This window comes from Neoarius graeffei, chromosome 18 (genome assembly GCF_027579695.1).
Source record: "Neoarius graeffei isolate fNeoGra1 chromosome 18, fNeoGra1.pri, whole genome shotgun sequence".
In the NCBI taxonomy this organism is placed as follows: domain Eukaryota; kingdom Metazoa; phylum Chordata; class Actinopteri; order Siluriformes; family Ariidae; genus Neoarius; species Neoarius graeffei.
In genome coordinates this window covers 46297071-46546525 of record NC_083586.1, presented here as the reverse complement: position 1 = coordinate 46546525, position 249455 = coordinate 46297071, and the positions used below count along the sequence as shown (strand labels likewise).

General features: G+C 42.5%; 2 protein-coding genes across 5 annotated transcripts; one reads left to right on the top strand and one right to left on the bottom strand.

Annotated features, from left to right (window-relative positions):
• The first annotated feature begins 11718 nt into the window (after positions 1-11718).
• On the top strand, positions 11719-23228 carry spp2 (secreted phosphoprotein 2). Its single transcript, XM_060899534.1, has 6 exons — positions 11719-11776; positions 13840-13961; positions 15859-15981; positions 20949-21056; positions 21787-21832; positions 23122-23228. Exons 1-6 carry the CDS (start codon positions 11719-11721, stop codon positions 23226-23228), a joined length of 564 nt encoding a protein of 187 aa, XP_060755517.1.
• Positions 23229-23869: 641 nt separating this feature from the next.
• On the bottom strand, positions 23870-238108 carry raph1b (Ras association (RalGDS/AF-6) and pleckstrin homology domains 1b). 4 transcript variants are annotated; one of them, XM_060898934.1, is made up of 17 exons: positions 237926-238108; positions 166062-166120; positions 95734-95853; positions 95552-95657; positions 91501-92075; positions 83754-83840; positions 75068-75142; positions 59269-59346; positions 49676-49835; positions 48433-48554; positions 44860-44925; positions 40155-40298; positions 39571-39681; positions 34709-34807; positions 34436-34556; positions 30466-30608; positions 23870-28266 (listed from the first exon to the last, which is right to left on the bottom strand). In XM_060898934.1, the coding sequence occupies exons 3-17, from the start codon at positions 95851-95853 to the stop codon at positions 25189-25191; spliced, it is 5085 nt and encodes a 1694-aa protein (XP_060754917.1). In that variant the 5' UTR covers positions 166062-166120; positions 237926-238108; the 3' UTR covers positions 23870-25188. The 4 variants fall into 4 exon arrangements, with proteins under 4 accessions (XP_060754917.1, XP_060754918.1, XP_060754919.1 ...); XM_060898935.1 differs by lacking the exon at positions 83754-83840; XM_060898936.1 differs by lacking the exons at positions 75068-75142; positions 83754-83840.
• Between the last annotated feature and the right edge of the window lie 11347 nt (positions 238109-249455).

The following is a 249455-nucleotide window of genomic DNA, read 5'->3' as shown; positions in this document are numbered from 1 at the left end:
CATTAACGCCCAAATGACTCCAAATGTCTGATTTACAAAATAAAATGTTTCATTATTAAGTTATTAAATTTTATTTTTAATAAGGTTGTAACGTGGTTAGCTGTTGAGCCCAACATCTCATCTCATTATCTGTAGCCGCTTTATCCTGTCCTACAGGGTCGCAGGCAAGCTGGAGCCTATCCAAGCTGACTACGGGCAAAAGGCGGGGTACACCCTGGACAAGTCGCCAGGTCATCGCAGGTGAGCCCAACATGTTCAACATTATCACTGAAGGATAGGACTAGGTTCTGGAAACAATGTACATTACAATACATTTCCTTGCGTTCAAGCTAGACGGCCTTTCAATTTCATAAAATCGGTGAAATTTAGTTCCCTCTGAAATTTGGTCATTGTTTATGATGTTTATTTCTATAATATCTATTTAAAAAAAAAATAAATAAATAAAAAAACAGGCCACTCTGTGGCTGGGAAGTTATTTAATTTGAAGGGATTAAAGCAAATGTGCATGAAATTGCTTACTTTGCGTAGCCAAGCAAACTGAGGAAGTCCGTGTGCGCATGCCGCCTTCTTTTGGGTTTTACGGCAGCTGGCATCCACAGTGTTGCATTACTGCCATCTACAGGTTTACCTTTGAGCGTGCACTGACAGTTCCATCGAACAGCTGATCACACCGAGGTGCTCGCTGACCGCCGATATTTATTAGTGTGGTCCTGCGTTTCCTTTCCTTTGTATATAACCATGTCTTTTCTTCTCGCTTTCCATTACTGTAGTCGGTCTTTCACGTTTCACTCGCATGCACACGTCCTCCATTTTTCTTTCTCCTATTTCAAATTTGTATCCTACAATGTTTTGTACGAACAGGGAAAGCCCACCACATGATGCATGATGTAGTATCTTGTATTGGGTCATGGTGAAGCAGGAAAAAATAGCAGAGAATTTAGGGCCACGTGGCCTTAATTCATTAACTGTACTATTTTTTAAAAAGCCTAATAAAATTGGAAGTCTGATTTGGAATTCAGTAGCTTTTGGTCCACTAAGCAAAAATAATTGGGTGTCGGGGAAAATTCTTTTTATGACCTACAGTTAAAATTTGAAAGGCAGTCTAGCTTTCATTTCTTTTGCAGATGATTTTATAGAAAGCTATTTGCAGTCAAATACATATACTGTTGTTACATGTTAGTAAAACCATAAGTAAAATTTATTTGCTTTCCCAAAGACTTTTCACACCTCATCTCATCTCATCCATCTGCAGTTCAACACAAACATATTGCACTATAGGTAACGTTTGGCAAACTTGGATCAACACGTTATCTGCAAACTATCTACACATTCATATATGTCCCATTTCTATAATTGTGGGTACCTTTCAAGTGTTGACTCGGTTAGTCATCAGCAACTCATTAAACTGGGCAATCCATTAACAGAATTGACGAGAAGAGTTATTTTTTTCCCACCATTTTGTATCTTAACTCCACATGCTAACCTCAAATGAGCTACCACATGACGCGTATAAAAACAGAATTTGATGGATTTTAATCATGTTGTTGGTTTAAAAAAAAAAAAAGTCCAGATTCACTCCAATATCCCAATAACAGATTTGATGAATAATTAATCTACTGTTGGTGTGTCCTCAAATTTTCATCTCATCTCATTATCTGTAGCCGCTTTATCCTGTCTTACAGGGTCGCAGGCAAGCTGGAGCCTATCCCAGCTGACTACGGGCGAAAGGCGGGGTACACCCTGGACAAGTCGCCAGGTCATCACAGGGCTGACACATAGACACAGACAACCATTCACACCTACGGTCAATTTAGAGTCACCAGTTAACCTAACCTGCATGTCTTTGGACTGTGGGGGAAACCAGAGCACCCGGAGGAAACCCACGCGGACACGGGGAGAACATGCAAATTCCACACAGAAAGGCCCTCGCCGGCCACGGGGCTCGAACCCAGACCTTCTTGCTGTGAGGCGACAGCGCTAACCACTACACCACCGTGCCGCCCTCCTTAAGATTTTGTTCAAATTAATGAGAGAAGAAACATGACATACCTCTCACTGCCTTTCTGAAGTTTCCCACCAGAGAAAGTGACATCTCTCGGTGCAGGTGTCATGTGTATTATTAAAAATCGTTGTGGATTTTATGTGGTTTTATAACAGGAGTTGACAAGAACATTTGAACGGATTAAATTTTTTTTTTTTATGACTGAAATTTCACATAATACAGAAAATAGACTTTCTATGCAGTTGATTTTATAATAGAATAGGCCCCCAAAATACAGATTGACTGAATCACTATGTTTATTCAAGTTGAATGTATGAATCAGGAGTCGAAGACGGCCAGTAATGTTGGGGGAGGGGTGGGAGTCATTTAGTTAATGTTTTATGGATAAATTGGGTCTAAAATGTACATCAAGCATCACTATGGGTGAAAATTTGTCATAATTTGCATTATTGTTCAAAACTGATTCAATCAAGATTTCTTTTGTGGAAAATAACAAAAGGTTTATCTCGGAGACGCGAAACGTACCCCGAATTCTAGAATGGCCCATAGGCAGCTAAATAGCATTTTAGGAGTGACAGGTATTGTCTGCGATTCTGACGAAAGGTTGTTGATACTGTATTTGAGTTCAACAGCCAATCAAATGACACCCTTATTGAAATAATGAAGCACATATGCACAAATGAATGAGATTACTTTGGACTCATTTGGACGTTGGGGTGCTGAGTGGTGTCATGCCAAGAAAATAACATTTGATAACTTAAGAAACAATGAAGCACGTTTAGATTATGTCCATAAAGGTGCTCAAATGATGTACAAACGAATCAGACATGTTTGGAGTTCACTCATTTGGCTGTGAATGAGGGGCTGGGTGACGTCATGATTAAAATATTTAATGGTTAATTTCTCAAAAACTGAGCACAAGTTTTTATTTTGTGTGTACGAATGATGCACAAATTAATCGAAATCCTTTTATTCACGTTATCATATGCAGTGCCAACATCACACAGGGTAGGAACAATAGAGTAGAGTGGGGGAAAAGCCCCCCTTAAGGAAAATTCAGTTTTTCTCCAAGTTGAAATGAACCATGTGTTTAGTTTTAATCATAGTTTTTGACAACAGTGACATGAACAATAATGCCACCTAAAGTTTGCCTAAAGTTAATACTTAATTTTTTTTTTAACAAAAACAAACATTGTGCCAAGGGGGCCTTTTACCCCCCCCAGTGAGCTAAAAGGCCCCCTGAGGTGGGGCAATAGGCCCCCTCACTCAAAAAAAGCTGTTTGGATAGCAAAAGTGTTTACTTAAGCCTATAATGTGAAAGAAACAAGAAAATATCCCTGAGTTAATGAATAGATGCATTATTTTATTATATTTCGCATTTTAATTTCAATATAATTTTGTGTGGATTGAACATGAATTAACAAAGAAAAAGTGCATCAATAAATAATGCTAATTGAATCAATGAATTCATTAGCTATCTGCTATTCAGAAATGTATGAAATACAGTAATTATGATAAAAGGAAACGATGCCCCCTGGGGGCCATTTACCCCGCCATTAAGGGGGCGTTTTACCCCACAGACTACACTTTTACAAAAAAAGGGTCTTACTTTCAAAATGTGATTCAACTTTTTATACCTAATGTATTTTTTTTTAACGTACTGACTTGTCTACTCATACCACATACCACAGCTGTGATATCTGACGAAATAGCAGCTATCTAAATACAGTTTTACTGATATCTGAAAATTATATCACTTACCATGAAATTTGATTTCTCTCTGCTCCGTTGCTGATATGCGATCCACAGTGGATATTTGTATATCCCCGTTGTCAAGCCAGTCCATAGCAACAATAGAAATGTAATTTTGCGCCATCTGGTGGTTATTTTGGGTAAAACAGGCCAGGGGCGTATTACCCCACTCTACTCTACTTCAGATACCTTCTTAAAGATATCAAATATTTGTCTCATCTCATCTCATTATCTCTAGCCGCTTTATCCTTCTACAGGGTCGCAGGCAAGCTGGAGCCTATCCCAGCTGACTATGGGCGAAAGGCGGGGTACACCCTGGACAAGTCGCCAGGTCATCACAGGGCTGACACATAGACACAGACAACCATTCACACTCACATTCACACCTACGGTCAATTTAGAGTCACCAGTTAACCTAACCTGCATGTCTTTGGACTGTGGGGGAAACCGGAGCACCCGGAGGAAACCCACGCAGACACGGGGAGAACATGCAAACTCCGCACAGAAAGGCCCTCGCCGGCCCCGGGGCTCGAACCCAGGACCTTCTTGCTGTGAGGCGACAGCGCTAACCACTACACCACCGTGCCGCCGCACATATTCTTATTAAATATTTATAATACTTATTGGGGGCAGCCGTGGCTTGAAGGTTAGAGAAGCAGCCTTATAGGCTCAAAGGGTCGCTGGTTTGATTCCTGGGACCGACGGGAAATATCATGGCTGAAGTGCCCTTGAACAAGACCCCTAACCCCCAGCTGCTCCCCAGGCACTGTAGCATAGCTTGCCCATTGCTCACTTGTATGTACGTTAGGGTGGTCCCAAAATTTTTTTTTTTTTAGGATTTTGTTACGACCACCTTACCTTTTTTTTTACATTGCCTAAAAGAAGTTATTTGTGTGAAATTTGGTTAAGATTGAACAATGTTTAGAGGTACCACAATGCCATTAAAGTTTTCACTCAAGACACAATATAAAATAATGTGGCTTATTAACTGTTTCATATTAATACAAACAATACAGTAATATAACTTCCTGTGTTCAAAGTAACAATAGCTATTACTTGTCTGTGATTTTCTAAACCCTTCGGTATTATGGTAGCTTGTGGAGATAAAAGAACACACTAAGGACTTCCCTAGCAGAAGGAAGCTTTCTCCCAGACAGTTCCTTGGAAGTGGGACCAAAAAAAGTGGTTCCCAAACTTTTTGGACTTCAGAATATTTTTGGGACCCCCTGACATCGACCCCCCCCCCCCCCCCCCCCCATTATGCAGTGTGTAGTGTAGTAATAATAACCATAATAATAATAATCAGACGGATATTAAAGTTGCTATTTTTTATTCACAGAAGAGCATTATCCACAAAAAAGAGCATTGCACATCATAATAAAACAGAACATTATACAGAACATCAGAATATTTTTTCAGAGACTTGTGTGTGCTTGCTTTTCAGTACAGAGTTTTTCAAATCTTGGTGATAACTGAGAGATTGCCACCCTTAGTTCGTTTTCAATGTTCAACTTTGCCCTGTATTTGGTCTTGATGGAGGCCACTGCAGAAAAGCCCACCTCACAGAGGTAGGATGTGGCAAAAGGGAGGAGTACGGCCACAGCCTTTCCACCCAACAGTGGGTATTCTTTTTCCACCCCAATCCAAAAGGCAGACAGTGACTTGGCCCTAAACTGCTGTTTGTATCCCATGTCTGAGGTCACATCAATGAACTGTTCCTGTTCAGTAACACTGAGATGAGCAGGTGGCCTTGTATTGAAGGGGTCTGTGATCCATTCGTAGTGTGCCAAATCCATAACAGGAAAGTACCTCTGAAAATGTTGTTGGAGGGCAAAAATGTGTGAACGAATGCATGGCATGATTGTGTTGTGACTGTTGGTGTTATGGAGAAATGAATGCAAGTTCTGAAAGCAATCTGTTGTTCCCTCCTCAATCATCTTTCCCCACAGTTCCAATTTCCTTGTAAATGACTGCATTTTAGCGACAAGCTAAGGGAGATGGGTGTTGGGTCCTTGCATTTGCAGATTCAGTTCGTTCAGTTTTTGGAAAATGTCACTGAGGTAGGCAACTGTCATCAGGAACCGTTCGTCGTTGTAACAGAGTGCCAGTGCATGATTCTCCTCCTCGAGAAAAATCCGTATCTCCTCTCGCAGCTCAAACACCCTGTTCAATACCTTCCCACGTGACAGCCATCGCGCTTCGCTGTGAAACAGAACTGCCGTGTGTTTGGAGCCCATTTCTTCACAGAGAGCAGCAAAGAGTCGAGCTTTAACAGGGCGCGTTTTGATATAATTGACAGTGGCGATTACGTCCGTGGGCGGCACGGTGGTGTAGTGGTTAGCGCTGTCGCCTCACAGCAAGAAGGTCCTGGGTTCGAGCCCCGGGGCCGGCGAGGGCCTTTCTGTGTGGAGTTTGCATGTTCTCCCTGTGTCCGCGTGGGTTTCCTCCGGGTGCTCCGGTTTCCCCCACAGTCCAAAGACATGCAGGTTAGGTTAACTGGTGACTCTAAATTGACCGTAGGTGTGAATGTGAGTGTGAATGGTTGTCTGTGTCTATGTGTCAGCCCTGTGATGACCTGGCGACTTGTCCAGGGTGTACCCCGCCTTTTGCCCATAGTCAGCTGGGATAGGCTCCAGCTTGCCTGCGACCCTGTAGAAGGATAAAGCGGCTAGAGATAATGAGATGAGATGAGATTATGTCCGTCATCACCTTGTTCAGTTCGGGACTCAGCTGCTTCGATGCCAACGCTTCTCGGTGAATCATACAGTGGGTCCACTGCACATTGGGGGACACACGCTTTATGAGCGCTTGTAGCCCACTGCGCTTTCCAGCCATAGCCTGAGCCCCGTCCGTACACACTCCAACACAGCACTCCCACTTCAATTTTGCCTCTTGTAAATAAGTGTCAATCACTCGGAACAGTTCATCAGCAGTGGCTCGTGTTTTCACCTCCTTGCAGAATAGCAGATCCTCTCTCATGTCCTCTGTATCAACGAAACGGATGTACGTGATTAATAAACAGTCTCGGTTGCTGTCAGTGGCTTCGTTGAGCTGCAGAGCAAACCGGGTGCTTGCACGTACTCGGTCGGTGAGCTGCTCCTCAATGTCGCCAGCGATGTCATGTATGCATCTTCCAATCGTATTATTTGAGAGAGGGATCGCCCGTAACTTGTTTGCTGTTGCCTCGTTGACCATGGTCCTCACCATTTCAATGGCACAGGGCAGGATCACCTCCTCCGCTTCTGTGTGTGGCTTCTTGCTCTGCGCAAGGAGGTAGGCCACTTTGTAGGAGGCGAGCTGGGCATTGACAGACGCAACTTTAGTGAAGTTCACCCGTTGTGCCTGAAAGTTCAAAAGTTTCCGCCGAAAGAATTCAACCGGCTTGTCCTTGTGCTCGGGGTGTGCCGTGTCCGAAGTGCATGGGAACTCGTCCTGTGCAGCAGCCTTGCGTTTTGTAGGAAGCACGCGTAGAAACTTGTCCATGTTGTCATAAAGTCGCCGTCCGATGTTTTGTTCTGAATCTCAAAATAGGGACCTGTTTTATACAGTTTGTATTCACAGGAGGACGGTTTGCTAATAACAACATCAGAGCAATCCAACAGATTGGCGGTTTAGCATAAATTGAATGGAATTAATATTCAAGGGCGGAGTGAAAGGGACCAATTGAATTCTAATGACCGTGGCAGCTATACACTGACGCATTACCAACATTCCGACGCCATTCAAAACATTCCAATGCCCGTTTTTTTTTTCTGTGTTATGCAAACAGTCCCGTCTCTCTGCGACCCCCCTGGAGTCCCGACCCACGGGCGCAGATAGAGGGTGGGACGGGTGGGATTCGTCCCACCCAGATTTAAATTCGCTTCGTTTGGTCCCCCCCACTTATAGGGAGGAAAAAACGTCTATGGTGTCTTTCTTTGCATAAGGCAAACCTCACGGAAAAATCAAAAGACTAATTACCATTCGGTTTATTGAGGTGCACAGCAGTGTATACATAGTTGCAACAAATCACATAAAACAAAACAAAGACTGATATTCGGTTGGTTGAGCTGCGCAGACTGCACAGGTTGCGAGCTCGAGCTTGGTTGCTATGGTTACCCACAACAAGTTTGACAGGCATATCAGGGTTGGGGTTGGTTTGCTGGCAGCTTTGTCCCCCCCAGTTTTTTGTCCCCCCCAGTTCAAAAAAACGTATCTGCGCCCCTGTCGCGACCCCCACTTTGAAAGGACAATTATGTCATAATTGTCCTTTCTGGTGTTGTGCTTTGCACCACCGGTGCTACTTGTATTACTGTTGCTCGCCATCTGAAAAACATCGAAAGAAAAACATTCACAACATCAGCATATTACGATCAGTGCTCATTGTTTAAGAACCCCTTAGTGCATGAAAGTTAACCTTCTATCAGTCTATAAACTCTTCCTGCCTCTTCTTTTTCATAGAAGTGGCATATTCCCTCTAGAACTGTGACTTTTTGGGGGTTTGAGATCTTCTCTGCAACAGTCTACACACCAACTAATGTTAATGGCTTAACCTGATTTGCAACCTCATGTGGCACCTCTAAATATTAACCAATTTTTCTGAAATTTTGCTTGTTCCCTTCTTTTAGCCTATGTAAAAAAAATGGTAGGGTGGTCGGAAAGTTTTGGTAAAAAAAATGTTTTCCATACATTTCGGGACCACCCTAATGTACGTGTGTGTGTTCACTGCTTCAGATGGGTTAAATGCAGAGGAGGAATTTTGTTGTGCTTAAATGTACATATGACAAAGACTTCTTTTTCTTAGAACATTGAATTGTTTTAAAAAAATTATTTAAATTTTTATATATTCAGTTTCGTATTAGCATTTATTTTTTGTTGGTTTAATCTTTGAGAGATTGTTTAAAATTCTCAACATTTTAATAGTTTTTGCTTATTTAATTTGTCTAGTTGTTAGCTTTATAATTTATTTGTAACCTGTTGTTGAATTTCAGTATTTTTATTGGTTTAATATGTTTTCATTAACTACTATGATCTGCATGCAGTGACATTAAAGTCCAAAAACTGAAGCTAACTCGCCATCTTTTATATGGTTATGTGGTCTTGTTAAAATTCAGTCACTTCATAAAGAAATACATGCAACACCAAACAAGGATAAATAAAATAGGAAACCCGTCAAAGCAAATATAATAATAAAAAAAAGAATAGGCAATAATTTATAATTTAATTTATAAACCCAAAGAAATAGATGTAAAAAGATTTTAAAAAGATAAAGGAGTAAAAAGCATGAAAGTGAATGATACAATTATTATTTCCATTTTTGCTGGGGGAAGGTTCAGTCTTAAATTTATCTTTGAATGCTGTGGTCACTTCAAACTTTTATGAAGATTCAGGGAGTAACTTTTTAAAATATGCTGTAAATACAAAATGCAAAAGTTGGCATTTATTTCAACAGTTTTGCTATACTTCACAAATGGAAGTTTGTGATTTTTTTTAAAAGAAAGATCAAAGTCAATTATTATACCGAGACATTTCAGACTACTGTTAAATGCACAGTGGTGCTTGAAAGTTTGTGAACCCTTTAGAATTTTCTGTATTTCTGCATAAATATGACCTAAAACAACATCAGATTTTCACACAAGTCCTAAAAGTAGATAAAGAGAACCCAGTTAAACAAATGAGATAAAAATATCATACGCAGTCATTTATTTATTGAGGAAAATGATCCAATATTACATATCTGTGAGTGGCAAAAGTATGTGAACCTCTAGGATTAGCAGTTAATTTGAAGGTGAAATTAGAGGTCAGGTGTTTTCAATCAATGGGATGACAATCAGGTGTGAGTGGGCACCGTGTTTTATTTAAAGAACAGGGATCTATCAAAGTCTGATCTTCACAACACATGTTTGTGGAAGTGTATCATGGCACGAGCAAAGGAGATTTCTGAGGATCTCAGAAAAAGCGTTGTTGATGCTCATCAGGCTGGAAAAGGTTACAAAACCATCTCTAAAGAGTTTGGACTCCACCAATCCACAGTCAGACAGATTGTGTACAAATGGAGGAAATTCAACACCATTGTTACCCTACCCAGGAGTGGTCGACCAACAAAGATCACTCCAAGAGCAAGGGGTGTAATAGTCGGCGAGGTCACAAAGGACCCCAGGGTAACTTCTAAGCAACTGAAGGCCTCTCTCACATTGGCTAACGTTAATGTTCATGAGTCCACCATCAGGAGAACACTGAACAACAACGGTGTGCATGGCAGGGTTGCAAGGAGAAAGCCACTGCTCTCCAAAAAGAACATTGCTGCCCTTCTGCAGTTTGCTAAAGATCACGTGGACAAGCCAGAAGGCTATTGGAAAAATGTTTTGTGGATGGATGAGACCAAAATGGAACTTTTTGGTTTCAATGAGAAGCATTATGTTTGGGGAAAGGAAAACACAGCATTCCAGCATAAGAACCTTATCCCATCTGTGAAATATGGTGGTGATCATATCATGGTTTGGGCCTGTTTTGCTGCATCTGGGCCAGGACGGCTTGCCATCATTGATGGAACAATGAATTCTGGATTATACCAGCGAATTCTAAAGGAAAATGTCAGGACATCTGTCCATGAACTGAATCTCAAGAGAAGGTGGGTCATGCAGCAAGACAACGACCCTAAGCACACAAGCCGTTCTACCAAAGAATGGTTAAAGAAGAATAAAGTTAATGTTTTGTAATGGCCAAGTCAAAGTCCTGACCTTAATCCCATCGAAATGTTGTGGAAGGACCTGAAGTGAGCAGTTCATGTGAGGAAACCCACCAACATCCCAGAGTTGAAGCTGTTCTGTACGGAGGAATGGGCTAAAATTCCTCCAAGCCGGTGTGCAGGACTGATCAACAGTTACCGGAAACGTTTAGTTGCAGTTATTGCTGCACAAGGGGGTCACACCAGATACTGAATGCAAAGGTTCACATACTTTTGCCACTCACAGATATGTAATATTGGATCATTTTCCTCAATAAATAAATGACCAAGTATAATATTTTTGTCTCATTTGTTTAACTGGGTTCTCTTTATTTACTTTTAGGACTTGTGTGAAAATCTGATGATGTTTTAGGTCATATTTATGCAGAAATATAGAAAATTCTAAAGGGTTCACAAACTTACAAGCACCACTGTAGATATCTCCTAAAGTTCTCCACCACTTTCTATAATATATTTTTTTCCTGTTACACAGTAATCATTCCTATCATTCATATTACCCAATAATTCCAAATATTCCAGTTACACAATGAATGTTACCTCATTTATTAAAAGTAACCAATCTACCCGGTACTGGCTGTATTTACCCAATCCATTACAGTTAGTTCAGTTTTCACACAGTTGGATAAACCTTTCCTTTTGTGCATACATGGCCACAGATAAGGTCTCCGAGCCTGTATGTAACCGTACAAGTGTCTGGGATCTGGTACCTACTGTCCACATACTGCTTTTTCTAATGGAGATAAAAGGGTCAAACTGATGATAGATCAGAGCTCAGTTCAGTGATAAGACTAACACAGTGAAGGTCTTTTCCAGGAAGTATCGATTCTGATCTATCTGACTAGACAGAACAGAGAAGCCAAGTAAAACAGAGTGGTATACTGGGAAAGGAGGATACAGGGAGAAAGACAGAGGTCTGATTCCAATAAAACAAGCTCCCTAGTCCCTTCTTCTAGGGAGACCGGGTGAGAGATATCAAGCAGGGTTGAAGAAACATCAGTTTATGAATGTTACACTGCATAATCTTATGGTTTCCTTCGAAAGGTAAAAGTGGAAAAACTTTTTTTTTTTTTTAAAGTGAAAAATGAAATGTTATGATACGGATCGATATGAGGGGAGTGGTTAGGGGAAGTGAGAAAGGGCTGAACTTCTGTGAAATAGAACACAGCCAGAGGAGGGCTGTGGGGATTTAAGGGTAGCAGTGAGTACTGCTGGCCACGAACTCCAGTTTGAATGACAGATGAAGATGAGGTGTTGTGTTCTGCTTGTGCTGGTTCTCCAATGCCTGGGAGGCTTAGGTGAGTCATACATATGTATTTTATCTTCATAATACTACATAACCAATTACGGATATGTAGGGAAGCCATGGCCTAAAGGTTAATGAAGCAGTTTTGGGACCTAAAGGTCACCGGTTTGATTCCCTGGACCAGCAGGAATGGCTGAAGTGCCCTTGAGCAAGGCACCTAACCCTAAACTGCTGCTCTGGATAAGAGTGTCCACTAAATGCTTGTAATGTAATGACCATTGAATTCACGCTTCATATTCATGGATGATTTGAATGAACATGGGGAGCGGATCCTGAATCAAGTCATTCACTCAAATACAAGTGATGTATAGTATATAAGAATAGAGCAAGATTTCTAATAGGAATGCTGGTAAATTCATCCAGGTCGAACACTAAACTGACCTTCAATCAACCAACCAACCTTGGCTCTGATGTACAATGGTGCTTGAAAATTTGTGAACTCTTTAGAATTTTCTATATTTCTGCATAAATATGACCTAAAACATCATCAGATTTTCACACAAGTCCTAAAAGTAGATAAAGAGAACCCAGTTAAACAAATGAGACAAAAAATATTATACTTGGTCATTTATTTATTAAGGAAAATGATCCAATATTACATATCTGTGAGTGGCAAAAGTATGTGAACCTTTGCATGCAGTATCTGGTGTGACCCCTTGTGCAGCAATAACTGCAGATAAGCAGCAATGTTCTTTTTGGAGAGCAGTGGCTTTCTCCTTGCAACCCTGTCATGCACACCATTGTTGTTCAGTGTTCTCCTGATGGTGGACTCATGAACATTAGCCAACGTGAGAGAGGCCTTCAGTTGCTTCGAAGTTACCCTGGGGTCCTTTGTGACCTCGCCAACTATTACACGCCTTGCTCTTGGAGTGATCTTTGTTGGTCGACCACTCCTGGGGAACGTAACAATGGTCTTGAATTTCCTCCATTTGTACACAATCTGTCTGACTGTGGATTGGTGGAGTCCAAACTCTTTAGAGATGGTTTTGTAACCTTTTCCAGCCTGATGAGCATCAACAATGCTTTTTCTGAGGTCCTCAGAAATCTCCTTTGTTCGTGCCATGATACACTTCCACAAACATGTGTTGTGAAGATCAGACTTTGATAGATCCCTGTTCTTTAAATAAAACAGGGTGCCCACTCACACCTGATTGTCATCCCATTGATTGAAAACACCTGACTCTAATTTCACCTTCAAATTAACTGCTAATCCTAGAGGTTCACATACTTTTGCCACTCACAGATATGTAATATTGGATCATTTTCCTCAATAAATAAATGAGCAAGTATAATATTTGTGTCTCATTTGTTTAACTGGGTTCTCTTTATATACTTTTAGGACTTGTGTGAAGATCTGATGCGTTTTAGGTCATTTTATGCAGAAATATAGAAAATTCTAAAGGGTTTACAAACTCTCAAGCACCACTGTAGACCATTTCATCAGCAGGCACAGTTTATATCTAATAAGCTGAATACAAATCAAATGAAACAAATGAGAAGAGTATAATTTTGCTCGTAGTTTTCAGCTGTTGGTACAAAAGTAGACATCCAGCGTTTTGTTTTCATTCCCGGAAACCTGAAACGAAGGCCTGGGGCCAGCTATTTAAAGGTGCTAAAGAAAACAAAAGAAGAAAAGATGAGAAATAATATAAGATCTTCAAAAAATACTCATGCCATCAAGTGTTCTTTATGACCATTTCTGTACTGGCATCAAATCTGAGTTTATCATCTCGGATTACACAATTCTATCATTTATAGATTATTGTGTAACATTTGAACATAGTGATAGTTCACAACATAATACAAATAAAGTACAGTATCAATATTTGAACTGCTTTTCAAATACAGTGTTTGAAATTAATGACACTTACGTTATATTATTTACAGTACAAGAAAGAAAAACTGTACCCGAGGACATCCATATTTATAAAATTCTCACACATACTGTATTATAATCTCAACCGAATTTCTTTGTAGCGTCTATTGTTACCGATTTACCCAGACTTTGCAAACTTGATGCCCGATTTAAAAACAGGCATTACCTTCATCCAACAGGCCTCCCTCTGTTTGAACTGAGTTCGAAAGCAGATGAGGCGCTGAGGATGGCCCTGGATGAGCTCAACACTCGTTACTCCCGACATTACCTCTACAGGGTGTCCAAGGCTACAGTCACAAGAGTAGGTGGAATTGTTCATATATTTTTACCAGGTTGCTTGCGGGGAGTCTTCAATCAAACCATTTTATCCAGAGACCTTCATCCTTTAACCCATCATCCTCTCAAATTACAACCATTTTTAAACACTGGTGCAATACAGAACTTCAACTGAATATGAACGAATTTGTAGTAATGAATAAACACAGATTATTCCACTTGAAAAACTATTGAAGTGCTCAATTTATGCAGATTGAGAGTGTATTTTACAAAAACCTTTGACTGGAGATCTCTCGAAGAATAAACGTCATGTATTTGTCAACTGGCTCAGTTGAACAACTGCCATTAAACTTCTATTATAAAGTTATTTCTCAGTGAAAATAACTTTTTTCCCCCCCATTCTCTTCTCCCTACAGGGAAATACTGTACATCACATGTACTGTAGGGGTTAGGTCGCAATTGGGACGAGAGTTCTGTTCCTTTCCCCCCATCCCACTCTTCTCTTTACTGCATCAATTTATGATGTGCAAGTGTTAAATGATTGTTATTTTAGTTTGTTAGTATTGTGTTGTACGATTTTGTGACTAAGGGCCCGTTTACACGAGGACGCTGTCGGGTAAAAACGACTAAATATTTTATCGGAAGTGCCTTTCGTCTACACGGGGACGGCGTTTCCGAGGCTGAAAAACGGAAAAAATTGAAAATGCCTTCCAGAGTGGATAAGTTAAAAACAGCCCCCGTTGCATATCCGTCTAAACTACCCAATACGCGAAACTCTGCTCGGATCTGCTCACGTCGGGTACGCGTTTACGCCATACATATGTCATATACTGTACATGCCAGCCCGGGAAGTAAGAAAGTAAGTAAAAAAGTAAGAGCATGTCTGATTACATCGATCCAACGGACCTTCAAGCTGCTCTGGCAGCTTTAATAAACGTCCAGGAGTCCTTCGAACATCTATACCGAATCTGCACATATACCGTTAATGAACAGAGGCGGGTATAGCATGCTCTTACTTTTTTACTTACTTTCTTACTTACCATAGCCAGAGTAGTCAAAGTTTTCGCGGCGCAGATGTGCAGATCAGACAAGACGGAAGACGTGCAGACATAGCGGAGGTCTTTCACAGCACCACCGAGCCGCCTGGCATGCACATCCAATTGAATTCCACACAGTTATGCGTCACCGTATAGACGCAGATTTCCTCCTTGAAAACGGTCGTGTAGACGCGGAAAAAAGTGAGAACAAAAACGGACTTTTGCGTTTTTGTTTCAGACCGTCCCCGTGTAAAGTGGGCCTAAGTCATTAAACTAAACTAAACTACTGTATGCCACAGAAGTACTGGATAGAAGGTTGAAAAAGCACTGGAATATTCCTTTAAGATGTTTTTGTTTTGTTTATCATTTCATATACAAATACACTGCCAGAAATAGGGGGACAGTAGGAGGCCATTTCTGTCTCCCAAAGTACAGTCGACACTAATGTACCCCCTCGGGCTCATTTTTGGACCTCGAGGTAACTATGTGTACCTTTTTAGGGCCAAAAAGGTACATATATGTTCCTAAGCAGTATATAAAGGGTACAAATAAGTACCTTAGAGAGTCCTGGCCCAGTGACAAGCTATTGTCGCCCTAAAAGTATAATAAATGTACTTTATTTTCTGAGTGTGTACCCGTGGTAACATTTAGTTATCGATCCTTCAAAACTTAACGTGTAGCCACAATGATGATATAATTCAAGTAAGATACATGAAATCCTGAAAGATCTGTTTCAATCGAATCATTCACTATATGAGAGGCCTTATAAAAACCACTCCTAAGCATGCACGCACACACATCGGTGTACTGATGCTTATATTATTAAGTGTACGTGTCAAGAATACTGCACATAATACAAGGTTTTTCTCCTTTGCATTGCTCCAGGTTGTTCCACTGGGGACAAACACATATGATATGATGCTGAAATTTGGGATAAGAGAGACAGAATGTCGGAAAGGTTCTGGGATCGACCCTCAGGGTTGCGCCTACCGTAGAGGCTTCTTCGTGGTAAGCATCTGTGTGTTGCTTTTATACAGATCTTTGTCCAGCTCTTTTGATTCAAATTCTTACCTGGACCTGGAGAAAAGCACTAAAACTGATCTCAGATCAGTCTTCAGAGGTGCATAACTTGGTGCCTTCTAGTTATATGTCGTAATTCAGTGGTGTTTGGCTGTAGATTGCAGTTCACATAGAAAACTTATGCTTTGGTCCATGTGCGAAGAGCTTAAAAGTGGAATGTACTGGCATTTATTACTTCACTTATTGGTACTTTTTTTCCACAGATCTTGTTAGCCAGTTAGCTAACATAAGATTTACTGGAAGGCAAGCTTGCTAATACAGTACAAGTTGTCGCTGGCTAGTATTAGCAGTGGACATTCTGAACTTTGTTAGTATGACTTATGATTTCTGTCAGGTTAGCTTAAAGTGCATATCACGGGTAAATTCAGGAGCAAGATCAATGTAATTCTCCTATTTCATATTAAACTTTGGTCAAATATCTGTCGCATTTTGTGCAATTTTTTTTACCTTGCGCAATACCAGAAAAATTCAGTTGAAATCAAGCCATTTGAGGCGAATTGGTCCGCCTCTGAAAAAAACTTGGCATTTGGATTTCCCGGGAAACATTGATTTTTGTGACGTCGCGTGCGGGACGCCTCCCTCTGAATCCTACGTCAGCGCTGGTTTGTTTATGAGAAAACGACCTGGTGGTTTTCTGCAAATTTCTTCAGCGTTATCACGTAATTATTAAAATGGTTAACAGATGTATCGTAGGAGGGTGTAGCAACACCAATCTTGATGGGATTAGTACTGATCGTTTTCCAAAAGACCGGACAATGAGAGAGAAATGGGAGCGCTTTGTGCGAGGCACCCGGAAAAAGCAGAGGACCAAAGCAGAGCCGAGAAAAAGACCAAGAAAATCGGCGATTCTCAAGTTGACTGTTGCCAAGTTAAAAAAATAGGAGAGACTATACTCTAAATTAGGTGTTCCTGTGTTTGTGTGGTACACGGATAATGTTATTTATTGACGCACACAAAAGTAAGGCTTGTTTTACAATCAGGGTACGCAAGCTAAAAATCACATTTAACACTTATTATCTTCAGTATCAAAAGGCTTGACTAAATAAACTTGGTTGTTTATTGTAGCCCTGTGATCGCTCTATTTACCATGCAAAAAAAAATTTGGTGAGAACGTTATTTTTGGTGAATGTATGGCAATATGTGTCATATTTAGCAAAATTACTCGTGTCATTTAGAAAAAGTGCTTTTTTGACCACAGGTAGCTCCAAAAGGGATGCACTTACATCATTCTTTATACCATAAAACAAATATTTGGTTCCATATCATTGGAAACATAGTTAAGTTTTAATGTTGAATGCCAGTAAGTTTTCAGACTATTTTGATCAAATTAGTATGTAATTGTGTCAATAAAATGTCCTCTCCGAGACAGCTAATTTTTCAATATAAAATAACATATCTAAAGTGATTATTTTCATCCTAAAATGTGGTCAAGATATTGGGACATAAATATGAGAGACAACTAACACAAAGCTTACAGCCTTATATTTAAAAGCACTATGGAAGTAGTGGATTCTGAATTGTCAAAAAAAAAAAAGTTCTCTCCGAGAATCACTTCATTTGTTTCTCCCAGCCCTGCTTAAAGCTAATCTTCTTTATCTTATAGCAGATTACACAAAACTACCATACACACATGTCAAAAAATTACCTGAAATCTGTTCTTTAACTTGTCCTTCACTTACGCTACGTTCACACTGCAAGGCTTAATGCTCAATTCCGATTTTTTTGTGAAATCCGATTTTTTTGTGAGGTCGTTCACATTAACAAACATATGCGACTTGTATGTGATCCTCAGTATGAACGAAAAGCGACCTAAAAGTGTTCCGCATGCGCATTGCAGGATACGACGACGTCACACGCAGTGAGCATGGCCAGTGTTTACGGAAGTAAAACCGCCCGGTTGCGGTATGACCCATCCAATCTAGCTTGAATAGCTGCATCCCCCCAAATGGAAATCAGCTCCCTAACCTCTGCGTCCTTCCATTGAGAAGATTCAGAACCTTCACAGCCCGAAGCGTCCCTCGCATTGATGTCATGCGCAGGGGCGCAGATACGTTTTTTGAACTGGGGGGGGACAAAAAACTGGGGGGGACAAAGCTGCCAGCAAACCAACCCCAAACCCCGATATGCCTGTCAAACTTGTTGTGGGTTACCACAGCAACCAAGCTCGAGCTCGCAACCTGTGCAGTCTGCGCAGCTCAACCAACCGAATATCAGTCTTTGTTTTATGTGAGTTGTTGCAACTATGTATACACTGCTGTTCACCTCAATAAACCGAATGGTAATTAGTCTTTTGATTTTTCCGTGAGGTTTGCCTTATGCAAAGAAAGACAGCATAGACGTTTTTTCCTCCCTATAAGTGGGGGGGACCGAACGAGGTGAATTTAAATCTGGGTGGGACGAGTCCCACCCTCTATCTGCGCCCGTGATTATGCGCCATGTTGTTGTAACTTTTTTTTGAGAGACCCGCCGCCTACTTCAGCGCAGAATAGTGACGTTTGTGGCTTGTTGATGACGTGTAAGTCGGATGAATGCGACCTGGCGGTTCAGACTGAAGTCGCATATGAAAAGAGCGGATAGGAATCGGAATTAGGACCACATATCCAAACGGCCTGGGTCGGATTTGAAAAAAATCGGATCTGTGTCGTTCATATTGTCAATAAAAGATCGGATACAGGTCACATATGGGCGAAAAGATCGGATTTGAGTCACTTCAGCCTGCAGTGTGAACATAGCCTTAAAAACTGGTACAAGAACCAGTTTGAATCAATTTGAATTTTGGACCCCTGTGACACAAACTTTGTACCCTGATTGTAAAACAACCCATAAACAACACAAAAGCGCTGGGCGATAATACACTTACTTCACATGTATCAAGGGATATGCGTGTCAGGGCTTGAGATCTTGGGACCTGTCAAACACATTAAATGTATATACAACCCTGCTGAGCTGATTCCATGTGTGTAGCTTATGAAATCTTTCTCCTACAGTAGCCAGTACTCTTCTAAATGAAGAAATATATAAATACATAATAGTAATTAGAAAAAATATGATTTATGTAACAATAGATAGATGAGCATTGATACATGAATCCATGGGTTTAGAAGCTCAGGCGACAATTCCATATTTCAGTGCAAAATCGCTAGCTGCTAAACTTGGTCTACACAGGCTGTGCACTGAAACCGTGCAAGCTCTCTCAGTCTGCTGGCGCGTCCGCAGGTGATGTCACGAATCTGGCTCCACACTCCCTTGGGATTTTTCCAGACGCGTTTTGTTATTTTATTTTTTTCTGCTGTAGACAGATGGCCTTGTGCAAAATTACCCTTCTGGATGAGTGTGTATAGGGACATACTTTCATAAAAAAACAAACAAACAAAAAAACCACGAAATTGGTCCAAGATATGCACTTTAAGTAATTTATAAATATTAAGGAGTTTCACTGTTAATGCTAGACATCATCATCATCATCATCATCAATCCTGACAGGATTTCTGAGAGGAATTCTACATCATTCATTACTCAGAATGTCCACGACTACCTAACCAGCTAGCTGACACGAGCAGATATGACTGAATTTCTGAGAGGATCTTTTTAGGTCAGTAAATAAACTGCTGGCTAGTTAGCAGTGGACATTTTGAGCATATTAAGAATGACTTAAAACACATGAAACCAGTTCGCTATTATAACAAGATTCCCGAGGCGAATTTTAAACAATATTTATAAACGCTTATAATTTTTGTTAACGCTAGGTGGTCAGTTCAACCAAGGTTAGCAGGTTTAAAAGGTCTCATCTCATCATCTCTAGCCGCTTTATCCTGTTCTACAGGGTTGCAGGCAAGCTGGAGCCTATCCCAGCTGACTACGGGCGAAAGGCGGGGTACACCCTGGACAAGTCGCCAGGTCATCACAGGGCTGACATATAGACACAGACAACCATTTTAGAGTCACCAGTTAACCTAACCTGCATGTCTTTGGACTGTGGGGGAAACCGGAGCACCCGGAGGAAACCCACGCGGACACGGGGAGAACATGCAAACTCCGCACAGAAAGGCCCTCGCCGGCCACGGGGCTCGAACCCGGACCTTCTTGCTGTGAGGCGACAGCGTTAACCACTACACCACCGTGCCGCCCGGTTTAAAAGGCCATTGTTTAAAATTAATATACTTCACTGCTGATACTTAGCTAACATAGGATGATTTGATAGGATCCCTGAGAAGACCTTGCCTCTAAGTGAAGGACAAAATTACTTTTGAGCTCTGGGTGTTTATTCAATAATGATGGGGAGGTCTTTGAATTCAGATACGAGAGTAAGGACATTATTCTGCAGTCTGCAAACAGGATCATCCTTAAAATGTGTGTGCAAGTTTCAAAAACTAATCCTAAATCTTTGATAAGTTCTTGTTTTACACATAAATATCATGCTCAGAGGAGAGAATGTAGCATTCAGTGATTGTGTGCGCATTCATTTGGTCCATATCGTAACCCACGGAGTTCTTTAAGCCAAATCACTTAAATGCATGTATTGTATATTAAACTATTCTTAAAAAAATAAAAAAATAAAAGGAATGTGAAGAGATGTTAACAAGTTGACATTTTGCAAAGGGTCAGACTTTGTACTTGTGAAATGATGAGTTTGGAAAACATCGTGGTCTCTTCACAGAGTTGACCTCTATTTGGTGCCACGTCAACAGAGACCGTCCAAGCGAATTAAAAGAAACGGAAAGTTTGGAACTACACATTCCATGAAGGAAAAAAAAAAAGCTCTGTTTACTTTGCTCTTGCGTAACAAATTTTCAAAATACAAACCCACCTTGCTCACCGCATTCAATCTTCTTTTACCCCTTGGATTTTAACCCAATCTTTGTCCTCTTTCTCTTCATCCTTTCTGCTGAGGCCAGTTGGAATCAGGCTGCCACATCCGAGCACGACTGAGCGACCGATTCACCAACATAGTCTCCCTCAAATGCAACCCAATACAAAGTTCTAGCTCTGAGTCGAGTGAAGAGGTGAGTGAGAAGTGACTGGGAAATGTAGAAAGACTGCATTCATATATTATGAGGGTACTTCAAAAAGTTCTCAGCCTCACCCAGAAAACGTCACAGGAGAAAGATTGTTCTTGCGTTAATGTTTCAACATAGTCTCCTTTAACGTCAATGCACGTGGTCCAGTGATATTCAAGCTCTTCTATCCCTTCACGGACGAAGGTCATATCTTGAGCCTCTAGATCCTCATCAACAGCATGGACGACCATCATCACTCTGAAAATGCAACCACATGAGTGGGATTTTAGTTTAGGAAACAGATAGAAGTCAGACGGTGCCAGGTCAGGTGAGTAAGGTGCACGGGGCAACAGTTCAAAGCCACATTAGGCTGCTTCTGCCCCGACACCTGTGCTGTGTGGACGAGCGCATTGTCCTGGAGCAACAGCACGCCAGCTTGAAGCTTTCCTCTCCTTTTTTCTTTGATTGCTTCTTTCATTTGAGTTTTTGTGGACAGTGATACAAGGATTTATAGTATACAGTTCTACCCCAAAATGTGAGTTACACCCCTTGTTTCCGGGTGAGGCCGAGAACTTTTTGTAGTACCCTCGTATATCCGAGATAGCTATAATCCGTGTGAAGATTTACACCAAACACATACCATATCATCCTCAGGTTCAGGGTACACGTCTGCTCGTAAAAGATTGGGTGAATTGATAATTCAACTTAAATAAACTGGATGAATTTGTGGTTTCAGGTGTGGACCGGATGGCACTATGATCCGAATCGCCTTGCTCATAGAGGCAAGTATTTTATTTTATTCTTTAAATACAGACATGTTTTGTGTCCACTGGATTATTCCTGATGTGTGTAATATACAGTACATACTAGTGCTGTCAAAAATGTCGCGTTATTAACGCGTTAACTTGACTCAATTTTAACGGCGATAATTTTTTTATCGCGAGATTAACGCTCTGTGACATGATGCCACGCCCCGCACAGCCAGAGTCCTCTGCCCCCCCCCAAAGAGCCACGGTGCTCGGCTTAGGTTTCGTTTTCCCATCGGCGGCTCCAGCCCCACTTTGCAGTTGCTGTGACAAGACGTGTTATGCTCTGCAATAAAAAAAAAACAAAAAAAAAAACATTGGTACAACCAGTGTTCGAACTATGCCGATATTTTCAGGGGGGTCCCTCATTTTCCCTTGGGGGGTGCTTGCGCTTGTCTCAGAGCGCGGCTCTCCATCGCGCGCTCACTTCAGATATGCAAATGCTTCCCGTTACACACGATTGCTATGTCAATAAACATCATTTTGCCAATATTTTAGAGACCATCCAACATTTCCCAAATCATGTTTTCAAGGGATCTCATGTCTGTTTCAGGGGATCTCGGATCCCCCGAGTACCCCCGTAGTTCGAACGGTGAGCAAGCCCATTCACTTTTTTATGCCGATAAGAGAATTACAATGGTTTTTCATGTGACAAAAATGTGCGATTAAATTGCGATTAATCGCAAGTTAACTATGACAGTCGCGACATTAATCGCGATTAAATATTTTAATCGCTTGACAGTACATACTAAAGACTTAATTTAAGGATTTACAAATAACTCCACTTTGACTTTGTTATACAGATGTTGAGAGAGATTTTGTGACATCATTCATGATTATCCGTATTTTAGTGCAAGATTTGCACACCAAGAGCACTGAGAACTTGCTGTCACACAACTGTATGCACCTGTGTAGGAAGTCATGTAGAAAGACACACTTTCCCTGAAGTGTTCGGTGCAGCATTCTCCCGTGTTTAACTTTCATAAATGATAAAGTGGGATACTAGACATGCGCAGCAAGCTGTATGGACATTTCTAAAATGGAGAAGAAAAAAAAAAACGAACAAAAAACAACCACGTCTATGATAACCAGAACAAGATATCTAGAATTTACAGACAGTACATCCAAGCTGATAATCCTGTGGGATTACAAACCAGTCATTAAAATCTAATAGTTTTGATCCATCCTGAAACCATCTCACTGACCTATATATTACTTCATAATACCCACTTAACCCCCCCCCCTTTTTATATATATTTGTACAGATCCTGTATCTTCAACTCCAAACTTTGATGTAGCTCCATCGATAAATCCTGGGCGCCGTACTGACCTCAACGCTCCTGAAGATTATTTGAGCAACCATCTGGAATAACCACAGCCTTCTTTTTTAACAGCAAAACATGAAGAATATATGAATACAGACTTTGGAGATTTAAGACTGACTGATTTTTGTGTAGATGCAGGTACTATGACATTCTGGAGGTGTTATATGACATAGAAGATTACTTAAATGTAAAAAAAAAAAAAAAAAAAAAAAAAAAAAAAAAGATGCTATAAAAATTTTCAGTAACATAACCTGTCCACAAAGTGGGCTTCCTCTTTGACAAACGTTAAAATAAAAACAGTGACATCTTGCTACTGCCATTGGTCCGAGCAGATTCTGTTGGAAAGGTTAAAGGCACACACACACGCTCTCCTCATCCTCAGCACAAATACACACATCAAAACACCTTGAAGTTAAATTTCCATAGGAAATACTATTAAAAGGGGATCAGCACCTGTATTTAGCTAGCTGTTAACTATAATAGTCATGCTAACTATTAACTATCATTACATTCTACGGTATCTGTTGAACTTTTGGGGTCTAAACCACTGTCCTCTCCAAAGATCTAATCCCAAATCTGTTTAATAGAGCCATACAGGCATTATAAGGTTTGAAAACATTTATACAGTGATTGACATTCCATTCAATAGCATAAGACACGGACATTAAAAGACAAGAATTTATAGTGCTCCCATGGTTTGAGACTGGATAATTAACTTTAATAATTTAATGTTTACATGATCAAAAACCTTAAAAAGAAACATGATATTGTTGAATATTCAGTCTTCAAAAACACAGATGTCCTTCCAGGTAGAATACATGGTTACACATATGGCATGGTCATTTTGCTGCTTGGTTACAGCTACTGTGTGGTCCGATTTTATATTTTTAACCAGCGCCAATCATCATAATTTCAGTAGGGAAGTTGTAATAAGGACTGTTGGAAAAATATCCCACCGGTAATTTAACCAAAACAATAAAACAATTTTGACATGCCTATACAAGAAGGACTGTTCATCGAGTGCTCCCTGCTAAAGAACGAGACCAGAAGTAGCCATCAGGTAGAACATTGTTCCCAAGTTGCAGGACATGAGCTAAACACGCCAAGCCATTTGAAGTCCATGATATATGAACAACCGTTACCAGGAAGCCTGAACTGTCGGCATAAGATAGTGTGATCGGAAACGGACAATTAAAGCAGATGATATTGTACATTAAAATACTGAATTGATGTGAATTGTGTAGATAAGTCAGACAGGTTCAACACATTCCAAAATCTCAGACAATTCTGTAAGCAATCATGACAAGTCTTCATTTCTCTTAATTTATGTTACAGGCTGATTTTGATGAAAATTATTATTAAATATTTCCCAAATCTTTTCCCATAGAATTTGTCTCAACTGTTACCTAGATTTAACACAGCATGAATCATTTTATGTACTGGTTTCTGAGAAAACTGCTACTTAATATCACTGAAAGAGGTTCCACAAACATTCTTGAAAATTCTCAAGCACCCTATCCTTCAATCCTGGTCTCTCGTGGGCAAACAGGAAGTGCCAGGCTAGCCAAAGACTCTCAGTACAAAAACACTTACCATTTACTACTCTCTCAGTCATTATCAACCATTAATAACTTCATCCTAAAATAAAAAAAGTCTTCATTTACTTAAATAAAAAGTCATATAAAAAACAAAGGCAAAATTAATCCTTCCTGTGATTTCCCTAAAATTCCTGACATTCAACCACCCAAAAACAAACCAGCTTTTGTATGCTTGATATAATTTTGCCCTCATGTCCATGCAGTACCAGTATGTTGCAGATTTCCTTCATGTTGTAGTTTGAAACTGAATTTGATACTGAGTGCACCAATGCATATTAAAGCTGAGAGTATTTTTGATCGCTTGTCCAAAAAGTTAAATATTGTTTAAAAGCCAGTTACACTGATTGCTATTTATTCACTTCCCTGTATAAGGGATCAATAAGGAGCATCCAAGGACAATCCAGTACTCTCAGTTTGTCAGTTTGGTGCTATTGTCCCGTTTAGGTGGAGCAGGAGGTGGGCCTCGCCTTATTGTTGCATAGCCAGAGATGTTGGACATATACTCACTCCCACTATGTCTCTGCTGGTCAAGAAGCTCTGGAGGAGGTGGAGGCAGTACCATGTCATCCATGGTGGCCACAGGGTCCAACTTGGCTGCAGAGTTTCGCAAAGACTTGCGCCTCAGAGTTCGGTTCAAGTCCTCTAGAAAGTTTGGTTGAGTGTTTCCCTTTGGAGAGGCTGATGGTGCAGACCCTCCCTGCACGGATGGGGATAGCGGTGGAGGCTCTGGAGTTGTATTGTTGTGGCGCAGTGATGTAGGAGGAGCTGTCTTCTTCAGGGAGTTTTTGCTCCATGTAGGCTGGGGGTTAACCACAGCTACTTTTGGGGTGCCTGGTAGGGGCGGTGGAGGTGGGAGAGCTGATACTTGTGGAGGAGGAGGAGGCGGCGGAGGAGGAGGAGGAGGCGGCGGCGGAGGAGGAAAGCTATTATTCTCAGTTGGGGCCTGGGAGAGAAAATGTGTGCTAGGCTGCTGGTTTTGACCCACTCTGCTCTGCAATGCCAATGGTAGGTTGGCCAAGTTCAGCTTGCCAGGTTTAGGTGGTGCAGGTGGTCCAGTAAAAGAATCCTTGGAAGGAGAACCAGAAGATCCTGGAGCAGAAGACGCTGAGCTGGGGCTGAACTTACTCACTAGATTTCGACGGGACTCCTGGTATTCGGCTGAAGAGTTGGACTTGACACTAGTGTTGCGTAGAGGGGTTGGAGGAGGTTTCTTGCTAACTCCATAGGATCCAGAGGGGGCCTTCATTGGAGAACTTAACTGTGTAGGAGGCAGTGGAGGTGGAGGTGGTGGTACTGGACCTGGGGGAGGTGGGGGAGGTGGAGGAGGTGGACATGGGGGTGGTGGCGGTGGGAAAGTGAGTGTAGTATCTGGAGGTGGCGGTGGAAACTCAGGTGACCGCTGTTGCTGCTGAATTTGTCCACCTGGTTGCCATTTTGGTTTAGTCTTAACTGCAGGTGCTGATAGTGGGGGTTTGTGACCCTCTACATGGTTGGCCACTAAGGGAACAGCACCCGGAAACTGGCTGGCAATCTGCTTGACCAAAGATGATGTAGAAGTCGGGTTCAAAGGAGGCATTGTCTTAGTGATGCTCTGCTGCTTAGGTAGTGTAGGTGGTGGATGAGTTTTCACTGGTGCAGGAGGGGGTGGAGGTGGTGGAGGAGGGGGTGGAGGACCTGGAAGAAGAGGAGCAACTGGAGACACTTGCATGGTGACACCTGATGGTTTTGGTGCAGTTTGAGGTGGAAATCCTCCAGTAAAGGTTTTGGGCAATGCCCGAGGTGGCCCTGTGGCAGATGGTGGGGGAGGAGGGGGAGGTGGAGGCGGTGCTAGAGCAGGAGACGGTGCTAGAGCAGGAGGCTGCTGAGGTGGGAGAGGAGGAGGAGGAGGAGGAGGAGTGGGGTGTGGTGGTGGTGGAGGAGGTGGAGGGGGTGGTGGTGACTGAGTTTGACTGCCTGGAGGGGACACATCCCTGGGTATGTTGGGGAACTTCTGGGCTAGAATGTGTTTGAGGCCATTGGAAGTTAATGGAGGTGGGGTTGGTTGTGGTGGGGGTGGAGGAAGCAGGTTGTTTGTTTGCAGTGGAGGTGGGGGAGGAGGAAAAGCCTCAGATTGGAAGGGGGCTGGTGGTGGAAGAGTTTGGGATTGGAGAGGTGGAGGTGGAGGAAAAGGCTGGGATTGGATGGGTAGTGGAGGTGGAGGAGGGGGGTGGGATTGGATAGGTGCTGGAGGTGGTGGTGGGGGTAAAGGCTGACATTGAATAGGTGCTGGAGGTGGGGGAAAAGGGTGGGGTTGGATAGTTTCTGGAGGAGGAGGTGGGGGAAAAGAATGAGATTGGATAGGTGGTGGAGGTGGGGGAAAAGAGTGAGATTGGATAGGTGCTGGAGGTGAAGGGTGGGACTGGGTTGGTGCTGGAGGTGGGGGGAAAGGGTGGGACTGAGTTGGTGCTGGAGGTGGGGGGAAAGGGTGGGACTGAGTTGGTGCTGGAGGTGGGGGAAGAGAGTGGGACTGGGTTGATGCTAGAGGTGGAAGAGTTTGGGATTTGATGGATACTGGAGGTGGAAGAGTTTGGGATTTGATGGATGCTGGAGATGGCAGTGGTGGAGATGGCGGGGGTGGAGGGGTGAAATGAGGTACAGTGGCTGGGCTTGGAGGGCCAAGTTTAAGGACTGCCATGGCTGAACCTGGAGCAGGCATGGGTGCTGGTGGAGGAGGAGGAGGAGGCGGTGGCGTTGGGATATTAGCTCCTGGTGGAATATTAGCTCCTGGTGGAATATTGTTGATGTGGGGCTTCAAAGACTGAGGGGATGGTACTGGAAACACCTGCTGTGCTTGGGGGTGCGGCTTAGCCACCTGGGAAGCATTCTTCAGGCGATTGATAGTGCTGTATTTGGCAAATATATGTGGGCCTGAGTAGTGATGGACGCAGACAGGAGGGGGTGGAGGAGGGGGTGGAGGAGGAGGTGGAGGAGCTGGAGAGGGCAGGGGCAGAACTGGAGAAAGCTTGGGAGGAGCTGGAGAGGGCAGGGGCGGAGCTGGAGAGGGCAGGGGCAGAGCTGGAGAGGGCAGGGGCAGAGCTGGAGAGGGCAGGGGCAGAGCTGGAGAGGGCTGGGGCAGAGCTGGAGAGGGCTGGGGCAGAGCTGGAGAGGGCTGGGGCATGGCTGGAGAGGGCTGGGGCAGAGCTGGAGAGGGCTGGGGCAGAGCTGGAGAGGGCTGGGGCAGAGCTGGAGAGGGCTGGGGCAGAGCTGGAGAGGGCTGGGGCAGAGCCTGAATGGAGGTTTGAGTAATGCTACCACGAGGTTGTGAGGCTGACTGTGCATGTGGGTGTGGCACTGAATTTGACTGAGGCTGCACACGCTGCTGCAAATGCACTGAGGCAGTTGTATGCTGCTGCTGTGCCAAATGGAGAGTGTTAAAGTGAGCATGGCTGGAGTGGCCACTATGGACACTGTGGATAGAATGGCTTGAACGCGTTGACTCTGGTCTCGACTGAGGGGGAAAAAAAATATGCAAACAATGTAATGAAAACACACCATGACAAATTATGTACCAGAGTCTTTCTCCACGTGATTGTTAAGAATGAAGTTGGAGTCAGTGGTTATATTGTCATTTCCAGTATTATTTGAATAAATTCACAAAAAATTTAAATGTTAGTTTTTTTCCCCCCTCATTCAGCATGAGATTAAACTTATTAACCACAAAGATATTATTTCATAGTTGCATTTTTTAACTCATCTTCATCAAATATGCCAATAATTCTGGAATTCAGTGTAAGTAATAAGTACTCAAAAACATGGTATTCGGATGCATGCTATGAGGTACCAAAACACATATGCTTTTGAGGAATTTGACAATGTTTATTGCCAAAAGGTAAAACTGGTCTTAGACTACGTTCAGACTGCACCCTGAAACAACCCATATCCGATTTTTTTGCCCATATGCGACCTGTATCCGATTTGTTATTGACAATCTGAACGACACAGATCCGATTTTTTCACATGCGACCCAGGCCGCTTGGATATGTGGTCCTAATTCCGATGCATATCCGATATTTTCACATGCGACTGCAGTCTGACCGGACAGGTCACATTCATGCGACCTACACGTCATCAACAAGAGACAAACGTCACTATTCTGCGTTGGCTAATCCCGCCTCTTTGGTGGAAAACAACAACATTTGTACAGTTTTCAGAATTTAAATAGACTTTTATAGAATTGATCAAGCTAATGGTGGATTTGGTAGGGACCTGGATGTTGATCTGTTAGCCTGATTAAATAAAACAGTTTCTATAACTGATTTATAACTTAAACCATCCTGTATTACAAGATTATAAGATTGTTCTGAAAATTTCCAGTAATTTGACACCTTCGGTCTCTTTCGATTACGTTCATTATGTCTTATATTGAATATTGTTAGTTTTTTCTTTTTTATCAGACATCTACAACCCTTCGGTCTCATTAGTCTGCTGTTAATCAGATTATTGTTTGAGTTCCGCTGCCGCCACAAAAACCACATCGCCAGGTCTCGCCTCATCTCCATAGCAAACTGTACTGGTGTTTCTGCACCTTGAGCCAGCGCTGAGAGAAGTTGCAGAATTCAGCTGGCTATAAACAATCTAAATAAATATTTATAAAAATGTAGAAAAAGTTTAATAATGGGCGGCACGGTGGTGTAGTGGTTAGCGCTGTCGCCTCACAGCAAGAAGGTCCTGGGTTCGAGCCCCATGGCCGGCGAGGGCCTTTCTGTGCGGAGTTTGCATGTTCTCCCCGTGTCCGCGTGGGTTTCCTACGGGTGCTCCGGTTTCCCCCACAGTCCAAAGACATGCAGGTTAGGTTAACTGGTGACTCTAAATTGACCGTAGGTGTGAATGTGAGTGTGAATGGTTGTCTGTGTCTATGTGTCAGCCCTGTGATGACCTGGCGACTTGTCCAGGGTGTACCCCGCCTTTCACCCATAGTCAGCTGGGATAGGCTCCAGCTTGCCTGCGACCCTGTAGAAGGATAAAGCGGCTAGAGATAATGAGATGAGATGAAGTTTAATAATATGACGAAATAAATATGTGCAAATTATTAAGCCTGAATTAAGAGTTTGGTAATACAGCGGCCGTATCCCAAATGACTGCCTACTGAAGCTCGAGTGCACTATATAGAGTTTAAAAATCCATTACTTCCTAGTAACGTAGTGCACTTATATAGAAATTAGAGAGACATTTAAGAGTTAACCCTCGTTACCAGGCTACACGTTTTCATTTCAGTTCAGAAACAAAAACACACACGAGACTTCACACTTTAACACTAACCAGATAATTAAACAAACAAACAAACAAACAAACAAACAAACAAACAAACAAAAAGAAATCATTAAACATGAAGAGTGCGCTTTTTTTGTTTACGTATTACGTAGATGTGCTTATTACGTGTCAATTTGCGCATGTGGGACACTTTTGGGTCGTTTTCCGTTCATATTGGAGATCGCATACAAGTCTCATATAATTGGTAATGTGAACGGCCTAACAAAAAAATCGGATTTCACAACAAATCGGATATGGGTCGTTTCAGGTTGCAGTCTGAACGTAGTGTTAGGGGATTTAGAAATTGCAAAAACTTGCCAAGACGTGTTAAATGGCGTTAGAATACAGTACACTCAAGACTGCAAAACTGCTTTTAGATCAGGTTTTCAAAACTCACCCTGGTACTCTCCTCCATCTGTGTACCTCTCTTCCAGGCTTCAGAGAAGATGGAGCTGACAACACTCTGTGAGCGTGCATGCGTGGACGAGGTGCCATCTGACACCCCGCTGTCCGTCTGACTGGAGTGGTTGGACTGTGACTCTACAAGGAAACACAAAAATCAAGAATCATTATGATCTGGCAACTTTGGTCAATGCACACTGATTGTACTTTATTTGCCATCAACCAAAAGCTAGAATCCACGAAGACATGCTATGAGAAAGACCTGTGTGTGTATGGTTTACAAATCTCCATCCAAGTAGAAGTTGTTGGAATGAGGGTAATTATGAAGCACTCATGGCATTCCACCAAGAGCTGTTCATCACCTTGGACTCTACTGCAATGTGCCCACAATGCTAATATGATCCAGTGATCACTATGATTGCTATTTGCGAGAAAAACTTATCACCTGATAATGTGTGGTAGTATGTACAGATCAGGTACAATTACTAATGCATCTCTAAAAATTAGACTATCGTGAAAAAGTAAATTTTTTCACAATTTAATTCAAAAAGTTAAACTTTCATATATTCCATATTCACTACATGTAAAGTAAAATATTTCAAGCCTTTTTCCATTTTAATTTTGATGATTATGGCTTATAGCTCATGAAAATTAGAAATCCAGTATCTCAAATTATTAGAATATTTCCTAAAATCAATTAAAAAGGATTTGCAATATAGAAATATCCAACTTCTGAAAAGTATGTTCATTTGTACACTCAATGAAGTATATTAATCAAGCACAGTAATATCATGGTCAGCAAACCGTTAGGTAGTAGTTTTGGCACTATGGGCAGGTGCTAAGTCCTGCTGGAAAAGGAAATTGGCATCTCCATAAAGCTTGTCAGCAGATGGAAGCATGAAGTGCTCTAAAATCTCCTGGTAGACAGTTGTGTTGACTTTGGACTCGATAAAACACAGTGGACCAACACCAGCAGATGACATGGCACCCCAAATCATCACAGACTGCGGAAACTTCACACTGGACTTCAAACACTTTGGATTCTGTGCCTTTCCCTTCTTCCTCCAGACTCGCGGACCTTGATTTCCAAATGAAATGCGAAATCTACTTTCATCTGAAAAGAGGACTTTGGACCCCTGAGCAACAGTCCAGTTCTTTCTCTCCTTAGCCCAGGTAAGACACTTCTGACATTGTCTCTGGTTCAGGAGTGGCTTGATATTAGGAATGCAACAGTTGTAGCCCCTTTCCTGAAGATGTCTGCGCGTGGTGGCTCTTGATGCGCTGACACCAGCCTCGGTCCACTCCTTGTGAAGCTCTCCCAAGTTCTTGAATTGACTGACAATCCTCTCAAGGCTGCGGTCATCCTTGTTGCTTGTGCACCTTTTCCAGCCAGCCTTTTCAGCAATGACCTTCTGTGGCTTACCGTCCTTGTGGAGGGTGTTGATGATCATCTTCTGGACAACTGTCAAATCAGCAGTCTTCCCCATGATTGTAGTTGCGTGCATTTAACTAGACTGAGAGATACATGGTATTTATACTGTTCTACTACTACTTCTTTTGGCTGCTCCCGTTAAGGTTTTGCATATTTGACTTGGCATAGATTTTACACCAGATGCCCTTCATGATGCAACCCTCCCCAGTCTATCCGGGCTTGGGACCAGCACTAAGTATGCACTGTCTTGTACAACCTCAGCGACTGGGTATTTTACTTAATCTGCATGTCTTTGGACTGTGGGGGAAACCGGAGCACTGGGATAACATGCACACAGAAAGGTCCCCGTCAGCCGTGGGGTTCAAACCCGGAACCTTCTAACCATTGCACCACCATGTCACCCATTTATACTGCTTTACTCAAACTTGAAATAAAATATTCTAATATTCTGAGATATTAGTTTTTATTTTTTGTGCTGTAGGCCATAATTATTAAAACTGAAAAATGCTTGAAACATTTTAGTTTATGTGTAATGAGTCTTGATCATAGTGAAAATTTAATTTCTTAAATAACTGATGGAAAACATTGAACTTTTCCACAATATTCTAATTTTTTTTTAGATGCACTAGTACAGTGGTTTTCAAAGTGGGGGCCACCAGGCGGCGCTAGGGGGGGCCTCAGAAAGTTGGCGGGACGATGACAAAAAATTGCGAAAAAAATGTATACTTTTTAAAAATAATTATTAAAAATATATTGTAATTAGTTTTTTAATCATTATTATAAAATATAATTATTAATAATAATACATCATATCGAAACGTTGTTTGCCATGCTCATCTCTCCGATTGCCTGTGACGTTGCGGTTTGCGCCATTTATCAAGCTGCTTTGCTCCTCAAGCTAGCGTATTGCTAGCGCAAAATGGACAGGTTTTTGAAGAAGAGACCGAAGGAACAAACCAACAGCCCTGCTGTGGAGGACAATGCTGCGAAAAAAACTAAGAAGTCCTGGCCAACTAAAATCCGAAAATATGAGGCAGCATACATTAAGTATGGCTTTACAGCCATACAGAAAAATGGCCATGATTGCCCGAAATGCGTCCTCTGTCTGGAGACCCTGTCAAACGAGTGCTTAAAACCTTCGAAACTTCAGCGTCACTTGGTACAAAAACATCCGACAGATGCCGAAAAAACAGTAGATTTCTTCAGACGCAAAGAAGAGCATTTGGTCAGGCAATCTGCTGCATTCACTCAGCAAGCTACTGTCCCCGAGCGGGCCCTGAAGGCATCATTTTTAGCCTCGTACCACATTGCTCGTGCTAAAAAACCTTACTCAACTGGAGAAGATTTGATTTTACCAGCCACCAAAGACATTGTCCAAGAATTGCTTGGTGAGGATGCTGCCCAAAAAAAAAAAAAAAAAAATCGATGCTGTCCCACTCTCTGATAACACCGTGAGCTGACGGATTGGTGACATGGCTCAAGACGCATCTGCTCAGCTGTTGGAGCAGGTGAGAGCCAGCGAATACTTCGCACTTCAGCTGGATGAGAGCACAGATTTATCCAATGAGGCGCAACTGCTTGTGTACATCAGATTTATTTCACAGGAAAGATTTGTGGAGGAAATACTATTTTGTAAAGCACTTGAAAGAAGAACTACTGGGAAAGACGTTTTTCAAGTTTTGGATGATTACATCGAGTCTAACGGATTGGACTGGACCCGTTGTGTGGGGGTGTGTTCGGACGGAGCCGCGGCAATGACCGGGAAGATCAGTGGAGTGACCGCTCTCATTAAGCAGAAGGTCCCACATGTAGTGGCCACACACTGCATGCTCCATCGCGAGGCACTGGTCGCAAAAAGGATGGATAACGAGTTGAATCAGGTACTACAGGAGGTTATACAGTTTATTGTTCAGTGCGAAAATATTTGTATTGAAAACATTAGTTAATAATATTCTTATGCTAAACAAATGTAACAATTATTGACTATTGAATAAAAGTAAGAGAAAACATTCTAAAAGTTGATGTTTCTTTACATATTTTGTAGCATTGTCTGTGGGTTTGCAAAGGGGGTCCCCGGCCAGAAGCTAATGCTGTTTGGGGGGCCTTGGCATGGAAAAGTTTGGGAACCCCTGCACTAGTATATCAGGTTTAACAGTGAAAAGTTGTCCATGATGTCACATATTACACCACCAAGTTGGAGCTTCCAGGAAAGTCTAAGGCTTTACAGGTCAAGTTCTAAGTTCTAGTGCTTCACACTGTTTAACGATATTATTATGGTCACTGCAACATTGGGAATCTTTCGAGCATCAATACGACTTGCTTAAGATTTGTTAGCACAGTTAGGATTTTCATATTTTAGTCTTTTCTGAAGCAATCTGACAATTAACAGAGCTTCGACCTCTACCGTAGTCAGGAAGCATGACATATGCTCAAAAAATACTATGGACTGACATCACCTTCTTACATGTATGAATACTGTAAATGAACACAGATTCTAATCAGTCACTGTGAGTGATGTTTGTGGTTGATGTACCAGCATTGCTGACTGAGCTGGTGCCAGACTTGATGCTGGAGCTGGATAAAGAGGACCAGTCGTAGGCGGCCTCGGTGCGTTTCATGGCCTCCTGATAGTTCAGGTACAACTGTTTCCCATACTGCAGAGATACATGCACAAACAGTTTATGAGGAATCAGCTACATTAGTTGACTAAACTTGGTTACAGTCCCCAGCAGCTATCAACACTGAGCTGGCTATATGTTGAAAGACATGACAGGTCCAAGCTGTATGAGCTTAGCAAGTTTGTTACCTTGGCAATGCGGATCCCGTTGACCCACTGGTGCAGGGTTCTGACATCATCGCAGCAAAGATACTTGATGTACTGAGACTTCTTCTGAATCTGAGGGTGCTGTGGGGACAGTGCAGGGTGTTACCATGACGGACAAGATTTCCAAAGTATCTCTGATGAGGTGGTATCTACAGCTACCACCAGAGGGCAGCAACATGTCTGAGTCACACCAATGCAAGCTCTAATACACACACGACCAAAAGGAATGGCACTGCATAATAAATTACTTGTTAATCAGACTTGAAATTCGACACACATTATTGAATCTTAAGTTGTAAAGTCTTGGGGAACCTAAACAGATGCATGCTGGTCTTGTGGAAAGTGAGATGCAATACAAAGAATGTTTCTCAACCACTGGGCCACGGCTCAAGTGCCATCTAATGGGCCGCAAATTTTTTTCCCAAGTTGAAGCTAATTTTTACTTGTAGTAGGGTACAATTGCTGGGTTGCATCCAATGTCACATCCACCTCATTAAGTTACGGTCACACTACAGATCGTGATGCTTTGCGATGGGTTATCGATGAAAATGAGGCATTTTGGTGGCACCGCATGGCGATATACACGTGAGCTAAAAGTTGTGGTCACACAGCAGGTGAACACTTGACTGTCACGCCTTTGTGCACTTGAGTCCGGCGCAGCTCGATTGGCCACGCTCACTCACGGAGTGCATTGTGCGTGCTCTTGGGACCCGGTCGTTATGGGGAAACGCCTGATACTGATTTGGGCGCAATCAGCACGCACAGATATGGACGCTGTTTTCACAGAATTTGCCAAGTATTATCATTATCACCGTCATGTTTGTTTCTAGCCATGTTTATAACGCTGTTTAAATACTCTGCTTTATGATTCTGCTTTGCTTTCCTTTGTGTTGTTTTTGTAAATATCACACTCTTCTTGCACTTAGATCCGTCTACCTTGTAGTGTCCTGATCCCCAGATCTTTAACCCAGCCATATATTAAAAAGTTGTACTCCTCTATTCTCTTCCAGGTTTCCATTTGTGTGTCCGTGTAGAACAATGTCTGAAGCACCAGTTAGTTTGAGATGTTGGGGAACTCAACGGATGGATAATTTTCCAACTCATAGGAAAAATCCTTCTTTGTTAGCATGTAAGGATCTAATCCCATTGAGTGGCTTCTATACCCACTTTGAGCGTACTTCTTACAGTAGTTTGAATAACTTGCTTGTTTGCTGAACACAAACATGGCAATAAGTTCTTGTGTTAATGGACCAGACTCCACTTTTGGATCATTAATCCCTTTTGACTGAGTACGCCCTGCATGCATGGTTTGGCTTCTGGCACATCCATACAGTTTTAAATACAATATCTACAATTAAAAAAGTTTGTTTTTATTGCATTTATTTCATTCCTGGGCTCCCATCTGTAACAGGAAGTGATGTTGCATCCCATTAATACACTTTACAATTGATTATTAGATTCTAATAGAACAGATGAGCCAAAATAATCGGGGATCTTTAACAGGCCCTGACTCGTTACAAGTATGAATAGTGGGAAAAAGTAGAAAAGGTTAAGAACCCGTGTACTAAAGTTTCTTCCTGGGGTAATGCTGTACATGCTTCACTTTCACAAATCACAAGACTGATGCTGCTCGTCCTTCCCATATAGTTTTTATGAAAATTATATATTCATTCAAATGAAGCATTGCATGCTGCATGTATCTGGAGTTGTAATTTATTATATATCTTGTGAGAAAATCAGCATGACACTTGAACGTTCTGAAATTACCATCCGTAGCTTGGTACGTTTCCCCTGCATGCACCTTTATGCTTAGTCCTGTTGAGTAGCAAAGTACATGGAGGGATGCCAATGCCAAGTGATGAAGTGCACTCATTAGAATAACAGGCCTTGCCAATTAAGTTCTCGGACTGGTCTGATCTACATTACCAGAAGAGGGGAACCGTCAGGGCCTTCTAGGCCTTCAGAGAAGGCCCAAACACATCAGCATTTCAAAATGTTATATTGAATTGTTTTCATTCTTTCATAATTTCATTATAATTATTCTCTTCTAATTCGGCCTCATTTTCGATCAAATTTGCTTCAGAAATGAAAGGGTTACTCTCCTGAAAACATTAGAGTTATGCAATGAGATTATTTTGTTTGTTGTCTCGAGGCAGAGAAGAGTTTAGAGCTGGCTCACTCATTGGTTAAGACTTCATTGCGGGGACAGAAGGCAATGAAGTACATGTGTGTATGTTTATATAAGAAGTGATGGATGAATTAACCAAATCAGATTTTGATTTATAGCTGGAGGGACCAAAAATTTATCGCCCTAGGCCTTCTTGAAAGACAACGCAAGCTTAACTGCGAGTCGATGCAGCAGTGAAGTCGCCTTCCAGCCGGTGTAGCGTTCATCAGTAGTGTTAGTGAATGCTAATAAAGCGGTCAAGTCAGTGCTATCGAGAGCAAGTAGCACAGGGTAACAACCGAGAAACTAAGATTTCCGTCTCCAGACTCTTCTTGCACACATGCTTGCTACAGTATTTTTCACTTTCACCTAAGTATTCATTTCCCAGTGTAATTTACTTAGTTACTTTTTTTTTTGGGGGGGGGGGGGGGGGGGGGGCTTTTTTCACCTTTATTGGATAGGACAGTGTAGAGACAGGAAATGAGCAGGAGAGAGACGGGGAGGGATCGGGAAATGACCTCAGGTCGGAATTGAACCCGGGTTCCCGGATTTATGGTATGGCGCCTTATCCACCTGAGCCACAACGCCCCCAACTTAGTTACTTTTAAAATTAACATCAACAACTACACACAACGGAGCTGGCTGACAGCCTGCTGCTAATCCCTTGTGATATCATTTGCCCTGTTGCTTTTTTGGTGTGTGTGGCTAAGTTTTGGCTGAACTGAAGTCCTACAGTAGCTCCAATAGTAACAATTTGCCACTGATTATCAGTGTTTTATCAGATTTCTATCTTGTCTTTATTAGTGTGCTTGCTCAAGTACACTATTGTTCTTAAGTTTACTTATTCTGCCTTATTACGACACGTTTTTTGGATCCACTACTCCTCCTAGGGCGTTCGAGATGGAGACACCGTTCCAACTCTGAGACATCTGGCCCGAAGTGGTGTAGTATGCTTGTATACAGCTTGTGGATCAACACACCCGTTCTCTTGTTCTTGTCGTTTTTCTTTTGTTTTTTTTTCCCCATAGAGAATGAATAGGGCTCATGAATCGAATCGTCCTACTCGGACACGCTCTATCGCAGATGCACCAAACCTCATGTGATACTTCAGGCCAACTCCCCGACACATACATGCAATCGGTTCTGACCCGCACTCATTTTTCCTTTCTTTTTGCTCATCCCTTTTTCCTCCATAGGCTTGCATTGATTTTTGGCCCCATTGAAAATGAATGGTGTTTCAGGAGAAAAACTTTCACTCTCCATCAATTTTTTTAACCAAGTGACCAAACTTCAAGAAACTTCACTTGATGCCTCAGGCCAAGTCCCCGCACAGATCCATCCCCTCATCTGAGACCTGCACTTGTCTTTTCCTTGGTTTTCACGCATCTCTTTTTACCTCCATAGGCTTCCATTGATTTTTGGCCCCATTCAAATGAATGGAGTTTTGCTCAGTAACACTTCACCACACATCCACCAAACTTCATACGGCACCTCAGGCCAAATCACCATCACACACATGATATCGGTTCTGACCCGCACTCGTCTTTGTCTTGCCTTTCATCCGTTCATTTTTTTCTCCATTTTGCCGTTAATCAATGGAAGCTTGACTAAGTCATTCCTCCCTTCCCCCATAGGTGATGATGCATTTGGCAAGGATCTGCTCATTTGAGACTGACAGCAAATCAACTTCAACTCAATGGCCACTTTATTAGGAATACTTACACGCACACACACTAGCAATTAGCATATAAGCATTCACGTGTTACCATGCTAGCTGTTAGCATGTTAGCCATTACGATATATCATGCCTGCTGTTAGCTCGCGAGTTGTTAGCATGTTCACCATTAGCATGCTATCATGAGAGCTGTTAACATGTTAGGATTAGCATGGTAGCATGCAGAGTTTGCATGTTTGCTGTTAGCGAGTTCGCCTGAGGATGTTAGCATGCTAACTGTTAGCATGTTAGCTGTTAGCATGTCACCCTCAGCGTGTTAGCATGCTAAAAGTTAACATACTAGCCATTAGCATGTTAGCTGTTAGCATGATAGCTGTCAGCATATTAACCTTAAAGTGTTAGAATTTTAACAAATAGCATGTTAATCATTAGCATGTTAGAATGCTAGCTGTTAGCATGTTATCTATTAGCAGGTTAGCATTAACGTTAGTATGCTAACTGTTAGCATGCTAGTTGTTAGCATGTTGGCATTAGCATGTTGGCATGCTAGCTTTTAGCATGCTAGCATGATAGCTGTTCTGCTACAGCTCAGCAAGCACACTTTGCATTTTCTCTGCGGAAATGCAGTCTAGTTTATACTTCAAACCTTACGTTCAATACAATACGTTCACACAAGTTCTTTGTAAACATTTTGAATTTTATAGGCTGTTACTGGAGACTTTTTGTAAATGTATAAAAAGCATGTATGGCATGACTAACAGCTAAATGGTGTGATATATGGCAAGCACGCAGATGGCTCTAATATGACAGTCCTTGGAGAGAACGGAAATGGAGGACTAATGGTATTGCAACACACAGGATGTTTTGGTGTCAAACCCAAGGGACAATTTACAGGCATACATGGATTGATCTGAATGCCAAAGTACAGGATACTGGCACTGAATGAGGTCTCTCACACACACACACACACACACACACACACACACACACACACACACACACCTTGAGGGCGAGGCAGTAGTCAGTGGGGGCCTTATACTTGCTCCGGTAGTTTTGTCCGTAATAAACATTAACATGATCCAGTTGTAAGAAGCACACCAAGTCTTTCGAGGCCTGGAGGAAAAGCAATAAAAGATGATGTCATTCTCTTTTATATTACTCCATTACAGTTATTAATTGGAATGAAGATAATGTGGCACTAGGGACATATAAATATATAAAAGTACGTGAAAAAACAACAACTACACCCTAAAGTGATCTCAGTGTAAATGTAAGGTAAACATGACTGTGCTTTGAGAAAAGATATACATGTATACATTCCCAAAGGGTTAAAGTAGACAGACACAGTAGAAGAAGCAGCAGCCTTTATTTGTCACATGCACACTCAAGCACAACCAGCATATGGTTTACACTATGCTAAGTGGCTCCATAAACAGGAAATACCACTGAGAAAATCATTTGGTTCACTGTCCCTTACACACATGGTGATGAAAATGAGCAATAAAATATGTAATCTCTCTCTCTCTCTCACACACACACACACACACACACACACACACACACACACACACACACACACACACTACCTTGGCCTTGCCCTTAGGCACAAAGTAAATGCCAGATGCACGTAGTAAGAAGTAGCGCTTCTTCCATGACTTTTTCCCATCGTCCTTCAGCCAGAGCACTCCCTCAATCTCAGGCACTGATACAGAGCCACCGCAGAAACACTCCTACACCAACACACACACTTCCAACATTAGCATTCATTCATAACCACGACAATCAGGGCATTAAATCATCAAAAAGAAGTGGATGGATTTCTTTCCATAAAAACGTCACACAAGTAAATTTATAAATTGAATAAAAGGATCACAGTGCATTACTGAAAGCTATGAATGGTTGCCAAATATGGATGTGTCTTAGGCAACCTAATTTATTATTATTTTTTAAAATTCAGTATAATTTTTTTTCTTTCGATGATTATCTATGTTTCCTGGATTAGGGCTCAGGACCAAACCAGGGACACTGGAGCTGTGTCGCTCACATATGAATCAATTCTTAAAGGAAATCAATAAGCCTATGTTATCTGGGTAATATTGTTGTATAAGTGTTAGTGTTTAAAAAAAAAAAAAAGTCATGTTACGCCAATTAACAATTATTCCACGAAATCGAGTCGTACATGAGCTGATAGCTGAGCGTAGCACTGCGTTGGCTATAAGCCATGTACGACGAGATTGAGTGGAATAACTGTTTTATTCTATCCACGTTCACTGGATTTTGAGAAACGGAGCATTTTTAGTTTTTGCAAATTTGATAAAAACTTTATACAAAATGACTGACAAAATAATTTCCGCTTAGAATGTAAACAAACTGGCGAAATGACGAGCAATTTGTGAAAAATACTATAATAATAATAATAATAATAATAATTCTTAAAAATATATATAATAAAAAAAAAAAGATATGTTCTTACCATCAAATAATTTATTCCATATTTTGTTGCTTTGTGGTTTTTTTTTTTTGGGATAGTTTTTATTTTGTCCTTGGTTGGTTCAGTAACACTCTGCTATTTTGTTTTTCTCTACTCACGGTATATGAGCCGATATCCTAGTAGAAGAATAGCCAATCAGAGCATGCAACTGCGCATATCCAGTGAACATGGATAGAATAATTAAATAATAATGGCTGGCTTTGAGTGGTATATCAGATATATTCCATTCAGCTAGCATGATATTGAACGAGTTGAAGATGAGTAGCTGAATGAAAAATATCTGACAGACCATGAAAAAAAGCCAGCCAATATTATTATTATTATTTTTATACATACACACTCTTCATATCAGCATTCTCGAACGCCGACGCTAGCTTACCCGCGACTTGGTGCTGTTAGTGTAGCAGTCCCATTACCTTCTAGCTGGTGTAGTGTTAGCGAAGGCCAATGCTAGCGCAGTCAAGCCGAATATTATTATTATTATTCCTGTGTAATTTACTTAGTTACTTTTAAAATCAACACTGCTAACTACAGTGGGGCAAAAAAGCATTTAGTCAGCCACCAATTGTGCAAGTTGTCCCACTTAAAAAGATGAGAGAGGCCTGTAATTTTCATCATAGGTATACCTCAACTATGAGAGACAGAATGGGGGGAAAGAATCCAGGAAATCACATTGTAGGATTTTTAATGAATTAATTGGTAAATTCCTCGGTAAAATAAGTATTTGGTCACCTACAAACAAGCAAGATTTCTGGCTCTCACAGACCTGTAACAACTTCTTTAAGAGGCTCCTCTGTCCTCCACTCGTTACCTGTATTAATGGCACCTGTTTGAACTCATTATCAGTATAAAAGACACCTGTCCACAACCTCAAACAGTCACACTCCAAACTCCACTATGGTCAAGACCAAAGAGCTGTCAAAGGACACCAGAAACAAAACTGTAGACCTGCACCAGGCTGGGAAGACTGAATCTGCAATAGGTAAGCAGCTTGGTGTGAAGAAATCAACTGTGGGAGCAATTATTAGAAAATGGAAGACATACAAGACCACTGATAATCTCCCTCGATCTGGGGCTCCACGCAAGATCTCACCCCGTGGGGTCAAAATGATCACAAGAACGGTGAGCAAAAATCCCAGAACCACACGGGGGGACCTAGTGAATGACCTGCAGAGAGCTGGGACCAAAGTAACAAAGGCGACCATCAGTAACACACTACGCCGCCAGGGACTCAAATCCTGCAGTGCCAGACGTGTCCCCCTGCTGAAGCCAGTACATGTCCAGGCCCGTCTGAAGTTTGCTAGAGAGCATTTGGATGATCCAGAAGAGGATTGAGAGAATGTCATATGGTCAGATGAAACCAAGATAGAACTTTTTGGTAAAAACTCAACTTGTGTTTGGAGGAGAAAGAATGCTGAGTTGCATCCAAAGAACACCATACCTACTGTGAAGCATGGGGGTGGAAACATCATGCTTTGGGACTGTTTTTCTGCAAAGGGACCAGGACGACTGATCCGTGTAAAGGAAAGAATGAATGGGGCCATGTATCGTGAGATTTTGAGTGAAAACCTCCTTCCATCAGCAAGGGCATTGAAGATGAAATGTGGCTGGGTCTTTCAGCATGACAATGATCCCAAACACACCGCCCGGGCAACGAAGGAGTGGCTTCGTAAGAAGCATTTCAAGGTCCTGGAGTGGCCTAGCCAGTCTCCAGATCTCAACCCCATAGAAAATCTTTGGAGGGAGTTGAAAGTCCGTGTTGCCCAGCGACAGCCCCAAAACATCACTGCTCTAGAGGAGATCTGCATGGAGGAATGGGCCAAAATACCAGCAACAGTGTGTGAAAACCTTGTGAAGACTTACAGAAAACGTTTGACCTCTGTCATTGCCAACAAAGGGTATATAACAAAGTATTGAGATGAACTTTTGTTATTGACCAAATACTTATTTTCCACCATAATTTGCAAATATATTCTTTAAAAATCAGACAATGTGATTTTCTGGATTTTTTTTCCTCATTTTGTCTCTCATAGTTGAGGTAAACCTATGATGAAAATTACAGGCCTCTCATCTTTTTAAGTGGGAGAACTTGCACAATTGGTGACTGACTAAATACTTTTTTGCCCCACTGTACATACAACGAAGTAACCTGACAGCCAAAATTCTCTCAAAATCTTACGCTTTTAAGGAAGCAAACCTGGCGGCAATGTTTGTTTACAAACTGTCACAGTCACTCGCTAGCGCGGAAGGTTTACATCTCCGACGTGTCTCTTTTCCAGTTTTTCGATGTCCGTTGGTATGTTTTTCTCTTGTAAATATGCATGAAGAATATCTAATGAAGTTTTACTTGCCTTTCAGGTGTTCAGCGTATCTTTAGTTTCAGTTTTCAGTTTATTTATTTAGTGCTTAAACCTAGCACTGGATTAGCCTCGTGTTCTCTCTTTCCTGGCTGACAAAGAAATGATTGTGCGCATATGCAGCAAAAAAGTTGTCATTGGATCTTCGCCTGAGCTCTGACGTGTGATGTCGTGTTGTCTTGACAACGTGTAATATTATAACAATATTGCATGCTCATTCTCCATTAGGGAGATATAAGCATGCAATATGATGATAATATTGCATGCCATCAATAAACCCACTAGAAGGGAATAGAATACATGCTTTTATTCCATGGGAAAAGTATCCTGTATGTATAATAAATGTATGATATGCCCTTTAGTTATAAGACCATTTTTCATGCTAATATTTGCACATCTGATACACTAGATCACGAGACTATCATGATAATGCAGCCTAGCTAGGACTGAATGAAGAGTGCAAATAGTGCTCCTGTCTCCGCTCGCTCTCTGTTCGATTTCTTAATCTGTATACTCTGGCTCAAATAAATAGGCACGGCCATCAAATTCAAATACCTCATCTGTATGGTCGTAATCAGCTAACTATTGCAGCATTACTTTGGAAACAGACTTCTTCACAAATTCTGCATAAACATCACAAAACAGCCCCCGTGCGATAACCGACTACATGCGCTGAACGTAGCGCTGCGTCAGAGACCGGAAGAAAAGAAAGGTACAACAATGAGTGGAGAAACAGGCAGTTATTTTCTTTTTTTTTTTTTTAAAGATATTTTTTGGGCTTTTTTTTCACCTTTATTGGATAGGACAGTGTAGAGACAGGACAGGAAATGAGTGGGAGAGAGAGACGGGGAGGGATCGGGAAATGACCTCGGGTCGGAATCGAACCCGGGTCCCCGGATTTATGGTATGGCGCCTTAGCCACCTGAGCCACGACGCCCCCAGGCAGTTATTTTCTACAGTTTCTTTACAGTTATTGAGGTAAACAGACACAGATGCATCTTTATAGGGATCCTTTCCATGTTGTCAGACATTTATAACAACATTATCAGCTTGTCAATGACGAAAAGAAGTGATTTACTTTGACACGGAGGATTGCCCCATAAAATTGCATTGTATAGCCATTTTGGGGTTACAGGTTATAGCGTTCTAATGCAACACTGGATCAATTTCAATCGTTTTTATGCCTAGTAAATATTTGGATCCAAAGATATAGAAAAATAGAGCCCAGGTTAAAAAAATCCCAGAATTTTCCTTTAAAAATTATGATACACCGCTTAATTATGATACTCTGAAGTCTAAATCAAAATATCTGCCAAGAGGATTCGGGTAAAAACATTAAGATGAGGGTGGACGTTATATTAGTAGTAGTGGTGGTCCACAGGATCACATAACACAGTTGAATCTCATTATTAATATATTAATGTATGTGTGTGCGAGAGAGACCTCCAGCAGTGCCTCCTTGTTTCGGTCGGCCATCTCAGATGTCTCCTTTCTTCCCAGTAGGTAGTTCTGGAAAACATCAGGACCAGAGAAATAAGTGTGACACACAAAAAAAATGATATCAGAGAGCACACCCTGCATACATCAGGTGTGCAAGGCGTGTAAAACGAGTAAAACACATGAAACGCACCTTAGTTTTCAGGCTCTTAAAGGTAGACGACCTTTCAGATTTTTCAACTGTAGGTCATAAAAAGAATTTTCCCCGACACCCAATTGTTTTTGTTTAGTGGACCGAAAGCTACTGGATTCGAATCACAGCCTTCCAATTTTATCAGTTTTTTTAAAAATACAACCCCAATTCCAAAAAAGTTGGGACAAAATACAAATTGTAAATAAAAACGGAATGCAATAATTTACAAATCTCAAACTGATATTGTATTCACAATAGAACATAGACAACATATCAAATGTCGAAAGTGAGACATTTTGAAATTTCATGCCAAATATTGGCTCATTTGAAATTTCATGACAGCAACACATCTCAAAAAAGTTGGGACAGGGGCAATAAGAGGCTGGAAAAGTTAAAGGTACAAAAAAAGGAACAGCTGGAGGACCAAATTGCAACTCATTAGGTCAATTGGCAATAGGTCATTAACATGACTGGGTATAAAAAGAGCATCTTGGAGTGGCAGCGGCTCTCAGAAGTAAAGATGGGAAGAGGATCACCAATCCCCCTAATTCTGCGCCGACAAATAGTGGAGCAATATCAGAAAGGAGTTCGACAGTGTAAAATTGCAAAGAGTTTGAACATATCATCATCTACAGTGCATAATATCATCAAAAGATTCAGAGAATCTGGAAGAATCTCTGTGCGTAAGGGTCAAGGCCGGAAAACCATACTGGGTGCCCGTGATCTTCGGGCCCTTAGACGGCACTGCATCACATACAGGCATGCTTCTGTATTGGAAATCACAAAATGGGCTCAGGAATATTTCCAGAGAACATTATCTGTGAACACAATTCACCGTGCCAGCCGCCGTTGCCAGCTAAAACTCTATAGTTTAAAGAAGAAGCCGTATCTAAACATGATCCAGAAGCACAGATGTCTTCTCTGGGCCAAGGCTCATTTAAAATGGACTGTGGCAAAGTGGAAAACTGTTCTGTGGTCAGACGAATCAAAATTTGAAGTTCTTTATGGAAATCAGGGACGCCGTGTCATTCGGACTAAAGAGGAGAAGGACGACCCAAGTTTTTATCAGCGCTCAGTTCAGAAGCCTGCATCTCTGATGGTATGGGGTTGCATTAGTGCGTGTGGCATGGGCAGCTTACACATCTGGAAAGACACCATCAATGCTGAAAGGTACATCCAGGTTCTAGAGCAACATATGCTCCCATCCAGACGACGTCTCTTTCAGGGAAGACCTTGCATTTTCCAACATGACAATGCCAAACCACATACTGCATCAATTACAGCATCATGGCTGCGTAGAAGAAGGGTCCGGGTACTGAACTGGCCAGCCTGCAGTCCAGATCTTTCACCCATAGAAAACATTTGGCGCATCATAAAACGGAAGATACAACAAAAAAGACCTAAGACAGTTGAGCAACTAGAATCCTACATTAGACAAGAATGGGTTAACATTCCTATCCCTAAACTTGAGCAACTTGTCTCCTCAGTCCCCAGACGTTTACAGACTGTTGTAAAGAGAAAAGGGGATGTCTCACAGTGGGAAACATGGCCTTGTCCCAACTTTGAGATGTGGTGTTGGCATGAAATTTAAAGTCACCTAATTTTTCTCTTTAAATGATACATTTTCTCAGTTTAAACATTTGATGTCATCTGTGTTCTATTCTGAATAAAATATGGAATTTTGAAACTTCCACATCATTGCATTCCGTTTTTATTTACAATTCGTACTTTGTCCCAGCTTTTTTGGAATCGGGGTTATAGAACAATTAAGGAATTTAAGGCCGCGTAGCCGTAAATTCTCCGCTATTTTTTTCTGCTTCACCATGACCCAATTCAAGATACTACGACATGCATTACATGGTGGGGTTTCCCTGTTCGCACAAGGCATTGTGGGATACAAATTTGAAACAGGAGAGAAAAATGGAGGACGCGAGTGTGCAAATGAAACGTGAAAGACCAACTACAGTAACAGAAAACGAGAAGAAAAGACGTTCTGTTATATACGAAGGAAAGGAAATGCAGGACCAAACTAATAAATATCGGCGCTCAGCGAGCACCTCGGTGTGATCAGCTGTTCGTTTAGTGATAGAATGACGGAACTGTCAGTGCACGGTCAAGGTAAACCTGTAGATGGCAGTACTGCAACACTGTGGATGCCAGCTGCTGTAAAACCCAAAAGAAGAAGAAGGTGGTAAACCTGCGCATGCGCACACGGACTTCCTCTGTCTGCTTGACTGCGCGAAGCGAGCGATTTCATGCACATTATTTGCTTTAATCCCCTCAAATTAAATAACTTCCCACCCACAGAATGGCCTGATATTTTGTGAGATATTACAGAAATAAACACATCACAATTACCAAATTTCAGAGGGAACTAAATTCCACTGATTTTATGAAATCGAAAGGTCGTCTAACTTTAATGGTCTCGATTTGGAATACTTTAGGAAAGGGTTTGTCAACTTTGCGCAGGTCTATGGAAGGAACACTCGACATGCGAACATGAAGATTATCCTGGCGCGTTTTTAATCGTTCAATCGGTGATAAAACGTTTGCGCTCAGTGCTGCAAAACTGTGGAAATCACTTCCTCTGGAAGTAAAACAATGCAAATCTCTCGCAGCGTTCACAAGCGCCACCAGGACTGTTTTTCCATGAAAACTATGGATCAATGTAAATAATTTTTGTTCAATTTTATGACAGACTTTTTCTTCCTATTACTATTGTCATTTATTTCTTTTTCGTTAACTGAGAGCCACGTGTATGTTATCTACAGGATATCAGGTGCTACACTACCGTTCAAAAGTTTGGGGTCACCCAGACAATTTTGTGTTTTCCATGAAAAGTCACACTTTTATTTACCACCATAAGTTGTAAAATGAATAGAAAATATAGTCAAGGCATTTTTCTGGCCATTTTGAGCATTTAATCGACCCCACAAATTAATGTGATGCTCCAGAAACTCAATCTGCTCAAAGGAAGGTCAGTTTTATAGCTTCTCTAAAGAGCTCAACTGTTTTCAGCTGTGCTAACATGATTGTACAAGGGTTTTCTAATCATCCATTAGCCTTCTGAGGCAATGAGCAAACACATTGTACCATTAGAACACTGGAGTGAGAGTTGCTGGAAATGGGCCTCTATACACCTATGGAGATATTGCACCAAAAACCACACATTTGCAGCTAGAATAGTCATTTAGCACATTAGCAATGTATAGAGTGGATTTCTGATTAGTTTAAAGTGATCTTCATTGAAAAGAACAGTGCTTTTCTTTCAAAAATAAGGACATTTCAAAGTGACCCCAAACCTTTGAACGGTAGTGTATCTCTCAATAAAAATGTCATCCATCCATCCATCCATCCATCCATCCATCCATCTCTCTACGTCTCACCTGTGGGTTCTTGAAGAGTGCATACTTCTCAATACGCTCGATGAACATGAGCTTGTTCTGGCTGTCTCTGGTCCAGTTCAGCAGGTTCTCCACTAGGTTCTCATGGTCCTCAAAAATACGCTCTGGAGGAGGAGGAGAAAAAAAAAAAAAGAATGAGTGTGAACTGAAATTTACTACTGCCAGAGGCACATTATTTTGTGCTGCTGCTTCTCTTTTACATTCAAATTAATTGGCTTTTTCCCCCCCACCAGGCAATTAAATACTAAGTGCTAAATAAGCAAAGCAGAACATCTCTACATACAGTAGGATATTTAACAATTATTCCACGAAATCGAGTCGTACATGAGCTGATAGCCGACGAGGCGCGCAACACTGAGTTGGCTATAAGCCATGTACGGCGAGATTGAGTGGAATAACTGTTTTACTCTATCCACATTCACTGGACTTTGAGAAACCAAGCATTTGTATTTTTGCAAATTCAATAAATAAAAACTTTATACAAAACGTCTGACAAAATCATTTCCGCTTAGAAATGTAAAAAAAAAAAAAAAAAAAAAAAAAAAAAAGGTGAAATGACAGTAGCAATTTGTGAAAATGCTATAATAATAATTCTTGGGGAAAAAAAAAAAAGATATGTTCTGACCATCAAATACTTTCATTCCATATTTTGTTGCTTTTTTTTGTATTTCTTGGGGCTTTGTTTTCAAGTAGAGTTTTTATTTCATCCTCAGTCAGTTCAGCCAAACACACTGCCATTTTGTTTTTCTCTACTCACGGTATATGAGCTGATAGCCTAGTAGTAGAGTAGCCAATCAGAGCACGCGACTGCTCATATCCAGTGAATGTGGATTGAATAAAGTAAGATATATAGTATGACAAAATAGGCAATATAAATATAATATATGATGCAATGCATGACAAACTAAATAATCTGCATTTATTAGTCACAGAAAACAGGATTCAGTCTATCAACCCTTTTATATTGTTCTTCCCCAAGTTCAGGCTCACAGCCAGCGAGTTAAACAGTCGTGTCATGAAGCACTTCTTATACACTGACTGCTCTTCAGCTCCACAAGTAGCAGGACAGGGCTTGTCCATGATAGCTAACCGGACACTATTCTCCTTTCCACCAACACTTCTACTGGCTCGAGATCTAACCGATATGTTCAGCCTGGTAAAGTGTATCTCCATTCTTTATACTAGACCACAGCTTGGAAGCTGACAAGAAGATGAGAGCAAGTACCCATCTGTAGCTCAGTGATGGTCTCCACCAGAGCCCAGTCAGGACTGTATCCACAGTGGGACTTATCCAGCAGGCTGTCCAGCACCTGCCTCACACTCTGCCGCTCGTCCACCATCATCGTCTTCGAGCTCTCGTCCGACATGTGCACGCGGATCACCAGCTGGGGAACAGGAAGAAGAAGAAGCAGAGCTTATCAAACTACTGCTAATTGGTTTGTTTATTTTACTTAGACTTTAGCCTTCACCCTCTTGCGTGAGGTGGGAACTGAATCTGATTAAACCAGAACGTCAAGGACATAGTAGCTCATCTGGCCTGGCATCAAAACAACCACAACTACCAAAACATCAAACAGAACTGAAGGGACAATGTGAGAGAGGACCAACCTCCACGACACTGTTTACAACAGCAAAATCAACAAAGGACTAAATTTTGTTCCTTAAGGGAAGATCTACTCAAAGCATCGATCAGGGGTGGGTTTCCCAAAAGCCTCTTAACACTAAGAGGATCTTAATTAGGGAGAGAGAGAGAGCATTCGTCGTGCTGCTCGCTCTACCATTTAACAATGATCTTTGTGCTACGATGCTTTTGGGAAGCTCAGGCCAGAACTGAATTCACATGATAAATGAGAGAGTAGATAGAATTCTAGCCAGAAGAAAATGTTTTAAAGGAACAGTCCACCGTACTTCCATAATGAAATATGCTCTTATCTGAATTGAGACGAGCTGCTCCGTACCTCTCCGAGCTTTGCGCGACCTCCCAGTCAGTCAGACGCCCCGTCACTCCTGTTAGCAATGTAGCTAGGCTCAGCATGGCCAATGGTATTTTTTGGGGCTGTAGTTAGATGCGACCAAACTCTTCCGCGTTTTTCCTGTTTACATAGGTTTATATGACCAGTGATATGAAACAAGTTCAGTTACACAAATTGAAACGTAGCGATTTTCTATGCTATGGAAAGTCCGCACTATAATGGTGTACTAACACCTTCTGCGCGCTTCGGCAGCGCATTGATATCTGAGCTCCGTATCAATGCGCTGTCGAAGCGCGCAGAAGGTGTTAGTACGCCTGTCATTATAGTGCGGACTTTCCATAGCATAGAAAATCGCTACGTTTCAATTTGTGTAACTGAACTTGTTTCATATCACTGGTCATATAAACCTATGTAAACAGGAAAAACGCGGAAGAGTTTGGTCGCATCTAACTACAGCCCCAAAAAATACCATTGGCCATGCTGAGCCTAGCTACATTGCTAACAGGAGTGACAGCGCGTCTGACTGCGTCTGACTGACTGGGAGGTCGCGCAAAGCTCGGAGAGGTACGGAGCAGCTCGTCTCAATTCAGACAAGAGCATATTTCATTATGGAAGTACGGTGGACTGTTCCTTTAAAGTTGACCTAATTACTAATTTGCAAGCAAAAAACTGACAAATACAATGACCTAGTTTTGTGCAGTAGATCTAGTTCTTTCAAACCAAACAATCAGAACTGAACTCCATCGAGAACTCCATCGAGGAGGAGACACGATTTAAGTGAAAATAAACAAAGTTGTAAACAAATTGTTTACAACAACAAAATCAACAAACAACCAAGTTTTGTTCCTCAAGGGAAGCTCTACCCAAAACATTGATCAGAACTGGAATCGGGTGAGAACTGCGAGACGAGATACAATTCTAGTGAAAAGTCCAAAAACTTAAGTTGACCTAATTAGCAGTTCTTTAGCAAAAATTTGACAATACAATGACCAAGTGTTGTACAGAAGGACTAGTTATTTCAAACAAACCAATCAGAACTGAAATCCATTGAGAACTGAGGGAGGAGACACGATTTAACTGAAAATCAACAAACAAATGACCAAGTTTTGTTCCTCAAGGGAAGATCTACCCAAAACATCGATCAGAACTGGAATCGGATGAGAAATGAGAGAAGAGATACAATTCTAGTCAGACGCCTGGAAAGTTCGTTAATTTGGCCTAATTCGTAACTCGTTTATGAGCAAAAAATTTGACCAAACAACGATCAACTTTTGTGAGGAGTGATGAGTTCTTTCAAACAAAAACAACTGGAACGGAAATCTGTGGAGAACTGACGGAAAGATACGATTTAACTCAATTGTGGATGACAGACGGACGACGGACGCCACGCCATAGCAACAGCTCACTCACTGGCCTTATGGACAGATGAGCTAAAAATGGATACATTTGGAAATTTAAAGAATCTAAAATAAGTGTTTCTCCAAGAAATGCACATACACAGAGAGAGAGAGAGAGAGAGAGAGAGATACACAGAAAAACAGAATGTTGTACATGAATGAGAGAGAGACAGACTAGGGAGAGAGAGACACATGAGGGGGAGAGAGAGAGACATGAGGGGGAGAGAGAGACATGAGGGGGGAGAGAGATGAGGGAGAGAGAGAGGGAGAGACATGAGGGAAAGAGAGGGAGAGACATGAGGGAAAGAGAGAGACACATGAGGGATAGAGAGACAGACAGAGAGGGGGACAGAGAGAGGGAGAGAGAGAGGGAGAGACATGAGGGACAGAGAGAGGGAGAGACATGAGATAGAGAGACATATGAGGGACAGAGAGAGAGAGACATACGAGGGACAGAGAGAGAGAGACATATGAGGGACAGAGAGAGACATATGAGGGACAGAGACAGAGAGACATATGAGGGACAGAGACAGAGAGACATGAGGGACAGAGACAGAGAGACATGAGGGACAGAGACAGAGAGACATGAGGGACAGAGACAGAGAGACATGAGGGACAGAGACAGAGAGACATATGAGGGACAGAGAGAGAGAGAGAGAGAGAGAGAGAGAGAGAGAGAGAGAGAGAGACATATGAGGGACAGAGAGAGAGAGAGAGAGAGAGAGACATATGAGGGACAGAGAGAGAGAGAGAGACATATGAGGGACAGAGAGAGAGAGAGAGAGAGACATATGAGGGACAGAGAGAGAGAGAGAGAGACATATGAGGGACAGAGAGAGAGAGAGAGAGAGAGACATATGAGGGACAGAGAGAGAGAGAGAGTAAAAAAAAGACAGCGATCGAGAGATACCCCTGGGAGATCAGCAGGCCAATGAGAATACACTCGATACAGCTAATCTCTCAGTCTCTCTCTCACACACTCACACAAACATGCCTCTCATTCTTTTGCTCAATGCTGCCTTGCAGGCATGTAGATTTGTAACTTAACTACGCAACTGAACAGCGCCATGTCTAGTTAAAGAAAACACACAAAAAATTCCCCCCACAGATATTTTTTTAACCATTACAGCAATTTAGCCTAGTAAACTGGCTGTCTGACGTTTACTTTGGCAAACCAAGTCCATCTGTCATGAATAAGTTTATAAAGTGCTGTGAATAAGGTGTGCCAGTGCAGAAATCTCTGCCACAAGGCATGAAATTAACCAGCCCCATTTGATCCATAAATGGAAAAATACTTCCCGTCAACAAACCTAAACTGTAACAATCGGTTAATAAACTGTCGTTAACATTACAACATTCTTTAAAGGATATGGAAAAAAGCTGAGAAACGCGACGTTATTAACCCTGAGCCGCATGGCACTTGTTCATCAGATTACACTGAGCTCCACAGGCTGCATTATTCTGGCCAACATCATTTCCTTATAAACTCCTGATCAAGAAACAGAAGCATAACAGAGGCTCATTCATTCCACTGAGCTTCTGCGTGTTCATTATTCATTAATGTGAATGAGTGTCTGCTGGAGATCAACGTACTGGTGCAATGAGATGACACACACTTCTATACTGGCCTTTAAAGGACTCGTCTGAGCTCAGCTCTGAACACAGACTCACTAACAGAATCTCTACCATGTTTATAAAACCTTTTCCACAATGTACAAGAACAAGGACTGGTCAGATGATTATATTCTACAGTCACAATAAATTGCATCATGATGTGCTTTTCTGAAAGTATTTCCAGTATTCGGTGCAGGAGTTTTTCAGAACCTCATGATTTAACCGGAATTTCATTCAGTGTCGAGATGCAATTATAAATTGATTTATAGTGGGTCTGGATTTTTTCCCCCCATCAGTTTCCTCCGCAATTTAGTTTTGCTAAGTCCCACCCACCGTACAACAACTACCAACTGAGGAGGGCAAAGGCTAACACATGCTTCCTCTGAGCCAAGTGCATCCATTTACCTATTGCTCATGCTGCGTCACAGGGCCGTGTAACACACTCAGAGGAAAGTGCTATCTGCTCTCTTCCACATACATACAAATCACAGATGGCCATGATTGGCAAGTCACTGTGACTGACGGGAGAGAGAGAGCTGGAGGGGCGAGAGAGAGCTGGAGGGGCGAGAGAGAGCTGGAGGGGCGAGAGAGAGCTGGAGGGGCGAGAGAGAGCTGGAGGGGCGAAAGAGAGCTGGAGGGGCGAGAGAGAGCTGGAGGGGCGAGAGAGAGAGAGAGCTGGAGGGGCGAGAGAGAGCTGGAGGGGCGAGAGAGAGAGAGAGCTGGAGGGGCGAGAGAGAGAGAGAGCTGGAGGGGCGAGAGAGAGAGCTGGAGGGGCGAGAGAGAGAGAGCTGGAGGGGCGAGAGAGAGAGAGAGAGAGAGAGCTGGAGGGGCGAGAGAGCTGGAGGGGCGAGAGAGCGAGCTGGAGGGGCGAGAGAGCGAGCTGGAGGGGCGAGAGAGCGAGCTGGAGGGGCGAGAGAGCGAGCTGGAGGGGCGAGAGAGCGAGCTGGAGGGGCGAGAGAGAGAGAGCTGGAGGGGAGAGAGAGAGAGAGAGAGAGAGAGAGAGCTGGGGGGCAAAAGAGATTAAGAGATGGAGGGGAAAGAGATTGAGATGGAGGGGCAAAAGAGAGAGAGAGATGGAGAGGCGAGAGAGAGAGATGGAGCAGCAAGAGAGAGAGATGGAGGGGCAAGAGAAAGAGAGATGGAGGGGCAAGAGAGATTAGAAGAGAGATGGAGGGGCAAGAGAGATTGAGATGGAGGGGCAAGAGAGATTGAGATGGAGGGGTGAGAGACAGAGAGAGAGAGATGGAGGGGCGAGAGAGAGAGATGGAGGGCGAGAGAGCGAGCTGGAGGGTCGAGAGAGCGAGCTGGAGGGGCGAGAGAGCGAACTGGAGGGGCGAGAGAGAGAGAGCTGGAGGGGCGAGAGAGAGAGAGAGCTGGGGGGCAAAAGAGATTAAGAGATGGAGGGGAAAGAGATTGCGATGGAGGGGCAAAAGAGAGAGAGAGATGGAGAGGCGAGAGAGAGAGATGGAGGGGCAAGAGAGAGAGATGGAGGGGCAAGAGAAAGAGAGATGGAGGGGCAAGAGAAAGAGAGATGGAGGGGCAAGAGAGATTAAAAGAGAGATGGAGGGGCAAGAGAGATTGAGATGGAGGGGTGAGAGACAGAGAGAGAGAGATGGAGGGGCGAGAGACAGAGAGAGAGAGATGGAGGGGCGAGAGAGAGAGAGATGGAGGGCGAGAGAGAGCTAGAGGGCAAGAAAGAAAAAGACAGCTATGGAGGGGCGAGTGAGAGAATCATTAAAATGAGCAGAGCCATTTTGGCAGGTAGGGGGTGTGTCCTCTAGGCTGGGTCCTTTGTGATTGGCCAGTAGGCATGGCTGTCCATCCATGCTCTTGTTTTATCTTGTTGCAGAGAGAGAGATAGAGAGAGAAAGAATTCCCTCCCACCCTTGCAATCCCTCTCACCCTGTTCTCTTGACTCCCAGCCATGGATGGCTGTGATTTGAACTTATGAGTTTTCAGAAAATTTACATATACGAAGGCCAAACCCCCCCAACTACTTCTATTTCGGTAATACAAGTCTTTCATGCATATAACTCTCTGTTAATGTTGTAATCGTAATGCTGACATTGTTTGGCTCCAACCACACAGGGACACGTCACTATAACTCCATACGAAGTTCTTCAGACTGATGACATTTATCCTATGGTGAAACATTTCTATCCTGATGGACATGGTCTCTTCCAGACTGACTCTGCCCCCATCCATGGGGCATGAGAGCTCAATGAATGGTTGGCTGAGGATGAGAACGATGTCAATCACATGCTGTTGTTCACAGTCACTAGACTTGAACACCAATGGGAGATTTTGTCCTAACAGCACACTTGAGATATGGAGATGTGTTGGCCCAACACTGTCATAAGACGGTTTTCCTTTAATTTGTCAGCTGTCTGTGTACACAGCCATCAGGAGAGCATGCGATCTCAGTGGCTAATAGCCAAACTTTATACATCCATGACTGAAAAACTAGTCCAGGTTTAAAAAAAACAAAACAAAACCCCACACGTACTGCTGTGTCAATCTTAGTGGTGTTCCTCTCTTAATATCCCCCCAACACACACACACACACACTGACCCATTTTCTAGCATGCTCTCTCTCCTCGTGTCTCCTGCATGCTGTGCGGCACTGAGGCAGCACATATTCAGCTCTATGATCTTCATGTGCAACAATCCTGATGGTCTACAGAGTTGTTCTTTGACCTCGGCTTGCTCGGTCATAGATTTTGCCGAACTGCCAAAATGTCCGTGATGCTCCTCTATCACAATCAAAATGAAACCTTTAAATGCAATATTTCAGGAAAGTCTAGAGTTTTCAGAGCTATACATGGTAGAAAATGTACAAATGTCACCATCTGAAGGCTTTTTCAAGGCTGACGAACATTTTACTCCCCTTTATAGCGAGCACAGCTCTTTCTCAGGTGCAAGCCTGAAATTAATGGCTCTGGTCATGTGACCAGTTACATGAGCCATACATGTATGTTCAAATGAACCCAACAATCTTGAATTTAATTTATAGCTTTCATCAACGACTCAATTTTTTTTTTTAGATCATTACTGAGACCAAGTGGAAAAATAAGGGAGAAAAAAACAAAACAAAACCCAAATATTCAAATAAAAAAAAAAGGGGGGGGGGAGGAGGAGGAGAGAGACCAGGTGGGGGAAAAAATTGGAAATAGTTGGATGATATCCTGATAAATTAATGTTCAATATATTTTCAAATTGTGTAATCCAAAGAGACATGAGGGAGAGAGAGAGAGAGACACACATGAGAGAGATGAGCGAGAGAGACACACACACACACACACACACACACACACACACACACACACACACACACACACACACACACACAAGAAAGACGAGCAAGAGAGACGAGCGAGACAGAGACACACAAGAGACGACAGAGAGAGACACACACACACACAAAGGGGAGAGAGAGAGCGAGAGAGAGAGAAAGAGAGACAGACAGACGTGAGGGAGAGAGAAAGACACACGAGAGAGAAAGCCACAAGGAGGGGAGAGAGAGAGAGAGAGAGACACACACACACACACACACACACACACACACACACACACACACAAGGGAGAGAGACACACACACAAGGGAAGGATAGATAGATAGATAGATAGATAGATAGATAGATAGATAGATAGATAGATAGATAGATAGATAGATAGATAGATAGAACCACAAGGGAGAGAAAGACAGACGCAAGTGAGAGACAGAGAGAGAGACACGAGGGGGGGAGAGAGAGAGACACGAGGGGAGAGAGAGATGAGGGAGAGAGAGAGAGAGAGAGACACACACAAGGGGGGAGAGAGACACAAGGGAGAGGCACACGAGGGAGAGAGAGAGAGACACGAGGGGGGGAGAGAGAGACACACACACACAAGGGGGGAGAGAGAGACACACGAGAGAGAGAGAGAGGCAGACACGATAGATAGATAGATAGATAGATAGATAGATAGATAGATAGATAGAGTGACGGACTGAGCGGTCTGGCATTTGGGCACATGCCAGAGGGGCCGCGGCCCCGACAATGCCCATCGCGGCCCCGCAACCGCATTGCCGCGGCCCACCCTCAGCTACTCAGTCACTACGTGCCTTCGTCGTCTTAAAAATTCCACCCTATTGACATATCAAGCAAGATATGTTCGCTATTTATACCACTTACAACTCCATATATTACAGTGACGGTGGCACCATGATGATGTGTTTCAGGTTTTACATGAGCCTATTTCGCTGGGAAATTTCTTCCTACGATGTAAAAAATGTGCACAGTTTAAAATAAAACAAATATATCTGTATTTTGTATTTGTTTGCGACAACTGAAGTAAAGCACTGCCTTGTGGGAATTTCATTTAGCCTACCGCCAAACTGACAGAAATAGAACGCTGAAGATTCAACATTCTGTAGCCTGCTTCAGCGGTGTGGTCGTGGTCAAGTTGACGTTGGTCAAAGTAGAAGAGGAGATAAACGGACGGTAGAGGTCGGATACTTACCATAGTTTAGTAAAATGAATCGAGGAGGCACTAAACGACACAAGGGGGGAGCGGAGAAAAAGAGGGAAAAACTGAAGAGAGCCCTGCTGTCGGGGGGTGAAAAATGTGCGAAACTGGATGTGTTTTTTTCATCTACTGCAACCTCAACTAGCCCACTGTTTTGTTTTTTTTATCCTGCGCGGTTCTGTGCTGGCATGTTGTGGTTGTGGACTAAAGTCATGATTGGGTTAATCTGAGCGTAATGTATGGTATTGCACGTGTCCATAAATGCTTAATGTATAAATGCTTCATGTGTGGTGGTGTTGTCAGACCTAATTTCAACCTAGGCCTGCCTGTGACCGTGACACACTCTTGCGATTATGACCCCCCCTTTTTTTGGTTCAAATGCGTTCCACGGTCTACGGGGCCGCTAGTAGGTGCAAAATGCCAGGGCCGTTTTTTTATCCCAGTCCGTCACTGGATGGATGGATGGATGGATGGATAAAAGAGAGAGAACCACAAGGGGGAGAGAGACAGACACAGGGGAGAGACACACGAGAGAGAGACACATGAGAGTACCTGCTACCCACAAGATCAATCATTAGTCACCTTTGTGTCCACTAATGAAGCTTTTCAGTTTTTAGGAATAGTTGTCATTCTAATCCACATGAACACCTCATCTCATCTCATTATCTCTAGCCGCTTTATCCTGTTCTACAGGGTCGAAGGCAAGCTGGAGCCTATCCCAGCTGACTACGGGCGAAAGGCGGGGTACACCCTGGACAAGTCGCCAGGTCATCACAGGGCTGACACATAGACACAGACAACCATTCACACTCACATTCACACCTACGGTCAATTTAGAGTCACCAGTTAACCTAACCTGCATGTCTTTGGACTGTGGGGGAAACCAGAGCACCCGGAGGAAACCCACGCGGACACGGGGAGAACATGCAAACTCCACACAGAAAGGCCCTCGCCGGCCACGGGGCTCGAACCCAGGACCTTCTTGCTGTGAGGCGACAGCGCTAACCACTACACCACCGTGCCGCCCCCACATGAACACTTATAAATAAATACATTTATTAAATACGTCATAAACACATTTATTAGATACATTTTGAAGATTAGTGTTTGTAGACACCAGCAAACCTAATCATTACATTTTAAATCAGTGAGGTTTTTTTTTTTTTCAGTTCAACACTTACATTTTCAAAAATGTCATATCTTTTTATGTGGCCACTCTGAAATACTGCCTCTTTGTTAGCGATTACAGAATATGATATTTTTGCAGTATTGCCAAACCACAGAACCCCTCTAACCCACACACACACACAGAGCTTTGGTTCACCCACCTTTTTGACCTGTGCTTCTTTAATTTTCTCCAGAGCCACACGGATTTTTTCCGCTTTTGCTTTGGCAGCCTGCTCCTCCTACAAACACACAACAACGTTACCACACAGACATGTGCGTGCGCACACACACACAAAATACCTTCACACCACCAGCAGCATTGTGTATTGAATAATAATCTTGTTTTTTTTTTTTTTAAAACGTCAATAGAAAAAAAAAAGTGGATTCCTGGCCCTCTCCATAAAGGCCCCTTTATCATCAGCCCTACCTGTCCCCTCCAACACGCCGTCATCATGTCCATGTTCACTCTCCAAACCCAAAATCCACAGCAGCTTGTGTCTCTGCGTGTGCTTCACCCGCTAAGCTCAGGACCTACTCACACATCCCGTCCTGTCTTGCCAACCCTTTGGAGAACGAGCGGCTGCTTTTTCACATATAAAAAGTCCACAGCAATGGAGACGCGAAGCCGAAAATGTCACAGAAGAAACTGAACGACGATTCGTTGAGGAGAAAAGATCTGGAGAGCAGTTGTGGGTTTAGGAGAAAAGCCAACAGAGATCGGCTTCAGCCAAAAAGCGGATTCCATGGTGGGGGGGAAAAGAAAAAAAAAAAGACAAGAAAACAAAGCGAATGTCAATCCTGGTTGGTCAGAAGATGTGTGAAGCTGTGAGGAAGTGTGTGTATGCAATGTCCAAACACATGAGACACAGCTGGAGACACGGAGACACACTGAGGTGTTAGGAGACACTCTGCTGATCTTCAGCTCGACACACTACACTCTGGAGGAGTGGGAGGGGCCAGAGAGAGAGAGAGAGAGAGAGATATCTCCTTTCACTGCAACTATCTGTCTCTCTCCCTCACTTGCCTTTGTCTCCCTCTTTCCATCTCTTTCTTTGTCTGTCAACTTCCTTCACTCTCACTTCTGTCTTTCTCTCATCATGCCCTTTTCTCCATCTGTCTACTTTTTTCCTCTTTCTCTCCGTCTTACTGGCCTACCTCTCTATCTGACTCACTCCTTGTGCCTGCATTTCTCTCTTCAGGCTTCTGTCCATCTCCCTACTTTCCTTTTACTCTCTCTCTCTCGGTCACTGATTGCCTCCATCTTGTTTCCTGCTTTCGTTTAACTTTTTCGTGGCTCTTTGCCCACACCTTTATCTCTTTCTCTCCCTTTTTCAGCTCCTGTCGATCTTCCATCCTTGTCTGTCTTCTTACTTTGCTCCTAATACATCTCTCCGCGTCCTCCATTGTCTTTCTCTCAGTCTTTTAATCTCGCCTTGTTTCACTCCTCCAAGTACATTCGGTCAGGTTCTCTTGGTTTCTTTCTGTCTATCTTTTCTTCTATCCCGGTATTTTCTATCTGTCTTTCCGTGTCTTAGACAGCCCTCTCTCTTTACCGGTCATGTTCTTCACTCCTGTTTTTCTCCTTCCTTCTCTGTCCCTCACCGTCTCTCTCTCTCACTGCATTTCCCCAGTTTTTTCAATCGCTGTATCCCTCCTTCATGTCCATCACACCACTACTACTCTTTCTTATCGTCTTTCTCTTTCCTCCTTCTGTCTTTCTCCTTGTATCTCATTGTCTCACTCTTTCACAGCTTCATGTATGCCTGCACTCCTTTCTCTTTCTCTCCGCAGAACAGCTGCATTTCTCCGAGACTGTGTCCAATCTTGGGGTCTAATCCCCTCACAAACACGAGAAGCCTCCACAGAAGTCCCTCTGCACCCATTGGTGTATACAGCCGAAGCCTGACGGCCAATCAGAGAGCGGCGTTTCCATGACCTTCTTTCTGGCGGCCAATCACGGAGAGTCCGAGCAGACGTCTCTTATCAGTCCTTTTATCTCAGTCTGGGAAAAGAAACGGCGTCGGTTTGGGAAACCTGCAGTCGAACCAGACAAGTCGACTCGCTTTGCTGATACAATTTGTATTGATGTATTTGGGAGAAATAATCCACCTAGTCAAATTCTGTCCTTAATTTCTGTCGCTTTGCTTCATTTTCTGCCTTTAGGCCAGGAGAGAGTGATGGAGAGGGAGGTAAAGACAGTGAGTGAGAGACACACTACAGATGTGATGTATATAAAAATGGAAATGGCGCAGATGGAAAAGGGAGAAGAATGTAGAAAAAAAAGAATAGGAGAAAAGAGAGAAACGCGCACGCAGAAGTCTTACAGGTCTTTGTCTAAGGTCGATTCGAGACAGACGGAGAGAGAGATAACAGGCTTTGCAAAGGCTGTTACAAAAATATTCAAATTCTCTTTGAAGTCTCTTGCCTTCCTCTGCCCCCCTTCCTCTTCCTCCCTCACTCTCTCTTTTCCATGTTCTGTAATTCACCGTGCTGTCTCTGTGCTAATACAGAATGAATAAAGTGAGTCCAGTTCAGTCTCTCTTCTCATTTCTAAAGAAATGTTCTAGTGCTTTTACCCCACCGAGTCTCTCTCACAGGTGACCCCAAACTGCCGCCATCTTGAAGGCTTTAACCGACTTGTGGAACCCTCCCAACAACAAGCTACGTTACATTAATTCAGCCATTTTTACCACTGCAGACAGGGTTAATAAGTTTACTGTAGCCATCGTTTCTATGAGCGCTACCATCTAACATTATTCTATCCACATTCACTAGATATGAGCAATTGCATGCTCTGATTGGCTATTCTACTACTAGGCTATCAGCTCATACACCGTGAGTAAAGAAAAACAAAATGGCGGCGCGCATCAAGTCAGATTTATCACTTTATCAAGTATTTAAAAGAAACAGAAATAGCTAAATAAATGAATCTAGTCCCCCCCCAATATCTCCTGTTCCACACTCCAGCCCAGTCAGTCAGTGGCAGTAATACACCTTTAAATTGGTTTGCCAACCACCAGAAAAACCATAAAGAAGAAGAAAATAGTGGTGCGTGTTGCTGAACCAACCAAGGACGAAATAAAAACTCTACTCAAAAACAAAACCCACAGAAATACAAAAAAAAAAGGGGGGGGGAGAAAATATGGAATAAAACTATTTGATGGCAAGAATGTATCTTTTATCTCATTCATCTCATCATCTCTAGCCGCTTTATCCTTCTACAGGGTCGCAGGCAAGCTGGAGCCTATCCCAGCTGACTACAGGCGAAAGGCGGGGTACACCCTGGACAAGTCGCCAGGTCATCACAGGGCTGACACATAGACACAGACAACCATTCACACTCACATTCACACCTACGCTCAATTTAGAGTCACCAGTTAACCTAACCTGCATGTCTTTGGACTGTGGGGGAAACCGGAGCACCCGGAGGAAACCCACGCGGACACGGGGAGAACATGCAAACTCCGCACAGAAAGGCCCTCGCCGGCCACGGGGCTCGAACCCGGACCTTCTTGCTGTGAAGCGACAGCGATAACCACTACACCACCGTGCCGCCCGTATCTTTTATTTTTCAAGAATTATTATTATCGCATTTTTCACAAATTGCTACTGTCATTTCACCGGTTTGTTTACATTCTAAGCGGAAATTATTTTGTCAGACGTTTTGTACAAATTTTTTATTTATCAAATTTGCAAAAAATAAAAATGCTCCGTTTCTCAAAATCCAATGAATGCGGATAGAATAAAACGGTTACTCCACTCAATCTCATCGTACATGGCTTATAGCCGACTCGGCGTTATGTGCCTCGTCGGCTGTCAGCAGGCTTGTAGTACTCAAGTCTGACTCGTGTCCTAATTTTAAGGACTTGTGATTTGACTTGGACTTGAGCACTGTGATGACTCGGACTTGGACTCATGCATTAACTGCATTCGGACTCGTAAACTGGAGACGAGGACTCAGCTTTTTTCTTTATTTTTTGTAACATGCCATAATAATTTGGCATATTTATATCTACATTAGTTTTTGTACTAATTTTGTGCAAGAGTGCCACACCTGCGCGCCTTGGCACGTGCATCTGATAGACTCTTGGGTGCACTCTGGACAGCGCGTGTGCCAAGCGCTTTCTCGCGCACGCGCCGTAAACAACTCGCACCTGGACAGGATTAAGGCGCAATCAGCGCACCTATATAAAAACTGTGAAAACGCACTTACTTTGTGAAGTATTGAGTTGTGTTGCTGACATTACCGAGCCTTAGTTCCTTGTTTGGTTTCCTGATCCCCGGTTTCTCGTCTTTGACTCGGACTTGAACAGTAGGGACTCGAGACTGGACTCGGACTCTAGGTTTAGTGATCCGACCACAACACGAGCTGTCAGCTCCTGTCTGACGCGATTTCGTGGAATAACTGTTGTGTGTTTGTAAACTAACCATTTTTCTGATCAGTAATCTTTGTGTAAAAACAGTGATGATGTTAGATTAAAGAAAAATCGACAGAAAATGCAGGGTATTTAACGAGTGATCGTCAAATGATTATTCCTTCTTTTGTTGCAAGGAAAAAGCAATTTGTCTGATCCGCCGACAAACTGTCAGTTTTCAAACGATACAATGCCCACCATCGTTATGAATCCAAACGAAGAAAGACATAATTGCATGCAAGCAGAAGTGCAAGCAAAGTACGGACTGGAGAAGTTCTGGAAACAGCAGAACTCATTTTTAAGACAGGTTCAACTGAATGAGTTGTGTATCCAGGCCAACTTTAAGGTCACTAAACTAATAATATGCAGCGGGAAACCTTCCTCAGATGGGGAGCGGTTGCTCCTAAAGCAGACCTGGGCATTTTCCGGCCCGCGGGCCGCATCCGGCCCTTTGGTTCATTCTGACCGGCCCGCGTAAGGTTAATTAGAAATTACAAAATAAACGTATTTTCTAATTTTACCTCATGCATGGACTGAATGTGCATTGCTTTTATTTTGAAGTTGTGTTCAACAAAAACGCAATGCGCGCGACATGAACATGACATGAAATCCCACGAAACCTAATCCCGTGATAACTACTTCCGTAATTTGTCCAGACCAACCACAAACTTGTACGTCATCCTTCAAACAATCCAGCCAATCACATAGCATGACGTCACTAGCAAGCGCCGGAGCCCGAGCCGATCTGTAGATCTGATACCTACACCGAATCGACACGGCATCATTATTATAATATGATGTATCTTGCTTGATATGTGGAGTAGAAAGACAATATTGTCATGTCTTTACTGTGTTTTGGGGTGAATGTGACTGAAAAAAAAAAATGGTACAAACGTTCACAATTTGTTAACCATTGTTTTGGGAAATTTGATTGAATAAATGACATTTTTTTGTAAGGCAACCTCGTTTTTTCCATACTCTTACCAGTCTTAGCAGCTTGTAAAAACAATGTTATTTACTGCTTTATATAAAGAAATACAATTAATATTATGCAGAATTTAGTTCAGCCTTTTGGTCCGGCCCGCCACTAAATTTTCTGTTTCTCATGTGGCCCCATGGAAAAAAATAATTGCCCACCCCTGTCCTAAAGTCTTTCCTGACAAAACAAGGTGCTATTAGATAAGAATCCTCATCACTGGAAGGCTTGAAGAGACAGGAAGAAATCTTCATGTCCAGCTACAACATAAAAACACTGATTTTTTTTTTTCTCTTCCTGCTACCACTTGACGAAAGTAATGACACTCTCAGATTAATGCGTGGAGTTGACGGTCAATTTTAAGATCTGTGAAGAGCTTCCTGCTCTACAAACCCTCAAAAGTATAACAACTGGACAGGATATTTTTGAGAAGGTTCACCAAATGATGGAATATTTGGGACTTGACTTGGCAAAGCTCACAAACACGATAACCAGTGGTGCATAGTCGCAACAACACGGGGCTGCTTGGCCTTGTCGATAAAGAAAGAGAAGAACGAGGCCACACACCCACTACATACCCACTGCTTCATTTACCACCAAGCTTTGTGTTACGAAGTGATCAACTGGAACGAAGGTTGTGGTGTCACGTGTACATTTTATCAGAGCAAACAGGCGTAAACACCGACAGTTCCAATAGTTGTTGTCTGAGCTAGACTCTGAACTAGACCGGGGAAGCCCTGGCCTAATGGTTAGAGAAGCAGCTTTGGGACCAAAAGATCCCTGGTTCAATTTCCTGGACCAGCAAGAATGGATGAAGTACCCTTGAGCAAGACACCTAACCTCAACTGCTCCCCAGGCTGCTCTGGGTATGTTGTACGTCGCTCTGGATAGAGCGTCTGCTAAATGCCTGTAATGTACCAGATAAAAGTCAGGTGGTTAAGTCAAGGCAGAGTCCTGAAACAATTTTACAAGCTGCTTCATGAGATTGACATATTTCTTCAGACAAAAAGCAAAACCGTCGCAGAGGTGACAGATCCAGAAAGGAAAACGGTACCTAGCTTTTTAACTGACGTGACAGAACTGCTGAAAGGCCCCAATTTGCAGCTTCAAGATAACGGTATGATAAGTATTCTCATGTGAAAGCATTCAAAGTCAAGTTAACACTGCTTCTAAGACAAATACAAGAGGAACAGGTTTGTAATCTTTGTGGCATTGGAGCCATTTACTGAGAAATCACTGATCCCATTCCCAACCGGAAAATATGTGGAAGCGTTGAAACTGTTAAAGAGGGAGTGTGAAGTGAGATTCTATGAACTCCATCTCCATGCAAGAGACATTCATCTTTTCAGAAACCCATTTGTTGCTGACAGAGGACGCCTTGCCTTGTTCTCAAATGGTTGAATTGCAGAACTGGGATGCTTTGAAAGACGCATTCAGGGCAAACAGTCTGATTGACTTCTGTGCCTCCCGACCAAACTCCACTTTCCCAAACATCAAAAAGCATGATCTCAAGATGTCTGCCATCTACTGCAGCACTTATATCTGTCAGCAAACCTTCTCAAGAATAAAAAGACTGAACACTGCAATAAGATCACGGAACAGTGATGAACATTTACATCACAGCCTGGCTGTGACAAGACTGGAGCTGGACACTGACCTTCTCATCAGGCAGATTCCCACAGATATACAGTACATGCTGGATATTCTATAGGATATCATCATTATATACCATATAAATTGGTGCAAAATGTCAACCTGATCTATAACAATAACTAAAAGATGAATCTCAGTGACAAGAATAACCAAATTCTGGCTCACCCTGAGAGCATAAAACAGTGACACAGCCCTGGGAATAAAACATTAGGGACCTGTGCTCTACAACAACAGTGTCTGACTCATTTTCTGCCCAGACCAAAAAGTGTAAGGATAATCAATGACTTACAATATTCTACAGAACTATAGTATAATTATATACTAGAGCTGAGTCCATAGGTTTAAAATATTCAATTTGATAATCTGAATAGTTAATTTAGTACTAGAGCACTTTTGAAAAATTAAATCAATAAAATGTGTCATCGGTGAGTTGTGTGACTGTCAAGTCATTGTGTTATCAAGAATTTGGAAGTTGGAAAGCTATTCAACAGACAATTCACTTTCAGGATGTGGTTTTGTAAAAACATTTTTCAGATATGCAGACTAAACAAGTCAGTGTTAGACAGTGCTGGAATCAGTATTGGAATCAGTGTTGGAGCACATGGGTACAGCTTTGGAATCAGTGTTGGACAGCGCTGGAGCGCACGGTTACAGCGTTGGAATCAGCATTGGACAGCACTGGAGCACACTGATATCAATGTTGGACAGCGCTGGAGCACACAGGGACAGCACTGGAATCAGTGTTGGACAGCACTGGAGCACACGGGGACAGCGCTGGAGTCAGTGTTGGAATTAGTATTGGGCAGCACTGGAGCACACTGGTACAGCGCTGGAATCAGTCTTGGACAGCGCTGGACCACACGGGTACAGCGCTGGAATCAGTCTTGGACAGCACTGGAGTACATGGGAACAGCACTGGAGTCAGTGTTGGAATTAGTATTGGGCAGCACTGGAGCACACGGGTACAGCGCTGGAATCAGTCTTGGACAGCGCTGGAGCACACGGGTACAGCACTGGAATCAGTCTTGGACAGCGCTGGAGCACACGGGAACAGCGCTGGAATTAGTGTTGGACAGCGCTGGAGCACACGGGAACAGTGCTGGAATCAGTCTTGGACAGCGCTGGAGCACACGGGAACAGTGCTGGAATTAGTGTTGGAATCAGTGTTGGAGCACATGGGTACAGCTTTGGAATCAGTGTTGGACAGCGCTGGAGCGCACGGTTACAGCGTTGGAATCAGCATTGGACAGCACTGGAGCACACTGATATCAATGTTGGACAGCGCTGGAGCACACAGGGACAGCACTGGAATCAGTGTTGGACAGCACTGGAGCACACGGGGACAGCGCTGGAGTCAGTGTTGGAATTAGTATTGGGCAGCACTGGAGCACACTGGTACAGCGCTGGAATCAGTCTTGGACAGCGCTGGACCACACGGGTACAGCGCTGGAATCAGTCTTGGACAGCACTGGAGTACATGGGAACAGCACTGGAGTCAGTGTTGGAATTAGTATTGGGCAGCACTGGAGCACACGGGTACAGCGCTGGAATCAGTCTTGGACAGCGCTGGAGCACACGGGTACAGCGCTGGAATCAGTCTTGGACAGCGCTGGAGCACACGGGAACAGCGCTGGAATTAGTGTTGGACAGCGCTGGAGCACACGGGAACAGTGCTGGAATTAGTGTTGGACAGCACTGGAGCACACGGGAACAGCGTTGGAGTTAGTGTTGGACAGCACTGGAGCACACGGGAACAGCGTTGGAGTCAGTCTTGGACAGCGCTGGAGCACACGGGAACAGCGCTGGAATCAGTCTTGGACAGCGCTGGAGCACACGGGAACAGCGCTGGAATCAGTCTTGGACAGCGCTGGAGCACACGGGAACAGCGCTGGAATCAGTCTTGGACAGTGCTGGAATCAGTCTTGGACAGCGCTGGAGCACACGGGAACAGCGCTGGAATCAGTCTTGGACAGCGCTGGAGCACACGGGAACAGCGCTGGAATCAGTCTTGGACAGCGCTGGAATCAGTCTTGGAATTAGTATTGGGCAGCACTGGAGCACACGGGTACAGCGCTGGAATCAGTCTTGGACAGCGCTGGAGCACACGGGTACAACGCTGGAATCAGTCTTGGACAGCGCTGGAGCACACGGGAACAGCGCTGGAATCAGTCTTGGACAGCGCTGGAGCACACGGGAACAGCGCTGGAATCAGTCTTGGACAGCGCTGGAGCACACGGGAACAGCGCTGGAATCAGTCTTGGACAGCGCTGGAGCACACGGGAACAGCGCTGGAATCAGTCTTGGACAGCGCTGGAGCACACGGGAACAGCGCTGGAATCAGTCTTGGACAGCGCTGGAGCACACGGGAACAGCGCTGGAATCAGTCTTGGACAGCGCTGGAGCACACGGGAACAGCGCTGGAATCAGTCTTGGACAGTGCTGGAGCACACGGGAACAGCGCTGGAGTCAGTGTTGGAATTAGTAGCACACGGGTACAGCAGTGGAATCAGCGTTGGACAGTGGTGCAGCACACGGGGACAGCGGTGGAATCAGCGTTGGACAGCGCTGGAGCACACGGGGACAGCACTGGAATCAGTCGGGGACAGCGCTGGAGCACATGGGAACAGCGCTGGAGTCAGTGTTGGAATTAGTAGCACACGGGTACAGCAGTGGAATCAGCGTTGGACAGCAGTGGAGCACACGGGGACAGCGGTGGAATCAGTGTTGGACAGCGCTGGAGCACACGGGGACAGCGGTGGAATCAGCGTTGGACAGCGCTGGAGCACACGGGGACAGTGCTAGAACCGGTGTTGGACAGCACTGGAGCAGTTGTGACTTAAAGCTAGATACAAGTTTAAATTAGGCCAAGATGCAACTGCCAGAGAAAACAAATATGGTAGCCATGTGGCTTCATGTTGCTGTGTAGAAAATACCACCAGCTGTCCTGGTCTCTAATATGTACATCGAATGGTTCTGGAGAAATGTTTGTGCGCGCATGTGTGTGTGTGTGTGTGACAGAGACACAGCAAGAAATATTATTTATATTTTGTCAGAGGATTAAAGTCCCTCTGAGACATCGCATGTTCTTGAAACCAATCAAAAGTTTACATGTGCATGTTTACTGGCATGTACACACACTTGTGCAGCCAAAACACATTTCCAACTCATGGAAATTCTGAGTCTCTCTGTAAATACATGACAATCCTCAAAACTCTAAATACGCAAACGTACACAATAACCTGTACAGCCAAATGGGTGTGTGAGTGGAGGTGGCGCTCTGTCCTGAGAGTTAACGTTCACTGACTAAATTCCTCATTGTGGTTAGCCCTGTTAGTCACATGGTATTACACAGCTCATCTCATCTCATTATCTCTAGCCGCTTTATCCTTCTACAGGGTCGCAGGCAAGCTGGAGCCTATCCCAGCTGACTATGGGCGAAAGGCGGGGTACACCCTGGACAAGTCGCCAGGTCATCACAGGGCTGACACATAGACACAGACAACCATTCACACTCACATTCACACCTACGCTCAATTTAGAGTCACCAGTTAACCTAACCTGCATGTCTTTGGACTGTGGGGGAAACCGGAGCACCCAGAGGAAACCCACGCGGACACGGGGAGAACATGCAAACTCCGCACAGAAAGGCCCTCGCCGGCCCCGGGGCTCGAACCCAGGACCTTCTTGCTGTGAGGCGACAGCGCTAACCACTACACCACCGTGCCGCCTTATTACACAGCTGTCTTACTTGAAAACATGTTAGCTATCCAAAAATACCTGGCTGGATAAGAGCAATAATAAATATAGTCGTGTTACCATCAGGTTTTTATCGAATAGAATCAAGGATTAAATAAAATCTCATCTCATCTCATTATCTGTAGCCGCTTTATCCTGTTCTACAGGGTCGCAGGCAAGCTGGAGCCTATCCCAGCTGACTACGGGCGAAAGGCGGGGTACACCCTGGACAAGTCGCCAGGTCATCACAGGGCTGACACATAGACACAGACAACCATTCACACTCACATTCACACCTACGGTCAATTTAGAGTCACCAGTTAACCTAACCTGCATGTCTTTGGACTGTGGGGGAAACCGGAGCACCCAGAGGAAACCCACGCGGACACGGGGAGAACATGTACGTAAACTCCGCACAGAAAGGCCCTCGCCGGCCACGGGGCTCGAACCCGGACCTTCTTGCTGCGAGGCGACAGCGCTAACCACTACACCACCGTGCCGCCCTGATTAAATAAAATAAAGTATTAAATAAGCCAGTGTTTTACTTAAAAGGCGGTTATTTCAGGAGTGAAACTTAACAGAACTTTGTTAAGTACTAGTTAGCTCATCACTGTAATTCAGAGTCCTCAGAAGAACTAGCAAAGTTCTACTGTCCTTTAAAAAACAAACAGCCAACAGTCAAAGGGAAAAGAAACCTGAACTTCCTGAAGTCTAATCAGCTTTCTGTAACTTAGTCATTGCTCGCTGACACTTATTAGCTAGGTTCAAGACAAAACCTTCCAGACAGAGTGTAAAGGCTAATACGGACTTCCTTGAAGATACAGCATATCGCTTCAAACTGCAGCTTGTGCACTGTGAAAGGAGGAGAACACTACTGTACTGTTATGTAATACTGGGAATAGATCAAGCGAGAACGATGCAAAACCACCGCAGACCGTTTCACTCTCCTGGGATTCAAACATGTGAACTCCTGACAACAGGACAAAACTTTTGGGATCCAGGAAATTCCACACACTGTCAGACTTTCACTTGATTATTAAATATGAAGCAAATAAAGATCAATAACGTTTGATAATACCAACCGGTTTGATGGATGCTCTTAACTACAACGCTGGTTTGTAAAAATATGCATATAAATGTTCTGCTGGTGTGAAGGTAAAACAAGTTAGTCCTCATGCACACTATGTACAGTATCAGTAAAACGGTTCTTCAGTTTGTTCTGGTGAAAACCTTACCATGTAGAACCTCATCACAGAGAATTTCCCTGTGAGAGACATTTCCAGGCACAACCATTCAGGAAGTTACAAACCATTGAGTGAGTATAAATATAAAAACCCCAAATATAAAATTAAAAAATAGTTTTTGAACCTATACATAATAGTGCTGATCTAGGATTAGTTTCATGCAGGTTTGTATAGTGGGACGGATTACAACAAGAAGGATAAAACCAATCCTAGATCAACATTAAAAAAAAAAAAAATCAACAGTAACATCATTCAGTACATCAACAATTTCCTGCAATGTCCGAGTTGTCTAACAAAAATAAAAAATAAAAACCACACACACTACCTGGGTTTAATTTCCCTGACAGCACTGTAGCTGTGATTTTATAAATATTAGAGCACACACTAACTAATCCTCATTAGTATAAATATGCAGGTGATTATAGGAAATCGCACGCACTGATTGGTTGAAAAATTTGGACCATTCCTCGATAATCACCTCGAGCGACTTGGCAAAATGGCTGCCGATCGCTTTGTCACCTTAAGTGAGGAAGAATGACAAGTTATGAAAGAAAATGCTGTTCCTAAAAGCACTAAAGATGCTATGAACTTTGGTCTAAAACTATTCAAAATGTAAGGTGGGATTTGGATTTATTTTATTGATTTCAAAACAAAATATTATATGTGAGTCGGCATAGATAAGTGATACGAGTCTACGCCGTGCCTTTATTACATTTGCATGCTGCTTTTGAAGTTTGAAATAAATTAGTTTTTTAAATATATGATTTTTAAATGATCACCTGTGTATTTGTACTAAAACAACTATTCAGCTCAGGCTCAGTGAATATCGGTAATTGTTATACAGTGGTGCTTGAAAGTTTGTGAACCCTTTAGAATTTTCTATATTTCTGTATAAATATGACCTAAAACATCATCAGATTTTCACACAAATCCTAAAAGTAGATAAAGAGAACCTAGTTAAACAAATGAGACAAAAATATTATACTTGGTCATTTATTTATTGAGGAAAATGATCCAGTATTACATATCTGTGAGTGGCAAAAGTATGTGAACCTTTGCTTTCAGTATCTGGTGTGACCCCCTTGTGCAGCAATAACTGCAACTCAACGTTTGCGGTAACTGTTGATCAGTCCTGCACACCGGCTTGGAGGAATTTTAGCCCGTTCCTCCGTACAGAACAGCTTCAACTCTGGGATGTTGGTGGGTTTCCTCACATGAACTGCTCGCTTCAGGTCCTTCCACAACATTTCGATTGGATTAAGGTCAGGACTTTGACTTGGCCATTCCAAAACATTAACTTTATTCTTCTTTAACCATTCTTTGGTAGAACGACTTGTGTGCTTAGGGTCGTTGTCTTGCTGCATGACCCACCTTCTCTTGAGATTCAGTTCATGGACAGATGTCCTGACATTTTCCTTTAGAATTCACCGGTATAATTCAGAGTTCATTGTTCCATCAATGAGGGCAAGCTGTCCTGGCCCAGATGCAGCAAAACAGGCCCAAACCATGATGCTAACACCTCCATGTTTCACAGATGGGATAAGGTTCTTATGCTGGAATGCAGTGTTTTCCTTTCTCCAAACATAACACTTCTCATTTAAACCAAAAAGTTCTATTTTGGTCTCATCTGTCCATAAAACATTTTTCCAATAGCCTTCTGGCTTGTCCATGTGATCTTTAGCAAACTGCAGATGAGCAGCAATGTTCTTTTTGGAGAGCAATGGCTTTCTCCTTGCAACCCTGCCATGCACACCATTGTTGTTCAGTGTTCTCCTGATGGTGGACTCATGAACATTAGCCAATGTGAGAGAGGCCTTCAGTTGCTTAGAAGTTACCCTGGGGTCCTTTGTGACCTCGCCGACTATTACACCCCTTGCTCTTGGAGTGATCTTTGTTGGTCGACCACTCCTGGGGAGGGTAACAATGGTCTTGAATTTCCTCCATTTGTACACAATCTGTCTGACTGTGGATTGGTGGAGTCCAAACTCTTTAGAGATGGTTTTGTAACCTTTGCCAGCCTGATGAGCAACAACAATGCTTTTTCTGAGGTCCTCAGAAATCTCCTTTGCTCGTGCCATGATACACTTCCACAAACATGTGTTGTGAAGATCAGACTTTGATAGATCCCTGTTTTTAAATAAAACAGAGTGCCCACTCACACCTGGCTGTCATCCCATTGATTGAAAACACCTGACTCTAATTTCACCTTCAAATTAACTGCTCATCCTAGAGGTTCACATACTTTTGCCACTCACAGATATGTAATATTGGATCATTTTCCTCAATAAATAAATGACCAAGTATAATATTTTTGTCTTATTTGTTTAACCAGGTTCTCTTTATCTACTTTTAGGACTTGTGTGAAAATCTGATGTTTTGGGTCATATTTATGCAGAAATGTAGACTATTCTAAAGGGTTCACAAACTTTCAAGCACCACTGTACATACAGGACACTTTTTCCATGGAATAAAAACATGTACTCTATTCTATTCTAGTGGGTTTATTGACGGCATGCAATATTGTTAGCATATTGCTTACCCTATGTGTATTATGTCAGTCTACCCAATGGAGAATGAGCATGCAATATTGTTACAATATCACACGTTGTCAAAACAACACGACGTCACACATCGGAGCTCATGTGAATATCCAATGACGCACAGAATCATTTCTTTATCCGCCGGGAAAAAGAGAAGACGAGGCTCATCCAGTGATACTGCTAGTATTAGCTATGCTATAATTAAGCACTAAATAAATAAACTGAAAACCGGAACCGAAGACACGCTGAAGGCTACCAAAACTTGATCAGATATTCTTCACACGTATTTACAAGAGAAAAACATGCCAACGGAAATCAAAAAACTGGAAAAGAGACACGCCGGAGATGTAAAACTTCTGCGCTAGCAAGTGACCGACAATTTGTAAACAAAAAGTGGAAGATTTTGAGAGAATTTTGAAAGAGAAAGATACGTTGAACACCCGAAAGTAATGTGTATGTATTATAATAATAATAATAATAATAAAGGCTTTTTTTCATGGTATATCAGATATTCCATTCAGCTACTCATCTTCGACTCGTTCAATATTATGCCTGCTGACTGGAATATATCTGATGTACCACTCAATGCCAGCCAATATTATTTAAATAATAACCGGTTATTATTCACTGATATTCACCTCGCCTTCGGCTAATAATCGTTAATTAAACCACTTTTTTTTTGGAAACTGGGCACAAATCCCTAGAGAGACTCTTCTTTTTATTTATAGCTGGTTGGCACAAGATAAACTGAGGTACCAAAGTTGTAACTGCACTTGGCACAATTGACACCTTTACGCTCTTAGTTTGCCATTTTGAGTTCAGTAAATGCAGTATGTATTTACTGTATGATAAGCAAACTAAGCAGATAACAACCCAGTCTAGTCCACAGTTTATTGACCTGTCACACCAGATTCAGCTTCGTTCCAAAATATTGGGGATCCTTTCATTTTCTTTACAATAAACCAACAATTATCCAAAACATGGGCACAATTTTCAGAGCTCTGTCGACTGGTAGGTTGGTCAGGCTGGTTACGGAGTTTACTTTGTCACTGATTTAAGATCAGCTCAGCATACGCCAAACCTTAATCTTAAACAATGTAAGAACATCATTAGAGCTGATCTTAGAATCAGGGTTTAATAGTTAAAATGTCCACCAGCACCGTCTGGATGATGATAAAACAATAACAGAAGAGAAAGCGAGTAGGAGGAGCTTCTAATCATGTGGGTGTTGCAGATGCAGGAAAGCAATAAGGGTGAGGCTATGCAAATCAGATGAATCTAGGGGTGAAGTTAGGAGGCACTGATGAACGTAGATCATTCACATGCAGAGAGATTAAAAATAAATAAATAAATAAATAAATAAAAGGAGAGGGGGAGGAGCCAGCAAAAGGCATCACCTTGGTCAGCAGGTGAGAGGGCTTTCCTGCAATGCTTTTGAGAATCAGAGAGGTCTCCCTGTCCAGGTAGGAGTGCTTTAACAATGGCAAGGAGAAAGACAAACAAGATCAGTCAGTGCACAATGAGCAATATTTGTGATCTGGTCAATCTAGAAAATTTGCAATCGATCATTATCAGAAGAGGTGTGAAAGCGATGCATGTGATTGTGGTGTAGTAACTGAATAGAGAGAGAGAAAAAAAGATAGCAATCAATCATATCAGGAACCAAAGAAGTGTGATCAAATAAAACATGGAAAAAAAAATCATAAGGATAAATATGATCAACAGTTCAGGAGTCACCAAATGCAGCAGTGGAAGCCTTGTGGATTGTGTTGTAAAGTCTCGTTCATTCAGAAATGCAAACTTGGAGCCTTAAGTTATAATTAAGGACTTCACTGGCCATTTTATCAGGTCGACCTACCATATAGGCTACTTTGGAGGGAATTATTGACTGTCGCAAAAAATGTCCAATGTCAGTAATCAGAACTACCAATCGTCACATTGCATCACTGTTGGTGTGAACAAGCAGCCAGTCAATTGCTGGGTTTCAGTCACGTGACTTTTCTTAACCAGAAGCGAAATAGCTGGCGGTCTAAACGGCTGCCGTAGTGCAAACAACTAGCGATAAGTTATCAGAGTATGCTCGTAATCTAGAAGCCACTGCTCGCTTTAGATATATTCAGAAGATCGCTATGTGCAATGGAATCGATCCCTACAATCTGGGAAAGAAGGATTTGTCATCCGATCTCGAAAACTACCCTTCAGTCGAGTTCCCCGACATCTCGAACTATCTGGTGTTGCAGACGTCCTTCTACACCGCAAAACAGATGAAAGCGTGGAAGAGTACGGAGGCTTACAGCTTTTTTTGTATGTGGCTGGGTAAAGGACCTCGCTATCAAGTCGCTGCCAAATGAATCCTTTATTGTTTTTGCCCGTGTAAGTATTTAAGCTTTTCGTTCACGTCTTTACAACAAAGCGCTGCAAGTTAAAGTGTAAACAAACAGTTGGCTTGATTCTGACTTGTGTTGGCTCTTATCTCTCAGCTAAATCATTCACAAAGATCATCAGAAACCCCTTTAAAGACCTGGATCTTAGTTAACCAAGACGGAGAAGTGATCACGGCGCATTGTAACCGTACGGCTGGGTAAGAATTTTGTCGCGACGTTCATGCATATGGACTTTGTGAGGAGGAAACAAAGAAACAGCTGGGGACTTTAGCGCTTCGTGACTAAAAAAAAAAAAAAGTACCGTAAAATAACGACACATAGCAAGAAAAGTACTTGGAAAACACTAAGGCCAGAGCTGAGAGGGAGATACAAACCTTTCACCAAGTGATCACTGCAAACTCGAGCATGCTTCGACTCGCCTCCCTTCGATTTCAGTGAGACGTTCAAAAGCCACCTTTCTCAACATCTTTTTGTGAAATCCTGTGTTCGTTCACCCTTTTTAATTAGTTCACGGGGAACCCTGAAAAAAACTTATCAGTTTCATGGTTTGATCAATTCGAACAATTTACACTACCGTTCAAAAGTTTGGGGTCACTTTGAAATGTCCTTATTTTTGAAAGAAAAGCACTGTTCTTTTCAATGAAGATCACTTTAAACTAATCAGAAATCCACTCTATACATTGCTAATGTGGTAAATGACTATTCTAGCTGCAAATGTCTGGTTTTTGGTGCAATATCTCCATAGGTGTATAGAGGCCCATTTCCAGCAACTCTCACTCCAGTGTTCTAATGGTACAATGTGTTTGCTCATTGCCTCAGAAGGCTAATGGATGATTAGAAAACCCCTGTACAATCATGTTAGCACAGCTGAAAACAGTTTAGCTCTTTAGAGAAGCTATAAAACTGACCTTCCTTTGAGCGGATTGAGTTTCTGGAGCATCACATTTGTGGGGTCGATTAAATGCTCAAAATGGCCAGAAAAATGTCTTGACTATATTTTCGATTCATTTTACAACTTATGGTGGTAAATAAAAGCGTGACTTTTCATGGAAAACACAAAATTGTCTGGGTGACCCCAAACTTTTGAACGGTAGTGTAAAACAACGCATTTTTCATGCGAGCAATACACCTTCTCCGTACAAACGCTTTGTCAATTGAGCTTTGGTAGACCAGCTAAAGTTTTGAATAACTAACGAGGCGGCTGTGACGTCACGTGAAACCCAGCAATGAAAGCCGACGATTTTAAAACAAGCGTTAGCGATGCAAAATGTGCAGGGTAATCAACAACTTCATGCAATAGGAACAAAGGACCATGGTATGTATGTTTCTTCACCCCCCAGCCATCCAATACCTGTGGATTGGATTTATACAAACTAGAACAGCACTTGTGTTTTCACCATTTGGTACATGAAACCATTTGAACCCTCTCAAATTCAGCAAAACGTTTTGTTTTACTTATTCTGACACCATTAGACGTTGAAGTGCTGCAATGATACAGTCCAAACACAAGCAGTTCCCTCCAGAATTTTTAATTTAAGTGGGAAGATGGATAATTTATGGTCAAAAGGGTGGTTTTGTGCATGTTCTGTAGTACAGACAGATATATAGATACAGTAGATGGGCTGCGTTTGAAACCAAAGGTTGCTGCCTTGTTGTTTCGTTGCCGTAAGAGACGGGTGTCTTATAAGGCAGGACTTTTGACTGAAGGCACCTTTTAAGGACATTTATTTCAAACGACCTTTTAGAATAGTACACTAATGATAATGTGTGATGTTAGCACGCTATGTATCTAAACTAATGAGCTAGCTAGCTGGCTAACAGATGCCTTACAAATCATATCAAACAAATTTAGTTGGTTATAAGATTGTAAAATGTAAGAACAATGTTTATTTCTTGGTGACTTGTTAAAAAAATGCCCAAGAACTTATATTTATACAAGAAATCACTTTTCCGTGAAGTTTCGTTTCGTCCGCCATCTTTTTTCATTTTTTTCACTGCTTGAAGGAGCTGCCACACAGATTTATGGGTAATAGGCAGCATTGAGGATACATCGATGTCGCCTTGAACTGGGGGCTTCGACTGAAGGCATTTTAGAAGACAGGAAACAAGAGTTTGAGGAGTTTTGAATGGTCCTTGAGGCCATGCTATCTTGTTAGACATCCTCCTGAGACAACATTTTCCCCATTTTGAACGAACCCATTGTCTTTTGTGGGGATATCGTACTAGCCTGGTGTTACCTGTAAAACCATGGCAACTAGCAGTAAACTTACCAAGGGAACCATAGCAGCTCCAACTTCAGGATATATATTGACTACTTTCATGTTACCCATAATGCTTTGCGCCTTGGGAGGTAACCAAAATATGGAGCACTTGCATGTGATGTCACATCCGCTCCAGATTGTAGGCAGACGCCATCTTGTTGGTAAAACGCCATATTTCCGCCGTCTAACCGACACTGACTTTCTTTTTTTTTTTCACCCAAATCTTCAAATATTACCGTGCCACAATGCCGGAGAGTTGTATGGCATATAAATGCCACAACAGGAGAGGTCAGAAATAGGGAAGAAAGTTTCATAGGCTGCCACGGGACCCTGACAGGCGTGCAAAGTGGATTGCTGCTATCAGCCGGGCCGATGCAAACAACAAGAACAAGGCATGGGAACTGACTGGAAAGAACGATCACTGGCGCCTGTGCAGTGACCATTTCATCTCAGGTTCGCCATGTATTTATTTCAGTATATCCATGTAGTTATTCGCAACATAAGTTTATGACTTGCTCTAATAAAAAATTCCGGGAAATGGGAACCTGAGAAAAGGGTTGGGGGGGGGTGTGGATTGGGTCTTTAGTGGTGTGACATTCAATGTAGTCTCTAGATGTAAAATAATTTTATACTTTTAGGATACTACTGATATATCTAGTATCAGCACTAGTACTCAATACTTAAGTGACTTACCCGTCCAATGAGGATTGTTATTTTCTTGTTTGCAAGATGCCACATCTGAGGGGGGCTGACAAATCCTGAATTTCTGTAAAGATAACTGTGCAGAGATTTATAAGCACGCAGTGCTTCACCACTGAACAGCGAGGGAAAGTTTATGAGGTAATTATACACGTCTGGGTATTCCACCTCTGGCAGTTCCATATCCACTGACACGGTCGTGAAAACTCCGTCCGGTAAGCGATAAGGGTCACTAATCTGTAGGTCGTTTATTTTAGACATATATCTAGTTATCTGTTCATTAGAAAAATGAGCCGTGTAGTCCGTCGGTTGAAATTGATCCATTTTGTACACGAGTGCAGCAATATTCAGCGGTGTTTTTTACCGACAAGATGGCGGCTGTGTACTTTCCGGTCACGTGACTGCAAGAGCTCTATAAACAAACTAAAACACAGTGTCATACACTGACAGTCATCTTTCGAAATTAAATCTCCTTAAAACCTTCAAAGAAGTGTCAAAACTAATTAAACCAAAGCTTATAGAAATCCGCAAAGCCTTTTCTGTGGACTTTGAGAAAATCAACTGGTAACAAGAGTGCTCTGAGAGCACAATATCCCCCGCTGGCAACTATGCCATAACTCTGGTAAAATGCGACTGAACTGAACGAAATTGCAATATGTATCGTGTATTACCGACATATAACAAAGAATTCTGCCAAGTTTTGTGAAATTCCTCCAAAAATTGTGAGAGGAGTTGATTTCAGAAGGTGAGTACCCTTCCTGGGACAGATGGACAGACGGACATTACCAGAACAATCCCCCTTCGGGTTTTCGGCCAGCAGGGGATTAAAAAAAAAAAAAAAAGCGCTTGTAAATATCGTATCAAACACTTTGAACATCTCCACTTTGGGTGACAGTGAGTCAGTAGCCTTCTTCGTCTGTCAACACAGCTGTTCCAACAATTACTGACCTGCAGAAGTTAAAAGATTGGCAGAAGAGCTGAGAAAGAATGGCCCTAATCATAGAAGAATCCACAGTGAAATCGTTTTTGCTGGGTGCTGGTTACGACGAGAAAGTTGTCCTTTTTAGTTCTTTGACTTATCCTTGTTCTTCGCACTTTTTATGACTAAACACAAAGGTTGTAGGCTTCGTAACTTGGATAATCAGACTTTACTCCACCACTGAAGTGGGCAGAATACAGTCGCGTGTTGTCTGTCGGTGTAAAATTTTGACGGCGAATTCTATCAAGCCATGCTTTTCAACGTTTAACCCAGGGGTGTCAAACTCAAATACACAGTGGGCCAAAATTTAAAACTTGAAGAAAGTCGCAGGCCAACATTGAACAAATGAACCTTTTAATATGGACCCAAACAAGTTTTGCTTTAACATTGAATATGGAACAAGCAACGCTTATTACTATACAATATATAAGGATAGTGCAGACATGCTAAACCGAATTTCAAATAAAAAAACCCCACATCAATGGCATTAATTTATTAAATGAAATTTAAATAAAAATCGTATGCCTCTTTTCTATTTGCAGCCTTCTGATTTAAATATCAAAATAAACTTTTTCCACAGGCTAATAATTTTAAAAATAAAACAACAATAATAAATCAATCAACCATTCAAGCCCATGCCTTGGAGTAGCAAGAAAAAGTGCATAAAGAAAAGGTTAATTATTGCTCAGTTTGCTACACACTGATCTAATCTGATGTGCCCAAGCCAGATACCTGGCATCTCTTCTTGGATGCTAGTTCATCAATGTCTGGGCTCAGGCTCTGAGCTGAGGAAATCCTCAGTATCGAGCGAAGGTGTTCATCAGTCAGACGTCTCCTGTGAGATGTTTTGGTCATCTTCGTTGAGGAGAAAAGTTGCTCACATTGATAAGTGCTGCCGAACATGGAGAGCATCTGAGCAGCTTGGGTGCGGAGCTGAGGCTCCGGTTTTCTGCCTTTCTTTTCGCCATTTTTGGGAAGGGGTAGCACGGTGAAAGTTGTAGCGTGAAGTCGCTATGGCAACTGTCTGTTTGTTGTTGAACGTTTGGACGTCCTACTGCGTTTCTGGGTCCTGTCCTGATTGACGTGCCAAAACAACAGCAGAGCATTATGGGATTTGTAGTATTAGCGGTGAATGCGCTGTATACACAAATCCGACGAGTAGTAATTTGGGATTGCCTCGCGGGCCAAATATAATTACACTGTGGGCCAAATTTGTTCCGCGGGCCAGAGTTTGACACCCATGGTTTAACCTCTTTAGGTATTATATAAAACTTGAAATCAGGAAAAGTCGTTTTTCCCTGTTTGAATTCAAAGAAATGACTGAGGTTATCGGACTTCATAAGCAAACAAACATAGCGTCTGGTTACCCCCCAAGGCGCAAAGCATTATGGGTACGTGAAAGTAGTCAATTGGGAAAAAAAAGCCTCCACTTCAACAACAATACCAACATCGATTACCGATTGTTAGAGGACAGGAAGTGAACTATATGGTAGATTTACCTAAACATGGCCAGTGAGTGTTGAAAATTGGAGGTACACCTCATAAAATGGCAATTTCGCGTACAAGAAAAGTACCGTGATTAAAAAGTGCTCCATATAGCCATGAGCTGAACAGAAATACTATTCAGGTGTCCATTATAGAAACCTATGTACGTACAGAACTGCATAAACACTACAACTGAAAATGGATGGCACATAAATAAGCATTTTTTTGTTCAGAAAATCTTTATTACTCATAAGATTACGTTTGCATAATGTAGTCGTTTAGTACTTCCACAGAAACAGACTTACAGTTGTGGTCAGAAGTTTACATACAGTGACATGAATGTCATCTTGGATATGAATGTCATGGTAATATTTGGGCTTTCAGGGATTTCTCTGAACTGTTCGTTTTCTGTGGCAGAATAATTGTACAGCATACAGCTTTAATAAAAAAAACACTAGTATTTGGTGCACAAGTTTTAATTTTCTTTGGGTTTTCTAAAATCAACACAAGGTCAAAAAAATACACACAGCACACCTAATATCTGGCTAAAATGTCTCTTCGTGGGGGCGTCGTGGCTCAGGTGGATAAGGTGCCATACCATAAATCCGGGGGCCCGGGTTCGATTCCGACCCGAGGTCATTTCCCGATCCCTCCCCGTCTCTCTCCCGCTCATTTCCTGTCTCTACACTGTCCTATCTAATAAAGGTGGAAAAAGCCCAAAAAAATAATCTTAAAAAAAAAAAGTGTCTCTTCGTAAGATTCACCTTGACCAAACGTTTTTGTTTACCATGAACAAGCTTCTGGCAGAATTCTGGTTGGATATTTCATGAGTCTTCATGGTAGAATTGGTAGAGTTCAATTAAATTTGTTTTTTTTTTTCTTGGCATGGACTCGACTTATAAGCACGGTCCATATATTTTCAATAGGGTTGAAGTCAGGACTTGTTTTTAAGTTTAATGTTGGCCTGCTTTATCCTCCACAACCAACTCTGATGCATGTTTGGGTTCATTGTCCTGTTGTAACTCCCAAGTCCTAAGTCGTGTTCAAGTTTCTGATGGCTTATGCTGAAGAATTCTGAGGTAGTCCTCCTTCTTCATTATTGCATCCACTTTGTGCAATGAACCAGTTCCACTGGCAGCAAAACAGCCCCAGAGCATGATGATCCTACCACCACCAGCTGGTACAGTGTCCCTCTGTACATGGTGGTCATTGTGGCCAAACAACTCAATCTTCATCTCCTCCGACCATACAGCTGTCCTCCAGAAGGCTTTTTTCTTTGTCCGTGTGGTCAGCTTCAAACTATAGTTAAGCTTAAAGGTGTCAATTTTGGAGTAGGGGGTTATTTCTTGGATAGCAGCCTCTTAGTCCATGGTAATCTGAACTGTAGACCATGATCCATCAGCTTCCAGTTTATGGCAGGGCTGTGCCATGGTGGTTCCCAGGTTGCTCCTGACCATCCAAACCAATTTCCTTTCAGGTGACGATGACAGTTTAGGTTTTCTTGAAGCAAAGTGGCTTGGCAAAGTGACTACACCTGACAATAACTTGGATACAATTCTTTGAACTGATCTTGGAATTTGCAGTTGTTTAGAAATGGCTCCAAGAGACATTCCGGAGTTGTGTATATCTGTGATCCTCTTTCTCAGATCTGCACTGAGCTCCTTGGACTTTCCCATTTGACTGTGTGTTGGTCAATCCAATGAGTGCTGTAAACAGACCCTTTTTATGAAGGCACAGAGAAGCTACCAGCTATAGTCAATCATGATCACTAACAGGAAGTTAAGAGACATCGGCCTTGGCAAGATAAGAGACATTTTGGAAGTTTCAGCACCTCTGAATTAATAATCTAAGTGAGCGTATGTAAATTTTTGACCCTGTATGTATAATTTTGTGTTGATTTCAGAAAACCCAAAGAAAATTAAAACTTGTGCACCAGATTCTAGTGGCTTTTTTAATTAAAGATGTATGCTGTACAATCGTTCTGCCACAGAAAAAGAACAGTTCAAAGAAATGACTGAAAGCCCAAATATTGCCATGACATTCATGTCACTGTATGTAAACTTCTGACCACAACTGTAAAACTATTATTATAGCTGTGTCTGGGTTTTTTTTTTTTTTTTTTGAAGCTGTGTTTAACTAGTCTTAATAACAAAGTCTCAGCTTATTATTCTGAATTATTTACCAACTACATTAAAACTAATAGGAAAAATCTGCATGAGTGGTTTGAGGTAGTTATACACACAAACACATATTAGCGTTCATCACACACACTTACAGTGTACTGATCCACTTCCCCCTCGCGGGAGGTGAAGTCTAGGTGCCGTCTGGCAGCGTTACCATTGACCCTTCTCAATGAGGCATGCTGGGAAAAGGGGGACGGGCCAAGTGATGACATCACAGACATACAGGTAAAGAAAGACATGACAATCATGCAGGCAGGCAGGTAAGGAGAGGTCGGGAACAGGGAAGCAAAGGTTAAAAAGTAGCGTGTTTGCATTTGGCACCTGCGATCTCACTTTTGTTCCTGGAGGTCATATTTACTTCTTTTTCTCGCTTTTCAATCAATCAAATCAATCATATTTATCACTTCCATGCTTCTAGGTGTTACTTTAAAACTTAATTCACATGATCTTAATATGTTAATATGAAGTGTTTTATTCTTTCATCACCACAGCACTTTGCCAACACTTACAGTTTGTAATTTATAATGAACGACATGTACGTTTTAACTAGGGCTGTAACGATATGCGTATCGAAATCGCGATACACAGAGCCACGATCCGTATCGCGATACAAGAAGGCAGAATCGCGGTACACCCTTTCAAACTTCTCCTCAGCCCAAAAACAGAGGCGCTTCCAAACTTCAATTTATGAATACTTTTTATTTAAATTACATTTTAAAATTACTTAAATTACTTTTATTTTTTTTTATATCTATTAGTAAGTCATTTTTTCGCCGACCTGCGACAATCTTCTGCGAGTCACGCAACGTCCACACTCGCCACTGGCAGAGCATTCATTTCTTTTAAGCGGTCGCCATTCTGGTTGCGACGCGGGGAGCGAATCTGTAAACAAGCAGCTCATTGGCTGGCTAGGTGTGCCACAAGCCAATCACAATCACTTGACCGGAAAGGCATGCAGTGTTGCCAGATTGGGCGGGTTTAGGTGCTTTTTGGCTGGTTTTGAACATATTTTGGGGTGGAAAACATTAGCAATATCTGGTAACACTGAAGGCATGTCTGCTTGGGCGGAAGCCTTCTGCGGCAGTTACACTTTGACACGCGAGCAATGTTTCACCATAAAAATTCCGTAATTTCCATCTGTTTTCCGCGATCACAGAAAATCATTGGCCCTATGAGAGTGAGACAGTGAGAGAGCCACCCCCCCCAAAAAAAATCTTAACGGATTTACACGATTTGGAAAAATGACTTTTTCAGAACCGAAAAAAACAGAGCTTCCGGCTCAACAGTATTATTTTGAGAAATAAAACAATCTTTGGATATACATTTGTTCATTTTTGCATACATATTACTCATTCTCTGCAGTGGTCTGAATTATTTGTTATTAAATAGTTAATGTAAGTAAGTAAATGTTAATAAGTTAAATTTACTACTTTAAAAAAACATTTAAAAAAAAAATCGTGGGCGTATCGAATCGTGGGTCAAAAATCGCGATACGAATCGAATTGTGAGTTGGGTGTATCGTTACAGCCCTAGTTTTAACCATTTATTGTTACATCTAACCTTCTGGAACATCCGTGAAACAATCTGATTCCTGTTATCACTTATGCGATAGCAGTTGTAAAGACCGGTTTCCTCACCAGCCCGTCTTTTTTCCCCCCCTCTCTGTCTTTATGTTAATAAAAAACTTCGTCACAGAGAACTGAAACTCCTCTGGTCTGTGATAGAGTTGAGTTCTGACCCTGGAGACTCCTTTCATAAAGGTTAAATAAGCCTCCCTTTAGAGCAAATTTCACCTTATCAAGGATTAGATGCCTGTTAGAGAAAAATTATCAAAACCCTCAAGCCAATCAGCTTTGATAATTTAACAGCGCTGTGGTATAAATCTGTTTATTCTATTCACAGGATATGAGCAATCGCATGCTCTGATTGGCTCCTCTACTACTAGGATATCAGCTCATATACTGTGAGTAGAGAAAAAGAAAATGGCGATGCGTGTTGCTGAACAAACCGAGAATGAAATAAAAACTCTACTCGAAAACAAAACCCCAAAATATACAAAAAAAAAGCAACAAAATATGGAATAAAAGTATTTGATTTAAAGAATTATTTGTAATTTTATTAATATTATAGCATTTTTCACAAATTGCTCCTGTCATTTCGCCGGTTTGTTTACATTCTAAGCGGAAATTATTTTGTTGGACGTTTTGTAGAAAGTTTATTTATCGAATTTGCAAAAAATAAAAATAAAAATGCTCCGTTTCGCAAAATCCAGTGAATGCGGATAGAATAAAACAGTTATTCCACTCAATCTCGTCGTACATGGCTTATCGCCGATTCAGTGCTACGCGCCTCGTCAGCTATCAGCTCATGTACGACTCCATTTCATGGAATAACTTAAAAAAAAAAACAGTGAACCTGTGCCGCAATCAATTTCATAAAAACGGTTTGTTTTTGTAGAAATGGTCCTCGGTTACCTAAAACGCTGCTCCAGACCAGCAAACTGTCCTCCCATTTCCCCTTTTCATGTCCTTCGACAGTTTTACACACTCTAAAGACTCAGGCTGACAATTCTGAGCTGAAAAGAGTGCAAATTAGTGTGTAAATACGAAAGCTGATCTGAAAAGCTGACGGTTAAGAAATTATCATAATAAAGCTCCTATTTAATAAAAAGATGAATATAAGCAGGCTGAATCGAGGCGCTGTGACGGGTCAGTCATGCTCATCGTGCAAAATGACATACTGGACAAAGGGGCAGGCGAAGGCGGTGCCACTCATGCTGTCAGCATGGGCTTTAGAACACATGCACTCACATAAATAACTGGCCCCACGATGGATGATAATTAATTAGGTGGAGCTGAAATGGTAATTGCAATTACACACAGTGGACATGTGGGTTAATTGAGGACGGACAGACTCGCTCACTCGCTCGCTCATGCACACACTGGGCTTTTTCCCCCTAATGTACACTAAAAAACTGTCGCAAATCTTTCCAATGATCAGTGGAACGGCACTAAAGTTTCGAGGTTTTTTTTTTTTTGAAAGACAGAACAGAATCTATCTGTAGTTGAGGAGGTGCTAGGCTAGCAGTGTGTTTAAAAAAAAAAAAAACAGGAAAAAAACAATTGTGCTTTACTGCCACAAACATAACCCAAGCAAAAAAAAAAAAAAAAAGAAAAAAAAAAGGCCCACCCTATTCTCATTTCCTGCTTTTCGATTTTACAACCCTTGTATTTAATTTTTGTTTTATTACTATAGGGGTGTTCACACGGCAACTTTTACTCCGGTGTAGCACCGGGGCTGCCCCGGTAGAGCGTTCACACGGTACAAAGTTATCCCGGTGTAGCCCCTCAAAGCTGCTTAAACCGGTGCAAATCTAACCCTGCTCGGGAGGTGGTTTAAGAAATTTACTCCGGAGTAAATGCTAGTTTGCGGGGCAGCACCGATATAAAATGGGACGTCTGAACGCTACAGGGGTCGACTTGCTACGCGTGAGGAGAGTTGATTACATACGGGCATTGCATAATTTGCATCCTGGTATTTTGCGCTTCCAAAATGGCGAATATCAACAACAACAGAACTGTGTGTCTTCCAGCGTTGCCAGATTGGGCAGTTTTAAGTGCATTTTGGCGGATTTGAACATATTTTGGGCTGGAAAACATCAGCAATATTTGGCAACACTGGTGTCTTCATCCACGTTGTTTTCCCGGCGCTTGGTGATGCCATGACAACCGGGAAAAGGAAGTACATTTTCACGCATGCGCATATTTAATTTCCGCATTATTACTATCGCAAATGATAGTAATAATGATAGGAAATGATAGTAATAAAAGGAAATGATATCAAAACTTTATTACTATCAAAGGAAATGATAGTAATAAAGTTTTTGCTACTATTGCACGGTCGCAAAAACTGCCGTGTGAACGCAAGTGGGGCTGCACCGGTGCTAACACGCTTCTCTCTACTAAGCAGGGTTGTGACGTGTGAACGCTGCGCAAAATTTACACCGGTGTAAGATATATCGCAACAAAATACATCGGTGCAGCATCGATGCAAATATGTGCCGTGTGAACACCCTATATCACCACCATTCCCAACCCAGTTGTCCCTGGAAAATGAACAAGAACCCTAAAATCTGCTGGTTCCTGTTTGGATTTAGTTTTTGAATGTACAAGACAAAAGAGCCCAAACACACACACACACACACACACGCACTGACATCATGATACAGAGCTTGTTAAACTACATCTGGCTTCTGTTAAGCGAGTCAAATTGGCAAAAAGTAATTTGATTCTACCGAAGTAGTCACTGTGGTCTGCCTTCAGATATTTTTTTTTATACGTGTGTGTGTGTGTGTGTGTGTGTGAGAGAGAGAGAGAGCTATGTAATAGCTCCAAGATGAAAACAGAATTTGAAACAGACATATGATGATATAAATGAACAGTTTAAATGATGATACCCCTCCGGTATAAAACTAGAGAAGACATCAACATCTTAGTCAATTAGACAGAATTTTAGGATTTTTAAAGGTAGACTGCCTTTCGGATTTTTCAAGTATAGGTCATAAAAAGAATTGTCCCCGACACCCAGTTAAGTGGACCGAAAGCTACTGGATTCAAATCACAGACTTTTTTTTTTTAATAGAACAATTAATGAATTTAAGGCCATGTGGCCCGAAATTCTCCGCTATTTTTCCTGCTTCACCATGACCCAATTCAAGATACTACGTCATGCGTCACGTGGTGGGCTTTCCCCATTCGCACAAGGCGTTGTGGGATACAAGTCTGAGACAGGAGAGAAAAATGGAGGACGCGAGTGTGCGAATGAAACGTGAAAGACCGACTACAGTAACAGAAAGCGAGAAGAAAAGACGTTATGTTATATACGAAGGAAAGGAAACGCAGGACCAAACTAATAAATATCGGCGGTCAGCGAGCACCTCGGTGTGATCAGCTGTTTGTTTAGTGACAGAATGATGGAACTGTCAGTGCACGCTCAAAGGTAAACCTGCGCATGCGCGCACACACACACGGACTTCCTCTGTCTGCTTGACTGCACGAAGCGAGCGATTTCATGTGTATTATTTGCTTGGGAATCCCTTCAAATTAAATAACTTCCCACCCACAGAATGGCCTAATATTTTGTGAGATATTATAGAAATAAACATACATCACAATGACCAAATTTCAGAGGGAACTAAATTTCACCGTTTTTATGAAATCGAAAGGTCGTCTAGCTTTAATGCAGCTCAACTATTTTAAGAATTCAGTAAGGAATAAAACACTTTGCTATTTTCCTACAGCAGCATGTTTTATTCCTCTTATACCACAGCAGTCTGCCAATGCAAGCAAGGTTTAATTTATTAAAATATAACGCATCATTTAAAAAATAATTACAATTACATTCATGAAACAATTCGGTTCCTGTTATCACATTCAACCAGCTTGTTCTTTTCCTCTCTTGAAGCTAATAAGGAAAATACACACACACGTTCAAAAGTTTGGGGTCACCCAGACAATTTTGTTTTCCATGAAAAGTCACACTTTTATTTCCCACCATAAGTTGTAAAATGAATAGAAAATATAGTCAAGACATTTTTCTGGCCATTTTGAGCATTTAATCGACCCCACAAATGCGATGCTCCAGAAACTCAGGCCCTGTCCACACGGCAACGGATTCAGGTGAATCCGATACAATTGTTTATCGTTTCGGCCTGTCGTCCACACGGCATCGGCGTTTTGGGTGCCCCAAAACGCAATCTTTTGAGAACGGGTTCCAGAGTGGAAAGATCTGGCAACGGTGCCGTTGCGAAGTCGTCTGGATGAGTAGAACGGATTTGTTTACGATGATGTCACAACCACATGTGCTTCACGCCGGGTAGAAGTGTAACGAACTCGATGCGAGTTGTCAACAAATCCTATAACTTGGTTCATGAAATGTGCTTACAAAATATTTTCACTGTGAATATTTATTGCGTAATGGTGCAAAGTGGGAGACAGAGAGAGAGAAAATGGTCCTTAGGGCAGAGTCAATCCCGCCAGCAAAAATAGGGAAAAAAAGGAGCGATCTCACCTCTTCAGATGTTGGTTTAAGTCCTACAATACATTCCTCAAAAAGGACGTAGAAGAACAAATTAATCCATCAACGTGTAGCATTCAATTTATTCCGGACCATTAAAGACGCCGCCTTCCACGTAGAATCATACGTCATCCTCGCCGCCATATTGGATGGGTCAAAGCGGAGAATAAAGATGCCTCATTCATGTGCTGCGTTTAACTGTACCAACAGGTTTACCGTCCAAACGAGATCACATGGGATTACCTTTCACAGGTGAGACTGGAAAAATACTTTTCATTGTATTTGGTCATTATAATGTAATTTTACGAACAGATTTTTCCGACTTTGTGGCTAATATGAAGTCTCGCGCATAATAGTTTATGCGCATGCGTCCTTACTTCTTCTATTGTTCTGGTGTCTCCGAAGGGACCGTCTTACAGCGCCCCTAGAGGTGTGGCATGTGTATTGCATTGTTTTCAGCAAGCGTTGCATTGCCATATGGACCTGATATTTTACTGATCGTTGCCCATTTGGACGCGATATTTTTTTAAATAACATCTCGTTGCCGTTGTCGTGTGGATGTAGCCTCAATCTGCTCAAAGGAAGGTCAGTTTTATAGCTTCTCTAAAGAGCTCAACTGTTTTCAGCTGTGCTAACATGATTGTACAAGGGTTTTCTAATCATCCATTAGCCTTCTGAGGCAATGAGCAAACACACTGTACCATTAGAACACTGGAGTGAGAGTTGCTGGAAATGGGCCTCTATACACCTATGGAGATATTGCACCAAAAACCAGACATTTGCAGCTAGAATAGTCATTTACCACATTAGCAATGTATAGAGTGGATTTCTGATTAGTTTAAAGTGATCTTCATTGAAAAGAACAGTGCTTTTCTTTCAAAAATAAGGACATTTCAAAGTGACCCCAAACTTTTGAACGGTAGTGTATATATAGTAGCTGATGTTTCCCTGAGAACCCAGGATGTATAGCGCCCCTTTCCTGTCTGACACGTTTCACATATCAGAAAACTTGCTGTTACAACTTTACATTTGATTGTGACAAAGCGCTCACACCGGAGACTCCTTTGAACATACGATAGAAAACGTCACCATATCAACAATTACGTTTTTATAAAATCTGATGTGTCAAGCGTCCAAAATATACGTCTCTGGGTAAATTGTTACAAAGTGCTAAACGTTATATAAGCGTTACAAGCTAGATCTCGTGTCGGAGCTGCTGTAATCAGGATCCAGGGTTCAGCAGTGCTGCCGTGGTATAAACTGATAAGTACGATGACCCCCAAAAAAAACCCAAAACAAACAAAAAAAAAAAACACCAAGGCAGTTTAAAAACTTTAGCTCACAGAATATCTTCTAGAAGCATTCGGACTTCCCTCTCTCCCTACCCTACCACACCGCGTATCGTGCAGGCAGAAATCCCTCACATCTGTTTTGCTCTGTTTAGAAGTCTAATTCAATTTTTGGTCACAGCTGAGCCAAAGTCTGGTGAAATGTGCCACTATTGTATTCTCACCCTGGAGCTAGGAGCATGATTGTCCTCTGTGACCTCAGAGTGCAAAGCACCCTGGGAAAGGAGTCACAGGCGTACATAATTTACTTCTGATCTCTGTTTGTGGTTTGTTTCTGTTCATTCTCTAAACTCTATGAACTTTCGTGCTTAAAGTTTGTGTTATTATTTATAACTGGAGCAAAAAAAGAAGCGATGAGGGAAAATAAAGACATAAATAAAATGGTGTGATGTGTTGCATGTGTGTGTGTGTGTACCTCTGTGCTCGTTTGATTCTGCACCTCTCCTTCCTGCCCTCTCATGTCCAGCGAGTCCATGCTGGAGGCAGAAACAGAGTTGACGCTGGAGCGTGATGAGCGGCTGACAGAGCGTGCCTCCTGGTCACTGGCCCTGCCCACTGAGCCTGCACGTCTGAGCTGAGAGTTGCTCATGGAAGACTCCGAGGTCTGACGGGCAGCTTCGTCCATGCTCCGCGAGGCCTGCTCCAGCTGGGCCGTGATGTCGTCCAGAGAGAAGTTGGAGGCCATTGGTCGGCTCTGGCCTCCACCCGCTCGCACTGTACCTGCTGGAGAGGCGTGGCTGCTGCTGCACGCGCTCCCCCCGCTGCTGCCACCGCCAGCATGCCGGGCGCTGGCCGAACGCCCCTGCGCAGCTCGCTGGCGAGACTTTAGGTCTGTGGGCCGACCAGAGGAGGAAGAGGAAGAAGAGAAGGAGGAAGAGGACGAGGAGGATGAGGAGGAAGCCTTGCCGATGGTGCTGAGCTCCTGCTCAATAGAGCACAGGTCGGCCATGAGGGCATCCAGGTCCACCGGCTCGCCTTGGTTTATGGCTTCTGTGGAGGAGAAACAGGGAGACGGGTCGCACACAAACAATTTACACAGTGATGTATGTATGTATATAACTGTGTGAGCATGCCTTTTAAACTGAAAACCTTATATGGGATACGGTGTCTTGCAAAAGTATTCATCCACCTTGGTGTTTGTCTTGTTTTGTTGCATTACAAGCTGGAAATCTGGAGTGTGCATAGGTATTCACCCCCTTTTGTATGAAACCCCTAAATAAGAGCTGGTCCAACCAATTCACTTCATAAGTCACATAATTAGTTGATTAAGATCCACATGTGTGCAATCAAGGTGTCACATGATGTCCGTATAAGTCAACCTGTTCTGGAAGGACTCTGACTCTGCAACACTACTAAGCAAGCAACATGAAAACCAAGGAGCCTCCAAACAGGTCAGAGACAAAGTTGTGGAGAAGTATAGATCAGGGTTGGGTTATAAAAAAAATACCCCAAACTCTGAATATCCCACAGAACACCATTAAATCCATTATAGCAAAATGGAAAGAATATGGCACCACTACAAACCTGGCAAGAGAAGGCCGCCCACCAAAACTCACAGACCGGGCAAGGAGGGCATTAATCAGAGATGCAACAAAGACACCAAAGATAACACTGAAGGAGCTGCAAAGATCCACAGTGGAGATGGGAGTATCTGTCCAGAGGACCACTTTAAGCCGTACACTCCACAGAGCAGGGCTTTATGGAAGAGTGGCCAGAAAAAAAAAGTAATTGCTTAAGAAAACATGTTTGGAGTTTGCCCAACAGCATGTGGCAGACTCCCCAAACACATGGAAGATTATTCTCTGGTCAAATGAAACTAAAATTTAACTTTTTGGCCATCATGGGATATGCCATGTGTGGTACAAACCCAACACCCTGAGAACACCATTCTTACAGTGAAGCATGGTGGTGGCAGCATCATGCTGTGGGGATATTTTTCACCTGCAGTGACAGGAAAGCTGGTCAGGACTGAAGGAAAAATGGATGGCACTAAATACAGGGCAATTCTAGAGGAAAACCTGTTTGAGTCAGCCAGAGGTTTGAGACTGGGACGAAGGTTCATGGTCTAGCAGGACAATGACCCTCAACATACTGCTCAAGCTACACTGGACTGGTTTAAAGGGAAACATTTAAATGTCTTGGAATGGCCTAGTCAAAGCCCAGACCTCAATCCAACTGAGAATCTGTGGCATAACTTGAAGATTGCTGTACACCAACACAACCCATCTAACTTGAAGGAGTTGGAGCAGTTTTGCCTTGAGGAATGGGCAAAAATCCCAGTGGCTAGATGTGCTAAGCTAATAGAGACATACCCTAAGAGACTTGCAGCTGTAATTGCAGCAAAAAGTGGCTGGTCGGTTACGATATTTCCAGATTTTAAAAGAAAAAACACATCAATTTTGCCCATACTCTTGCCTCTGATCTGGCTGATTGTTGGCAGGGTCACAAACTGTAAAATAACAGGTTCTTTTGGCCCATTAGCCTACTGTCCAATATACATGATGGTGGTGTTTGGGGGGGGGTATATTTTAACATTTTATATTTTAAAATTGTGGCATGTTGTTTAAAAATTGATCATTATTGAAAGCAGCTCTTTGTCAGGAACCTCAGCAGTAACAGCAGAGTGTTCTGGAATAGGCACAAGCACTGACCTTGGGGAGCCAAACATAGAGCTGGGTGCCACACATTTCATTCAATGACACTTTCCCTATATTTTACTTATTTTGACTGAGAAATGTTTTATTGACAATTTTGACAACCCTTCACTTTTAATCCAGGTCTGTAGTGTGAAATGTTCTCGGCTGTGTTTTTGTTTAAAAATGTTTTCCAAATTGTAGCTGTGTTTAATTCATATCCAGAAAAATATATATTCCAATATAATATACTCAGCATAAACATTTTAAATAGATTCTATATTTTTGGTCCATCCATCCATGACATATTACTAAAGTAGCCTATTTACTGTTGTTGATGTGGGTCACTTGCTGTTAGCCAATTCACTTTCTCATACCAGGAGAGCTGAAAGGAACGAGTATTATTCCCTAACTTTTTCACCAAGTCAATTTGAGGCGTTGGTCTACCCTGCTCTTTAATTTTTTCCTCGAAAGGAAGACTGGCAAATGGCTTCGCCAAAATTAAATCAGCAATGCTTGGCATCCGTGCGCAGCTTTCTTGCTAGCTGACTAGCCCCCTCAAGTTCAAGTTCAGTCACTCAAACGAAATTTCTGGAACTAAGATAGCAAACTTGACAACACTATATTTACACTTTATTTACAATGAAAATATATACAAACTAAAAAAGCTGGTAGAAACCGTATGTAATGAATGAAATCGAAATGTAAGCTGATCTCTTACAATACACCACAGCACTTGCGAATCCGCATGGGACTGAACTGAAATTCACCGCTGCCTGTCTATAGTTGAAATGAGCTGTCAATCAAAGAAAATATCCGGCTGCTTTCACCAATCACCAGTCTCCTCGCGGAAACTGCCATGTCCCTCCCATGTGAGGCTGGGAGTCCGGTGGGCGGGCGTTTTCGCAGTATTTGTCCAATAATCGTCTTGCATTTTGAGATTGAAAAGCGCAGAGCTCCCAAATGCCATTGAAGTCCACTGAGGCTGGGCTGCATCGCGTTGTCACAAGGGGGAAAAACTCACGCACACATTAGGCGAACTGGAGAAAGTTATAACAGAATGATTTCGCACTGTAGTTGGGTTGAGCACATATATTTCTATGCTTCTGGATCTGAAATAGCAATGTTATAAGGTCGGCTATAACATAAGCCTAGCGCAATTCATTCTACACGATGTTCGTCATTTTTAGAGGAGGCTGAGCTTCCCTCGTTGTCTTAGAGCAATCGCCTGTGGTGAATACCTATGCACACTCCAGATTTCTATTTTTTCATCTTAATTATTGTTTGTGTCACAATAAAACAATTTTCACCTTTAAAGTGGTAGGCATGCTGTGTAAATCAAATGGTGCTAACCCCCGAAAGATCCATTTTAATTCCAGCTTGTAATGCGACAAAACAGGACAAACACCAAGGGGGATGAATACTTTTGCTTGACACTGTATATAAACCCAGAACATGCTTCATTTTAATGCATTTGCTTATTAAAATCAAGTGAGGGGGAAAATACTGGTCAAAGGTAACGGCTAACTTGATAAATTGTCCGCTCAGCAGTAAGCAGGCTCTTTACCTGCTCCCCTGCCAATGAAAATTAACAAGTGATTGCAGGCTCCGGTGTGAAAAGGTCTTAAAAGGTACCAAGAAATAGATTTGTAAAGTGTCACATGTGTGCACACTTAAAGTGCATCTTTCAGCTGGAAAAGTGCCCAAGTGTTAAAAGGCGGACGTCTTATCCAGCAGAAATGCATAAAATTTGGCAGGTTTGTTTAGATCCCATATCTCTGATCATTGATGACGCACATGTAGAAACGGTTGTGTATCTGTGTGTGCGCTGACCATTGATATTGTACATGGAGAACCGGTAGGAGAAGTTGGCCAGGTTGGTCTCTTCTCTGAGAGGAGCTTTCTGAACTTTTCCTGGATGTTGCCCATCATCCAAACTCTAAAGAGAAGAGACAGATAGACGTGAACACAACATTTCGCCCATTCTCAAGACAGCATGATGGACAGCGTGTAACCTGCGTGAGTTTGTCCAGCTCTCCTAGCCAGGCTCCAAACATCTTGTCCAGGTCCTGATCCTCCTTATCGCTGTCTTCCTCAGCAGCATGGTCCAGCTCGTCATCCGATACCTGCTCCATCTGCAACACACAAGGACAAACTTTAGTGCTCTCGTTCTGCCCAGTCTTATCTCCTGTCACTATGGCAACTCCAAGCCTGCCCAGTCACAGCATGTAAACGTTCAGCGCTCGAGCTCAATTCCAACATGCGTTGTCGTCGTCATATCAACAGTGTCCACGATGACCGAGCATCACGCTTCTGCTGTGATATCAGAAGATAAAGCTCATTTATTTGGCTTTCTGGAGCACAACACCTACAGTCAAGGGCATATCAGTATTGTGCATCAGGAAAAAAATGATATATATATATTTTTTTTGGCCTGAAGTACTAACCAGAGAACCAAGGCTGCTACTTTAGACACCTGCTACTACAACCTGGTGTGAAGCTCTCATTCATCCATCACACACACATCAAATACACTCCATACGAGGGTTAACAGAAGTACACGGGCTCAGAGAGACAGAACCCCCTCGAAGACTTTTGGCATAAGGTCAGCCGCTAGACTGAAACTGCCAACTCAATGGGTGCAACCTGGTTGGCATGGCAACCCTCACCACGTCTCCCAAGACTGGCAGAGTTGCCATGGCAACAGCTATTGGGTCTTCCAGACAAGCAATTTTTTTTTTTTTGCTCTTAGTCCTCACTATGGCAACAGCTCCTATCCCTGCATCATCCTCGGCTTCACCTACAGTCGGATGGCTTCGCATGGTATTTCTCGTTACTGATTATTACAACAGCATGCAACGAGGAACAGCTGTAACCAAAAAAAAACCCGTTCAGGGGAACAGTCAAACCTCGCAGTGGTAAGATTTTACTTCTCGTGGCCTGAACTGGGATGCTGTGGGGTTGAAGATGATGACAGAGAGCCCTCTACTGGCCAACACGCGGAACTACTATTTAGACCGAGATGTGCTTCGAGGGATGATGCAGCATGTGTACGTACGTGTGTGTAAGAGCGTGTGAGGTTTGGCAGGCTGTTACACTGCACAGGGATGGAGTGTGAAAACAGCAGCAGCAGCGAGAAATCCCATGAAAGCTCCTCGGCTGTATGAGCAGCACACCTAGTGGAGCGGATAGCTGGTAAAATATTTCACTTGGTGAGCAAAGCACCACATTTTGCATGAAACTTTATCTGCATGTACCTGACCAAAAATCATCGTTGGCCACTCAAGTTTCCACCATTTTCAAGATGGCTGCCATGATTTTCAAAATGGTGTAATAAACGCAGTAATAAGGAAAATGACTCGTCACTATCAATAACTGAAGGCCGAGGGATTATCCTTTTACCACCTACAGCTATAACACTTTAATGTATGGGATACAACTAGGTTCAAAGATGGAATTCCTACACCTAGCCCGATCATTCATCCAGTGCAATTTAACTCCCGTGCGATCTGTACACCATTCGAGGGACTTTTAGCCCCGTCCCTCTTGGCTCGGCTCTCCCGCGTTGGCACACTCCGTCAATTCCGATACGACATCACGACCTGTATATACGGGGCGGATCGTAATGTATTTGGGAGACTTTGTATCAATAATGAACAAAGCTTACACTGAACCTCATGCCGAGTTTAACGGCAGTAAATTGCACCATTGTGCCCTGGTAGTGTTTGCAATTTACTCTTTTGAGAATATAAAACAACAGTTTCTTAGTTGCCCTTTTGAATCAAACTTTTATCATGCTCCTGGACAGTTTTGATCCAGGTTGAATTATTTTGAAAGAATAGTCATTATAACTTCACTCACATAATAACCAAAGCCTTCTACATTAAAATTGTGAAAATCCGGCCAAAAAAACGACCACGATAAAGATACATGTCCATATTTCGGAAATTTGGTTGTTGAAAATGACGCCATTTTGAAAACGGCGGCGGCCATCTTTAAAATGGCGGAAATCGCGATGGCCAACGATTGTTTTGGAAACAGTATGGTTTGATCGACATGTGTGCCAATTTTCATGCTTTGCTCACCAAGTGAAATATTCTGGCGAAAATTTCATGTTAGCCGCTACACTAACCTGCTCCGGTTGCTTTTCTAATTTTGCTTGATGTACGGTTGGTAAAAACGGGATGTAAACATGTCTCTGTGCATCAGCGTCCAATTCCTACCACTAGTGTGTGTGTTACTGCAGCGAGTTATGCAGCATTGACATCACACCTCCTCAATTACATAAGGTTAAAGCTAGATGGCCTTTAGATTTCATAAAAACGGTGAAATTTAGTTCCATCTGAAATGTGGTCATTGTGATATGTTTATTTCTGTAATATCTCACAAAATATCCAGCCATTCTGTGGCTGGGAGGTTATTTAATTTGAGGGGATTCCCGAGCAAATAATGTGCATGAAATCCCTCGGTTCGCGCAGTCAAGCAGACAGAGGAAGTCCGTGTGCGCAGGTTTACCTTCTTCTTCTTTTGGGTTTTTACGGCAGCTGGCATCCACAGTGTTGCATTACTGCCATCTACAGGTTTACCTTTGACCGTGCACTGACAGTTACATCATTCTGTCACTGATCACACCGAGGTGCTCGCTGACCGCTGATATTCATCAATTTGGTCCTGCGTTTCCTTTCCTTCGTAAATGACATGTCTTTTCTTCTTGCTTTCCATTACTCTAGTCGGTCTTTGATGTTTCATTTGCACACTCACGTCCTTCATTTTTCTCTTCTGTTTCAAAAATTGTATCCCACAATGCCTTGCATGAACGTGGAAAGCCCACCATATGATGCATGACGTAGTATCTTGAATTGGGTCATGGTGAAGCAAGAAAAAATAGCGGAGAATTTAGGGCCACGTGGCTTTAAATTCATTAATTCTCATCTCATTATCTGTAGCCGCTTTATCCTTCTACAGGGTCGCAGGCAAGCTGGAGCCTATCCCAGCTGACTACGGGCGAAAGGCGGGGTACACCCTGGACAAGTCGCCAGGTCATCACAGGGCTGACACACAGACACCCATTCACACTCACATTCACACCTACGGTCAATTTAGAGTCACCAGTTAACCTAACCTGCATGTCTTTGGACTGTGGGGGAAACCAGAGCACCCGGAGGAAACCCACGCGGACACGGGGAGAACATGCAAACTCCACACAGAAAGGCCCTTGCCGGCCACGGGGCTCGAACCCGGACCTTCTTGCTGTGAGGCGACAGCGCCAACCACTACACCACTGTGCCCGCCCGACATGAGATCAATGATAAAAATAAAAAACCTCAGACACTTTTCCTTCTATATCACACCACACACATTAAGTCTGATTTTGACAATTTTTTCATGGCCGACAAATTTCCAAGAACACGCCTTGTAGTGTGACAATCAAAGAATGTGGTGTCTGGGACACCCTGCGACACCCCAATAAAAAAATCGAATAAGTCAGATTTTTTTTTTGTATTTTCTCACCTAGTTTGACGACACCCATGACATGATCCTTGACAGTCATGATTGACAATTTCTTGATCCTCCTCCTCCTACCTGATGACACGCAAGGACATGAACCAGACTTGTAGTACTCGAGTCCGACTCGTGCCCTAATTTTTAGGACTCGTGACTTGACTTGGACTGTTCAAAGACCTGCAGATTCGGTGCAATGGGGCCACTGTAATTGGCGCAAGCTGTAGTGGTTTCCCAGCCATAATGTATGTACATGTATATAGAGCTTGCTATGGCAAAGCTAATAAATCAAATAAAAAAAAAAAAACAAAACGGAGTACTGATGACTCATACTCATGCATTAACTGCTTTCGGACTCGTAAACTAGAGACGAGGACTCAGATTTTTTTTCCTTTAAGTTTTGTAACATGCCATCATAATTTGGCATAAGATATTTATATCAACATTAATTTTGATACTAATTTTGTGCAAGAGAATGCACATTCACCTGTTCATACGTCATGTTCAGGAACAAGCTAACGTTAATGGTGCTAAAATGCCTGGAGAGAAGCCCCTAGGATTGTCCGCTTTGCTTATACAGACTTCTCGTGCAGTGGGAAAAAAACGTACTACTGTGTTCCATATGTAGAAAAACTATCGAAGAGACGACGGGGACGACCTCGAACTTCAATCGTCATTTGGCAAGACTCCACCCAGAGAAGTAAGTGACACGCTTCGTTCATTGCAGGGCTTGCTGAGTGATGAACTAGCTAGTGTTAACCCTCTCTCATGTTATTTACCCTGTTGATAGTGGGCGGGGCTTGCTGAGCGATGAACAATCATTTTATCTGTAGCCTGTGAACTAAAATGGGGCAGTCGAGCAGTAACGTTAGTCCGACACAGTAGCAGAAACGCTTTCACATAAAGGCAGCAACAGCCACCGTCAAACGGTGCGGATGGAGTCTTGCTCTCAGACTCGACTCGAAATTTTCTTTAATAACTTGGACTTGAACACTGGGGACTTGAGACTGGACTTGGACTCGAGGTTTAGTGACTCGACTACAACACTGACGTGAACAATGATTGGTCGGGGTCAAACTTGTAGTGTTGCCAGTCTCCTGGCCAAGACACAGCAAGAATTTATGGCACAGTGATGTCAGATTAGACAATCATGAAAGACAAAAATATCGTGTTTTCTGATCCCAGCATTACCCTCAAGGGTTAAACTACTGCATTAGTGATCAGAATGCTATGAGTTTAAAACTCACGTCGGTCTCGGAGCCATGGCTGGTTTCTAACTTTCATTGCTGCTTATTCTTAACTCGTTCATCAACTAGACATGTAATGATTCAGTCAATACACGATTCGATTTGATTCATGATATTGGGCTCACGATTCAAATTTTCAATGATATTTTTGAAAAAAAAAGGAGAAAAAAAAAGCAACATTTCTTTTCCTGTTCTTCATCAAGTTAAATATTCCTTTTGTTAAATTAAAAAAAATAATAATCTTGTTTCATTTTCTTAACAATCAACAGTAATTATTTACCCAGATCTGTAAAGGTTGGAGTAAAATGTGTGTGTTATTTACCAGCTGGGAGGTCCGTATCGTGAAATACCGTGACCGAGGTCTTGAAAGTACTGAGCGAGGCCTTCTGGGCTGAGGTCACGGTATTTCACCATACGGACCGACCTTAAGCTGGTAAATAATATATTTATTTTTTTCTTTACCAAATTCTAACAGAAAACGAGAGCGCTCGAAAGGGAAAACCGAGCCGAGCCGCCATTTTGAATCCTCATTCACGGCTGTAATGCAAATTGCTTCCTCCTCGGTATCCAAGTGCACTTCCATGGCAGGAAAAAAAAAAAAAAAACCTACATTTTGCCGCCTATGTAGTCCCCTATTTATACAAAATTGAGTCATTCAGGATTCAGCCATGTTTTTGCTCGGTGTTAGCAACAGTTAGAGCAGGGGTGGGCAATTATTTTTTCCATGGGGCCACATGAGAAACAGAAAATTTTGTGGAGGGCCGGACCAAAAGGCTGAACTAAATTCTGCGTAATATTAATTGTATTTCTTTATATAAAGCAGTAAATAACATTGTTTTTACAAGCTGCTAAGACTGGTAAGAGTATGGAAAAAACGAGGTTGCCTTACAAAAAAAAAAAAAAAAAAGGTCATTTATTCAATCAAATTTCCCAAAACAATGGTTAACAAAATGTGAACATTTGTACCATTTTTTTTCAGTCACATTCACCCCAAAACACAATAAAAGACATCACAATATTGTCTTTCTACTCCAAATATCAAGCAAGATACATCATATTATAATAATGATGCCGTGTCGATTCGGTGTAGGTATCAGATCTACAGATCGGCTCGGGCTCCGGCGCCTGCTGGTGACGTCACACTACGTGATTGGCTGGACCGTTTGAAGGATGACGTACAAGTTTGTGGTTGGTCTGGACAAATTACGGAAGTAGTTATCGCGGGATTAGGTTTCGTGGGATTTCATGTCGCGCGCATTGCGTTTTTGTTGAACACAACTTCAAAATAAAAGCAATGCACATTCAGTCACTGCATGAGATAAAATTAGAAAATACGTTTATTTTGTAATTTCTAATTAACCTTACGCGGGCCGGTCAGAATGAACCAAAGGGCCGGATGCGGCCCGCAAAATGCCCAGGTCTGAGTTAGAGGTTTTTAGCTTTCTCCTGAAATGTTTTCTTTTATTTCTTCTTCCTCAGGGTAGTAAAACTCGCTTTCGCTGTGAACACTGTCGTTATCGCTATCCATGCTGTAAAATTAATGCTATTCTCCTGAGAAATGCTGGCAAAAATGTATAAGATTTTTGATAATCTTATAAATAAATCTTATAAAAAAAAAAAAAAAAAGATAAATGTTGACAAAAAGTTCTACTATGTTTGTTGTTGTTGTGAACTAGCGAGTCGCCAGAGGTCCATAATCGGGGTCCGTAACTGGACGGACCCGCTCGCCAGCCAATCAGAGCGCAGGATTTGATGGAAACCGGACTGCGAAAAAAATAAAATACCTTATTAACTAACGTATTCCTTTTTTCTTAAAAATGAAAGAATTTAATAACAAATAGACCTTTTCTTAATCAACTTTTATAAACATATGTTCTTCCATTTCCTTCTCTTTTCAGCAGTCTGTAAAAAGAGAGCTCCGATTTCTCGTTGAATCTATTTGTACAGTCAGTCAATCACACAACAGCTCTTTCCCAATTTAGATGTTTGTGTTTTCAGGGCATTCGAGCTGTGTTACTTCCGTCTCGGGTTAAGTCATGTGCATTCTTGCTATACATTTTTCGCCCCCTGCTGTCTAAACAATGCAATTACAGGTAGGGAAAACTAAGATTACACAGCCTAATAAATTTGTACCGTGATTTTATTGTCGCACGATATATTGTTACATGCCTATCTTCAACTCGTTGTTCTATTTCCATCATGTGACGCTGTTCCTAGTATTGTATCTCAGCAGGGGAAACCCGAGGCATCATTTTAGCTTTCAGAATGACTGTTCGTTGATTCAGGTCAGAGGATATCTGTATGTGTGTGTGCACTTTATCTACCAGTTTGAGACATGAGACAGTAAATAATCCTCTAAGACTTAGACAAGAAAGATGACCTGACACGAATACGAGCCTCTGAGTCAGACATCAAATCCCACACTTGACACACATCTATCAGCTCAGTGCTGTAATACTCGTCTCAGTTTACAGCGTGGTTTTAAAGCATCGTACCAAATGGCTGAGATGATCATCTTCGGCTACGGTCTCTGTAACAATGCTCTGGCAACAGTTTGACTAAAATAAGATCATGTCACTAACATGACGGAGAAAGCAGAAACTATAGATGAGCAAGTCTGAGTAAGCAGTGATCAGGAAAAAATACAAAACAAAACAAAACCAAGGTTTCTTTATCTCTACTAGGAAAAGTGCTCAGTATTAGGAGGACAAACAGGATTTTCTTTTCTTTTAAAAATCACACAAACAGGAAGTGGTAGTTTGAGGCTGGTTTATAGTAAACTGGGGTCTCTAGTTGTAATATTTTGCAAGTCTGAGCTAACTGGTGAAAACGATCTTACTCGAGTGTCCCCTGACCATTTTCTCTCCAGTGTACACAGACTGTACCATGTCTAAACACTGTGTATTCATGTGGGTTATCAGAGTGCTGGATTAACACTATATGCCATATTATATTAAGTAACATTCAGGGACAGCACTAGGATTTTTCGTTCTGGGTCCAGGGACCCACATGACTGGCCAAACTGGGGTCCCTGGCATTTTTTGTGGGTCCCAAAAATTTTATATATGAAAATTCAGAGAGAAAGGAAGCTATATCCACATTCACTGGATATGAACAATCACACGCTCTGATTGGCTACGACTAGGATATCAGCTCATATACCGTGAGGAGAGAAAAACAAAATGGCAGAGCACATCGTGAAATATATCACTTTGTTATCAAATATTTAACAAATAGCTAAATTTAAAAAAAAATTATAATACATCTCATCTCATTATCTCGAGCCGCTTTATCCTGTTCTACAGGGTCGCAGGCAAGCTGGAGCCTATCCCAGCTGACTACGGGTGAAAGGTGGGGTACACCCTGGACAAGTCGCCAGGTCATCACAGGGCTGACACATAGACACAGACAACCATTCACACTCACACCTACGCTCAATTTATGGCCCTTTTCCACTACCCTTTTTCAGCTCGCTTCAGCCCGACACGGCTCGCGTTTCGACTACCAAAAACCAGCACGACTCAGCTCGCTTCAGCCCTGCTTAGCCCCTAAAACTCGCACGGTTTTGGAGTGGGGCTGAAGCGAGCCAAAGCGACCCGAGTGAGGCTGGGGGCGTGAGCAGACACTCCCCCGTGCACTGATTGGTGAGGAGGAGTGTCCTCACATGCCCACACACGCCCCGCGAGCGCGCTGGGATCTGTAAACACCGCAAACCCGGAAGAAGAAGAATTACAAATTACGAGAATTTCTGAAGCCTTATGCGCCTCGCCTCATCTATACGCTCTTGCCAGTATCTGTTGGTGTTGTCGGTGACAACAAGCCACAGCACCAAGACCAGCAACACTAACGACTCCATGTCCATGTTTATTGTTTACTATTCGGGTGGTGAGACTACCGCTTAAAAGCTCACTGATGTCACTGTTTGCGCTGCTTAACAACATCACGTGACGTCCACCCACTTTCGCTAACTCCACCCAATGTGTCCACCCACTTCCAGCCAGCACGGTTCAGCGCGGTTGTAGTCGAAATGCAACGCCAACAGCCCCACTCAGCTCGACTCAGCCCAACTCAGCACGGCACGGCTCAGCCCAACTCAGCCACGCTTCTAGTGGAAAAGCGGCATTAGAGTCACCAGTTAACCTAACCTGCATGTCTTTGGACTGTGGAGGAAACCAGAGCACCCGGAGGAAACCCACGCGGACACGGGGAGAACATGCAAACTCCGCACAGAAAAGGCCCTCGCTGGCCACGGGGCTCGAACCCGGACCTTCTTGCTGTGAGGCGACAGCGCTAACCACTACACCACCGTGCCGGCCATTATAATATACATGTCCCCCCCCCCCCAATATCTCCTGTTCCACACTCCAGCCCAGTCGGTGGCAGTAATGCACCTTTAAGTTGGTTTGCCAACCACCAAAAAAAAAAAGAAGAAAATGGTGGAGTGTGTTCCTGAACCAACTGAGAACGAAATAAAAACTCTACTCGAAAACAAAACCCCAAAAAAAAAAAAAAAAGGGAATGAAATTAGTTGATGGTAAGAGTGTATCTTTTTTTCCCCCCCCAAGAATTATTCTTCTAGCATCTTTCCCCAAATTGCTGGTGTCATTTCGCCGGTTTGTTTACATTCTAAGTGGAAATGACTTTTTTTGTTGGACGTTTTGTATAAAGTTTTTATTTATTGAATTTTCAAAAAATAAAAATGCTCGGTTTCTCAAAATCCAGTGAATGTGGATAGAATACAACAGTTATTCCACTCAATCTCGTCGTACATGGATTATAGCTGACTCGGTGCTACGCGCCTCGTCGGCTATCAGCTCATGTACGACTCGATTTCGTAGAATAATTGTGTGTGTGTGTGTGTGTGTGTGTGTGTGTGTGTGTGTGTGTGTATGCATTCATTCATATTATATATATAAAAATAAAAAGACAGACATCCACGATCTTGCCATTTTTTTCACTGGCAACCCATGGAGTTAAAGGTGCTAAAGGCATACAAAAGTACAGATGCCTACCAATATTTCAAGACAGGTTTCATGCTGGAATGTTATGGGAAATTCCCTATAAAGTAAAAATGCCTTATTATGACAAAGGTGAGCTCAAACATGGACTTCCAATAGTAATAAAACAAGCCAGGGCCTAGATCTAGCGTATTTTATATGGTGTTTAGCCTCGTCTACATTATCAGTACATAAACATGCTGCTAGTCTAGCTTTCATACTGACCTGATGGCAACATGGCCACGTAAACAGATCCGCAGTTGCGATAATGTCAAGTGAAAGTGACCACAATGTTATGACCTTTTCATTCTGTTCACTTTTGCTTTGTTTGTTAAACAACATGATCTAACAGATTTGCCAAGGCAATCGGAAAAATTTCTTCAAGTAGGAGCCCTGCGTCCCGGGATGCATCAAAATTCTGAACATGCATTTTTTGTGCGTAAAAATGCACGATTTCTGCGTTAACGCGATCCCTGATAGCAATGTATTAATATCTCGTTTGCCTAGAAACTAGATTAGATTTGTGTTACCTCTGATGTATTTGGGTCGATCTGTCCATCGCTTTCTTTTCTTCAGCATGTGTGTGTTTGTTGAGCCCCATCTTGTGTGTTCTCTCAACATAAACCTTCTCTATCCATTGGGCTGAGATCAGCTGGAGATGCTAAACTCCAGTGGGTAAATCAACACACCGTGTGGTTAGACACAAGGACGCAAACGTCTCGTGTTAAGGCCTCTGCATGCTCTTGCGACAAGGCTTTCGCAGACAGCTTTTCGCAGACAGTTGTAATTTATCGTTGAGCGGGGAGTAATAGGCGTGCGCAATGTTATTCTCCGCCACAACGCAAGGGGGCGCGAAGTCGCTAGGAGTAGTTGGTGGGTGTGGTTAGTGGAGTGTTTATCCTCCGGTTACTTATAATGACTAGAACTGGAGTCGTATAGATGTATGTACTTCCTCACTTCCTCGATCAACCGCTCTTCGTGCTGCTCCATCTTCGCTCGTGTTTTTAAAAATGGCGGTCATGAAAACAAACCAAACCGGGAAAGTAGGGAAGCGGAAGTGCGTGTACAGCGGATGTAGAGTGGACCAATCAGAGCCCTCTTGTCTGCGACGCTGTCTGCGAGGCTTCTGCGGTGGTCACAATTTTTGGGAGGTGCGCGCAGAGCGTCTGCGAAGGTGGGGGGGCTACGCAGACACTGTCTGCGACGCTATCTGCGGTGCCGTCTGCGAGGACTGGGTTGTCAGCATAAATTGGCCTTTATTTCACAAAGGCAGCTGGGGACGTCCATCTCTCGGTAAGGGAAAGAGATATCAAGAGAAAGCGAGTGACAAATTCACAGTACGAATTCTAACAGAGCTTATTCACAAGAAGAATTAAAACCTTACTTTAAGTTTTTAGTTGCCAAATGTAGGTCTTTTGAAACAAACGGATACTGAACTTTCTACTAGTTTGAAAAAAAAAGGCGAAAGGGTCTGAACTAAACGTGTTCATTTCATTTCCTTAGAAAATAAAATAATGGAAAAATTTTTTTAGAATGAATTAAATTTTTACGATGGGAACAGAAAGCCATTGGGTGTTGCTACACTAATTATAAAATAGTGGGTTCGAAGTGGACACAGATGTTCCTTTGAGACACTCCTAACAGCTGCAAGATCTGTTTTCATCACCACTTTTTACGTGTTTGAGCGCGCACACACACACACACACACACACACACACACACGTGTGCGCAGCTGTTTTAGAAAAAACACCCCGTGAGTATGTGATGTCTTCCATTAATGACAACTGCACACAAAAGCATTTTTGAGTTCTTCACATGTAAAATAATGCTGGTAATTTTCTATGTTGCATAAGTAATGGCACCCCAGTAGATTTAATATCGTTTTCAGTTTCTCAGAAGCTTGACTCAGCAAAAATATTAGACATCAATACCGAAGTAAGGTGTGTGTGTGTGTGTGTGTGTGTGTGTGTGAGAGAGAGAGTGAGAGAGGACAAGATACAATGGGTGGAATACTTCATTTCTCTCCTACGAGTGGTTTGGTCAGGGTTATCCCACCCTCCAGCTGCTCCCTCTCTCTCCTTCGCTATGTCCTTCTCTGTCTCTCTTTCTCACACACAGGCTGACATCAGGGTTGGCAGGAAAGGAGGAAAAGAAAACGAGGGGGACGACCTGCCCATCCTTTGGGTTTACAAACGCGCGCACACTTGGTGCGTGTTTAACTCTGTTACAAATCCTGAAAACACATACAGCTCCCTTTTCAAATCTAATCAAGCCCTCTTCACCACCTGCTTCATAAAACCTAACTGAATTATCAAAGGAGAACAGTGTCTCTCTGTGTCCGTGTCTGTGTGTGTGTAAAATCCACCTGGCTGGCTAACTCGCATCATGTCCAACTGCCCTTTTACACTGATCTTAGATCAGCCATTTTTATGATTTAAAGCAATCACAGACACACTGAACTGATCTCAGATCATTATAATCGATTTAGTCATAGTAACTGGAACGGCCGACACTACAAATGTCTGTCCGCCTGCTCCATTCTGCATGAGAATAAAACCACCACATTTCTCCAGCTTTGCCTCGCCCCCCCCCGTGTGAGCATTATAACCATTTTTACAATATCTGATTGTAGCCAACACACAGGAGCAGATTACTGTATAATACGCCCATCCGAGTCTAAAAAAAAAAAAAGTCAACACGACACCGCTGGTGACCGTTTGAATACGTCCCAGTAAATGGACTTGGAAACAGAAAGAATACAGTCACACTGTGAAGTGACCTTTCGGAAACATGCTACTGTACGGCTCTGCAAATTGACCTTTTGAGATCTACATTAGAGCAGCACTCTACAAATGGCCAATTGTGATGGCCAACTGTAAATAGACAATGTTGAATGGCCACTTTGTCAGATGGGGATTAACGTTTGGGCGTGGAGGAAGGGAGGCATATTTTTAGTAGGGTGCCACCACCCACTCCTCTACCCCACTATATTATATTCCTATGGTGTGAGCTTCCGGAGTGTGAAAGGGCTCTGTGGTGGTACGGCCAATGAGGGCAAAGCCAAATGGAACTCCAACTGTGAAAGGAAGAAGGACTTTAGGATTAAAACCATTAGCAATGACGCTGACTTCCGTCTATTAGTTGCGGTCAATGGCAGTGGGGCTTTAAGTCCTCATTACAAGAGCTACTGTTGCCTACAGGAAGAAGCTTTAGCGGGAATTCCCATTATAAATTCCTATTATAGTACCCAGGATGTTTTTAGTGTTGATCTGAGAAAAGATTTGCCTTCTGGCTCCTTATGGTTAGGACAGCAGTACAGATAACCAATTCACACTAGCGAGACAACCTCATTTGTGACAAGACATTCCACGTCTGTCTGTATGATGTCACTGCGAGAGCTATGAGAGTATATTATTATATATTTAAGCACTGCCTAAAAGCAGAGCTCCCGATGAGTGTTAAACATGTTTGTAAGTGGCAGCCAGACCGGTCATTCATTATTCATGTTACAGGCGGAGCCGTCAGCCCAGGAAGCTGTATTTATTATGCTACAGACGCTCGCTGCTGTGTATATATTCACCATGTGCCTCCATCAGAGGCTGTCTGTCATTCTGATATGTCATTCACGCACAACGTAAAAATTGTGTGTGCACTGTTTACTCAGTGGTTTGTGTGTGTGTGTGTGTGTGTGTGTGTCCGGTCCATTGGTTGAACTGTGGTTTAGCACGAGACGTTGAGCATAGTGAGTTATTAACTTTATTACACAGTTTAAAATTAGTGAATAATATATATTTAATCTTGTGACAAATTTTTTTTTAACTCGTATCTGATATAATCTGTACACATTGGAAGACACACAAGAGAAACATGGATTACAATAGTGTTAAGAAAACATTTTTAAATCATGATTTAAAAAAAGTTATTTTGAAGTTTTGTGCCTAGGGGCTAATCTAATTAACCCTAGTTAATTTTTGTTAACTAAAATAATTGATATATCGTGCAAAGAAAGCTATTTGATTTTAACAAAATCAAGATTTTTATATTTATGCACAAAGGCTAATGGTGCACTTCTGGCGACCTTGTAGAGGTTTGCACCCTTGATTGAGTGGAGCAAGGCGTGGAACGTTCAGAACATAGTCTGTAAACATTCTCATCTCATTATCTCTAGCCGCTTTATCCTGTTCTACAGGGTCGCAGGCAAGCTGGAGCCTATCCCAGCTGACTACGGGCGAAAGGCGGGGTACACCCTGGACAAGTCGCCAGGTCATCACAGGGCTGACACATAGGCTATGTTTACATTAGACCGTATCTGTCTCGTTTTCTTCGCGGATGCACTGTCCGTTTACATTAAACCACCTGGAAACGCCGGGAAACGGGAATCCGCCAGGGTCCACGTATTCAATCCAGATCGTGTCTGGTCCGGTGCTGTGTAAACATTGAGAATACGCGGATACGCTGTGCTGAGCTCTAGCTGGCGTCGTCATTGGACAACGTCACTGTGACATCCACCTTCCTGATTCGCTGGCGTTGGTCATGTGACGCGACTGCTGAAAAACGGCGCGGACTTCCGCCTTGTATCACCTTTCATTAAAGAGTATAAAAGTATGAAAATACTGCAAATACTGATGCAAATACTGCCCATTGTGTAGTTATGATTGTCTTTAGGCTTGCCATCCTTCCACTTGCAAGTGGTAAGTGATATGCACTGAGATCACACACACAGCGGCTCAGTCCCGAATCACTGCTTGTTCACTTCACTCGCGCGCTCTGTGAGCTGCACAGGGCCGGAGTGCGCACCCTCCAGAGGGCACTCGCTGTTCAGGGTGGAGTGATTTGGAGCGCAGGATGCCTGCGGAGCCGAGCGTATCCGCGTATTGGTGTTGCTGTGTGCACGCAAATTGTGTATTGGTGTTGCTGTGTGCACGCTAATCGTTTTAAAAACGTTAATCTGATGATCTGCTGATACGGTCTAATGTAAACATGGGCATAGACACAGACAACCATTCACACTCACATTCACACCTACGGTCAATTTAGAGTCACCAGTTAACCTAACCTGCATGTCTTTGGACTGTGGGGGAAACCGGAGCACCCGGAGGAAACCCACGCGGACACGGGGAGAACATGTAAACTCCACACAGAAAGGCCCTCGCCGGCCACGGGGCTCGAACCCGGACCTTCTTGCTGTGAGGCGACAGCGCTAACCACTACACCACCGTGCTGCCCCTCTGTAAACATTACTCTGTGAAATTGTGTATTTGTTTACAACCATGCGACATTCGTTATTTGTTTTCTTTAGTTCTCAGCGTACGGCCTTCGATGTTATACTCGTGTTCAAGAGGAATAAAGCACATCTGCACCTGTCAGAGACTCTCTATTGTTCTTAATGCCAAGAGCTGCTATAGGGTTAGTAAATAATCCCACAATAAGCACTGGATAAAATCCCATCTCTCTTATGGAAATAAAGATACAAATTTCGTTGTCTGGTGGTCAAGTGTTTCTGAGATACATTGCCTTTCACTTACGATCAGGTTCCCTGTGGTGGTACATGCACGTTGTTCATATGTACGGATGCTGTACAGTTGCAAAAGCCATCAAATATTAGGTATACATATAATTATAATAAACATCTTAATATAATAAAATGACTATAAACAATCAGATCTCAATATGATGTGAGCTTACTTAATTCTCTTAAGTACATGCTGCAGTTTTATAAGGTATCTGCAGACGGGCTGTATTTCTGCACCTCTCAGGACAACCTTTTTTTTTTTTTTTAATCTGAAAAGTATCCTTACTAAACTACTTTTAAAAAAGTGGTACGACTTAATAAGTAACTATTAACAAAAACATCTCTAGAAATCTAAAATTTGCTTTTGTTTACTGATACATTTCAGTTAAACTGATTCACAGGAGTCAAAAACTACAGAGTACAGTATGTTACACACTCAGACTGTTAAAATTTCTCCTAAACGATGTTTCCAAAAAAAAAAGCATCATATTTAAGATAAATACAGTATAATGAAAAGATCTTTAGTTCACTGGATAACCAATGCAAGTCTATGGGGGCACTTACTTTTGACAATTTGTGACACTTGAGCTTCAGGAGCGCACCATCTCTTGCTCCCTTGATCTCTATTATGCACCGTCTATATGTGATTGCCTCACATCATACTGCATTTGCCAAACAAGTTAGTTCCTGTTATCACTTATTGGTAACAGGAGCGATAAACATTCCATCTCTCACCCACTTCCTCTTTTACTCTCATGAAGATATTAAAAGCAAAAAAAAAAAAAAAAAAAAACACACTGTCATTTTACCAAAAAAATGAAGACTTTCCTCTGATGGAAAACTTCCTGACTGTTACAAAGCTCTGATACTGGAGACTCCTTCCAGAAATAATATCTAAACATGTCCTTACAGAAGAATCCACCACATCAACAACTGTACTTTTTTGCTTTTTTAAATAAAAAAAAAACTTAAAAAAAAATCAATTTATTCTCATCCTTATATTATGTAGATCGTCTGCCTTACAAGTGCCGTGGTATAACCCCATTTATTTTTTTCACGGTCCGGTTTCCATCAAATCCTGCGCTCTGATTGGCTGGCGAGTTTATGGACCTCTGGCCAGTTACGGACCCCGGTTACGGACCTCTGGCGACTTGCTCGTTCACAACAACAAACATCATAGCAATTTTTGTCAACATTTATTTTCGCATTTCTCAGGAGAATAGCATTAATTTTACAGCATGGATAGCGATAACGACAGTGTTCACAGCGAAAGCGAGTTTTACTACCCTGAGGAAGACGAAATAAAAGAAAACATTTCAGGAGAAAGCTAAAAACCTGTAACTGCTGCTAACGCCGAGCAAAAACATGGCTGAATCCTGAATGACTCAATTTTGTATAAATAGGGGACTACATAGGTGGCAAAATGTAGTTTTTTTTCCTGCCATGGAAGTGCACTTGTATACTGAGGAGGAAGCCATTTGCATCACAGCCGTGAATGAGGATTCAAAATGGCGGCTCGGCTCGGTTTTCCCTTTCGGGTGCTCTCGTTTTCTGTTAGAATTTGGTAAAGAAAAAAATAAATATATTATTTACCAGCTTAAGGTCAGTCCGTATGGTGAAATACCGTGACCTCGGCCTTGAATACTGACCTCGCTCAGTACTTTCAAGACCTCAGTCACGGTATTTCACGATACGGACCTCCCAGCTGGTAAATAACACACATATTTTCTTCACATTCACTGGGGCCATCCTTAAAAAAAATCCGTTTCCTGTCCACCGGGTGAGCAAAAAAATTTTCAGTCGGGAGGGAGGGATTTTTTTTTTTAATATATGGATGGATAAGAAATCGCAATGCTGTGTTTGCTTTTTCTTTCAGTACTTTTTTATTACAAAAGCAGACACATTTAATAAAATGACAGTTTAATCAACTGAAACTTGTACAAAAACTTTAAGTTAGCATTTTAAATGCTGACTGCAACATTTGCAAAACTTTTACAAAGGTACTTAAAATGTCCGACACACGGACTTTTTGTAGTTCTAAATCGACCGTTAGGCCTAGTTCGGATGAAATTACACTATTAAAATGATCACTGAATGATTTGTTTTTCTGAATCTTTACTATTTTGTTGTTCGCTAGAATACCATTTTGCGATTTCACACTTAAGCAAATGTTTGAAAACTCCGGATCTCCTTCCTTCATGGTGGCTGCCATTTTTTTGTGCCGCACGGCGCATGCACAGAGCTGATTCAATTCTATATTCTGCGCGGAATGCAGCGCTTTCCACAAGCGCCGGCTGCCGGCCATACAATCAAGTCCAGCCGGCTACTTTAATGACTTATTTTTGTAGCCTACAGGCTCTAAATATTAATTTTCGATTTTAATAAAATTAAATGTTTATCTAACGGACTGACAATAATGTCAAACTGAACCGCACTCATTTAAGTTGTGATTCGCGCTGTTTGTACCGATAATAACCACAAATTCCCCGACGACTTCGTCGATCAAGGGAGAGTAACTCATCCGCAGCCCCGACATGCGGTGTATGTGCGCGCGTACACACAGTGGAGGCAGTAGTGTGTCGAGGCCGTCGGAGGGAACAGAAGCAGAGATGACGCTTATTTTGTCTCCGGTAAACCAGTCTTCTCTCGTTCAATTACGTGCTGGCATCAAAAGACACCGCTGGTTGTAAATGAAACCAAACTGTGGTTGGAGTGTATTTGCATACACAAATGGAGAAATGTTCGCTGAGTGTTTGTGTAGCTGCCACTGCAGACCGTTGTCGTTGTTAATTCATAGCATGCTCAGCTGCGTGAATGTGTCCTGCACCGAAAATAAGAGATTTACAAGCCAGGAACGCCTCATGATGCAATACGCAAGAAAAGAAAGAAGATTTACTGCCATTTTACTTTGTATTTGAGGAAAGTGAATAAATAAATGGTCTGTGGAAAATACATTTAATCCTGGGAACTGCGTGCACAGGAGTTTATTTTGTGTTTACTCCCCCCCGGCTACTTATTTGTCATGGCTGGCTAGTATGAGCCTTAGTGGAAAGCCCTGGGAATGCGGAAATGTCAAGTTCGATTTTAGATTTACGAACCCGAAAAAAATATCAAAAAACCTGAGGGCGTCGTGGCTCAGGTGGATAAGGCGCCACACCATAAATCTGGGGACCTGGGTTCGATTCCGACCCGAGGTCATTTCCCGATCCCTCCCCATCTCTCTCTCTCCTGCTCATTTCCTGTCTCTACACTGTCCTATCCAATAAAGGTGAAAAAAGTCCAAAAAATATCTTTAAAAAAAAAATGTCGAAAAACCGGCGTTAAAAAAAAATTTCAACCGCACAAACGGCACTCACCCGGCCGGTGGACCGGAAACAGAACATTTTTTAATAATGGCCTGGATATGAACAAATGGCGTGGTCTGATTGGCTACTCTACTACTAGGCCATCAGCTCATGTAACGAGAAAAACAAAATGGCGGCGCGTGTTGCTGAACTAACCGAGGACGAAATAAAAACTACTCAAAAACAAAACCTCAAAACACACCCACAAAAGCAACAAAATATGGAATAAAAGTATTTGATGGTAAGAATGTATCTTTTTTCCCCCAATAATTATCGTCATAGCATTTTTCACAAATTAGTTCCGTCATTTCGCCGGTTTGTTTACCTTCTAAGCGGAAATTATTTTGTTGGAAGTTTTGTCTAAAAGTTTATATTTCTTGAATTTGCAAAAAATAAAAATGCTCCGTTTCTCAAAATCTAGTGAATGTGGATAGAATAAAACAGTTATTCCACTCAATCTCGTCGTACATGGCTTATAACCAACTCGGTGCTATGTGCCTCATTGGCAATCAGCTCATGTACCAATCGAGTTTGTGGAATAAGTGTTAAATAGACGAGGAGACAATAGCTCCATATATGGTAGGGGGTACAAATTTATTAAATTATTAGACCTTTATATTTAAAAAATATGACTCGGGTAAGGATTCGGTTAGAAATGCTGATCTCAGGCCTGTCCTAAGTGTTTAAGTATCGAACACTGCTCTCACCGCAGACTAAAATAGCAACATATTGACCCGTAGAAATACGAGACTTCAGATATCACATTAGGTCTGAAATATCTTCAATTAAACCACCGGTCCATGTTGTAAGCGAAGGCATGTGTAACCCGAAACAGATTCATGTACGATAAGATTCTTGTCAGGGGAAGCTGCTCTGATGCAGATCTCAGATCAGTCCTGTATTCTGACTGATGATCAAGTTAATATCCGGATCTTGGATCAGTCTAAGGCCAAGTTTACATTAGACCGTATCTGTCTCGTTTTCTTCGTGGATGCACTGTCTGTTTACATTAAAACGCCTGGAAACGCCGGGAAACGGGAATCCGCCAGGGTCCACGTATTCAATCCAGATCGTGTCAGCTCCGGTGCTGTGTAAACATTCAGAATACGCGGATACGCTGTGCTGAGCTCTAGCTGGCGTCGTCATTGGACAACGTCACTGTGACATCCACCTTCCTGATTTGCTGGCGTTGGTCATGTGACGCGACTGCTGAAAAACGGCGCGGACTTCCGCCTTGTATCACCTTTCATTAAAGAGTATAAAAGTATGAAAATACTGCAAATACTGATGCAAATACTGCCCATTGTGTAGTTATGATTGTCTTTAGGCTTGCCATCCTTCCACTTGCAAGTGGTAAGTGACGCGCATGCCCGACATGCACTGGGATCACACACACAGCGGCTCAGTCCCGAATCATTGCTTATGCGCTCCACTCGCGCGCTCTGTGAGCTGCGCAGGGCCGGAGTGCGCACCCTCCAGAGGGCACTCGCTGTTCAGGGCGGAGTGATTTGGAGCGCAGGATGCCTGCGGAGCCGAGCGTATCCGTGTATTGGCGTTGCTGTGTGCACGTGAATCGTGTATTGGCGTTGCTGTGTGCACACTAATCGTTTTAAAAACGTTAATCTGATGATCCGCTGATACGGTCTAATGTAAACCCCACCTAAGAGTCTGTGAAGATTCTCAATCATCCAGGTCATAGTAAACTGTGGGTGGTAGAAATGGGCAACTGGACTTGCTTGAAGATTCTTGAAAACGTTTCACCTCTCGTCCAAAAGGCTTCCTCAGTTCTGTCTGACTAATAGGGAGTATCAGATATTTATCCTCTCCTGGATCAGAATCAGAATTCTGATGACCAGCTCATCTAAGGTGTCATTGAGGCATCATGTTGGTGTGGGTCACTGGAGGCTGGGTGTGAACGGCGAGTCATTAGGGTGATCAAAGGATTGCCCGTTAGGGTGAGAGAGAGGGGACAGAGAGAGTCAGATTGCCATTGATCACCCTAACGGGCAATCCTTTGATCACCCTAATGACTCGCCGTTCACACAGAGTGGAAAGATCTGGCAACGGCGCCGTTGCGAAGTCGTCTGGATGAGTAGAACGGATTTGTTTACGATGACGTCACAACCACATGTGCTTCACGCCGGGTAGAAGTGTAATGAACTCGATGCGAGTTGTCAACAAATCCTATAACTTGGTTCATGAAACGCGCTTACAAAATATTTTCACTGTGAATATTTTTTGTGTCATGGTGCAAAGTGAGAGAGAGAGAGTTAGGGCAGAGTCAATCCCGCCAGCAAAAATAGGGAAAAAAAGGAGCGATCTCACCTTTTCAGATGTTGGTTTAAGTCCTACAATACATTCCGCAAAAAGGGCGTAGAAGAACAAATTAATCCATCAACGTGTAGCATTCAATTTATTCCGGACCATTAAAGACGCCGCCTTCCGTGTAGAATCATACGTCATCCTCTCCGCCATATTGGATGGGTCAAAGCGGAGAATAAAGATGCCTCATTCATGTGCTGCGTTTAACTGTACCAACAGGTTTGCCGTCCAAACGAGATCACATGGGATTACCTTTCACACGTGAGACTGGAAAAATACTTTTCATTGTATTTGGTCATTATAACGTAATTTTACGAACAGATTTTTCTGACTTTGTGGCTAATATGAAGTCTCGCGCATAATAGTTTATGCGCATGCGTCCTTACTTCTTCTATTGTTGTGGTGTCTCCGATGGGACCGTCTTACAGCGCCCCTAGAGGTGTGGCATGTGTATTGCATTGTTTTCAGCAAGCGTTGCGTTGCCATATGGACCTGATATTTTACTGATCCGTTGCCCACGTGGACGCGATATTTTTTTTTTTAAATCTCGTTGCCGTTGTCGTGTGGATGTAGCCTGAGTGTTGTTGAAGGACATGGGGACACTGTGGATCAGTGCAGGAGGGGACAGGGATGAACAAAGTGTATAAAAGCAGCAGGACAAGAGACAGCAAAGGGAAAATCAAGACTACCCAACAGCCTTTTAACTAATATAGCAGAAAACTTCTGAAACTTTAGTTAGCCGTTAATGTTAAGGCATGAATATTTTTCACTCCAAGTCTTTTCTGAGGAATTTACTGACACAACTGAGGAAAATGTTAACATTCTACACAAATTTGTCTCATTTTTATGCTCCTCGTCTTTACATTATAGATATATAGCAAACGTGAAGGCTACGTGTCAGTTAGCTATACATTAGGGTTATGACTGTGAAAGTGTTTTCAAAATTTCTACTTTCCTGATGTTGCATTTGGTGAACTTTTTACTCATATATTACTTTTTTGAAGTTATTTTTATTGGGTCATGCAAAAACCTCCCGCACCCAACATCACCTCACTTTTGATAAATACATGTATATTAAATAAATAAATCATGATTATAAAATAAATTCATTGAAAGATGTGTAAAGTACTTTTATATAACAAATTGCTTAACAATTGTTGTAATAATAATTATAATTGTTAATTAATACAAATGTAATAATATTTATTTATTTAATATACATGTATTTATCAAAAGTGAGGTGATGTTGGGTGCGGGAGGTTTTTGCATGACCCAATAAAAATAACTTCAAAAAAGTAATACATGAGTAAAAAGTTCACCAAATGCAACATCAGGAAAGTAGAAATTTTGAAAACACTTTCAGTCATAACCCTACTATACATCAACCTTGGTCATTAGCTAGATTTTGTTAGCATCCACATTTCCAAGGCATCATGAGTAAATCTTTTTTACCAGACTTTCCTGAAAATGAAGACTTTCCTCCTGTTTTGTTGGTGCCCGTCTTCAGCATTGAATTTATTTGTGATATTACACTCCACAGTAGTGCTTCATGGCTAATATGAAAGGTAGACATTCGGGGCTTTAAAGCCAAACAAAACCCAAAAAATAAATTCTGTTTGCCGATCACGTCAAGTGCCCTGATGTTCCCCCTGCACGTTTTAATTAAAGGTCCCATGGCATGAAATTTTCACTTTCTGAGGTTTTTTAATGTTAAAATCAGGGCTTTGAATCAAAATTTTTTTCCTATTGGTTCGTTCCGAACAGAAACGGAATTTTAACGTTTCCGGTTTTGGGTTCCACCATTAAATAGACGTTCCCGAACCGGTTAGAACAAAAAAATTTCGTTCCCGGAACGGTTAATTACGTTCCCTGTCAGCGGTTTAACAAATGGCTATAAAGTTATGTCTCTGTCTCATCCAGCTTAAGCCAAATGTAGGCTAATTCTATTACAACCTTCATTAAATAAGACAAGAAATAATTCAAAACAATTATTTCAAATGTTGGCGATTTGGATTCTCAGTATGTCTTCCCATCTACACAAACAGAAAAAGTGCCAAAAATGAAAGATAATTCGTTTAGTGTGTTACCAAAGGCTAGTCAGGCCCTATAGAGGGCTACCGCATGACGTCACCGCGCCGCGAGATTTTGTTAGGCGCCATATTGGAAGACCAAGTACACATCTATGCAAGTACATACATACATAAAACAAACTACACCTGAAATGTAGCCAGGGCCGGTTCTGCCCTAATCTGGACCCGGGTGCAACATCGCGCAATGTTCCATGTGAAATAGAAAAAGTTCCCGGTTTTCGTTTTCGTTCCTTGAACCGGTTCAAAGCCCTGGTTAAAATGAGTTCCTCTGACCTTCTTAAGTCACCCCAGTGGCTAGAAATTTCATAATGTGTAAACCAAACTATGCCCACCCTTTGAGAATGGCGCGTCAAAACGGCGCATTGATAAACTCTTCCCTTTACTACGTCAGCAAGGGAGATGATCCCCACGCCCCCCCTCTGGATTCCCACCCACTGTATGAATTGCCCCGCCCAGTTGTAGTGAGGAGACCATAGAGGGAGGACACAACAACATGGCATCACCTAAGCGAGCGAAACATGGAAATTGCGCTGTACATGGATGTGACAACACAGAAAAGAGTCTGTTTTTACTGCCGACGGGAGAGCCCCTGAAGACACAGTGGCTTAATTTTATTTACTTCAATAATACGCCGTCGAGTCTACCTAAGACGGTGTATGTTTGTCGGAAGCATTTTCCTGAGGAATGTTTCCACAACTTGGGACAGTACAGGGCAGGTTTTGCACATCAACTGTCACTGAAGCCTGGGTCCGTACCAAGCATCCCTGCCGCATCAGCCACAAACACCGAACAAGTGTATAACTGTTAAGTCGTTTTGCCGTGTTTTAAAATCGGTGCCACGTTAGCCTTGCAATGGCTACATTAGCTGTGCAGCTAACCGCTTCCTGCAGTTAGCCAGGTACTCTGCGCTACAAAACCAAAAAGCATGCAGCATGCTCTGTTATAATAGCCAATCAAAACAGTTTTTACAAAGACACCCACATTCTTTTTTTTAAGTCACTCGTTCATTTTATTTGTTTGTTTGTTCAGTAAAAACCCAAACATTTGTTAAATTTATTTTATTTCCTCGCGTCGCACCTTAATGACGTCAGCGCGCGGTATTTTTCCCTTCGCGGTTTGTTCCTTCTCTCTCGCCATAGTAAGACACCCACATCCGCTTGTTCTGACCCACTGGAGGTAGCGTCACAGTGCTGTTAGCCAATCAGAGGTAACACGTTTACATGTCATGAATATTAATGATAAGACCTGCCCCCACCCTCTACCCTTCCCCGCCTCCTGCTTCTCATTAGCAAAACAACGCACTGGGAAAAGCGCTGAAATGGGGCTTTCTCCCAGGAGGCTATATCTATGTGCCGAGGGTTCATTTCGAGAAAGGCTGCAGATATAACATCCGGAAACCTCCACGAGCCCGTTTAAAGCATCAACAAACCACCATGCCATGGGTCCTTTAAAAATAAAGCTTTTTAACAACACTTTATCCATTTTAAAAGTTGCGATATTGCTAAAAATAGGGCTACCTGGGCGCAATCATTTGCATTGTAACTGAATATCCACTTGTGACATTGCTTGTACACTTGTACACCATTTCCCTTAGTAACACAGAGCCAAAGACTCAGATTTTCTGTTTTTTTTTTTTGTAGTTTTATTGCACAAACACGGAAAATGTTCCTGAACAAAAAGCGATTCAACAGTAGATGTCTGAACCAGAATAGGAACCCAGGGAGGAAGAAACAAAACGGTGAAAGTGATTCCAGCGATAACGGAAGTGATGAACTGCAGCCATTTCACCACTTGCTCCTTCAAAGCAATATTCTTTATAGGATTGGGGATGGTGAAAAAAATATTTCCCTTTGCGACATTTGGGCTTGCATCCAAACGTTGACAATTTAGAATTGAAGTATCCACTAGATCTCAGCCTCGGTAAGTCATGCACCATGTTAAGTGACGTCACAATCTTGGATTCTCTCGCATAATTTGTACTTCGAGTACGATATTTGAACCTCAGGTACCCCTTTTCCACCAAATCAGTTCCAGGGCTGGTGCTGGTTCACAACTCGTTCAACTTGCGAGCCAGCTGAGAACCAGTTTGCTTTTCCATAGCTCGCGGTGCTAAGGGGAGCCACGTCAGTACGTCGCTGTATACGTCAGTTACGTCGCTACGTTTGCATAAACCTTGGCGCGAATATCGAAGCAAAAACAACACGGAAGAAGCAGCAGCAACAACAACAATAATAATGGATGACTTTGCGTTTGTACAGCTGCTGCTTCTCGTCGCTTAAAAATGGCGATCTTTCACGGTCTTGTTATTGTTGCTGGTCTTAACAACTCCGCCCCCCCCGCTGACGTAAGCGGTTCTTTCCTCTGGCCCAGCAGAGAGTTGGTGCTAGCCTGGAACCGGTTTTTCTGGCCCCAGAGCCAGTTCTTTGTCAGTGGAAACAGAAAACCCGGTTCCAAACTAAGCACTGGCCCCGAACCAGCCCTGGAACTGCTTTGGTGGAAAAGGGGCATGAGTGAGATGTCAGTGCTAAAAAAGTTTTATTTTAAAAGGGAAAAACTATGTGAATACAGTATACAGGTACAAATATGAACAAATGAATAATCAAACATGTCCTGTACCGTATGGATATTATTTCTCAGTATTAAGACGTATATTTTTGGGTTTTGTTTGGCTTTAAGAATTTGCAGCTTTTTCAATCAGTATTTTTACCTAGGCTAGTTGGTTCAAAAGTTATTTTATTGTGGCAGTCGTATATATGGTGTTTTACTATTTTAAAAAAAGTGTTGGTTTTGCCATCCATTTTATTTCTCTTTCATTGTTATTGTAGAGGGGTTCCAAAAAAAAAAGTCCCTCTCACTCCAGAATCTGGTCGTCCCAGGCAGTCTCCTGTCCCAGTACTAACCAACTCTTTAAGGCATATGGGTGCGGCGCCAATCTCTGTTTCGATAGCCCTCGGCCTCTCACCTATACAGCTAGGGTTACAACGGGGGGACTAGTCCTCTGGTAACCACAAGAGTTTGACTTCCCCACTCGCATCTCTATTGCAGCGTGCCTTGCCAGATAGTAGTAGTTACCATTTTTATGATGGTCTTTGGTATGACCCGACCACGAATAGAACTCACGAGCTCCTGGTCGAGAAGCGGACACGTTAACCACTGTAGAGAGGTGTGAATCGTTTGCCCAGCCGGGGGCTTGAACCCAGCTCCCTTTCTAATCAGTGAAATGCAGAGAGTCACAATACTTGATCGATAAAAACTAGTGCTGTCAAGCGATTAAAATATTTAATCGCGATTAATGTCGCGACTGTCATAGTTAACTCGCGATTAATCGCAATTTAATCGCACATTTTTGTCACATGAAAAACCATTGTAATTCTCTTATCAGCATAAAAAAGTGAATGGGCTTGCTCACCGTTCGAACTACGGGGGTACTCGGGGGATCCGAGATCCCCTGAAACAGACATGAGATCCCTTGAAAACATGATTTGGGAAATGTTGGGGGGTCTCTAAAATATTGGCAAAATGATGTTTATTGACATAGCAATCGTGTGTAACGGGAAGCATTTGCATATCCGAAGTGAGCGCGCGATGGAGAGCCGCGCTCTGAGACAAGCGCAAGCACCCCCCAAGGGAAAATAAGGGACCCCCCGAAAATATCGGCATAGTTCAAACACTGGTTGTACCAATGTTTTTTTTTTATTACAAAGCATAACACGTCTTGTCACAGCCACTGCAAAGTGGGGCTGGAGCCGCCGATGGGAAAACGAAACCAGCCGAGCACCGTGGCTCTTCGGGGGAGGGCAGAGGACTCTGGCTGTGCGGGGCGTGGCATCATGTCACAGAGCGTTAATCTCGCGATAAAAAAATTATCGCCGCTAAAATTGAGTCAAGTTAACGCGTTAATAACGTGACATTTTTGACAGCACTAATAAAAACCCAACAGTGTCCTGACTAACCTTATAACAGACTTGCAGCAATAAACTAATTCATTTGCTGATTATACAGATTGAAAACATCTGATAAGTCAATTTCTAATGGTTGGAGAAGCAGCATTGGGACCACAAGGTTGCTGGTTTGATTCTCTGGACCACCAGGAATGGCTGAAGTGCCTTTGAGTAAGGCACCTAACCCCCAGCTGCTCCGGGTATGTTATGGCCCTTTTCCACTACCCTTTTTCAGCTCACTTCAGCTCGCTTCAGCCCGACACGGCTCGCGTTTCGACTACCAAAAAACAGCACGACTCAGCTCGCTTCAGCCCTGCTTAGCCCCTAAAACTCGCACCGTTTTGGAGTGGGGCTGAAGCGAGCCAAACCGTGCTGAGTGAGGCTGGGGGCGTGAGCAGACACTCCCCTGTGCACTGATTGGTGAGGAGGAGTGTCCTCACACGCCCCGCGAGCACGCTGGGATCTGTAAACACCGTAAACCCGGAAGAAGGAGAATTACGAGAATTATGAAGCCTTATGCGCCTCGCCTCATCTATACGCTCTTGCCAGTATCTGTTGGCGTTGTCGGTGACAACAAGCCACAGCACCAAGACCAGCAACACTAACGACTCCATGTCCTCCATGTTTATTGTTTACTATCCGGGTTGTGAGACTACCGTTTAAAAGCTCACTGATGTCACTGTTTGCGCTGCTTAACGACATCACGTAACGTCCACCCACTTTCGCTAACTCCACCCAATGTGTCCACCCACTTCCAGCCAGCACGGTTCAGCGCGGTTGTAGTCGAAATGCAACTCCAACAGCCCCGCTCAGCTCGACTCAGCCCAACTCAGCACGGCACGGCTCAGCCCGACTCAGCCGCGTTTGAAGTGGAAAAGCGGCATTATACATTGCTCTGGACAACAGCGTCTGCTAAACACCAGTAATGTAATGTAATCCCTTGAATTTTATTCATGTCAGAAACTAAATTCCACAAGTTTCATTAGATTGCATCAATCAAAACATATCAGGGTCTGTTCTTCGTTTCTAATCTGTCAAACCCTCCTGCCTCACACCCACACTTGCATCATCTTACGCAGCCTGAAGTGGGTCTCTCTGCAATTGCCACCATTTCATTATAACGATCAACCCATTCCTTTATACACAAACATTAATCCTATTGCTTTCACACAGCATACACCTGGGACCCTTACGGATCATTCCTTCATCTAACTGTGTGTGAGATAATCTACGCATGTTGGTCTGGAGGGACTAATATAATGACGAACTGGCTTGAGTGTCTGACTGGGTCTGGGTTAAAGAGCCAGTCCCTCGTTCTTTGCCTCCACCCTGTCTCTTGTGCTTTTCTGTCTCTTTCTCCTTCTCTGCATTCTCCGTTGTCGTCACTCGCTTTATCCCTCTCTCTGTCTATTTCAGTTCACATTTCTACACTCAGTTCCCTAGCAACACTCATGTGGCTCTGAAACATACTATCGCCTTGTAACTGAGCTTCTCCATCACTCCACTTCACAGTCTTTCCATGAGAAGTGAAGAAATGCATGAAGTGTTGCATACACACACAGATAGGGTGTTCACACGGCACATATTTGCATCGATGCTGCACCGATGTATTTTGTTGCGATATATCTTACACCGGTGTAAATTTTGCGGAGCGTTCACAAGTCACAAACCTGCTTACTAGAGAGAAGCGTGTTAGCACCGGTGCAGCCCCACTTGCGGTCACACGGCAGTTTCTGCAACCGTGCTATAGCAAAAACTTTATTACTATCATTTCCTTTGATAGTAATAAAGTTTTGATATTTCCTTTTATTACTATCATTTCCTATCATTATTACTATCATTTCCGATAGTAATAATGCGGAAATGAAATATGCGCATGCGTGAAAATGTACTTCCTTTTCCCGGTTGTCATGGCATCACCAAGCGCCGGGAAAACAACGTGGATGAAGACACCAGTGTTGCCAGATACTGCTGACGTTTTCCATCCCAAAATATGTTCAAATCCGCCAAAATGCACTTAAAACTGCCAAATCTGGCAACACCGGAAGACACACAGTTCTGTTGTTGTTGATATTCGCCATTTTGGAAGCGCAAAATACCAGGATGCAAATTATGCAATGCTCGTATGTAATCAACTCTCCTCACGCGTAGCGAGTCTACCCCTGTAGCGTTCAGACGGCCCATTTTATATCGGTGCTGCCCCGCAAACTAGCATTTACTCCGGAGTAAATTTCTTAAACCACCTCCCGAGCAGGGTTAGATTTGCACCGGTTTAAGCAGCTTTCAGGGGCTACACCGCTATAACTTTGTACCGTGTGAACGCTCTACCGGGGCAGCCCCGGTGCTACACCGGAGTAAAAGTTGCCGTGTGAACACCCCTAAACACAGAATGAACACTATGGTTTATCTAAATTTTCATAACATTTACAAGTCAACAATTTTACAAACAATTCTGCCTACTCAGACTTGTAATCTTTCAGCAGTAGGGCCAATGCTTGATTGTTGAACCACTCAGGAATCTATTTAGATACATTTCCCCATTACAGTTCATGTTTGGAATTTGAACTTCAACAACCTGTCAATTTCAAACCGACCATGATTTGCACACCAATATTACATGATATTAAAGGAGAACTGAGGTCATTTTAAAACCTGCTTTATTTCTTAATTAACGTGTTATTCAATTACGTTTTCAGTTTTAGTAACCTTATATCGTGACTCGTATTGGCAACTAATTGCAATTAAATATTATACTTATCGGCCTATTCGGTTTTTAGCCGTGTTGAATTTAGTTCGTTTGGTCCACGGCAGGCGTCGCTTATCCGCACGATCTTCATGAGACTTGTGCGAGACTTCGAAACGTGACGTGTCAGCGCCGCCATTTTGAAAACTGTTTTCCAAACGAAATATTGCACAAAAAGGAGTTTAAATGACGATTACTGCCTACTTTTTTCAAACTTTCCTGATTGCTATTAAAACAAACAAAACTTTTTCAGTAGTCTGAGCTAGGGATGTTAACCGATGACCGTTTGACCGATGGTTGACTGAATCAACGTCAACTGGTTAATTTTTTTTTGGTTGTCGGTTAAAAAAAAAAAAAAAAAAATCGTTTTGAAGCTGCCGATTTTGGAGCGGAGAACCTGGAATTCTGTGTTGTAAACGCTTGGGGCATGCCATGCGGTGTAAGGACGACAGCTGACAAATCAGAAACACCCATTCAGTCATGTCCCGCCCTCCCGCCCCAGTTGAAGACCGCTGCCACTCGGCGAAAGAAAAGTCTCAGTGTCGGATTACATTTTACTACGATGTTAACCAGGTACGTAACATCAAGGAAATTCTTGACTATCAAAGAAACAAGAACACGGCGCATGAATGAAGTCGATGGTTGATTAGTCTGGTGAATATTAATGTCAACGTAATAATAATACACAAGATCTGAACTAAAACCTGGTTACTCACTGATGTTACTTAGCATCAGACAGTTGCTATATTAGCTTAGCGGCTAATCAGCTCAGCTCCAGCGATCCCATTCCCAATGGCTGTGCACAATCAGCAGCCATGTAACCGTAATATCAGTAGCTGGAAAACAATTGCAGTCTGAGGTCTCTGTGGCTCACTTCGAAGAAAAGTGCCTAGTCCGTAGCAGTATGCAATATCAACACAGCCTACTGCAGTTATTAACACAGACTGTATTTGTGAAAAATAAAAAAGTATCAGGCTAGACTTTTTAGCTTACAAATTACTATTCTGTTTTTTTTAATTATTATTAGAAGGCACATCGAGTTTAGTCCTGCCTTGGCCAGCGCATTCTGAAAGTACGTTTCGGTCTGTAGCCAACAATGCATGTTATTGCAGATCTCCACACAAACTAAAGGCGCAGATGCCGACTTTTGGAGGGAAGGGGAGAGAATGAAATGACAGCGGTGTCTGGAGGGGGAGTGACAAACGCAGCTTTTATGTCTGTGAGCCAAGTCGGTGACGGCTTCAGAGCAACTTCAATACCATGCAGTAACGGCGTGTTGATATTGGTAACGGCGTTATAACGATTGTAGCTAATTAATTAGATTACCCGGCGTTATAACAGCCTTTATTTTAACGCCGTTATTCCCATCACTGAATGTTATGTACTTCTTCTAGCACTTGACTTTATTTTCAACGCCATCATGGCCAACTGAAACTGTCTCTAAGCTGGAGCCATTTGTCCTCCGCTCCAATACAAACCCCTCGACATCAGTGCCGCGTTTGACTAAGGTGGTGTTTACATTAGACCGTATCTGTCTCGTTTTCGTCACGGATGCACTGTCCGTTCACATTAAAAACGCCAGGAAACGGGAATCCGCCAGGGCTCACGTATTCAACCCAGTGCTGTGTAAACATTGAGGATACGAGGAAACGCAGTGCTGAGCTCTAGCTGACGTCGTCATTGGACAACGTCACTGTGACATCCACCTTCCTGATTCGCTGGCGTTGGGATCACACACACAGCGGCTCAGTCCCGAATCACTGCTCGTGCGCTTCACTCGCGCGCTCTGTGAGCTGCGCAGGGCCGGAGTGCGCACCCTCCAGAGGGCACTCGCTGTTCAGGGCGGAGTGATTTGGAGCGCAGGAGGAAGCGCTGAGCCGCACTGACGTTTATTTACACATTTCAACCTCCTTCAGGCGCTTAAACTCAGTGAGAACATGAACATCACAGCCAGGTGTGTTTATTTGCTGGAGAAGGTGTTCGCTTGCCATCCTTCCACTTGCAAGTGGTGAGTGACTTGCGCATGCCCGATATGCACTGGGATCATGTGACGTGCCGTCTAATTAGTCATGTGATTAGCGTATCCATGTATTGGCGTTGCTGTGTGCACGCGAATCGTTTTAAAAACGTTAATCTGATGATCCGCTGATACGGTCTAATGTAAACACCACCTTAATGTTTCGCTCTGTAGAAAAGGTAATGTGAGTGGAGGGCAGCGACTGGGACTGAATGTGCGGATGCTCGCGGTTAGATTTAGAATAGATTCTAATAATTCCAATTCTAGAATTTTAAACTCATAGGTTAACCGACTTTAACCGGCTAATGAGGCTTGGTGGTCAGTCAAGATTTTTTTTAGTTTTCGCCATCCCTAGTCTGAGCATGCAAAGTTTCATTGATGTAGCTTATGTAGTTTCTGAGAAAACTTTTCCAGATTGAGTCCACTTGTACAAAGTCCAATAATGAAAATCAAGGGCCATAACTCTGAAAATAATAATTTCTCGTAAATGATTTTCGAACCCCGAGCCCCGGGGCTGGCGAGGGCCTTTCTGTGTGGAGTTTGCATGTTCTCCCCGTGTCCGCGTGGGTTTCCTCCGGGTGCTCCGGTTTCCCCCACAGTCCAAAGACATGCAGGTTAGGTTAACTGGTGACTCTAAATTGACCGTAGGTGTGAATGTGAGTGTGAATGGTTGTCTGTGTCTATGTGTCAGCCCTGTGATGACCTGGCGACTTGTCCAGGGTGTACCCCGCCTTTCGCCCGTAGTCAGCTGGGATAGGCTCCAGCTTGCCTGCAACCCTGTAGAAGGATAAAGTGGCTAGAGATAATGAGATGAGATGAGATTTTCGAACCCAACTTAGATCATGAATAGTAGTATGAGCATGCAAAGTTTTATTGATGTAGCTTATGTAGCTTCTGAGAAAACTTGCCCAGATTGAAACGGACGGACGGATGAACGGACTCCAATCCTATATCCCCCTGCGTACTTCGTGGTAGGGGATAATAATAAACATCTGAAGAAGTATTAACATTTCTAATAAAATCATGGACTTTTCTTTCCACAATTTTTACTCTGAGCGATTAATGTGATACTGGCACAGTGTAGCACTCCATCTGTGACTGTATTAAATTATGGACTCCTGAATATTGAAACGCACTGGAACGTTTGCTGTTTTAAATAATTGTAAATTGAATTGAACTGACCCTAATAGAGACGTTACGGAAAGATGATTCTGTCAAGCGAAAATATAATTACAGCAGCTGTAATGAAATGTTCTGAAGGACCCAGATTACCTAACAGCAGATATGATCTCAAACCATCTCTCTCTCCTCCACACACACAGCTGTTTTTACAACGACGTTCTGCTCTTGATGCAGGACACTGGCACTAGTGTGTGCACGCAATCCAGCAGACCGATCACGGAGAGAAACCCAGTGGAACAGCCTTCAATCGGTGTGTGTTTAATGACCTGGGGGAGATGTGCGTCATCGTTGGCTTGACAGAAATTTGCGCACAGAGTGAGAAACAGGACAGCCATTTTTTTTTTTTCCAGTGACAGCCGGACTGCAGACAGGACCGACATCATTTCCTCAGGCTTACGTGACAGTGCAGAAACACACACTCACGTCTACTGATCAAAACACTAAAACTCTCTGCGATTAACGAGAGCAGATCCAGACAGCTGATTTAAAACAAAACAAAAAAAACCCCTCTTTCATTAAAGGCACAAAATTGACAAGAATATTGATAAAGAATATTTATGAGAATCAGGAAACCAGTTCACACAATCATATCGGTTATGTTTTTAATGTTTACAAAAGGAGAAACCACACACAATTTGTGAAGAAGTCCATTACCCAAGTCATGCAAGTATTTATGTGATTACGACAATATGAGTGATTACACTGAAAGGATCTGTAAACATCAGGAAACAGCTGCCATGTGATGACTGACTACAGGCACTGAAAGGCAGAACAATGAGTGTAGAAAGTCATTTTCAACAGTTTCTTTACAGTTATTGAGGTGAACAGAGACAGATGCATCTCTGTAGGGATCCTTTCCATGTTGTCAGACATTTATAATATTACATTAATGATATTTGGCAGACGCTTTATCCAGAGCGACGTACATCACACGCAGAGCAGCCTGAGGAGTAGTCGGGCGTTAGGTGCCTTGCTCAAGGGCACTTCAGCCATTCCTGCTGGTCCAGGGAATCAAACCGGTGACCTTTTGGTCCTAAAGCTGCTTCTCTAACCATTAGGCCATGGCTCCCCTATAATAAAATTATGAGCCTGGCATTGGCCAAAAGAAGAGGTTTACTTTGATACAGATGACTGCCCCAGAGAATTACACTGTATAGCCGTTTTGCGGTTGTCGGTTATAGCGTTCCAACTCAATACTGGGCTGATTTCAATTGTTTTTACACACAGTAAATATCTGGAGGCGGCACAGTGGTGTAGTGGTCAATACTGTTGCCTTACAGCAAGAAGGTTCTGGGTTCGAGCCCAGCGGCTGACGGGGGCCTTTCTGTGTGGAGTTTGCATGTTCTCCTCGTGTCTGCGTGGGTTTCCTCCGGGTGCTCCGGTTTCCTCCACAGTCCAAAGACAGGCTTTTGTCTAAACCGGGGAACAGGGGCGCTGCGCCCTCTTACTCTCGGCGTGCGCCCCCTTACCGAAATGCCGATTGAACCCCAAGTCACACTTAGGCCATGCACTTATATGCTACTGCACAACATGCAATCTTTCTCAAAACGATCTTTTCTCCGTGAAAACATCCCAGCAACACCACGTGACAATGTGTCTGATCATCAAATACGTTATAATTACTCCAAAAATATTCCAGTCATAGTAGATACACCGCCAGACGGTGCAAAAACAATCCGAATTGGCGTTTTCCAGACTGAGGCGCCATGTTGTTTACTTGTCGCGGCTGCTCTCGCGAGATTTGACATGGGTTACATACAAGGTCAGCTGACTTGTAGAGCGAGATTTCTCGAGACTGAATGACCTTTCACCCACCGGCGCGGGAGCTTTGGACAGAAGTAGTTCGCAAGTTGTTTTTGTTGACGTTTGGGCATTTAAAGATGTCATCCCGCGGCACGAAACGGAAGAAAGCCAAAGACTGTCCGGGGCAGAAGAAGATTACTTCTTTCTTTTTCAATGTTGACAAACAATTTGTTACAATTTCCCTCTCAGATAGCCTCAGAATGTCCCATTGTAGCCTCAATTTTTCAAAGGCTTCGCACGGCGGAGGGGGGGGAACCACTCCGCCCGCGCGCCCCCAGTCGCTTCACTCCCTCGCCATGGTGAGCGCCCTCATACTAAATTTTTCTAGAAAAAACCCTGAAAGACATGTGGATTCGGTTGACTGGCTACTCTAAATTGCCCATAGGTGTGCAGGCCTAGAAATTCATATATTTTTTCACCAGCCAGACGGACTAGTGACCTTCCAAAGTAACTCGCCAAACAGAAAATCAACTAGCCAAAATTTGTTCATGTATGAATTTTACTTCCGTCAAAAATAACACAAAAGAGAGTGGTTACCATTGTTCATGACTAATGTGCATTTATTTCAAGACCCGAGTATTTTGATACTGTTGTTAAATACATAAATGAGAACAACACGGAGCACCATAATATAATATCAACAAATAATAATATATTGGAAAACTTGGCAACTTGGTGTATGAGTATTGAAAACAAATATACTTACTGTCATGACTATAGCACCCAAAATATGTCCAACGTTCTTTCTGTATTTAACCATTTATGAGAGAGAAAGCATTAGGAGCTTCATATTGACTAGGGATCAACTTGAAAAAAAATTAATTATTCCATAAAAATCATATCGCAGCCAAGGCCTACCCTGCTCCCACGTTTGCTTATAAGTCCTTTGTCGTTTCTCCTTCTCGTACGCTTTATCGGCGGCCTTTTTCTCCTCTTCAGACCGAGGTCGGTTTGTCCCCGTCTCTGGCGGTTTCTGTACACCTTTCAGAAAATTCCACATCGCAACGTAGCTTTGGCAGATGTAGATGTAAACAACAACAAAAACACGTGTTTAAATGGCCGATAATGTGGCCACATCTATTGAATTTGATAACGTGATTACCGTGATATTCAAATGAGATGCGTTATATGCATGCGCAGTAGTGAAAAAACCGACAGCCTGACTCGTACACGATATGATTCGGAATTCTTCGGTATTTTCCGTCCTGCCGATAAACACATCGATGAACACAGACACGGCACACGCTTAATATGTGGCGGCTTTAGTTGACTGTGTCTGAATTAGGGCTGTGCAATATGGGAAAAAATGAATATCCCGATACATTTTCTCCATTTCACGATATACGATATATTGAAATCTCCTCTAAAGGACCCCATGAAATCTAACTTTAACTCTTTACTGTTTTCACTACAATCCCTGCAGATTAAATGACATTCTTGGTTAACTTTACAGGTAGTTTTCAACAACACATTTTAAATTTTGATGTTCGTGATTAATCACAATTGAGTTGAAATAAGATTATTTTTATTCAACAAAGATGTGGCACAAACTGCAAAACCAATCTTGAAAATTGCAACATATGGGGGGGCTTTGGAGAACGAGGCCGCTATGATCATTTGTTTAGCTTGGGGGGGGGGGTTTAGCTCGTGGGCAAGTAGTTCGGAGTTTAAGAGACTCTTCATACTGTACCGGGTGAGTTTTCAGGTGATGGAACATATTTGTAGTGCTGCTGCCTTTCATGATGACAAGTTTTTTTTTTTTTGCACACTTTAGAAACTGGCATTTGCTGTTCCACGTCCTCCTCGCGATATCCAAAAAAAATGCCAGATGACTGACCCCTTACTAGTTCTTTTAGGAACCAATTCGTCCGTTTCCATTTTTAATTTGTCGCTGAAATCGACAGAGCTTACACGGTAGCCTATGCAACACCAGCGATTGCACGAACCGAGTCAGAGCTGTAAACCGAAACTAGAAAATCTTCCCGCAAGTTCCTTTCAGCACTTAGATGTCGCCCGGGATTGGTTGGCGAGTGTGTGACGTTATTGTTTTTTTTTACCCTTAGGCAGCCTCTCACGTTACTATCCTGAGGGACAGGGAGAAAACCACCGGAAAGGTTTTGAACAAACGCAACAAACACAAGTCGGCAGATGACCATAAAATACTCGATAGTTACGATATAATAATTTGATATATCGCACACAGAATTTTCGGAGATATATCCAGTATATTCGATATATCGCACAGCCCTAGTCTGAATCTTCGCTTCATATATATTTTTTTATTTTCAACTAGCCAGCCGGGCTGCCTAGTGACACGAATTACCCGCCAAATGACAAATTAAGTCGCCTCGGGCGACCGGACCACTGCGAATTTCGAGCCCTGGTGTGTATGTGTACCTTCCACCAGATGAGGGTTTGGGTCCCTCTGGTGTGCTACAATCACCCAAGAGAATTCAGGGAAGCTAGTTGATAGCTTCCTGGATCGCCGACCCTCAACTATATGAAGATGGCAACAGACGGACAGAAATATCTGGACCCAAAGAGATTGAGTGGAATAACTGTTTTATTCTATCCACGTTCACTGGATTTTGAGAAACAGCATTTTTATTTTTTGCGCATTCGATAAATAAAAACTTTATACAAAACGTCCGACAAAATAATTTCTGCTTAGGCGGATTTCTTAAAAACCTATCGATGGCCGCATGAACTGACTTCAGTGTTGTTTTTTAATAGAAAGTGCCATCTTGCTGTCGTGTCGAGGTATAGAATAGCTTTAGACATTTTTCTATCCCCAGCCCAAATGAAGTTTGGTAGGGGATATAGAAACAGGTTCTGTCCGTCCGGCCACGTTTTCGTTTCCGGGCCATGTCTTTAAAACTACTGAAGATATCTTCATGAAACTTTGCATACATATCAAGCAACTTGTGAACTTGTGCCTTTTGCTATTATGGATTTTTGAAAAAAAGTATTTTTCAAATTTTTACATAAATATATTTTGACTTCATTTCTAAGAGCAATATTGTTTTCCGGAGCATATATCCAAAACTATTCATGATATGGATTTGAAACTTGGTGTACATGTTAACAAGGTGATGTAGATGTGCCTTTTCATACTAAGAAATTTGAGAAATTTCAATTTTTCCATGTTTCATGGAAACAATTTCAGACTTGTGTACAATTCGCACGGGATAAGTATTACCTATGGACCTCTGGTAATTCGCAATTACCCCCGCACCTCTGTGTTATTGTGTGGCGCATTCGGACGGGATAAGCAAAAGTCTGTAATTCACTGAATTTACAGACATTGTGACCGGATTGTGACAATCAATACAGTTGTAGCATGTTGGAAGTGCCAACATATTACTGTAGTACATTAATGGTGCATTAATAAGGTAGGATGAAAACACAGTAGGCATAAGAATAGTACTGTATCCAAATTAAGAGAGGGGAAACGCATATGATAGGGATGCAGTATGTTTGCTCCACGCTCTCAAAATGAGAAGGCGGGGTCACTGCAAATGAAAACAGTCTCGAGATGACAATGTAAGTGAACAGGCAGTTTATGGTGCTGTTTACACATAGCCGGGTATTTTGCTAAACGAACATTTGTCTTCCCTCCGTTAACCAAAATATCTTCGTATTGCTGTGTCATGGGGGTTAGCGTGGCTCCTTACCATATGCTGCCACACAAGCCATCCAGTTGAAGATTCTTCGTGCTTTCTTCTTGGAGTTCTTCTTGGAGCTGTTTCTGCTTATCTGGTTCAAATACGGGATAGGCCTACTACCACTTGCCCCTGAAATGCTGTTTATCAAAATTTCGCCCGTATCCTCCATTATTCACTCCAGAAAAGTACAAGAGACGCGCGTTTAATAATTACAAACACAGACATGCGCATTCACACGGGACTTGTATTACCACTGGACGTCTGTGTTTTGCCGAAACACAGTCGGTAATTCGTGGCGGAATTATTACTTGGCAAATTACGGACATGGCGCATTCGCACAGGACTAAGAACTCAGACATTCTCTGTAATTATTCCGAATTACCAGAGGTCCACAGGTAATACTTATCCCGTGCGAATAGGGCTTTAGTTTCTCCGGTTAGTCTTGGGGGGTAGGTTTTGTTTTCGGAGCAGAACTTTAAAACTATGAGTGGTACGGTCTTGAAAGTTGGTGTATGTGTTGATTAAGTAATGTATATGTGCCTTTTGATACTAAGAAATGTGAGAAATTTTAATTTTTAGCTCACCTGGACCAAAGGTCCGGTGGGTTTATGCCACGGGCTGCTGAGGTCGGTGTAAAGAGGTAGGGTCGGTTTCCTGCAGCACAACTTGGAAAAAAAATGTGACAAATAATATCTTGAAACTTGGTATATAGTTGGTATACAGGGCGGGGGATATAGATGACTCTGTCTTCTTGTTTAATTCTTCCTTGGACATTTCAGTTCTGTAATTTTTAAACTTTTGAGTTTTGGAACCAGTCTTTTAAAAAAAAAAAAAAAATTAAACAAATTTTAGTGCTTAAAGATGAAGAATGCAAACAAACTGGTGAAATGACAGGACCAATTTGTGAAAAATGCAATAATAATTCTTGAGAAAAAAAAAAAAAAGATATATTCTTACAAATCACAATTTCATTCCATATTTTGTTGCTTTTTTTTTGTATTTTTTTGGGTTTTGTTTTCGAGTAGAAATTTTATTTTGTCCTCGGTTGGTTCAGCAACACGATCTGCCATTTTGTTTTTCTCTACTCACGGTTTATGAGCTGATAGCCTCGTAGTACAGTAGCCAATCAGAGCGTGCGATTTCTCATATCCAGTGAATGTGGATGGAATAATATACTGTATATCTTACACACCAGTTAGCTCTGGTCCACTAATCTGATTGGTCAAGCAGCGTACCAAGAGTACTGATATTTCACAGTAACAACACTGGGGTGTTTCTCTGCTTGTCCACGTAAAATTCCACTTCCTAGTTTGAAACCATTCCTACATTAGTCTTAGCGACATCAGCAAACATGGCAAATGATACTTTTTCATGAGTCTAACTTTTGACTTAAAATATGAAAGCTTGTCAGATGAAAAAGAAACGGAAAAAAAGGACACCAATTTTATCAGAAGCATCTTTAACCCGAATGTACAAATACATGCAATTTAGCGAGCCAGCTACCTGACGTGCTATAAAATGAGTGTGGCTTCTTCGGGAACTACAGTATTTCCGATTGCGGAGCAAAAACAAACGGATCACTGGTCATATTGTGTCAGAAACGTTGCTTACTTCATATTACTTTCTTGTTTACAGAGTAGAACTGCTGTATAAAAGTAATATCGCACTCAAGGTTATACTGTTGTACTGAATATCAGCATTGTTGTGATTATCTCAGCCTTCGGCCTTGTGCCTGCGACGGAATCACAGCCGTGCTGATATTTAAATACAACAGCACAACCTCGAGTGTGATATTGCAGAATTATAAACTCCTATTGGACGCAGCAGACTTGATGTTAATGTAGTTCATGCTTTATTGTTAATGATTTGCATTTTTTTTTAAAGTAACAGATTTTTTTTCCAGTGTTGAATAATTTGAGACATTAAATAAATTGTATTATTATACATACAGGACACTTTTGTGCAGCAGAAAACTCTCTCATTGGATATTCACAATCACGCCGATGTGTGACGTCATGTTGTCTTGACAATCATGCAATATTGTAAACCATATTGAATGCCTATTCTCCATTGGGTAGAGTAACATAATACACGTACGATAAGCCAGGGCTTCTCAACCTTTTCTACTTTAAGGCCCACTTGTTCATGCTTGTAACGAGTCAGGGCCCATTAAAAAAGATCCCCAATTATTTTGGCTCACTATTCTATTAGAGGGGCGGCACGGTGATGTAGTGGTTAGCGCTGTCACCTCACAGCAAGAAGGTCCGGGTTCGAGCCCCGTGGCTGGCAAGGGCCTTTCTGTGCGGAGTTTGCATGTTCTCCCCGTGTCCGCGTGGGTTTCCTCCGGGTGCTCCGGTTTCCCCCACAGTCCAAAGACATGCAGGTTAGGTTAACTGGTGACTCTAAATTGACCGTAGGTGTGAATGTGAGTGTGAATGGTTGTCTGTGTCTATGTGTCAGCCCTGTGATGACCTGGCGACTTGTCCAGGGTGTGCCCCGCCTTTCGCCTGTAGTCAGCTGGGATAGGCTCCAGCTTGCCTGCGACCCTGTAGAACAGGATAAAGCGGCTAGAGATAATGAGATGAGATATTCTATTAGATTCTAATAATCTATTGTAAAGTGTGTTAATGGGACGCAACATCACTCCCTATTACAGATGGGAGCCCAGGAATTATATAAAACACAATAAAAACAAACTGTTTTTAATTGTCAATATTGTATTTAAAAGTGTATGGATGTGCCAGAAGCCAAACCATGCATGCAGGGCGTTCTCAGTCAAAAGGGATTAATGATCCAAAAGTGGAGTCTGGTCCATTAACACAAGAACTTATTGCCATGTTTGTGTTCAGCAAACAAGCAGGTTATTAAAACTAAGGCGTACACTCAAAAGAAGTGGATATAGAAACCACTCAACTCAATGGGATTAGAGCCTTACACGCTAACAAAGAAGGATTTTTCCACTGAGTTGGAAAATTATCCATCCGTTGAGTTCCCCGACTTCTCAAACTACTTGGTGCTGCAGACATTGTTCTACACGGGGACACAGATGAAAACTTGGAAGAGCATGGAGGAGTACAACTTTTTATATGTGGCTGGGTTAACAAGATCAACCGAGAGCTACTGCTCACTTACGTACCCCCCCGCTCTCGCTAATATCAGAATGCAAGCAATCGAAGGAATAGGAAACTTATGAACGTTGACTTCAACAAATAATGAACCCTGAAACAAGTAAGTAAAGAGCCGTGTTTCTCCCCAGGGATTTCAAATAGCATCCTAGTAAACCGTCATTTTGAAATCGCATTTTGCTTCTTGAAATAGCGTCAAAATCCACCCTATATACTTCGTAAATACATTCAGTCGGTAAACAGGAAGTTGATGTGCGACAGACCTGAAAACGGTACACACTGTATAGAACCCCAAGCTGAAGCTTGGTACCAAATATCAAGCAGTTGTGATTTTTAGTTGCTGAGAAAAATGTTATGAAAAATTTGCAAATGTTATGAAAAATTTTGGTTATGTGGCTATGATTTGTGGTTGCTGAGAAAAAGGGTGTTTCGGACAGACGGAAATACGGACGGACAGAGGCAAATCAGTATTACCCCCCCAATGAAAACAGCATCCGTATCAGTGTGTGTGCTGATTGCGCTCAAATCAGTATCAGGTGTTTCCCCATAACGACTGGGTCCCAAGAGCACGCACCATGCACTCCGTGAGTGAGCGCGGCCAATCGAGCTGCGCCGGACTCAAGTGTGCAAAGGCGTGACAGTCAAGTGTTCACAACTTTTAGCTCACGTGTATATCGCCATGCGTCGCCACCAAAATGCCTCATTTTCATCGATAACCCATCGCAAAGCATCACGATCTGTAGTGTGACCATAGCTTAATGAGGTGGCTGTGACGTTGGATGCAGCCCAGCAATTGTACCCTACTACAAGTAAAAATTAGCTTCAACTTGGGGGGCAAAAAAAAAAAAAATTTGCGGCTCACTAGATGGCACTTCATGGCCCACTAATGGGCTGCAACCCAGTGGTTGAGAAAACACTGGGATAAGCGACATGCTAACAATATTGCATGCTATCAAACCAAATGAATGGAACCTGCTAGAAGGAAACAGAATACATGTTTTTATTTCATTGAAATAGTGTCCTGAATGTACAATTTCTCAGATCTCATACTATTACCTGCTAACAAATCTAAATGTATTTTTAAAAAAAACAAGAGTGCTCTGAGAGCACAATACTATGCCATAACTCCAGTAAAATGCGACTGAATCGAACGAAATTGCAATGTGTATTACCGACATATAAAAAGAATCCTGCCAATTTTCGTGAAATTCCTCCAAAAATTGAGAGGAGTTGATTTCAAAAAGTGAGTACCCTTCCCAGGACGGGTGGACGGACATCGCCATGACATAATCCCCCTTCAGGCCTTTCGGCCAGTGGGGGATAATAAAAATAGTGCGAGAAGTTGATTTCAGAAAGCAAGCACACCTTGATGAAATTGCCAAAGTACAAGTTTGTTAATAATCAAGCGCATAACTCTGGGAAAATTTGCCCAAATTAAACGAAATTTCAATATGTGTATAACTGTCATATAACAAAGGCTTTTGCCAAGTTTGGTGAAATTCCTCCACAAATTGTGAGAGGAGTTGATTTCAGAAGAACGTACACCCTCATGAAATTGTCAAAGTACCGTGGGCGGCACGGTGGTGTAGTGGTTAGCCCTGTCGCCTCACAGCAAGAAGGTTCGAACCCAGCGGCCGGCGAGGGCCTTTCTGTGTGGAGTTTGCATGTTCTCCCCGTGTCTGCGTGGGTTTTCTCCAGGTGCTCCGGTTTCCCCCACAGTCCAAAGACATGCAGGTTAGGTTAACGTGGGGCGACCTTGGGCTGAGGTGCCCTTGAGCAAGGTACCTAACCCCTGACTGCTCCCCGGGCGCTGTGTGTGGCTGCCCACTGCTCTGGGTGTGTGCGCAAGCGTGTGTTCACTGCTTCAGATGGGTTAAATGCAGAGGATGAATTTCACTGTGCTTGAAGTGTGCATGTGACAAATAAAGATTTCTTCTTTTTCTTCAAAATATGCGTATTACCGTCATATAACGAGGCCTTTTGCCAAGCTTCGAGACATTCATCCAAAAATTGTGAGAGGAGTTGATGTCAGAAGGCGAGCACACCTTCATGAAATTGTGAAAGTACAAGGTTGTTAATCAAGGGCTGTAACTCTGGTAAAATGCGACTGAATTGAACAAAACAATCTGTGTACAACCGACATATAACAAAGCCTTTTACCAAGTTTAGTGAAATTCCTCCACAAATTGTGAGAGGAGTTGATTTCAGAAGGGAAACACACTCATGAAATTGTCAAAGTATAATTTTGTTAATCAAGAGCTGTAACTCTGGTAAAATGTGACCCAATTTAACGAAATTACAATATGCATATTACTGACATATAACAAAGGATCCTGCCAAGTTTCGTGAAATTCCTCCAAAAATTGTGAGAGGAGTTGATTTCAGAAGTAGGGATGGGTTCAAAAGATCGAGCCACGATCCGATATCGATTCACGTTCAAAAAATACGAGATCGATTCAAAAATGTGTGGATCGATCTCTTCCAGGTGGCTATAGGCACTATTTTCTCGACCGTGCAAGGACCGCTATAAAAAGCGGGTGCCGGCAAACGAAACCGAAACTTAAGAACGCGAGATGGCTGAAGCTGCACAGCTAAAATCACCGCCTGGCCTGAAAGCCGATGTATGGCATTACTTTGGATTCAAACGTTATGAGGACAGCGATGAAGTCGACAGAACAAAAGCGGTGTGCAAACTGTGCCACATAGAGGTAAAATATAGTGGCAATACAACCAATCTCCGCAACCACTTATCCAGGCACCACGCCGACACAGTTTCAGCTAAACCTGCGGCGAATCAAACTGCACTGGCGAAGGCATTTGGTGTTAAATTACATGCACAAAAACATATGGGGCTGTTCTTGCCAATGGAGCGCTTGCATGTGACGTCACAGCCGATCCAGATTGTGACAGACGCCATCTTGTCGGTCAAAACGCCATATTTCCGCCTTCTACTTCTACCTTTTCTTCTGGAAAACCCTACTATATACAATTCTACTACAACGGCTGCGGCTACAAGTTCTCCCTACCTATGCACGTTTTTTATGTTTTGTGTGTGTATTTTTGCGTGTTGTTCGTCTGTACCGGACTTCAATATCCACTACAACCGTATGGACTTACTGGACATTGGTTTCCAGCAGAAAATGACGGTTTGTAGCGATTTCCATCGCATGCACAACATTCCGGACGAGATAGCGAGACCAGCGGGGTATCCGTGGATTGTTATCGGGTCTGGCAGGCGAAGGAGGCGGCGCCGGGAGCGGAAGCAAAAGCGAGGCTGCAGGCAGAGCCGACCTGTTGACTAAGCTCAGAAAACAGCCACTCAAACCTCCACTGCCAAGCCTCTATCTCTCCAACGCCAGATCCATGGTAAACAAGACGGACGATTTGGAATTACAGCTGGAATTACCTTATTCTATTCTATTATCGGCTGGTCAGTGCTATACTCGATACTTAAGTGACTTACCCATCCAATGAGGATTATTTTCTTGTTTACAAGATGCCGCGGCTGACAAATCCTGAATTTCTGTAAAGATAACTGTGCAGAGATTTATAAGCACGCAGTGCTTCACCACTGAACAGCGAGGGAAAGTTGATGAGGTAATTATACACGTCTGGGTATTTCACCTCTGGCAGTTCAATATCCACTGACACGGTCGTGAAAACTCCGTCCGGAAAGCCATAAGGGTCACTAATCTGTAGATCGTTTATTTTAGACATATATCTAGTTATCTCTTCATTAGAAAAATGAGCCGTGTAGTCCGTCGGTTGAAATTGATCCATTCTGTACACGAGTGCAGCAGTATTCAGCTGTGTTTTTTACCGACAAGATGACGGCTGTGTACTTTCCGGTCACGTGACTGCAAGATATCTATAGGGACAGTTTTTACTTTAAAGTGACAATCCAGCAATATCTAAGTAGATCGATATCGAATCGGATCGTGACCTTATGAATCTGGATCGATTCCCAGCCCTATTCAGAAGGTGAGCACCCTTCCTGGGACGGACGGAAATTACCACGACACAATCCCCCTTCGAGCCTTTTGGCCAGCGGGGGATAAAAACAAACAAACCAACCAGCACACAATCTATTTAATACATTAAAAAAAAAAAAAACCTAATCCAATTAAATTGAGACAATTCAAACGTAGGTAATACTGAGGTCAAACTACAGACCTGGGAACTCCGGTGTTCAGTTCGTATTACACTGACAAAGTATCAAGATCATCAAATATAAATCATCATCTCACAATTGTTCATAAACGCATCACAGAAAAGATTACAGCTCGTCTTTGCTGCGGATTCATTTCAGAGGGAAGCGGCTTTACTGACGCCGTCAAGACTCCGAGAACGCGATCAATGTTTAAAACACAGAGCACCTGATTTTCTCTAAACCCTCTGTTCGTGAACAACAGAATAAAAATATCGCACCAGCACAAGGTTTGACGACACATTTAACAACACTAAGCTTAAAATAAGCCTCAAAAGCACTGGTTTGTCACGCAAAACGGCGCTGACTATTTTAGGAAGTGCTTGTTAAAAGCGGTGTGATACAGCAGAGGGAGTTTTGGCGTCTTGTGACTGTGTGAGGAAGTATGAAAGGCCTCTGTGTGGAGCGTTCATGCTTCTGGGATTATTGCAGGCAGCAGAGGATGCAGTCATCATCATCATCATCATCATGCTTGTTTCCAGATATATCGCCTACAAGTTTGAAAGTCTAACAATCCGAGCTTTAGATGAACAATCTGATATTACGACGACAAACCTCTTAGTTTCAGAAAACGTGAATTTTCTTATGCTTCTCTTTTATTTTATTTGTGATGTTACTCTGAAGATTTCATTAAATACATTTCAGCTGCGGTTAATAACATTTGAATATAAAATATTTCATTGAGGAGAAACTCCGGTCTCGGTCGTGACTGATCAAGACAAGGAAGCAGAAATCTCCGCCTCTTTTGCGTGCCTTTTTTTTTTTTTTTTTAAATTGGTGTGGCTTCAGAGAAAAAACAAAGCTAGACGGCCTTTCGATTTCATAAAATCGGTGAAGTTTAGTTCCATCTGAAATTTGTCATTGTGATATAGGTTTATTTCTGTAATACCTCAGGCCATTCTGTGGGTGGGAGGTTATTTAATTTGAGCGGATTCCCGAGCAAATAATGTGCATGAAATCGCTCGCTTCGCACAGTCATGCGGACAGAAGAAGTCCCTGTGCGCATGTGCAGGTTTACCACCTTCTTCTTCTTCTGGGTTTTATGGCAGCTGGCATCCACAGTGTTGCATTACTGCCATCTACAGGTTTACCTTTGAGCGTGCACTGACCGTTACATCATTCTATCGCTAAACGAACAGCTGATCACACCGAGGTGCTCGCTGAGCGCCGATATTTATTAGTTTGGTCCTGTGTTTCCTTTCCTTCGTATATAACAATGTCTTTTCTTCTCGCTTTCCGTTACTGTAGTCGGTCTTTCACATTTCATTCGCACAATCACGCCCTCCATTTTTCTCTCCTGTCTCAAATTTGTATCCCACAATGCCTTGTGCGAACAGGGAAAGCCCACCATGACGCATGACGTAGTATCTTGAATTGGGTCATGGTGAAGCAGGAAAAAATAGAAGAGAATTTAGGGCCACATGGTCCTCAATTCATTAATAGTTATATTAAAAAAAAACTAATAAAATTGGAAGTCTGTGATTCGAATTCAGTAGCTTTCGGTCCACTAAACAAAAATAACTGGGTGTCAGGAAAATTCTTTTTATGACCTACAGTTGAAAAATCTGAAAGGCAGTCTACCTTTAAGAGATTAAAATGGCCTATGAACCATTTATAGTTCTAATTGATTTATAATTCGAATTACAAAGTCGGAGAGCTTATTTCTTCTTTCTCTAAAGCCTCGGTCACAACCGGCCGTACGTGCTCCTACGGCCGGTCTACGTGCAAAAAACGCAAGAAACGCATGGAGGGCGCGCGTGAAACGTGCTGATTTTCGAGCCGTAGACCGGCCGCAGAGGTTCTTTGTCATGTCAAACAAACTCTACGGGTGCTTACGTTTTTTTCAGGTTGCAAGACAAACTTACGGCCAACGTGCGTCTTTCTCCACGAACAAAAAAAAAAAAAAAAAGCAGCGATTTGGGAAACGACAAAAATCGCACGGCCAAAAAAATCGTACGTCCGGTTGTGACCTAGGCTTAATGTGTTTTCACTCACCTCTCCACTACCCATCACTACTCTGATTGATGTGTTGAGTGAAGAAGTACAGTAGTCGATGGACTGTGCTTGCTTGAAATAACAAAAAATAAGTCATTTTCTGTAGCTAGCTAACTTGATGTTTACAAAGTGATCATATTCCAACATGAACTCATTATGAATATTCATAACATAATGTTAGCTAACTTAATATAGAGAGTGTGTCTTTAGACATCACTTACACTTTCTTCTCCCCCCCCCCAAAAAAAGTTGTATGTCCTCCACCTTTTGCCACTTGGGGGATTCTGACATTGAATCGAATCACTTGAATCATTTTTGGGCACACGAGAGGAGAGCGAAGTGGACAGGCATGTTTCTGCATGGTCCTAGTGCCTGCTCCCTGTCCTGTTTTTGAGCAGGCGCTCTTTCCGCGTGGTCCAAGTGCCTGCACTCCTGTTTTTTTTTTTCTTCTGGACCTTAAAATGTATACGCACGTGTGCGCGTGCGGTGGTGGGGGCAGGGACTGCCGCCCTCCAATATAACGGAGAAACACTGGCTCCACATTTCTGCTTTTCGCCTTCTTATTTATTAACTTTAATGTTTCACCGAACTGATATATAACTGGCATCATTTCATTATCTGCCTTCAATATGTGTCAAGGGTTAGAGAGTCATCCTTCCTGGTAGTGTATTGGCTTCTTTTCACATAATTCCTTGCACCAAATGTAATCCGCGGCAATGGCTGTGGATTTTCCCTGGATTTTGAAACTGGTTTGTACAGGCTTCCTGATAAATGACCTTAAAATTTGCATCTAAAATGTACACTACCGTTCAAAAGTTTGGGGTCACTTTGAAATGTCCTTATTTTTGAAAGAAAAGCACTGTTCTTTTGAATGAAGATCACTTTAAACTAATCAGAAATCCACTCTATACATTGCTAATGTGGTAAATGACTATTCTAGCTGCAAATGTCTGGTTTTTGGTGCAATATCTCCATAGGTGTATAGAGGCCCATTTCCAGCAACTCTCACTCCAGTGTTCTAATGGTACAATGTGTTTGCTCATTGCCTCAGAAGGCTAATGGAGGATTAGAAAACCCTTGTACAATCATGTTAGCACAGCTGAAAACAGTTGAGCTCTTTAGAGAAGCTATAAAACTGACCTTCCTTTGAGCAGATTGAGTTTCTGGAGCATCACATTTGTGGGGTCGATTAAATGCTCAAAATGGCCAGAAAAATGTCTTGACTATATTTTCTATTCATTTTACAACTTATGGTGGGAAATAAAAGTGTGACTTTTCATGGAAAACACAAAATTGTCTGGGTGACCCCAAACTTTTGAACGGTAGGTTACATGAGTAAAATAAACTATTTACACACACACACTTCTGGTCTTTAATGGTTCATGAGCTACGCAGCTTGAAGAAAACTGCAGCCTCATGTGTACACACACACGCAAAGTAGCAGGTGGTTGCTTCAAGCTGGGTGCGATTTGCTGGGGGGGATGGTGGGGATCATCCCCCCCTCTGGTTTTTATCTCTGCTGAAAAAAAATCCTCGGGGACAACCCCGTCAATAAAACAAACAAACCAAAAAAAAAGTTGACATGACAGGCATGTTGTGACACAGTTTTCTCTGGTCTACATTGCACTCACTTTCAAAATGACCCGAAGTGGCAGCTTTGATGTTCACGAACGTCCCCAGCAAATAGATACATTGTAGATAATAACAATATCTTTGCGTTCTCATAGAACGCAAAGATATTGTTATTGTCTACAATGTATCAATGTACCTGCAGGGATGCAAACAGCACGCCTTTTGGCGGATGCCGCCTTTTTCACGGCCGATTTTTTATTTTTTTTAGGGGGGGCGTTGGAGTGTCTGATTATAATTTCAAAGTAAATTCTGTATTAAAATTACTAAATAAGCAAATCCGTTACAGTCCATGAAACAGGAAGTATAAGGATGAGAAAAAAAACAGTTTAAATCGGAAAGCTGCGCACAATGTGAACTGCGCCATCAGAGCAAACTGTTCATTTAGTATTCATGTATTTTAGTGATTTTCGAGTCACTGTCCATTTAATCCGGAGGGAGAGAAACATCACAGCAACGCGACAAGCAATGCGAACTTTGTTGTGTGTTAGTGTTCGTGTATTTAGTCAGAGAGATAGGAAGATGAATTTACTATCTCTGGTTTAGTGTTCGTTTTCATTTAGTGTTATTCATTTGATATCATCGGATGTTATTGAGCTGTTAGCCTATTGTTACCTTAATTTTGTGACCTTTCATGATTTAAAAAAAACAACAAAAAAAAAACATCCCCCCTTCTGTTTTTTTGACAAATCGCACCCTGGCTTCAAGTGCTATGGGAAGCAATTAAACACACAGGCACCATGGAAGAGAAAGATAAACTGGGCTGCCTGCTGTGTATACATATATGTATGTGTGTGTACGTGTGTGTGTGTGTGTGTGTGTGTGTGTGTGTGAGAGAGGATATGACCAACAGCAGGCTTCACCCCTCTGCACTCTGAGCAGCTGGGAATCCCACACTTCCCCCTGAAGGCCTGCGGCACACTGTCGTACAGCAGTTGGTCCGTGACCTTTGACCTTGGGAGGCAGCTGGCTGAGGATTGTTTACCACAGAACAGAAGACAGCCTTGTGTTGCCATGGGCTACAATTAGCAACAGTTGTGCAAGTTCTGTAATAACAATAAGAAATGATAAATGTGTTAACCCCATTAACACCAGGTGATAGTGCGTTGGGACCCACACACGGTTCAGTGAAGAGTCTTAAGCCCCTTTAACGCAGCCTGGTCAAGGCGGGAATCTTACGCTTTAATTCCGGCTCGTGTTCGTGTTGTTTCGCCTTTGAGCCGAACGATTGTGGTAACAGAGCCAGATTTGACGTTTGTCTAAGGCCCACTTTACACAGGGACGGTATAAAACAAAAACGCAAAAGTCCGTTTTCGTTCTCACTTTTTTCCGCGTCTACACGACCGTTTTCAAGGAGGAAATCTGCGTCTATACGGTGACGCATAAATGTCTCCGCTATGTCTGCACGCATGCGCAACATCTTCCGTCTTGTCTGATCTGCATATCTGCGCCGCTGTTCTGTCAAGTTATCCTACCAAGCCTACTACGCATGCGCGAAATCCAGGAGGGTAGGAAAATTCAACAGTAGTTTTGTCCCACCGATCAGCTGGGCTGATAGAAAATCGGTGAGAATTTCACGCATTTGCCGATTTTTATGTTTTGTGCGTATTGGTCGAGTCTTTGGCCGAGTCAAATAATTTGTAATGACTTGTTTTAAATAATAAAACGGTCTGTATGAGAACTTGCTAGGATAACTTTACAGAACACCGGTCCGGCTGAGGTACTGTAGTGCTCGAGGGAGGAGCAGGAGCAAACCGAAACTCTTTTAATCTGCCTTTATTAAGTAACACTCACTCTTGTTTCGGTGAAGAAGAGAAAAGGCAGTGTCCATCTCAGCAAAATAAATCCGTTCGGCTGCTAGTTTTGTTTTCAGTCTCGGGTTTATGGTTTCACGAGCGGCTTGAATAGGCGGCGTGCGCGTGCGTGTGTGTGTAACTTGGCGACACCAAACTGAGGAGCTCCAGCCGGGCGGGTGAGCAGGAAAACACATCTACTGCATTAAAACACAGAGCAGCTTGAAGGTCCGTTGGATCGATGTAATCAGACATGCTCTTACTTTTTTACTTACTTTCTTACTTCCCGGGCTGGCATGTGCAGTATATGACATATGTATGACGTAAACGCATACCCGACGTGAGCAGATCCGAGCAGAGTTTCGCGTATTGGGTAGTTTAGACGGATATGCAACGGGGGCTGTTTTTAACTTATCCACTCTGGAAGGCGTTTTCAATTTTATCCGTTTTTCAGCCTCGGAAACGCCGTCCCCGTGTAAACGAAAGGCACTTCTGATAAAATATTTAGTCGTTTTTACCCGACAGCGTCCTCGTGTAAACGGGCCCTAAAAGGGACAGCTGGAACAATGGAACAGGGGTGTGATGTTTCTGACATCTTTCCGAGACCAGCACAAATTCAAACGTCTTCGTCTACGGTGTCTAAGATCCGTGCACCTTTCTGGCTCAAATCGCTTCCTACTTCCTTACATGCTGCACGTGATGCTCAGCATCTTTGCTCATGTCTGAAGAGTGGTACAAATGCGCACGGCTACCAAAAGCACCTCAACATTCAGTTCACCCATTGGTGTTTTGAAAGCAGCGCTGCTACGCTCAGGGTATTCATATTTCCGATGCATAGATACCTCACCGTAGATGCACTGTTGTGATACGTCATATCTCTGCTTGTGGAATGCTAGTCTGCAATGTAAAAACACACACCGGTGCTGCTTTATTCGATTCATTTTAGTGTAAAATCACTAAAGCCGGAGTACTGGCGTGCCTTCTTTACGCCAAGATTGCAGATTATCTGTATAAAAAAAAGGCTTTAGTGAAGAGAGTGTGGCCCCTGTGCCTGTCAAGGCCAATTTATGCTGACAACCCAGTCCTCGCAGATGGTGTCGCAGATAGCGTCTGCGTAGCCCCCCCACCTTCACAGATGCTCTGCGCGCACCTCCCAAAAATTGTGACCACCGCAGAAGCCTCGCAGACAGCGTCGCAGACAAGAGGGCTCTGATTGGTCCACTCTACATCCGCTGTACACGCACTTCCGCTTCCCTACTTTCCCGGTTTGGTTTGTTTTCACGACCGGCATTTTTAAAAAGACGAGCGAAGATGGAGCAGCACAAAGAGCGGTTGATTGAGGAAGTACGTACATCTATACGACTCCAGTTCTAGTCATTATAAAAAAAAAAAAAAAGTTCTAGTCATTATAAGTAACCGGAGGATAAACACTCCACTAACCACACCCACCAACTACTCCTAGCGACTTCGCGCCCCCTTGTGTTGTGCCGGTGAATAACATCGCGCACGCCTATTACTCCCCGCTCAACAATAAATTACAACTGTCTGCGAAAAGCTATCTGCGAAAGCCTTGTCGCAAGAGCATGCAGAGGCCTTCAGTCTAAGTGAAGGAGGTGTGGCCTCTGCGCTGTCATTCCAAGAGGTGAAGCTCAGTAAATGAGGCGTGGGCTGAATCCGAATACTCATACCGAGTTACTATATAGTACGCAAAAAGCAGTATGTGGTAATCTGTAGGCTGTCTGTATACTCCGCTACTTAAAAGTAGTTGAAATGGTATCCAGATGATCTACTACATCCATAGTGTGCAAGTAGACCACACTTCATGACACTATGCTATCCTATAGGTCAGCTGGAGCCTGAATAACCAAAGAATAGAGATGAAAGTGGAGCAAAGAAAAAAACCCTGAAAGTCAAACTAAGATAGGGGGGGTTTTAACGTCCCCCGAAAATATTTTAATAACATAACACGCAAAACCCTGCATTCTAGTACTTATTTTCACTAAAACAATTTATAACTTTTAAGCCTTTTTCTTTCATGTACATTAATGATTAACATGTCAAAAATATCAAATTTAATTCCCCGAGTTAATGAGTAATTTTCAGGAGTGCATTTAGAAAAAGCGGTGATTTTCCTGCTACACAGTTCATTACTTTGAAAAAAAAATCAGACAGTTGAAGGTAAACTCAGCAAAATCCCAAAACAGTCCTGTTAAAAAGTAAAGGTCTGTTAGAGTTTCTAAAGCTTTCAGGTTTCAGTGTTGGGGACATTGAGCCTCGTTTATCAATCTTTTAGTAGAGTTGTGCGTTTGTAGAAGCTAAAGTGAACTAAACATTTCCAATTCAGATTTATGCGAGTTGAAGCCAATTGTTTGCATTTAGTTCGTATTGTCTGTAAATTTAAACACCAATGAACACCAAATTTCTCATGTAAATCAGGGGCGTAGCTAGGATTTTTCAGGGTGTGTGTGTGTCACACACTGACTGGCAGCCCGAGTGCATTATGTAACAAAAAATACATTACCACTGCTAGTTTTAGGCAGCTTAGAAACCGGCTCTTCCATTATTGCTGTTTCTTCCACGTTTTCTTGATGTTGTGTTCGAGAAACGGCACTAAAACTTAGCTTCGAAACCACAACATGCAACTTTGATGGAAAAAAATGTATTATATATAATAAACTGCTTAACTCTCTTCACGTTAGGGATGTCCCGATCAGGTTTTTTTGCCCTCCGATCCGATACCGATCATTTGATTTTGAGTATCTGCCGATACCGAGTCCCGATCCGATACTTCTTATAATCCATAAAAAATAAAGACGAGGAAAGAAACGGATCCAGGATGTTCCTCATTTTTTATTTAATACCTTATTTTAACATCCAACAACTCCATTAGCAAATAGAGTACTTACGTGAGGCAGTTTGAACAATAAATAACAAATTAAAAAAATAACCTTAAAATACCTGGCAGGAATGTAAACAAATAAAAAAAATAAAGTGCCACAGTGCCGGTAATTTGCTTTTAAGAACGCATCTCACAGTGGTGTACTGTAATTTCAATTAAGGAAATGAACGTTTTTCTTGATGAAAACAAGCATTTCTACCCTTTCAGGTTTGAGCCCGTTTCTTTTGTCATCCAATGAAAAAAAAAAGATCTCATGCTTTGCTTTCCGCTTCGAGCTGCTTCCGTGTTCAACTTTGCCGGCAACAGGCAGCCAATAACCAATAGCGTCTCCGCTACAAAGTGATGTCATGCCGCACGCGTTGATGTTGCTGTGTTGAGACAAGAGGTCTGGTCTCACTCTGTGCCAATGCATAGCTATTGATGTGTTAAAAATGAGAATATATTATATAGATATATATCCGATCCCTGATCGGGAGGCAATGCCCGATTCCGATCGAGTCTGAAACCATGTGATCGGGCCCGATTTCCGATCACGTGATCGGATCGGAACATCCCTACTTCACGTCAAAAGAAGGAGGAAAGTTTTGCTTGTTTTGACATGACGAATTATTAACACAAGAGGAAATACTCGTAATTCGCAACTGAAAAGACTGCAGCTACACTGGCAGCTTGAACATGCTTTCTAGTGTGATTGTGTTGCGCTTGCGCAGAACGGTGTCAGTCCTGCGCGCCTTAGCTTGTCTTTAATCAATGAACTATGTTTGGGCTATTTAAGGACCGCGCCCATGCAAGGATGATGCGAAGTATTACGCCGCGTCTAGGAACGCGAAAAATCCGAAAAATAAATTTCTCCATTCGGAAAACTGGAGATTTTCAAGAGTTTTGTCAAATATCCGGATTTCCGGGTCACTAGCGGAAAAAACCCGGAGGAAAATCTAAAAATCCGGAATTCTGGGAAAATCCGGAACACTTTCATGACTACAAAGAAGAAGAACTCCCATGGGAAAAATAGAAAGATGGTGGACCAATGTGAAGCCGGCTGTTACAGAGTCTTTGACGATGTACAAATGTAGGTTCCAGGAACAGTTTATACATTTCTGCAGTTGCATAAATAAATTTAAGTTTTTGCGGCATATGTAGATACACGTCATCTGTAAACACCTGGGTCAAAAAGGACATTTAAGATGGCGGCCTAGTATGTCTGAATTGTGTCTTTACAACTTAGCCCATGTTTACATTAGACCGTATCAGCGGATCATCAGATTAACGTTTTTAAAACGATTAGTGTGCACACAGCAACACCAATACACGATTCGCGTGCACACAGCAACACCAATACACGGATACGCTCGGCTCCGCAGGCATCCTGCGCTCCAAATCACTCCGCCCTGAACAGCGAGTGCCCTCTGGAGGGTGCGCACTCCGGCCCTGCGCAGCTCACAGAGCGCGCGAGTGAAGCGCACGAGCAGTAATTCGGGACTGAGCCGCTGTGTGTGTGATCTCAGCGCATATCACTTACCACTTGCAAGTGGAAGGATGGCAAGCCTAAAGACAATCATAACTACACAATGGGCAGTATTTGCATCAGTATTTGCAGTATTTTCATACTTTTATACTCTTTAATGAAAGGTGATACAAGGCGGAAGTCCGCGCCGTTTTTCAGCAGTCGCGTCACATGACCAACGCCAGCGAATCAGGAAGGTGGATGTCACAGTGACGTTGTCCAATGACGACGCCAGCTAGAGCTCAGCACAGCGTATCCGCGTATCTCAATGTTTACACAGCACCGGAGCTGACACGATCTGGATTGAATACGTGGACCCTGGCGGATTCCCGTTTCCCGGCGTTTCCAGGCGGTTTAATGTAAACGGACAGTGCATCCACGAAGAAAACGAGACAGATACGGTCTAATGTAAACTTGGCCTTACTTGCATACTCGTAGATCTACTACAGTAACGGTCGGGTAGCAGGTACTTATCCGACATTAGTGCATCCTGAGTATTCAGACTCAGCCGTGGTTTTTGTGCCTGCCAGGCCCGGTGAAGGAGGCGGAGGCTCTGTGCCCATCAGGCCCAGTGAAGAAGGCGGGGCCCCTGAACACTACTGAACCACAGTGGCATTGTATTGAACTACTAGTTGCTTAAAATATACATCTTTCTTCATGATCATGTACAAAGACATATAACCTCCGAAGTAAAGACACACACCCCTAACGTCTTTAGAAGTACACGTAGTTTCACAACAACTGCTGCATGCTGGGCTGAAACCAGAACTGCATAATGTGTGAACAACATATTTAACAAGAGAACCCTTTCAGCGTACTCACTCGTCTACAGCCTGCAGTGTAATGCTGAAAGACGAGGCCATGTTTCACAATCCCTGGGTCTGCAGTAAAAATTCCAACACGCCCTCTTTTACTGTACGCTCTCAGGCTCTCGTCAGAACGACGCATGTTTTCAGTTAAGCTGAACGTTATCCTCAAAAAGCCTGACTCTGTCCATCCCCACCCCGTTCATCCCTCCCTCCTCTTCTGCTCTGTAATCTATAAAAACACATCTTCAGCTACCAGGCACCGATGTTCACCACACTTCACCAGCATCACGCATCAGGAGACGCCGTTCTAATTATTCATTCATCGCCTTTTTTTCAGATCCTCTGAAGGATTTCACAGCCTGAGCTCACATGGGCTGCTGGTTCTTTGAGCTATTCTCAGCACTGAAGCAGAAGAGCTCAAATCGGTCTCGCTGCAAGACTTCCAGTAGATCACAGTATTTAAACAACCGCATGCTTTATGCATGTTTTAAATAAAAGTTGGCCCAGTTTCCCAATGAAAACAGAAGCATCTTCTTCCCCACTGCTTATACGCTCCTTAATTATTGATTACTGATCTGCTAAACTGCATCAACAATGACCAATTGATTCCAAGCTCCGCCCACACTTGGTTACTGCTGCTATGGACGTCAAACTTAATCACAGGGTCATTGAGTTTTGACCAGAAGATATAACAGATCGGTTTTGGGAAGCACAAAAAAGCTGATCACAAGACATTCTACATGCATTGGAAGGAAACAAAGAAACAAAAATACTTACAGCAAAACCAACGACGACGAAAAGAAAACGGCAAATATCAAAACTACAAGCTTGAGGTCGTCTATATCGGATAAACTTGTCTACTAGAGAAAGTTGTAGCGTAGCAATCGGATACATTTTTCGAGGCCTGCAAATCAGTTTCATATTAATGCAGTTGTTTTACAATAATATAATTTATTTTTTTCACGGCCCAAATCCTGCGCTCTGATTGGCTGACAAGCGGGTCCATATCCTACAGTACGGACCCCAGTTACGGACCTCTGGCGACTCGCTCATTCACAACAACAAATGTAGTAGCGTTTTTTGTCAACATTTATTTTTGCATTTCTCAGGAGAATAGCATTAATTTTACAGCATGGATAGCGATAACGACAGTGTTCACAGCGAAAGCGAGTTTTACTACCCTGAGGAAGAAGAAATAAAAGAAAACATCTCAGGAGAAAGCTAAAACCTGTAACTGTTGCTAACGCAGAGCAAAAACATGGCTGAATCCTGAATGACTCAATTTTGTATAAATAGGGGACTACATAAGCGGCAAAATGTAGTTGTTTTCCTGCCATGGACGTGCACTTGTAAGGAAGCCATTTGCATTACAGCCGTGAGTGAGAATTCAAAATAGCATTAATTTTATAGCATGGATAGCGATAACGACAGTGTTCACAGCGAAAGCGAGTTTTACTACCCTGAGGAAGACGAAATAAAAGAAAACATTTCAGCAGAAAGCTAAAAACCTCTAACTTGCTAACGCTGAGCAAAAACATGGCTGAATCCTGAATAACTCAATTTTGTATAAATAGGGGACTACATAGGCAGCAAAATATAGTTTTTTCCCTGCCATGGAAGTGCACTTGTATACCGAGGAGGAAGCCATTTGCATTACAGCTGTGAATGAGGATTCAAAATGGCGGCTCGGCTCGGTTTTCCCTTTCAGGCGCTCTCGTTTTCTGTTAGAATTTGGTAAATAAAAAATAAATATATTATTTACCAGCTTAAGGTCGGTCCGTATGGTAAAATATCGTGACCTCGGCCTTGAATACTGACCTCGGCCCAGAGGGCCTCGCTCAGTACTTTCAAGACCTCGGTCACGGTATTTCACGATATGGACCTCCCAGCTGGGAAATAACATATCTATAACATGAGCCCTGTGATGACCTGGCGACTTGTCCAGGGTGTACCCCGCCTTTCGCCCGTAGTCAGCTGGGATAGGCTCCAGCTTGCCTGCGACCCTGTAGAACAGGATAAAGCGGCTACAGATAATGAGATGAGATCTATAACATGTTACAAAAAATAATCAATTATCCAAGGCTAATACTAAACAAACTAAAAATGCACTGTTTAACAAAGAAAAGATAATCGTTGTTACTAAGACGGCTCGTATCAATGGGCTAAGATTTAAAAAAAAAAAAAAAAATCAATATAAGCTGTCATTCTGGGCATCCACATCAGCTTATCTGTCATTAAAGGGGAACTGAAGTCATTTTTAAACTTGCTTTATTTCTTAATTAACGTGTTATTCAATTACGTTTTTGGTTTTAGTAACCTTATATCATGACTCGTATTGGCAAATTATATTACACTTATCAGCCTTTTCGGTTTTTAGCCACGTTGAATGTAGTTCGTTTGGTCCACGGCAGGCGTCACTCATCCGCGCGAGCTTCACGAGACTTGTGCGAGACTTCAAACGTGAAGTGTCAGCGCCGCCATTTTGAAAACTGTTTACACAGCGGCCAGATCGCCAGATCATTCCAATTTAGATCAATTTCGAGATTTGCCAGCTTCATCAGTGATGGAGTGTCGGTCCTGCACGCTGTGGCGTGCGCACCTGAAGGTGCGCCTTGGGCTGCGCGCGTACTGAGTGGACTCCAGCACGTGCGCCGTGAACAAGGCGCACCTGAGCTTAATTAATGAACTATGTGTTTGCCTATTTAAGGACTGTGTTGATGCATTTGCATCGCGAAGTATTACGATACGCATGTACACATAACCGAGCCTTTCTACCCATTGTCTTGAGTTCCTGTTTCTCGTTCTTAGACAACATGTGCTGAGTTGGTCAAATCAAAAGTACAAATTACACAAAAGAACGGACGACAAAACCATAAGTTTGTTTTTTTGTTTGAACAAAAGTACAGTGTTACAATTTTTCTATGTACTGTATTACTCAGACGAAACGCAAATCAATCATAAATCGATATTATTCGACATGTAAATATCCCAGAAACGATATAATCTAGGCAAATGAAACTGAACAGGTTTAATATTGAGCAATATAAGATTTGTTCCTCAAAATTTGAACAAGAAATTCAAAGGTATCTGGATTCCATGAACGATTTCACAAATTTTCGACTTGTTCGGGCGTACTCGAACACACAAAACGCCTTTTCTTTTCCAGTGAATGGCATTTCTATACCTGAAAAGATAAAAACAAAAAACATTAAACATAAAATTTTGACCCGTTTCCACGCATGCTGTTAAAATTTGAGGTCAATTGAACGAGAACTGGCAAAGTTATTAGATTGTGGAACGATATCAAATTTTTTTGAAACACCCTGTATATTAGTGATGTACGTTCCCTCCCCCATGAAAATTTACCACCAGCTACCACTGGCTATTATTACTAATAATTTTGCTTATTATTTGCTCATTTAATTAAAAAAATAATAAACACGCTTGGAAAAAAAATGTCTAAAAATGTAAAATAGTTTCAATGATTAATTTCCATATTTTGTATGCAGTGCTTAACAATACACTATATTAACATATTTTAAGCACTTTATATTTCATTGGGTAAAAACAAACGTCATGTGACCTCATTGACTGGATTTAGCAACTACTAATGTCTTCAGGAAGCACAGCACAAATGCCTTTAGCAGCTACTAATGCCTATATCGGGGACGCGCATTGCAAAGAAGCTCCCAGCAAAGTTGCTGTTAAAAATCCTTCTTCCGAGTGAGCTCGGGAAAACCACGTACGGAGACAACGTTCGTTGCTTCAGAGCGTCTTTAGACTCGTTCTTTAGCCCCAAAGTGCAACGTTATTGGGAAACCCACCTCTGAACTGATAACTGATGAAGAATCGAACGGAAGATCACTTCAACAGGATTCACCCAAACCGAGCCTCAGCATTGTGAGCTGCTTTGTGAGGTATTCCCGCTTATAATTCTCAGACGTCTTTTTTTTTTAATCCAATCAGCGTGCACACTGATCATAAGCCCTCGTGTCATTTACAACATAGCGAGATGTTGATAGTTTGTTGTCAACCTGGTTTACACCAAGATTCGATTTCTTTTTGCAAAAAAAACAAACAAAAAAACAACCACACTCCACGCCGCGGCGTTGATGAACCTCCTATTAGGGATGGCGAAAACTAAAAAAAAACCTTGACCGACCACCGAGCCTCATTAGCCGGTTAAAGTCGGTTAACCTAGGAGTTTAAAATTCTAGAATTGGAATTATTAGAATCTATTCTAAATCTAACTGCGAGCATCCGCACATTCAGTCCCAGTCGCTGCCCTCCACTCACATTACCTTTTCTACAGCGCGAAACATTTACAACCCCAATTCCAAAAAAGTTGGGACAAAGTACAAATTGTAAATAAAAACGGAATGCAATAATTTACAAATCTCAAAAACTGATATTGTATTCACAATAGAACATAGACAACATATCAAATGTCAAAGGTGAGACATTTTGAAATTTCATGCCAAATATTGGCTCATTTGAAATTTCATGACAGCAACACATCTCAAAAAAGTTGGGACAGGGGCAATAAGAGGCTGGAAAAGTTAAAGGTACAAAAAAGGAACAGCTGGAGGACCAAATTGCAACTCATTAGGTCAACTGGCAATAGGTCATTAACATGACTGGGTATAAAAAGAGCATCTTGGAGTGGCAGCGGCTCTCAGAAGTAAAGATGGGAAGAGGATCACCAATCCCCCTAATTCTGCACCGACAAATAGTGGAGCAATATCAGAAAGGAGTTCGACAGTGTAAAATTACAAAGAGTTTGAACATATCATCATCTACAGTGCATAATATCATCAAAAGATTCAGAGAATCTGGAAGAATCTCTGTGCGTAAGGGTCAAGGCCGGAAAACCATACTGGGTGCCCGTTATCTTCGGGCCCTTAGATGGCACTGCATCACATACAGGCATGCTTCTGTATTGGAAATCACAAAATGGGCTCAGGAATATTTCCAGAGAACATTATCTGTGAACACAATTCACCGTGCCATCTGCCATTGCCAGCTAAAACTCTATAGTTCAAAGAAGAAGCCGTATCTAAACATGATCCAGAAGCGCAGACGTCTTCTCTGGGCCAAGGCTCATTTAAAATGGACTGTGGCAAAGTGGAAAACTGTTCTGTGGTCAGACGAATCAAAATTTGAAGTTCTTTATGGAAATCAGGGACACCGTGTCATTCGGACTAAAGAGGAGAAGGACGACCCAAGTTGTTATCAGCGCTCAGTTCAGAAGCCTGCATCTCTGAGGGTATGGGGTTGCATTAGTGTGTGTGGCATGGGCAGCTTACACATCTGGAAAGACACCATCAATGCTGAAAGGTATATCCAGGTTCTAGAGCAACATATGCTCCCGTCCAGACGACGTCTCTTTCAGGGAAGACCTTGCATTTTCCAACATGACAATGCCAAACCACATACTGCATCAATTAAAGCATCATGGCTGTGTAGAAGAAGGGTCCGGGTACTGAACTGGCCAGCCTGCAGTCCAGATCTTTCACCCATAGAAAACATTTGGCGCATCATAAAACGGAAGATACGACAAAAAAGACCTAAGACAGTTGAGCAACTAGAATCCTACATTAGACAAGAATGGGTTAACATTCCTATCCCTAAACTTGAGCAACTTGTCTCCTCAGTCCCCAGACGTTTACAGACTGTTGTAAAGAGAAAAGGGGATGTCTCACAGTGGTAAACATGACCTTGTCCCAACTTTTTTGAGATGTGTTGTTGTCATGAAATTTAAAAATCACCTAATTTTTCTCTTTAAATGATACATTTTCTTAGTTTAAACATTTGATATGTCATCTATGTTCGATTCTGAATAAAATATGGAATTTTGAAACTTCCACATCATTGCATTCCGTTTTTATTTACAATTTGTACTTTGTCCCAACTTTTTTGGAATCGGGGTTGTAGTCAAACGCGGCACTGATGTCGAGGGGTTTGTATTGGAGCGGAGGACAAATGGCTCCAGCTTAGAGACAGTTTCAGTTGGCCATGATGGCGTTGAAAATAAAGTCAAGTGCTAGAAGAAGTACATAACATTCAGTGATGGGAATAACGGCGTTAAAATAAAGGCTGTTATAACGCCAGGTAATCTAATTAATTAGCTACAATCGTTATAACGCCGTTACCAATATCAACACGCCGTTACTGCATGGTACTGAAGTTGCTCTGAAGCCGTCACCGACTTGGCTCACAGACATAAAAGCTGCGTTTGTCACTCCCCCTCCAGACACCGCTGTCATTTCATTCTCTCCCCTTCCCTCCAAAAGTCGGCATCTGCGCCTTTAGTTTGCGTGGAGAGATACGATCTGCAATAACACGCATTGTTGGCTACAGACCGAAACATACTTTCAGAATGCACTGGCCAAGGCAGGACTAAACTCCATGTGCCTTCTAATAATAATTAAAAAAAAAAAAAGAATAGTAATTTGTAAGCTTAAAAAGTCTAGCCTGATACTTTTTTGTTTTTCACAAATACAGTCAGTGTTAATAACTGCAGTAGGCGGTGTGTTGATATTGCATACTGCTACGGACTAGGCACTTTTCTTCGAAGTGAGCCACAGAGACGTCATACTGCAATTGTTTTCCAGCTACTGATATTACGGTTACATGGCTGCTGATTCTGCACAGCCATTGGGAATGGGATCGCTGGAGCTGAGCTGATTAGCCGCTAAGCTAATATAGCAACTGTCTGATGCTGAGTAACATCAGTGAGTAACCAGGTTTTAGTTCAGATCTTGTGTATTATTATTATGTTGACATTAATATTCACCAGACTAATCAACCATCGACTTCATTCATGCGCCGTGTTCTTGTTTCTTTGGTAGTCAAGGATTTCCTTGATGTTACGCACCTGGTTAACATCGTAGTAAAATGTAATCCGACACTGAGACTTTTCTTTCGCCGAGTGGCAGCTGTCTTCAACTGGGGCGGGAGGGCGGGACATGACTGAATGGGTGTTTCTGATTTGTCAGCTGTCGTCCTTACACCGCATGGCATGCCCCAAGCGTTTACAACACAGAATTCCAGGTTCTCCGCTCCAAAATCGGCAGCTTCAAAACGATTGATTTTTATTTTTTTTAACTGACAACCAAAAAAAAATTAACCGGTTGACGTTGATTCAGTCAACCATCGGTCAAACGGTCATCGGTTAAAGGAAAAGGCAACTTTTGTATAAAATCACCACAAATAGATAGATAAATATATAAAGTAATCGATCATGGAATTTATAGACAAAGAACAGACCGCATAACAGTATCTTTTAACTTTTAATAATATGGGCTTGCGCTGAGCTCAGCGAAGATGCGTTCCGCCATATTGATCTACTGCGTGACGTCATGCGGCCTACCACTGAAAAGAACTCTTCAGTGCTTCATGGTAATAAGGTAAAAAAACAGTACAATCGCTTCTTCAAAGTTTCACCAAATGGTTTTATTTATGCAACTTAAAGCTCATAATACTGTATAACTTTGGTTGAGTAAAAACACGGAACAAAAACATGGCTGAATCCTGAATGACTCCTATTTGGATTTGTCCTACCAAGCCTACTGCGCATGCGTGAAGCGGCTCGGCTCGGTTTTCCCTTTCGGGCGCTCTCGTTTTCTGTTAGAATTTGGTAAAAAAATAAATAAATATTATTTACCAGCTTACCGGGTCCATGAACATAAATCTGACAGCTGACAAGGTCGGGATATAAACGAATCGAATACAAGCCACCCGCCGGGACTCCTAATCAAAGTGATCTGCTTGTAAACACTGTTTTCATGGGCCCAGTGACGTCACAGATCAGAGGGAGGTGCATTAACGAAAGATTCTGATTGGTTTATAGTTGCCCACAATCTCAAAATGGCTGACTCCTCCAACTTCGACTCCTCTGTGTCAATTCATGATTTCAAAGTTAAAAATATTTTTTCATGTTCGATATATAATGGAAATAATTAACGGGATTGATTACGTATATGTTTTTCTCCTATTACACACCTGGTTTTGTACAAAAGTTGCCTTTTCCTTTAACATCCCTACCTCCTATATGTTTATATGACAGAACAGCATGTTTTCATTTGGCCTTTAAAGACATTTCAAAGTGTTTACCGTATTTTCCGGACTATACGTCGCTCCGGAGTTTAAGTCGCATCAGCCAAAAAATGCATTATGAAGACGAAAAAAACATACGTCGCACCGGACTATAAGTCGCACTTTTTTGAAGGGTTATTCTATCCATAGAATCTGTGATTGTATCTGATAAGCAGCGCGTGGTTACTGCGCGACTGCATTGTTTATTTAATAAACGAACAGCTGAGCAGTGATAACGCGCCCTTTGCCCTGTAAGTAGCCTAGTCCGATTATTTTAAATATCTACTACTATCTTTAATACTATCACTATCGTTATTACTAATAGCCTATATTATTATTATAACTAATATTAGTAGCCTATTACTGATGCATTAATCAGTTTGCTTTTAGAATATTTTTACCGGTAGGGCTTATTATCGCCCCATGGCTCTTTCATCTGTGTTATTAAAGCTGTAGTCATCATCGAGGAGTGTCATTCTTCATTTTTGTCGAATTTTATTTCATCAAATCAGAGGTCAAGTAGGCTATAGGTATATCATCTCCAAAGACAACCGTCTAGTGAAAAAACAACAACAACCGCTTTTAAATCCCCTACTTAAATCCTTAAAAAGAGTCATTTAACTCATGTCTTGTGTGATCTGATCTCCAATGGTGAAATAAACCGGTTGTGATATGAGTACAGTGTTATTTTAGAGGATAAATTTAATATATAATTTAATATATAGCCTAATAAAAATATTTTATAGCATATCACGACATATTACTGTCTGTAACTGTTCGTCACTAAAGCGTTTTCTAAGATCATAATGTCTGATATTATTTTTTTTTTTTTTACACACACAATAAGCGCGTGTGCGTAAAGTTATAGTAAACCACCCCCAGCCTTTTTTTTTTTTTTTGAGTCGCCGGACCCACCCACCTCCTGCGTTCCGGGACCTCCCACTTCACAAATTAAGCACTGCCTAAAATCACTACATAACTTATTTAAATAACTATAGGCCTATCATTAATAATAAAACACAGGTCAATCAAGTTTATCAAGCTGGCGATTTCACTCCAAATCAGCAAATCCATTGAATTCCTCGTCCTCAGTGTCGCTTCTGAACAACTCTGCCAACTCCAGCGGCAGACGAAGCGCCGTTTCCTCTTCTTCTGCGTGGCTGTCGTCAGACTCAGCATCAGCTCCAGTTATTCCGCGGTGTCGGTGTCCACAATTGAAAGTGAACATACCTGCTCAATTCTGGCTTTTATGTTTAAAGGAACAGTCCACCGTACTTCCATAATGAAATATGCTCTTATCTGAATTGAGACGTGCTGCTCCGTACCTCTCCGAGCTTTGCGCAACCTCCCAGTCAGTCAGACGCAGTCAGACGCGCTGTCACTCCTGTTAGCAATGTAGCTAGGCTCAGTATGGCCAATGGTATTTTTTGGGGCTGTAGTTAGATGCGACCAAACTCTTCCACGTTTTTCCTGTTTACATAGGTTTATATGACCAGTGATATGAAACAAGTTCAGTTACACAAATTGAAACGTAGCGATTTTCTATGCTATGGAAAGTCCGCACTATAATGACAGGCGTACTAACACCTTCTGCGCGCTTCGACAGTGCATTGATACGGAGCTCAGATATCAATGCGCTGCCGAAGCGTGCAGAAGGTGTTAGTACGCCTGTCATTATAGTGCGGACTTTCCATTTCCATTTCCATTTCCAGATCCGTACTGACGCGATATTTTTTTAATAAAATCTCATTGCCGTTGTCGTGTGGATGTAGCCTGAGTTTCTGGAGCATCACATTTGTGGGGTCGATTAAATGCTCAAAATGGCCAGAAAAATGTCTTGACTATATTTTCTATTCATTTTACAACTTATGGTGGGAAATAAAAGGGTGACTTTTCATGGAAAACACACAATTGTCTGGGTGACCCCAAACTTTTGAACGGTAGTGTATGATAGATTGAAAATCTACGGGGATCCCTTAATTACCTATGATCAAGTAGTATTGTAACAAAAACGTGCATGAAAATATGACCAGTGGTTTTGCTCCAGCTTACGCAATCCAACGAAGAGAATCGATCATCATGACCTCCTGTTGATCACAAAGGGATCTGAACCTAAGACTTGCCACCTTAAAATAAGTTGCTGTATTACTATAACTGTAGTGATTTAGAAGGTTTCTGATGCAATTACCGTAATATATGTAGAACTAAGATGCACTGAAAAGAAAACCAAGGCAACTGCATATTATAAAGTTTAAATTTCGGCACTTTATTAAATGGACTCGATTAAGATTAAAACATATTTAAAGGAAAAGAAAACTTAATTCATACATTTAAGTTTGCAGAAAGATTATGTATTTATAAAAACCTTCATGAAGAGATTGTGTTAAGTGTCAAATGTAGCATAATTTCGAATAATAACGATAAGCATATCTGGCAGCGTGATGTCACTGTGAGCCTTTAACAAAAGAATAATCCGGAGCCGCCTTTTGTTAAATGGATCGCAGTGACATCACACTGCCAAAAATGCTTATGATTATTATTTGAAATGATGCTGTATTTGACACATTTGGACAACTTCACTTCGTGAGTGTTTATAAGTACATAATCTTTCTGCAAACCCAAACTAATGAATTAAGTTTTCTGCTCCTTTAAAGCAGATTAATTCTCCTTGGCTTTTGCTTGGCCCAATGTTGGCCAACCCTCTCATAGTCCATCTCGCTGTCATCCATGCTGATGTGGATTAATTTGTCCAGCGAGTCTTCTCCTAGCTTATTAAAGTCAGTCGACTTTGTCCGTCTGGTCGGGGACAACATCGGCAGCCAATGAGATCGCTTATCATGAATCGGAAACTTCCGGGATGTCTGACGTTTTCTTTCAATATTTTTATTGGACGGTTTGAACACGTGATCTTGACGTAGCCAACAGATTACAGTTTGTTTACATCATACCACGCGGACATATTACTTTGACAGATTCAACACAAACATTGGAAAAAAAAAGACGGCTTGTTTAACACAAATATCAATCAGTATGTAAATGGTTCTGTTATTTGCTCTCCTGTGTATCTAGTTATTTGTGGGTAGGAAATTTAACGTATTGGTATAAATCTAAGCGTATCGGATTTTAACTAAAGCGACTAAGCGTATCGGCAGGCAGAGCAAGCGTATCGGGCCCGATACGCTAAAACGCTTTGGGGAAAACCATGTGTTCAAAACTCTAAATCTCTTTATTTTTGGCTTTTTGGTCTGTTAATTTCTGATTGAGGGTTTTTTCTCATAAATGGAAAATTAAACTAATGGAGAATGGTTGCTGGTTTGTTACCGGGGCAACGGACAGAAATGGAAATGTTTACGAAACACTAGATTTTCAAAATGTTCATAACTTTAAGACATATTTACAAAATTAAAGTTTTCAATTCAGATCTTCACACTCTTTAAATTTGATAAATTACACAACACTATGACAGCTACTTTAAAAACTGGCCTGTCATTGCTACTATATAGCTCCATGGACTGAATTTCTCAGGTTTTGAAACTGGATGCTGACAAAAACCCGTTTTCCGTTTCAAAATGGCTGTTCCGTTTCAGACAAGCAATTCCACAATTTCCACATTTTTTTCTATGATCATGGAAAATCATCATCCCTACAGCTATAAACCCGAACTATAAACATAAAATGTGCGTCATGTCTGTCTTTCTTTAAAGGTGCCCTTCCACCCAAAACGTTTAATACTGGCTGTTTTTGAAATACCATAGTTCACTCCGAGTTGCTGCATGCGAAAACGTAATTCTACTCCCATTCCCTGTATTAGCTTATGAAAGAAAATAGTCGGAAAAACGAGCGGATCTGAAAAAGCCATACGATCTTGCGTCACTTCGTAAATTAGTATTCATGGCCTCGCCCACCTTGGCTTGCGACCGCCCACGGGATGGAAGTTCGGATTTAAGCGCGAGGAAAGATAGCAGAGCCAGTGTTGCCAGATTGGGCGGTTTTAAGTGCATTTTGGCGGCTTTGAACATATTTTGGGCTGGAAAACGTCAGCAGTATCTGGCAACACTGAGCAGAGCCCATCTCGTCAGTAGCTAACGAAGAGGACCCAACAGCAAGTTGAAAACATGTCTGAACAAGTTCGTGCCTGTGTTATTTGTGGCAGTAACACATCAACGTTGCATTTCTTGCCCAAGATAGAAGAGGTGAAGAAGAAATGGTTGGAATTTATCTTTGGAACACCACGAGCAAAGTATAATGCAGCGTTAGTACTGTGTTCTGATCATTTCAACCACAGTGACTTTTCAAACTTCGGCGCCTTCAGTAGTGGTTTTGCTTCGAGGTTGTTTTTAATCCCTGGAGCTGTGCCGTCAAGACGATTGACCACCAGCTCACAAGCTGTAAGTAGAACATGAACTTTCTGTTCGAAGGTTTTTGTTACAAAATAGCATGTTCATATTCTCCACGTGGGGCGGCACAGTGGTGTAGTGGTTAGCGCTGTCGCCTCACAGCAAGAAGGTCCGGGTTCGAGCCCCGTGGCCGGCGAGGGCCTTTCTGTGTGGAGTTTGCATGTTCTCCCCGTGTCCACGTGGGTTTCCTCCGGGTGCTCCGGTTTCCCCCACAGTCCAAAGACATGCAGGTTAGGTTAACTGGTGACTCTAAATTGACCGTAGGTGTGAATGTGAGTGTGAATGGTTGTCTGTGTCTATGTGTCAGCCCTGTGATGACCTGGCGACTTGTCCAGGGTGTACCCCGCCTTTCGCCCGTAGTCAGCTGGGATAGGGTCCAGCTTGCCTGCGACCCTGTAGAACAGGATAAAGCGGCTACAGATAATGAGATGAGATGAGATATTCTCCACGTTAGCATGCATGACATGGTCACAAGCTCGGCAGGGATGAGAGATTTCTGCTTTTTCTGAGTAAAAAAACGACCTTTTTATATTATGCCAAATCCGTTGAGAATTTTTTTTTATTAATTTCGGGGGGTTGGGGTATGCTCCTTCATGCTGTTCAAACTTTATAACTCCAACGATGTTGACACATTATTTATAAGTCGCCATCTTTAGTCTTGTTTAAATCTCGTTGAACGTGATGTAAAATTCATGTTATCTACATTGTTATTGGTCAAAACATCGATGTCAAGACCATAATAGCCAATCAAAACAGTTTTTACAAAGACACCCACATCCGCTTGTTCTGACCCACTGGAGGTCACAGTGCTGTTAGCCAATCAGAGGTAACACGTTTACGTGTCATGAATATTAATGAGTAAGAGCTGAAATCCTGTCGTTCTCCCGCCACCCACTCCTCCACCAAACTAGAACAGCCTGAAACAGGAGAACCACAGCATTTTTTTCTCCAAAACCGGCTCACAGGGCATTCATTCATACTAGAGACCACCGCACAATTAATGAAAAAACGATGCAAGGAGACCTTTAATCCATTAAAAACTGGTACTGTTGGCAAATCGCTGTAGTATAAGAGGAATAAAACAGTTCAGGATGTGCTGTACGGGAACATAATCACCTGCTGGATGGTAACAGTAACTCCACTTGACGTTGTGCTGCATTACACCACCCGGTCACTGATTATTTTCCTTTAACAGCATGACGTGTCACATCCTACAGCTGACACTCATACGCCGCCACCAACAGGAACATTTTTAACTGATGATTCTTGGTTAGGCTAAACTAAAGATCATCTCCGAACTGAAGATCCGTTCTTTAACCGATTCATTACAAAAAATTCAGGTAATAAAATTAAGCTTGCGTTACATCCTCTCTCTGTGCAGGATCCTCAGGATGAGACCTGAGAGCCGACGATGTAAGAAACCGCATCTGTACGATGTCGATTTTGAATAGAAATGCACAGAGTTGAAAATTCTGGAAAACGCACGCGCGCACACACACGGGAAGAGAAACACAGCAGCCTACCTTTGGCTTAAGATGCTCCTTCTGTGATGAGGTTAAAATCCAGTGACGTCCAGAGAAACCTGCGTGAGAAAGGAGAGAGAGAAGAAACGAACCATATTCAGAGTGGAACTAAATCAAAATCGGTCACAAGTGGGACAGAGCTGCACATCGAACTGCTTTTAGGCCACATAGATTCAGCCACGTGTGGCACAAACGCTGCGTAAGCGTGCACACACACACACACACAAATCACAAGTATGAGCTATAGCAGCTGTGTGGGTGTGTGCATGTGTCTCCTTTGGATTAAACACCCCTCAACACACACACGGCTCAAACCAAAACCCGGAGAAGGCAAGAGTCATTTTACACTTACTCATTATTATTTTTTTTTACCTCAGATTTGTTATTTCTATGCAATTTGGGCTTACACTTAGTCAAACACAACCAAACCAATCAGGAGTATGAAAAATCACCTACACATTCATCATGGGACAAAGAACAGACTGTGTGTGTGTGTGTGTGTGTGGTGGGGGGACCCTCAGATCACAGCTGCGCGCTGGGCCGCAACTGCGTGAGCCGTCTGTCTGCGCGGCAGCCGGGTTGCGTGCGTCTCGCATGACAAAGAGGCGTCTCACCAAATTGCCCACCATGTGCTCTTTTGTAAACTCACGTGCTGAATCCAAAATTAGCATCACAGGAGGACTAAACTCAACCAAGTCTGCGTTTACTGGGTAAACTGGCTTTTTCCGTTCTCCCAAACGTGTGTTGAAAATGCAGAAATAGCTGCTTTAAAAGTGTATAAAAAAAGAACCAGGAGTATTGAATGCATTAGTACTGAACTGACGACACTTTTCTCAGGAACACACATCTACCAGAGAGAGAGAGACACACACACACACACACACACACACACACACACACACACACACACACACACGACACGACTACAGGCGCGGGTTGGCTCTCAGCAACTCTGGCTAGTGCTTAGTTAAGAGTTTAGTCTTTTATAATTGTCTTTAAGAGAGTAAACAAGAAATAATACAATAAAAGAAGCAGTGAGAAATATCGGCTGAAGACACTGATTACAAAGCCGTGTGTGATATGTACGAGTGTATGTTTTCCCTGAGAGGCCACATGCCTACACACACCGTCACAAAACATCCAAAATCTCTCTTAATACACCCTTAACACATACGGTCACATGACCTGACATAAGTAATCACATGCCCCTTTTCCACCAAAGCAGTTCCAGGGCTGGTTCGGGGCCTGTGCTTAGTTTGGAACCGGGTTTTCTGTTTCCACTGACAAAGAACTGGCTCTGGGGCCAGAAAAACCGGTTCCAGGCTAGCACCAACTCTCTGCTGGGCCAGAGGAAAGAACCGCTTACGTCAGCGGGGGGGCGGAGTTGTTAAGACCAACAACAATAACAAGACCGCGAAAGATCGCCATTTTTAAGCGACGAGAAGCAGCAGCTGTACAAACGCAAAGTCATCCATTATTATTATTGCTGTTGTTGCTTCTTCCGTGTTGTTTTTGCTTCAATATTCGCGCCAAGGTTTATGCAAACGTAGCGACGTAACTGACGTATACACCGATGTAATGACGTATACAGCGACGTAACTGACGTATACAGCGACGTAATGACGTGGCTTCCCTTAGCACCGCGAGCTATGGAAAAGCAAACTGGTTCTCAGCTGGCTCGCAAGTTGAACGAGTTGTGAACCAGCACCGGCCCCAAACCAGCCCTGGAACTGATTTGGTGGAAAAGGGGTATCAGAGGACACGGAGCTGGTGAACAAGGAACATACTGCTTACTGGCATTACAGCACAAAGATCCATCCAGCGTATTTAAAACCCACACACAGGATGGTTTGAGACAGTGAGTCAGCAGAAAAGTCAATAAGACTAAAACAAAAGCAGATATGATTCCAAGAAATCAGACATCTGTAGGAAATAAATCCATTCAAAACTAGTGTCAAAAATGGCAGCTTTATTATTCAAGCCACATTCACCGGATATGAGAAATCGCACGCTCTGATTGGCTTCTCTACTGCTAGGATATCAGCTCATATACCGGGAGTAGAGAAAAACAAAATGGCAGAGGCGTGTTGCTGAACCAACCGAGGACGAAATAAAAACCACTCGAAAACAAACCCCCCCCCCCAAAAAAAAAGTAACAAAATATGGAATAAAAAGTAGTTGATGGTAAGAAGTACCTTTTTTTTTCATTTTTCAAGAATTATCGCATTTTTCACAGATTGCTCCTGTTATTTCGCCGCGTTGTTTACATTCTAAGCAGAAATTATTTCGTCAGACATTTTGTATGACGTTTTTATTTATCGAATTTGCAAAAAATACAAATAAAAATGCTCTCTCTCTCAAAATGCAGTGAATGTGGATACAATAAAACAGTTATTCCACTCAATCTCGTCGTACATGGCTTACAGTCGACTCGGCGCTGCGTGCCTCGTCGGATATCCGCTCACGTACGACTCGATTTCGGGGAATAACTATTAATTGTATCATGTATAATTCTCCTCATCTGGAAGTGTAAGATAAAACAGGAGCTCACTACAGAACAGGATAATTCAGTTTTGGTCAGAATGATACCTACAAATTGGATCCTTGTGGCCGCCTCGGAAAGTCTGTCGTCATTAAACTTCACGTTGCCTACCTTTACATGATACATAACTGTTATACAGTCTGTTGGACAATTACTGGCAACCTTCATTGTTTAAAATACACATTATTCAGATCCTTGACTTGCGAGTGACGTCAAAGCAAAATAGAAACCCGGATGTCGGCCATGTTGGTGGAGATACAAATGCAGGGTCAAGCGACATTCCATACAAAGCAAACAGTCACACCTGCCCAACTCTCTTTGCTTTTCCACCGCTTTAAGCGTTCTTTTAGCGATGCCATAGCTTTGCGCTGTATATCTTTGTGGTCACAACAGTACTCGTGACCGTGGCACGTTCCAATTTTTTTTTAGAAGAATTCTGTCCGTAATTCAGAAAGAGGGCGAGGAAACTCTGAGGCTGAGTACGGAGAGGAGACGAGCACGGCTGAACAACATCGTCAGGGCTGATCTAACAGACGCTAAAACCAAAACAGCTCGTGTTTGCAGTGATCATTCTATCTCAGGTGAGATTCGAAAGCTTTCTCGATAATATCATGGAAGAATTTTATTTCGTGTTGCTAGAATTTTGCTATAAAATGAGTGTTCTCTTGTCGTGGTTCACTGAGTCGTTGTTATAATTTTAACATGCGTATTAGCATTTCGCTTCTAGGAGCGCCAGCAAAATTATACGATAAACAGTCCAGACTGGGCACCCACTCAGAAAATGGGCTGTGTTTTGTCCAAGGTCAGACTTGATTCTTCGGCAGCCGAACCGGATAGAATGCGATATCTGGGTACTCGATGGTCGGTAGAAGCGTCTTATCTTCAGAAAAGTCTGACTTTTTTAAATAACATGGGTCAAAACCCACACATATCTATCTTCTCTTTGTATCGAATCTTTGCTCAAGCGTTCAAATCGTTGTAATACTAAGAAAATTCAGCATTGTTTACAGACACGCTTTCAGCAGCTGCCATCCTAGTTGCTTTGTATCTCCGCCATCATGGCAGACGCTCATGACGTAGCACATCTTGATCATGTGGTTGCAAGCCATCTATATTCCATCAGGCTATCGCTCCGACACGATTTTATCAATATGAAACCATTTGACCTCTCCTTCACTGTCTCTTTTACATCACTAGCATCATAAATCATGTGAAACGGTCCTCAAAACGTACAACAGTGTGACACAAATTAAAGGCAGTGTATGCGATTTGTTTTAGAATGATTTTTGTTATATTTCTTGAAATTCTCTTTACCTCCCGCAGCAATAAATAAACCAAATGCACCTGTGGCAGTTGCAGGGCTGTGAAAAGCCTGTCTGATTGTTTCATTCGGCCTACCTTAGTCTGATTAACACCAGACCATATCACAAGTGAAATATGGTCTGGAATCCACCTACTGAATTTCTCGTAGGGGAGGTGTGGTTTACGATTGTCAACGGCCGTTTATTGGACGCTGTGAATGTCCATCATTTGGCGTATACGTAGCCCATGGCCAATCATGGCAGTTGTACCCGGTGACGTAGTTAGAGCGACGAAGAAGACGAAGAGGCGAAGAAGAGAAGGAAAGAGAAAGAGAAGGCAAAACAAAAATAGGAAAACAATGGCACCGAACGATTACTGCCGTTTGTGCAAGACAAAGCTTGATCGAAAGTTTGGTTCGTATCGCTCGCCGCCATGTTAAATATGATCCGTAAACAGTCCCAAATAAACTACAAACTTCTGTTTGTCGAGTAGTACGCGTCACCGTCTTTCCACCCCTCCCCATTCTCTGATTGGCTCCCTAACTCAGGCGAGCCTTTAGACCATAGTTTCCATGCTGTCTTTTCAGATCGGAACGATTGTGCAAAGTAGCATGGGATTTCCCAGGCTACGCCTGCCTACCTGCTCGCACTCATTGCGCATGACTGGAGTCTTCCATGAGGCTCGGCAGACATATTGCTGAAGATAGCGAGCTAGTCGACAACTGGGAGGACTAACAATAGCCATGTTCGTTGTTTACACTGATTATCATAATGTTAGGTGTTCTCTTTACATTACAGGCATTTAGCAGACGCTCTTATCAGGGCAACATACAACATACCCAGAGCAGTCTGGGGAGCAGTTTGAGGTCAGGTGCCTTGCTCAAGGGCACTTTAGCCATTCCTGCTGGTCCAGGGAATCAAACCGGTAACCTTTCGGTCCCAAAGCTGCTTCTCTAACCTTTAGGCCGTGGCTTCACCTCTTAAATGTGAATGAAGTTGTTGGATATGACAATGATGGCCTAGGCCCCTCCTCCTGACACACTCTCACGGACTCAATACTCCAGCAGTACTCGGGCAGTTTGTGTTCATGTGTTTTGGAGGAGTGGCTTTGGAGGAAGGGCTGAAGGGAGAGGGTGGGATTTCTCAGGTGGATACTTTCAAAAATCTAACCTACCCTTGGTGGTTGCTCCAAAATTACCTACCCTAGCTTTAAAAGGACTGTGAGTTGGCCTAGTCGGTAGCATGTCCACTTCTCAACCCCGGGAGATCGCAAATTCTACTCACAGTCAGGTCATACCAAAGACCATCATAAAAATGGTACCTACTGCCATTGAGGAAGTCATGGCCTAAAAGGTTAGAGAAGCAGCTTTGGGACCAAAAAGTCACTGGATTGATTCCCTGAACCAGCAGGACTGGCTGAAATGCCCTCGAGCAAGGCATATAACCCCCAACTGCTCTGGCAAGAGTGGTGGTGTACCTTGTGTCTGACTAGCCAAAGAAAAGTTGGTGGTGTGATCAATTCAGGTGGTTCCTGACCAAAATGGAAAACAAAACAAAACAAAAAAACCCTGCCATCTGGCGAGGCATGCTGCAATACAGATGTGAGCGGGGAGTCAAACTCTCGCAGTTACCAGAGGCCCAGACCCCCACTGTAACCCCAGTTATATAATAGGCAAGAAGCCGAGGGCTACTGAAACGGAGATCGACGCTGCCCAGTGCGCTTTGTGGCATGGGAAGGACTAGCTTTAAAGGAATACTCATGTTTTTCCAACCTCATCTCAGTCCTCTGTATCTGTGACGAGTCATGGAATCCACGGACACGTGTCGGCCGAAAAGTGTCCGTGGATTCCATGACTCGTCACATATACGATTACCACACACGGAAATTACAACATTTTTGAACTGAGAAAAGAACAGAAAACCTGCTTTCACCAAAAAACTCACTTATGAGTTATCCAGTAACTATATAGCAATAATAACTGTACTTATTGAAAGAGACTTCAAAGCACAAGTCATTCAAGATAAAAGTGTCTGCCAAGTGCCATAAATGCAACTGTAAGTAATGAACGCCTTCGGGCATAACACTTACGTAGCGCACACACATTTTCTCCCAAAGGTATTTGTAAATTCTTATGAATAATTGATTATTTCATAGAAGAAACCGTTCTTTACATTAGAGTCCATTTGCATGTGTTTAAAAAAAAAAAGTTTTATGGATAACTGATGATACTTGGACACCACAAAACCTTGGAGAAGGAAGAAAGAAAAAAGTGTTAACGTACCGCTCTACAGCTGAAACAAGCAGTAAGGCTGTACAGTAAATGTTATACTGTCGTTTTTAGTTTATGCTAGTCATGGATTTTAAATGCTCACTGGCAGTTCAACACCTACCCCTAGACTTCATAAACACATTTTCTGTTCTTTTCTCACTACTGAGAAATTCATCTCAGTGGGAACCTCACACACACATTACAGATTTGATGGATGAAGAACGGTGGAGTATTTCTTTAACAATGTTCCTCTACAATTACAATTTATCTAAAGGCACACACACAAGGCATACTCGATATGTGCAACAATGTGTGTATTACGGGTAAAGTTCAAACCCATGGAGACCTTTAACACTCAGTGCTGCGACACTGATAAACTCAAAGGGCACTCAGAGAGCGCAGACTTCTGCCAAGGACAACAGTCGACTCTTCTGTGATATAAAGCGGTTGCAGAGTTGCATGTCAGAATATTTCCAAAACTATCAGAATTATGTGCCTACATGTGTATCGTAGAGGATTACTAGTATCTGTGAATGTGGATTGTGATATGGCGTTGTCATATTTCTACACTGGCTATGTTTTGTCAGTATTGAACTTTACTGCCATCTACTGGATTTTAACATGTGTTGCACTGTCGAGTGCAGACTTCCATCAAGGAAACCAAATGCCATATCTCGCAACATGAGTGAAAGTGAAACCAAATTCGTAGCTCCGCTCTGTGACTCGGATCCGCTCCAAAATTTACTGTCTTCTTCCGTGGCCTATGCTACACCCTTCCACCAAGTTTCATGGAGATTGGGTTGGGTTTTGCGCAATCCTGCTTTACAGTCAGACAAACAAACCACACTGAAAACATAACCTCCTTGGCAGAGGTAATTAAAACCAGACCGTCAGGGACGTAGTAGCTCATCAGGCCTGCCATCAAAACAACCATGATGACCAAAACATCAAAAAAACAGAAGTGAAATATGACAATGTGAGAGAGGACCAACCTCTACGACAAACTGTTTACAACAGGAAAATCAACAAAGGACTAAATTTTGTTCCCCGATGGAAGAGCTACCCAAAACATCCATCAGAACTGAGTTCGCATGATAAATGAGAGAGGAGATACAATTCTAGTCGGAAGAAAAATGTGTTAAGTTGACCTAATTACTAATTTGTTGGCAAAAATTGACAATACCAGGTTTTGGGCAGAAGGTCTAGTTCTTTCAAATAAAACAACGAGAACTGAGGCCATCCTTAAAAAAAAAAAAAAAAAAAATTAGTTTCCTGTCCACTGGGTGAGCAAAAAAATTTTCAGTCGGGAGGGAGGGATTTTTTTTTTTTTTAATATATGGATGGATAAGAAATCGCAATGCTGTGTTTGCTTTTTCTTTCAGTACTTTTTTATTACAAAAGCAGACACATTTAATAAAATGACAGTTTAATCAACTGAAACTTGCACAAAAACTTTAAGTTAGCATTTTAAATCCTGACTGCAACATTTGCAAAACTTTTACAAAGGTACTTAAAATGTCCGACACACGGACTTTTTGTAGTTCTAAATCGAGCGTTAGGCCTAGTTCGGATGAAATTGCACTATTAAAATGATCACTGAATGATTTGTTTTTCTGAATCTTTACTATTTTGTTGTTCGCTAGAATACCATTTTGCGATTTCACACTTCAGCAAATGTTTGAAAACTCCGGATCTCCTTCCTTCATGGTGGCTGCCATTTTTTTGTGCCGCGCGGCGCATGCGCAGAGCTGATTCAATTCTATATTCTGCGCGGAATGCAGGGCTTTCCACAAGCGCCGGCTGCCGGCCGTACAGCCAACTACACAATTAAGTCCAGCCAGCTACTTTAATGACTTATTTTTGTAGCCCACAGGCTCTAAATATTAATTTTCGATTTTAATAAAATTAAATGTTTATCTAACGGACTGACAATAATGTCAAACTGAACCGCACTCATTTAAGTTGTGATTCGCGCTGTTTGTACCGATAATAACCACAAATTCCCCGACAACTTCGCTGATCAAGGGAGAGTAACTCATCCGCGGCCCCGACATGCGGTGTGTGTGTGTGCAGTAATGTGTCGGGGTCGTCGGAGGGAACAGAAGCAGAGATAACGCTTATTTTGTCTCCGGTAAACCAGTCTTCTCTCGTTCAATTACGTGCTGGCATCAAAAGACACCGCTGGTTGTAAATGAAACCAAACTGAGTGGTTGGAGTGTATTTTCATACACAAATGGAGAAATGCTCGCTGAGTGTTTAATTGTGTCGCCCCACTGCAGACCGTTGTCGTTGTTAATTCATAGCATGCTCAGCTGCGTGAATGTGTCATGCACCGAAAATAAGAGATTTACAAGCCAGGAACGCCTCATGATGCAATACGCAAGAAAAGAAAGATTTACTGCCATTTTACTTTGTATTTGAGTAAAGTGAAGAAATAAATGGTCTGTGGAAAATACATTTAATCCTGGGAACTGCGTGCACAGGAGTTTATTTTGTGTTTAACCCCCCAGCTGGCTACTTATTTGTCATGGCTGGCTAGTATGAGCCTTAGCGGAAAGCCCTGGGAATGCGGAAATGCCAAGTTCGATTTTAGATTTACGAACCCGAAAAAAATGTCGAAAAACCGGCGTTAAAAAAAAAAAAATTTCAACCGCACAAACGGCACTCACCCGGCTGGTGGACCGGAAACAGAACATTTTTTAATAATGGCCTGAAATCCATTGAGAACTGAGGAAGGAGATATGATTTAACTGAAAGTAAACAAATTTTTACAACAAGAAAAATCAAACAACCAAGTTTTGTTCCTCAATGGAAGCTCTACCCAAAACATCGATCAGAACTGGAATCGGATGAGAACTGAGAGAGGAGATACAATTCTAGCGAGAGGCCTGGAAAAGTTGTTCATTTGGCCTACTTACTAACTCGTTAGCAAAAATTTCAGTTAAATCAGTCAATGAATTTCCTAATTAAAATGAAATTCATACAATTTTTTTTCCCTTTATCCCAAACATACTTCATCAGCTAGGACTTGTTTAGAGTGTGAAGTTTGCATCTTCCATTGTTGTGCTGCTATGAAGTTAATGACGCTAAAATGTAATGAAGTCTATATTTAACAGTTTAACTGATGCCTAAATGATCACAGTTGCTTTCGTTGCCTCGCCTGCTGTTGCGAGGTCTCATTTGAAAAGAAAGATGCCACTGCCAGTGTGAAAGCTTACTTTAATACTTAATTATACTCCAAGAAAGTGATTCTGCTTCAGGATGGAGCTACGACGGTTTCACTCGGCAAAGTCAGTTTGTCATCTGATTTATTCCCAAATGATGAAGTAGTTTCCCCTTTTCATATTCTATTTCTGTCCAGGAGGCAACAGATTTCTGACAATACAATAACCTAAAACGGACCCTGTGTCCAAAATCACTCCCTACTCACTGCATAGGGCACTACATAGTGGGGACGCCATTTTGTAGTGCTGTCCAAAACCTTAGTGAGGATTATTTTACACCCTATATACTGTAGTACACTCACAGTATCCCACAATGCATCACGAAAAGTAGTGTACAACCGATGATCACTAACCAAAGCAATATATCCCATCATGCATTGCGGTCGCGCTGAAAGAAATCAAATGAAAAGTCTCAAATTTGATTTAATAAAAGGCAGCGGCAAAGAAGAAAGTATTCAGCCTTGATTTAAAAAAAAAAAAGATGCAGGTACTTTGTATTGATTAATGTGGGAAATGCGCTCAGCATAATATGCATTTATCACAAAAATACATGCATGTATTTATTATTTTGAAAACCCACCAGCCGACTGATCTGGCACGTTTTAATTGTGCGACAGTAATGACGTAAATACCAGCGCGACGGACTAGTGCCCGAAAGCGTTTTTTTATTTTACCAATGAGCTCAGTATATAGTCCTCGATATCGTAATTCCCTATATATGGAGTAGTGAACGAGTGAGTGATTTCAGACGCAGGGAGAGACACCATTCAGTTGACTGGTTACCTACCTGGTTTCCCAGAATGCACCACAGGAGGTGTCCTTGCTGCGCTCTAACAGGAGGCATATCAGGCGAAAACTTAAATTCAATCCCAATTGCTTGAAACTGTTCTCACTGATAATTAAAATATGTTTATCCGTTCTTGAGATATTACAAATTAAAGATTGAAGAAACAGCTTAATGTTAAGAAAACTGCCGTAATATACTGTATGAGGATCACATGGTCCAAAATGGGCCTCATTAACCAATGAGATCAAATGTTTTTTTTTTTCCTTAATAACCTTATTTTCAAGATATTTACATGGAAATTGGCAGGCACATACAACCCCGATTCCAAAAAAGTTGGGACAAAGTACAAATTGTAAATAAAAATGGAATGCAATAATTTACAAATCTCAAAAACTGATTTTGTATTCACAATAGAACATAGGCAACATATCAAATGTCGAAAGTCAGACATTTTGAAATTTCATGCCAAATATTGGCTCATTTGAAATTTCATGACAGCAACACATCTCAAAAAAGTTGGGACAGGGACAATAAGAGGCTGGAAAAGTTAAAGGTACAAAAAAGGAACAGCTGGAGGACCAAATTGCAACTCATTAGGTCAATTGGCAATAGGTCATTAACATGACTGGGTATAAAAAGAGCATCTTGGAGTGGCAGCGGCTCTCAGAAGTAAAGATGGGAAGAGGATCACCAATCCCCCTAATTCTGCGCCGACAAATAGTGGAGCAATATCAGAAAGGAGTTCGACAGTGTAAAATTGCAAAGAGTTTGAACATATCATCATCATCTACAGTGCATAATATCATCAAAAGATTCAGAGAATCTGGAAGAATCTCTGTGCGTAAGGGTCAAGGCCGGAAAACCATACTGGGTGCCCGTGATCTTCGGGCCCTTAGACGGCACTGCATCACATACAGGCATGCTTCTGTATTGGAAATCACAAAATGGGCTCAGGAATATTTCCAGAGAACATTATCTGTGAACACAATTCACCGTGCCATCCGCCGTTGCCAGCTAAAGCTCTATAGTTCAAAGAAGAAGCTGTATCTAAACATGATCCAGAAGCGCAGACGTCTTCTCTGGGCCAAGGCTCATTTAAAATGGACTGTGGCAAAGTGGAAAACTGTTCTGTGGTCAGACGAATCAAAATTTGAAGTTCTTTATGGAAATCAGGGACGCCGTGTCATTCGGACTAAAGAGGAGAAGGACGACCTGAGTTGTTATCAGCGCTCAGTTCAGAAGCCTGCATCTCTGATGGTATGGGGTTGCATTAGTGCGTGTGGCATGGGCAGCTTACACATCTGGAAAGACACCATCAATGCTGAAAGGTATATCCAGGTTCTAGAGCAACATATGCTCCCATCCAGACAACGTCTCTTTCAGGGAAGACCTTGCATTTTCCAACATGACAATGCCAAACCACATACTGCATCAATTACAGCATCATGGCTGCGTAGAAGAAGGGTCCGGGTACTGAACTGGCCAGCCTGCAGTCCACATCTTTCACCCATAGAAAACATTTGGCGCATCATAAAACGGAAGATATGACAAAAAAGACCTAAGACAGTTGAGCAACTAGAATCCTACATTAGACAAGAATGGGTTAACATTCCTATCCCTAAACTTGAGCAACTTGTCTCCTCAGTCCCCAGACGTTTACAGACTGTTGTAAAGAGAAAAGGGGATGTCTCACAGTGGTAAACATGGCCTTGTCCCAACTTTGAGATGTGGTATTGTCATGAAATTTAAAAATCACCTAATTTTTCTCTTTAAATGATACATTTTCTCAGTTTAAAATTTGATACGTCATCTATGTTCTATTCTGAATAAAATATGGAATTTTGAAACTTCCACATCATTGCATTCCGTTTTTATTTACAATTTGTACTTTGTCCCGACTTTTTTGGAATCGGGGTTGTAGATGGTTGTATGGTGAATACAAAATTAGAAAAATTAGTAAAACCCAATTATGCAAACTTGTATTTAATTATTATTATTAATTAGGCTAATTAAGTGAAACATTAAATCGGTACACTTTGTTCTTCAAAAGTTTCACCAAATGGCTTTATTTGTGCAATATAAAGCTGATCTTAACTCGCATATATACATCACAAAGAAGGATGTATAAATGAGATGTAGAAATCAATGTTAATTATAAAATCTGCATAAATAAGCACTCAATGTCATTCACATCTACCATTCTCTATCAAAATAAAAAAGTAATAAAAGGTTACTTCTACTACCCTCTTTGTGCTCTGTAGGCCTTTGTATTTCTCAAAAGTAGGGCCTACTCGTGTTTATATTAAAGAATATAAATTATAATATTCACAGCTTTCAAGGCAAATCTCGAAAAAACTGTGTGAGCCACATCCAATAAACACTTCACATTAACTGAACTGAAACTGACACTCAAGTTTCTGACTTATGGTTTATTAAAATCTCATTCCGACCACTAAGATCTCAATATTTTTCATCAAACAACTACAGTTATATTCTAAAATAGTTATTTACTTACATGAATCAGTTCGATTTGAAAAAACAAGTAGGTAAAGCTATGAAAACTCAACTCAAAGTCTCCTGTGAAGCATAGCATCAAAACTAGCAGACGGAAAATTTTGCTGAATGCTTCATCAGAAACAGTGAGAGCGAGAGAACATCCCTATAAAAGTTCTGATTGATATTCACGAGTAATCTAGTCAGAAACTGATCAGAAAAGAGAGAGAGAGAGAGAGAGACTGACCGCTTTCCCGTGACTCAAAAAGAAAAGCACCGGCAGTTTCCCGATGTCACGCGAGCAGAGAGTGGACTCTGTTGTACCAACTTCAACCTGCCATTACTCCTAAAGTACTGAACAGATCTTAACAATATACATTTCTTTGGAAAGCAGAGATAAGCTTTTTAGTGATAGTATTCAGGCGGCACAGTGGTGTAGTGTCGCCTCACAGCAAGAAGGTTCTGGGTTCGAGCCCAGCGGCCGGCGAGGGCCTTTCTGTGTGGAGTCTGTATGTTCTCCCCATGTCTGCGTGGGTTTCCTCTGGGTGCTCCGGTTTCCCCCACAGTCCAAAGACATGCAGGTTAGGTTAACTGGTGACTCTAAATTGACCGTAGGTGTGAATGGTTGTTTGTGTCAGCCCTGCGATGATCTGGCAATTTGTCCAGGGTGTACCCCGCCTCTCGCCCATAGTCAGCTGGGATAAGCGGTTACGGATAACGGATGGATGATAGTATTCATGGTAGAAAATATTCAAGAGTGAAGCAAAGACAGATTTGGAAACTTAAATGAGCGTCTGCATGCACAATTTTCACAGCACGGCCACCGAGCGCCTCATATGCCTACTAACAGCAAATTTGTTTTCCTTTTTAATTTGCATTTTGACTCCGTATGAAAAACATGATCAAGCTAAATCCACCAAACACTAAGGACGAACAAAAATGTTTACACATTTCCAACCCCAAAGGACTGAAGGAATAAGCCAACACTCCAACCTCGTTAACATTCAGACGCGAGTGTTTCCCACAGACACTCATTAAGATTAAATGTGTTTTTAATACAATTCATTTTCCATACTGTGACCACGGTTTATTAAAAGATTCTTTTGCATCCAGTCGGGTTACACAATCAACATTGTATAAGATACAGATGCTGAGAACACTCATTCTACAACACTGTAAACCACATGAAAGTCCCACAAACCACACGAACCCTTTACTGTCTGTACCCTGCCTGCCAGGTGTGTCCGTCCACAGGCTCACTTCCCGCCCAGCGCATGGCTGCGTCGGAAGATAAAGACCTGGACAGGAAGTAGGGGGTGGGTGGGGACTCGGTAGAGGAGGTGATGTCAGAGGGAAAACCCCGGCATTGGAGACAGCTGAGGACAGAGAAGCTGACTTGACAATGGTCACAAAGATTGTACACAGAGAGAGAGCGAGCGAGCGCAGGAATAGAAGGAAGTGTGGTTGATTTTTCTCTCATTAGCATCAGTTGCTGTTGGATGTCGATCTGCTAGCTGCTCTGTATCGATCTCTGCAGCTCAGAGACAGAGGATACACACACACACACACACACACTACAGTGAGTCAGCACAAACCGCATCAGCAATACTAATCGCTACATGCCATAATCACCCATAGCACGTATAACCGTGACAGCAAGCAATAACCGTTTAAACCAAGCCTGCGTGCGTTCATGTTTTAATATTGCATCATAACCAACACTTAAGATATATAATTACACAAATATACACAAAGCTTTATGTTCCAAGTGTGACCGTCATTGTTGTAGGACACGCGCGTGGTACAGGAAATCAATGCAGATCATCAATCAAGTGGCAGGGAAGCACACAGACAATCAATCATCACGGACTAATGCGCAGGGAAACGCATTAGTATTGAACTGACGGCACTTTTTTCAGGAATACGCGTCAACCACAGACACACTAGACACGACTATAGGGCTGGGTTGACTCTCAGCATTGCTAGTATGTAGTGAAGTGCAAAAAAAAGAAATAATACGTTAAAAGAAATGAAAAATATCTTCTGAAAACTGATTATAAAGCTACGTGTAATATGTACATGACTATGTTTTCCCTGAGAGACCACATACACACCCAAATCACAATCAATGTCAGCAGTAGTCTTGTAGTCAAGACCACCCCGACCAAAATCAAGTCATGACCAAGACCATAGTGTATTGAGACCAAGACCAAGACTCTGAGGGGTTGAGATCAAGTTAAGACCAAGACAAGGCGAGACTGAGGTGGGGTTTACATTAGACCGTATCAGCGGATCATCAGATTAACGTTTTTAAAACGATTAACATGCACACAGCAACACCAATACACGATTCGCGTGCACACAGCAACGCCAATACACGGATACGCTCGGCTCCGCAGGCATCCTGCGCTCCAAATCACTCCGCCCTGAACAGCGAGTGCCCTCTGGAGGGTGCGCACTCCGGCCCTGCGCAGCTCACAGAGCGCGCGAGTGGAGCGCACGAGCAGTGATTTGGGACTGAGCCGCTGTGTGTGTGATCTCAGTGCATATCGGGCATGCGCGTCACTTACCACTTGCAAGTGGAAGGATGGCAAGCCTAAAGACAATCATAACTACACAATGGGCAGTATTTGCATCAGTATTTGCAGTATTTTCATACTTTTATACTCTTTAATGAAAGGTGATACAAGGCGGAAGTCCGCGCCGTTTTTCAGCAGTCGCGTCACATGACCAACGCCAGCGAATCAGGAAGGTGGATGTCACAGTGACGTTGTCCAATGACGACGCCAGCTAGAGCTCAGCACAGCGTATCCGCGTATTCTCAATGTTTACACAGCACCGGACCAGACACGATCTGGATTGAATACGTGGACGCTGGCGGATTCCCGTTTCCCGGCGTTTTAATGTAAACGGACAGTGCATCCGCGAAGAAAACGAGACAGATACGGTCTAATGTAAACTTGGCCTGAGTGAAGACCAGTGTGGGTGAAGGGGGTCGGGGGAGGGGTGACAGCCATTAACAGTAACAAAAATTTCAAATTAGCAATGAGTCACGTCATTGGTTGCATTTGAAGCAGGAAGTTTTACATCCAAATCACAGTAATGAAGTTAAAGGAAAACTGAAGTCATTTTTAAACTTGCTTTCTTTCTTAATTAATGTGTTGTTCAATTACGTTTTCGGTTTTAGTAACCTTATATTGGCAACTAATTGCAATTAAATATTATACTTCTCGGCCAATTCGGTTTTTAGCCATGTTGAATTTAGTTCGTTTGGTCCACAGCAGGCGTCGCTTATCCGCGCGATCTTCACGAGTGGCATTTTGTGAAAACCGAGTGAAATCGTCTGCAACAACCACCAACTGCGTCTTTACCGTCTGCTACGGCGTGGTCACGTGGTCCGGCTCAGCCAATCAGAGCACGAGAATCGATCAACAAACATGGCATCGCTTCCAGTCATGCTAGACCCGAACCGAAGATAATTTCATGGTGAAATAATTGGATTTGCAGCAAATTATGGGCAGTGGAGACTATATAATTCGCTTGATCACTGAAAGGCAAGGTTTTTTTTTTTTCTGGGATCAAGTCGCCAGCACAGACTGACTGTGTAAGCGGAGAAAACCGCTTCTGGACATCTTCGCTAACCTTGCCCAAACACAGAACTCGAACAAATCAGTGACTAAAGCTGCGAATTCCTCTTTCGACGTCTGCTGCCAATGTAAAAATCTTTTTCTTGCAGTGCGATTACTGAAAATTGATGACTTGCATAACTAATAAACCTGTAGCGCATGCAGGAGGGGTATGGAATCAATTTTGTGCCAAAGTGTTCATACAATACTTTTGAAATATCAAATAAAAACGACAAATCAAAATACAAAAAAAAAAAAAAGTCAATTTTTTTAGACTGGCAAACAAATTATTCGTGTAATCGTGCAAAATATCAGTCTATTACTCTTCAGAAACCTTTTATTTTTGTTCCACGTCTTTCTCAGTTTTGTTTGACGTAATTTATTTTGGTTGCGATTCCAGCTTTCTCGTTTGCGCTCCCTGACTTTTTGCTTGCAGTTTTGGCACAAACTTCACGTGTGGGTGGGCTGTCCAGGAATGCATTCCCATTGGCTAACTTGTGTTTGACTGACAGCTACGCTCAGCGACTCCCCCGGAGGCTGTTGTGGCCATTTCCTACTCGGATTTTGGCGGACTGTTTGACAAGTGTAATATCATAGTCGCCACTGAAGTCCACTCGATCCTTGTTTACCGTCAATGGATCGGTCACTCGTCAAACAGTTCGCCAGAATCCGAGTAGGAAATGGCCGCAACAGCTTCCGTGGGAAATCGCTGAGCGTAGCTGTCAGTCAAACACAAGTTAGCCAATGGGAATGCATTCCTGGACAGCCCACCCACACGTGAAGTTTGTGCCAAAACTGCAAGCAAAAAGTCAGGGAGTGGGGGTGTCGTGGCTCAGGTAGATAAGGCGCCATACCATAAATCCGGGGACCCGGGTTCGATTCCGGCCCGAGGTCATTTCCCGATCCCGCCCCGTCTCTCTCTCCCACTCATTTCCTGTCTCTACACTGTCCTATCCAATAAAGGTGCAAAAAGCCTAAAAAAAATCTTAAAAAAAAAAAAAGTCAGAGCGCAAACGAGAAAGCTGGAATCACAACCAAAATAAATTACGTCAAACAAAACTGAGAAAGACGCGGAACAAAAATAAAAGGTTTCTGAAGAGTAATAGACTGATATTTTGCACGATTACACGAATAATTTGTTTGCCAGTCTAAAAAAATTGATTTTTTTTTGTTTTTGTATTTTGATTTATCGTTTTTGTTTGGTATTTCAAAAGTATTGTATGAACATTTTGGCACAAAATTGATTCCCTAGAGGGCCAGGTCTCACCGTGCTCAAAATGACTCCAAATAATCCACAATGTAAAGAGTCATGACATTTTTTTTTAATAATAATAAATTTAAAAAAAAAAAAAAAAAATGCTATGCAACAACGCTTTTCTTCCAACACAAAAAGTCACACTGTGATGTAAGTGTACTCGAGTACAGAACGATAAGCACAGTGTGAGCGCAGGCTGGCAGTGGAGTAGGGAGGAGGGACGTTCGCTCTTGAGCACGGTTCGAGGCAACGGTGCCTAGCGCGAGTACACCCTTAAACAGCTAAGTAGCTCAGCGTATCTACGTTATTGCATTACATCACTTCCACTTCTTTGGCTCATCATTAGGTTTTTGGACAACCAAATCACAGGACTGGGCGGCACACTGACCGACGGGCTAGCTAATAAATTCATGATTTGTCGACCCCTGTTCATATTTATATGAAAAATATAAAAATCAGCATTTCTGTGAGTAGTTCAGATTGGATAATTTATCCTCAGGTTAAAATCAGGTCACTTAATTGCTAGGAATTAGCCTCAAAATCAGTCCGATTATCTTCTCCTGTGGTTCAGGGATAAACACTATAGAGTACTGAGTTCAAGTAGCCACACACAGGCACGTACACACACTCAGCGCCACACAGCAGCTCATGCCAATTTCTCCACACCAGGCCCTGCTATGGTCTGGATTCAATTAAACAGCGTGAACGCAAATCCAGTGTGAGCTTTAGGCTTCTCCATGGCCTTAGTCCGGTCACACGCACTCATGCTGGGAATTAGTGTGATCCATGCACATGGAATTTTCCCACGGTGACACCAAATATGGTGACCAGCCCCCTCTTTCACTCATTCCCACCCTCTCTCTTTCCATACATCTCCATCTCTCTCTGTCTGTCTGTCTCTCCCTTTCTCTCCCCCATGGTGCAGTATTATAAACCTGCCAAACAACCCATAATAAGATTTATTAGTGAATGTATGCAGTGAAACCCACCATTACTATTCTGTATAATCAAAGGCAGGCTGTTGTGCAAGCATATGACAGTAGGTTAATAAGAAAAATACAACATTGCATTTTGTGAAAGGTGGGAAAGAGCCAAATGTTATTTCATGATATTTCAAATTTGGGGTGATGATATGTTCCAGTCACAAAAGAAGGAGTTTCTAAATTTATCAATTTTAATGCTACTGCGGGCGGCACGGTGGTGTAGTGGTTAGCACTGTCGCCTCACAGCAAGAAGGTCCAGGTTCGAGCCCCGTGGCCGGCGAGGGCCTTTCTGTGCTGAGTTTGCATGTTCTCCCCGTGTCCGCGTGGGTTTCCTCCGGGTGCTCCGGTTTCCTCCACAGTCCAAAGACATGCAGGTTAGGTTAACTGGTGACTCTAAATTGACCGTAGGTGTGAATGCGAGTGTGAATGGTTGTCTGTGTCTATTGCCGCTTTTCCACTACCAACGCGGCTGAGTCGAGCTGAGCCGTGCCGTGCTGAGTCGAGCTGAGCGGGGCTGTTGGAGTTGCATTTCGACTACCACCGCGCTGAACCGTGCTGGCTGGAAGTGGGTGGACACATTGGGTGGAGTTAGCGAAAGTGGTTGGACGTCACGTGATGTCGTTAGGCGGCGCAAACAGTGACATCAGTGGCCTTTTAAGCGGTAGTCTCACGCCCCGGATAGTAAACAATAAACATGGAGTCATTAGTGTTGCTGGTCTTGGTGCTGTGGCTTGTTGTCACCAACAACGCCAACAGACACTGGCAAGAGCGTATAGATGAGGCGAGGCGCATAAGGCTTCAGAAATTCTCGTAATTCGTAATTATTCTTCTTCCGGGTTTACGGTGTTTACAGATCCCGGCGTGCTCGCGGGGCGTGTGGGCATGTGAGGACACTCCTCCTCACCAATCAGTGCACAGGGGACTGTCTCCTCAAGCCCCTAGCCCCACTCGGCTCGGTTTGGCTCGCTTCAGCCCTACTCCAAAACCGTGCGAGTTTTGGGTGCTAAGCAGGGCTGAAGCGAGCTGAGTCGTGCTGTTCTGAGGTAGTCGAAACGCGAGCCGTGTCGGGCTGAAGTGAGCTGAAAAAGGGTAGTGGAAAAGGGCCATAAGTGTCAGCCCTGTGATGACCTGGCGACTTGTCCAGGGTGTACCCCGCCTTTCGCCCGTAGTCAGCTGGGATAGGCTCCAGCTTGCCTGCGACCCTGTAGAACAGGATAAAGCGGCTAGAGATAATGAGATGAGATAATGGTACTGCCAAGTTCTGCAAAAAAACAGTAGCAAGTCTTTGGCTGAAAATTTCCCTCGCTGTGCTAAAAGGCGTTACTTGAATCTGGCTAGCGTCCTCATTTCACCATCCATGACGTGATGCTGTATTGTACTAGCTGCGCAATGCGTTGCAGTCTATTCTTTTCCAGTTTTACTGCCATTTGTATAACTGTTTTTTTTTTGAAAACGGAGTTCAGTAGCTAGTTTCATAGCTAATCGTGATAAACAGTTTAATCATCCACAACGACGATGAACTCGAAATACCGACCAGTTACTTTTACAGAAAGTATGGCGCCCAATCGAGAGTATGTGAGATGATGGAAGGGGGGCGGGGCTTCCAGGCAGTTTCAGTTGAAGTGACACAGGTCGATGTGCTGGTTCAGGAATCATTTAATCCACTCCCCTTTCTGAATTGTTTGAACTGATACCCATCCCCATAGCTGGTATGGATCATCTTGTTTCAAGACATTTTATTTCCTCACCACGTGTTAGTCTGTTTACAAACCACTCGGCACCCAGTTCGGAAAAGTCACGTAATGTCATGTGCGGGTCAGAAGTCGTGACCACGGAGCCACAGCAAACATGGCGGATCACCCAGCTCGAACGAAGACTTCTAAATCAAGACCAAAAACAAGATCAATTATGAGCTACTGCTCACTTGCGTATCCCCCCGCTCTCGCTTACATCAGAATGCAAGCAACAGGACACTTATTATGAATGTTGACTTCAACAAATAATTAACCCTGAAACAAGTAAAGCCTAGGTCACAACCAGACGTACGATTTTTTGGCCGTGCGATTTTTGGCGTTTCCCAAATCGCTGCATATTTTTTGTTCGTGGAGAAAGACGCACGTTGGCCGTAAGTCTGTCTTGCAACCTGAAAAAAACGTAAGCGCCCGTAGAGTTTGTTTGACATGACAAAGAACCTCTGCGGCCAGTCTACGGCTCGAAAATCAGCACATCACACGCGCGCCCTCCGTGCATTTCTTGCGTTTTTTTGCACGTAGACCGGCCGTAGGAGCACGTACGGCCGGTTGTGACCGAGGCTTAAGTAAAGAGCTGTGTTCTCCCCAGGGATTTCAAATAGCATCCTGGTAAACTGTCATTCTGAAATCGCATTTTGCTTCTTGAAATAGCGTCAAAATCCACCGTATATGTTTCGTAAATACATTGTCAGTAAACAGGAAGTCGATGTGACAGACCTGAAAACGGCATACATGGTATAGAACCCCAAGCTGAAGCTCAGTACCAAATATCAAGCAGTTGTGATTTGTAGTTGCTGAGAAAAGTGTTATGCAAATCTTGTAAATCCACTGTATATGTTTCATAAATACATTTCAGTCGGTAAACAGGAAGTCGATGTGCAACAGACCTGAAAACAGTATACACGGTATAGAACCCCAAGCTGAAGTTTGGTACCAAGTGGCTATGATTTGTGGTTGCTGAGAAAAAGGGTGTTTCGGACGGAGATATGGACAGACGGATAGAGGTAAACTAGTATTTAGCGCCCCCCCTTGGAGAGGGGATATAATAAAAACGACGATTTTAAGGAAGTATCTGACATTGTCAGAGGCAAAATGTACCTGAAAAGAGAAGGAAAAAAAAAAAAAAAAAAAAAACACGGCAGACAAGCCGAGTAAATATTGCTGGCCAGCTTTCCTGATGGAGGGCCGAAAAGGCAAAAACAATTGCGGCATCTGATGCCAACTTTGCCAAGATGCTACTGGACAGGTGAGTGGCCAAAGACTTTGCATTTTGAGAAACATCAACTTTTATACAGGTTAGAATTGACATATTCCAATCTAAACGCTCCTGTGAGCTTGAAGGCTCTCAAGCGCTCGCTTCTGTATCGGAGGCTGCTGGTTCCGCCATGTTTGTTGCAACCTCGCTCATTATAATACTCTAATGAGGATAAACTTCGGCCATTTCCGTACCCAAGTGTAAACATCAGCGCGCTGTGTTTTTCCAGCTCATTCTCCTTCACAGGCATGAGGCAGCGGGAAATACAGTGTTTGATTCAAGTATCTGGGGGTTATTATAGCTCCACAGGGTACTATTCATCTTTTTAATACATCAACCTGTGTCACTTTAATATCAGAGAATTCAAAATACTGGCACAAATTATTCCGAATTCACAAAGTCTTTTGGCTCATCTGACATTGTACATCACCGATTCCAAAAAAGTTGGGACAAAGTACAAATTGTAAATAAAAACGGAATGCAATGATGTGGAAGTTTCAAAATTCCATATTTTATTCAGAATCGAACATAGATGACATATCAAATGTTTAAACTGAGAAAATGTATCATTTAAAGAGAAAAATTAGGTGATTTTAAATTTCATGACAACAACACATCTCAAAAAAGTTGGGACAAGGCCATGTTTACCACTGTGAGACATCCCCTTTTCTCTTTACAACAGTCTGTAAGCGTCTGGGGACTGAGGAGACAAGTTGCTCAAGTTTAGGGATAGGAATGTTAACCCATTCTTGTCTAATGTAGGATTCTAGTTGCTCAACTGTCTTAGGTCTTTTTTGTCGTATCTTCCGTTTTATGATGCGCCAAATGTTTTCTATGGGTGAAAGATCTGGACTGCAGGCTGGCCAGTTCAGTACCCGGACCCTTCTTCTACGCAGCCATGATGCTGTAATTGATGCAGTATGTGGTTTGGCATTGTCATGTTGGAAAATGCAAGGTCTTCCTTGAAAGAGACGTCGTCTGGATGGGAGCATATGTTGCTCTAGAACCTGGATATACCTTTCAGCATTGATGGTGTCTTTCCAGATGTGTAAGCTGCCCATGCCACACGCACTAATGCAACCCCATACCATCAGAGATGCAGGCTTCTGAACTGAGCCCTGATAACAACTTGGGTCGTCCTTCTCCTCTTTAGTCCGAATGACACGGCGTCCCTGATTTCCATAAAGAACTTCAAATTTTGATTCGTCTGACCACAGAACAGTTTTCCACTTTGCCACAGTCCATTTTAAATGAGCCTTGGCCCAGAGAAGACGTCTGCGCTTCTGGATCATGTTTAGATACGGCTTCTTCTTTGAACTAAAGAGTTTTAGCTGGCAACGGCGGATGGCACGGTGAATTGTGTTCACAGATAATGTTCTCTGGAAATATTCCTGAGCCCATTTTGTGATTTCCAATACAGAAGCATGCCTGTATGTGATGCAGTGCCGTCTAAGGGCCCGAAGATCACGGGCACCCAGTATGGTTTTCCGGCCTTGACCCTTACGCACAGAGATTCTTCCAGATTCTCTGAATCTTTTGATGATATTATGCACTGTAGATGATGATATGTTCAAACTCTTTGCAATTTTACACTGTCGAACTCCTTTCTGATATTGCTCCACTATTTGTCGGCGCAGAATTAGGGGGATTGGTGATCCTCTTCCCATCTTTACTTCTGAGAGTCGCTGCCACTCCAAGATGCTCTTTTTATACCCAGTCATGTTAATGACCTATTGCCAATTGACCTAATGAGTTGCAATTTGGTCCTCCAGCTGTTCCTTTTTTGTACCTTTAACTTTTCCAGCCTCTTATTGCCCCTGTCCCAACTTTTTTGAGATGTGTTGCTGTCATGAAATTTCAAATGAGCCAATATTTGGCATGAAATTTCAAAAATGCCTCACTTTTGACATGTGATATGTTGTCTATGTTCTATTGCGAATACAATATCAGTTTTTGAGATTTGTAAATTATTGCATTCCGTTTTTATTTACAATTTGTACTTTGTCCCAACTTTTTTGGAATTGGGGTTGTATTAGGGAGAAAAGAGCTAAAAAAAGAAAGACTGTAACTGTGATCTTTAATGAAGCCACTACTGAGTGTCCAAATGCATTTATGTTTTTAAGCGTAATTTATTTTTATGGGAAATGTTTTGCTTGAAAAGTGTGCTTGTGATAACTTTCTTTCAAATAAATGCCACTTCACTTGACATGTTTTCTAATGCAGTAAAATTCATATATTTCTAAGTGTGGCTCAAATATCCAAATAGTTTTGTATTTCTGATTGATTACTCATAGCAGGCTACTCCAGCGATAAACTGCGGAGCTCCTATGTGAAATGAGTAAAGGTAAATGGGCAATGTAATACAATCCTAATAAGCATCATTGGATATCATAACAATATGGCGCAGAATGTCGCCCAAAACTATGTTCTAGCCTAAGCGGAAGTAACTGGTGCATTTTGCATTTAGTAACGCAAAACAACTGAGAAACTGCCACTTCTGTGTAGGAGATTCTATCTGCTTTGGGTATAAGCTAAAGCATTCTCGATCACTGACCATTCTGCATCATGACTCCATGGTTCTGGATCAGTCTGTAGCCAACGAGAGCCACCGTGTGCCAGCACGGAGTCTGATCCATGTACAGACCTTAAAAGTTTCTGTCTGTCTCATGGGTGTGAAATTTAGAGTAACATCATGATGAATCAGCCTCCACTCTGGTTCAGGGATTAACAGATGTGTGAATGAGAAGGTTATGTTACTGATGAGTGTGGGTTTCATTCTTCTTCCCCATGAATGACACACCTCTGTGAACATCAAACACATCCGAATGGAATATTAAACACATCCGAATGGAACCAAACTTCTCTTTTATGGCTATGATGTGGACTGTGACCAACCATGACTCATGACTTGATTCAGCTGCCCTGTTCAAAGATCACTTCATAGAATCAGCTCAAATGTGTGTGTTTGGCAGCAGGACAAAATGTTTCCACAGAACAAGTCACTGCAAGAACTTCTGGGACAGCACTCGTGCAGTAACCCCAATCTGAAGTGGCGTCGTCATTGTCCACCGTCTACCACATAACAGATCTCAGATCAGCGCTGGAGAACGGCGCAGTCCTCCGTTGCTGCTTTAGCTCAGTGAATCATTGTGAGATCACATGGGCAGTGACGGAAAAGTCAACATTAAACAGAGAGACCTTCAACCAGCTGCAGTCATGTGGCCTGTATATTGAGAACTCCACACCCTGCCCTGAGACTCACCACATACACACACACACACACACACGTTGTTATGGTCTGATTCTCATTTCTATAATTTCTTGTAGTTTTTTGCAATCACAACAATTATAAGACTGACATTTTAAAGATGAACGACAAAACACTTCACAAGTGTTGCCAGGAAAAACAAACCTCACCCGGCAGCACTTATTTCATACCTGTATGTTGATAATGGTAATATTTCTCAATCATCAGCTGTCAGGTTATAGTCCTATGAAAATCCATGACCTTGAGTTTGACCTTTCAAAGTCACGCAAGGTCAAAGATCATGGTGCCAAATGAAAGCCCATATGGCACTTCCTACAAGTTGATAATGGTAAATAATTGTCTACCGTCAACTGTTTTCACGTTACAGCCCTCTGAAAATCCGTGACCTTGAGTTTGGCCTTTCAAAGGTCACTCAAGGTCAAAGATCATGGTGCCAAATGAAAGGCCATATGGGAGTTCCTATATGCTCATAATAGTAAACATCTGTCTATCAGCAATCGTTTTTGAGTTATTGAGGTATTTCACCTGACGTCACAGGGTCACGTGACGCCCCGGTGTCCGCCATTTTGAACGTCAAGCTAGCTAATGTCAACAACAGTAGCTGGTATGTTACTGTAGCAATGTTTACGTTCAGTCATTTGGATGACTGTTAAAACCTTTCAGTCCCAAGTTTTTCCTTTACTGGATTTACTAGTTTACTGAGCTAGCACGCTCGGGCAAGCTGGGAGCTAGCGCGCTCGGGCAAGCTGGGAGCTAGCGCGCTCGGGCAAGCTGGGAGCTAGCGCGCTCGGGCAAGCTGGGAGCTAGCGCGCTCGGGCAAGCTGGGAGCTAGCGCGCCGGCCACCGGCAGGCTAGCGCGCGCTAGCTCCCAGCTTGCCCGAGCGTGCTAGCTCAGTAAACTAGTAAATACAGTAAAGGAAAAACTTGGGACTGAAAGGTTTTAACAGTCATCCAAATGATTGAATGTAAACATTGCTACAGTAACATACTAGCTACTGTTGTTGACATTAGCTAGTGCTAACAGCTAGCTGCTAGTGCACTGCTACAACTACACCGACCCTAATAATACAGTTCTTGGTCACTGCCTGGTAACAGCAAATTTATAACGGGCCATGTCTCAACAGACTAAGAAGTTATTTCAATGACATTTAATAACATTTTGTTTATCCTGAGGACCGAAAGTAAATGAAAATGTGAACAAACCTTAGCTGTAATAAGATGGCGACCACCGGCTCCAGGGACGACCCGCTGATGTAGGCATGTTACCCAGCCTGACACAAAATATTTGTAGGTATCCAAACTCTTATACGCTTTCAGATCAATACCTGTGTATGGCGATGGGTTTTTAACGACATAGGTATACAGATCATGTGGGCCGAAGTCAGGTAAAGACGAGGGCTTCGTGTACTTCCGTACGTCAGTGAACAATCCTGGTGGAAGCAGGTAAACGTCGTTCTCTAAGCCTGCTAACCTCAGTTTTTGCAAATACCTCTCCCTCTGCTCGCCCTGTAAATGCCCTACGTCGCTGGATAGTGAAGGTGTTTTCTGCATCTCGCTCCTTTTTCTTTTATGTTTTTCGTTTGTCGCCTTCCTCGCATTCAAACTGATTCGAGCCGTGACGTCCAAAATGGCAGCCTCACATGACTTGGTCACGTGGGTGAAATACCTCAATAATGGAAAATGTGTTATTTTGACCAAAAGGTTGACCTTTCCGGTGACCTTAACCTTCACCTTGACCCGATTACCTCCAAAATTTAATCAGGGAATCTACAGACCATTGCCCACCTATCCTGAAAATTTGAAGTCAATCGGTGCAACCGTCTAGAAGCTAGATTGTTAACAGACAGACAGACAGACAGACAGACAGACAGACAAACAAACGAAAGTTTGAAAGAAAGCTATGTGAGATACCCCATCATATCAATGGAGGCAGAATTGAAAGATGAACATTTTGGAATTGGTTTGAAGTAAATATGATGAAGGAAGATATCGCAAAAACAAACAAACAATTTTGACCTTTTTGGTGATCTTGACCAGATGACCCTCAAAATGTTGGAGGTTCTATTTGAGACCAATCCCCATCTATCCTGAAAGTTTCATGAAGATTGGTCCAGCCATTTTCCCGTAAAAAAAAAAAAAAAAAACACCGAAAACAACACCTCGCCCCCTGGTGGACCCCGGGCGAGGTAAAAAGTGTAACAAAAACATATGCTGTATAGGGTCATGTCTCTTATTTGAAGTAGTTCTGACTTTATTGAAAAATAACTGAATATTACTTTTGTTTAAAGTTGAAGGTCAGCCTGGGGGCATGGCTTATGGAGACAAAAACAAACAAACAAACAAACACACCACATTACCTGATCTACCCGACATTAGTGAGATATCACTGAAAAATCAGGCCTTATGGATGTCGATTTAATGGTCCAGAGAACCAAGAAAGAGACAGTGTGGATTTTTCAATATCTTGTTTTGTCTACAGTAGTTAAATACCAAGAGCAACTCGTGTTTTTTCTTAATATACAGCGCCCTCCACAATTATTGGCACCCCTCATTAAGATATGTTCTTAGGCTTCTAATAAATTCATTTTTTTAAAAATAATATAGGACAACAATGCAAAAAAAGAGAAAAATTCGACCTTTAATTCAAGTGCATTTATTCAGTGTGTGTGTGTGTGTGTGTGTGTGTGGGAATCCCACATTAAGAAATAATTATTTTACATGAAATCATGTGTGCCACAATTATTGGCACCCCTGATGTTAATACTTTGTACAACTCCCTTTTGCCAACAAGACAGCACTTAATATTCTCCTATAATATTTCACAAGATGGGAGAATACAGAGAGAGGGATATTCCACCATTCATCTTTGCACAATCTCTCTAAATCGTCCAGAGTCCTGGGTCCTCTCCTATGCACTCTCCTCTTCAGCTCACCCCACAGGTTTTCAATGGGGTTGAGGTCTGGGGACTGAGATGGCCATGGGAGGAGCTTGATTTTGTGTCTGGTGAACCATTTTTGTGTGGATTTGGCCACACGTTTAGGGTCATTATCTTGCTGAAAGACCCAGTGACGACCCATCTTCAGCTTTCGGCCAGAGGCCACCAGATTTTGATTTAAAATGTCCTGGTATTTCAAAGAGTTCATGATGCCATGCACCCTAACAAGGTTCCCGGGGCCTTTGGAAGAGAAACAGGCCCACAGCATCACCGATCCTCCCCCATACTTCACAGTGGGCATGAGGTGCTTTTCCGCATACTCATCTTTTGTGATCTATTAGAGTGTTTGTTGCCAAAAAGCTCCATCTTGATCTCATCTGACCAAAGCACACGGTCCCAGTTGAAGTCCCAGTCCCGCTTAGCGAACTCCAGACGTTTACGTTTATGCTTGTAAGTGGGAAAAGGCTTTTTACGTGCATGCCTCCCAAACAGCTTGTTGGCGTGTAGATAGCGCCTGATGGTTGTTATGGAGACTTTGTGATCCCAAGATGCAATTCTCTAATAGTGAGCTTTGGAGAACTTTTTACTTCTCTTCCCATCCTCCTCACTGTGCGTGGTGGCAAGATAAACTTGCATCCTCGTCCAGGCTTGTTTGCCACTGTTCCAGTTGTTTTAAACTTCTTGATGATTCCTCTGACTGTAGATACGGGCAGGTGTAGGCGAGCGGCTATTTTCTTGTAGCCAGTGCCTGACTTGTGAAGGTCGACACTAGGACTGTAACAATATGCGTATCGAAATCGAAATCGCGATACGCAGAGCCACGATCCGTGTCGAGATACAAGAAGGCAGAATCGCGGTACACCCTTTCAAACTTCTCCTCAGCCCAAAAACAGAGGTGCTTCCAAACTTCAATTTATGAATACTTTACTTTTTATTTAAATTACATTTTAAACTTACTTAAATTATTTTTATATCTATTAGTAAGTCGTTTTTTCGCCAACCTGCGACAATCTTCTGCAAGTCACGTGACGAGCTTTCAGTCATGTGACAAAAAGTTTCAGTCATGTGACAAAAAGACTACATCACTGGCCAGTGACAAATCGCAAACCCAGTCCTTCAAACACGGCCGGTGTACGAGAGCCATACAAGTGGCCATCTGACAGAAATCCTGACGCAGGCGATGTCAGAACGGAAAATCAGCTCAGACCTCCCGGTGCCAGTGACCACTGACAACGCGAGGAATATCGCAAATGCTGTTGAGGCGGCCGGATTTTCTCCGCATATCAGATGCTTTGCCCACACAGTAAATCTAGCTGCACGGAAAGGAATGGCCGTGAACCAGGTCTCCAGACTCCTTTGCAGAGTCAGGAAAATTGTCATGTTTTTTCACAAAAGCACTTCAGCCGCTGCTGTGTTAAGTGACGAACAAAAAATGCTGCAGTTGCCATCGCACAAGCTGGTGCAGGATGTTATCTGATCTGTTATACAGAACAGATGTTATTTTGGTATCTTAACTATTGGTTTAGCACTAGTGCAAGTATGCTACCTCAGAATAGAAGGGAGATATTTCATATATGGCCCTTTTCCACTACCCTTTTTCAGCTCACTTCAGCTCGCTTCAGCCCAACACGGCTCGCGTTTCGACTACCAAAGAACAGCACGACTCAGCTCGCTTCAGCCCTGCTTAGCCCCTAAAACTCGCACCGTTTTGAAGTGGGGCTGAAGCGAGCCAAAGCGTGCCGAGTGAGGCTGGGGGTGTGAGCAGACACTCCCCTGTGCACTGATTGGTGAGGAGGAGTGTCCTCACATGCGCCCACACGCCCCGCGAGCACGCTGGGATCTGTAAACACCGTAAACCCGGAAGAAGAATAATTACGAATTACGAGAATTTCTGAAGCCTTATGCGCCTCGCCTCATCGATACGCTCTTGCCAGTATCTGTTGGCGTTGTCGGTGACAACAAGCCACAGCACCAAGACCAGCAACACTAACGACTCCATGTCCTCCATGTTTATTGTTTATTATCCGGGTCGTGAGACTACCGCTTAAAAGGTCACTGATGTCACTGTTTGCGCTGCTTAACGACATCACGTGACGTCCACCCACTTTCGCTAACTCCACCCAATGTGTCCACCCACTTCCAGCCAGCACGGTTCAGCGCGGTTGTAGTCGAAATGCAACTTCAATAGCCCCGCTCAGCTCGACTCAGCCCAACTCAGCACGGCACGGCTCAGCCCGACTCAGCCGCGTTGGTAGTGGAAAAGCGGCATTACTTTAACTCAATGGGGTCACATTTGTGACAGAAAAGAGAAATGTTATTTATTTGGTTATTTGTTTACTTTTGCAACCCTAGTGCAATTCTGCTTCCCCAGAATGAAAGGGAGATATTTCATTTATTCAATGGAGTAGCATTTTGTTATACAGAATGAAAGTTTGTTGAATGTCTTTCAACAGTATTATTTTGAGAAATAAAACAATCTTTGGATATACATTTGTTCATTTTTGCATACATATTACTCATTCTCTGCAGTGGTCTGAATTATTTGTTATTAAATTATTAAGTTAATGTAAGTAAGTAAATGTTGTCAAATTTACTACTTTAAAAAAACATTACAAAAAAAAAAATCGTGGGTGTATCGAATCGTGGGTCAAAAATCACGATACGAATCGAATCGTGAGTTGGGTGTATCGTTACAGCCCTAGTCGACACACATCTGCCTTACTTGAATGGTGTGTTCTCTTGTCTTTCCCATGTTGAAGAGTGGATAAGAGAAATAGGCCTCTGTGTCACATCACATTTATACCCCAGGGAAACAGGATGTGATGAATTACTAATTAAAGGTTCCTAGATACTCTGATCAACTTTATAAACTACAGTAGAAATGACAGAAATTCCTCAATTACATTTATTTTCTAGGAATTGTTATGCATGCCAATAATTGTGGAACAGGTGATTTTATGAAAAATAATTATTTCTTAGTCAGGGATTTTTTTTTTTTTAAATTCACTTGAGTTAAGGGTTACATTTTTCTACAATTTTCAGTGTGAGATTATGCTTCTGCAATAAAAATTGAATTTATTTTAAAGGCTTTTAGCACATCTTAACCGGGGTGCCAATAATTGTGGAGGGCACTGTATAACTTCTTGCAAAGCTGCTGCTCATGCTGTCATGATTTCTGAACGCCTTAAGGCAGTTTTTTTTTTTTATTGTTGTTGCTTATAAATAAATATTAAGGAGAGTTGACTCCAGAGGATTGATGGAGAAAGTGTTTAAACATTTTGGGGGGAAAGAACAGGGCCACTTGAGTTGCTCATTAATCATAAAGTCACTGCCCTGCTCCAAGTCTGACTAGGTATAGATTAAGACAGCTTAAGGACATCCATCTTCCAAAGTACAACGAAGGATGAGAAACATTAAAAACATTACTGGTACAGCTAGGACTCAATACCACAAGGGTGAGCAATACCGAGAACTTATTTTTAGGATGTATGATTCACATGAGGACCACAATGTTGAGGTTTGCTAAAGTTCTGCTAACAAAGTGCAAAAAAAACCAAAAAAAAATAAAACTACTGACCCAAAGAGACCTTATATTTACAACCCGTGTTGAATACTTCCCTAGAATAAAATACTGTACTTATTTCAGCACCCAACTGTCAGATACCATCATATTTAAATATGCAAAATATGGATACCGTCCATATTTAGTTTCTCAGATGGGCATCATACTTAGACAAGATCTTAACTTTAACATAACTGTCAACTGTTTGTCAACTCTGTCCCTGTTTACACTAGGTTTCAAAATGATTAACCAGGAAATTTTGAAATTACGGGGTTATGAAATGTCATCATTATACAAAATGTTCTCGATGAAAAAAAATTAAGTGGACTTTAGCTTAAAAAACATGTTAAAGTTGTAACATCAGTCCATTGGGCCATTTCTCTGTGTGTGGCCATACTGGATTAATCAGATACATGGATGTATTAGGAGACAAGGGTGGCACTGTGTGACGTAGGGTTCCACATGACAGCATACCATGTCACGCATCGGACGGATCAAGCTACTACCACTTTAGTTTGATTCCTTTTCTGATACTGCATTGCCATCATTTTTGCAGAGAAATGCAAAGAAATTGACTGAGAAGTCACGCAAGACCATGATATTATACTATAGTCCAGTTGTCACAACAGAAGGACTCTGAGGAGCGCTCTGGACAGCGCACACTCTGAACTGACTCACGCGCGCTGCGAATGACACACACCTGCACAGGATTAAGGCGCAATCAGCGCACCTAAATAAGGACTCAGAATGCAGACTTACTGTGCAAAGTATTGCGTTGTTGTGACACATTACCAAGCCATGTTTCCGATTCCTGTTCCTCGTTTTTGACCCTGCTTCTGTCTATGATATTCTGTTTGTGCCTTGCTTGACCTTGCCTGTTTTACCGTTCATGATATCTCATCTCATTATCTCTAGCCACTTTATCCTGTTCTACAGGGTTGCAGGCAAGCTGACTACGGGTGAAAGGCGGGGTACACCCTGGACAAGTCGCCAGGTCATCACAGGGCTGACACATAGACACAGATAACCATTCACACTCACATTCACACCTACGCTCAATTTAGAGTCACCAGTTAACCTAACCTGCATGTCTTTGGACTGTGGGGGAAACCGGAGCACCCGGAGGAAACCCACGCGGACACGGGAAGAACATGCAAACTCCGCACAGAAAGGCCCTCGCCGGCCACGGGGCTCGAACCCGGACCTTCTTGCTGTGAGGCGACAGCACTAACCACTACACCACCGTGCCGCCCGTTCACGATATACGCCTGTTTGCACTTTTCTTTATAATAAAGATCTTCTGCACTTACATCCGTCTCCAACCGTCCCTGACAGAACACTTTGCCCCGCTAACAAAAAAAAAAAAAGTCCCATCTATTTTCATCACTTTAGTGGTTATATCATTAAGAACAAATTAAAAATGCAGCTTTTTTTTTTTTATAAAGGACAGACATAAAGACAGACTTTTAGCTCAGTTTGTTTATTTATGAGATGTTTCCTTTAAAATGCATCTTGAGAGAAGAAGCCTTTATTTTGTCACATGTACACTCAAGCACAGTGAGTGTAACCCAACTGAAGCAGTGAACACACACATGTACACACGTGAGTAATAACCACATACTGTACATGGGCGGCACGGTGGTGTAGTGGTTAGCGCTGTCGCCTCACAGCAAGAAGGTCCGGGTTCGAACCCAGCGGCCGGCGAGGGCCTTTCTGTGTGGAGTTTGCATGTTCTCCCCGTGTCCGCGTGGGTTTCCTCCGGGTGCTCCAGTTTCCCCCACAGTCCAAAGACATGCGGTTAGGTTAATATGGGACGGCCTTGGGCTGAGGTGCCCTTGAGCGAGGCACCCAACTCCCAACTGCTCCCCGGGCGCTGTTAGTATGGCTGCCCACTGCTCTGGGTATGTGTGCATGCGTGTGTTCACTGCTGCAGATGGGTTAAATGCAGAGAGGATATTCATTACACACTTGTGAAATTAAGTTGTGCTTTCTTTCTTTCTTACACATACCCAGAGCAGTGGGCAGTCATGTTACAGCATCCAGGGAGCAGTTGTGGGTTAGGTGCCTTTCTCAAGGACACTTCAGCCATGATGTAAATGGAGGGAAAAGTGCTGTTTATTCATTCAACTCCCATTATGTTTTTCCAGCTGGTCCGGGAATCGAACTGGTGACCCTTTGGGCCCAAAGCCTTCAGGCTAAGATTTGGACTGTTTGCCTGTTCTTCCATGGCTGCCCCTTGGGTTATTAGCTCACAAGACCTCTCCATTTACACCTGTGTCCGTCATGCATCTCTCCAAGGTGTCCACCTATCTGACCACTTCTATTCAGATTCCGTGACTGCCCACTTCACTTCTGCTAGAAGGTCAAAGGGCCCCCACACACAGTTATGTTAAAAACATTAAACCAGCAAAGACCTTCATTATTTTCTTGCCCTCCTGAGCGTCGGAGTACCAAGAACAGCGACCACCTCCTGCACTGATGACGCATTTTCCTGTTACATCCTCGTCTAGGACGCAGTGGTTTGAGTGAATGCATCTTGGTGGTCGTTTATACTTGTGCGGTCGACTAAAAGCAAGTTTAAACAGGGTCTCCGAGACCGAGTATTTTCCACTGTGACACATCTTAGCTGGTTTCTCCAGCCTAGTCTGTAAGTTCCTGAAAAACACTCCGATTTTAATAATGTTCCACTTCGTAAAATGGAAAGGAAGTGTGTTGTTGGTTGTGGCAAAGCTGATGAGTTGGTGTTGGTCAGAGGATTAATAATTTACACACACACACACACACACACACACACACGTTGCAGCCACATTTCACATTCAGCAAATTTTCCCTGGATTGCAGTCAGGCTAAAGAAAAATAATCATCTCCATTTTTTTTTTTTCACAAGCAGGAAGGTATGAATGAAGCCAGAACAGTTGTTACGTACATTCCTTTTCATGTCTGGGATCATTTCACACTGCCAATATAAATTCCCCATTAAAATAATTTAAGCATTGGCTTAATCTATCTGAGAAAACAAGTAAATCAAATAAATGAATGCCAGCCAGCCACACAGATGTGTAAAACAAAATCATCTGCTAATCTTGTGTTCTGTTGTAAATGGTCTCTCGCAGAAAAACTAGTGAAAACTAGCTGTCTAAAGAATAATTAAAAAACTCTAGACCTAAAGAAGCATCCATAAAAGACAGACGTTTAAAAAAGCAAACCACAATAAAGCTGGGTGAAACGTGGCTTGTATTAGCACATATTTGGTTAGCCAGCCAGCTAACGTGAGCCAACCTGACAGCATTTCTGAGAGGATTTTTAAGTCATACCAATTAGAGTCTATAATTTTCACTACTAAACCTAGCATTAGAGTAACTGACAGGATTTCAGGCCATATTCACATCCACCAAGAAGGTTATGTTTTCATTGCGGTTTGTTTGCTTGCCTGACTTCAAGCAGGATTGCGCAAAACCGACTGACCCAATTTCCACGAAACTCGGTGGAAACTTGATCTAGCTTGGGCCGAGGAAGAACCCGTTAAATTTTAAAGCACATCCGTGTCACAGACCGTATCCACAAATTTAGCTTCACTTTCACTAATGTTGTGAGATACGGCATTTGGCCTTTGCGGATGTAAAGAAAAACATAGCCGATGTAGAAATACGATGACTTCATATCACAATCCAGATTCATGGGTACCAGTAATTCTCTGTGATACAAGTGTAGGCTAGCTGCTCAAACGAAACACAGAAAGCAGTCGTCATGGAGCTTTCGGGGACAGTGGTTTCAAAATATCTCAAAACAAACAGGCTGCAAATTCATTGCCAGCAAGCACAACTCATCCTGGCATACAAAAGTGGTTGCGGTTGCAGATTTGCACATCATAGAAGAGTCGACTATTGTCCTTGGTGGAAGTCTGTGCTCTCCGAGTGCGCTTTTAGTTATAAACTGGAATAACCTTCACTTTGAATGTTACCCAGCTAATTAAGACGAGCTAACCTGACAGGATTTGGAATCAAAAATATATTATAGTTCACAATCTTGACCTCTTTTGAAGAAAAAAAAAAAATCTATTAGTAAAATCTCTCAGTTTCCATCAAGTAATTGGGAATTACCTGAATAGTTTCTGTCGGTTTCCATTTTCGATTTTTTGATTATTATGAAATTCCACCAGAACCCAACAAGACCCGTTTTAACGGGCAGATGATGACCATCACCATAAAATTAGATAAGCATTCAGAAACCATTAGGAAGAACACAGTCCACTAAACTTCCATTACAGAAGCCCAGAAAACCATTAGGTGCCTGGGTTAGCGCTAGGAATTTTAAAGTGCATATCACGGGTAAATTCAGGAGCAAGATCAATGTAATTCTCCTATTTTATATTAAACTTTGGTCAAATATCTCTAACATTCTGCATTCTCTTAGCCTAGTAAACTAGACCCACCCGCCTAGCGGCCAAAAATATTTTTGCCTAGCGAATGGGTCTAGCCTCGCACCATATAAACAAAAACACCCCGGGCATCAAATCGTGCCCGCCAATCACAACGCAAGGTTTTTGTTTGGATTCTTTGGGTGGGCTTTTGCAGGAGTGACGACAAAGCTGCGTGACGCTGGAGAAAGCACAGCAGGAAAGATGGCTACGGCTAGTGAACAGCGCGCGTTTGACTCCGCTTTGGAATCAGTTTTAGAAGAATTAGACTTGGAGTTTTCGTTGAAACATGAGCAGGAAGAGGCTCTCCGCTCATTCCTTTTCAAGAAGGACATTTTCGCTGTTTTGCCGACCGGCTGTGGCAAAAGTCTGATCTACCAGCTGGCTCCGCTCGTAGCCAAAAGGATGGGGCTAGTTTGTGCAGTCCGAAGAATTAATAAACAGCTTTGAAACATTACTTTTTAATTGTTTCTTATTTTCCCGTTATTTTAAATTTAAGGGAAATTATTTCACCAAACACCACTAAATAAAAACTCTCAAAAACAGTTTAAGCAAACCCTTGAAAAACACTTGGAAAAAAAAAAAAAAAAAAAAATGAGTGTATGTGGTACAGACTCCAAACTTGTGGTCATTATCTCCAAACTTCTTAATATCTAGAACCTGTTTATTAATTAATTAATACGCATTTTGAACAATTATTTATTTCAAGGTCTCCCCCACTGCTTTCTGTCCACGGGCGATTGCTCTAAGACAACGAGGGAGGCTCAGCCTCCTCTAAAAATGCCCTTATAACTTTAATGTGTGCGTGAGTTTTTCCCCCTCGTGACAGCGCGATGCAGCGCAGCCTCAGTGGACTTCAATGGCATTTGGGAGCTCTGCGCTTTTCAATCTCAAAATGCAAGACGATTATTGGACAAATACTGCGAAAACACCCGCCCACGGAGTCCCACGGACTCCCAGCCTCAGTGGACTTCAACGGCATTTGGGAGCTATGCGCTTTTCAATCTCAAAATGCAAGACGGTTATTGGACAAATACTGCGAAAACGCCCGCCTACGGACTCCGAGCCTCACATGGGAGGGACAGGGCAAAGCTTTCCGCGAGGAGACTGGTGATTGGTGAAAGCGGCCGGATATTTTCTTTGATTGACAGCTTGTTTCAACTATAGACAGGCAGCGGTGAATTTCAGTTCAGTCCCATGCGGATTTGCAAGTGCTGTGGTGTATTGTAAGAGATCGGCTTACATTTCGATTTCATTCATTACATACGGTTTCTACCAGCTTTTTTAGTTTGTATATATTTTCATTGCAAATAAAGTGTAAATATAGTGTTGTCAAGTTTGCCATCTTAGTTCCAGAAATTTCGTTTATTTGAGTGACTGAACTTGAACTTGAGGGGGCTAGTCAGCTAGCAAGAAAGCTGCGCACGGATGCCAAGCATTGCTGATTTAATTTTGGCGAAGCCATTTGCCAGTCTTCCTTTCGAGGAAAAAATTAAAATTAAAGAGCAGGGTAGACCAACGCCTCAAATTGACTTGGTGAAAAAGGTAGGGAATAATACTCGTTCCTTTCAGCTCTCCTGGTACGAGAAAGTGAATTGGCTAACAGCAAGTGACCCACATCAACAACAGTAAATAGGCTACTTTAGTAATATATGTCATGGATGGACCAAAAATATAGAATCTATTTAAAATGTTTATGCTGAGTATATTATATTGGAATATATGTTTCTCTGGATATGAATTAAACACAGCTACAATTTGGAAAACATTTTTAAACAAAAACACAGCCGAGAACATTTCACACTACAGACCTGGATTAAAAGTGAAGGGTTATCAAAATTGTCAATAAAACATTTCTCAGTCAAAATAAGTAAAATATAGGGAAAGTGTCATTGAATGAAATGCGTGGCACTCAGCTCTACTGCTGAGGTTCCTGACAAAGAGCTGCTTTCAATAATGATCAATTTTTAAACATGCCACAATTTTAAAATATAAAATGTTAAAATATCCCCCCCCAACACCACCATCATGTATATTGGACAGTAGGCTAATGGGCCAAAAGAACCTGTTATTTCACAGTTTGTGACGCTGCCAACAATCAGCCAGATCAGAGGCAAGAGTATGGGCAAAATTGATGTTTTTTCTTTTAAAATCTGGAAATATCGTAATCGACCAGCCTCCCCTGTTTGAAAGACTACCAGCCGCCACTGTTTCTGTCGCTCTGACTACGTCACAGTCACTGCTGCGCTGATTGGTCAGAGCGTTGGCCTATACGCACAGAGACAGTTTGAAAGACAGCGGTTTGTTCCTCCTACCTGCTTCGGAAATGTCTACGGATCGAGGCCAGACTAAATATTCACATTTAGTCTGGCTTGCCAGGCTAGCATTCTCTGCAATTTTTTTCTTGCGCAATACCAGAAAAATTCAGTTGAAATCAAACCATTTGAGGCGAATTGGTCCGCCTCTGAAAAAACTTGCCATTTGGATTTCCCGGCAAACATTGATTTTCGTGACGTCGCGTGCAGGACGCCTCCCTCTGAATCCTACGTCAGCGCTGGTTTGTTTATGAGAAAACGACCTGGTGGTTTTCTGCAAATTTCTTCAATGTTATCGCATAATTAATAAAATGGTTAACAGATGTATCGTAGGAGGGTGTAGCAACACCAATCTTGATGGGATTAGTACTCATCGTTTCCCAAAAGATCGGACAATGAGAGAGAAATGGGAGCGCTTGGTCTACACAGGCTGTGCACTGAAACCGTGCAAGCTCGCGCAGCCTGCTGGCGCTTCCGCAGGTAACGTCACGAATCTGGCTCCAGACTCCCTTGGGATTTTTCCAGACGTGTTTTGTTATTTTATTTTTTTCTGCTGTAGACAGATGGATTTGTGCAAAATTACCCTTCTGTTTGAGTGTGTAAAGGGACATACTTTCATATTAAAAAAAAAAAACACGAAACTGGTCCAGAATATGCACTTTAAAGCATTAGCCACTTTGGCTAATTTGATCAAAATGTTATGAGCCAAATTGGACGAGAGTTAGTCAACTTTTTTTGGTAATTATTTCCATGTATTCGTTAAAACTTATATTTGAGATGTACAAGGACATAATATGAGCTAACTATGTGGCCTCGTAACCCAAAGAAATGAATTCACACTCAAATTAATATTTTACAAAGTACATATAATGTCTTCATCTGTTGTCATGTATACACAGTACAGCACTATTGTATTGATCTAAATTATTTTCAGTAAAATTGTCTACGGGTGGCACGGTGGTGTAGTGGTTAGTGCTGTCGCCTCACAGCAAGAAGGTCCGGGTTTGAGCCCCGTGGCCGGCGAGGGTCTTTCTGTGTGGAGTTTGCATGTTCTCCCCGTGTCCGCGTGGGTTTCCTCCGGGCGCTCCGGTTTCCCCCCCACAGTCCAAAGACATGCAGGTTAGGTTAACTGGTGACTTGTCCAGGGTGTAAGAAATAAAAGAAAAAATTTCAGGAGAAACCCAAAAACCTCTAACTGTTGCTAACGCCAAGCAAAAACATGGCTGAATCCTGAATGACTCAGTTTTGTATAAATAGGGGACTACATAGGCGGGGCGGCACGGTGGTGTGGTGGTTAGCGCTGTCGCCTCACAGCAAGAAGGTCTGGGTTCGAGCCCCGTGGCCGGCGAATGCCTTTCTGTGCGGAGTTTGCATGTTCTCCCCGTGTCCGCGTGGGTTTCCTCCGGGTGCTCCGGTTTCCCCCACAGTCCAAAGACATGCAGGTTAGGTTAACTGGTGACTCTAAATTGACCGTAGGTGTGAATGTGAGTGTGAATGGTTGTCTGTGTCTATGTGTCAGCCCTGTGATGACCTGGCGACTTGTCCAGGGTGTACCCCGCCTTTCGCCCGTAGTCAGCTGGGATAGGCTCCAGCTTGCCTGCGACCCTGTAGAACAGGATAAAGCGGCTACAGATAATGAGAGGAGACTACATAGGCGGCAAAACGTAGTTGTTTTCCTGCCATGGAAGTGCACTTGTATACCGAGAAGGAAGCAATTTGCATTACAGCCATGAATGAGGATTCAAAATAGCATTAATTTTACAGCATGGATAGCGATAACGACAGTGTTCACAGTGAAAGCGAGTTTTACTACCCTGAGGAAGAAGAAATAAAAGAAAACATTTCAGGAGAAAGCTAAAAACCTGTAACTGTTGCTAACGCCGAGCAAAAACATGGCTGAATCCTGAATGACTCCTATTTGTATAAATAGGGGACTACATAGGTGGCAAAATGTAGGGTTTTTTTCCTGCCATGGAAGTGCACTTGTATACCGAGGAGGAAGCAATTTGCATTACAGCCGTGAATGGGGATTCAAAATGGCGGCTCGGTTTTCCTTTTCAGGTGCTTCCGTTTTCTGTTAGAATTTGGTAAAGAAAAAATAAATATATTATTAGGTTGGTCTGTATGGTGAAATACCGTGACCTCGGCCCAGAGGGCCTCGCTCAGTACTTGCAAGACCTCGGTCATGGTATTTCACGATACGGACCTCCCAGCTGGTAAAATTACACACACACACACACACACACACACACACACACACACACCTTCTTGAAAACACCCCTCTATAATAAAGCTAGTCCGATTCTTAAACAATTGTGATTCTGTGAAGAATTTTCCTAATTTTCACATAATTGTTACAGAATTGAAAATATTTATTGCATTATCTTATCAACTAGCTCTGCCCAGAAGTGTCCATTTACAAGGACCAGAGCCATCACTCTCAAACTCATTCCCCACCACAAATTTCACAGGATATACATCACATCCAGAGGTTTTCTCCAGAGATCGTGATCTGGAGATGGAATGTGAACAAGAGGTCATGCAAGGAATGAAAACAGAGATAAACTGAGAAGACATGGATAAATAACATTCAGCAAGAGGAAGCAACGTGGAGAAAGATAAACTGCTTAGCGCAACAAACCAGAGGTCGTACAGGGAAAGAAGAGCGATAAATACAGAGCGGATATACAGTGGAGTCTGATGCTTAATCGGTTTATTTTAGCAAACAGCAAAATTTAAAAAGGAATCATTAATAGTTTATTGCATATTGCCTGGCGAGATGGAAAGGAAAACACTTAAACTGAAGAAGAAATTTCGCTGAAATCCAAACAGAGCAATGAAAACAGGTTCGCCAGAGTGCATTAAGATTAAGCTTCACTGTACTTCATAGTTTCATGCTCAAGCACGCACAAATACCCCCCTCCCTCTCTTTTAGCAACGTCCAAGTTTAGTGTGTCCCTTCTTGACGTTCAATGACGTCGATAGTCCATCATTTTCCTTCCCATAATTACTGGTTACGAAAAAAAGTTGAAGCGCATGACCAACACATCATTTTAAAAAGCTTTTTTTTTTATTGCTTAAAAAGAGAGACACATTTTAAGGAATTTTTGCACGTTTAGTAACGTAATACAATATCTCACTGGCATTGGATAGCATGGAAGATTATGTTGTTACACCTCAGAAGCCTTTCAGACGGTGATATTTTCAAGCTCATAATAAACCCGCATAAAAAAATTAGGCCTGTGCCCAGTTATGGCTACCATCGTTAACGTGTTAGCATTTAACCCAGTTACCGTTGTCAGAGTAACTTAAAGGAACAGTCCACCGTATTTCCATAATGAAATATGCTCTTATCTGAATTGAGACGAGCTGCTCCGTACCTCTCCGAGCTTTGCGCGACCTCCCAGTCACTCAGACGCGCTGTCACTCCTGTTAGCAATGTAGCTAGGCTCAGTATGGCCAATGGTATTTTTTGGGGCTGTAGTTAGATGCGACCAAACTCTTCCGCGTTTTTCCTGTTTACATAGGTTTATATGACCAGTGATATGAAACAAGTTCAGTTACACAAATTGAAACGTAGCGATTTTCTATGCTATGGAAAGTCGGCACTATAATGACAGGCGTACTAACACCTTCTGCGCGCTTCGGCAGCACATTGATACGGAGCTCAGATATCAATGTGCTGCCGAAGCGCGCAGAAGGTGTTAGTACGTTACTGTTACTACAGCCCCCAAAAATACCATTGGCCATGCTGAGCCTAGCTACATTGCTAACAGGAGTGACAGCGCGTCTGACTGCGTCTGACTGACTGGGAGGTCGCGCAAAGCTCGGAGAGGTACGGAGCAGCTCGTCTCAATTCAGATAAGAGCATATTTCATTATGGAAATACGGTGGACTGTTCCTTTAATGGTACAAAACAAAACCGCTCATTTATAGGGCTGTCAAAATAACGCGTTAATTTCAATTAGTTAATCACAGGAAAAAAAAAATCACGTGTTAAAAAATTAACTCTAAATAATCGCATTCCGTAGTGACCTTTGACCCAGTGCCGTTCCGGCCACAAGTGATTGTAAAATGCAAGAGGCAGAGGAGAACGAGCCGCTCGGTCCGGTGAATGGAACATCTACGTTTATAAAAAAAAAAAAAACGCCCAAATGGAACTGTTGACAAACGCTTCGTTCTCTGCAACTTCTGCAAGGAGGAATTTTCATACCATAGGAGTTCGTCAAGTCTGAAATATCACCTCAACGGAAAGCATTTATGCCTCGGTCACAACCGGCCGTACGTGCTCCTACGGCCAGTCTACGTGCAAAAAACGCACAGAGGGTGCACGTGAAACGCACGGAGGGCACGTGTGTGACGTGCTGATTTTCGAGCCGTAGACTGGCCGCAGACCAGCCGCAGAGGTTCTTTGTCATGTCAAACAAACTCTACGGGCGCTTACGTTTTTTTCAGGTTGCAAGACAAACTTACGGCCAACGTGCGTCTTTCTCCACGAACAAAAAAAATGCAGCGATTTGGGAAACGGCAAAAATCGCATGGCCAAAAAAATCATACGTCCGGTTGTGACCTAGGCTTTAGGAGCAAGCCCGGAGGTACGACCAGGCTTGTAGTACTTGAGTCCGACTCGTGCCGTAGTTTTAAGGACTCGTGGCTCGACTTGGACTTGAGCACTGATGACTCGGACTTGTGCGTGAACTGCATTAGGGCTCGTAAACTGGAGGAGATGAGGATTCGGATTTTTTCTTTATTTTTTTGTAACATGCCATAATAATTTGGCATAAGATATTTATCTCTACATTAATTTTTGTACTAATTTTATGCAAGAGTGTCACACCTGCATGCCTTGGCGCGTGCATCAGATAGACTCTCGGGCACACTCCGGACAGCGCGCGCGCCAAGCGGACTCTCGCACCGTAAACAACTTGCACCTGCACAGGATTAAGGTGCAATCAGTGCGCCTATATAAAAACTGTGAACACACTTACTTTGCGAAGTATTGAGTTGCATTGCTGACACATTACATTTCCATGTTTGGTTTCCTGATCTCCTGTTTCTCGTCTTAGGTGTGAATGAGTGTGAATGGTTGTCTGTGTCTAATGGGGCTTTTCCACTACCAACGCAGCTGAGTTGGGCTGAGCCGTGCCGTGCTGAGTTGGGCTGAGTCGAGCTGAGTGGGGCTGCATTTCGACTACACCCGCGCTGAACTGTGCTGACTGGAAGTGGGTGGACACATTGGGTGGAGTTAGCGAAAGTGGGTGGACATCACGTGATGTCGTTAGGCGGCGCAAACAGTGACATCAGTGACCTTTTAAGTGGTAGTCTCACAACCCGGATAGTAAACAATAAACTGGCTGGCCTTTCCTTGCTTGGGTTGGTCTTCCATCTTCTAGTTTTCTGATCATCTTCTTCTTCTTTGTCGTAATTCTTCTTCTTCCGGGTTTACGGTGTTTACAGATCCCAGCGTGCTCGCGGGGCGTGTGTGGGCATGTGAGGACACTCCTCCTCACCAAGCACAGGGGAGTGTCTCCTCACGCCCCTAGCCCCACTCGGCTCGGTTGAGCTCACTTCAGCCCCACTCCAAAACCGTGCGAGTTTTGGGTGCTGAGTAGGGCTGAAGTGAGCTCAATCGTGCTGCTCTGAGGTAGTCGAAACGCGAGCCATGTTGGGCTGAAGTGAGCTGAAAAAGGGTAGTGGAAAAGGCCCATATGTGTCAGCCCTATGATAACCTGGCGACTTGTCCAGGGTGTACCCCGCCTTTCGCCCGTAGTCAGCTGGGATAGGCTCCAGCTTGCCTGCGACCCTGTAGAACAGGATAAAGCGGCTAGAGATAATGAGATGAGATAAATTGAACTTTAACTCTTTACCCCTTAAAGCAGTTGCTACAGCCACCCTTGTACATGTATATATTGTTCACCCTTAGAACATATTTACAAGAAAAAAAGTCTAAAGACAAGGTTTTAGACAAGGCGTTATATGTCATCATTATGGGATATACACAGGGTCGTCATATGTCGTCATTAAGGGGTAAAGAGTTAAAGTCTATAATGTTGATTATTCATCGATTCACTCATCTGCCAAAATTCATTTGAACGGAAATATTTTTAAATACTTTCACAGCAAAAATTGATGTGATTAATTTAGATTAATTAAAATCACAGAGTATGTAATTAATTATATTAAATTTTTTTAAATCGCTTGAGAGCCCTACTCATTTATTGATTTATTTCCTGAAAATCACAGCAGGACACCACGACTTTTACACGTGTACATAACTGAACCTTTAAATATTTTGGATGATGTAATGACCTACATTAACACCACATCGTGTGTAGAATAGGGTGCATCAGTTGCCCCCTAAAAATGAAAAATTCCTCCGATCATGATGCATTTTTGTTTTTATGTTCCTTTTGGTAAGAAAACACACTGGGTGAAATATTTTGACAAAATTCTAAAGTTTAATGGTGGCACCAGGAGCTCAAAGTTATGGGAAAAGCTGCTATTTTATGACTTTTATGACAAAATTTCGATCACTTTTCATGAAACATTATGGCACCTTATAGAGTATACCAAATATCTTAGATACAAATTTTTAGTACATATTCTAAATATATTATCAAGCACAGTTTGAGTTTTAGCTGTTTATTGAATCATTGTTCAACTACTTTTAAACAATACAAATGTATTATGAATCACATTAATGCTTCTCAATCCCTTGCAAAGGTTCTTAACATGATCTCTGGCTCACAAGAAATCAATAAATGGAGTCCAACATTGTGATTCAAACCTTACGCGAAAACATAAAATAAGCGTTTTTTGGCAAAAAATGAACCTCATGGTGCCACCATTAGACTTCTGAATATGGTCAGAAAATTTTACAGGATGTCTTTATTGGCGAAAAGGAACACCCAAACAAAAATGCATCAGATTTTATGAAAGTGAGGGCAACTGATGCAACCTAGTGTAGAGGAGACTGTTCAAGAAACACTGTGCTGATTGAAAGTTCTTGATGGGGAGGAGGATCGTGCGCCATCATGGTAAACAAATATTATACCAACAAAAAGCATCCTATGATCTGAAGTAGCCTAGGATAAGTGAATCACATTGTGACCGGCATACGGACATGTTTTAAAAAACAACCCCAAACAGAGGAACGGACCGAATCGGACAACTTTTAAACCAGGTTTACCCTCATGCCTACTCAGACATTCCCTGTGTCCGAAATCGCTCCCTACTCACTAATTAGGGCACTATATAGTGGGGACGCCAATTTGTAGTGCTGTCCGAAACCTTAGTGAGAATTATTTACACCCTATATAGTGTACTCAAAGTACCCCACAATGCATCACGAAAAGTAGTATACAATGATGGTCACTAACCAAAGCAATATATCCCATCATGCATTGCGGTCACGCTGAAAGAAATCAAATTAAAAATCTCAAATTTGATTTAATAAAAGGCAGCGGCAAAGAAGAAAGTATTCAGCCTTGATTTTAAAAAAAGATGCAGGTACTTTGGGCCATCCTTAAAAAAAATCTGTTTCCTGTCCACCGGGTGAGCAAAAAAATTTTCAGTCGGGAGGGAGGGATTTTTTTTTTTATATGGATGGATAAGAAATCGCAATGCTGTGTTTGCTTTTTCTTTCAGTACTTTTTTATTACAAAAGCAGACATTTAATAAAATGACAATTTAATCAACTGAAACTTGTACAAAAACTTAGTTAGCATTTTAAATGCTGACTGCAACATTTGCAAAACTTTTACAAAGGTACTTAAAATGTCCGACACATGGACTTTTTGTAGTTCTAAATCGACCGCTAGGCCTAGTTCGGATGAAATTACACTATTAAAATGATCACTGAATGATTTGTTTTGCTGAATCTTTACTATTTTGTTGTTCGCTAGAATACCATTTTGCGATTTCACACTTAAGCAAATGTTTGAAAACTCCGGATCTCCTTCCTTCATGGTGGCTGCCATTTTTTTGTACCGCACAGCGCATGCGCAGAGCTGATTCAATTCTATATTCTGCGTGGAATGCAGGGCTTTCCACAAGCGCCGGCTGCCGGCCATACAGCCGGCTACTTTAATGACTATTGTTTTTGTAGCCCACAGGCTCTAAATATTAATTTTCGATTTTAATAAAATTAAATGTTTATCTAACGGACTGACAATAATGTCAAACTGAACCGCACTCATTTAAGTTGTGATTCGCGCTGTTTGTACCGATAATAACCACAAATTCCCCGACGACTTCGAGGAAGAGTAACTCATCTGCGGCCCCGACATGCGGTGTATGTGCGCACGCACTCGGCGGAGGCAGTAGTGTGTCGGGGCTGTCGGAGGGAACAGAAGCAGAGATAACGCTTATTTTGTCTCCGGTAAACCAGTCTTCTCTCATTCAATTACGTGCTGGCATCAAAAGACACCGTTAGTTGTAAATGAAACCAAACTGAGTGGTTGGAGTGTATTTGCATACACAAATGGAGATATGTTCGCTGAGTGTTTAATTGTGTAGCCCCACTGCAGACCGTTGTCGTTGTTAATTCATAGCATGCTCAGCTGCGTGAATGTGTCATGCACCGAAAATAAGAGATTTACAAGCCAGGAACGCCTCATGATGCAATACGCAAGAAAAGAAAGAAGATTTACTGCCATTTTACTTTGTATTTGAGTAAAGTGAATAAATAAATGGTCTGTGGAAAATACATTTAATCCTGGGAACTGCGTGCACAGGAGTTTATTTTGTGTTTACCCCCCCCGGCTGGCTACTTATTTGTCATGGCTGGCTAGTATGAGCCTTAGTGGAAAGCCCTGGGAATGCGGAAATGTCAAGTTCGATTTTAGATTTACCAACCCGAAAAAAAGTTAAAAAAACTGCGTTAAAAAAAAAAATTTCAACCGCACAAACGGCACTCACCCGGCCGGTGGACCGGAAACAGAACATTTTTTAATAATGGCCTTGTATTGATTAATGTGGGAAATTATACGCTCAGTATAATATGGGTTAACACAAAAACACACGCATACAGTATATTTATTTTGAAAACCCACCAGCTGACTGATCTGGCACGTGTTAATTGTGCGACAGTCATGGCGTAAATACCAGCGCAACAGAGTAGTGTCTGAAAGTGTTTTTTCGTTTTACCAATGAGCTCACTATATAGTCCTCTATATAGTAATTCCCTATATAGGGAGTAGGGAGTAGTGAATGAGTGAGCAATTTCGGACATTGAGTGTTTTGCCATTTAGACAACATGTTTAATCGAGGGTGCAATGCCAGTGAGCGTGGACATTTAACAATTATTCGCCGAAGTCGAGGTTATTTTTCACCGATATTCACTGAGCCTGAGGTGGGTAATTGTTTTAGTGATTATTTAAATAAAATCGTATTTAAAAAAAAAAAAACATTTATTTCAATCTTCAAAAGCAGCATGCAAATGTAATGCGCGCAGACTCGTGTCACTTATCTACGCCGACTCACATAAAATACCTTGTTTTGAAATACATAAAATAAATCACAATCCGGCGGCACGGTGGTGTAGTGGTTAGCGCTGTCGCCTCACAGCAAGAAGGTCCTGGGTTCGAGCCCCGGGGCCGGCGAGGGCCTTTCTGTGTGGAGTTTGCATGTTCTCCCCGTGTCCGCGTGGGTTTCCTCCGGGTACTCCGGTTTCCCCCACAGTCCAAAGACATGCAGGTTAGGTTAACTGGTGACTCTAAATTGACCGTAGGTGTGAATGTGAGTGTGAATGGTTGTCTGTGTCTATGTGTCAGCCCTGTGATGACCTGGCGACTTGTCCAGGGTGTACCCCGCCTTTCGCCCGTAGTCAGCTGGGATAGGCTCCAGCTTGCCTGCGACCCTGTAGAAGGATAAAGCGGCTAGAGATAATGAGATGAGATGAAATCACAATCCCACCTTACCTTTGAATAGTTTTAGACCAAACTTTATAGCATCTTTAGTGCTTTTAGGAACAGCATTTTCTTTCATCATTTGTAATTCTTCCTCACTTACGATGACAAAGTGATCGGCCGCCATTTTGCCGAGTCAGTCGAGGCGATTATCGAGACGTAATCTGAATTTCTCAACCAATCAGCGTGTGCAATTTTCTATAAAATCACTTGCATATTTATACTCATAAAAATTAAAAAAGGTATCCAGGAACATATAGCAGTGATGTGAGCATCCAGAGAAACTGTTATACATAAGAGCATGTCACTCCTGCGAGCAATAAGTACTAAACATATGCACGTCCTTTAGCCAGGGTCTACAGTACTCTTTGCTATTAATTGTTAATTAAACTGAAATAGCCATGGCCGAAAGCATATAAAGTTGTTGTTTTTTTTTCCTCATTTGGCTTCTTTGGCTTTTCCATTGCTAAAAAGAGAATGAGAAATGTAAGAAAATGATTAACTAATTAATTTTCCAGTTTTATCGTTGTTCTGTCTCGGTTAGTCTCTACAGTTAACACCTGGAGATGATGTAAAGTCTGTTCAGTCCAGATGTGCCACCGTTTTGATGAAAATCCTGATATACGACACTAAATTTGTGTGTAACTCCAGTATAGTATTTTCCTTTCAAAACGTTTATGATATAATTTCATGGCGTGAAAAGCAGCATACTGTGAAGCACTCCCTCTGTCTATCTGCCTGAAATAATTCCTAATTAGCATTTTGAGCAACCTTTCAGAAAAGCTGGAGGAGCGAGTTCACGAGGGCGAATTATGGGTTTTGTGTACTTGCATGCTCAAATGTGCACTTGAACCCACTCTCAGCAAGATCGGAAAGTTTCAAGAAAAACTGAAGAGTGGCCTTCGTTTTGCTCGGCTCCTTTCATGAGAACATGTTGAACTCTGGGAGGCGAAGGAACCTCGATAATGGCTAGTCCAGCTGGCTGGAAGAAAGCCTGTCGTCATGGTGAGATCAGTGAGGTCACCGGGGTCAACCATGGCTGAGGACAAGAGACAGAAAGCCACTGCAATATATCTTTCCAGAAATAAAAAAAAAAAACTACTTTTACTGGTTTTCTTTAGCCCACAGATCAGTTTCACCGTGTTGGAGGCGCCAAGTGAATGAAACTATTTCTTTCATTGGTGATGAACGTTTGGTCTTATGAGGCTCATTTTACAGCCATAAATCAGTGAGCATATGTGGAACAAATTTCACAAAAAAAATAAAATTGTGCCATGTCTATTTTTATTAGATTATGAAAGACGAAAACAGAAATGGGGTGTATGATTCGTCATTTTGAAGATCTACACAAAGGGTATTGAGCTACAGTCAAGTTTAAGTACTTGGTTTGGTTCCACCGAAATACTTCCTGGTTCTTCATCCAGAACCCAGTCCACCAGCAGATGACCCCTGATCCACACTGTAGCCTTATGTAGCCCTGCATAGTGTCAAGTTCCGACTCTGTGCGATGCTGAGAGCGTCTTCCTTTTAGTTTCCTTTGAACAAGCATTATCTGCTAAACCAGTTATCCATCACTGTCTTTATAGTAGCTACTGACTGTCCACATCATCATCATCATCATCATCTCTCTAGAGCCAGAATTTCAACATGAACTTCAGCTAATGTGTCAGAGAAATACCACAATCGCTGTTTTATGTAGAACCCAGTCCATGTTGATTGAGAAAATCTACACACACACTATGCACACTTTTCCACCAACAGGAAATGGTTTCAGGTACCAAATTTTGAACCGGTCAGGTGTGGGTTTCCTAAAAGCCTCTTAACGCTAAGAACATCTTGAAGGAGATACGCAGAGCCGTGGCCTCACTTTTTGTTTATAAATGCCTTGAGACCTCAAGAATGGCACAGGAATAGTTTTAAGCGTTAACAATAAATCTAATATAGATCTTGCAGTCACGTGACCGGAAAGTACACAACCCCCATCTTGTCGGTCAAAAACACCGCTGAATACTGCTGCACTCGTGTACAGAATGGATCAATTTCAACCGACGGACTACACGGCTCATTTTTCTAATGAACAGATAACTAGATACATGTCTAAAATAAACGATCTACAGATTTGTGACCCTTATGGCTTTCCTGACGGAGTTTTCACGACCGGATTTTGAACTGCCAGCGGAATACCCGGACGTGTATGATTACCTCATTAACTTTCCCTCGCTGTTCAGTGGTGAAGCACTGCGTGCTTATAAATCTCTGGACAGTTTTCTTTACAGAAATTCAGGTTTTGTCAGCGACTCAGATGTGGCATCTTGTAAACAAGAAAATAATCCTCATTGGATGGGTAAGTCACTTAAGTATTGAGTATAGCACTGACCAGCCGATTATGGAATAGAATAAGGTAATTCCAGCTGTAATTCCAAATCGTCCGTCTTGTTTACATGGATCTGGCGTTGGAGAGGTAGAGGCTTGGCAGTGGAGGTTTGAGTAGCTGTTTTCTGAGCTTAGTCAACAGGCCGGCTCTGCCTGTAGCCTCGCTTTTGCTTCTGCTCCCGGCGCCGCCTCCTTCGCTTTGCTTCCAATAACAATCCACGGAGACCCCGCTGGTCTCGCTGTCTCGTCCGGAATGTTTTTTTTTTTTTTTCTCGTCCGGAATGTTGTGCATGCGATGGAAATCACTACAAACCGTCATTTTCTGCTGGAAACCAATGTCCAGTAAGTCCATACGGTTGTAGTGGATATTGAAGTCCGGTACAGACGAACAGGCAAAAATACACACAAAAAACATAAACGTGCACAGGTAGGGAGAGCTTGTTGCCGCAGCCGTTGTAGTAGAATTGTATGTAGTAGGGTTTTCCAGAAGAAAAGGTAGAAGTAATATGCGGAATATGGCGTTTGACCGACACGATGGCGTCTGTCACAATCTGGATCGGCTGTGACGTCACATGCAAGTGCTCCATATAGTAATTTTTACGATTAAAGTGACTCATATAGGTAGCGGTCTGAGTGAATGACCTTGACATCTGTGACGTCACAGCAGGAAGTCTATCGGTCTCATCGCCATTTCCGCTATACTAAAACACAGAGCTGACTGCAACTCCGATCCTCCATTTTGAGCTAATTTATCACCATGCCACGTAGATGTGTTGCTGGCCGGTGCAGCAACACGACAGAAGGTGGATTTACGTTGCATTCATGGCCCAAGAATGTTCAAACTGCAAAGATTTCGACACGTTTTGCAAGAAATTCACGGATTGGGTATCTATGAAGTGGTCTCTCCTCTGCTCTGCACATTTTACTGAGGACTCGTATGAAACCTCCGATCTGTTGAGGAGCGTTGGCTATAAGCCCATACTGAAAGAGGGTGCAGTACCAACAGTTAAAGGAAAAGAAAACTACAAGAAAAGGAAAGCAAGTTCAGTTGCACCAGTTCTCCCGGAGCATGAGCCGAGCAGTAATGGCGGGAACTCAGCATGGAGAAAATGGAGAATGAGTGAACCACAGAACACAGACGGGTAAGATGCGACTCTCATTTGGTTATATAACAAAAACATGTTGTTGACCTGCATTTAGATTAAAACATGCAACTTGTATTGTGTATTGTATTTCAATGATTCAATATTGAAAGCAGGGCTCGAAATTAACTTTTTTTCTTTGTGTCCCCCAGTGGTCCCGAATTCTGTGTTGTATTGTCCCGAATGGAAGCAATAGTGTCCCCATTTTTTTCCTCTCTGAAATAACCAGTGGTTAATATTATCATATGAAGTTACTATTATATTTGTAACTATGCGATTTTGAACCCTTTATATCATTTTTACAATAAGTCACAAAACACAAGCGACACATGTCCTATACATCATCTACTTCAAAATTACAGTTATTGCATTTTCAGTTTATTAAACTTTGGCGATCTCACTGTATGAATAGATACCTGTTTATTTAAAGGGACCAACTAGCTCATTCAGAAAATGTTTCAACTCCCTACATCTGCAGTACACTTTAGTTGAAAATAAGACCCCTTTTATGTTCATTTCATCTACTTATACCTTGAATCTTTGTTGGCACTTATAAGGCCAACTTATAATTTTCACCATTACCGTTATCCATTTTTATGAACTTTCCGTTATCCATTACCGTTATCCATTTTTATGAACTTTCCGTTATCCATTTTTATGAACTTTCCGTTATCCATTTTTATGAACTTTCCGTTATCCATTTTATGAACTTTCGCTGCCGGGTGCAAATGTTAGCAACATCAACATAGTGCCAGGTCCAAGCCTAGCTGTGCTGCTGACTGACTAAACTTTCTGAACTAGAAAGACACCAAGAAAACTCACTTATTCTGTTGAACGGTATCTTCCGTCAATATCATCCGCATCATTCCTGTTGTATTTTATAACGTGTCTAACAGTGTTCATTAAGTTCATTCAGTTGCTAGCGCTGCCTGCAGACCAGGCGATGACACTTTGGATCCTGAAGGTCCCGGAGACGTTATGTCTGGGCTTTCAGTTTCTTCCCCGTGGTCGGTCCGCTTCAACCACTTCAGCATTTTTGTTCTGAGTCGGCGCAGCGTGTGCGGTAGCAATTCCATTCCAAGTCCATATAATGCGGACTCCGACCGAAGATTCTAGAACAGAATGCGCTGCTCTGTAGCCTACTGATGCAGGTGCATCGAAAGTGTAGCTACTATATATTTTTCGCTGTTAACGTTTTAAAATTAAAATTGACAAATTAGGTGAATGTCTACGTATGTGTTACGGCTTTGTAAATAATATTAATGTAGAACTTTTTTTCTAGATCTATTTTTTTCCATTGTCCCGGGATTGTCCCAGATATGATAATTTTGTGTCCCGATGACATTTTTTATGGTCCCCGGGACATCGGGACACCGTTAGTTTCGAGCGCTGATTGAAAGGAACCACAGGTGCCCCTAAAATCACTGAAATCATTGAAATTGAAAAGGATCCCTCCACCCCTGCACAGGCGCTCTCAGGTGATCATGTCAGGGCAAAATTGGCCTTTGGTTACTTACTCTTTACATTAAATGTTATAGAAAACATGTTGCTCCCAATGGTGCGTTTTGCCCATGTTCAGGGTGGAAAATAAAAAAGAAAGATTAGAGTAAGACAAGCCAAATTGGTGTTTTTAAAAAGAAGGGATCATGGAGAATAAAGAAAAAAATATTTTAAAAATCCGCGCACATTCCCACAAGGTGTTACGGTGCTCTGAAAATGACATCCAAAATGATTTGTCAGACTTGTGAGGTCTTCTGTTCAAACACTGATAGAGTTTCCTTTCTGTTTATTGCTTTTTTTTGAGAGTGTTTCTACTTATCCCAATAAGGGAAAAAAAATCAAGAGCCTATGTTGGGTAAAAATATTGGGCCTTTTCCACTACCCTTTTTCACCTCACTTCAGCCCAACACGGCTCGCGTTTCGACTACCTCAGAGCAGCACGACTCAGCTCACTTCAGTCTTACTCAACACCCAAAACTCGCACGGTTTTGGAGTGGGGCTGAAGTGAGCCAAACCGAGCCGAGTGGGGCTAGGGGCGTGAGGAGACACTCCCCTGTGCACTGATTGGTGAGGAGGAGTGTCCTCACATGCCCACACACGCCCCGCGAGCACGCTGGGAACCACCATCTGTAAACACCGTAAACCCGGAAGAAGAAGAATTACGACAAATTATGCACCTCGCCTCATCTATACACTCTTGCCAGTATCTGTTGGCGTTGTCGGTGACAACAAGCCACAGCACCAAGACCAGTAACACTAACGACTCCATGTCCTCCATGTTTATTGTTTACTATCCGGGTCGTGAGACTACCGCTTAAAAGGTCACTGATGTCACTGTTTGCGCTGCCTAACGACATCACATGACGTCCACCCACTTTCGCTAACTCCACCCAATGTGTCCACCCACTTCCAGCCAGCACGGTTCAGCGCGGTTGTAGTCAAAATGCAAAGCCAACAGCCCCACTCAGCTCGACTCAGCCCAACTCAGCACCGCACGGCTCAGCCCAACTCAGCCGCGTTGGTAGTGGAAAAGCCCCATATGTCTTCTGAAGGCCTAAACAGAGCACAGCCAAAAACTCCAGTAAAATTTTGATCATCTTTGAGGGAGTGCTATGACCATGCAGGATCATCCAGACCCAAAATGACAGTTTTGCTACATACTATTCCTATTTATGTACCAGCATGCAAAATTTGAGCCTCCGACATGGTTTAGTTCTTGAGCTACGGGCTTGTGAACTTTGACAAAAAAAAAAAGTGAACAAAATTGACCCCCCCGCAGTAAAATTGCCTGTAACATGGAAAGTATACATCTTACTTTCAAATAAATTCACAGTGTTTCTCCTAGGTAACATGGGTACATCTGGTGATTTTTTTCAGAATTTTTTGAGACCCAAGTGTGCGGGCCCCAGTTTAATTGACGTGGAATGACCCATTTATCAAAACAATTCATCGATTTCTTGGCAAGCGACATATAGAGATTTAGGTCACGGTTTTGGTTCTCCATGTCCCGGATGTAGCTCGTATGAAAAATACTTGTGGCATATTTCCCAGTAAAACACTCGTGTCCATATAATATATGAATATGGGTCACTGCGGAAGATCACTAGGTTTGAATTTGTCCAAGACTAGACACGGGGATTGTGTAGATACACACAATGAAACAAGGATATACCAAGCACTACTGCTTTCATTTTCAAGGACGAGATTAAAGAGGTCATCCTCCAAACAATGGATCATTTCTCAGCCTGGCTGGAATTCAAGAACCGGTCGGGGGGGGACAAAACGGAAATTATTTTGTTGCGTCCACCACTTCGAAGACACACAGCAGCATCTTTTACATTCCGCTTTGAATTAACCCTAGGAGTGCACAAATATGAAGTGTTCTGGGCCAAATGCTTCCTGTCACATGACCACAGTATTGAAGTTGACTGGCCCTAAAGCATGAGAGGGTAACGAACTCCAACCACCTGCTGTTGCCCACAGGCTGCTGTTAACAAGAACCATAATCTAGAACACACCATCTGTCATTGTGTGTCATCAATATACCCAAATAAGAAGACAAAGCTCCCCTGATCTGACCTGAGTGTGTCCTTTTGTTCAATTCTAAACACTTTGCTGGCCTAAATAATATATAAGAGCAGTAAATAAGAGTGGGAACAGTTCCATCTGAATAAGACAACAATGATTACTTCATAATTCCTGATTCTGAGACATAGATTAACGCTTTCTCTCCTGCGCTCCCTGCCTTTTCTTATCACCCCCACCTCCCCTTTTTCTTTGCCGAGTTTGTATTAAGCAGCTCTTCTGGAAATGATTCACAGGAGAACTCTGGTATCCAAGGCCGTCAATGAAAAGCAAAGAGAACTGAATGATTGTAGGGGTGGAAACCATTTCTAGGCCAACCACAGCTAACACAGCAATCTGAACACCACAAGGCACCAACCAATATCAAAAGAAGGAGCTCCAACAAAGCTCAAACGAGTACCACCATCTAATGGAGCACAATAAACAGACAGACTTATTTGCTTGCATTAAAAAAAAAGAAAAAAAACGACATAACTCTCAATAGAGGCAGTAGTGGTCCAGATTCACAGAGGAACATTTTCCCCCAATTTAGCATGCTCAAGAGTCAACGAGACCGTCAATGACTACATTTACATGCACGTCCAAATCGAGCTGCTGTTGGTAATCGAGCAAAGGGTCCCAGCAGGGGTGCCAGAGAAATCCAATCCTACATGCACAAGTGAAATCGGGCTATTGTGCAAGGTGCATTGTGCACCCGAGCCACACGTGGCGCTACATGCCCCATCGTGTTGGTACACTTCCAGTTGTCGTCATGAAGAAGAGCTATAGTGTTGCCAGATACTGCTGACGTTTTCCAGCCCAAAACATGTTCAAATCCGCTAAAATGCACTTAAAACCCCCAATCTGGCAACACTAGCAGTTCCGTGTTCAAGCTGTTCGGCTTGCTCTAACAGACTATGGCTACAAACTGTCCGGCGCAGACCACTGTTTTGTAAGACAACTTATTTTGCACAATAATATTTTTCTAAAGTCCATTTTTTGCTTACAAAAAAAATTTTTTTTTGCTTACAATTTAACTCATGTCTTAATAAACACACAAAAAGTTCAATTGTTTTGTTTTTATTGACATTCTTCAGATGTTGGACATATATACATACACACACACACAAATACAATGACTTGTTTATGTACACAATTCACAGCTATGCAACAGCTGTACAGATGTATTTGGTGATACAGTAAGTGAGCTAAATTTTAACAGTGCAAACAATGCCACAAAAAGAAAAGATTCATGCCGTTGTCATGATTCGTTGTCATGCCGACCGAGGCTGTTGTGTTTCCCGCTTGTGGTCTCGTCACTCGTCACTCCTGGAAGTAGCTCGACAACTAGCTCGATAGGGTATACATGCGCAAAGTAGCTCGGCAGAAATCGCATAAACTAGGTCGTGTAGCTCGATTCCGAGAAATCAAGTTCGGTTCAATTTCAGCCGAATTAAGGTGTATACATGGCATTTTGAACTTCGATTTCAGTCGAGCAACGGCAGAAATTCGATTCTCTCTATGTGCATGTAAACGTAGTGAATGACGGTGCAGGGCACTCTGGCCCTGTCTAGTCCAGAAGGAACAATCTAAAGTGGGCCACCTTGTGCAAGAAATGTTGCAAACTATATACACCCTAGGAATAGCTACCTATTTTCCAGAAAGAATCCAAATCAGCACGGAATTGACCAAGATTTTTGTTCAACTGCTCATTAAGGCTTAATTAGTCCATAACTTCATTAATAATTGTAATTAAACAAATCTGGGTAGAAGTTATATGCACCCTAGGTACCCCTACCTTCATGCCAGAAAGAATCAAAATTGGTGAAGACTTGAGGGAGAAGAAGCCATTTGTGTGGAAACTGCTCGTTAGGGCTTAATTAGTCCATATCTTCATTATTAACTGCAATTATGCAAATTTGGGTAGAAGCCATATGCACCCCAGGGAGACCTACCTTCCTGCCAAAAAGAATAAAAATCAGTGAAGAACTGAAGAGGGAAGAAGCGATTTTCATGAAACGTGGACGACGACGGACAACACAAATGGCACAAGCTCATCGCCTGTCGGCCAGATGAGCTAACTAGTGTCACCACGGTGTTCCCAGAAAAGATATGGGTGAGAAATCAGCTTTATACTCTCAACTGCATCCAAAGACTGACACTCGCCAACACACCACTGCCTGCCTGACCACCTGGTTTGAACAGCCAAGGGTGTCCTACCGTATCTTGTTTCACCCTGCCTGCTGACCGTTCTTCATGGTGGTCTCTTTCAACCACCACCACCTTTGGTAAGATGACACCACCTTAGAGTCCAGTCTTTTGTGTGGGATCCCTATAGCCTGTGTGTGTCAAGCATATTAGATCAAAGCATCAAAATCTCCATGTAGTCCTCAGCCATTGGATATAGTCAAGTTCATTAGGTTGAAACGCAAAAGAAAGAAAAAAAAGAGAGAACCCACATTAAGCAGGATGATGCACATAATGCACAGTACAGCCCCAGAGGCATGCATCTAATGGACTGAGGGTGACCTTGGACACACATTCTCAAATACAATACCAAAGCCTTCTTCTCATCTTCCCCCCCGAGGAGCATTAGTCAGTCCTTAGGCAGCTGATTTTCTCATCAGATATGCTGGTGCCAAGCTGTAGGACTTCCCCCAACATCACTTCCCCCATCTTACAACCACAAACAGGACACTCAGCTTCCACATGGCAAAACTAATCGACCCCAGAGTTTCTTCTGATCAGCAATTTGCCTTTTAAAGTGGTACAGTGGGAAAGTTATGGTACCCTTCCACTGCAGAGACGCAACAAATTCAGCTCATGAACTTTCTCATCTCATTATCTCTAGCCGCTTTATCCTTCTACAGGGTCGCAGGCAAGCTGGAGCCTATCCCAGCTGACTACGGGCGAAAGGTGGGGTACACCCTGGACAAGTCACCAGGTTATCACAGGGCTGACACATAGGCCCTGTTTACATTATTTCGAATCAGCGGATCATCAGATTAACGTTTTTAAAACGATTCGCGTGCACACAGCAACGCCAATACACGGATACGCTAATCACATGACTAATTAGACGGCACGTCACATGATCCCAGTGCATATCGGACATGCGCAAGTCACTCACCACTTGCAAGTGGAAGGATGGCAAGCGAACACCTTCTCCAGCAGATAAACACACCTGGCTGTGATGTTCATGTTCTCACTGAGTTTAAGTGCCTGAAGGAGGTTGAAATATGTAAATAAACCTCAGTGCGGCTCAGCGCTTCCTCCTGCGCTCCAAATCACTCCGCCCTGAACAGCGAGTGCCCTCTGGAGGGTGCGCACTCCGGCCCTGCGCAGCTCACAGAGCGCGCGAGTGAAGCGCACGAGTAGTGATTCGGGACTGAGCCGCTGTGTGTGAGGTCCCAACGCCAGCGAATCAGGAAGGTGGATGTCACAGTGACGTTGTCCAATGACGACGTCAGCTAGAGCTCAGCACAGCGTATGCGCGTATTCTGAATGTTTACACAGCACCGGACCAGACACGAACTGGGTTGAATACGTGGGCTCTGGCGGATTCCCGTTTCCCGGCGTTTTAATGTGAATGGACAGTGCATCCACGAAGAAAACGAGACAGATACGGTCTAATGTAAACTTGGCCATAGGCACAGACAACCATTCACACTCACATTCACACCTACGGTCAATTTAGAGTCACCAGTTAACCTAACCTGCATGTCTTTGGACTGTGGGGGAAACCGGAGCACCCGGAGGAAACCCACGCGGACACGGGGAGAACATGCAAACTCCGCACAGAAAGGCCCTCGCCGGCCACGGGGCTCGAACCCAGGACCTTCTTGCTGTGAGGCGATAGCGCTAACCACTACACCACCGTGCCGCCCCTCATGAACTTTATAAGACGGAAAATGCCAAATGCTGGTGAATACTCCAGGACTACAATCAATCTTTTTCTTTCCCAATAATTTTGTCTGTCAATAGAAGAATTCAATCAGGAGACCTGAAGATCCAACCGGATTGTGCATCTGCACCAAGCCGACCCACATATACAGTGCTGTGCAAAAGTCTTAGGCACATGTAAAGAAATGCTGTAGACCAAAAATGGCTTAAAAATAATGAAAATGTTTCAACATAAAAAAAAAAATTAAAAATACTATAAACAGCAGTAAGCCATAAGAAATGAAAGTCAATGTTTGATGTGAGACAACCCTTTGTGTAAAAAATATATAATTATTGGCTGGCTTTTCTTCATGGTACATCAAATATATTCCGTTCAGCTAGCATGATATTGAACGAGTCGAAGACAAGTAGCTGAATGAAATATCTCTGATATACCGGTACCACAAAAAAAAGCCAGCCAATATACATATTTTTATGAATACACATTCCTTTCAGGTGTTCAATGCGTCTTTCTCTTTCAAAATTCTCTCAAAATCTTCCGTATTTAACGAAGCAAACCTGGCGGTCATGGTTGTTTGAAATTGTCACAATCACTCGCCAGCGCAGAACTTTCACATCTCCGACGTGTGACGTCATGTCGTCTTGACAACCGTGCAGTACCGGAAACCATATTTAACGCTCATTGTCCATTGGATAGAGTGACGTAGGATAAGCGATATGCTAACAATACTGCATGTTATCAAACCAAACATATGAAACCTGCTAGAAGGGAATAGAACACGTTTTTATTCCATCGAAAAAGTGTCCTGTATGTATAATAATTTTATACATATGAGTAGTCTCCGGTACAGTGAGTGCAGTTTGATAAGGAAATGAGCTGTAGGTTTTACTGAGCATCTTACAGAACCAGCCACAGTTCTTCTGGACACTTTGACTTTCACGCTCGCTTCTTCATTTTGCACCAAAACCCAGCAGCCTTCATTATGTTTTCTTTTTTAATCTCAAAAGTGCTCTCTTATGTAATATGCTGCTCAGATACAAACTTTTTACCTGTAACATTTAATTTTGTGCTGGAAAACGAGCGTTTGGGACTCTAAAATGTTTTGTACTGACTCGATAATGGAGAGGTCATAAAATAGGAATCTATAACAAAGTTTATATGAAAAGAATAAGGTGCCTACGACTTTTGCACAGTACCAATGTTTTCCCCAGAAAAAAATTAAAGTCCTAAATTCTGGCATGATAAAACACAGACAATTGAGCGCCAATGGTGTGAAGTGAAACTAGGGGGGTCCGGGGGCGTGCCCCACCGCAAAATTTTTTGAAAATACAGTGGGGCAAAAAAGTATTTAGTCAGCCACCAATTGTGCAAGTTCTCCCACTTAAAAAGATGAGAGGCCTGTAATTTTAATCATAGGTACACTTCAACTATGAGAGACAGAATGGGGGGAAAGAATCCAGGAAATCACATTGTAGGATTTTTAACGAATTAATTGGTAAATTCCTCGGTAAAATAAGTATTTGGTCACCTACAAACAAGCAAGATTTCTGGCTCTCACAGACCTGTAACTTCTTCTTTAAAAGGCTCCTCTGTCCTCCACTCGTTACCTGTATTAATGGCACCTGTTTGAACTCGTTATCAGTATAAAAGACACCTGTCCACAACCTCAAACAGTCACACTCCAAACTCCACTATGGCCAAGACCAAAGAGCTGTCAAAGTCCACCAGAAACAAAATTGTAGACCTGCACCAGGCTGGGAAGACTGAATCTGCAATAGGTAAGCAGCTTGGTGTGAAGAAATCAACTGTGGGAGCAATTATTAGAAAATGGAAGACATACAAGACCACTGATAATCTCCCTCGATCTGGGGCTCCATGCAAGATCTCACCCCGTGGGGTCAAAATGATCACAAGAATGGTGAGCAAAAATCCCAGAACCACACGGGGGGACCTAGCGAATGACCTGCAGAGAGCTGGGACCAAAGTAACAAAGGCTACCATCAGTAACACACTACGCCGCCAGGGACTCAAATCCTGCAGTGCCAGACGTGTCTCCCTGCTTAAGCCAGTACATGTCCAGGCCCGTCTGAAGTTTGCTAGAGAGCATTTGGATGATCCAGAAGAGGATTGGGAGAATGTCATATGGTCAGATGAAACCAAAATAGAACTTTTTGGTAAAAACTCAACTTGTCATGTTTGGAGGAGAAAGAATGCCGAGTTGCATCCAAAGAACACCATACCTACTGTGAAGCATGGGGGTGGAAACATCATGCTTTGGGGCTGTTTTTCTGCAAAGGGACCAGGACGACTGATCCGTGTAAAGGAAAGAATGAATGGGGCCATGTATCGTGAGATTTTGAGTGAAAACCTCCTTCCATCAGCAAGGGCATTGAAGATGAAACGTGGCTGGGTCTTTCAGCATGACAATGATCCCAAACACACCGCCTGGGCAACGAAGGAGTGGATTTGTAAGAAGCATTTCAAGGTCCTGGAGTGGCCTAGCCAGTCTCCAGATCTCAACCCCATAGAAAATCTTTGGAGGGAGTTGAAAGTCCGTGTTGCCCAGTGACAGCCCCAAAACATCACTGCTCTAGAGGAGATCTGCATGGAGGAATGGGCCAAAATACCAGCAACAGTGTGTGAAAACCTTGTGAAGACTTACAGAAAACGTTTGACCTCTGTCACTGCCAACAAAGGGTATATAACAAAGTATTGAGATGAACTTTTGTTATTGACCAAATACTTATTTTCCACCATAATTTGCAAATAAATTCTTTAAAAATCAGACAATGTGATTTTCTGGATTTTTTTTCTCATTCTGTCTCTCATAGTTGAGGTATACCTATGATGAAAATTACAGGCCTCTCTCATCTTTTTAAGTGGGAGAACTTGCACAATTGGTGACTGACTAAATACTTTTTTGCCCCACTGTAGATGCTCTCAGGTGCATTTTCAGGGTCTCTGAGAGGTTTTAGATACATGATTATAGGATAGATTTTAAATAGTATTAATGTATACACATTTGAAATTTCACCTTAAAGTTCAACATGCGGTGGCACAGTGGTGTAGTGGTTAGCGCTGTCGCCTCACAGCAAGAAGGTCCTGGGTTCGAGCCCCGGGGCCGGCAAGGGCCTTTCTGTGTGGAGTTTGCATGTTCTCCCCGTGTCCGCGTGGGTTTCCTCCGGGTGCTCCGGTTTCCCCCCCACAGTCCAAAGACATGCAGGTTAGGTTAACTGGTGACTCTAAATTGACCGTAGGTGTGAATGTGAGTGTGAATGGTTGTCTGTGTCTATGTGTCAGCCCTGTGATGACCTGGCGACTTGTCCAGGGTGTACCCCGCCTTTCGCCCGTAGTCAGCTGGGATAGGCTCCAGCTTGCCTGCGACCCTGTAGAAGGATAAAGCAGCTAGAGATAATGAGATGAGGTGAGTTCAACATGCAAGTTAAATTGTTTTGTTCTAGATTACGGAGGTATACGATAGATTTGAAAATCTACAGGGATCCCTTGCACTTAATTATCTATGATCAAATAGTGTTGTAACAAAAATGTGCATGAAAATATGACCAGTGGTTTTGCTCCATCTTACGCAATCCAACGAAGAGAATCGATCATCATGACCTCCTGTTGATCACAAAGGGATCTGAACCTAAGACCTGCCACCTTAAAATAAGTTGCTGTATTACTAGAACTGTAGTGATTTAGAATGTTTCTGATGCAATTACCGTAATATATGTAGAACTAAGATGCACTGAAAAGAAAAGTAAGGCAACTGCGTATTATAAAGTTTAAATTTCGGTACTTTATTAAATGGACTCGATTAAGATTAAAACATATTTAAAGGAAAACTTAATTCATACATTTAAGTTTACAGAAAGATTATGTATTTATAAAAACATTCATGAAGAGATTGCGTTAATAAGTGTCAAATATAGCATAATTTCGAATAATAACGATAAGCATATCTGGCAGCGTGATGTCACTGTGAGCCTTTAACAAAAGAATAATCCGGAGCCGCCTTCTGTTAAATGGATCGCAGTGACATCACACTGCCAAAAATGCTTATGATTATTATTTGAAATGATGCTGTATTTGACACATTTGGACAACTTCACTTCGTGAGAGTGTTTATAAGTACATAATCTTTCTGCAAACCCAAACTAATGAATCAAGTTTTCTATTCCTTTAAAGCAGATTAATTCTCCTTGGCTTTTGCTCGGCCCAATGTTGGCCAACCCTCTCATAGTCCATCTCGCTGTCATCCATGCTGATGTGGATTAATTTGTCCAGCGAGTCTTCTCCTAGCTTATTAAAGTCAGTCGGCTTTGCCCGTCTGGTTGGGGACAACATCGGCAGCCAATGAGATCGCTTATAATGAATCGGAGACTTCCGGGATGTCTGACGTTTTCTTTCAATGTTTTTATTGGACGGTTTGAACACGTGATCTTGACGTAGCCAACAGATTACAGTTTGTTTACATCATACCACGCGGACATATTACTTTGACAGATTCAACACAAACACTGGAAAAAAACCACAAATTGTTTAACACAAATATCAATCAATATGTAAATTGATCTGTTATTTGCTCTCCTATGTATCTGGTTACTTGTCGGCAGGAAATTTTAACGCATCAGTATAAATCTAAGCGTGTCGGATTTTAACTAAAGCGACCAAGCGTATCGGCAGGCAGAGCAAGCGTATCGGGCCCGATACGCTAAAACGCTTTGGGGAAACCCATGAGTACTGTACATCATTTTTGCAACTATGTGATGTGGCAGGCGACAACATTCCAATATTTGTACTTGTTATCCTACTTGCTATGAAAATAATCACTTATCAACCAACAATGTTGCTTTAAAAAAAAGGGCAAGATAGATTAATCAAACTTCCGAACAATGCTTCGTGAAGGCTTTTGGACTTTTCATAAAAGGTACATCACAACATATTACGGATCACAACGACTGCACCACCTTTCATCACAAGAGAGCAGTCTGATGGACGTTTGAACTGGAGCATCATGGTCACGTCATGTAGCACAGTCCCACCAAGACACCATGACAATCCAGGCTCCAGCCGATGACTGTAAATACAACCGAGAGAATATTCATAGCAAGAGGACTGTCCTTGTCTCGTCTCTGTCCGGTTCTGCTCAAGACTCGGTGGGTATTTCCTGAGGAAAACTACTTGCTGTTGCCTTTTCCGTTCAGCTTGGTGTGGATGTCGGCACCAGAGTATGACGGAAAGGAGGGGTCTCTGAAGCAGAAACGACCTCCGTTTCCTCCCTGTCTCAGACTCAAGCAGGGTGCAAAGTGGAATTTAGCCTCTAGTTACGTCGAACAGCTCAGTCAGTGAAGCACTTAACCAGTGTATGACCTTCAGGCCAAAAAGTTGCAAGCCATTTCAGGCCTAGAAATTCATATATTTTTTTCACCAGCCAGCCGGACTAGTGACCTTCCAAAGTAACTCGCCAAACAGAAAATCAACTAGCCAAAATTTGTTCATGTATGAATTTTACTTCCGTCAAAAATAACACAAAAGAGAGTAGTTACCATTGTTCATGACTAATGTGCATTTATTTCAAGACCCGAGTATTTTGATACTGTTGTTAAATACATAAATGAGAACAACACGGAGCACCATAATATAATAACAAATAATAATATATTGGAAAACTTGGCAACTTGGTGTATGAGTATTGAAAACAAATGTACTTAGTACAGTATCATGACTATAGCACCCAAAATACGTCCAACGTGCTTTCTGTATTTAACCATTTATGAGAGGGAAAGCATTAGGAGCTTCATATTGACTAGGAATCAACTTGAAAAAAAATTAATTATTCCATAAAAATCGTATCGCAGCCAAAGCCTACCCTGCTCCCACGTTTGCTTATAAGTCCTTTGTCGTTTCTCCTTCTCGTACGCTTTATCGGCGGCCTTTTTCTCCTCTTCAGACCGAGGTCGGTTTGTCCCCGTCTCTGGCGGTTTCTGGACACCTTTCAGAAAATTCCACATCGCAACGTAGCTTTGGCAGATGTAGATGTAAACAACAACAAAAACACGTGTTTAAATGGGCGATAATGTGGCCACATCTATTGAATTTGATAACGTGATTACCGCGATATTCAACGAGATGCGTTATATGCATGCGCAGTAGTGAAAAAAACGACAGCCTGACTCGTACACGATATGATTCGGAATTCTTCGGTATTTTCCGTCCTGCCGATAAACACATCGATTAACGCAGACATGGCACACGCTTAATATGTGGCGGCTTTAGTTGACGGTCTGTCCGAATCTTTGCTTCATATATATTTTTTATTTTCAACTAGCCAGCCGGGCTGGCTAGTGACAGGAATTACCCGCCAAATGACAAATTAAGTCGCCTCGGGCGACCGGACCACCACGAATTTCGAGCCATGCATTTGGGCAATCAACTTTAAAAAGTTAATTGCCCGGCAGAAAACTTAAGTGCCCGAAATGTAGCAGAGACGGCATGGCAGAAACTTTTGTTACCCATTGAAAATGAATCTGTAATTGGTGGTGAATTTCATTTCCTGTTAGAGTAAAATAATTTGAAGGAAATCAAAGCCTACTTCTTATGATGGTCTCATCTCATCTCATTAACTCTAGCCGCTTTATCCTGTTCTACAGGGTCGCAGGCAAGCTGGAGCCTATCCCAGCTGACTACGGGTGAAAGGCGGGGTACACCCTGGACAAGTCGCCAGGTCATCACAGGGCTGACACAGACACAGACAACCATTCACACTCACATTCACGCCTACGGTCAATTTAGAGTCACCAGTTAACCTAACCTGCATGTCTTTGGACTGTGGGGGAAACCGGAGCACCCGGAGGAAACCCACGCGGACACGGGGAGAACATGCAAACTCCACACAGAAAGGCCCTCGCCGGCTACGGGGCTCGAACCCGGACCTTCTTGCTGTGAGGCGACAGCGCTAACCACTACACCACCGTGCCGCCCTCCGTCTACATAAACCGGTCATTTTCACTCCGATTCCTGACTGTTTAACGCATATTTCATATATAAATATTAGTTTATTAGGAATAATTTTGATGAAAATTTGTCTCAAAAAAAGTTGGTGGCCAGACGGGCACCCATCTATAAAAAATTCCGTGCCCGCCCAAAATGTTATGTGCCGCAGGCACGCGGGAAAATCGGACCCTGCACTTAATGCTGCCCGAGATCCTGATGACATGACTTGCTTCACTGCACATAACCTCCATCAATCGCTATGGCCTCTTTGAGGCACACATGATGCGAATGGCCAGAAAATTGTCTCATTACCACTGGGGTAGAAAGCGTAGAGCTATGATCCATAACACTGGCCTAAGAAATGACAAATTAAGTCAAGTCTACCCCTTTTCCACCAAATCAGTTCCAGGGCTGGTTCGGGGCCAGTGCTGGTTCACAACTCGTTCAACTTGCGAACCAGCTGAGAACCACCAGTTTGCTTTTCCATAGCTCGGGGTGCTACGGTAAGGGGAGCCACGTCATTACGTCACTGTATACGTCAGTTACATCGCTGCGTTTGCATAAACCTTGGCGCGAACATCGAAGCAACAACAACACAAAGAAGAAGCAGCAGCAGCAACAATGGATGACTGCTGCTTTACTGCATCCATGATATCTCGTCGCTTATTTAAAAATGGCGCCCTCTCACGGTCTCCGCCCCCCCCGCTGACGTAAGCGGTTCTTTCCTCTGGCCCAGCAGAGAGTTGGTGCTAGCCTGGAACCGGTTTTTCTGGCCCAGAGCCAGTTCTTTGTCAGTGGAAACAGAAAACCCGGTTCCAAACTAAGCACTGGCCCCGAACCAGCCCTGGAACTGCTTTGGTGGAAAAGGGGTAGTCTTGTCTGCAAAATGCAAGTCCATTGCTAGGAAGGAAAAGCTAATCCATTAACTGGTAAACACAGTGATGATACAAGTATTGTCCAGTGTGTCTCCTCAGTCTTCAGTGTAGCAGTTTAATAATCTACATCAGCAAGTATCGAATGCCAACAAAGTGACTCCATTTGACCAACAGCCTCTAACCAACCCACACACCTGAGATTTCTCACCGCAGAGCAAATCTTATTTCTTACTTTCTGAAATTTAAACCTCATTTATTTCTTTTTAGTTGTACTGCACAAATACAAACGATACAAAAATCCAACATTTTTGTCAGGACTCGATTCTCATTTGCCATGTTGGTCATATGGTAACGACACTGTGCACAGGTGTGTGTAGATTTAATAATGCAGAGGGAGAGAAAGTTTGCTGGTTAAAGTTTGAGGCGGATTTTTTTTTTTATCATTCTATCCACATTCACTGGATATGAGCAATTGTGCGCTCTGATTGGCTACTCTACTACTAGGCTATCGGCTCATATACCGTGAGTAGAGAAAAACAAAATGGTGGAGCGTGTTGCTGAACCAACCGAGGACGAAATAAAAACTCTACTCGAAAGCAAACCCCCCCAAATTTATATCAAGTATTTCTGTTTCTCTTAAATAGCTAAAAGAATATAGTGTTTGTTTGTTTCTCCCCAATATCTCCTGTTCCACACTCCAGCCCAGTCGGTGGTGGTAATGCATCTTTAAGTTGGTTTGCCAACTGCCAAAAATAACTCTAAAGAAGAGAAAGAAAACCACCAAAAATACAAAAATAAATAAACAGAATTTTAAAAAATGGAATAAAAGTATTTGATGGTAAGAACGTATCTCTGTTTTCAAGAATTATTATTAGAGCATTTTTCACAAATTGCTACCGTCATTTCACCGGTTTGTTTACATTCTAACCGGAAATGATTTTGTCAGACATTTTAGATAAAGTTTTTATTTATTGAATTTGAAAAAAAAAAAAATAGCTCCGTTTCTCAAAATCCAGTGAATGTGGCTATACTAAAACAGTTATTCCACTAAATCTCGTCGTACATGGCTTATAGCCAACTTGGTGCTATGTACCTCATCAGGTCATGTATGACTCGATTTCATGGAATAACTCTTAAATATTACAATAACAAAATCCAGTCTCAGATCTGTGGTGGGTTTCCCAAAAGTCTCAACGCTAATGCTGCTTTTCCACTACAAACGCGGCTGAGTCGGGCTGAGCGGGGCTGTTGGAGTTGCATTTCGACTACCACCGCGCTGAACCGTGCTGGCTGGAAGTGGGTGGACACATTGGGTGGAGTTAGCAAAAGTGGGTGGACGTCACGTGATGTCGTTAAGCGGCCCAAACAGTGACATCAGTGACCTTTTAAGTGGTAGTCTCACGACCTGGATAGTAAACAATAAACATGGAGGACATGGAGTCGTTAGTGTTGCTGGTCTTGGTTCTGTGGCTTGTTGTCACCAACAACGCCAACAGATACTGGCAAGAGCGTATAGATGAGGCGAGGCGCATAAGGCTTCAGAAATTCTCGTAATTCGTAATTCTTCTTCCGAGTTTACGGTGTTTACAGATCCCAGCGCGCTCGCGGGACGTGTGTGGGCATGTGAGGACACTCCTCCTCACCAATCAGTGCACAGGGGAGTATCTGCTCACGCCCCCAGCCTCACTCAGCTCGGTTTGGCTCGCTTCAGCCCCACTCCAAAACCGTGCGAGTTTTGGGTGCTGAGCAGGGCTGAAGCGAGCTGAGTCGTGCTGTTCTTAGATAGTCGAAACGCGAGCCGTGTCGGGCTGAAGTGAGCTGAAAAAGGGTAGTGGAAAAGGGCCATAAGAGTCTTAACTGAGAGAGGGAGTGTTCATTGTGCTGCTCGCTCTACCATTTAACAATGATCTTTATGCTGCAATACTTTTGGGAAACCCACCCTTGAGCATCTTTAACTGCTGGAAAACAGGAGCAGGAATGGAAACATCCTTCATGCTAGGATCTACACAATATTTTTGACTTCCATGATGGTCACTATGTCAGATTAGACAGTCATAGAGCCATAAATACTTGCTGTGTCTTGGTCGGGAGACTGGCAATGCTACAAGTTTGACCCTGACCAATCACTGTTCACGTCCTTGTGTGTCATCAGGAGGAGGGTCAAGAAATTGCCAATCATGGCCATCGAGAAACACGCTGTAAGAGTTTTCAAATTAGACAAGAAAACAGAACAAAATCTGACATGTTAAGACATTTTGTCAGGGTGCTGCCACATCACTGTTCTTCGATTATGTCACACTACAAGGCCTGTCTGTTGTGCGCAACATTCATGTTCACGTCCAATGACAAAACTGTACAAAATCTGGCTGAATTCATGTACTGGGGGAAAAAAAAAAAGGAAAAAGTGAAAGGTCTCATCTTTTGGTTTTCAGTTATATCTTAAGGTGCAAGAAACAACAAAAATGGTTCAATTTGTTTTGACAATACAAGCCAAACACATTTTAGTGCACAGCTCAATGTTGCTCACTATTATGCTATGCAAAGCAGCCAGAAATGAAATGAAAACAAAAAAATTTCACTGTATCTTGGAATTTTGGGTGGCACGGCACGGTGGTGTAGTGGTTAGCGCTGTCGCTTCACAGCAAGAAGGTTCCGGGTTCGAGCCCCGTGGCCGGCGAGGGCCTTTCTGTGCGGAGTTTGCATGTTCTCCCCGTGTCTGCGTGGGTTTCCTCCGGGTGCTCCGGTTTCCCCCACAGTCCAAAGACATGCAGGTTAGGTTAACTGGTGACTCTAAATTGACCGTAGGTGTGAATGTGAGTGTGAATGGTTGTTTGTCTCTATGGCCCTGTTTACATTATTTCGAATCAGCAGATCATCAGATTAACGTTTTTAAAACGATTCGCGTACACACAGCAACGCCAATACACGATTCGCGTGCACACAGCAACGCCAATACACGGATACGCTAATCACATGACTAATTAGACGGCACGTCACATGATCCCAGTGCATATCGGGCATGCGCAAGTCACTCACCACTTGCAAGTGGAAGGATGGCAAGCGAACACCTTCTCCAGCAAATAAACACACCTGGCTGTGATGTTCATGTTCTCACTGAGTTTAAGCGCCTGAAGGAGGTTGAAATGTGTAAATAAACCTCAGCGCTTCCTCCTGTGCTCCAAATCACTCCGCCCTGAACAGCGAGTGCCCTCTGGAGGGTGCGCACTCCGGCCCTGCGCAGCTCACAGAGCGTGCGAGTGAAGCGCACGAGCAGTGATTCGGGACTGAGCCGCTGTGTGCGAGATCCCAACGCCAGCGAATCAGGAAGGTGGATGTCACAGTGACGTTGTCCAATGACGACGTCAGCTAGAGCGCAGCACAGCGTATCCGCGTATTCTCAATGTTTACACAGCACTGGACCAGACACGAACTGGGTTGAATACGTGGGCTCTGGCGGATTCCTGTTTCCCGGCGTTTTAATGTGAACGGACAGTGCATCCGCGAAGAAAACGAGACAGATACGGTCTAATGTAAACTTGGCCTATGTGTCAGCCCTGTGATGATCTGGCGACTTGTCCAGGGTGTACCCCGCCTCTCGCCCATAGTCAGCTGGGATAGGTTCCAGCTTGCCCGCGACCCTGCACAGGATAAGCGGTTACGGATAATGGATGGATGGATTGATCTTGGAATTGTGAAGCTCACATGACAATCTTTCTTCAACATTTCTCAAAAAGCTACATTTTCCTTGATCCACAGTAAAAGGTGAAACTGACTTTCAGTTTTCCGTTTTCACTTTGCAAAGCGGATTCGGAAAACGGTCAAATTAGACCTGATATGGATCTGAAATGCTGGATTTTTTTTTTTTTTTTAATCTGATCCACAGGCAAAGTTTTATGCCCAAAACACATGCTAGATTAAATGACTTGATACAGACCTTGGATGTAAATACTGTACAAGACACACAAAATGTCTGGTGCTTCATATAACTGGGCGACATAAACCTGAAGCGATGATGTCAGTATTGGATTTACAACAAGCATCACCCAAGATACAGAGCTCTGACATCAATAACATATATTAGTAGTGGGATTAGTGCACTGGAAGATGTACACCGATACTGCTGCACTTCTCTGGGTGGAGGTCTAGGTGCCATGGATGTGACTGTGTACCAGTGTGGAGCAGCATTCCCTGATCCTGGTGTCGCAGTGCACATTTTAAGATCTCACACAGCTCGTTAAGAGGTCCTTCATGAGGTTGAAACGTGGGAACCACAAACACACACCCAACATGTGGACTTCAGAGGGACTGAATGTGCGATTCAGAAGGGAAAACATCTGAGCCAGCAACATGGACAACATGCAAATGTTCAAACTAAGCATGATGGGAATATTTACATACATATGCGTTGATGATACTGGAACAAGTATGGGTATCAAAGCGTGCAAGAGGGAAAAGAAACCATTGTATAACCTGTGTGTGTGTGTGTGTGTGTGTGTGTTAATGCTGTAGTGTCCACAGGCAGACGCTGGGGCGAGTTTGAACACACCCAACATCAAGTGGACAATAAAATGAGGAGCATCTGATGGACATTTAATATTTGTCACCACCATAAATGTGTTATAGATTAATCATATATCTGATAACGCAGCATATAATGCATCAAGGAGGATCTTATGATCAAATCCCTCTGCAGTGTTTGCCTTTTTTCCCCAAACTGTCCACACATATACACAGTAAAGGCTTCAGTACACTCACTTCACTGTACAGCCCAGGGTTCTCCTAACATCTGCCTGGATCAGTCCTTGAAGCAGGTTTTTCTTTAAGAGTAGACATGTCCATAGTCTATATAAACATGTGGACTGTCCATGTACACAGCCATCTGTCCTTCCTCTGTATATGAGCCACATGTGTGTTAGTTCTTGCCCTTGCAGGATCATGATCTCATTACTGGTGGAGACAATAACAGCTTACAAGAAGCAGCAGGGCGTGAGTCCTCATCCCCACCCGCCTCTGGGTAGCTCATCCAAATATATATATATATAATATATATTAAAAAAAAATTCAGCACAGTAAACAGAAACAGCCTGTAATTAATTATAAGCTAAATTAACACTCACCCAAAGGAGATCTGAACAATCCTCTTGGATCCTATTGAGAACACACACACACTTCTCTTTCCAGATGAAATCAAGTAAATATCCAAAAATTAATCAGACACGTTCCTTTTTTTAATTATTATAATTATGATTTATATTACAGCCTCGCACGCTATGAACACATCCCTAAACCTTCTCCCATTCTCTCTCCCTTTAGGCAACTGTGGCGTGCTCCCAGCGTCCAATTTCCTGCCCCGCCCACATTTCCCTGCTCAACGAATCAGCGTGTCCAGCGGCATTCTAAGTCCCACCTACATCACCAAAAACAGACCAATCAGCCGCTTGTAGGAGTGGCGTTGTGTTCTGTTCAGAGCACGAGCGCATCCGTTGGCCGAGTTACCAGACAGTTACTATCCGGCTGCGAGCAAATCTAAATGTATTTAAACGTAGCCTAGGTTACCAAGTTTAAATAAGAAGAGCACTATTTAAGCGTACTACCTAGTGTTGTAATATGCGATTTGGGACACAAATCCGGAAAATGCCTGTTTCTGTTTATATTATATGCTGCAAAACTTGCATGAATTCTGTGATGGTCTGTCATCCAAAGGAAATGAGATGAGGATTAATGGAGCTGGTTTACACAAATCATAGATGCACAAAAAGTCTGGAGTGATGTGTAAAGTTAAATTATCAGGAAAACTGGACCAGAACCTTAGGAGATGTGCGTACTTCCGGTTTTTGGGACAAGAGCACATTAGCATCACATAAACCTCATCATGCATTACACACATTTTCCATCATAAATACATTTAGTGTTAGTAATTAATATATTTATTACAGGTACACTATGTATGTATACTTCTGTCCATCTGTCCTGCCAGCAAATATTTGGGCCATCTCATGGAAGACAGGCTGGATGTCCTGCAATAAATAATAGGATCCAATAGCAGGAGAAAGCTTGGTGTTGTTCACCATCTAGTGGCAATGTAATTTATGGTCTCCATCCATCCATCCATCCATCCATTATCTGTAGCTGCATATCCTGTCCTACGGAGGCGAAGTGGCCAAGTGGTTAGAGCGCTTGACCGCTAAGCGAACGGTCCCCGGTTCGAGCTTCGGCTCGACGGGGATCTGGGGCTCACTCCCTGTCCACCGAGCAGTGAATGGGGACCTGGTGGAAACACTGGGGGAAGTAAGGCGGTGAGGAAAGGAACTGGCCACCCTACCTCACTATGCCGATGGCCCAGGACAAGTGCGCTCTCTAACAGGCACTCCCCCAATGTACGAATCGTATATGGGACCCTCTCTTCTCTTCATCCTGTCCTACAGGGTCGCAGGCAAGCTGGAGCCTATCCCAGCTGACTATGGGCGAAAGGCGGGGTACACCCTGGACAAGTCGCCAGGTCATCACAGGGCTGAGGGCCTCTGCATGCTCTTGCGACAAGGCTTTCGCAGATAGCTTTTCGCAGGCAGTTGTAATTTATCGTTGAGCGGGGAGTAATAGGCCTGCGCGATGTTATTCACCGCCACAACACAAGGGGGCGCGAAGTCGCGAAATCTCTAGGAGTAGTTGGTGGGTGTGGTTAGTGGAGTGTTTATCCTCCGGTTACGTATAATGACTAGAACTGGAGTCGTATAGGTGTACGTACAGTACTTCCTCACTTCCTCGATCAACTGCTCTTCGTGCTGCTCCATCTTCGCTCGTGTTTTTAAAAATGCCGGTCGTGAAAACAAACCAAACCGGGAAAGTAGGGAAGCGGAAGTGCGTGTACAGCAGATGTAGAGTGGACTAATCAGAGCCCTCTTGTCTGCGACGCTGTCTGCGGTGGTCACAATTTTTGGGAGGTGCGCGCAGAGCGTCTGCGAAGGGGGGGGCTTCGCAGACGCCATCTGCGACGCCATCTGCGAGGATTGGGTTGTCAGCATAAATTGGCCTTGACACATAGACACAGACAACCATTCACACTCACATTCACACCTACGGTCAATTTAGAGTCACCAGTTAACCTAACCTGCATGTCTTTGGACTGTGGGGGGAAACCGGAGCAAACCTACGCAGACCCGGGGAGAACATGCAAACTCTGCACAGAAAGGCCCTCGCCGGCCGCGAACCCAGAACCTTCTTGCTGTGAGGCGACAGGGCTAACCACTACACCACCGTGCCGCCTAATTTATGGTCTCTTACCTATAAAACATTGCTAATGAAAGCCCATAATAATTCATACACTGATGAATCCACTGATGTGTCTGTTCAGGACTCAGACACAGTCTCAGCATTTAAGTCTAGGCTGAAAACATATCTGTTTAGTCAAGCCTTTTGTTAATAGTGTTTATGAGGTAAAGGAGTAGATCTGGAGGGTCCTCAGACATATGCCCCTTTTCCACCAAAGCAGTTCCAGGGCTGGTTCGGGGCCAGTGCTTAGTTTGGAACCGGGTTTTCTGTTTCCACTGACAAAGAACTGGCTCTGGGGCCAGAAAAACCAGTTCCAGGCTAGCACCAACTCTTTGCTGGGCCAGAGGAAAGAACCGCTTATGTCAGCAGGGGGGCGGAGTTGTTAAGACCAACAACAATAGCAAGACCACGAAAGACTGCCACTTTTAAGCGACGAGAAGCAGCAGCTGTACAAACGCGAAGTCATCCATTATTATTATTATTGTTGTTGTTGTTGCTGCTGCTGCTGCTGCTTCCGTGTTGTTTTTGCATTGATATTCACGCCAAGGTTTATGCAAACGTAGCGACGTAACTGACGTATACAGCGACGTAACTGACGTATACAGCAACATAATGACGTGGCTTCCCTTAGCACCGCGAGCTATGGAAAAGCAAACTGGTTCTCAGCTGGCTCACAAGTTGAACGAGTTGTGAACCAGCACCAGCACTGGCCCCGAACCAGCCCTGGAACTGATTTGGTGGAAAAGGGGTATGAGAGTGTTTTGGTAAACTGGGATGTATGGATGCTGTCAGTCCCCACTCGCTTGCTCACTCGAGTTTGTTGACGGTGTAGTGGCTGCTGCTTTATGTCCCGGGGCTCCCTCATGCCTGTGTTACCTTCTGGCTCTCGCCTTTTAGTTATGCTGTCATAATTAGTTTTGCCTGCTTGTACTCAGCGCAAAATGTATACTGTTTCTACTTATTCAGGTGACATTGGGCATACCTAACAACCTGTGTTTTCTCTCCCCCCCGACCCTCTGAGTTACATGTCAATCCTGAGCTTGAGACGCTGACCTCTTCTGCTCCTCGGACCTGCCTGATCCATCCTGATGCCCTACGTCTGGCTGGAGTCTCATCACATCGCTCCTGTAGAGGACGGCCCCATACGGACAGTCGAAAGTCACACTTGGAAGACACTCTGGACTCTTACAGTAATGCTCTTATGGCTGAGGACTACAGTTGACTTGCTAACTTTAGGACTGCAGTTGTCATGAACAGTTTTGCACTCAAGTTTCCATCAATGAAGAGTTTATAACATCAACGAAACTGACTTCATGTTAAAACTGTTAATGTTATAGTCATGTTGTCTGTTGTCGCCCAAATGAGGATGGGTTCCCTTTTGAGTCTGGTTCCTTTCGAGGTTTCTTCCTCATGTCGTCTGAGGGAGTTTTTCCTCGCCACCGTCGCCACAGGCTTGCTCATTGGGGATAGATTAGGGATAAAATTAGTTCATGTTTAAAGTCATTCAAATTCTGTAAAGCTGCTTTGCGACAATGTCTATTGTTAAAAGTGCTATAGAAATAAACTTGACTTGAATTGATTAACAAAAAAAATCATGAAATGTATTAATTAATTTTGAAATGAATAAGTGAAAATTCTCGACTAAGTGTGCACTACTGTCTAAAAGTCTTATGCACCATATTTTTTTAGTACAAACTTTGTGACAGATTTTTATTTTCTTTGCATGTGCCTAAGACTTCTGCACAGTACTGTATGTGTATAAAGGGTATGGTGAAGCAAATAGGCCTTATAGCATACATTCAGCACAAAATACCTAGCACAAACTGTCATGGCTGTGTAATAATAATAATAATAATAATAATAATGAGTTATGGTATTGTATGAGAAAGTGTAGCGTGAATGAGAAGTATATTAGAGTGGTGCAAGACATGTATGAGAACAGTGAAACAGCAGTGAGGTGTGCAGTTGGAACAACTGAATGCTTCAAGGTGAAGGTGGGACTCCATCAAGAATCTGCTTTGAGTCCTTTCTTGTTTGCCATAGTGATGGATAGCTTGATGGATGAAGTGAGGCAAGAGTCACCATGGAACATGATGTTTGTGGATGATATTGTGATATGTGGTGAAAGTAGAAAGGAGGTTGAGTTGGGTTTGGAGAGATGGAGGGATGCATTGGAACGAAGAGGAATGAAGGTGAGCAGTAGCAAAACGGAATACATATGCATCAGTGAGAATGGGGATGAGAGTGTAGTGAAGATGCAAGAAGTAGACGTAAAGAAAGTTGGTGAATTCAAATACCTGGGGTCAACTGTGCAGGAAAATGGGGGCTGCGATAGTGAGGTGAGAAAGAGAGTGCAGGCAGGGTGGAGCAGTTGGAGAAGGATTTCGGGAGTCATTTGTGATAGGAAAGTCCCAGCAAAAGTGAAAGGTAAGATGTATAAGACAGTAGTGAGACCAGCTGTGATGTATGGATTGGAGACTGTACCCTTAACGAAGAGACAGGAGGCAAAGTTGGAGGTGGCGGAGTTGAGGATGTTAAGGTTTGCGATGGGAGGTTGGACAGGATAAGGAACGAGCACATCAGAGGGACAGCACATGTTGAGCTTGGGAATTAAGCTAAGAGAGATGAGACTGAGATGGTATGGGCACATCCTGAGAAGAGATGCAGAGCATGTTGGAAGGAGAATGTTGAGGATGGAACTGCCAGGCACACGAAAACGAGGAAGGCCAATACATGGATGTGGTGAGAGAGGACATGAAAGTAGCAGGTGTGGTAGAGAAGGATACAGAAGACAGGGAGCAATGGAGATGAAAGATCCGCTGTGGCGACCCCTAATCTGGAGCAGCCAAAAGAAGAAGAAGAAGAAGAAACACCAACCAGAGGGCAGCACAGTGGTGTAGTGGTTAGCACTGTCGCCTCACAGCAAGTAGGGCTGGGTTCGAGCCCAGCAGCCGGCAAGGGCCTTTCTGTGTGCAGTTTGCATGTTCTCCCCATGTCTGCGTGGGTTTCCTCCAGGTGCTCCGGTTTCCCCCACAGTCCAAAGGCATGCAGGTTAGGCTAATTGGTGGCTCTAAATTGACTGTAGGTGTGAATGTGAGCTTGACTCTATGTGTCAGCCTGGTGACTTGTCCAGGGTGTACCCCGCCTCTCGCCCATAGTCAGCTGGGATAGGCTCCAGCTTGCCTGCGACCCTGTAGGACAGGATAAGCAGCTACAGATAATGGATGGATAAACAGCAAACATTAAGAAGAAGAAGAAACCTTTATTTGTCACATGCACACTTCAAGCACAGTGAAATTCATCCTCTGCATTTAACCCATCTGAAGCAGTGAACACACACACACACACCCAGAGCAGTGGGCAGCCACACACAGCACCCAGGGAGCAGTCAGGTACCTTGCTCAAGGGCACCTCAGCCCAAGGCCACCCCACGTCAGCCTAACTGCATGTCTTTGGACTGTGGGGGAAACCCACACGGACATGGGGAGAACATGCAAACTCCACACAGAAAAGACCTTGTTGGCCACCGGGTTCGAACCTGGAACCTTCTTGCTGTGAGGCGACTGTGCTAACCACTATGCCACCGTGCCGCCCTGTACTTATTTAAAAATAAATAAGTACAGGGTTGAGTGGTAGGAGTGGTGTGTGTGTGTGTGTGTGTGTGTATCATGTCACATATTTCACAACGTTTGTAGTTGCATTACCCCTAAATTGCTCAAATTGTAAATCTACTTTTCCTTGACTGTCACTAGAGGGCGCTACTAACCTTAATCTGTTTTCCTGAGGTCATGACCGCACGCTCGCAGACTAATTGTGACTCGCTTTACTGAATCGACTCTTTTGAACGAACCGATTTAAGTGAATCTACTACAGTATTGTGTTCCCTCTGACAAAACTAGTTCAGAAACACAAACACACCCCGAATAATATTATCATTCGAGCAAAAATAAGTGAAATTTACCACTCTGGCTCTAATCTTGTATTCTGTAGACTAGCATAAACTAGTGTATAGTAAAAGCAATCCATATACGAGTTCATTTTGCCACTTCGTCCATTAAAAACTGACTAATATTTACTGACTAATATTTCCATGACAATAGCTAACCTTTCTGCGCGTCTTCATAATCCTTTTCAACTGCAAACAACATACATAAGATTCATTGGGTTTTGGGAATCAATTAGTTGATTCACTTAAAAAAGTCGATTAAAAAAGAATCGATTCATTCATTCATCATTCATTCATTTAATACTGATTGTTATTCTGCATGTAAAAGTTATATGTGGCAGCAAGTGGGGTATTGACAAAGAAACAATGCTCATTCTCTATAAATCTTTAATTGTATCATGTCTAGATTATGGTTGTGAAGTTTATGATACTGCATATATTTCTAGGAAAAGACAATTAGATCTTATTCAAAATCAATGCCTTAGAATCTGCACTGGTTCTCTTAAATGTACTCCTATCTCTGCTTTGGAGATAGACTGTTCTATTATGCCCTTGAACCTCATCTCATCTCATTATCTGTAGCCGCTTTATCCTGTTCTACAGGGTCGCAGGCAAGCTGGAGCCTATCCCAGCTGACTATGGGCGAGAGGCAGGGTACACCCTGGACAAGTCGCAAGGTCATCGCAGGGCTGACACATAGAGTCACGCTCATATTCACACCTACGGTCAATTTAGAGCCACCGATTAGCCTAACCTGCATGCCTTTGGGGGAAACCAGAGCAACCGGAGGAAACCCACGCGGACAGCATGCAAACTCCACACAGAAAGGCCCTCACCGGCTGCTAGGCTCGAACCCAGGACCTTCTTGCTGTGAGGTGACAGTGCTAACCACTACACCATTGTGCCGCCCCTCTTTTGAATATCATCCAACAACAAAAAATGTTTTTAGAAGAACAAAATTGTGACATTAATCTTCATTTTCGTCCTATGTTTTCTAAAGTTGTTCATTTGGTTAATAGTCTTCCGGTTGCAGCTTGTAATCCTTTGGTTGATCCTTTTCCATTCTGAGAATTCCAGTCTCCAAAAGCTGACTTGGATTTAGTCCCTAAAATCTCTAAACAAGAGGATAGTACAACCCCGATTCCAAAAAAGTTGGGACAAAGTACAAATTGTAAATAAAAACGGAATGCAATGATGTGGAAGTTTCAAAATTCCATATTTTATTCAGAATAGAACATAGATGACATATCAAATGTTTAAACTGAGAAAATGTCTCATTTAAAGAGAAAAATTAGGTGATTTTAAATTTCATGACAACAACACATCTCAAAAAAGTTGGGACAAGGCCATGTTTACCACTGTGAGACATCCCCTTTTCTCTTTACAACAGTCTGTAAACGTCTGGGGACTGAGGAGACAAGTTGCTCAAGTTTAGGGATAGGAATGTTAACCCATTCTTGTCTAATGTAGGATTCTAGTTGCTCAACTGTCTTAGGTCTTTTTTGTCGTATCTTCCGTTTTATGATGCGCCAAATGTTTTGTATGGGTGAAAGATCTGGACTGCAGGCTGGCCAGTTCAGTACCCAGACCCTTCTTCTACGCAGCCATGATGCTGTAATTGATGCAGTGTGGGGTTTGGCATTGTCATGTTGGAAAATGCAAGGTCTTCCCTGAAAGAGACGTCGTCTGGATGGGAGCATATGTTGCTCTAGAACCTGGATATACCTTTCAGCATTGATGGTGTCTTTCCAGATGTGTAAGCTGCCCATGCCACACACACTAATGCAACCCCATACCATCAGAGATGCAGGCTTCTGAACTGAGCGCTGATAACAACTTGGGTCGTCCTTCTCCTCTTTAGTCCGAATGGCACGGCGTCCCTGATTTCCATAAAGAACTTCAAATTTTGATTCGTCTGACCACAGAACAGTTTTCCACTTTGCCACAGTCCATTTTAAATGAGCCTTGGCCCAGAGAAGATGTCTGCGCTTCTGGATCGTGTTTAGATACGGCTTCTTCTTTGAACTATAGAGTTTTAGCTGGCAACGGCGGATGGCACGGTGAATTGTGTTCACAGATAATGTTCTCTGGAAATATTCCTGAGCCCATTTTGTGATTTCCAATACAGAAGCATGCCTGTATGTGATGCAGTGCCGTCTAAGGGCCCGAAGATCACGGGCACCCAGTATGGTTTTCCGGCCTTGACCCTTACGCACAGAGATTCTTCCAGATTCTCTGAATCTTTTGATGATATTATGCACTGTAGATGATGATATGTTCAAACTCTTTGCAATTTTACACTGTCGAACTCCTTTCTGATATTGCTCCACTATTTGTCGGCGCAGAATTAGGGGGATTGGTGATCCTCTTCCCATCTTTACTTCTGAGAGCCGCTGCCACTCCAAGATGCTCTTTTTATACCCAGTCATGTTAATGACCTATTGCCAGTTGACCTAATGAGTTGCAATTTGGTCCTCCAGCTGTTCCTTTTTTGTATCTTTAACTTTTCCAGCCTCTTATTGCCCCTGTCCCAACTTTTTTGAGATGTGTTGCTGTCATGAAATTTCAAATGAGCCAATATTTGGCATGAAATTTCAAATGTCTCACTTTCGACATTTGATATGTTGTCTATGTTCTATTGTGAATACAATATCAGTTTTTGAGATTTGTAAATTATTGCATTCCGTTTTTACTTACAATTTGTACTTTGTCCCAACTTTTTTGGAATCGGGGTTGTAGTTGCTACATGTTACACTCGGCATTAGATCACATTCAGCTCAAATACAATCAACACTTACAGTAGATATATTTACTGATGGTTCAAAAAAAGATTTTGATTATGCATCTGGCGTTGTAATTCCAAGTCTAAACATTCAAAAAGATTATAAAATCTCAAATGGTACTGTTTTTAGAGCTGAGTTAGTTGCAATTACAAAGGCTTTAGAACTTCTTATTGATAAACCTCCTTTTCAATGTGTGATATTTTCTGGTTCCTTGTCTGTCTTACAAAAAATTCAAAAAGAAGATAATTACATAGAATTATTAGATTTCTGATATCTCATGTACCAGCTTTACGTTACGGGTGTTGAGGTTGTTTTTTGCTGGATTCCAGCTGATATGGGTATTAAAGGAAATGAAATGGCTGATAAATTGGCCAAAAGATCTGTAAATAAAACCTCTTATGACATTAATTACCCTTTTACCACTTCTGATATCACAAAACATATCAAAGATGTTATTTTTACAATAAAGCACAAAGCACAACTTTATTCATCATACACTTGTGAAATTTCCTCTCTGCATTTAACCCATCTGAAGTAGTGAACACACATATGCACACACACGTGAGCAATGAGCTCACACACATACTCAGAGCAGTGGGCAGCCATGCTAACAGCGCCCGGGGAGCAGTTGGGAGTTAGGTGCCTCGCTCAAGGGCATCTCAGCCCAAGGCCGTCCCATATTAACCTAACCGCATGTCTGTCTTACAAAAAATTCAAAAGGAAGATAATGATATAGAATTATTAGATTTCTGATATCTTATGTACCAGCTTTATTTTATGGGTGTTGAGGTTGTTTTTTGTTGGATTCCAGCTGATATGGGTATTAAAGGAAATGAAATGGCTGATAAATTGGCCAAAAGATCTGTAAATAAAACCTACTATGACATTCATTACCCTTTTACCACTTCTGATATTACAGAACATATCAAAGATGTTATTTTTACAATATGGCAAGACAGATGGGAAAATTCTCAAACTGGTAGATTCTACCAACTTGAACCAAATATTACAGCACATACCACATATTCTGACAAAAACAGAAACAAACAAAGGATAATTACAAGACTCAGATTTGGAAAATGTCTACTTAATGATACACAATTTCTTTAAAAAAACAACAACCTCCAATCAATCAATGTACAACTTGTGGTGTAAAAGAAAATGTCAAACACCTGCTTCTAGATTGTATCAAATATCCAAACTTTCATGATAAAATTATTCAAAAAATGAGAAATACACAATTAGAAATTAATATTAAAAATGTACTTTTACATAAAGAATTTTATGATGACATTTATAAGTTTATTACTGAAAAAGAAATAAAAATTTAATAAAAAAAAAGAAACTCGTATTTAATGTGTGTGTGCTTGGTCACAATATATGCAAACTACACCGCGTTCCAAATTATTATGCAAATTGGATCATAAAGGTTTCATTTTCCTTCGCGACTCGGGCAATTTTCAAAACTTCGAAATCACTCGTGAAATGAATCCTTAATTTTACTCGGCCCCATACGATTACTAGGTTGCATCAGTTGCCCTCACTTTCATAAAATCTGATGCATTTTTGTTTGGGTGTTCCTTTTCACCAATAAAGACATCCTGTAAAATTTTTTGACCATATTCAAAAGTCTAATGGTGGCACCATGAGGTTCATTTTTTGCCAAAAAACGCTTATTTTATGTTTTCGCGTAAGGTTTGAATCACAATGTTGGACTCCATTTATTGATTTCTTGTGACCCAGAGATCATGTTAAGAACCTTTGCAAGGGATTGAGAAGCATTAATGTGATTCATAATGCATTTGTATTGTTTAAAAGTAGTTGAACAATGATTCAATGAACAGCTAAAACTCAAACTGTGCTTGATAATATATTTAGAATATGTACTAAAAATGTGTATCTAAGATATTTGGTATACTCTATAAGGTGCCATGATGTTTCATGAAAAGTGATCGAAATTTTGTCATAAAAGTCATAAAATAGCAGCTTTTTCCATAACTTTGAGCTCCTGGTGCCACCATTAAACTTTTGAATTTTGTCAAAATATTTTACCCAGTGTGTTTTCTTACCAAAAGGAACATAAAAACAAAAATGCGTCATGATCGGAGGAACTTTTCATTTTTAGGGGGCAACTGATGCACCCTAACGATTACTTATCTCATCTCATCTCATTATCTCTAGCCGCTTTATCCTTCTACAGGGTCGCAGGCAAGCTGGAGCCTATCCCAGCTGACTATGGGCGAAAGGCGGGGTACACCCTGGACAAGTCGCCAGGTCATCACAGGGCTGACACATAGACACAGACAACCATTCACACTCACACCTACGCTCAATTTAGAGTCACCAGTTAACCTAACCTGCATGTCTTTTGACTGTGGGGGAAACCGGAGCACCTGGAGGAAACCCACGCGGACACGGGGAGAACATGCAAACTCCACACAGAAAGGCCCTCGCCGGCCATGGGGCTCGAACCCAGGACCTTCTTGCTGTGAGGCGACAGCGCTAACCACTACACCACCGTGCCGCTACGATTACTTATACTAATACTTAAGTACTTGCTTTTAAAAATGCTTAAGTACTTAAGTAAAAATTTGACCGTACAACCTTGACTTGTATCGGAGTAACATTTGACCAGTGGGATCTGTACTT

Coding starts and splice junctions, on each gene's coding strand:
- spp2 (XM_060899534.1), top strand. CDS start 11,719: ATGAAGATGAGGTGTTGTGTTCTGCTTGTGCTGGTTCTCCAATGCCTG. Junction 11,777..13,839: donor CCAATGCCTGGGAGGCTTAG/GTGAGTCATACA, acceptor TTCATCCAACAG/GCCTCCCTCTGTTTGAACTG. Junction 15,982..20,948: donor ACCGTAGAGGCTTCTTCGTG/GTAAGCATCTGT, acceptor TGCTGAGGCCAG/TTGGAATCAGGCTGCCACAT.
- raph1b (XM_060898934.1), bottom strand. CDS start 95,853: ATGGAGCAGGTATCGGATGACGAGCTGGACCATGCTGCTGAGGAAGAC. Junction 40,299..44,859: donor ACAAGGAGGCACTGCTGGAG/GTCTCTCTCGCA, acceptor GTGTTGGTGTAG/GAGTGTTTCTGCGGTGGCTC. Junction 39,682..40,154: donor TGCCTAAGGGCAAGGCCAAG/GTAGTGTGTGTG, acceptor CTTTTCCTCCAG/GCCTCGAAAGACTTGGTGTG.